At 39.0% G+C, this 288,358-nt stretch overlaps 2 protein-coding genes and 1 long non-coding RNA gene across 3 annotated transcripts; 2 read left to right on the forward strand and 1 right to left on the reverse strand.

The window, feature by feature from the left end:
• Positions 1-5,141: 5,141 nt before the first annotated feature.
• Positions 5,142-32,216, forward strand: LOC117679828 (uncharacterized). The gene is made up of 2 exons (XR_015728815.1): positions 5,142-5,389; positions 31,901-32,216. It is a non-coding gene; the product is annotated as an uncharacterized LOC117679828 (long non-coding RNA).
• Positions 32,217-45,230: 13,014 nt separating this feature from the next.
• On the reverse strand, positions 45,231-179,118 carry TBC1D22A (TBC1 domain family member 22A). The gene is made up of 13 exons (XM_034442082.3): positions 178,641-179,118; positions 171,830-171,886; positions 166,008-166,345; positions 164,820-164,996; positions 149,863-149,933; positions 143,682-143,810; positions 140,504-140,566; positions 137,319-137,433; positions 105,802-105,908; positions 103,260-103,335; positions 89,520-89,647; positions 68,861-68,956; positions 45,231-48,371 (listed from the first exon to the last, which is right to left on the reverse strand). The coding sequence occupies exons 1-13, from the start codon at positions 178,700-178,702 to the stop codon at positions 48,243-48,245; spliced, it is 1,548 nt and encodes a 515-aa protein (XP_034297973.1). The 5' UTR covers positions 178,703-179,118; the 3' UTR covers positions 45,231-48,242.
• A 28,328-nt stretch (positions 179,119-207,446) lies between these two features.
• On the forward strand, positions 207,447-243,566 carry CERK (ceramide kinase). Its single transcript, XM_034442081.2, has 13 exons — positions 207,447-207,714; positions 218,098-218,211; positions 220,309-220,431; positions 221,258-221,383; positions 223,920-223,983; positions 227,824-227,969; positions 231,800-231,874; positions 233,531-233,683; positions 234,544-234,649; positions 235,481-235,551; positions 238,582-238,790; positions 242,253-242,461; positions 243,385-243,566. The coding sequence occupies exons 1-13, from the start codon at positions 207,567-207,569 to the stop codon at positions 243,467-243,469; spliced, it is 1,629 nt and encodes a 542-aa protein (XP_034297972.2). The 5' UTR covers positions 207,447-207,566; the 3' UTR covers positions 243,470-243,566.
• The last annotated feature ends 44,792 nt before the right edge of the window (positions 243,567-288,358 follow it).

Consider the following 288,358-nt stretch of genomic DNA (forward strand, 5'->3'; position numbering starts at 1 on the left):
ACCGGTTCGCCGAAAATGTGAGCCCACGTGTGAATAAATTGCTTCAGCCTGGGGCATAGTTTGAGGCTAGAGGGCGGGGTGGCATATGGGCAGAGTCCCAGGGCAAGGCTGGAGCAGGGGAATGGTACATCCCTGACAGGGGTGGGTTCTACTTACCTTTACTACCGGTTCGCAGTGGGGCTGCACGCACGGTCGCTTCACTCACTCGTGATCATGCTCTTCTGCACATGCGCAGAAGCATTTTGATGATGTCAGGGTCAGTGGGCAGAGCCTCCCGCCAGTTTTACTAAAGGTTCTATAGAACCGGTGCGAACCGGGGGCAACCCACCACTGATCCCTGGGCCCCGACCTGAGGCAAAGAGCGAGCAGGCAGAATGCTTACCTTTGGTGAGCAGAGCAGGTGAGGCACGGAGGCGAGGTGTGGAGATTAGCTGGGCCACATGGCGACAGCAAGATATATAGGGCAGGGTGGGGCCAGCTGGTGGTGTGATTTGCCAGTTCTTCGAACTACTCAAAATTTCCACTACCGGTTCGCCCGGACTGATCTGAACCAGTTCAATACCGCCTCTGATCCAGTTTCTTAAAAACAAACCAAAATATGAATCTTGGCTTCTTCCTCTGAAGTGTCTTTTCTGCACAAAATTTTCCCGTGCCAGTGATTAATGCACATCAGAGGCAGAATATGTTCAGAATGTTTCATATAAATTATCTACTTGTATATTACAGCTCTATAACATCGTTCAGAATTACTGTCCCTATTTTGCAAATTGTTTCTGGGCAGAGAATGGCAGCTGGTGCAAAGCTAACTCCCAAGATCGTGACCGAAATTAGGTTTTAACTTGACAATGCAAGTCACAATCTTATTTATGACCAACAGCCATGCTCCGCTTTTAACCAGGGAACATAACCTATCATCAATTTTATACGTAAGATTTCAGAAAACACCCTGATAATCCTGCATTCCATGTTCAGTGCCCTAAGTGTCTTCCTTGTTAGATGGGCAGAGAATAGCTTGAAATAATGGGTGGAAATAGAGTGGGTTGCATTTATAATGAATAAACCAAAAAGGTAAATGAGATAACCTCATGTTGTGGAGATGTTTTCCTATTTAAACTGTGTGTTCAGCCTGATAATTGAGATTTTTCTTCCCAGATGCCTTTAACTGTTTGGGAGGGGGTGAAAATGGCTCTATAAATTACCAAAGCTTCTCATTTTCTCTCCATTTTGCATATTTCGTTTATAATCATCACTGAACCTTTTGATGAACTCTTCTTATTAAGCCTGAAGCAAGTTAGTTCTATGCTTTTCTCTGCAAAAAAAAAAAAACAGTGAGAGGGCTATCTTGCCCACAGTTGCTAAGCAGAAGGAAACAGACAGTTTCTCAAAGTGAAATGACGTCTTTTCAAGCACCCAAAAAGCACTTCCACTTCAAAGAATCTCATCAGCCATATTATTCTGTCTCTTGAATCTGCCTATCTTCTCTTATGGAAGAAACAATTTGGAAGACTCACAACATAAATCAGGGACCGGGGACACAAGGGAGATCACCAGGGCACCAGATTTATGATTGCTGTGTGTTGAAGAGATATCTCTTTGCTGCCGAAGGAAATCAAGTATATTGAGGTATTGGTTCATGTATGGTATAAGGGGAGAAATGACAACCACAGTATAAATGAAAGCATCCTGAGAAACTTGTCAATCACTGCAGGAAGAAATGGAAAAAGGGCCATGAGTGAGAGGAAATAATTAAGTGTGGAGTACAATCCTTGTATGGAGACACATCAGATTCGATCTAGGCCCATGATGGCAAACCTATGGCACGTGTGCCACAGATGGCATGCGGAGCCATATCTGTGGGCATGCGACTGTTGCCCTACTCAGCTCCAGTATGCATGCATGCACCGGCCAGCTGAGTTTCAGGCATTCCGGGTCCACCGGAAGTCGGGAAATAGGCTGTTTCCAGCCTCCGGAGGGCCTCTGGGTGGGTGGGGAAGACCATTTTTGCCCTCACCAGGCTCCAAGAAAGCCTCTGGAGCCTGGGGAGGGTGAAAAATGGGCCTACCAGGCCCACCAGTAACCTTTTTGCTGTCGCGTACCAAGAGCGGGGAGAGCACGAGGGGGGATTGTGCGCTCATGCACGGGGGGGCATGGCATGGGGGGCATTGAATTATGGGTGTAGGCATGTGTGCATGCAACCCCCCCACACGCTCCCCCACGCTTTTGGCACGCGACGGCAAAAAGGTTAGCCATCACTGATCTAGGCTAATGAGAAGGGTTAGTGTTGATTATAACAAGACGTTATAACAAGAGATAAATGGCCTCATTCACCAAGTCTGTCCTTTCAAAATCAATGGGATAATGGATCATAACTGTCTTACAGTCATGACTGGGTATGTGTAACTAGGCTAAAGTAGGTGTGCTATGTGTAGAAGGATTGGAAACCAGTTGTATTCAACTTGGCAACTTTAAGATGTGTGGACCTCATTTCATTTTCATTTATTTATTTTGTCAAGCATCTATTAGATAACAGATATAAGTAAAAACATGATTATGAATACATGAAATGGATACGAATAAAAGGGGACATTAGGACAGGGACGGTAGGCACGTAGGTGCACTTATGCACGCCCCTTACAGACCTCTTAGGAATGGGGTGAGGTCAACAGTAGACAGTCTAAGGTTAAAGTTATGGGGGTTTGGGGATGAAACCACAGTCAGGTAGTGCATTCCAGGCATTAACCACTCTGTTGTTGAAGTCATATTTTCTGCAATTGAGTTTGGAGCGGTTTACCTTAAGTTTGTATTTATTGTGTGCTCGTGTATTATTGCGATTGAAGCTGAAGTAGTCATTGACAGGTAGGACGTTGTAGCAGATAATTCCATCTCCCAGAATTTCTCAGTCAGTAGGTTATACTCAAACATGTTGTTTTATTTTTACCTTTTTTCAAATGTCCCAAAGAAGTAGGAACATGTTGTCTAGCCTCACACAGCTAGACAATATCAAGGAAGCAAGAACTACAGATTTTAGTTCTTGGCATTTACTCCAGATGCTAATCTGGAGTAAATGCAGGACCTTGCCCATTGCTTTATTTACAGTGTCTTCAATTAAGGCCACACATTTTTAATACTTTGAAGTGCTTCTTCCCAGCATTCCTGTCACCTAGAACAAATTGCCATTTACGAGATGATTGTCAACTGATTTTCCTTCTATCTCTTCATTACTTATGTCTCCTCTCTTTTCCAGCCTTTCCATAATCTCCCAGTTAGCGATCTTCTGAAATTGCCGGAAAGTTAACAGAGCTTTCCAAAAGAGCAGAAGTAGGATTTGCACAATCTATACATTAGAGCAGAATGGAAAAGCAGGATTTCCCCATTCTCCAAGATCAGCTACAAAACTAATTTGGGGTTTTTTTTAAAAAAAAGTTGCTTTTCAAAGTTTTCTTTGGAAAAAGACCATTTTCAGATCACTGAGAGTCACTACCATTTAGGCCGCTTGAGTTCTATAAGTGGCTTATGTAATACTGAAATAAGACTTTTAAATCTATCAAATAGCTGCATTGCCCATGTTTTACCAGTCAATCTCTTCACCAGCAAATCCATGTCTTTACCCTTCTACCCTGATACTATTCTAGTGTCATTTGTTGTTTGGACTTGTACTCACCATGGAGATGCACTTGAAAAATGATAAAGCCAGAAAAAAAACTTGACATATCTTACCTAGTAGATGTCTCTTACCAGAAAATGAGAAGTTAGTCTCAATATTTTTTTCAAGAGTTTTTTTGCAGACACACACAAAAAAAGCCAGTGCAGTCCTAGGTTCCATAAACAGAGAGATAGTATCAAGATCATGTGAAGTGACCGTGCTACTTTATACTGCACTAGTGACACCACACTTGGACTACTGTGTCCAGTTCTGGTCACCATAATACAAAAAAGATGCTAAAAGTCTAAAAACTGTGAAGAGAATCCTGCAGATTCGGACTATTTGCTGGTGTTTTGTTTTAGGTATATGTCACTGTTTTCATTTTTTTATACTTATGATTCAGTTTGTTAGAAAGCTCTTTGTGCAACCAAGCTGGTCTTGCCTGGTGTCTTTTATTTTTCTTCCTGTGTTTTAATTTGGGCTTAAAGTTCCCTCAAAGTTCCTACAACTTCCACTCCCTCAATCATTTCATCCCCATCAGTTAGGATTAATTCCAGTATAGCTGACCCTCTAGTACAGTTTGAATCACAAACATCAAAATGACAAAAGGGGCAAGACTTTGATAATCCTGGAAGACACAACTTTTTTTTAAAAAAAAAAGTTTTTTTTAATCCGGCCTTTATTATTTTTTATAAATAACTCCCATCAAACATGTCTAATACTCCTTCCATCTCCTATTTTCCCCACAACAAATCTGAGAAGTAAGCTACACTGAAAGATAGTGACTAGCCCAAAGTCACCCAGCAGGCTTTCGTACCTAAGATGGGGCTAGAGCTCACAGTCTCCTAGTTTTCCAGTCTGATGCCTTAACCACTGGACCAAACTGGCTGTTTGACCCTCTTGTATGTGGCCCTGCTAAACTGGTACATGAAAATTGCTTCAGCAATCATCTCCTTTCTCTTGAGGGGACGGTGAATTATAATTGTTCAAAGAAAAGAGCCTACAAAATACAATAGACACTGTAAAATAACAGCTGTATGAGTTTATAGAGGCAAAAATTAGGAATTTGGCAGCATCTCTTCCAAATCATATTTTTATTAAAAGCTTAAAAGCCTTTTACTTACATCTTTAAGTAAAATTTGCTAGTCAGAAAAGGTGATACAAGATTGACCAATGAAACCCCTAAACTATTCTACAATGAACGAGATTAGGTGCATGGGAGAGTAGGGGAGCTAGAGAAAAATGGAACAAACCTGATGTGCATTTTCTCTCCTACAGACAGACAAAAACACACGTCAGTTTCTGATCCGGCTTTTTTTAATGAATTTCCGAGAGAATAAATCTTCTGATTTCCATGGACTTTTTTCAGATTAAAAAGGTAGAGCAAGACGGTTGCATCAATGTTGATGAAGAGAGCATTCTAACAATCCGAAAGCAGTGGCTCAGAAATGTGAGTGAGCAGCACTGAGGTTTTTTAAAAGCTACATGGAGTCAAAATCTTGTTTCTGTTTTTCCTCAGGGGTCCAGCATCTCCTGCAGATCTGTCTCCCCAAGCCCCTCGCTGCGTAATTGCTTCACCTGCAGACTGTGAGGGAAGATCGCCATCTACTGAAGAAAGCCTTCGAGGCCGGAGTGATTTTCCTCACTGCCTTGCTTGCCCCTGTTTAGCTGGCAAGCAGGGAACCGAAGCTGCCATTGCCGCTGTTTGAACACCAAAGCGATGGAGGAGGGGAGCAATTCCGAAAAGTAAGCAGTAGGGCCCTTAAAACGGCCATTCTTGCCCATGACATTAAATCACTCCATCGTTGATGTCCTACAGCTCAGCTTTCTTTTTGCATTGTGCAGGATTGGGGGGTGTTTATTTTTATTTAACAAAAAGGTTGGGATGTATATTGGCATGGGGAAGTCCAGCACTTTAAGGAAAGTCTTTTTTTTTTGTAACTAAGGAAGAAAAAATTGATCGGCCCTTTTCTGAGGGACTGGGGGGAAAAAATATCTGCAGAGCGATGCTTGTATTCATCCAAATGGGCGCCTGCTGCTTTGTTATACAGCATGAGCCATGCCTTTTGTTTGATTTTCAATTTTTTTTTAATGTTTATTCCACTTAATCAATAGCTTGGTTGCATGTCATATTCAGGTCTGACACAAAATTATTTTCTTCCCAAAGAATGATCAACCATTTGCTCTGTAAATAATCCCAGGCTCCCTTTAATTAACATGCCAGAAAGTTTCCATTCTGTCTGATGCAGATCATCAACACCCAGGAGAAATCAATACGCTGCATTTGATGTTACTCACCTGTTATATTCCCAGGCATGGTTTGGCTTCATTTGGTCAACTTTTCTTGAGGGAGGGAGGGAGGGAGGGAAGAAAGACATTCATTTGAGTAAAATATACAGGACAAGAATAAAGGAAAACATTTAGCAAGTGGTTATCATTGCAAATCTTCTCCCTACATATCAGAGGTGGGATTCACTTATCTTCCCTACTGGTTCGCAAATGTGAGCACATGCGTCACCTTTGCGCATGCGCACAGCCTTCTGCACATGTGCAATAGTCACGCATTATGTCCAGGTGAGTGAGCGGAGCATCCCGCAGTCGCCGCTACCGGTTCGTGCGATCCGGACAGAACCGGCTGAATCCCACCACTGCTACATATCCATAACCAACCTTTCAACTTGTTTTGAGACTGAAATAAATTTATCAGAATTAAACCTGATAAATAAATAAAAGTTTTGTATTGAACATTCACCTCAGAGAACTGGGTACACAAATGGGAGGGGAGTAAGATTATCAGTGAAAGAATATAAAAGATGTAGAGATTGTGGGAATAAAATCCCCCTCAGTACGTTCCCGCCATCTTTTCTTTTAGTATGCCTCTCAGAAATGCGTGCCACTTCCTAAGGTAGGTGGTGTGACCAGAGGAATTCAACAAAGTTTGTGGCGCTTATTCTGGTGGATAATAATGATGGAAGTTCGCCTTTACTGAATTTGAACGCAACAGAGTATTTCACTTCGTTTTCTTTCATTACTGTTCCACTTGGTGGAATGAATTAATGAGCCCTAAGACCAACAGGTAAGAAACATGGAGGATGAAAATCAGGAACAGTGTCAGCATTCTGAATATAAAAGTGAACCAACAATGGGAAGCTTTGGATAAGATGAATCCAAAATGCAGCATTACTGTGTCACTTCAATGGGAAATAAAGTCTATTCCATAGTCTTTGAAAATTTATTGGCAAAAAGAATGATTTTTCCATAGTCTATGCTTCAAATACCCTGCCAACAAAAGTGCGTATAGTCAAGGCTATGGTTTTCCCAGTTGCAATGTATGGCTGTATAAGTTGGACCATAAGAAAGGCTGAGCGCCAAAGAATTGAGGCCTTTGAACTATGGTGCTGGAGAAAACTCCTGCGAGTCCCTTGGACTGCAAGGCGATCAAACTGGTCAGTCCTAGAGGAGATCAACCCTGACTGCTCTTTAGAAGGCCAGATCCTGAAGAGGAAATTCAAATACTTTGGCCACCTAATGAGAAGGGAGGATTCACTGGAGAAGAGCCTAATGCTGGGAAAGATTGAGGGCAAAAGAAGAAGGGGACGGCAGAGAATGAGGTGGCTGGATGGAGTCACTGAAGCAGTAGGCCTGAGCTTAAATGGACTCCAGAGGATGGTAGAGGACAGGAAGGCCTGGAGCAACTTTGTCCATGGGGTCGCGATGGGTCGGACATGACTTCGCAACTAACAACAAATGCTTTAAATGTTTTCTACATATAAAATATATAGAAAATGTCGACTTTTTATTCTTGGCTTATTGTGAGTTAAACCCTTGGACTTTCTAAAATTGTAGCAAGCATCCATTGCTTGTATTTGTACCCCATGGTCTGAAATTCAGTCATCACTCCAATATACTGAAATACCATCATGTAACTAGTACATGAAACAACCTTAATTTTAATAAACATTTGTTTGCAGTTTTTGCTGCAGTATTGCAGTAGTATTCAATCCTAAACAAGACAAAACAGTATAAAGGTATCTTGTTTCTTTCTCACTCTCAGTCTGCTGGGAAAAAAACAACAGAGCAGCAAACCAAACTTGGACATTGTATGGATTTTGATGTATCCCACCCACATCCTAGCTCATTTTGTTTTTAAATATGTAAGCATACGTCACAGCATACTTCTGTGGCTGAAAATGCCCCCTTTTCAAGCTAGTGCAAATTGATGATCCTGAGCAGAAGGCAGCAGAAATCCATATTTTTTTTTGTCAGAAAGAATACACTTCAGTACTGTATTTTTCGGAGTATAAGATGCACCGGACTATAAGACACACCCACCTTTTTTGGTGAGGAAAACAAGAAAAAGAAATCTGCCTCTGCCTCCCAGCAATTTTGCCTCATTGCAGCAAACAGCAAACAGCCTGCTTTACTTTCATTTTCGTTTTCAGCATACTTGATTAGCACAAGGAAACAAAAATCTGCTCCAGCAATTTACCTCCTTGCAGCAAGCAGCAGAGGCCCCTGCAAAACGGCTGAGAGCAAATCAGCTGAGAGTCGGGAGGCCGATCCAATCAACTTGTGCTAATTAGGCTGTGCTGAAGCTGAAAGGAGCTGTTTCTTCTTGCTGCTTGCTGCAAGGAGGTAACCGCTGGGAGGCAAAGGCCAAAGGGTGGGGGCCAGTGGGTGGGTGGGGCTACATTCGGTGTATAAGACGCACTGAAATTTTCACCCCCTTTTAGGGGGGGGGAAAGGTGCGTCTTATACGCCAAAAAATACGGTAAGTCTTCTATTATTTGTATCAATCTAGCAATATAAGAGGAGACCTCTATTTGCAATGGGATTTCTCATCATTCTATGGGTAGCCTAAATATACTTCAAAGAGTCATCTACATCTCAGAAAGTAAACTGAGATGTATGTAATATATACCAGGTGTCAGGAATCTGTGGCCAAAGGTAGAGAGACAGTTTGGTGTAGTGGCTAAAGTGTTGGTCTAGAAAACAGGAGACTGTGAGTTCAAGTCCCATCTCAGGCATGTAAAATTGGCTGGGTGAATTTGTGCCAGTCACTCTCTCTCAGCCCAACACACAGGATTATTGTTGTGCAGAAAATAGGAGAAGGGTGGTTTATTTCAGCTGCATATTTTAAAACAAGTGGAATAAAAATCTTTAAAAATGGGAGATATGATTTGGAAAAATGCAATCAAATTTTATATTCAGTTTTATTTCTGCTATACTAGGTATTTTATTCAGTTCTTTAATATTAAAAGAAGTTATCTATCGTAATCATCTGGCTTAGGTTCTAACCAGGGGTGAAATCCAGCAGGTTCTGACAGGTTCTGGAGAACCGGTAGCAGAAATTTTGAGTAGTTCGGAGAACCGGCAAATACCACCTCTGGCTAGCCCCAGAGTGGGGTGGGAATGGAGATTTTGCACTATCCTTCCCCCAGGAGTGGGGAGGGAATGGGGATTTTGCAGTATCCTTCCCATGGAGTGGGGAGGGAATGAAGATTTTGCAGTATTCTTCCCCTGCTATGTCCACCACTAGTAAATAGTAAACCACTATGCCCACAGAACCAGTAGTAAAAAAAATTGGATTTCACCACTGGTTCAAACCTATTAAAGCACCAATTTAAAGTACAAAAATGGTGATTTGAGTAGATCCAATTTGTGCTACTAAGCATCTTAGGTAGATAGAGATCTGAGAGAGAAGCCAAAATATCATTTCATTTTGTAACACATGTGTAATTCAAATAGAGTTTTAATTAACTGTCTACTTAATTGACCAGCTTGCTAATGTAAATAGGCACATAAGTATATAATGCCAAAAAGTATTACTATATACAACATTTATTTTTAAAAATAACTGTCTTAGCACTTAAGCATATAAATCTAACCATCCTGAATGAAACCAAGACCAGCCCTGGTCCAATATTTTTTTTCTCTAAAATAGTCAACCAGATATTCTGAGGTAATAGCAAAAGGAGGTGAAAACATTTTCCTCTCCCACAACTGTTACATTGTTGTAGCATTGTTGATTTACCTATCATCTTAAAGTGTTTACTCAATTATCCTGAACTGCCTATATATATTTTAATTTTTGCAAACTCAGTGGAGTTAGTTGTTCTGGAAAAAGCTTCGGTATAAACAAGTAAAAAAAATATATACCCTGACTCAAGTCAAATATATACCCTCTTCTCATAGATCAATGAAAAAGACAAAATACTGTCCACTTTCTCCATGGTCCGTGATTTTTGTTGTTGTTTTTAATAATTTAATTGTGTCTGACTCTTGGTGATTTTATAGGCAAGTGTTCTCCATGCTACTCTGTCAAGCACATGACTTTATATACTTATAATCAGGGGTGGACTGCTGAGGGTTCGGGAGAACCTGTAGCTAAGATTCTGTGCAATTCGGAGAACCCCCCCCCCAATCCAATTCCTGGCTGGCCCCATCCACCCCGCCCCTCCCAGGAGTCTCCGCAGGGCATGCGGGGAGGCTTGGGGAGGGTAAAAAACGGGCCTACCTGAAGTTCGGGAAGGCCAGGAACAGGCCTCCAGAGGGCCTCCGAAGCCTGGGGAGGTCATTTTCACCCTCCTGGAAGCTCGAGGAAAGTCTCCAGAGCCTGGGGAGGGCAAAAACGCCGCCGCCGCCGACACCATGGTGCAGGAGGACGATTAGGCCACGCCCACCATGGCCATACCCACCCAGCAACTGGGCAGAGAACCGCTTGCTAAAATTTTTGAAGCCCACCCCGCTTATAATTCATATACCATTATCTTATATACTTATATATTTCAATGATTTCTTAACATAAGGAATCCCAAACCTTTTCTTATAAGGAAGACATTTGTGTCTTCTGATCATTTTAGCTCTGAAATTAGTTTCAAGAAGAGTATGGACAGCATTTGTCAGAAATGGCAGGGGTGTCAAACTCAAGGCCCAGGGTTCGGATCTGGCCCGCAGAGTGAAAACAGTGAAGGACCAGCCCATGGTGCCTCTGCCAGTGAAAACAGAGATTGGGAAGGATGTGTGTGGCCCTCCCGAGCTCTGTTTTCACTGGCAGAGGATTGCAGGAGGCCGTTGCAGCCAAAAATGGAGCTTGCAAGGGCTGCGGGCGGCACTCCCAAACTCTGTTTCTGCTGGCAGAGGGTTGTAGGAGGACGTCACAGCTGAAAACAGAGCTCGGGAGCCCATTTTTACTGGCAGAGCACTTGGGCCACCACAGGTGCCCCTGACATGAGTGACATTGAGCTGGCCATTCCCACCCCGGCCATGCCCACCCCAGCCCCCCAAGGTCAAACACAACCCTTATGTGGCCCACAATGAAATTGAGTTTGACACCCCTGGTATAGAGTCTCTTGTTTGAGCAGGGTGTTGGACAAAATAACCTACAAGGTCCCTTCCAACTCTGTTATTCTGTTGTTGTTATTATTAGTAATTAAGAACATTAATAAATGGGTCAGAAAGGCCTTGCATCAGCTGCACTATGCACAAGCAATGACAACCTTGTGATCCACAAGATAGTGCTGAATTACATCTCCCATGTATCTTGGTTTGGTAGTTTGAATTGCTGAGAGTTGTAGACCAGCAACATCTCAAAAGTCATCTCTTTTAACAGATTAACAGAGTTAGAAGGGACCTTGTAGGTCATCTAATCTAACCTTTCCCCCCCCAAACAGAAAACCCTACACTATTTCTGACAGATGGCAGTCCAGTCTCTTCTTGAAAGCCTCCAGTAATGAAGCTCCCACAACTTCTGAAGGCAACTTCTGTTCCATTGGTGGATTGTTCTCACTGTCAGAAAAATTCTCCTTATTTCTAGGTTGAATCTCTCCTTGGTCAGTTTCCATCCATTATTCCTTGTCTGGCCTTCGGGTGCCTTGGAAAATCTTCTTGACTTCTGGGGTAGAGAATTCTAAAAAAAATATTGAGATATTCGAGCCTGAATGCTGACGATTACCACCATGAATGTCATAATAACCAGTGAGGACATAAAATACAAAATTTATTTATTTATTTATTTTATGTGTTTTGTATGCCGCCCTATCTCCATAGACTCAGGGCAGCTCACAACAATAAAAACAAACCCAATAAAACATAAAATACATACAAAATACACAAATGTATAAATATAAATTTAAAACATATATTAAAACCCATTAAAATAGTCAAACCCCCTCAGTCCAGTTTGGGCGATGTAAACAGCCATGTTTTTAATTCGCGGCGGAAGGTGCGAAGGTCAGGAGCCAACCGAAGCTCCAGGGGGAGTTGATTCCAGAGAGTGGGTGCACCCACAGAGAAAGCTCTGCCCCTGAGGGTCGCCAGCCAGCATTGTCTAGCCGACGGCACCCAGAGAAGGGCCCCCCTGTGAGAACATACCTGGCGATGGGAAGCTGTTGCTGGCTGCAGATGGTCCGACAAATATCTTGGGCCTAAGCCATATAGGGCTTTATAGGTCATCACCAGCACCTTGAATCTCACCCGGAGGGCAACCAGTAACCAATGCAAGTCGCGCAGGAGAGGTGTAACATGGGAGTATTGGGACCCTCCCATCACAACCCGCGCGGCCGCATTCTGCACCAGCTGAAGCCTCCGAATGGTTCTCAAGGGCAGCCCCAGGTAGGGGCAAAGAGGGAGTATAAGCTATTCATTGCAGTGAAAATTAAACCAGATGAGCAATGGGGAAGAACAAGGAAAAAAGAGAAAAGATAGCATAACATTATATTTGCTTGTTTAAAATTCAGTAACTGTGAGATTGTGTATAGAGATACACACCATCTGGCAGCTGCAAGGAACAAACAATGCAGAATTTACAGGTAGTCTGTTGTGCACACTCTAAATAATACACCATAGTATACCAATTGTACATGGGAGACAGTGGAGCACTAAAAATAATTGATGGGCAGCCCTGCACTCTCAGCCTTAATTTATGTCACAGAAATACAGTTGCCGTATAATTATGTGTGCTGTAGAACATGCTGCAGTGTTAGATGTTATGACACACTGCAGCTATGGCAAATGCAACCTTCAGCCCAAAGCTTCACAACATACCAAGCCCTACCATATCAACATGAAAAAGCAAAGAACATCATTCAAAACATCCACTCCTGTCAAGGGTTCCTTCGACTACATCCTCCCTTCTCAAGTAACTGTGCAATTTCATTCAAGTTAAGTAATTTTATTTACAGATACTTTACGTTTATGTATTTCTTAGCTACTTCTCAAGGCTACAGTCTTCCCGAGATGGCATGCAAGATATAAATCCTCACTATCTCCGCAAATGTTCAGGAAATTCTTTTTTAAAGAATTCACAAAACTGCTCTTCAGGTTAAGAGGTTTTCAAAACTCCTGGATCCTATGTTCAGTGTAGATTAGACCCTGAAAAAGAATGGCTGTTTCACTCGATTTTTCTAGGCAAAGGTGAGGCCGTGTTAGTCGTTCTAGGAAGAAAGAAAATAAATTGAGGATTAATTGAAATAGTGCTGCTGCTGAAATGAAGCTTTCACCTATGATTTGCACTGCAAACCTGACAGGTAGAAGCAATGCCGTTGTCCCTCAGACATTACTTTTATCTCTCGTTATAATTTTTTTGTTTCCTGGCAGTTGCCTAAATCTGGACACAATTCAATTCTAAGCAAGATTTTCACAGAGTTCTCTTTAGCGAGATTTATTGAAATGAAGGCGATGGGATTACAGGAGTTGCAACAACTGAACTATTTTTAAGTTAGAACTAAGACTTATTGATGTACATTAGAATGAAGAGCCTTTTCACTTTCGTGATGCAGTGAGGAGATACCGTAGGTCTCTTCACTGATAATAGGGAAGCTTGATGTTGGCTGTCCCAAAGGTGCTTTTTTTCAAGAGGCAACTGGACTTTCCGGTTTTTTTCTTTGAAGATGTTTTCCTTCTCATCCAGGAAGCTTCTTCAGATTTGACTGGATGGTGGGGAATGGAAGGATTTATACTCCTTGCAGACAGCTGGACATTTGCATTCTTTTAACAGGTCTTTAAGGCCACCTGGAGGTTTATCTGTGTCATCAGGGTCACCTGAGTGGTGCAAATGGGTGTGGAGCCTTCTTGGAATTGCTCCTGGTTTGGTCCGGTTCTTGCAAACCGGTAGTAATGGTGGCAGGAGGCTCCGCCCACTTCACCCAGATGTCATCATGGACGAAGTGCGCATGCACCGAAGCTTCTGTGCGCATTCCCCAGGGGTGGGTTCTACTTACCTTTACTACCAGTTCGCAACAGGGCTGCGCATGCTCTTCTGCGCATGTGCAGAAGCATTTTGATGACGTCGGGGTCGGTGAGCGGAGCCTCCCGATGGTTTTACTACCGGTTCTATAGAACCGGTGTGAACCAGGGGCAACCCACCACTGCCACTCCCATTGCGAACCGGTAGTAAAGGTAAGTGGAACTCACCCCTGATGATATTGTATCCCTCCCCCTCTGTTGAGAGAGGGCTGTTCAAGTTTGACATAGATGGCCTCTTTAACCCCTCTTTCAAAACCAGAGATCCTCTCTGTCCAAAATATGGACTTTGTTGTCTTCAAAAGAGTGGCCTGTGTCTTTTAAATGCAGATGGACTGCTGAATCTGATGGATTTGTTCTCCTATGTTGTGCCATGTGTTTATCAGAGGTGGTATTCAGCAGGTTCTGACCAGTTCTGGAGAACCGGTAGCGGAAACTTTGAGTAATTCGTCCCCATCTATTCTCTGCCTCCCGAGTCCCAGCTGATCAGGAGGAAATGGGGATTTTGCAGTAACCTTCCCCTGGAGTGGAGAGGGAATGGAGATTGTACAGTATCCTTCCCCTGCCACGTCCACCAAGCCACGCCCACAGAACTGGTAGTAAAAAAAATTGAATCTCACTACTGGCGTTTATGAAGCAGTTGTTTCGTTGCAGTTGGCTATTTAGTGCTATTTACTGTCTTTACCAGTTTGGGAAGTGATTCTTACATCCATGCTGAGATATCTGGCTCAGATTCTAATGAGAAGAATAGTTTATTGGGCCCATACTTTTCACTGTGGCAGAAAATGCTTTCAGGCAAAAATGTTCTTCATGCGAGGACTACAGTATCAGAAATGTATAATAATCCCCAAGTTTGCATCTGCTTTGAACATCCAAGCAGCACAATGAGATATAAATTTAGGATGTGGAAAAACAGGCTGCTAAGAAACGCCGCCGAAGACACTTCCTCCTCCTCCATTTAAGGCTTTTCCCCTGCGTCAGCATGGCACAGTTGCCAAGTGCAATCTTTAAACAGATGTGGGAGGAGAAGACAGAAAAATGGGAGTTGTGTTTCGGAAGCTCTGCAGCTACCAGAGAAAAGCAGCTGATTTTTTTTTTTTTAAGGTGCTTTTCTTTCAAATAGAGTGGATGGTTCAGAGGAAAACGAAGTGTAGAGGCATGGCAAACTTTCACAGTGTGGAACTCTGTACTCTCCTTGCTGGCCATAACAGAGAAGAAAAAAAAAAGCAGAAGAAATCTCCAGGTTGTGGGGGAGGGGAGTGGTGGAATTAAAGCAGAACAGGATTTGTAAAACCATTGCTAATAATACTCTAAAGTGTAAATAGCAAGAGCAGAGGTGTCAAACTCAATTTCATTGAGGGCTGCATCAGGATTGTGTTTGACCTTGGGGGGAGGGGCATGGCCAGCTCGACATCACTCATATCGGGGGCACCTGTGGTGGCCTGAGCACTCTGTCAGCAAAAATGAGCTCCTGAGCTCCATTTTTACTGGTAGAGGCACAGTGGGCCAGTCCTTCACTGTTTCCAGGGCGGCCCTATGGGCCAGATCCAAGCAACCCACAGGCCGGATCTGGGCCACAGGCCTTGAGTTTGACACCCCTGGTATAGAGGAAATGTAATAGCAAAAGAATAGTAGCATAGAAATTGTAATTATATATGTATAAACCAAATGCCACTCACTCATCACGAAATCTCCAGAACTGTAAAGCCTACAAACTTGAAATTTGGTACCTCTTGGCTTCTAGGTGCTTGCTAAGAAAGGATTTTTCGAAATGACCATCAGATCATTAGTATTTCATATACAGTATTATATTCACACGCTCTATTGCTAAGGAGTTAGACGTTCTAATCCCCCTCCCCACCTGAAAGGAACTCTGTCCCAACTGCCAGTTGCCTTATATTAACACGCTCTGATGCTACCACTTCGTTAAACTGGGGGTACGCATGGCCAGCATGTGACTCATCTGGCCTGCAGGCTGGGACATTCTATTCACCCTCCCTCTCTGTTCCAACTGCCAGTTGCCTTATATTAACATGCTCTGATGCTACGGAGTTATACCTTCTACATTAAGTTTCAGGCTTTAATGTTAATTTATCACGCCCGATCACATAGTTACGTAGCGAAGCACAGGTGTCCAACTAGTAATGGTATATTAGCATAGTAATGTAAAAATAATAGCAATAGAATGGAATATAGCATGGGTGCCCAAATTTTTGGCTTGCATGGGCTGCATTGAGTGAAGAGGAATTATCTTCGGCTACATATAAAATATATAATATATTTAATGGATATAACTAACTGACTTCCTTTATTTTTTTATAAATCTTGTAGGGCCACATCACTAGCTGTGATCTGGATATGCCTAAAATATAGGATAAAGAAAATAGAAAGCGTCCACATATAGATTTATAAGTTTTCCATTCATTTTTATTTTTATTTTTTTCAAAATAAAAAATCTCCCCAAGCTTTATAGGTAGATATAAAAAAAAATTACCTCTCCAGGGTCCTGTACTTTTGTGGCTCCTTTGAGTCTGGATAGAGGTATCTATTTAACATTCCAGACAAGTCTTATGTCTTCTTGAACATGTCGTGATCGTTTGAAAGGTGCTTTTTCAAGAGGCCACTGGACTTTCTGGTTTTTCTTTGAAGACATTTCGCTTCTCATCCAAGCTTCTTGGATAAGAAGTGAAACATCTTCAAAGAAAAACCAGAAAGTCCAGTGGCCTCTTGAAAAAGCACCTTTGGGACAACTATGACCTGGATGACTGAGAATCTCCATAGACAACATGTTGTGATATACTCTTTTTTTTTTCTTTCTGAGTTCTTTCAATACCTGGGTCTTTTCTGTCCTGAAGTACCCCACCAAATTATTTTGTTGGGCTGACAAAGAAAAAGTTTACACTACAGTTAGTTAAGGTTATTGTTGTTGTGTTACCAACCAGCAGTGTAGATTGCACAGAGAAAACGTTGCTGAGAGCAATGAATAAGAGATATGCAAACTGGTTTATCAAAAGCTTACTTTATAGTAGAAAAACAGTCTCATAGTCTTTAAACAAATTCCAAGTCTTTGCCAGTAAATCAGTCCAGTAGTTACAGAATCTTCTTACCCAACAAACAGTAGTTGGTTAGAATAACAAACTCACTCTGGTTCACAAACCACGATGGTTGCAGATCCATCAAACGATGATTACAGATAGCACCTCCTCTCAATGGTAGCTTATCATCACAGCTTCATACACAATGGCAGCATAGCATTGCAGCTTCCTCATCAACAGCAGATCATAGCAGCTTCATCATCAACAGCAGATCATAGTAGCAACTGAACACGTTACAGAAGCTTTGCTTAAATATTCTCACAACTAGTAATTATGTGATTACAGCATGACTCAGCATTAAAGCCACATAATACAGTTTCAGATTAAAGTTACAGTACACTTATATTGCCTGGACAACTGTTAGGCTCAAACTATATCCTAACAGTATACACAAAAGCAGTTTGCGAAGCAACCTGGCTACTGTCATTAGTATTTGGGTTCCCACAAATGATTCTAATTTTAAGTTTATGTAGAATATGAGAAACTCCAAATCTGAGACTCAAAAGAAGGGGCCATCCATATACCCTTTTAAAAATAAGTTAGAGCAATTAAGACCAGCGGTGGGATTCAACCAGTGTAAGAACCGGTTCGCTGAGCATGCACTCCGCCAAACATGCTCTGTGCGTGAGCAATGCGTTTGAAAACAGCTCTAAAACTTACCTTCTAGTGCATCCCCGGTGAGTAAAACAGCTGAGCCTTGGCAATCCGCTCTGTCGCGCCTATCAGCTGGGCTTCAAACAAAGGAAATATAGGTTGGTGTAGCGCAGGAATGGGTGGGCGGGTGTGCCCACTTTATCGTTGGAGCAAACCGGTTCGCTCTCAGCTGATCGTCGGAGCTACCGGTTTCCTTGAACTGGTCTGAATCGGCTGAATTCCACCCCTGATTAAGACCAATCAGACCATCATTCCACCCACCCTAATCTGCTAAACCTGTTCTGCTTCCTCCTTTTTGCCCTTTGCTTGTCTCATATATCATTCCCAGGTTTTTGTTCAATGGATTTGTCTTTAGATTTCTTCTCAGCTTCCATAAGTTCTCTCCAACAGAGGGAACGCAACATCTCAGAAGGCTTTGCTTCTTCATTCTGTACATCTCAATTAGATTTAGAAATAAATTACCTTGTTAGCTACATTATTATATTAAGATGACAAGTAAATTTTATTATCAAAATGTAATGATAAAATAAAAGATACTTTATTCATGCATTGAGTCCTCTCTCCCACTCTCTCTGACATTTAATTATGTCTACTGCTGCACGGTGATCTAAAACATTAATTTGGCAAATCAGCTAGACTTGTTGGTAATAGACTACTTTTCTATTTTGCTTTTTAAAAATTTGCAACTTATCACCAACCAGCATTTGTTTTCAGAGAAAGAAATCTATTACTAAGGAGAGAAAGGGAGGGAGCAGGGAAAAAAATTATGTATCGTACCAGTCTTATTACAAAGTAAAATGAAAGATTCCAATTTGGTTCTGAGAAAGGAGATATTATCTTCATGTCTATTCAAACAGCCTCTGCTTGGCCCTTATATTTGAAGTGCCTGTGCAAAAAGATTATCCTGGAAGATCTGCTTATATTTATTCACATGCGATGCAGTGATGTTAGATGTTCTGACATTTTGTAGAGATAAGTGGATGCAGCATGCTATAGGATATGTGGCTTATTCTGAAAAATGACAAAGGAAAACATGTTGTCATTTACCTTTCAAACTATTGTGTTCCATTTTTTTCTAGTACTTAAGATTTACACCCAGCCAAACCAGAGAGCCTTGCTTATCCAGATAGATGCACAAAAGACATCAAACAGCTGCATAACATTTCATGCAAAAGCCAATGGTTTTTCCCACAGCTCTATAAAAGGCACAGATATCGAAGAAATGTACACAGCAACTTCAAGTTATAAAGGATATCAGTAATATACCACTGTCCTTGAAAATGGGATGATAAGTAGGAGATCGTTGATGAAGGAAGATGTAGTGTGATTACAGGTTGAGAGTTCAATCCTAGGTAGCGGCAGATGTTTCTCTCTTTGGGAGCAAAAGAAAAAATATTTGCTGTGAACTCCATGTAGGCATCAGGAAGAGCATCTGGTCAGTAAACTCTCAGCTCTATCCAGTCGCCCTGACTCTACCCTGAATTAAGGAATTATAGCATCGTAAAAAGGGAGTGTGTGTGTGTGTGAGTGTGTGTGTGAATATATATATATATATATATATATATATATATATATATATATATATATATATATATATATATATATATATTCTCAGGTTTTCGCGGGTGTTTGTATGTAGGTCTTTGGTTATTCGGGTCTTCTCCCACGTAAAATTGGAAGTGTCTTGGCGACGTTTCGACGAAGTCTCATTCGTCATCTTCAGGCTGGTGTTCTCGGCTTCATGCTTCCAGGATATATATATATATACTCCCATCCCATTCACTCAAAACTAAGAAGGGAGATTGGCTTTGATGGAATACAGTGAACAGGCAATCTCCCGGGAAGGAGGGAGCACATTCCAGGAAGCAGGACCAGACAAGAGGCAGCACAGTCCAGAGCTAGATAGGAAAGAGAGGGAGAGAGTAAGGATAGATACTCCCTATATAGTAGTGGCCAAAATTGAGGGAACCTTTTGGGGAAAGATTTTGAGGTTTGATGGCTAATAACCCTATTTTCTTTCTTTCTTTTTTTTTTTTTTTTTTTTTTTTTGAGTTTCAAGATAATCATATTCCACTGCTGGAATGGCCTGGGAATAGCCCAGACCTTAATCCAATTGAAAATTAATGGAGCCGGCTAAAGAAACTTGTTAGTCAGAAGTAACCCAGCAATAAAACCCAGTTAATAGAAGCAATCCTTCAATCTTGGTTTCATATTATAAAAACTGCAGAACTAAAAGACTTGGTTTACTCCATGGGAAGACATTTTAAGGCTGTAATTCATGCTAAAGGTTACCCAACTATTAACTGACATGGTGATAATTTTTGTCTATCTCATTTTTTCTATGGTGATAATTTTTGTATATCTCCTTTATTTTTACATGTTTCACTTTTCTTCTTTATATTGTAACTGCTATTCTAATAGCAAATCCTTCATAAAAGTTATTGCATTGCATTATTGATTAAATTATCTTTCCATTCCATTGATATATAATTTTATGGTACTACTCCAAAAAAAAAGTGGTGTTATTAGCTCGTTTTAGAAAATACACTTTTCCCAAAAGGTTTCCACAATTTTGGCCACTACTGTAATCTTTCAGTTATATCCCTTAGGGTGAGAGTAGTAAAGTTTAGTCTGATAAGACTCGGTTTATTGTGTGTACGCAAATAAAGAACTGAATGCTGTATGAATTGCTCTTCATCATACTTGGGCTTAGCTTGACATTGGTACAAGTAGCCCTTACCTAGCAAATGCCTCACTTAGTGACCATTTGCAGTTACAATAATGATGGAAAAAATAATTGTGACCAACCCTCACATTTATGACTTTGCAAGTCTGTAAAATAAAAGAAAGAAGAAAGAATAACATAAGCATAGCCACAGTTTCAGTTAGTGATTGCTTCACTTAATGATCGAGTTGCCAGTCCCAATTTTAGCTGTTAAATGAAGAATATCTTTGGCAGTTTTCCCCATCAGCAGGAAACCCTTGCGCAGAGGGGAAGCAATGCCAACGGAAACTTTTCTTAACTATTCTGCAATCAATCAGTTAGGACAAAGTCAGTTGCCAGCCTTCTTGCTCTTATGGCAAAACAATTTATGCTAGAATATTTTTCTGCCCACTCAAACCCAGAAGGTAGTTTTTTTAGTTTTGTTCTTAGTTTTCTGTTCTTATTCTTTTGAGGAGATAGAAGTCAAAACAATTTCACGTCTGAAATAGAGGGAGTTCAGGGAAAAGAATAGAAAACCAAAATAAAATTTCAAAATAGGGCAAGTTTACATGTCAACCCAGCTACCTGCCCACGCATTCATTCCTTCTTCAAGCATACTCAAAAGCGACTGGCAAAAAAATAAACCCCAAAAGCAATGTGCATGGAAATAAAATGCACACAATATATGTATGTAAACTTGGTTCCATCACCAGGTCCATCTGTCTTTGTTCATGCCATCCTCCTTATATCTGATCGCCAGTTTGGTGTAGTGGTTAAAGCAGCAGGCTAGAAATCAGGAGACTGTGCATTGTAGTCCCACCTTAGGACCAAGCTAGCTGGGTGATCTCTCTCAATCCTAGGAAGATCAATTCTCAAATCTATAATAATAATAATAATCATCATCATCATCATCATAGAAACTCAAGATCTTGTGGGATTTTAGGATTCAGACTGACAGGCACTTGGTCCACACCTGACATACCAATAGTTGAAAAGAAAAAAGTTGGTTCATTGACAGTGCAATACCTGGTGATGCACGGATTGAAGATAAGTAGCAAGAAAAAATCACAAAGTACCGGGACTTGCAAATTGAAGTTGAGCGACTGTGGAAAAAGAAATCGTGTGTTGTCCCGATTGTAATTGGAGCCCTTGGAGCAATACCCAAAGGGCTACCCCACTATTTAGAAATTCTAAATTTACCGGACTTGAACATTTTGACTCTACAAAAAACTACCTTACTCGGAACAGCTTACATCCTCCGACGATACCTTAACAGTTCCTAGGTCCTTGGTTAGGACTCGAGCTGCTGAGTTATTAACCAGCCTCAAAGGCTGTGAATCTCAGCAAAGATTTAATAATAATAATAATTAATTAATAATAATAATAATAATAATAATTAATAATAATAATAATAATAATTAATAATAATAATAATAATAATAATAATAACAACAACAACAACAACAACAACAATAACTTTATTGTCATTGTACGTGTATACACAGTACATACAACGAAATTCACTTAACACCCAAAGATCAGGTCCAACACACATAACAAGCCCCAAACACACCCACCCACCCACCACAAATTCCCCACCCCTGAACCACCCAAACATCCATACAACAGATCAAGTAATGCTGTCCAACAGCTCACTGATGGTGGCCCTTTAGTTCTGGGATAAAAACTATTAGGAAAACACGTGGTCCAAGTTTTAATTGTTCTGTATCTTCTGCCAGAAGGCAACAGTCCAAAAAGATTGTAAGCAGAATGGGAAGAGTCTCTGAGAATGTTATGCAACTTCCTCAAACAGTGAGATGCGAAGATGTCGTCCAGGGCTGGTAGCTGGAGCCCGATGATATTCTGGGAGTTTTAATGATTCTCTGTAGAGCTTTTCTGTCCGCTACAGAGCTGCTCCCATACCATGCAAGAATGCCGTATGTCAGGACACTCTCAATGGTGCTGCGATAGTAGGACAGAAGTAGATGCTGAGATAGATTTATCTTTTTGAGACAGCCTTTTCTGTGCCTTCTTCACAAGCATGTTAATGTTCATAGTCCATGAGAGTGGACATGCATGTGTGTGGAGAGAGAGAGAGAAGGGGGGAGGGAGAGAGAGAGAAAGGGAGGGAGAGAGAGAGAAAGGTAGGGAGAGAGAGAGAGGGGGAGGAAGAGAGGGAGGAGGGGGAGAGAGAGAGAGAGAGATCACTGACTCCTTCTATCTTGTTTCCTGTTGTCTTTCTTATGTTTAAGGCAGACTTCAAGAGCATATTGTCTTGATTATAAATAGAGCCTAATATGGAGAGCCTTCACAGAAAAAAGCGATAGCAAGAATCTGCCATGCACACAAGGAAACAGAGGAGAATAAGGAAGGTCAGAGAGACTTACTCTTCCTTACCTGTTGCAAATTTCAGGTCATGTGAAAAAGTACATAGAGACCCTGTTTTGTCGATTTGCATGCTCCAAGGCTCTGGGCCAAATAAATATTCTCTTGTCCAGAAGCACCTCTAATTTATTAGAACTTGGTGCGTGAACAGCTCTTCGGTCTAAAGGAGATCGTTCTTCAGAGAAAATTCCTTTATTATGAGATGTAATTCTAAGATATGGATTATTGTGGTAAGTTAAACTACTCATTTGTTCATGCCATTTCACCCTGTTCTGCAAGAGTAGAAGTATAGCACTTAAAAAAATTAAATACCCCCACCTGATTACTTAGCCACATTATTTGTGAGGTTCTCTTCCCCCAATCACAGAGAAGAGAATCACTATGGAAACAAAGTGGATATAATGCATATTGCAAGCAAAGTGTGTTTCAGGCTTTTAAAAGATGTCCAATTATTTTAATAGCAGAGCTTCATAGCAAACGTTGTATTTTAGATGTATTCTCCTTCCTCTTAAGCACACTAATGATGTGTCAGAAAGACTGGCAATCCAAGAGCACCCCACCAGGAAATTACCACCCATTTGACTCCTCCTCCAGATGCTTCCCCAGATGTCTCTCCAGATGTCAGTTCAGAGGAGGATGAACCAGTCCCTGGCTCCAAGCAGCCAGCTGAAAATGATTTGGCTGAAGCACAGCTGCAGCAGGACAGCCCTGAGGCTTCAAGTGAGGAAATGCAGCCGGTTAGTGATGAGGAGAAGGAACTGCCTTCTGAACCTGATCCAAGAACATGTAGGGCAGAGAAAAGGCAGAACCAGCGAAGATCAGCCTGATGATTCATGAGGAGGCAACCTTGTCCCTCTTGATGGGCTGCACTGGAAGCTGGCAATTTAGATGGAGATAATGCTGGGAACAATGTGTACATTTCTTTGCTGTGTGTTTCCTGGTTGTTGTGATTGGATTGTGCCGTGTGAACTCTGGACTTGTCTTGCCTCATGCATCCTCTTGTATTGTGGATTTAATTTTGCCCAGTGGATTTATCTTGTTTGCCAAATTTTCAAGTGCCCTGTGGACTCACAGGCCATTGCTCTATGGACTAGCATTGGCCTGCTTTTGGCTGGACTTAATTGGGACAGTTCTGGGTTTTTAGTGAAGGGAATTCACTGGGGAATATTAATAAACCCACTAACCCACTGTTGCATGTGTGTTCGAGTGGGCGGGACAGCACAATTGTATTATTTTTTTCATGTATTCCATGTATTGTAAAATCTTTAATAGAACACAACCACAGATATTCTCTGTGGAACAGGAGTAGATAATGTGGTGAAACAATAACTGTTTCTCATGGTTTCCAGCAGGCTCCATCTCTCACCCTTAAAAACCAAATCATAGTAAATGGGAATTGACACACTGCAAAGTAAGGTACAAGAGTACCTTCATCTTTATTTCCAGAATGCCTCTGGGCCTCTCTTGGCATTTGTAGAAAATAAACAGGCCCAGGGGCTGAAGCTCTGTTCAATCTGTGCTCATCTGCCCCAGCCCACAAAGCAAAGATAAACACCTTTCTCGCAGAATTCTCTTTAATAAGGCTAGTAGTGCAAGAATCACAGCAACTAATCGATGTTCATATACACCCACATAGCCTCCTAACACATTGAGGAAGGAGATTTTCTAATTTTTCTTTCTAACAGCCTTCCTGCGATCTCTTCATCAATAACATTCCCTCAGAGCTCTCTTTTTATCTAATGGTCTCCTTTTTTGTTTTACAATGGGAGCAATCTCATCTTTTCAATTTGTGTTTCCGGTGGCAGCCATTTTGTTGGGTTTATTACTCTTAAAATTTTGCTAATGTATCTAATGCCCACCTAAAACAATTTTGCTTACTTCTACCGTAGATGCTCTTGACAGGTGAGGAAAGATTCTAAGCGGGCATCACAAAGCTGTGGCTACATGCCATGGATTTGAAGAGAATGGATATCTACCGTATCAGAAAGATGGAAGGAAGAAGTAAGATTCAAGATGTGTATATATGTGGGCACACACAGGGGTGAAAGGCTACCGGTTCGGACCGGATGACCTGATCCAGTAGCGATGGTGGCGGGTGGTTCAGAGAACCGGTAGCAAAAATCCCTGCCCCCCACCCCTATGCCCAGCTGAGTCACGTGATCAGAGGCTTTTTTTTTTAACTTTTAAAAGCATTTTTTCTACAATCTCTTTGGCCGAAAAATTGCTTTCAAAAGTAAAACAAAAAGGCTCTGATGATCGCGCAGTTTAGCTGGGATTGTCTTCGGCCGAAGAGGTTGTAGAAAAAATGCTTTTAAAAGCCTCTGATGATCCCAGCTGAGTTGCCTGATTGTCAGAGGCTTTTAAAAGCATTTTTTTACAACCTCTTCGGCCTTTTAAAATGCTTTTAAAAGTAAAAAAAAAAAAGTTGGCCACGCCCACCCAGTCACATTACCCACCACCACCAAGCCATGCCCACAGAACCGGTAGTAACAAATTTTACATTTCACCACTGCCCGCACATTAATGCATGTTGATTGCTGTGCACTTCAGTAAGAAGATCTATTTTGTGGAAGTCATCCCAGCCTCCAATAAAGTAACTAAGTAATTGTAGAGAATCTTCTTCCTGTATAAGAAACTGGTGTCTAGAGGGACCAGATTGCCACCATATCTGGGAGTGGTTTTCTTGGCCAGCGTTTCTCAACCTCAGCACTTTAATATATGTGGACTTAAATTCCGAGAATTCTGCAGGCAATCCTTGTCTGAGTAATGGCGGACATTGCCCTCTTCAGCCAATGAATAATAAACACCTCAGAACTCATGTTCCTCAAACAATGAAAATGAGGAAGACGTCTCTATTTCTCTTCCAAGGAATTCAGGTCATATCTTGCTCCTGTAGCCTGACTAGGTAAGTACCCAGCAAACCTCCTTTAGTTATAAGCAGGGTGTATTATTTTGAGTAGTGTTTGCAAGCATTTAATAATGAGGTGGGAGAGCTATAAAATAAGTGGGTGGAATTATTCAAAAATCATTTAGCTTCATTGCAATGAAAAAGTTAATTGTTAATAGGATTGCTATTCATATATTTTATGATTTCTCCCTACCATCCATAAAAAAAATTTCAATTCAACTGCAACTTTGGAAGTTACCATAATGGGAGGACTGTACCTCATGCAGATGCTTTAAAGTAGGTAAATTTTAAGGAATTCTTTCCGACCTCCACGTGTGTTTTTTTGTTATACGATTCTGTTATTAGCTATTATAAAATTGACTTGCTTGTAAAGGGATTAGAGGAATTTAATTTGATTTAATTTACATGTAAATGTAATTTTAATTAAATATACTTCACACGATCATTCTGTAGTCATGTCATTAATAATTTTCCACTGATGTCACATTAAACATGGAAATGCAGTAACCATTTTGAGAGGATCCCTTGCAAGACCTTTTCAGAGAAGTGCAAACTGTCCCAGGATGCAGTTTTGCAGAATTAATCACAGTAGGGATTATCCCCAAAGAAGGGCATTGATGCACATAAAAAAAGAACAGGCGTTTGATTGTATGGTTATGGCCACCAACTCAAATTCCTCCCTCCTGAATCTCAGAAGCATGTCCTTCATGCTCTTTATCTCAGAAAGTAGAGCTCCGCTCAACAACAGCTTTTATCTTCAGCATTGTGAGCAGACCCCTGCAAACCCCCAGCGGGCTGCTGGGGGTTTGCAGGGGTTCAGGAGAACCTCTAGCTAAGGTTCTGTGCAGTTCGGAGAACCCCCAAATCCCACTCCTGGCCCTGCCCACCCTGCGCCACCCCTTGCAGGAATCCCCACGCGGCCCTTTTGGGATGCAGGTAAGTGCAGGGTGCGCATGGAGGCTCGGGGAGGGCAAAAAACGGGCCTACCGGAAGTTCAGGAAGGCCGGTAACAGGCCTCCAAAGCCTGGGGAGGCCGTTTCCACCCTCCCGGAAGCTCAAGGAAAACCTCCAGAGCCTGGGGAGGGCAAAAACGATCCCCTGCTGTGGTGCAGGAGGTCGATTAGGCCATGGCCACGCCCACCCAGCAACCAGGCAGAGAATCCCTTGCTAAAATTTTTGAAGCCCACCCCTGATTGTGAGCTGAAACAGTGCAAAACTAGTTTTGAGTTTATCTTCTTTCCTTTAATGACCCCATAAATCCCATGCAGGATGGAGTCTGGGCAACTGAATGGAGCTGAGTGTTTACTGGCCAGTTTACTGGCCCTTTCTGTCACCAATACGGAGTTTTGTTCAGCAGATATATAGTCATTGTGCCCAGAGAGAGAAATACCTAGGATTGAACTCACAGCCTCCTGATTGTGAAGTGAGAGCTCCACCATTCGTTATTTTGGGTTTATGGTCCCCCTTATTTCCAGGGCTGTAGTCTAGCCTGGAAGATCAAAAGTAAAATCCCCTCCCTCAAAGTTACATCCTGCTGCCAAGAAGACCCCACAGATGTATCTATGAATCCACCAGGAATTAAAATTGATTCCATGGGACTTAATCTTTTATGTCAAGTGAAGTTTACTTGGGGCATATCTCTGTACCACCAGCATTTCTTTCAACTCGGCCAGAACACAGCCATTCAAGTAGTAGCACCCAACTGACTGTGGCTGATCTCAAAATGTTAAGGGGGTAAACCTGCTTTATGCTTGTCTAATATTTCTTATTACTTCCACCTTGGGAGTTGACTGAGCAAAAATAACAAGTTGTGATTTGTTTGTTTTTTAATGAATAAGTAAACATATATTTTTTTTAAAAAAAATGAAGGCTACTCTTTTGGTGGGGTTCCATTTGGGGGTTTTGAAAGATGTTGCTGGGAAGAGGAAACTTTGTGCCTTGTTTTTTTTAATTTAATTTCCTTTTCCCTGATTCCTAAGAAAGAGAATGTGCTTTTGTACGTACATGCCCATGAATGAAGCTGTAATGAACAGAATTGAGAATTAAAGTTACAGCCACTCTTAAAGGAGAAAAGAAATGAGGATGGATAGATGCATTAAGGCACTGGTGTGTCTTAAACTTGGCAAATTTAAGACGCGTGGACTTCAAATCTCAGAATTCTCCAATCAGTCGTGTGGGACGTTCATCCATTGGCACATCCTTGGGTTAAAATCTCCATAATTTCTGATTCAAAGACATTTCTGGCTGAGTTTTGTGTCACTTTGATTCATAAGCATTTTCCATCCATTTCTTTATCTTGAACTTTAAAGAAAAGAGAGAGAGAAACTGAGAAACAACTCACCTTCAAAAGGTATATTTTTAAAACTGAATATTTAAAGGAGAATACTGTGGGTATTTTTAAAGCAACGATTTGCATGGAAACAGATGGGAGATATAGAAAACAGAGACTGATTGAATTCCAGGCCTGTCCTTTACGGGGGATAGATACATCAGCTTTTTTTTTAACAGCCTGTGCCAATTTCTTCTGCGCTCCTTCATTCATTACATTCCGTTGCCTTTTTCCTCTATCTTCAAGAAAAATCAATGAAAAAAATTCTGTTTAAATATGCATTGCTGATTTTTTCTTCTTCTTCTTCTCCAGATGTACTTTTATAAATGTACTTGTAGCAAGCTTCCTGAAGTGAATTTTATCATAAAATATGCATTGTAAAGCCCAAATTGATTGGGTTTTTCTAAGCCAAGAAGAGCATCAGAAAGTTCAATTACCATATTCTCCGGAGTATAAGACACACCTTTCCCCCCCCCCCCCAAAGAAGAGGCTGAAAATTTGGGTGTGTCTTATACTCTGAATGTAGCTTTTTCTAAGCTTTTTTTCAGCCCTAACGAGGTGCTAACGAGGCGCTAGCGAGTGAAGCGATCTTCCCAGCTTTGCCTGCTCCCCCAACTCTCCGCTGTGCTTTAACGAGGCGCTAGCGAGTGAAGCGATCTTCCCAGTTTTGCCTGCTCCCCCGACTCTCCGCTGTGCTTTAACGAGGCGCTAGCGAGTGAAGCGATCTTCCCAGTTTTGCCTGCTCCCCCGACTCTCCACTGTGCTTTAACGAGGCGCTAGCGAGTGAAGCGATCTTCCCAGTTTTGCCTGCTCCCCTGACTCTCCGCTGTGCTTTAACGAGGCGCTAGCGAGTGAAGCGATCTTCCCAGTTTTGCCTGCTCCCCTGACTCTCCGCTGTGCTTTAACGAGGCGCTAGCGAGTGAAGCGATCTTCCCAGTTTTGCCTGCTCCCTCGACTCTCCACTGTGCTTTAATGAGGCGCTAGCGAGTGAAACGATCTCCATGCTTTGCTCCGACTCTCAGCTGATCTTTAGAAGCTCTTTTTCAGCCCTAACTAGGCGCTAGCCGAGTGAAGCAATCTCCCCGTGCTTTGCCTGCTTTTCTCATTGCTGCTTCCTCTCCGCTGTGCCTTAGAAGCTGTTTTTTATCCCCAAGCAGGGGATAAAGCTGACCAGACTAAGGACGCTAGCCAGATGAATACCTGGTAGGCAGATTTTTCCCCCTATTTTCCTCCCCAAAAACTAAGCTGCATCTTATACTCTGAAAAATACAGTACATGAGAAAGCCGAAGCATAATGCTATTGCAAACACCTGATTAATTTGCAAACAGAAGCTATGGACTCAGTCCATTTTGGAAATCCAGAAAAACTTGAATTCTTCAAGCATGTGTCCCCAGCACAAAGGACTCATCTGGATAGATTTCACTCGACATGGCTTCGCAAAGTTACTATCCACTGCCTAAAATTCAAGTTGCTTTCCCCCCACCCCCACCCCTCTCCAAAATGCAAGACACTCCATTTCCAGTAGCTGACTCAGGTTGGAATATAAACCAATTTGGTTTATAAGGTTAGTTGTCTCCAGATGGCCTCTTTGGATGTTTCTGTGATAAACAAGTTTTTGCTAGAAAACAACATGTGGTGCCTTGAAGTTTGCAAGGCTCTCGCTGCCAGTCAATGGAATGGAATTACTGAAACCTACTCCTGAGGTCTGGATGGTGTGAGAAGAGCCAGACAGGTAATGTTTAAAATACCATCTACTTTTGTAAATGAAATCTGTCAAGGCTCATAGAAAGAAATTGGAGGGGAAAATAGCTCTCTGGTGGATTGCTGCAAAAGCCAGAGAGTATTGGTGCATTTTAAAAGCCTCATGCTGAGAATGAGGAAAAGAAAAATTCTATTATGGCTGTAAAAAAAAGAAGATAACAGCAAGCAGTGTGTACTACCAAAAGGGAGAAATGCAGGGCCGTTATTTTTATCTGCAGAAGAAGAAAAGGGATCTGCTTTGATATTGGTTTAGATCTTATATTAAATGCCAGGAAAACCTTCCTGATCAGGGGTGGGTTCTAAAAATTTTTACTACCGGTTCTGTGAGCGTGGCTTATTTTGTGGGCGTGGCTTGATGGTCATGTGACAATTCTTTAGGATTTAGCAGAGGTACTGGTCTACCAGGCTTTTAACTGCTTGCAGAGCTGTACTGGTCTACCCATTTATTTTTGCAGGCATCGGTCTACTGATTTGTTTTTGGAGGCACCGGTCTACCACCACACTGCCTTTTAACACTGATCAGCTGTAGGGCGGCCCTTTGAAGCCCCGTGGCAAGAGTTTAAACAGTGTTTTTTTTTCCTTCTAGCCGATCAGCTGGGACTCAGGAGGCAGCAATAGATTGGGGGGTGGGGCCAAATAAAAGGTAAGAATAACGTGGGGGGGCGGGGAGGGCGGGGGGGCAGAACTGGTTTGGTGACATCATATCGTCACCGCTACCGGCTCGGCGGAACCGGGCGGAACCGGGAAGAACCCACCACTGTTCCTGATAGTAGGATGTCTACAACAATGGGACATTCTGGCTAGGGAGGTTCTGGGTTTTCCATCTCTAGAGGTTTTATGAAAAGGTTGGGCAGCTGCTTGTCATGGATGGCTTGACTGGCACATTGTAGAGAATTGGACTAGCTAATCCATATGATCCTTTCCAACCCTACAGATCTACAATTCTGGAACTCTGTAATATCTAATAAATGCTGTCTTACTTAACCACTGGGACTGCCTTCAGACTGGCTGATCCAGAAGATGGGGAGATTGAATTCATGTTAACAAGTGAACGTTGGTCAGAAAATGTGGTGTCAGATTTGGGAGAAATTTAAATGATTTTCCCCAGCTCAATGTCTGCAAGACGTTTTGAGTGGTGTGGTGGCCTAGAGGTGGAGCTCTCGCCTCTCAATCAGGAGGCTGTGAGTTTGATCCTAGATGGAGGTAGAAATTTCTCTCTCTGGGCACAATGGGAATGTATCTGCTGAACAAAGCTCCGTATTGGTGACAGGAAGGGCATCCGGCCATTAAAACGCTCTGCTAGCTCCATTCAGTTGCCCAGACTCCATCCCATAAGGGATTATGGGGTCGTTAACTGGTGATGAAGAATGTCTGCAAGACATTTTGTGGGTCAGAGTAGACAATGGCAAGCAATCCTGGTAGCCCAAACCCTTCTGATGACCACCATATTGGGAAAGTCTGATTATTCAGACTCAGGTCACATTAAACATTACACTGAATTAATATGACCAGTGCATAAAAAGAATGGCTAAGAATAAGATTGTGTTCTATGTACAGTATGCTGGTCTACTTCCTGTTTAAAAACAATGTTTTTGCACTGTTTGGCACTTTCTTTCCCAATTTGGCTATTAAAGTTGGGAAGATTAGAACTTGGGGGAAATGTTTGTTTTTTACAAGCACTGCATGTCATAATGTATTAACAATCCCTGAATTTAGAGAGAGGGTGGCTTCCAGTGAAACCCTCTTCTTTTCTCTAATTCTCCCAAACTGACTGAATGTCAACACACAAAGCATTCCTGGCCTGCTCTCGAGTTGCCAGAGGGAAGGGGGATGGGAAACAGACGAAGCAACATGGCAGCCAAAGACAGGAGCACATTCCAGACATATCTTTCTCAAGGCTGTCTCCCAGGGTTACCCACAGCGGCTCATGATTTAATTAGGGCATCCATCAGAACCCTGACAGCAAGCCAACCAAAGTCTTTTCAAATGATGTAATCCTGCCCAAGCGCACAACGGGATCCCTCATTCATTCAAACGTACTGCCTACCATGTTTGCACAGATTGATGACCATAATTGCAAAACCAGTAATGTAACCTTAAGAGGATTTTAATCGTGAGAACATATTCTTCCACCGCTATCTCATCATCGTTATCCTCACCCTCGTGTTCTTATTTCAGCTGCAGCAATTGGAACAAAACTCATTGCCGATTCTTCAAATCTGTATTGAAAGGAGACTCTACTCTGCAAAAAAAAAAGAAAGAAAGAAAGAAAAAAGAAATTGTCCTGAAGCAACTGCCTCTGACTAATCAACCTGGAAGTCTCCCTTCACCTTGCCTGTTTTCCGCTTATCTAGTTTTTCACCATAGTGTTTAAGGATTAATATTTAAACTTGAGACTACCATCTATTTGGAGATTTGTTACCAAAAGAGCTATCTTTGTCAAAGCTTTACCATCTGAGACACTCTTAAACAGAAAGTAAAAACAACAATAATAGCATTCCTTTTATTTATTTGTTTACATGTGCTGTGGTAGTTCCAGACCTCCTCCAACACCTCAGATGAAAGCTTTCAGTGTTCCTGTGTCATATCAATTTCTTAAATAAATACATACTAACATGGGAAGCCATATAAATTACATTACAGGATGTGTAATGACCTGGGGCAAGGCACGGAGGCAACACAGTCAGCTGATACTTCAAACCACCCCTTTATTGCTCCAACTTTCCCCCAAACGCTCCCATATTTATGGCAAGTCCCAGAGCAAAGTGCTCTCTCTCTCTCTCTCTCTCTCTCTCTCTCTCTCTCTCTCTCTCTCTCTCTCACACACACACACACACACACACACACACCTCCAGAAGCCTCTAGCTGCAAATAGTCCTAAAAATGCTGTTAGCACAACTGCTAACACAGCTGCAAAGCAAGAAATTCACCGGGGCAAGGGAATAAATCAATGAGTCCAGGAAGCAAAGGAACAAGGCAATAGGTCCAGGAAGCAAGGAATAAAGTAAGAACTCCGGGAAATGCCAAACATCGGCAACGGCACACAAAACTCCACAAATTCAGCATTTGTTACTGACAAATGCCCCTCCCCACAGGGTCTCCTTACATCTCAGTCCCCAGGTGTGCCTTGTGAAGAGGGCCACTCTCCTCCTGAGTTGTCGGGTCAGCCTGCGCTGTTCATGCCTTCTCTCTACTCTCCACTTGGGGATCAGGAGGGGACAGTCCTTGCTCATCGCTTGAGCTCGGTTGCTCCTCATTTGCCCTCTCTTGGTCATCCTGCCCCCGTTCCTCCCTGCTAACATGCTGTCCCAATCCTGAGGGGCCCTGGGCTGCCTCATCCTGCTCCTCCCCATATTCCTCCAAAGCCAATAAAGCTTCCCTCTCCATCACTGTCAGCTCCAGCTCCGGCTCATCCTACTTCTCAGATTCATGCTATGAATGAGTGAAAAGGCTAAATAATGACTTCCTCAACTTAAAGTTACTACAAAATAGTTACTAGAGGTGTAGCGTATTGTTTCTGACATATTCCCTCAAGAGTAACGTTGTGGGCCAGAGGTGGATAGAGATGAGCTGTGATGTGGTAGAGGGTTATCCTGCTCATATCTCTTTCTCCCAAGCAAGAGTCAGGCAAAAAAAGGGAAAAGATCAATAATACTAGGAATGGGATTGTTCTTGAAACTCTAATCCTTTTTGGGATTTGGGTGGCCTATTCCCCAGAGCAAGGCTTCACAACTATCTTGTATATATACCCTGTTTTCCCCAAAATAAGACATCCCCTGATAATAAACCCAATCAGGCTTTTGAGTGCATGATAATAAGGCCAAGCGCTTATTTCAGGGTTCAAAAAAATATAAGACAGGGTCTTATTTTCGGGGAAACATGATAATAGGTTGTCCTGGGAAAGCAAACATCTGCATTCAGTTCAGTTGATGTTTACCATTCTAATACTGTAACTTTTCAGAGGATGAAGTAACTGAAAGGAATCATGGCAAGGTTATATAGTGCATAAGTTATTGTATAATAAAGATTAAACTTCAATTGTTAGTACATACACTTATTTGAGAAATACAGAACTCTTTTGAGATGTCGAACAAGTCTCACCTTTTCATACTTCCTGGCAAGCCTCATCAACATGTTCATACAGTTGTTGTCATTATTTTACTGTTATCAAATAGAGTTTTAGGCTGCTCCCTGGGCAAAAGCATTCAAGAGGATTTGCAAAGTAGAAACCACGTAATAAAAAGAATACATGAAAAGCAGTTTTTAAAAAGATATAAGTAAAGAGATGGAAGGAAGGAAAAATAAAACATATTCTATGTAAGCTGCTAAGAGTCTTTTTCTTTTATTGTGACAGGATAGAAACCTACTTAATAAATAAAAAAATTGAAAGAAAACCTATTTGTCCAACAGAGAAGGCCTAAATGAATAGGTAAGTCTTCAAAACCAGCTAAAAGATGGAACAGGGAGCATTACAATAGGTATAATCGCATGCCCTACTTTTCAATGAACTGTTCCTCTGTTTGAAGGACTGTCAGAGGCCCTCTTCTATTTGAAAGTGTCCTTTCAAGTCGTAAAACTCAAGAACAATTCTCTATTTAAAGGGGCCTCTTTTCAAAAGGCTATCAGAGACCAATCTCTCATTTGAATATGCTCTTGATCTGAACAGTTATAAAGGCCACACTGAACGCAGAAGAGTCACTGCTTAGCTGAACAATTCATTCAAGTCTTCCCCTCCAGTGATAGTGTATTGCTATTTCAATCACAATTATTTGTTAACATGGGGATGACCATATGCAGTACATCAGTTGCATGCATGTTCTATCAAAGAGGGCTATTTTTTTCCCCTCCTCTGTTTACAATATCATTACCCCTCTCTTTTTGCTAACACCCAAAACTACTTAGGGAAATTGCCTTGGGTATTAGGATGCATCCTTTCTAGGACTCTGCTTAACCTGTTTTCCTGTTTAACTGTGTTTTCCTGTAATGTGCTTGCATTAATAATAATAATAATAACTTTATTGTCATTGTACGTGTATATACAGTATACTCAAACAACGAAATTCACTTAACACCCATAGACCAGGTCCAACACACATAACAATCCCCAAACACACTCCCACCCACCACAATTCCCCACCCCTAAACCACCCAAACATCCACACAACAGACCAAGTAATGTTGTCCAACAGCTCACTGATGGTGGCCCTTTAGTTCATTGTTGAGTGCAATTATAGCTCTGGGATAAAAACTATATAAATAAATAACTATATTTATAAATATAAATAAAACTATATATAAATAAGCAGTGTTATGTGTATTTCTGCAGCTTTTCAGCCTATGCATGTCAATGTTTTTACATTTTAATGCAGTGTTAATGAAGATGTGTTTTTCTCCTTTGGTATACTGAACTAGGATTAAATAAACTACAGGAAGTTGTTCCCATTATGGCAGTACCTCAATGCTTCCCTTCAGTTAGCTTGTCCAGTGGTGGGTTGCTACCGGTTCGCCCCAGTTTGGGCGAACTGGTAGTAGCGGCAGTGGGAGGCTCCGCCCACCCGCCTGGACGTCATCAAATACGATCTGCACATGTGTAGAAGTGAGCAAACCAGTAGCAAAGGTAAGTGAAACCCACCCCTGGCTTGTATTTGGGATTGGTTTGCTAAAGTTTATAATGAGAATTAAAATTGACCCGGAAGAGTGTGGCTTTCAGATATGCAGGAAGATAAAAGGAATGTATGGAGGTGTTGTGGCTCCGTTGCCTGAGCCTGGGCTATCGACAGATGCAGACTCTGAGAGTGAGGGAGAGGAGTTGGCAAGGCCTCCCTCTCCAGGACCCTCTTCTCTGGCAATGCCTCCGGAGGACACCGAAGGCCAAAAGATAGGCTCAGAGCCAAGCACGTCCCCGCAGACACAGGTGGACAGCGATGAAGAAGATAAGTGCTGGCTGGACCTTCGGCAGGGAGAAGCGTGCGCAGCAGAGGGGAAGGCGTGCCAGAGATTAGCTGAGTCACTGGACCACATCCCACAGGGTATAAATGTGGTGGCCGGTTCAGTTTGTGACGAGCAAAAACTGGAAATAATCCATGATCTCTGCGTTACTGAACTTTGCCTGCTTTATTGGACTGAATTTGGATTAATCCTTGCATTGTTGAAACTCTGCCTGTTTTATCGTAATACTTGCAGTCTAATCTTTGTTTTGTGTGAGTAAAGTCTGAATTGGCAGCTAGCCACTGGGACGCTGCCAGCTTTATCTTCAAAGAGTTTTGTCGTGTGGCTTATTAACTCTGGGCCGTCTGTGGGGGTGCGTGTGTGGTACGGGGACAGAACAGGAGGTGTAGAGACCATCATGAGACAAACATTTGTTTCTAAAAGAAGTAATCAAGTGACCTGGTCCCATTCTAGGTTGTGAAGAAGAAGAAAGCTTCATTAGAGGAGGAACAGGCTAAATTTCATAAATAGGGGTATACTAATAAGTATATGATGTATTTGTATATATGTGGTTTTTGTGACCCATCAATCTTGATGGTTTTGAAGCTGAAATGATATCCATGTATAATCATCACAATGTTTTAAGTATTTTTTTTTTATCAAATTAAAGGAAGAATTTGCTTTAAATGCATATTTCATGTAGAACTACCGGTACATATTATATTTTAACACTCTGAACTAAAAACTAGTTTTAACCATGTGGAAATGCAGTTAGCATTGAAGTTCTCTCCAGATGATTTCTGAATACCATCTCCATATATTGTTTTATATAAGATGTTGCAATGTTAATAAATAAATAAATAAATAACAGGGGAACATTTACATTTCTCCAGGTACTGTGCTGAAGTCCTGAAAGCTTCCAGCATGAACAAATTCAGTTAGAAATAATTAGAAGGAATGTTTAATTTTATTTGTGTGTACATACAGGAATATAGACAATGGTCTACTGTTCCATTACAAGCGTTAATTAGTTTAGCCAAGGTAGAGTAGTTTTGCTATAATTAGTTGCTGCTAATGTAAATGTGTGCTTATTTTGCATATATTTAAACCTTAAGTAGATGATAACAAGTATACTTCAGATATTTCATTTCATGAAATACTTCAGCCTGGTAAAAGCCTTGGTGGCACAGCAGACTAAAGCACTGTTAAGTAACACCAGCTGCCTGCAATTACTGCAAGTTCAAATCTCACCAAGGTTGACTCAGCCTTCCATCCTTTCGAGGTAGGTAAAATGAGGACCCGGTTTGTGGGGGCAATAAGCTGACTTTGTATAAAAAAGAACACCGCTTGGGGGGGGCGAAAGCCCTACTAAGCAGGTATATACAAAAGTATGAAGGCTATTGCTTAACGCATTGTAAGCCGCCCTGAGTCTCCGGAAAAGGGCGGCATATATAAATCGAACCAATAAATAAATAAATAAATAAATTTCCATTTAACTCTACTGATTGTAAGTTTTTCCTCTACAAATGTGTCCATGTGTGTCTTAAGACTTTTAATTCTCTATTATTTTAATTTATCCATCTCAACAAATGACTTTAGATTGGGTACAGCATAAAATATAAAAACAATTAAAATAATACTAATAAATACCGTATTTTTCGGAGTATAAGACACACCTTAGTTTTTGGGCAGGAAAATAAGAAAAAGGCTGATTGGTGGGCGGATCGGCCTCCTGGAATACCCCCAATTTCTAGAGATGAATTTTAGCAACAGGTTTGTTGGTTGTGAGCTCTGTGCCTTGCTTTTTTTCTGCCTCTGAAACTTCTGAAACTCTGTTTCAGAAAAAACTTTTTTTTCTTCCTCTGAAAGCCTCCGAAACATTGCTTCAGAAAAAAAGACTTTTTTTTCCTGAAGCTTCTCTGAGGCTTTTATTCTGAAGGACTATCTATATTCTGTTCAATCTCCTTTCTTTGGTATTCGTATGTAGATTAACCTCTTCTGATCTGTTGGTTATTGTGTCATTCTTTAGATTTGTTAACATTGTTTGGTTACTGATTCTTCTTTTGTTGCTTGCCATATTATTTTAGATAAAAGCCTTTCAGAGGCTTTTTTTTCTGAAGCTTTGTTTCTGAGGCATTTTTTCTGAGGCTTCTTTCAGCCTCTGAAATCTCTGTATACTACATTCAAAGTATAAGATGCACCCAGATTTTCACCCTCTTTTTTTGGGGGGGAAGGTGCGTCTTATACTCCGAAAAATACTGTATATATATATTACATGAAATAAATGCCAAAAGCAAAATCGTTGTGAAGACCCATGCCATACCGGCCAACAATGAGTTGCCACTCATAGAAGATAGAATGGTAACAATCCCACCAGTGGTGGGTTCCTCCCGGTTCGGTCCAGTTCGGCCGAGTCGGTAGCAGTGACGATATGACGTCATCAAACAGGTTCTCCCCCTCCGCCCTCCCACCCCCCACCCCCACCCCCACGTTATTCTTACCTTTTATTTGGTCCCACCCCCAATCTATTGCTGCCTCCTGAGTCCCAGCTGATGACTAGAGCGAAAAAAACTGTTTAAACTCTTGCTGCGGGGCTTCAAAGGGCCGTCCTACAGCTGATCAGTGTTAAAAGCAAACAAATGCGTTGGGTCGTAAGTGCGAGGACTGGTCGTAAGTGCGAGGACTTTCCAGAAATGACTCTGACCAGCTAGCCACGCCCACCCTAGTCACATAACCTCCAAGCCACATCCACAAAATAAGCCACGCCCACAGAACCGGTAGTAAAAATATTTAGAACCCACCCCTGAATCCCACCTCCTGGCAAACTTTTTCCGAATAGTCCTGCATATACTGTAGGTCTCCTGCTGTAGATGTAAGTCTGCAGGAACTGGGTAACCATATCATTCCAACTTCTCAAAGCCAGCAAACCAAGGAGGAGTCCAAAAAGAAGGAATCTGAGAGGAACAATGATTCCAACCTTGCTAGGCTGCCAGTTCCAGGTGGTCATCAAAGTCCACCATCAGATATCAATGCCACCAATAAGCCCATGTATCTCCAAACCTATCACATAAAAAAAAAATCAAAAACATTTTTTATGAGTAAGGCCAAAGAATTTGAAAGAATACAATAAATTTTGTAAATCAAAATGGTGACAGTGCACAAAGATGACTAGGTGGAAATAGAAATACTCATGATTTCCATAGCCAGGAAGATAAAGCAGGAATGGTTAAATTGATTACTTTATTTAAAGAGGGAAATATGTTCTTATTTGGATATCATTTCTGGAATTTGTGCTTGTGAAGAAAAAAAATGAAACTTTGATCTTGGTTTTGTTGATTAGAAAGATTTGATGTTATAGAAATGTTATGAATCAAATATATATTTGATTTATATGCCGCCCTTCTCCCGAGACTCAGGGCGGCTTACAATGCGTTAAGCAATAGCCTTCATTCTTTTGTATATTTTATACAGTCAGCTTATTGCCCCCACAAACCGGGTCCTCATTTTACCTACCTTAGAAAGGAGCCTGGTGAGAATTGAACTCACAGTAATTGCAGGCAGCTGGAAGCTAAATACTACCTTTAACAGTAGCATTAGTCTGCTGCGCCACTCAGGCGCCTATTAATGTTAATGTTAATATTAATGTGTAAACGCAAAAAGTTGAGGTTGGAGCGTGTTTATCTTGTACTGTGCTAGGAAGAGTTGGAAGTCAATGCCCCCTTTTCTTTCTTTTTCTCTTTCCCTTTGTATTTCACAACCCCTTTTCCCCATTCCCTTTCCCTCCCTTAATTTCCTATTTTCTTTTCTTTGTATTTTATATAATAAAATAAAAATGATAATAAACAAAAAAATCAAAAACATTCAAATAAAACCTGAGTTCACACACACCACCACCCACTCTTGTTGATATCTTGAATTAAGATTTGATTCTATTCCAAATTTGGAATATTATTATTATTATTATTATTATTATTATTATTATTATTATTATATTTTTCAAAGCACATTGAGTTACTTAACTGATTTTCAGCCTGTAGAAATAGAATAGAAATAGAATAACTGCTGCCTTATCAACTTCTATCTGTGCAGCTTCCAAAGCTTGATTGGAGATTATCTTCCTCGTCCCTCCCTTAGAGAGAGAGAGAGAGAGAGAGGGAGGGAAGGAGGGAGGGGAGAGAGAGAGGGGGGAGGGGAGAGAGAGAGGGGGGGAGAGAGGGAGAGGGAGAGGGAGAGGGGGGGAACAATTTCTTTGACTGCAAAATTCCAGGCCACTGGTTTAAGATTATGTTTCTCTCTTTTTCAAAGATGTTCAAATCCTTGCCATGTTAAATAATTTAACCAGTTCCGGTCTCCAAACAGAGCAGAATTTGTGTTATTTTATGAGAAAAGCCAGCAAATGGAAAACAAAAAATAAATGAATGGAAAGAAGGAATTCTAACATCGTAAGAAGCTGCACAGAGTGAAATTAATAAAACCCCATCTGAGCTTCTTTTAAAACTGATCTCAGCTTATATCACCAACATGCTAAGAACAAGTTTCCTTTTCTTGTCACCCTTCAGATGTTTTGGGAACAAAACATATTCTCAGCCAAAGACCACCCTTGCTGGGGTTTTGGAGAAGACATAGTCCCAGAATACCTGTAAACAGTGGTGGGAACCTGCCATTTTAACAGCCGGTTCGGTGATCACGCGCTCTGCATGTGCGCGTGGTGTACGCACGTGCTCAGTTTTACAAAAACTTACCTTCCGCATTACTGCTGGGGAGTAACACAGCTGAGATGCGACAATCCATTCTGTCGCGCGAATCAGCTGAGAAGATATAGGTCAGTAAAACGCAGGGGCAGGAGGGCCCATCTGAACAATGGAGTGAACCTGTTCGCTCGAACCGGTCTGAATCGGTAGAATTCCATCCCTGCCTGTAAAGCACCACACTGTAAAAGAGGATGAGTCTGTGATTATTCATTTGCTACAGCTTTCAATCAAGCTATCAGCTGAGAGAAATGTTACGAATTGACAAACTTCAACCATTATGGTTAAAGTAATAAAACTGGAGGACTGACAAAAACAGTTGTGATATCTATTTAAAAACCTAATTTACATTTGCACAATTTGAATATTGTGACTTCCTTCTAGTGTGGGCTCAATTCAGATAACTCCACAGATAATCCGGATAGATGTGGAATTTGACCTGACAAAGCATAAGAAATGCTGAAGGACAATGGCAATAGATAGTAAACCAGTGTTTCTCAACCTTGGCAACTTTTAAGATGGGTGGATTTCAATTCCCAGAATTCTCCAGCCAGCATGTAAACAATAATTAGTCCCAGCAAGGGTCACTCAATGATTAGTTTGCACATTGAAAAACAATGTGCAAATTCCAAGGTAAGAAGATTCAATCCATTAGCATTGCTGTAGCTTTAAGGGGTTGTTTCCTGTTTTGTTTTCAACTTTCTTTTGGGTAGCTTTGCCTTTAATTGTTTTTCTTTATTTCTCTTATCACTCTCTTATTGTTTTCCTTCTTCTACTCTTCAGGGCCACTGCTGTTTGTCCTTTTTCTTATCAACCTTCTTTGCATTTGATGCTGATCACCTCCATTTCCTCAGCCAGTCTGTTACGATCATGGCAATAATCGTCATCATAGTCATGGGTCCAGAAATTATCCCAAGTTAAATAACATCAGAGTTCAAACATGAGAAAAGCTTCAAAAGTTATGACTAACTCATTATGAGCAGTTTGCTGGAAAGATGGATTTCTTCCAAGAACCCAGAAACTATTTTTTTAAAATTCAAGATAATAGACTAGCTTAAATTAAAAATTAATTCTCTAGCAGAGTATCATCAAAGGAACCATTTATTTAAATATGCTTTAAATAGTAATTTCCCAAATGGAAGATGTTTGATGAAGAACATCAAAAACCAAAATAGAAACAAACCCAAAGAACATATTTGAGTAACTTTGTAAACTTGGTAGAAACAGACTGAAAATTGTTTTGACAGAGAGGAATGAGTAAAGCACTCCCACTACGCCAATATACAATTTAAATTGTAGCTCATTCAAATCCTGATTTGCTTTCTTAATTCTTATTGAAGTGCCAGGTTTAACCAAATTCTGCATTGTCCTATTCCTCTTGAATTCTCTATGTTTTTGTGGATGTTCTGAATAAATTAGATGCCACGTGGCCTACTCTGTCCCATGATTAACCATATATTCTCCAAAGTATCACAGCTCTTCACTTTCAAACAACAATTGCCACACCCAGCAAGACAGTTTGCTGAACAGTAAAATGGTTCAGGGGGCTTCTTAGAAAATGGGCATGAATGCTTCTAATCAGCTACTGAAAATAATAAAAGAACCTTCGGTTGACAGACAGAAAACACAAATATAATAAATAATAGATTTTCCAATCCAAAGGACTAAAAAACATGTGTTGATAATAGGGGGAAAAATGCCTTGAATTAGACGTTCCGCATTGTACAACATTCCCAGGAGGAAGCATGACAGCTGCATCTCACAACGATCTTCAAGAAATCCAATGTCTTAATGCAGTCCGACTTTTCAAAGTGGAACAAGTTAACGCAAATGGACTTGAAAATCAGCAAAATCCATTTTCTGGATCCATTGCCCAGTGCAATCTCTTAATATGGGGAATGAAAGCCAGAGAATGCAAATGGAAGCTGTTCAAATTAAATTGTTTTAATTATTCAGTGTAGCAGGCGCACATGATGCATTGGCAGATTTTCCTGACTTTCACCATCTCTTGGTCTCTGTCCAGAGTGCTGATCGTTGCCAAGCATAAAATACAACTTCATTGTTAGCAAGTTTCATCAATAGAATTCTAGAGCTGCCGGTAAGGGACACAGGAGGGGTAATTACCTTCCAGCCTTGGCAATCTCTCTCCTCTTTTGATCAGGCCACAGCAAGGAGCCTGAGGAAACAGTATAGCAATGACCAAAATTTGGAAAGAAATGGAGAGATGCCATCCAGAATTATTGCAAACTCTTGCTAGAGCACATGTTAATATGGATCCTTGTGCTCTGCCTTTCTGAACTATACAAATAAAAGAATGGCAGGCCCCCAAGGGGTCAAAAGGAACCTGGAATATTGCTCCACAGGAGGGCGTAAAACTTGCAGGTTGTTTAATTCCAGACAAAATATAAAATCAAAGGAGTGTTGCAGATATGAGCATTAGTGGGTGCGTTCACTCCTCTTAAAGAGTGAATTTTGGTACTGTGTTATATGCACCCAACTGTGGCTTATTGGCTTAGCGTGTTGAATTGAATCTGGCCACCTGCACCTCAATAAATCAGTTAAACAAGTATCCTCAAAATGTGATATTAGCCGTCCTTGTTTTTCATTTTGATGGTTTAAAGCCAGCCAAAATTTTAAAAAATTATAATAATAAAAGTTTTGGACTGGATGAGGGTCGAGATGTGTCCAATTTCAGGCTCAACATTAAATTGCTACCCTGTCATGATGTTTCGTTTGCTTTTGGACCAAGAAATCTGAGTTTCTTGCTAGATTATTTTATACTTTTTAGTGTCTGCCACAATATGGATGTTATGCTAGGTTGTTTTGCTCCAATTTTATCTTTTTTGGTAATATTCCAGAAGTTTAAAATCCCAGAAGATATATATTAAAAACATAAACACCTAGATGAAATACATATATCAGAGTAAGCTTCTCAGATATTCCTTTAATCGTCAGACAATAAAAAAGCTTGTTTTCCAGAATAATCCTTCTTCAATAAATCCACACTTTCTGTAGACCTCCTTGATGTGACCCTGCTGCTTAATGGGCACGAGATAATTTGAAATTGAAAGACTACTATCATTATCCTAGCCGTAGAGATATGTGCTATCTGTACACCGATTCTTAATAAACAAGGTTTATAAAGTGAAATAATAAATCATATGCATGAAGAAAGCCAAGTAAATGATTAATGTTATTATTTTCTCCTTAGAATTTGATAAACCTATATATCTCCTTTGATTCTTCTCTGCAGGGCTCCATGCAAAGCTGGATTAATTTATTATGATTTCTGTAAAATGTTCTTTTAGCAAAGAAAGTCTGCGGTACTTTAGTAAGAAAACAACACCCCCTCCAAAACATTTTCTTCAAGTATGATATGAATCACTAGTTGCAATGTGATTGCAATGATAAGACAATCAAAAGAAAACAGGATCCTAAATGTTGGAAATGCCATCAGAAATCAGGATCGTATTATCATATGTGGTGGACATGTCCAGAAGCGAGAAGTTATTGATTTAAAATTAAAACATGGTTAGAAGAAATGATACAACAACATATGGATTTAAAAACTGAATTGTTCCTATTGGGTATCTTACCAGAGAAATTTAGTAAAGAAAATATATATTTGATTATACATGTTATACCTGCAGCGAGGATAGTATTTGCACAAAGATGGAAAGCAGAGAAAATCCCTATAGAGGGAGAACTAGTTAAGAAAATATTGGATTGTGCAGAAAAAAATTGATTGACTTTGACAAAGAAAGAGAGGAATCGGAATATTTTTAAGATATGGGGGCAATTTTATCATTGGTTAGAGAAGAAATATATATAGGGCAAGGTTGTAATGAAATGAGCGAGGAAAAAAGAGGAGAAAGAAGATAGATAAATGTATTAATAGAAAAATAAGAAATGTGGGAGAAATGTCAAAATAAATGAAATAATAATATTAAGATATGATAAATATTTGAGGAGTAAGAAGAAGACACAAAAGATGTACTCAGATGATACACTGAATGATTATGTACTGTATGTTTGTTTGTCTATAAAATAAAAAACTTTTACAAAAAATAAAAAAGAAAGAAAACAGGATCCTTTTGCACATATATTTTGCCACTGTGTTTTACGGTGTTTTGTTTTTTTTAAAAGGGCATTTAAAACAAAAATCCCTACATAAATGAAAAGGATCTTTACAGAGCAGGTAGTATAATCTGTAGAGCTATTATAATAAGGTTACTAAATGACAAAAGAGCTGGGTGAGAAAGGAATTGGGTAGAACTTGACACAAAACAAACAAGTCAGAATTTAAAACTTAAATTTTAAAATTCTGTTCTTTCACCTGGAATGAATCGTCTCATTTTTGCAATATTCAACATAAAGCTATATTTTCCCCTTCAGCCATCCAAGACCTGTTTTTTTAATTCTTAAAAGCCTTGTCAAACAAAAATAGTTATGTAAAAAAGCAAACAGATATAAGAGCAGTTATACTTCATTAAATATGCTTTTAAAGATATATTGCATTGCCTCAATTGTCTTAAAACTCTGAGCAAAAATGAGAAACACAAGGTCAATATTTGATGTCAGTACTGAAATCTTACCACACTATCTCTGTGGCTTTGTTTGCCAAACCTCTCTCCCTCCTAGTAATTTTTATATACTTGGCAGCATGCACATTTATTTTTTGCGTTCATCATACAATCTTTACCATTAAAATAATTTCAAAATCCTTAAGATTTTCCTCTACTATACCTAGTTATTGTGACATAAAAATATTTATTCATTTTATTATTATTCATATTAATTCCAAAAATTATATAATAGACACATACAAAATCTTGGGTATTAATTACATTTTATTGATGTAATACAAATCTATGGGCTTTTCCATATGAAATTAAAGACTAGTGCAACTAGTTTGTTATAGTATATTTGAGATGTACAGGTGATTGCAAGATAGCTGTATCTTTCATATTTTATATTTACATATTTAGTACATTGTTTTTATTTACATTACTAAGCATATACTATAGATAGAAATCGGTTATATGCACTGTACATTTAATATTGCATTTATGACAAGGTAGCTTTAAGCCTTCAATATAACATTACAGATCATGCTAAATTATTGAATTGTTCCAATATCTTTTCTACATTAGTAAATCTTAAATGGAAGAATATTGATATTAGAGAGCAATTCAAAATTTTAACAAAGGGATGTAAAAGTGGCAGAAATATTTTTTTCCATATAACAGCTGGTTGGGGTGGCACTTTTCCTGAGTTATACAAAGAAATCAAGACACAATTTCAAGGAAAAAAAATAAGTACATAGATAATGTATCATATGGCCAGAATGATATCAGCTGTCTTAAATACCCAATTTTTATAAAACAACATTGGAGGATAGATTCACCCTTTGTTTCTGATGTACTCAAGGGTGGTTGTTTTTTTCACAGCATGAAATATTATTCAGTTTTGAAGAGGAAGCAATAATGATCCTAACAAAGCCTGAAAGTCATATCAAATGGAATTAACATTCTTTTTCATTTCTCCAAATACATTTAACACAGTAAAACAGACTCATTTTACATAAGAGAAATTCCTATGCAAATTATACAATTTAAAAAGTACAAATTCATGTGCTCTATATTTTCTTTTTTTAATGATTCATACAATTTTCACTCTCATTGCATTTCAGCTGGTTTGATTTTTATTTTTTTCCTTGAGGGCAGGGAAGGTTTTATTTATTTTATTTGACACACAATCTAACAATTTAAAAATAATAATGCACTGAACTTTAAAGTATCCTCATGTTTAAAAATCCTTTAACCCTTGTGGCTTACAAACTTAGTGTGTGTGTGTGGGGGGGGGAATTCTGAAAAACTAAATGCCATTTCCATTATATGATTAAAGTCAAGAATCTATTGGAATACATTGGCTGTGAATGACTTTGCATGGTATATTAGTAGATGGATGATAGGATTAGAATTAACACCGATACCTTAACAGAAAGGGATGGTGTAACTCCTCAATAATGTAGCCCCCTCAGGTCACTATTGACTTGGAAGTTCTCATAAATTGTATCCTCTTTGTGACTGTGCACCTGTGTTACGATAATAACAGAACTACTCTGCTTTGTTCAATAAAGCTGTTAAAAGCATGCATTTGAAAATGAGGAACTCAAATGGAACTGGAATATGTTTCGCAATCACTTAGCCCAACACAATCCGAACGCATAGTTAAACAATATCAGAAAGAGAATATGGCAAATGCTCCACTGAACAAAATGTCTTTTAAACAAGAAACTTTTAAAACATCTGTGCAGCCTATGAAAGGCCAGAAAAATAGTGCTATTGCCTGTAATTATCATGTAGTTTGGCATCTAGCCATTCAGAAAGGAAGTCAACATATACAGCCACACTAAGACATTCAAATAAAGACTTAAAGGCACACATGAAGAGCTCCTAATATTATCTTATTCCATTTATAGTTCAGATTGGTTCAGGACTTAGTGAAGATGTGAGTGATAAAGAGGTTTTCATAGATCATATTTAGTAGATCTGGTATACTAAAAGCATATTGGTATCATTGCTACTTTTGCAATAACCTTTCCTCTATACAAAGATCAAGAATACTTGGCTCGGTCAATTGTATGTTAAATATACAATCTTAAAGAATAAATCACCTCGGTTAAATTGGACGCTTCAAAAGATTAATGGTTGGTGAATATTTTAGAAAGCCAAATCATTTATATTACTAACCACGTCCTTTCACTGAATTCTTAGCACTAAGTTGCTGCTAAACATACATATTTTTATATAAATTGGCTCTTAATTAATCAAGAACTCTGCATGATGGTTGCAAGAGAGTACGTTTGAGGAGATTTCATCAGTCCAATTTTCTGAACCTGATCACCACACTGTAACTCCCTGCTTATATTATAAGAGCTGAGGTACACCCACACTCATACCGAATCACATTATCAAGTGCCCCATCGTATTATAAACTCAACATAAGGCAATAGCACATCAAAATATATTCTTCATGTATAAAGTAAGATTTTAATTAGGAAAATATTGAAACTAAAAAATCTACATGCACAAAAAGGTTTTAAACCAGTAGCTTAAGTAATACATTATGGCAAACCAAACTTATTTCCTATTCTATAGTCAATATGTTTTGGAAACTCTAAAGTCAAATAACACAGTAAACATTATCTGCACACTGCTGAGTAAAATGTCCGAGGATCTCATTTGATCACGCACGTGGCATTATTTTCAAGTTTTAAATATTGTGTTCCATAAAAATCTACTCCTGGATTTCATTGTGTAAACAAACTTTCTATTAAAAGGAGTTAAATATTCCATGTTTGCGAACAAAATAAGTGTGCAATCACCTCTACATGACCTTCTTGCCTAATTTAGTTGTACTCATTTTCAATGCAAGACTGATTGTTCTTATTAGCTTGCATGCACCTCAGACACCAAAAATGCTTCCATCAAAATGTTGAACATAATTGACTAGGAATAAAACTGATGGAGACAACACAATCAGTCATTAGATCCCAATGAATGTAACACACTTTATTCATTTGCATGGTAACTCAATTACCAAAGAAAAAAGGGACCATAATGAAAATAAAATTTAATTTTTTTTAAATCAGCGAACAAGAATATTTCTTTTTAAGTACACAAGATTTTCCCCCAAGCCTGTATGCTCATTTCTTTGGTAATCCTATAGCTTCTTGCTCAACAGTAATACAGAAACTGTAGACAATTGTGTGCCAGCACAACAACCACAATATGGAAACTTGATGTCACAATCAGAGCCACACTTTGTAATTTTTTTTTTTATCTCTTGTAATGGTTCGGAGCATCTGCAAATGCGAACTTCAATCTGTAGGCTTCAGCAAGGAGAACGCTGATATCTTCGTTTCCCCAGTGCATCGTAGGCAAATTCTGTAAAAATATTAGTAGTTCCTGGTGGGAAGAAAAAGAAGAGAAATAAATCAAAAGATATATTTTGTTAACTTCACTGGTTAGTTTTGCAGTATCAATCTAAAACTTCAAGATCGGATTCACCAAATTTGAGTTCTTTCTAGACATCTCCATGTACGGTATATCTGTAAAAAGCGCAACTAAAATAGTGAGCGTGTCATTTGTGAATCAAGATAAAATATCCTGACAACCAATGAAACTGTACAGCCACATAAATAAAGCAGCAATTCAGAACAGAAAAAAGCAAGGCAAAATTCTATTTAGGTCTAGTAGAATGAGTAAAAGGAGAAACTCACACTTTGGTTACTGGCAAAAACTGTTTCTTTAATTAACCCTCTCTCACTTGGAATGAACTAATCTTCCTGCAGACCCAAATATTACTATCTGTTAATTTCATATACAACTAGAATTGATCTACAGAAACCTTCTTCTAATATATTGTCCAGTACTGTCCAGACAATATGGAATTATGGTATATGTAGTAATTTAGTATTAATTACTAATAATTTAGTAATTGAAGTTGAATTCAAGTTCAAAAGTTGAAGCCAAATACCCTTGAAGGATAGCAGGTTGGAAAGAGTACAATTTACAACATTATTATCTAACCTTTTATTTATCCAATATATTATACATGAATAGTATTTCTGTAAATATTTTTTACAGGTCAGTCCTAGAGGAGATCAACCTTGACTGCTCTTTAGAAAGCCAGATCCTGAAGATGAAACTCAAATACTTTGGCCACCTAATGAGAAGGAAGGACTCACTGGAGAAGAGCCTAATGCTGGGAAAGATTGAGGGCAAAAGAAGAAGGGGTTGACAGATGGATCGGACACGACTTCGCAACTAACAACAATAACAACAAAATATTTTTCCAGGACAGCTGCAAAGTATAACAACACAAAGCATCTTTAAATATCAGTTATTTCTTCAAGAATTCTTGACAAGGAATGCTGTCTGATCAGTTCAGTTCAAAATGCTTGTATACATCCCTAAATGAAATAATGTTAAAACCAGGCATACAAACACCAACATATCTTTCTCTCGATGTGAACAACTGCTCCAAAGATAAGTACACTTAAGAACCAAGAGATAGAAATCTGAAGAAAACAAATAGTTTGCCAACTTAAACAGTGGCAAATAGATTTTGTTTCGCTAGATAATTCATGCTAACTTAACTGTTGCTCACTATCCATTTTCTCAAATGGCTAAGCATTTTATTTCTAAGAACAAATTTGTTCTTAGGAATAAGATACAACACAACCTATAATAATATTATCCAGATTTATTTTAAAAAGTTGAAAAGCATTTGTAAAATGAATTCTCTTAAGACTAAGCCAGCTATTAATAGTAAGATATCCTAATATTGACATGGACTAGCTGTAAAAGGAAACAAATAATATCTCAGCTTTATATCAAAGAAGAATAAATGTTAAACCAAAGTTTGAAGTAATGCCAATAAATCTACGCTATTGTAATGAATTGCTGCCATGGTTTAATAACAATTGGACAAAATATGGATGCTTTTTTCCTCTGACATATGTGATACATGCAAGATGGGTATCTCTCTAAAATGAATGGGAAATATACGGCTTAACATCTCTACTCTCATTTCACACAAGCCAACACGTTATGTGAGAACAAAAGTAGGGACTTGCCTGATTAGATTACCCTTTTCCCTCTGGAAACGATGGAAAAAATACTAGTGAACACCAGCGTTCTGAAAGATTCAGAATAATGACCTTCGCTAGCGTTTTTGACAGATTCAAGGTCAGTTCCTCCAGTGCCGGGGAGGATGCACAGAGGGGGAAGAAATCTCTCTTGGGCTAGAGGAACAGATCTAAATCTGAACTTGTAACCTTCCTTGCTAGCTTCTCCATTGACTTTCTGGGGAACCAGCAGAGAAGATTGCAAAGGCCAAACACATGACCACAGAGCTCTCGGCCACCAGTCATAAATGCAAAGGGATTTCTGAGCATATAAAATGGTGGTCATGTGACCAGGGGGGAAGATGGCCTGACCTTTTTTTTTTCTCAATTCTATATATTTAAAAAAATGGTATATATTTTAGGGAAGTTTTATGTCTCCTTTCTTCCTTTATTGTCTCTCACCCCACCCCACAGTGGTGAATCAATCAATTTTGTGTACCGCACTGTATCATATTTATCAAGCAATCCACAGATTTCATAGAATGTATTTTCATTCTTTATACTAAACTCATGCTGCCTTTAAAAACGTTATTATCCTTTAGAACAATTCTATATTCTGACCTGGATTTGCACAGTATTTTTATGTCCATCTTCCTCTATACTACCTTTGACAAGGTTTCCAGAATAATTCTAAACCTCAAATGTATCCATAAAAGCAGTTTTATGCTTTTGACAATTCTGTTAATAGTTGGGGAGGAAAAATCCTAGCCAAAATCTGGATGACCTAGCACCAAAAATAGAAAAATAAGTGATAGTTATATTTGACTCAACTGTCAGATTGTACAATTGGTCAACTAGGACTGACAGTTCCCAAAAAGTTGAAACCAGGAAGGTGACGTTTTGACAGAGCAAACTTCCATTAAACTTTCAGCCAAAACAAGTGACTGCCTTAAGATGTAGAAAATAAAGCTAACAAATTAAGGGAATATTATTCACCATGTTAATATTTCGAAAGGAATACAATACTATAGATTTTCAAAGTGGTGCAAACTGTGCTGGAGTTAATTAACATTTCTATTTTTAAAAAAAATTCTATGCATGGGACTTGTGTGAATTGTTATAAAGTTGACATTTGAGGCTGGTACTTTCCTTTGGAGCATGTCAGTTTTTCATATAATTAAGTTCTTAATTAGAAAAATCTAAAAAAAAAAAAAAGGTAATGAAAGTCACATTGAGCAGAAAGCAAGGAAAGTATTTACTGCCCTAATAGTGTCTGCCTACCCTTGACTTTCAGTTTAGTAAAACTGAGGTAAGAAATAATAATGCCCTAGAGGGGGTGAAATTATTTGGGTCAATTATTTGATCTGGTGAGGCAAACAATAAATAACTGTAAAGCTTGTAAGGCCTACATGAGTGAAGCAGCCAGCTGGATTTTTCTACTAAATTAGACATTATTAAAAAAAAAAGTAATATTTTATAGAATAACCGAAACAGAAGACTCAAGAGGAAGTCTTGTAATTCAAATGCTTCTTAATTGGTGAAGAGAATATCAAGGATGTGTCAATAAAATTGAATACTGACATTCACTGGTACAATAGCATTATATAGCTCTCTAAAAGGGGGGCAAATAATGGCAAAGGCTGAATAAAAATTGATTTGGCATTAAAAGAGAAAGATTGTAATGCAAAATGTGTAGGACAGAGGGAAGGGAAAATGTGAGGTCTATTTATGAAAATGAATGAGATTACTTACTTAAGTACAAATAAAGTAAACGTAGCATCCTGGCTTTTAACCGAATTGTAAAACCCAGCTCTAGAAAGCAGAATGCCATTTATAACAAGGAATTGTACCTAACTGCTTTACATCAGGTGGCAAAACAAGACATATTTACATCAATTGTTTTCCATCTTGCTGTTGCAGGGTAACAGTTTAGCATTTAGTGAGTCGTAAGAGAATAGATGCAATTTTTTTAAAAAGGAAAGAAATAGTAAATAACTTTTCTTCTGTCAATTTGTCTGAAAAAATAAGAATGTGTCACTTTATTTCGTATTACCCATTTTAAAGCCCAAGGCTTTCCCTTCTTTTTTTTCTTCTTCTTTTTTTTTTTTTTTTTTTTTTTTTTGAGGGTGAAGGTTGATTTGCTCTCATCAGCAGTTTTGATTGAATTTGCTGCATCCAGGGTGTCTGTGCTTTTCATTTTTATTTTCACTAGAGGCTACAAAATGATAAAGCCAGTAATTGGCATTGTTATTCAGATTCTACTGCAGAAAGAACCACAAAAAAAGAAAACAATTTTCTTTAGAGCAAGGCCTCTCCCGTGGCAGCTATGAATTACCAACAACAACAACAACAAAAGAATCACTGCTAAGACATTTACTTTGGATAGCTTAGGTCACCTAAACTAACTGTCAGAAAAACCTTTAGAAAATGGAAAAAAGTCTACAATTGGAAATAGAGCAATTCTTTGGTGATCGTTATTAAAACAGCTAAAAATAATTTGAGTTGGGGGGGGGAAAGTTATTCTGAAATTCACACATAGATCGTAGATCTGACTATGAACATGACCTAGAATAGAAACATGACCTAGAAATTAATTAGAATGTACTTAGAATTAACAGAGTGGGAAGGGACCTTAGAGATCTTCTAGTCCAACTCTCTGCTCCAGCAGCAGACCCTATGCCACTCCAGACAAATGGTTGTCCAAGACCTTAAACCAGGGGTCCTCAAACTATGGCCCATGGGCCAGATACGGCCTGCCAAAGCCATTAATCCGGCCCGCATGGAACCATGAGGCTGCTCCGCCCACATCGCCCCACCTACCTGCTGGCCCCCACCTGCCTTCTGGAGGCCAAGGAGGCCAAAAATGGGACACATGGAGGCTCCGGGATGCCAAAAATGGGGCCATTTTTGGCCTCCCCAGCCTCAAGAGAGAGGGGGGGAGAGGGAGGGAGGGGGAGACACACACACACACACACACACACACACACACACACACACACACACACACACGGAAGTTCTTCACACACACCCCAGGCAAGCACATCCCTTCACTAATGTGCTTTCCATCCCCAGATGATAACAAATTAAAGTTTAATTTGTGTGTATTGTTTAATGGACTGCTAAATTGGCTACGCCCACCCAGTCACATGACCACCTAGCCATATCCACCCAGCAGGTCTGGCCCCTCAACAGTCTGAGGGACCATGAATTGGTCCCCTGTTTAAGAAGTTTGAGGACCCCTGCTTTATACCATTCTGAACAAATGGTTGTCCAATTTCTCCTTGACAACCTCCAATGGTGAAGCACCCACAACTCCTGGAGGCAAGCTGTTCCACTGATTGTTCTTACTGTCAGGAAATGTCTCCTTAGTTCTACTGTAGGTCGGTTCTCTCTTTGATAATCCTCCATACGTTACTTCTTGTTCTGCCCTCAGGTGCTCTTGAAAATAGGTCAACCCCCTCTTCTCTGTGAAAACCCCTCAAATATTGGAAGACTCCTATCATGTCATCCCCAGTCCTTCTCTTGCTTAGACTAGGCATATCTAGTTTCTGCAGCTGTTCATCATATGATTTAACCTCCAGTCCCTTAATCATCTTTCTTGCTCTTCTCTGCACTCTTTCTAGAGTCTCAAATGCTTTATTGTATCACGGAACTGGACAGAGTATTCCAGTGCAGTATAAAGCAGGTATTACTATTGAGTACCTAGAACTGCATTGGCTTTTTTGGCAGCTGCAACACATTGTTGGTTCATGTTTAAGTTCATTAGTTCATGTTCATTAGGACAATTAGATCCCTCTCAGAGTTGCTGCTGTGCAGATTCCACAGTGGAGACAAGGCAGTACTTCCACAATCTGGAATATGCCAGGACTACATATTGAAATTCCAAGCCACATACAATGAACTACACCTTCCTTACTTCAAAGATTCAGCTTTGAAAATGCAACTTTTAAAAGTCAAATTATAACAGATGAGTCATAATTTGAGGCATTTTAAGGAACTCATGCTTCCGGAGAACTTTTAGACACCTAGCAGGATTTATTAAATCTGCCTATACTGTATTTTGGGCAGTTAATATGTTTTAACCCTTCTTAAAAGCATTAAATTAAGGAAAAAGCAAAAAGATGGGGAACAATACATTAAATGATTCATTCCATTTATTGCACAGATCTTATATATGTGTGCATCTGCTGGACAGAACAATACAGTGTGTGCAACCTAAGAAACATCCTATGGACATGGGCTTCTAAATCTATTATCTGATCATTAGAAAGTATACAGACTAGGCTTAAAATAACAAACAAACAACTCAATTTGTGTTGTTTTTTTTTAAATAAAAGATATGAATGAATTCCTTCAGGATTGCCAGAGGCCAACAACTTAAAATAACCAACTAGAGTTCCAGACAGGAATACAGTACACAGGAATTCCAAAAATAACACAAAGGCAGTGTTTGCACACCTCAACTGCAGAGGGAAGTGGGTCGTCCGTTTTACAGGAATCCTCGTGTCATCTGTTGATATACTTTACAAGCTGCCATTTTACATGTAGCCAATTTAGCTACAATATAGATAGTAGTACCAAAGGTTTTTTTAAAAAGTTAGAAGGAATGCTATTCTTGGTGGCTTGGGCAGTTTTTTTTTAAAGAGTGCAAGCATGCAAACCAGCGTCTGCATTTCCTGCGTCGGATGAGGAAAGCAGATCTTTCTCCTTCTGCCGTGGCTACTTTTTACAGAGGCACGATTGAGAGTGTTTTAACAAACGGCATCACTGTTTGGTTTGGTGGCACCAGTGCCTCAGATAGAAAGTCCATACAGAGAGTGGTAAGGACAGCCAAGAAGATTATAGGAAGCTCGCTTCCTGTTATTCAGGATACTGCTTATAAGCGTTATGTGCTTAGAGCTCAAAGCATTGTTAGAGACCCCACACACCCACTTTATGCTCTGTTTCTGTTGCTCCCCTCTGGGAGGAGGTTTTAAAGTATTTATAGCAGGACTACCAGATTCTGTAACAGCTTTGTTCCCTATGTCATCGTCTGGTAAACTCGCAAGATTCGTTTTTCTCACTATGTACATGTATACATCCGAACTAGACTGTGATGTTTATTCTGTGTTATATATGTGGATATATGCATATTTATTCATTCATTCATTCATTCATTCATTCATTCATTCATATTTATGTAGTGGAGGTAGTAACCCTTTGAGAGTTGTATGCAATGAAATTTCATTTTAATGTATGCTGATTAGTGTACATTCAAAGTGACAATAAAGTTATTCTAAGTCTAAAGAGCCTTAAAAGTTTTGAACCTGATTGAATTTTCAATATTTCTGCATAAATATGACTTAAAATGAGATCTGTTTGCCAAAACGTCTTAAAACTAGCCAAAGAGAACCTAATTAAACAAGTCAAAATTATCCTTCTTCATTTATTTATTTAGGAAAATGATCCAAAGCTTTGTATTTGTATTTAGCAAAAGTATTCAAACTTCTAAGACTATCAGCGTTCACAAGAGAATGCTGAACATCAGTAGTGTATGCAGCTTTGGATCAAGTATGAAGGTTGAACTAAGTCATATTTATGCAAAAAGACAGAAAATTCAAAAGGGATCACAAACTTTTAAGCACCGCAGAATTTATATGAACCCAATAAACGTCATGTATAGCAAGACATCCTGACCTCTGAAGGGATGTTCATGTGCTTCAGAAGGGATTAAGAGAAATAATTCTGCCTGCCAAGGGACGTATGGGAAGCATTAGCTTAAGAAAAGGCTCTGTGATGGTAAGGAATTCCAAAGTTCAGTATTTATCTGGCTGCAAATATAAATTTAGTCCCCAGGAACAAATGTCAGATCATTTTATCATTCAAGGTTCAGGATTTGCTGAGTAGCTTGAAAAAAAGCTCATGGAGACCGGCAAAAGCTCTGAGAAGAGGCTTTAAATTAGCAGTTTAACCCAAATAATTCTTTTTTTTTCCAGAGCAAATAAAATTTGTCACCTACTGAAATGGTGACAAAGGGATGGAAGACATTTTGCATGAGTTATTACTATGTAAATTATTCAGGTATATCAGATCTGCTTATATTCTGTCCCTAATATGTAAATTTCCAAGAAGGCCAGACAATTTCTATGTGAACCATCTTCTTGAAGATTCAAAACCCTTTGCCATTTATGCAGTAGCCAAATTCTGTGTTGCCCTAATGAAAATAAGACATAATTGGTTACAGGAATAGTCACTTCTGTTTTATTTATCACTTGAGATTCAATGCATATTACTTATCTTCAGTGGTGGGTTTCAAATTTTTTTTACTACCGGTTCTGTGGGCATGGCTTGGTGGGCGTGGCTTGGTGGGCATGGCAGGGGAAGGATACTGTAAAATCTCCATTCCCTCCCCACTCCAGGGGAAGGTTACTGCAAAATCTCCATTTCCTCCTGATCAGCTGGGACTTGGGAGGCAGAGAATAGATGGGGGCGGAGCCAGTCAGAATTTTTACTACCGGTTCTCCAAACTACTCAAGATTTCTACTACCGGTTCTCCAGAACTGGTCAGAACCTGCTGAAACCCACCTCTGGTTATCTTGCTTAGAGATACGTATTTTATTTCATAAACTCTATTTTAGATTTTACACTTCCACAGGTAACTTAATCCACCATTATAATAGTATATGTGCTATTTATTGATTTATTATTTATGTGAGTATCTTATCTCATCAACAGGTAGTCTTCAATTTATGACCATAATTGAGTCCAAAATTTATATTGCTAAGCAAAACATTTGTTAAGTGAGTTTGGGCCCATTTTATGATCTTTCTTTAGCTTTAGACAATTTAGCTCAGTAATACATCATGCTCTCGATTACAATGGCAATGAGTACATTATTGAAAGAGCTGAAGAGCCAGATTTTGGGGGTGGGGGTGGGGGGAGACAGTCCTCATGTTGTGTGTTGGGATGTTAAGATTAGACTACACAATAGATTGGGCAATTCTTGCATTACCCTATTGGATAACATGGAGCTACAGTTCTGTCAGACTTTCAAAGTAGGACAGATAAAAAAAATAGGCACCCAAGGGAATGCCAGAAGTGCTACTTTATTGATGTACAATATCACAACACACATTTGAAAGACTGTTCAAACTTGTCCCATCTTATTCCAACAAAATCAAGGCAGGGTTATGTTGAGTTTCTTTCTCATAATTGCTTCAATCATTGGACTGTGTAGAGATAGTTCTCAACTTACAACTACAATTGAGCCCAAAAAAATTTAAGTGAAACATTTGTTAAAATGAGTTTTGTTCCATTTTACGACCTTTCTTGACACAGTTGTTAAGTGAATCACTGCGATTGTTAAACTAGTAACACGGTTGTTAAGTGAATCTGGCTTCCCCACTGACTTTGCTTGTCAGAAGGTCACAAAAGGGGATCATGTGCCCCCCCAGATACTACAACTGTCATAAATATGAGTCAGTTGCCAAGAATCTGAATTTTGATCACATGACCACGGGGATGATTCAATGGTCGTAAGTGTGAAAAATGATCATAAGTCACTTTTTCACTGCCATTGTAACTTCAAACGGTCACTAAATGAATTGTTGAAGAAAAATAAATAGCAGTCGCCTTCGAAAAAATATGGGTAGTCCTCGACTTGCGACCACAAATCAAGCGTACAGGTACAGATGAGATGAAACCTGGCTCAACCAGCATAACTGCGAGAGGGAACAGAAGTTGCCTTTGGAAATGGTGGGAGCTTCATCCCTGGAGGCTTGGATGGGAGATTGGACTGCCATTTGTCAGAAATGGTGTAGGGTCTCCTGCTTGGGGGGAGGGGGGGCTGGACTAGATGACCTACAAGGTCCCTTCCAGTTCTATTCTGATTGATTGTTGTAAGCCAAGGACTACCTGTATTTGAATTTTACTTGGTGTTGCATTTTTTTTTAAAAAAAAAACTTTTTGCTGCTCATTGACTGAATAAACAGTATTTTATCATTTCAGGTACTTTATTAAAAGCATCGCAAGAGGAATTTTACCCATTTTTGCCCTCAGTAGTTTAGTTTTATTTCATTTTTGTCTTAAAAGATCTCCCCCATCAAGACAATCCCGGAGGACATCTCCATTCATTACCGTTTCCCCCAAAATAAGACATCCCCTGATAATAAGCCCAATTGGGCTTTTGAGCACATGGCAATAAGGCCAAGCGCTTATTTCAGGGTTCAAAAAAAATATAAGACAGGGTCTTATTTTTGGGGAAACACGGTATGTAGTACATCTCCTAGAGTGGATGACATCATAAATAAGCAAATATTTGAATAAAATTAGGTTGGTTAAAATGAAATCAAGTAAGTAAGCAAGCAGTGTAGGACAATTCTAACAGTGTGGTTCATCTTGGAATGAAGTGATTCGTTGCTTTCTGGAGACAAAATCTGCCAGCCAACAGAGGGAATGGCAACATGTATTTGCCAGGATCACAAGAAACATGATAACATGCCTGCATCATGAATCCAGTCCATTTAGGATAGCTGGAATCTTTCCAAATATAACACCAGTTCGTTTATTTCTGCAAGTTCCCTGATGATAAGATTGTAGTACAAGTTGGCAGGGCAAAATTGTTCTCCTGCTGAGTCATGCTGATAATTCATGTTCTTCCCTCTTCTACATTTATATTGCTATCACATTAATGGATGATGGGAGTTCTGTTGTGATCAAAGCAAGAAAAGTGGGAGATCAACTATATGTCAGAACAAATAGTGCTTGGTTCCTGATATCCTAGTCTAAGATTTAAATTAGAAACAGTTCTATTAAGATAAAAAATATTATAGATTTAATATATTTCTCTCAAGGATTGTATTATGGTTTTACAGGCCTTTCTATCTCTGTACATGAAGTTATAAGTTATTATTTTTGCTAACATTAGAGCAGACTTTATAGAAATATATAGAAGCAAAGATGTTTTGTTTCATGTTTTACAGCAGGGGTGTCAAACTCGATTTCATTGAGGGCCACATCAGGGTTGTCTTTGACCTTGGGGGGCCAGGGGGTTGAGGCCAGGGTGGGCATGGCCAACTCGACGTCACTTGTTGAGGTTCCGTTTTCGGCTGCGATGGCCTCCTGCAGACATCTGGCAGCAAAAACAGAGCTCAGAGAGGCCTCCCCGGGCTCCCTTTTTGCTGGCAGAGGGCTGCAGGAAGCTGTTGCAGCCGAAAATGGAGCCTGGGAGGGTTGCGTGCGGCCCTCCTGCGCTCCATTTTCACTGGCAGAGGCCAGTCCTTCACTGTTTCCAGGGCAGCCCCGCGGGCCAAATCTAAGCATCCCGCGGGCCAGATCCTTGAGTTTGACATTTCTGTTTTACAGGGATGCTGGCCTATCTTAATTATTTTAAATGGTTCTTCATAACTTTTTGGGTATCTGTATCCAAGTGTCTTCAAAATAATTTCCATGAACCTGATATTCTTCACTCATTTATCAGCAAAGAGAATTGGATATAGAGATTCATAACAGACATTCAACAATCTCCAAAAACTGAAATCCTGTTGTCTCTGGGGTTGGGGCCTCAAGGAATGTTAGAAATAGGAAAGATGGATTCAAAATCATTAACATCTGAATAGCATGAAATATACTAGACAAAAACAAGATGGCCGTTATTTATTTATTTATTTTTATTTATTTATTTTTATTTTTATACCGCCCTTCTTCCCGCAGGACTCAGGGCGGTGTACAGCCAAAATAAAACATAGTATACAAAATTTAAAAACAATTTAAAAACAATTAAATAATTTTGGCCCAAATAATTTAAAACAACCCAGATTAAAACTGAATCAATTAAAACTGAGAGGATGGGATCAAGCCAGCCCAGCTAGATGGAATAAGTGTGTTTTCAGGGCCCGACGAAAAGTCGGGAGGTCTGATATCGTGCGTATCTCAGGGGGTAGGTCATTCCAGAGGGCTGGTGCCGCCACAGAGAAGGCTCTCCCCCTGGGGGTCGCCAGCCGGCACTGTCTGGCCGACGGCACCCTGAGGAGGCCCTCTCTGTGCGAGCGAACCAGCCGGTGGGAGGCTATTGACGGCAGAAGGCGGTCTCGCAAATACCCCGGCCCTAAGCCATGGAGCGCTTTAAAGGTGATCACCAACACCTTGAAGTGCACCCGGAAGACCACAGGAAGCCAGTGCAGCTCGTGCAGGAGAGGTGTCACGTGGGAGTGCCCCGTCGCTCCCATAATCCCCCGCGCACCCGCATTCTGGACCAACTGCAGCCTCTGGGTGCACCCCAAGGGGAGCCGTTAACATTAATCGCAAGCTGAGGTATAACCCATGGTTGCTAGATAAGTAAAATAGGTCTAATAAAAGAGAGGTTTCATATGTTCAGAAGCACTTCAAAGTGTGCAGAAGCACATTAAAAATATTTGAGGAATAAATAAAGGAATTAAGGAATAAATTCCAAGAGTCAGAATCAGAATTGTTAGAGATGTCCAAAAGTCATGCTCTTGTATTTACATGAACCAAGTGATTCTTTTCTAAGCATAAGTTCTTTCTCTTCAACAACATTTATTGAAGTACTGAATATAACCATGTAAACTATTTTTAATTTTTAACCAAAATACCCTCATATAAAACGTTTTTATTCCAACAGGCTGGTCTGGCCTAACTCTCCCTTTTAAATTGGGTTTTAAATGTTTTACATAAATTGGATGTTTTTAAATTTGTTTCTTGAGCCCAAATTATTTAATTTATTTTTAATAGCTTTTAACTTTTGTATGTTTTTTGTATTTTTATCTTGGCTGTTCACCGCCCTGAGTCCTCCGGGAGTAGGGCGGTATACAAATATGATAAAATAAAATAAAATAAAAATAATATATATATTAATAAGAAGACCTTCTTCTAACATCCTTTCCTTGATGCAGCAAAGATAAGCATTCTCACAGAAAATGGGAACGTTAGCAGTTACTTGTTTGCCCGGTGAATTTAAATTATTATTCTACCAATCAAGCTGACAATCAAGCTTGACAGACGTCAAAGAATATGAAGGCAGTTTCTGGAATATAACAGACAGAAACCGACCATTCATTTCTGAATAGGTTAGTTGTTTGAATATGTTCAAATAGCCACAAAAGCCTGCAATTTTATTTAAATGTGCAGTATTTGCAGATTTAATAAATCTGAGTAAAAATATGGAAAACTCTGCCTATGATTAATGCCACCAACTTACCTATTGGCCTCTATGTGCACTAGTAAGGCAAAAGAATAAAGAAAAAAAATCTCTAATCTCTAACAGAGAACTAGGATAAAGAGTTCTGGAGAAAAGAGGTCATGAAAAAGAAGAGAAAACTATCAAAAAGCATTCTAAAACATCATGTTTGTAGAAATATTTTTTTTAAAAAAATAGATGTATTAATGTCCCCGTCGTTCAATTAGCTTTTTTTCTTTGAAGATTTTTTAAATCCATGTAACTGTATTCAATGGGTTTCTTTCAATTAATGCTATTGTTCACATTAAATAATTTCAGATTATTGTAGCTATTTTTCAATTAGACCCATATTTACTCTAGCTGTAACTTGCCTTCAAATATTAGTACAAATGACTTGCTCCCATAACAAACAGAGAAGCTAATTTATTTTCCTAATTTAATTTGAAAACTCTTTTATTACTAGCTTAAGATAAAGGTTCCCCCGCACATGCGTTCTAGTCGTTTCCGGCTCTAGGGGGCGGTGCTCATCTCTGTTTCTAAGCCAAAGAGCCAGCACTGTCTGAAGACGTCTCCGCGGTCATGTAGTCAGCATGACTCAACACCGAAGGCGCACGGAATGCTGTTACCTTCCCACCAAAGGTGATCCCTATTTTTCTACTTGCATTTTTTAGGTGCTTTCAAACTGCTAGGTTGGCAGAAGCTGGGACAAGTAACGGGAGCTCACCCCATTATGTGGCACTAGGGATTTGAACCGTTGAACCTCTGATTGACAAGCTCAGCATCTTAGCCACTGAGCCACCACGTAGCTTACTGCAAATTTACATATAATTTATTTGATTTCTTAAAAAGAAACAATTTTTAAATTAGTTTGGGATTAAATTTATTTTCATATTCTGGCTCTATAAAGACATTTTAAAAGCATCCCTTCTCCTCTTTTGGAAAGAAAATCCACAAGGAACACTATTCAAAACTGCATTTGAATAGGAATACAACTATGTCCACCAATACTAAAACATTCACTGAGATTCTAAAGTAGTTCTGTAATGATTCCATTCAATCACAAAACAATTCTGAGATTAAAAAATCTTCAACTAATATATATCAATTATATGTCTCGATTTTCTTTTCAATAAAGGGAAACAAATGTCTTTTTAATGATGAAGGCATACAGCAGTGATGGCAAACCTTTTCAGCATCGAGTGCTGCACGGAAATGTTGTGCACGCTCACGATTGTCGGGGTTGCGCTCTGGAAAAGCTGAACTTCCGGGTTCTGGTGCGCATGTGCACCTGACAATCAACTGGCTGGCACGCATGCACATACCAGTTTTCGACACTGCTGTACGTGCAAAGGACAATTGACCATAGCACGCACATATGCACCAGAAACCCGGAAGACAAACAGGCAAGGCCGTGTGTGCCAGGCAACATGGTTTCGTGTGCCACTTAGGGCACACGTGCCATAGGTTTGCCATCACGGGCATACAGTATCCATTAAACATTTTGCATATCAGTTCTTGATTGGGTTCTTGGTATTTTCTAACAATCTTGGCTAGTTTAGGTGGTTCTTGCGTTCTTGCTTCGTTTTTCTATAATATTTGTGCTGAAATTCTCATAGAACTAGAATATCCATCTAATGTAGCTGTATGTATTCATTTTCGCTTCTGCAATAGAAATTATCTTTTGCTCCTCAAGTCTGTTCCCAGATGTCCTCTACTCTCTGAAGCAAGTTTTAAGAATAGGCAAGGGAATGTGTTGAATTGGCTGATGCAAGGTTTTTACCCCAAAAGTTTAAAAAGTTTTGCCAATTAAAGTAATAACTCTTTTGATATAAAAATATTTCACAAAAGTCGTAACAGTCATCATCCATTGTTCAGACTGGATTTAGGATTTTAAAAAAGCTTTATGCAATAACTAAGTAAATGTAGACAAATTAGGGAAAAGGCATTCTAACTAAATGAGTAAAATTGAGTTTGATTCTGATGTCTGGCACAAAAAAATAAAATAGGAAAAGAAGAGGCTACATCAGTTCAAAGCACAATGTCAAAGTAAAGATCTCAAAAAAGGGTTTTTTTTAAATAATTAAATGTAGTATTGAATACTATTTGTCATGATTTTACATTACATAACATTATGGCATGGTTACTAAGGAGGAGAGATATAACGCCTTTTCAAAAGAGTTGGAGGAAGCATTACCAAACTCAGTTTCTTTTTTTTTTTCATGCCATTATTATCATGCCTTAGTAATGGAATTTCATAAGGAATGTAGAAAACATCCTTTCTGTTTTCCTCTATCCTGTCATTAGTTATTTTCTTTCACAGCAAATCCTTTAAGGAAGAAAAAAATGAAATAGCTGCACAATACTTTTCAGTTGATAGCATTTGCAGCCTTGTGCCTTGAAGCATCTGAGAGTCCAGCGCTTTGCAGCTGTTACCATGCTGTGAAACATTCAACCTTCCAATATTATTACAATATTCAGATGAATGCAAAAAAAGGCCTCTTATTTATTTATATGCGGTAATGTACAGGTATCATCACAATCATATGAGTGTAGATACCCACAAAGGAAAACCTTTCTATTTTTAAGAACACAGGAAAAATTGGTATTTCAGGCAATTCCAACTCTTAACTCCCAATTAAAATGACTTATAAACTTCAAAGGAGTTATAAACTTATATGCTTATAAACATATGACTTATAAACTTCAAAGGATTTATAAACTTCAAAGGAGGGATGCGGTGGCTCAATGGCTAAGACAGTGAGCTTGTCGATCAGAAAGGTCAGCAGTTTGGCAGTTCGAATCCCTAGTGCCGCGTAATGGAGTGAGCTCCTGTTACTTGTCCCAGCTTCTGCCAACCTAGCAGTTCGAAAGCACATAAAAAATGCAAGTAGAAAAATAGGGACCACCTTTAGTGGAAAGGTAACAGTGTTCCGTGTGCCTTTGGCATTTAGTCATGCCAGCCACATGACCATGGAGACAGGGCTGGCTCTTCGGCTTTGAAACTGAGATGAGTACCACCCTCTAGAGTCGGGAACGACTAGCAGATACGTGCAAAGGGAACCCTTATAAACTTCAAAATTACATGCAAGAGCTGTGGATTCAGTCCCAACTCATTAACTTTATTGAGTACTGGTGGACCTATTACTATTTCTAGATGATCTTCTCTTGCAATTGAAGCAGGAATATTATGTACATAGCTTCAGGATTTCTGAAGAAAAGAGGGACCATTAAGGCAGAAAGCATCTTCAAAATTTTCTATAGCATTTTCAATCTTCTCTCCCATTGGCCCCGCACTATGGAACATTCTCCCCCAGGGAAATAAGGCTTCATTCTTCTGGCCTTCTTTAAAACAGAAAAACATGGCTCTGCACCCTTGCCTGGGGTACGCAGATGAACATGCAGCTTATGGTAACTCTTTTAGCATCCACTCAATACCATTCTTCATCTAAGTATTTTTTAGTAAAAAGATAAATTCTTCTGTAACCAGAAACTGACATGGCATTCTTATAGTATTTTGATTGAAAGTTGGTCCCCAACTCCCGGTCCGAGGACTGGCACCAGTCCACGGCATCCCAGCCCAATCGGCAGAATGAAGGCAGTATGCAGAACCACGCCCCCTCCGGTCCGTGGAAAAACCTTTCTCCATGGAACCGGTCCCTGGTCCCCAAAAGTTTGGGGGGCACTGTTCTTAGGGATGTAAAACGTCTGTTAACTCAAAACACATTTTGTGAAGCATGTCCATCCTAAAAATTAATAAATAAATAGAAACTAGAGCTTTATTATTTTTCCTTGCTTCCTTTTGCTTTACGTTTTAACAATTGATATTTTACTGCAGGATTTTATTTTATCATGATACTTCATTGACTATAATTGGAATAAGTAGAGAAAAAAACAGCAGGTGTCTGTGGAGGAACAGGCAAGTTTTGAAGAAAGGAAGTATTTGAGATGGCAAAAAAAAAAAAAAAATCATCAAAGCCAACAGAGAAAACATAGAAAAGGGTACAATACTACTGCAGAAACATATAAAAAGACAATATAGGCATTCCTTAGATATGGTGGGTTCGGTTGCATACTATCGCAATAAAGCAAATATTACAATAAAGCAAGTCACATGAATTTTTTGGTTTCCCAGTGCATGTGAAAGTTAAGTTTACTCTACTGTAGTCTATTAAGTGTGCAATGGCCTTATGTCTAAAAAAAAAATCATATATAGTTTAACTTAAAAAAAATGCTAATCATCACCTAAGCCTTCAGCAAGTCATAACCTTTTTGCTGGTAAAGGGTCTTGCAAAGAAAAAAAAAGTTTGCAAAGCACAATAAAACAAGATATCCCTGTAGATCATATAACAAATGTGATACCTACAAACAAAACCTAGTTTTTAACAAAAGTAGGTTTTTTTAACCTTTCAAATTATTAGAGTTGTAACCATTTCATTTGCTAATAGTCATATGCTGATGGATGAAAAGATAACGAAATGATTTGGCATTTCATACTAGAGCACAACTGATCATCAAGGAGTCATGTGTCCACTTTCAAAGATTCTCGATGTAGATGAAAAGCTTCTGTATCTCTCTCTTTTTTGAAAGAAGAATTATATCACCTTTCGCTTGAGAAAAATATAACAGCTGAGCCATACATGACCCAAATGCCTCGAGATCTGTTGTAAATGCGTACAAATGAGAAAAATGGGAATCAGAAAAATGGGAATCAGGAGCCTGTAGTACAGTGGACTAAAGCACTGTTATTAACATCTGCTGCTTGCAATTACTGCAAGTTCAAATCTCACCAGGCTCAAGGTTGACTCAGCCTTCCATCCTTTCAAAGGTAGGTAAAATGAGGACCCAGATTGTGGAGGCAATAAGCTGACTTTGTATAAATATACAAAAGTATGAAGGCTATTGCTTAACGCATTGTAAGCTGCCCTGAGTCTCCGGAGAAAGGCGGCATATAAATTAAAGCAAAAAAAAAAAAAAAATCAGCTGCAGCTATATATACCAAAACAGATTATAAAATCAAAACACACTACAAGTAGTCCTTGTTTAGCAGCCACAATTTAGACAGCTACTCAGTTGTTAAGCAAAGCATTCACTGAGTAAAACAGAAACTCTGCTTATGATCTCACTTCGGCTTTCCTACGGTTTATAAACCTTCAAAATGTGGTCGTAAATGTGGACGATGGTGACAAACTTACTTTTTTCATCACTGCTATAATTGTAAATGGTTGCTAAACAAGGCAGTCGCTAAACGAGGGCACTGGTATATTCTTTGTGGATCACCTGGTCACCTCACATCTTCCTCCAAGACATCTATTTGGCCTCATTTTACCTTGTGGACTCTTTAGCCTAAATACCACAAAAACCTTGAGCAAATACAATCATGTAAGGGATATTAACCCATATTAAACATGTTGTCTCAATTTAAAAAAACAAACAAACCACCATTAATAGTAACAAATCCTTTTGGTTAGCATGCATTTAATTACACATATTCTCATTTCAAACATCCGGAAAGCATTCCTGAGGCAAATTCCTGATCAATGACACTGCAAAGTTAATAGCGCCGACCTAATCATATTAAAATATTGGACTTTCAAAGAGAATCTATGGGATCTGCATTTTATTATACTGCTGAAGAGTGCAGAAAGGTAGCATTACATACTAAATGTACGCTTTATGGGATTAAAATGTGAGGATCACAAACACAGTCGAACAGAGTGGGGTTGAAAATAAAATCCTGCATAAAAGCAGTGTTAGCAGAATGATCTGAACGCCCTGAGGTGAATATTAGACTATATAACTTTTCTCTTTTTTTAATCCTTCTGGGTTTTTTTTTTTTCCCAAGCCACTTTTTGACCCCAAAACTGCTATAATTGCAGCTCTTTAGAGGCGAAGTAAAGTAATACGTTGGCGATATGCTTCTTGGGTTGCTATGTTACGGTGATTATCCAATTAGCTACCTGCCTGTAGTGAATAATAATGGCAGCATTTAAACAAATCGATAAAATACATCCAATCAGTCCTTGGCAGGCCTTTTGGTGTATTTTAGAAACACACCAGCTAAGGATATAACCAGTCGAAAATATGCTTCTGCAGTTTCATAATGAACTTTTACACTGCAACTGCTGACACATAAAACAATCTTTTAAATGAGCCCATTTAATTGGTCTAGAAAGAGAACTCCAGTCTCCAAAAGGGTAGATGGCATAAAGTTAATATAATAAAATGTTAATGTTGCCTTTGCATCTTCCCTGAAGGCAACTTTAAGCCACAAAAGGCAACAGTTCACTGACAGCAGTCACATATATTCCACAAAGTTGCCAGATAGGGGTTTTTTAAAAAACATTTTTCTATCAAGAACCTTAGAACTAATTGTGCTTAACAGCTACATGGGTCAACCCTGACATCCTGAGCCCTGAAAGACCATTGAAGCTACTGCTAATGATAGAAAAATACATTATAAACTAAATAGCTTTGAGTTGCTATCTGGATTCCAAACTCTTCTTACTTGTGTCATTGATGTTTAGCTTGTTCTTCTCTTATCCCTGTACTGCAGGCTACTTCTGCTGCCTGCTAGCTGCCTGCAGTTCAGCAGTTCGATTCTCACCTGCTTAAGGTTGACTCAACCTTCCATCCAGTGGTGAAATCTGAACTGGTTTGCTGGCTGTGCATGCGCGCTGCAAGCCAAATGCACGCTGCGCACACATGCACCAAACACACACTGCATGCACGCATACACAGTATGCACCAAAAGGAGGCTTGGGAAGGTAAGTAGAACAGCGAGGGGAGGGAATCAGCTGTGCCGCGCCATTTAGCTTCGCTAGAAAGCAGGATTTCCTGCTTTCTAGCAAAACTAAACCCCGCAACACAGTTGATCGTCGGAAATACAGGTTCAGAGGAACCGGTAGCGGTTTTTTAACTACCAGTTCGACTGAACTGATAGTTTTTATCACTACAGGTTTGCCCGAACTGGAACGAACCGGTAGCATTTCACCCCTGCTTCCATCTTTCCGAGCTGGGTAAAATGAGGACCCAGATTGTTGGGGGCAATAGGCTGACTCTGTAAACCACTTAGAGAGGGCTGTAAAAGCATTATGAAGCGGTATATAAGTCTAAGTGCTATTGCTATAGCTTCAACTTCTGATACTTAAGGTACAAATGAAGAATTTAAAATGCAGTGTTGGAATTAAAGTTTGGCAGTGTAAAAACACAGACAAGAGAGTAAACCTATGTGGCCATAGTGATGGCTCCATGAGGACAACCAGAAGTTTCTGTTGAATTGAATGAAAGGTTGAACATTTGCATGAAAACCAGCAAAAGAAAGCTTAATTTCTTTTTGACATGAAAGTTGCTATGCTGGAATTGTATCAAATGAAGTTTGCCTGCTCCTAGTAGCCACATTTTTGTTTTATCACACTATCTTGATATTGCCCCATCCAAAACAAGGAGATGGACAAATGGAAAAATATTCAGCTGCAGCTTTGTACTTTCCTTTCATTTTAAACTCAGCAAGAGAAATACAGAAAAACATCCAAATGTATTTAAGGCTGTTGAAACCCAGTGAAAATGCAAGTCTTTTGCTACTAATGAAGGCATTTTTTTAAAAAAAAAAACATTTTATGTTTAGTAAAAAATAAAAATAATGTTTTACTTACTTGGAAATCTTTTTCTTCAAGGATTTCCTTTTTCCATCTGACAAGGAAGGCAGCACAGACATATAGGTGGAAATGGGAAAAACCTTCTGGTTCAGACTGTTAAAATAAAGCATATATATAGTCAACATAAAAATACATTTGAGTAGATAACTCAATACTGATCAGAAAGTCTTTTTGTCGTTTTCCTCATTTTTAAAATGTAATTGTCACAATTAATTAGCGAATCAGATTCCAAATAAAAGCCTTTTCATTTGTGTAGAGAAAATAGGAATAAACAAAACAATAGTACCCAAGAATGACTAGATTATGCAAGTATATAAAAAACATAATATCTGCCAATAAGCTTTGTTGTTGAGCATCAAGGAAACCACCTGGCTTCAACTTTAGGGAATAAAACTGCTGTGATTATGCTTCATGGGCAGGTTTTGCTAGAGGAGAGTCAATGGCCTTCACTAGTTCTTCCTTAGCTTTGATGACTTCTGAAACAATGCATCGTTCTATACTATCTGCCCTATTTTGCACTGCATTTTGGCTGCATTCTTTCCTAGTAAGAAAAACTACAGAATGTAGAATGTAGTTTTGGGAGGAAATATTCCAGAGGGTTTGGTGTTAATCCCCAACCTATCAACATGAGCTTGCTGGGAAAGATCATTAAAATTTCTAGAATTGGGAGTGATCATATTTACCAGAGTGAAAATATTTACAGACCCCTCACATCCTGGACATAAATTGTTTCAACTCCTACCTTCAAAACGATGCTATAGAGAACTGCACACCAAAAAACAGGAATAGTTTTTTCCCAAACGCCATCACTCTGCTACACAAATAATTCCTTCAACACTGTCAAACTATTCACTAAGTCTGCATTACTATTAATCTTCTCATCATTCCTATCACCCATCTCCTCCCACTTATGACTGTATGACTGTAACTTCTTGCTGCATCCTTACGATTTATATTGTTTCCTAGTATGATTCGATCGCTTATTTGTATCCTATGACTATCATTAAGTGATGTACCTTATGATTCTTAACAAATGTATCTTTTCTTTTTATGTACACTGAGAGCATATGCACCAAAGACAAATTCCTTGTGTGTCCAATCACATTTGGCCAATAAAGAATTCTATCTATCTATCTATCTATCTATCTATCTATCTATCTATCTATCTATCTATCTAAATGACAATACGTTCGTAATCAAGTTATGTCCAAGAAATTATATATCGGAAGGATGTACTCTTCTACAGTAAAAAAGTCCATGTCTGATCCAAAACTCACATCTCATAAAACAACTCAAAATGAAAAAAAAAAAATCCAAATGTTTAATCAGCATCACTACTATTGTTGCAGAAAGAAGATGGGGAATACAAAAAGAAAAAAGAAAAAAAGACTGCTCTAGGAATCTGCCTTTTTGCAAGAACGTTAACTATCTTAGACTTTTCTGTAAGACACAGTAAGTCTTAGTTTCAGCCAAAGAGACCTGAGGCTGTCTGGGTCTAAAATTAATTCCTTCTTAAACCTAACCATTGTCTGAGTTTGACAGTTCATACAACACACTTCCTATCCCAATGCCTGACCCAGTTATAACATGCCATCTGTAGATGACCCAATTCAAATGGAGCCCAGCACCTCTCTGGAGTATAAGGCAAAGACTTTGGGAAGAATTAGGCCATAGCTAAAGGGATTGGATGAAAACAGACAATAAACTATCCAAACCATACAGAAACAGAGCTTTTAACTACTGTTACACCCAACAAAACTGACAGGAGATTCAGGGCAAAAGAAAAACATAATTTTCAGAATTTCAAGGTGACTGTGTAAAATGGCTTAAAATGGATTTTTGATCTGATCTAGTATATCCTTTATGTTCCTGGCAGCAGAAAAAAAGAAACCATGCTTTTCAGTCTTAATCCAACACCATCTGGCAAAAGTCAAAGAAACTGAGCAAAACTTCAGGAGAAACTTTGAATAATCCTTTATGCAAAGGCCTAGATACCATTCTCTATACAAGCTGTAACAAACGTTTTTTTTTTTCCTCCAAGAAAGGGAAATGAAATAGCAAACTGTGCCAAAGATTTAAATTTATTCTTGATATTTTCTGTTTTCACATTGTTTTTCAGTACCGTTTGCCTAGGCTCTTTTAAATTAAATCAAATAGGCTTAAGCATTCAGTTCATTAAAGGAAAATGCATATTCCCTTTAGATCTGAGAATTCATCATAGTTCAGAGATAAAACTAAGGTATAAAGCATTTCAAATGGATAGTCTTGGACAGTTTTGGAAATTGAGCAAAGCACCTAATGCATAATTGCCTTTCCTAACACCTGCTACCTATTATAACTTTCCATTTGCAGCCCTTGAAGTTACAAGCAGATTCATCTTTAAATGTATAAAATGGCAGGCCAATAGCTAAAAGCTGCTTAGAAATCAAATATAAACAATGACCTTGATTTAAATATTTTAGCAAAAGATCTTAAAAACAGATGTACAGCCTTCCAGAAGACTTATTCTGAACATATTAGGCGTGACTCTGAGTGCATCACCACAGAACCATCTGTCATCATCAATAAAAATCATTTAGACGGTTAACACCACAAATATCACATTGCCTTGCAAAAAGTTTATCGCTCCCCTGGATGAAATCGAACCCATTATTTCAGACTTTGCCCTCAAAAATCTCATGAATTAGTCATGAACCTAACTTGAGAGACAGAAGGAAGTATAGCAGAACATATTATGTTATTGCATTGCATCCCACCACTTCAAAAGGAAATGTCATTATGAGGCTTAATGTTATATTGGTTCATAATTGAAATGAAACCTACCGTTAGACCAAGAAATTTGCAGGCTAGTTTAAAGGGTCAATTCCCAATTGCAGTAAAACATACATACCGATTTTTCCCTTTTCTAAAAAATAAAATTTCAGATCCCAATACAAACACCTTAACAACAAATATTATTCTGATTCCTTTGTAGAATTCTTTATGCATTGTGCTACCGAAGTCTAACTACACCTCTTGGAATAATTGTTTATTCTAGTTGTTTAAGTAGCTTGAAGTAGTTCGAAGGGTAGTTGTTTGAAGACTACCTGGAGACAGGGTTGTTTTGAAATTAGTTTAGGGGAGTGGGTTACAAAAAAAATGGTGCAAAGGAAATGGGTCTTAGGTGGAAAGTACCAAATGGCTTCCGTTTTTCATGGGCTATCAAATTCTACCCATGCATTCATTCCAGTCATATCTCAGACCTTTGCTGGTATGTTGACTTCTTACTGTGCAGTTATGTCACCTGGAGAAAAAAAAATATCAGAACTGCCGTTGAAATAGTCCTCTTGTGCTTAGGAGCTACAAAGAAGTGAATAGTAAGCACAAGGAGTCCTCTCTACTATATTTTAAACCAGCCACTCATTTCCTAAACATCTAAAGTGTCAGGCCTGGAAGGCATCTTTTTCATTGGATCTTCAGGTCTGCCACATTTATTACCGTGGGTAACTGGGAGAGGGGATTGTATGGAGCATGGATGATATATAGCCATAATAACATTCCTTTCTCAGAAAGTCAAGGCCATCTTGCCCTGCATCTGGACGGCTGGAACTAGGCGGCATCTCCAGTTGGGACGGTGCTTTGATTGGACCATGTGATGGACATGTGAGTGTTGGGCAGTGTTCTGTCCCCGTCTCACACACGCACCCCCACAGACAATCAATAGTGAAATAAACCAGACGACAAAGGTTTCTCTAAGAGCAGAATTGGCAGCAACCCAGTGGCTGGCTGCCAAGAGTCTTTTACTTACGAAGGGAGTGTTTTTCAAAGCCAACACACAACAGATAAGAGAATATTCAAAAAGTCCAGCAATGCAGAGAGGTTTGTTCAATATCAGTTTTTGCTCATCACAGAGCTTGAACGGCCACCACACTCTCTTTTATATCCTGTGGGGTGTGGTCCAGTGACTCAGCCTAATCCCTGGCACGCCTCTTCCTCTGCTGCGCGCACTTATCTCTGTGACGCTGTTGAGGGTCCAGCCAAGACTCATCATCATCATCATTACTGTCCACCTGCGGCTGCGTGGAAGTGCTTGGCCCCGGGCCTATCTCTTGGCCTTCGGAGGACACCGGAGGCATTGCCAGAGAGGAGGGTCCTGGAGAGGGAGGCCTTGCCAACTCCTCTCCTTCACTCTCGGAGTCCTCTCCTGCTGATAACACAGTGATCGGAGCCACAACAGGCAGGGACTTGGACTTTCCTTTGGGTGGGGAAAACCTGGAAGCTTTCAGATTCTGTTTTTCCCAGATTTGCCAATATGACATCTCTAATAAAATGAAACTTTGTGGAAACTCAAGCCTCGGAGTCTTCTTTCGTTGGGGGTGTTACTTGGAAACCTGACATAAAGTTGTGATAGAGGAATAAAGATCTAAAAGTTGTGATAGAAGACTGTAGCAGTCCTTCTCAAGAAAAACAAAGTCCATTGTTTCAAAAGCTGATACCCCCCCTTTTAGGCTTCAACTCTGGAACCATAATGAACATTTGCTATGATCAACAATTTGCTTGACTAAGTTGCAGCACATAGGTTATCTAATCCTACATTATTTCGATTAGATTTCAGAAGGAGAAAAATCTAAGTTTCTTTAGTATTGTCTCTCTTACCAAAATATACTATCTGCAAATTCCTTTGAAGTGCATATTCTGCAAAGTCCGGGTAACTTAAGCAACAGAAGGGGATATCCATAAAAGAAATAGCAAATTGTTAAAACTATTTTCTATAATAGGGGCAGTCATCTGTAATTTTCTTAAAAAGTTTTTGTAATGGCTGCTTCTATTTGACTATCACCTGCTGCAAAGTTGCACTTCCGCACTAGAGAATAAACATCAAGGATTCAATAGTTCTGCTATGCAAGTACGGTCGCACAGCTGGACCAGCAACCAGTAAATTTGATTGAAGGCTTCCCTTCCACCTGACTTTCATAATATAAACTCATGATTGACAAAATAAACAAATGAACAAATGAATTTATTTTGGAGGAGGGTTTTATACAATACAGTTAATATATTTTTGATATTCCCCATTTTCATTCAGAAAGCTGTGCAGAAAGAAATGGTGGACAACAGAACTGTTTTCCCCTATAATAGAACTATTATAGGAACAGTGAGAAATTAGTAAGGGATAATCCCACTCCCTCTGCAAATTTAGCTATGATCTTCCCTGTTTAATACCAGGTGCAATTCTGCCATATATACAGACCAATTATAAGTACAATGCATAAAACATGAGCAATTGATAGTAAGTAAGAACTGATAGGGGACTTGGGAATACCAAATATTGACCAACAAAGCTGTTAGATTGAATAATTTTTCTTTTACATAAATTTTGAGAACTGCAATTGCAGTCTGGACAGACTTAAAATAGCTGAATGTTCCTGTTAGGAGTCACCCACCTTACCTTCTGTAATCTGATTATTTTCCATTATGTTGGATTAGAAATCCCAACATTCTGAGCCAAAAATCTGTTTGAATTTAATTCAAATCAAGTAGTCTAGAAATCCTGAGATGATTTTGATTCTAGACGAATGGATACAATCACCATTTGACTGCATCTTGCAATCTCCGTAAGCCAGGGGTGTCAAATTGGTGGCCCGCGGGCCAGATGTATCATGCATAGGCCACGCCCACACCAGCTCCGCAAAGGAGAAAAACATCGTTCACATGACAGCAACATGACGCCACGAGTTTGACACCCATGCCATAAACTAAAAGGTTCTCTGAAATGGATCAGCTGCAGACCAATTTAGGAATTACAAGAATTTATCAGCTGCAAAACCTTTGGTCAGTCTGTGGGTATATTTTCTCAGGATTAACATTCTGGATTTACATGTTCTTTAGAGCCAAGACAAAATGAAACACTGATAGTACCTTCATACCCCATCTGATCCTAATGACATACATTCCAACCATGAGATTCATATATCCAACTCTTTTCCACCTAGGTCAGATCTGCAGATCATAAGAAACAGAAGCTCAAACAGGGGAAAGTGAGAGAGAGGTATTCTGTCAGGAATTAGTATTTTGACAGGCAGCTCTGGTCAGAGTAGGTTTCAGTTCCAGGCACAAGCTTCTCTTTGCAGAGCAAATTGGGCTGGATGGGAGGTCCAACTGCTCTTAGTGATCAGTCAGCAAGCCTAGAAGACATAACTCTAAACCAGGTTTCAGCGGAGTGGTTCCTATAGGATGCAGAATTGCTAACTGACCCCTGCAAAATTAAATAATTACACACAATCCGAAGGAGTAATCAGAATATTTGGCAGCATACATATTAAATTAAAATAGGTTTTTTTTTTGTTCTTAGTTGTGAAGTCGTGTCCGACCCATCGCGACCCCCATGGACAATGTTCCTCCAGGCCTTCCTGTCCTCCACCATCCTCTGGAGTCCATTTAAGCACACACCTACTTCTTCGATGACTCCATCCAGCCACTTCATTCTCTGTTGTCCCATTCTTCTTTTGCCCTCAGTCTTTCCCAACATTAGGTTCTTCCCCAGTGAGTCCTTCCTTCTCATTAGGTGGCCAAAGTATTTGAGTTTCATCTTCAGGATCTGGCCTTCTAAAGAGCAGTCAGGGTTGATCTCCTCTAGGACTGACCAGTTGGATCCCCTTGCAGTCCAAGGGACTCGCAGGAGTCTTCTCCAGCACCATAGTTCAAAGGCCTCAATTCTTTGGTGCTCAGCCTTTCTTATGGTCTATCTTTCACAGTCATACATTGCAACTGGGAAAACCATAGCCTTGACTATACGCACTTTTGTTGGCAAGGTGATGTCTCTGCTTTTTAGAATGCTGTCTAGATTTGCCATAGCTTTCCTCCCCAGGAGCAAGCATCTTTTAATTTCTTGGCTGCAGTCCCCATCTGCGGTGATCTTGGAGCCCAGGAAAATAAAATCTGTCACTACCTTCATTTCTACCCCATCTGTTTGCCAGGAATTGAGAGGGCCAGATGCCATGATCTTAGTTTTCTTAATGCTGAGTTTCAAGCCAACTTTTACACTCGCCTTCTTCACCCACATCAAGAGGCTCTTTAGTTCCTCTTCATTTTCTGCCATTAGAGTGGTATCATCTGCATATCTAAGGTTGTTGATATTTCTCCCGGCAATCTTAATTCCAATTTTTGATTCATCTAGCCCCGCCTTTCTCATGATGTGCTCTGCATATAAGTTAAATAGGCAGGGCAACAGTATGCAGCCTTGCCGGAAAAATAGTCAAATTCTATAAAGTTTTGAAAAGTTTCTACGCTTTTCATATGAGATACATTTTAATATCCATAACACCATATGAAATCTCATGAAAATGCCGCCAGCTTGAAATGGTTCTTAACCCATGATGTAAGCTTTCCCAGAAATATAGGTTGGCTGGTGTCTGACTGTCTGGTATAGGAACTTGTTAAAGTTTGCTTGATATGAATATGATTGCATTTACATGCATGATGGATTTGAATTAGTTTTATTATAATCATAGATTAATATTTATCAAGCATGGTTAAGTAGAAAAAACTGTTTACAAGTAGTTATTGATATTAAACTATTTTCACCATGCCTACTTCAAAGACATCCATTTCACCTGTTAGTTAAAGTAGTCAAATGTTGCTTTTTTGAAACCAATTTCTATGTCACAACAATCTATGCTTCCTTTTTTACACTGGGAAAGGCACATCGAAGTTCAGCCATTCTAATTTTAATGGAATTGTTTGATGGAGAAAAAGAACACCGTAACAGAACAATACACCAGAGAGATTAAACACAGATCAGTTTTTGTCATAATTTGTCACTATATGAAGGACTGACAGCAACATCCATAGATGAAATAAAACTCAATATGGCATCATTAGGCCTTTTCAGGTTAGTTTTTTGAACAAAAGGTCAAACAGCTCCAAGTAGATTTTTTTAAAAAAAGAAGAATGTAATCAGCTTTCCATGCTGCGGCATAATTCCTTACCGTAAAACCACAATTTTATAACTGCTTGCCGATTCCAGAGACTCTGCTGAGAAAAGAGCTCTAACAGAATAATCCTTACCTTGAATTGTTATCTCAATTAACTAACACCACTTTAAAAATTAATACTCAGGATTCTCTTTTCTTCTCTTTTTTTGCCTTTTGTGTTTTTTTTAATATTTCAACTTTTTCAGATGAAGAGTAGATATCCTTTATTTATTTATTTTATTTATTTATAATTTAATTTATATACTGCCCCCTTCCCGAAGGACTTGGGGCGGTGTACAGCCAATTAAAAACACAAAATACAACAACAGTTTTAAAATAGTTAAAAGTATTAAACAATTTCGGCCAGAGTTTAAAACCCAAAATTTAAAACACCAATTTAAATGGACAAACACAAAAAGTACAGCAGGAATAGATTTTATGGGACAATTGACTTCAAAACTAACTTTTTTGTTTTTTTAAAAGACACCTGAAGTATTTTTCTAAAGAAAATACCACTATCATCCTTAACAAACATATCTCTTGTAAAAGCTACAGTAAGTATGGATGTAACTTTCCCCCCCTCAATTCAGCTCTTTTAGAATCTACTGAATTCTTCTCAGTGAATTTTTTCTAATATTATAAGACAGAATATTCTTGCATTTTAAAAAAGTTAGAATGAAATTTTCAAGGAAAGAATGCAAGTGACTTTAATCTAAAATTATGATTTTGAAAGTCTTTAAAATGACGCAGTTGCAAATCAGGAATGTACTTCAACTCAACAGAATGCCTGAATGTGGCACATTTGAGGCAATTCAGTTATTTTTGACTGACTTGGTTTAGGACAAGTACCTCTAACTTACTCTGTTAAAAAGCACCATTTAGCTCAGTAATATATCATGATCTCGATTATTAATGAGTGCACTACTGGAAGAGCTGAAGAGCCATATTTTTGGGGGGGGGGGACAGTCCCCATGTTATGTGTTGGGATATTAGATTAGACTACACAGTAGATTAGGCAATTCATGCATTACCCTATTGGATAAGATGGAGTACAGTTCTGCCAGACCTTCAAAGTAGGACAGATTTAAAAAAATAGGCACCCAAGGGAATGCCAGAAATGCTACTTTATTGATGTACAATATCACAACATAAATTTGAAAGACTGTTCAAACTTGTCCCATCTTATTCCAACAAAATCAAGGCAGAGTTATTTTGAGTTTCTTTCTCATAATTGCTTCCATCATTGGACTGTGTAGAGGTAGCCCTCAACTTACGACAATTGAGCTCAAAATTGTTAAGTGAAAAATTTGTTAAGTGAGTTTTGCCCCATTTCACAACCTTTCTTGCCACAGTTGTTAAGTGAATCACTGCAGTTGTTAAATTAGTAACCCAGTTGTTAAGTGAATCTGGCTTCCCCATTGACTTTGCTTGTCAGAAGGTCGCAAAAGGTGATCACACAATCTTGGGACCTATGAATCTAAATTCAAATATTGTCTGGGTTATCTCCCCTTTCCATATTTGGGACATGCCAATTGTGAATTTTAGATGCTTCCTTAAGACCATGCTTCAACCAAATCTTGATGTGGGTAAAGTATTTGAGAATTTGTTCAAAGCATTTTAGTATATATGATTTTACTGACTTTTAAAATATATCCACAATAATATCCAAATAAATATATACATTTATGTTTTGTAATTTTATATCACCATTATCTAAATAATGGTGCTAAATAAAATAATATTGACCAGGCTAATACAGCAAAGAATAACTTTCCCAAAATGGTATTAGGTCTACCACAAAGAGGGTGGAAATATAGGAACCAGGCAGCCTGAAAATTGTAAAATATATTAATAAAATATTCAAACCAGATTTTATATAGAGCATTCATGTTCTTGTCTCCATAGTTTCTTCTAAGGGAAAAAAATCAAGACAAATACAACTTGCACATTTTCTTTCAAACCATGCATGATCGAAAATCACTGAGGTGATAAAAGTATGCCAGGTCTCAAGATATATTTTTAGAAATATATTTACAATTGTTCATCCTCCACTAACATGCAATATATTCTGATCAAGTAAAATAACCTAGAAAATTTTATAAAGTCAAATCTTTACCTACAATCTATTATGTGATCTCTGGCTAAAAATGTTTCAAGATTTTTTATACAATAACACTACCTCACAATAAACAATTATCTCCAGCACCTGGTAATAACGTAACAGTAAAATTATTAATGGAATTAACTCTGAGGATGATAAAAACATAAGAGGGAAAGAAAAAGTAAATTATTGGCAAAGCAATATTGGAAACAATTTTGATAACATGGTCTAAAAGGAACTGGTGAGAAGAATCATTATTTTGAGCTGTATTCACCCAAAATGGCACCGTAATTGTTGGAATCCTAATGATATTATTTAGCTCCAAAATTGCATCTTATAGGCAATCATCATACACATTGCACACATTTCTCCCTTAAGACTATAAAACTTGTAAACTGTTCGTAACAGCAAGAGAGACTAAATCACATCATTTCCGAAGCTCTAAGTTGCCATGGTATTTTCCTACCCCAGTAAGTGGAATATTTGAAGACATGTTTCTCGGCTGAGTCAAGAGATGTTCTCTACTGCTTAGAAATAAAGTTGTTCTTGTTCTACTTATTATAGAAAAGAATAGCAAAAACTGTATCGTGTTTAAAAGAGCTGTAAGGTGCATAAATACCTTACCTCTACTGTAAAATACCTCAACATATTAAGCATCCTTTTATTTAATTGGGTCTCAAGAGTCAGGTGACTAGCTCTGGACATATCAAGCTAGTTTTTGATTTAAAGCAGGGGTTTCCAACCTTGGCAACTTTAAGCCTGGCGGACTTCAATTCCTAGAATTCCCCAGCCAGCAAAGCAAAGCTGGCTGGGGAATTCTGGGAGTTGAAGTCCTCCAGGTTTAAAGTTGCCAAAGTTGGAGACCCCTGATTTAAAGGACTACCTGTTCCCCATTTCACAATCAATTTCAGTTTGGAAAAAATCAGGAGCTCTGAGAAATGGTATCATCAATCCAGGTTGTCTAGAAATAATCCAAAATTGATTCTGGTATCTGAAGCAGGAGCTAAAAAACTGGATTCTACCAAACCTTAGTATAATGTTTCTCAAATTTTGGCAAATGTATAATATGTGGACTTCAATTCCCAGAATTCTCCAGGCAATATGCTGGCTGGGGAATTCTAGGAGTTAAGATCCAGACAACTTAAAGTTGTTAAGCTTGAGATACACTACCTTACAATAGCATGAACGGTTGTTAACTGTTTTGTTTTTCACTATAATGGGATAAAAGCTGCAATAAATTTACACATGAATGAAACATGTCAAATTTTACAGGAAAGGTATTGAGACTGAATTGTTTTCAGAAACTGATTTTATAGGATCATGAGTTTTTATTTTGGAAGGGAAGGAAATTAAATGTGTAAAGATTACAACTACGGTAATAAAAGACATATATTCAAAGTTTTTATGGACAGAGGAGTATAATACAGCTTCATGATAGTCTTTCTTGAGGCAGAAGTATGAAAGAATAACTCATTGTATTTCCACAAAATAAATTCACCTTTAAGCCAATTGGTAACTAACATACGGTAGCACACAAAGCATTGCCATATGAAGAACAGGAGCAAATAATAAAATTAAGCATCGCCCAAGATTTCTTTAACAGAGAAGTGAGGATGATGGTCTGATTTCAAGGATCATTCTGATCTTAGGGCAGATTCTGAGAACCTGAAATCTGTCCTGTCCTGTCCTATCCTATCCTATCCTTCTTTCTTTTTCAAGGACTTTTCAAGGACAATTTAGCATGTTGCGTTATATTTTTCCCCCCAACAACAGACTATTACTCTGAGTTAGCTCACCATCCTAGGCCTAGCATACTGACGTAGGTGATGAAATAAAATTTTAATACTCAGTCCTTAAAGCAAAGTCCCAAAATCTATAAAGTGGCATATAATGTTTGCTTCTCACCAAACATTCTTGCAGTGGTTGAGATGAGGTGCGGCCTCAGTGAGGTTGCTCTTTTGAGCTCCAGACCAAGCTACAAGGCAGGAATTTTACCAGCATATGCTACTTACTGTTGAACTGATCAAGAGCTCTTACTGGCTGTCATAGCTGTCAATCTCCAAACGTTGGCTTCCAGTTTGCCGTTTTCTTATCTCAGGGGTCTCCAAACTTGGTAACTTTAAGACCTCTGAATTTCAACTGCCAGAATTCTCCAGTCAACCATGCTTTGGTAAGCTAAGGGCTTGGATAGGGAAGGCTACCTCTGGACATCAGAAGCTTCCTGAAAACACCAGGATGTAGCTCAATAAGGCAAGTGTTGGAACAGCAGGATGGATACTTGTGAGTAAATTCAGAGTGATTGAATTAATGAGCCCATCTCTCAAATTTCTGAGCTTAAACTTTTAGCTCTTTGGGGAAGAGCATGAACTGTGCTGAACCTTGGAGAATTGGGGCAGGAAGCATTTCTGTCTGGCTGCAGTTGTTTTTTCCTAAATTCAGACAGCTATTTCAGGTTCACTTCTTTAATCCAATCCAATCCTCCTGTTTCATCCTTTTTCTCTTTCTCTCTTGTTCACTCACTCACTCCCACACACTCTTATATATACATACATATCCTTATGGCATATCTCATTGTTATCACATATAATTTGGAGAATAGACAAAATTGGACTTTCATGGAATTCATTCATCTCACCCTGAATTCATTGTAAGATAATAAATTATAAAGAATGAACAAAATATATTGTCAGTGTATTTACTTTAATATGAGGATAGATTATGGAGAGTAAATCTGTGAAAAGTTCAACTACGTCCTAATCCATATTCAAACTCATCTATAGTTGAGCTTTATAAAATAAAATATTTGTGATTTGTAATTTACGGTTAATATGAAAGCAGAAAATGTGATTCACTAGACCAGTGATGGCTAATCTTTTCCGGACCGAGTGCCTAAAGGGCGTGTGCGCTTGAACCCCCAAAATGCAATATGTGCACAGCCCCCTGCATGCGCCCTGCCCCCCGTGCATGCGCCGTGCATGCGCCCCACCCCAGTACATGGATGCACAGTCCTCGCATGCCCCATCCCCCCACGCATGTGCATGCAGCCCCTCGCATGCGCCCTGCCCCCGCATGGCAGAGATCCGAAGACTAGCTGGCCGGTGAGAGGCATGTGCGTATGCACAGCGGAGCTGAACTGGGGTGATGGCTCATGTGCCATCAGAGAGGGCACTGCGTGCGACCTCTGGCACGCGTACCATAGGTTCGCCATCACGGCACTAACCTTTCAATGGACTTCTGCCACAGCAGCTTGTAAATACTCCACGTATACCCCATATGACTCCACCATATGAAGTTATCATTCATTTGGGCGAACTTGCTATTTTCATATATAAAACAAATCATCTGATGTACCAGGGCAGTGCAAATCATTTGAGGAGTGCTTTGTTTGTGAATTGCCCCTCTGGATATATGGCTTGAAAGCCAAAAGAAGCCACAGCTGTTTCAAGTTTTGGTTGGATGCTTAAAGGCTCTCCCATTATAGAGTTTGCACAGTCAACCATGACAGTAAAATAAGATTATCTGAGCTTTCCCATTGTATACTTAGTTTTTCAATGTATGATAAAAGATATTTTAGCTATAATCAAACTAATTTTTCCTTAGTAAATTTGACTTTATTCAGATTAATTCTTTCCTAAATATAAGAAAAAAGGCTTAGCATTAAATACAGCTCAGATATCACAGCAAATATGAACCTGTCTGATTTGTTATTAGTGAGGAAAGTAAAGAGTTCAGTATACAGACAGACACAAATAGTTTAACTCCTTTAAATTGAACTGTCATGAGCCATCTAGGGAGAAAACATCAGACAGCCAAGAGGGAATGAAGTTTTGAACAATACAATCAAAATTATAAGAATACTTGAAAAGTGAGGATGAACTATAAGCCACAAGCTTGTCATACCAATGATTAAATGCAGGTCTAAAATAAATAAGATTCATTAATTTCCTGCTAAAAGGCTTGCTCCCCCCCCAAAAAATATGGAAGATTGTTATAAAGCAAAACTGGATTGCCTAAAAAAAGGGCATTCTTCAATGTTTAATATCACTGTTTTACATTAACATTTCTTTTGTAATATATTTTATTTTAAATATATAGTTTTTAAGTTTAAAAAACTTTTTTTATTATAGGCTATGTTTAGTCAAGAGCTGGTTACTTCAAATTCCTAAGGAGGACACAGTGGGTGTTAAAGAACATTGAATTCTCACCGGAGACTGAGGAGCGTAGGGAATTCACATATTGGGTGAATTCACACATAACCATATAAAACACTGCCCTTAGTAGTCATTAGCAGGTTAGAAGAAAGAGAAGTATCAGACAATTAAAAAAGGGAGGAGATAGAGGAATACTAATTTTATCTTTACTGAAGAGAAAGCCAAACCTCATGATTTTGGATGAAAGAAGACCAAAATGTGATGGACATGCTGTTGCTAGAGTTTTAAACTGCTTGCTTCCATATGAAATTTTCAAAGGATTCCATTTAGTTATGAAGGAATCCTTCCTGGAAGGCTTCTAAGGATTCTACATAACGGATTTTACTTTAATTTGGAAGGGCTACGAAACAGAATTCTCAAAACTGTAAGGCAAAAGGAACTGAAGTATGGGTGAAAGATTTTGTCTCTCATAGAGAGGAGCTTGGTCAACCTGGAAGGAGATGCACTTCCAAGAAGATAAATGAACAACGGAGCAAATAATAGATGCTATAGACTGCATTGTATGATGAAGAGAAATCTACTGAAAGCCTGCTGACCTGGCTGGCTTTGGTCAGTGATGGAATGGGCAAAAATTTGTAAAAAAATGGAGTTCATTCTAAGAAAAGAGGAAGACATCGCCAAACACATTGGCCCTACAATCTCTTGATGCAGATAGAATAACCTTGCGTTTGTACAATGGGACTCAATAAGCTATAACCACAGGTGCAATCTCCCTTCATTGGATGGCCACCCTGGCATATCTAAGCTGACCAGCAGGGATGGTGTCCTATCCAGACATATGGATAGCAAGGATGAAGAACAGAGTTGTAAAATGGGATAGAAAAGGGATGGACTTTGTACCACTTTTTTTTTTATGTGTAACAGACTACAACAGAATTGCCTGATGCAATCTGGATAGCCTGATCCTATGAGGCCTTCCAAACTGCAAAGAGGTGGAGGGTATTACTTTGTTGAAATGTTGCCTACAGGAAGCACAATGGATTCACAGGGCTCATTAAGAAAGCTCCCATTCTGAACACAAATCTATCAGTTGTGAGTAAATGTTAAGAAGGGAGGGCCCAATGAAATTCCATGAGATCAGTGGCCACTGAAATGCCCAATAAAATTCCATGAGATCAGTGGCCAGTGGAAGGATTTCTTTTAAATTGAGTAGAATTGAGAGGAAGTGATGTTTTATAACTGCCTCCAGGAAGTGAAGCAGAAGTACCACATCTGTAAGTCATAGATCTGAAGGTGGATGGACCAAACAACTGAAGCCACAGGTGGTATTCAGCCGGTTCAGACCAGTTCGCCTGAAGCGGTAGTGGAAATCGTGGGTGGGCATGCTCATCCGCCCCGGCTCTATGCCATTCTATTTAGGCAAGTTTTTGAGGCTGGGCACATGTGTGGAAGGCACACGCGCAAGCAAAGCACATGAACAGAAGGCTGGGCACATGGGTGGAAGGCAGGTGCATGTGCAAACCGGGCGTGCACACACATGAAGCAAGCGTGCGTGCAGAGAACCAGTAGTAACACAATGTGAAACCCACTGCTGCACAGCTGCCATGTAGCTCAGTAATTAAAGAATATGGGTTTAGTCTCTTCATCAACATCAAAAAAGAGCCAATAAAGACTGGACAGCGTAAGAGTTCATCGACAATGGAGCTATTGAAAATGGAGTTGGAAATGCCTTGTAAAGTACAAAGGAACCTGAGACAGTTGGCGCTGGAAATAGAGAAGTTCTTTATTCCTTTCTTTTCCTTTTTTGCCCTGGTTGAAATCAAACAGGGAAGGCTCTCTGAAAGCTTTGAATTTTCAATGGGCAATTTCCTCAGTGCTGACAATGGAACAGACTGCAACAGGATATTCATCACGGGAGACAGAAAATGTGGTTCATCTCTCAAAGATGAGATTCATCAGACCCAGAAGTCAAGAACTGAATATTGACTTCTTCCATATGATTGCTACGGACCTCCGTATTTCATTGTTTTGGGCAATAACACAGATTGGCAAGGTAAGGAGAAAACGCTGAAGGGTATGAATAATTATGAGCCATGTCAAAACTGTGACTACAAAGATTGTAAGAGTTTTCAAAATGTTAGCAGAAAGGAGAAAATGGATAAAAGATTCATACCGATGCACAGACACATTTTTTCCCCTAAGTTTACTTGTATATTTTCACTGCAGAATAGCAAAAATAAAGAATATGTCTACTGACTTTTTTTTTTTTTGGCAGCTGGCTAAAATGCTATGGTTTTTCAGGAGCAAAGAAGGGCATAGTTGTATAATTGCCTATAACTGTGTTCCAAACTCTGTTCTACACTTTCCACGTCTTTAGCCGACGAATGTTCTAATTGGCAATTTAAAAGTGAGATTTTTTATTCCAGTGCTCACCTTTCGACTATTTTGCACCTTTACATCAGATACGCGGTTGACTAAACTGGAAAATTGTATTTATTCACATATTATACTTATCCATAGTTACTATGTCTCTAACATATAAAATTAAGCCTATTTGAAACTTAAAAGTAGAGAAAATACCTTTTTTGCTAATTGGACAAGACAACTAGATATTTAACCAATCAAAAATAGAATTGTTAACAGCCAGGAATAGTAATTCAGATACATCCCAAAAGTCATATTACAGATAGTCCTCAACTTACAACAGTTTATTGAAGGTTCAAAATTATGATGCAATTGGAAATGTGATTTATGATTTGTCCTTGAATGTACAACTGTTGCATCCCCCCATCCATGGTCACGTGGTTGGAATTCAGGCCTTTGACAGATGGCTCAGGTAGATGATCAATTGCAGCATCCTGTGAGTCACATGCTTACAATTTGCAACCTTCCCAACCAAGTTTTTGATAAGGTGCGTCAGTTGAGGAAGCCAAATTCACTTAATGACCAGTGTTTTGTTTAAGAGAATCGTGTGATTCCCTTAATATCCACAGTAAAAATAGTCATAAAAATCATATGATCACATAATGACTCACTTAACGATTGCAACCCTTAGCAACCAAAATTCCAGTCCCCAAACTGGTCATAAAGCTGAGGATCACTGCTTCAAAGGTTTGGAAAATAATTTTTGTTCTTATTCGCTTATTTACTATTGAAAAGAAGTGCAACATTTGTCAAACACGTAAATCTTTATAGAATGGAATTGTATTGTAATTCTGCCTTAAAAAATTTGAGGGGTTCCTACAAAGATGAGGGGCTTCTACAAAGATGAGGGGGTTAAACTATTTTCCAATGCACTAAAAGGCAAGACAAGAAACAATGGATGGAAACTAATTAAGGAGAGAAGCAACCTAGAACTAAAGAGAAGTTTCCGAACAGTAAGCACAAACAATCAGTGCAATGGCTTGCCTTCAGAAGTTGTGGGTGCTCCATCTTTGGAGGCTTTCAAGAAGGGACTGGCAGACATTTGTCTGAAATAGTACAGGGTTTCCTGCTGAAGCAGCGGGTTGGACTAGAAGATCTCCAAGATCCCTTCCAACTCTGTTATTCTATGTTCTGTGTTCTAAAAAGATTATTTTTAGCTCAAATGGATTGAGCAATGTACCGTATTTTTCAGAGTATAAGACGCATTTTTTTCCCTCCTTAAAGAGCCTGAAAATTTGGGTCTGTCTAATACTCCGAATGTAACCCCGCCCGCTCGCCAGCCCCCACCCTTCGGCCTCCATGCATCCTCTTCCTGGCTGCAGAGATTGCCACTGACAATGGCCTGTGTTTTTGGGCTCCGCGCGTTGCGTTTTCAGCCTCCAAATGCTCCGTTTGAGAGCCCTTCAAGGCTGCAGGGATCACCAAAGCACATCGCTGCTGATCGCCACCCAAAAATGTGAGGCATGGTGCCCAAAATGGCTACCCGGAACAGCTGCTGCCTTCTCTTACCTCTTCCGCGCTTCACCTACTTTAGTCACTGGAGTTCCCTCCGACGATCAGCTGTGTTTTTGAAGCTGATTTTCAGCCCCAACGCAGCGCTTGTGAGCGAAGCGATCTTCCACGCTTTGCCCGTTTTTCTAATTGCTGTTCCCTCCGACGATCAGCTGTGCTTTAGAAGCTGTTTTTTAGCCCCAACCTCAAAACTAGCAAATGAACAAATGTGCTGAAGCTGACCAGGCTAAGGACACTAGCCAGATGAATACCTGATAGGCAGAATCCCCCCCCCATTTTCCTCCCCCAAAATTAAGGTGCATCTTATACTCCGAAAAATATGGTAGTTTTTAAAAAGAAAATGCTTGACTTGATTGTGGAATACTATGTCACCCCGCATTTTAGTGGTTACTGGTTCACTTATTCTGGTGAATATTTCTGTCTAAAGTAAATAGCTATTTATTTTTCCTCTTTCAAAATGATTCGTGCTTTTTAGATACAGGTAGTCCTCGACTTACGACCACAATTGAACCCAAAATTTATGTTGCTAAGTGAAACATTTGTTAAGTGAGTTTTGCCCCATTTTACAACCATTCTTGCCACAATTGTTAAGTGAATCATAGCGGTTCAGTTAGTAACACGGTTGTTAAGTGAATCTGGCTTCCCCATTGACTTTGTTTGTCAGAAGGTCGTAAAAGACGATCACATGACCACGGGACACTAAATAGGAGTCACTTGCCAAGATTCTGAATTTTGATCACATGACCAAGGGGATGCTGCAATGGTCATAAGTGTGAAAACGGTCATAAGTCACATTTTTCAGTGCTGTTCCAACTTTGATTGTAACTTTGAACAGTCACTAATTGAACTGTTATAAATTGAGGAGTACCTATACTAAAAATACTATTATTTCCTTTGCGGGTTTTATTTTGATTTTTTTAAAAAAAAAAACATCATCAAGTTGCATTTTTACATTTTTTAAAATGTAGTTTAACATACGGCAAGTTACTTTTTACTCGACATAGTAAAAAAAAAAAAAAGCAGTAATAAAAATAGTAATAAAATTATTGTAAATAAACAGCCAAAGTTTAAGAAAAAAAGTAAGAGGCTTCTCCAATATTAATTTGCTCATGCATTTCGCTTCCTGAAGCCAAATTTTAATAGTAATTATTTTGTGGATTTTTTTTTTCTGAAAGCGAGAATAAATTTGCAAAGATTCCTCACTGATAACTTTCAGATGGCAAGTTAATGACGTTTATTTCAGAGGGTGTGAATTATAAAATTAAGTTCTCTCCCATTAAGCTTTCATGCTGCTACTATTGTTATCTATGCACATGTCTTCATGTTTTTTTATTAATTTTATATGGCAGTTTAGTGCTTTTGTTTTTCTGGTGGACAGAAGGATATCTGCCAAGGTAACTGGAAAATTTGCTAAGCGCTTTAGTTAAAGAAAAAAAGTCAGATGTATAGGAATTTCTGTAGGCATTCTTTTGAATCTATAGATTTCCCATATCCAGCTAGGGAATGTTAACTTGTAACAAGTTTTTTTTTTCATTTATGGGAAAAGATGGTTATGGAGAAAATCTAAGTGGATTCTAAGAATCAACACTGGCCTGCCTGATAGCACATGACCAATCAAGCTATATTATATAATATATTGAGGCATGTGTATCTAACCTTTCCACCAGTGGTGAAATCCAAATTTTTTTACTACCAGTTCTGTGGGCATGGCTTGGTGGGCATGGCTTGGTGGGTGTGACAAGGGAAGGATACTGCAAAATCTCCATTCCCACCCTACTCCAGGGGAAGGATACTGCAAAATTCCCATTCCCACCCCACCCTGGGGCCAGCCAGAGGTGATATTTGCTGGTTCTCTGAACTGCTCAAAATTTCCGCTACCGGTTCTCCAGAACCTGTCAGAACCTGCTGAATTTCACCCCTCCTTTCCATCAATAAGACAGAACAAACTGTACAATCACAAGAATGTGCCACGAACTACCATCCACATATATTAGTTTAAGAAGTAAGATACCTATTGGTACCATTAATATACACAAGGAATCTGAGCAACACTAGTATCTCTTTTCTTGAGTTATAAGCTAGGTTCTGATGATGGGGTAGGGAAGAAAGACACTGATCTAAAATGGTATTATTGACTACTTGTAAAATCATATTTTTAAGACTTCACTAAAGATAGAGCTGAAAATTACAGGTCAAGACCTAAAGCTTATTTTCTCTATTTTTTGCTTAGAATCTACAGTATTTTCTGATACTTACAACATAGGAGGCTGATATGACCAAGCATTTAGCCACGGTATCATAAGTATAGTTTTGGAAGATATTATCCTATTGAAACACAGACCATTGTAGGCAACTCTGCTGGCTAATTTTGATGTCAACATTAAAATCCCTACAAAGGAGATTTTTCAAGCACCCAAAACATCGGTACTAAGCAGGTTAAAATAAGCACAGGAAGAAGGAATCGTGTTTCAAAACAGCCTGGGATGTTTAATTGCAGGGTCAACGCAGTGGTTCACCTGGTATGTGTCCCAAAGTCTTATGGTACACCGCAGCGGGACTTCTCTCATCAATAAGTTATTCATCCAGCGGAAAGCAAACTGAAGGTATTTCACTTCATATTGTTCTATGTGTTTATGTACTTGCTCTGAAAGACAAAAAGAACAGAAAAAAAAAACCTACTGATGATATTTATATAACCTTCACAAAACCGTGTAATATCATATACCATATTTTTCGGACTCTAACCATGCACCGGTGTATAAGACGCACCAAGATTTCGAAGAGGTAAGCAAGAAAAAAAAGGGTTTTCCCTCCCCAGCCCTCAGGAGTACTCTGTAGGCCTCCCAAAGCCTCTGTGCACCCCGTTTTGGGGCATTTTTTCCCTCCCTAGCCCACAGGAGCACTCTGCAGACCTCCCAAAGCCTCTGTGGACCCCGTTTTTGTGAAAAACAAGCCTTTTGCAAAAACGGGGACATTTTTGCCCTCCCCAGCCCACAGGAGCATTCTATAGGCCTCCCAAAGCCTCTGCACACCCTGTTTTTGCGAAAAACGGGATGCAGAGGGCGAGGCTTCGGGAGGCCAAAAATGGCTGTATTTTGTGTATAAGACGCACCAACATTTCCACCTTCTTTTAGGGGGATAAAAAGTGTGTCTTATACTAGGAAAAGTACGGTATGTTCCCCACATATACCGCAAATGTGGTTCAGAAAATCTTCCATCCCTCTTGTTCTGGAATATAAGCAGGAGCTAGGATCTTAAGACTTTGTTCGAGTAATAAAACAAATGTCGACTAACGCAACATTAAAGAATTACTAAAATCTAAATAATAAATGCATTTACATAATTGCACGTCTTATTTATTAAAATTATATGCTGCCCATCGAACTATTGAACAATGTATCAGGATTATGAAGGAAGGAAATATAAATTTTCAAATAGCCATCCAGTCTATTATTATTCAATTTTACCCCATGATTATTTATAAACGTATAGTCAACTCAAGCAGCTAACATACCGTGTTTCCCTCAAAATAAAATCCTGTCTTATTTTGTTTTGGCCCCAAAATAAGCACCAGGTCTTATTTTCGGGGGATGTCTTACTTGCTTACCTTAGAACCATCGCAGCCAGGCCTCCCATGCCCCGATGCCTGTCGCGCTGCTGCCCGACTTCTTCTGCTGCATGGCTCATTGCGCCAGTGCCGCCACTTGCGGCAGGAGGCTGAGTGGTGCGTTGTGCTATTGCACAAGCAAGAGGCAGTACTAGCGTGATGAGCCTCGCAGCATTGTGCTGTGAGTGGCGGCACCAGCGTGATGTGCCACATGGCATCCGGCTGCAGAAGTCGGGCAACGGCCGAAAGGTGTCGAAGTGTGGGAGGCCTGGCTGCAGTGGTCCTAAGGTAAGCGGGTGCAGGACATGTGGGCAGCTCCACTCCCCCACCCTGCCCTAGCTTGATTTTTACACATGCAACTTGCCCTACCTCATGCAACCAGACAATTGCGGGGCTTAACTATGGCTTATTTTGGGGGTAGGGCTTATATTAGGCAGAGGCGTAAAAATCAGGTTAGGGCTTGTTTTCAGGGTAAGTAGTATTTTGGGGGAAACACAGTATTTAATACTCCTGCCTCCTGTTTTCCCCATAACAATCCTGTGAGGTGGGTTGGTATGAGAGATAAAAAGTGGTCCATGATGAAGGGAGACTTAGACCTCACAGTCTCCAGAACATAAATCACCATACCAACTGGCTTTTAGCCTTTATTTGAATATCTCCAGTAACATGCCCACAATTCCAGGAGGCAAGTTGTTTCATTGCTTAATAGCTTTCATGACCAGAAAATTCCTCCTAATTTCAATTATTTCATTTTGCTCCCTCCCTCTGTCTCCTTATAGGTTTCCATCCATTGGTTCTACTTCTATTCGCAGGTACTTTAGAAAATATATTAACACCCATTTTCCTTTAATAGTGGTGGCTAAATAAATTATAGAAGTTTTTTCATGATTTGCTTACATTGCATGCAAGCCAGGATATAAGGTAAGTTTCCTTTCTATAAAGTTCAAATTGCAATACATAGTTTGTTCCTGTCATTTGCTCTATAATTGAATTGTAGCCTTTCCCTCTCTAGTGATAGTAAAAAAATAAAGAAAAGACACCATCATTTCTGATGTTTTCACAATGCACAGGCAGAATAAGAAAAGTATATGCTACCATTGCATTTACAGGTAGTCCTCAGTTTACAACAGCAATTAGAACCAGGACTGCTGCTGCTAAGCATTGCAGTCATAAAGTATAACATCTTATCAATCGCAATCACTGTAACGGAATTTATCAATGACCTTGGGGGAAATAGAATACAAAACACAGAATAAAGGAGTTGGAAGGATCTTGGAAGTCTTCTAGTCCAAGGACTTAGGGCAGAAGTCCTTATACCATTCCAGACAAATAATTGTCCAATCTCTTCTTGAAAATCTCCAGTGATGGAGCACCTACAATTTCTGGAGGCAACCTGTTCCACTGATCGTTCTGTCAGGGAATTTATCCAAAGTTCAAAGTAGTAAGAGGCAATCACATAAGTGTGGGATGCAGCAACTGCAATAAGTGTGAGCTTCTTGTCAAGCATCTAATTTGCAATCAATCTTGTTGTAAGTACTACTGGTTCAGGGCCATCACAATTTTCAACAATCCCTGAATGGATGTTTATAATTCAAGGGCAATCTGTAGATAGCAAATTATAGTTGTTTATCTACCCAGAAGTAATTGATAATCCTATACTTAATTTACAGGTTTCTAAATTTTAAACTTTCAGACTACTACTCAGAGAAAAGTTCATCACTGAGTATATTTGTTACACAGAGCTTATTTGTGCTAAGAGAGAGAACATTTATCTTCACTAAGAAATGCCAACAGTAAAGACCAGATATTACTGATTAGTAAATTTATATTACTTTTAACTAAATGTTATCGTAAGTTAAGCTTTACTCGTGATTAAAACAAATAGGCAGGAACTTCTACTTATTTATATAACAATTATCAGAAAATCTTGTGGATAATGAAACCTGCAAACCAAGGCAAGTTAAATGTTTCAAATTTCTTTTAAAGCAAAACAAAACAAAAAAGAAAAATATTGAATTTCCCATGGGCTTTTCTTTATTATTTTTTAACATATTGAAAAATGGACAACTAAACGCAAAGCTTTTAATTGTCATTTATTTGATAATATATGAACAGACAAAAGAAAACGCACAGGCTGAAAAGATTCATTCCTCTTTTTTCATAAGTAATTGTGAGCAGATGTTATTTCACTGATAAAGGTAATTTGGTTGGCAATAATTCTAAATTTAAATTTTCCATTTCATTGAAAGCAAGCATGCAGATGTAATAAATGACTTGGCAGATGTAATTATTGCCATCTTTCAGACTTAGAATTTTTCCAAAGATACTTATGCAGCAGTTTGCAACAATAAAATTATGCTAAATCTTCAAGAAATAATGGCACTTGTATCAAAATGAAGAAACACAAATGATTTTATTTTAACAGTCTTTTCAGCACTTTTACATCTTATATAAAACTACTGAAAATGTTTCAAGCAGGGCGTCCATTTTTTAAAAGCATGGTTAGAAATACACCATTTATATCATAGATTTACTGTGTTTGGGTTTAAGAGGTAACGTGCTTATGCAAGTGCATGATGTATCTTACAAACAATTCAAAAAACGACTCCATAATTTATCCTTAAATTATGTGAAATAATTGTGAAAAAAACATAATGGTTAGTGAAAATGGTATCTTAACTTACTAAGAACATTGTATTCACTAGATCAAACACTTCTATTATAAAGTACTGCCTGCAGTTAGAACTTAAAACTTTGGTAGTTCAGGCAGTCTGAATTTTGCTTGTTGTGTGTTTTGTTCAAGCCAACCGCCTCTCTTGAAGCCTCCGAAAGTAAAAGTGAAACCCTCATTGTTGCAATCAACTGATGGTCCAATGGTCCAGGAATAGTCAAATTGTAAATAATTAGACCTGTGATGGCAAACCTATGGCACGCGTGCCACAGGTGGCACACGGAGTCATATCGGTGGGCACGTGAGCGTTGCCCAAGTTCAGCTCCGGAGACCATGGGTGCGCCAGCAAGCTGATTTTCAGGCCTTCCAGGCCCACTAGAAGTTGGCAATGGGCTGTTTCCGACCACCGGATGGCCTCTGGGGGGGGTGGGGGTGGGGAAGGCCGTTTTCGCCCTCCTCAAGCTCCTAGAAAGGCTCTGGAGCCTGGGGAGAACAAAAAGCGGGCCTACCAGGCCCACCATGCCATCATGTGCCAAAAGCAGGGGGAGCATGGGGGGGTTGCACGCGAATGTGCAGATGGGGCTGCAATGAATTATAGGTGTGGGCACATACGTGTGCGACTGCCCCCACGCTCCCCCCACTTTTGGCACATGATGGCAAAAAGGTTAGCCATCACTGAATTAGACTAACTGTTGGAAACCCAACTTCAAATGCTTCCAGCAACATTACAAAATTCTTTTGCCCTAGTTGTTCCACCTAATGTGTAGAAACACTTCCTTTACATAAAAAAAACCCAAACAATTCTGAAACAGAAGCATCTATTTTAAGTTTGATTACTTGTATTCCTGAAAGAATTAAGTTTCATCATATCATCTCCATTTAACGATCCCATAATCCCTTGCGGGGTAGAGTCTGAGCAACTGAATGGAGCTAGTAGACTGTTTTAATGGCCAGATGCCCTTCCTGTCGCCAATGTGGAGTTTTCTTCAGCAGATATATTCTCAGTGTGCCCAGAGAGAGAAATATCTGCCTCTACCTATTGTAGGATTGAATTCACAGCCTCCTGATTGTGAGCCAAGAGCTCCACCTCTAGGCCACTGCGCCACTCCTAATTAAGTTTCATCATATATCCCATGTAAAAATTTCTTTCCAGTTTAAACCTAAGCAAGAGAAAACTCCAAATCCGTCTGAACGAGCTCAGGACTGAGTTGAATCTGGGGCGTGTGCAAAGGGGGCATCTCTTTAAGATTGAACTCAGTCCATGGAGCCAGAAGACAGAATGATACCCATGCCTGGAGTCTCAAATTCCTAGCTGGAAAATGACCTTCATATGTTTATAAAGCTATGCATGTAGCTTTATAAGGTTAGCTAATGCTCAGTTCTGAAAATGCTGCAAAAGTGTTTATAAGCTAAACTCAACTGGTCTTATATTTAACAATTTGCTTGGTAGCCATAGATGATCAGGAATTCCATAGAGAACAGCACATAGTAGGAAAGTGATAAAATTTTCCCATTGCTCCTTTAGGAATCAAAGTGGTTTTTATGCCATCCTTATAGAAATATTTAGAACATAAGTGCAGCAGCGAAAGAGTTAAAATGGGTAATTCTATCCATCTTTCAAACTATCAGGTAACACTCATGTAACTATATTCAAAATACGTTCTTGGTAGGATGGATTTTTTTAAAAAACACATTAAACAATAGTAGTTTCTATTAACAAAAAGATCAGAGATTTGTACAATTGTGTACAAATGATAGGCTGCAGTAATCAATCAAAATAACAAAGGATTAATACATGAAATTACCATTTTATTTCAAACTCAAATAATGAACTTTATATTGAATTTCCCTAGCCCAGGAAATTAATGTCAATAGATACATTTAATTTTACTGTCTGAACCAACAGACAGTACATCACTAAATTCCATAAATCAGAGAGGAAAATCAAATGGTACAAGCTTTGTAAAAAGGGTTTGCTTGATCGTGTTCAGTAAAACTGAGTTTTTGGATCAACAAGCTTTAATACACCTTAAAAAGGTAAAGGTTCCCCTTGCACATATGTGCTAGTCGTTCCCGACTCGGGGGGGACGGTGCTCATCTCCGTTTCAAAGCCGAATAGCCACCGCTGTCCGAAGACGTCTGTGGTCATGTGGCCGGCATGACTAAACGCCAAAGGTGCATGGGACACTGTTACCTTCCTACCAAAGGTGGTCCCTATTTTTCTACTTGCATTTTTACGTGCTTTCGAACTGCTAGGTTGGCAGAAGCTAGGACAAGTAACGGGAGCTCACCCCATTACGCAGCACTAGGGATTCGAACCGAACTGCCGACCTTTCGATCTACAAGCTCAGCGTCTTAGCCATTGAGTCACCGCGTCCCCTTTTAAATACACCTTAGAAAAGTAATTCAAATAGTTTGTCTTGTAACACTTGGTATACAGTTTAGAACAGCTTTGCTTATGAATATTGCAATGCAGCAAATCCTTTGAAACTGAAATCTTAATCCATCAAGATAAAAAAGCAACTCTTTCATAAAACGACAACATATGCCTATAATTCTAAGAGTTGTACATTTATTATAAGTGGTTCTGTAAAATGTATGATTGGGAGGGCAATAGGGATATTATGCCTAGATTAATAAAGATTCCATGTAAAATTGTGTTGACAACAGTTTTTGACAGGTAATTTATATTAACTTTAAGATAATTACATGTTACTTAATTTTTCATGATGATCTTTCATCACAATGAAAGCCAATTTGTATAGTAGTATTCTATTCCTTCCATAGGTTTGACAGCTGTTTTCATGATTTGGGACCACTGACTGTCTCTCAGCAACCCACCACATGGTTTGTTGTTATGGTATTAGCTCACCACCTTGAGGTGACAGAGATATATAAAATGGGGGGGAAAAAGATTAAAATATAATAATAATAACAACAACAATGTATCCCAAGTCCTTGAGAAGCACTTGACAGGTGGACAAAAATGCCAAATCTAATCTAAACATTTGTGTGACAAATAATAATAATAATAATAATAATAATAATAATAATAATGTGAAACAGTTTCAATTTTGTTATTGCAAAGTTGGCAATTTGAATCCACTGACAATTCAAACTGCCATCTTTGCAACAAAAAAGTCGCAACTGTTTCACATTTAATATGTGAATGCAGCAAAATGGCACAAATTGATTACAAAGTTAGACATGACCGAGTTGCTGAATTAGTCCACTGGTCATTATGTAAAAAATACGACTTTCCTGTATCCAAAAAGTCATGGGAACATAAAGTGGAAAAAGTTACAGAAAATGAGAAGGTGAAGATCTTGTGGGACTTTCGAATACAGACGATCGTCACTTGGAACACAACACGCCAGATATCACACTTGTCGAAAACTGAAGCGTACAGTTTATTGACATCACTGTACCAGGAGATGCCAGAGTCAAAGAAAAAGAACTGGAAAAAATCATGAAATATCGTGACCTGGCCATCAAAACTACATGGCTATGGATGAAACATGTAACAGTGATACCCCTTGTCATCAGGGCACTTGGTACCATGTCCAAGAATGTTATAACATACATCAGCAAATTGCAGCTTCCTGCAATACCACCAGGGAAACTGCAAAAAACTGCGCTACCTGGAACATCATACATCTTAAGAAGGTACTTGGTTGATACCCAGGACGCTGGCAGCAACCCGTATCAACCATTAGTACCAGTCAATGATATTTATGATATATTTTTGAATGTTCAGTTGACTGAGTTTCATATTTAATGAATAAAGATAATAACAACAACAACAACAACAATAATAATAGTATATCTTAACATCGTATATTTTAAGAAGGTACTTGGTTGATACCCAGGACGCTGGCAGCAACCCGTATCAACCATTAGTACCAGTCAATGATATTTATGATATATTTTTGAATGTTCAGTTGACTGAGTTTCATATTTAATGAATAAAGATAACAACAACAACAACAACAACAATAATAATAGTATATCTTAACATCGTATATTTTAAGAAGGTACTTGGTTGATACCCAGGACGCTGGCAGCAACCCGTATCAACCATTAGCACCAGTCAATGGTATTTATGATACATTTTTAAATGTTTAGTTGACTGAGTTTCATGTTTAATGAAAAAAAGAAATAATAATAGTTTCGACCTGGCCATTGAAACTATGTGATTATGGGTGAAACACGTGATACCCATTGTCATCGGTGCACTTGGTACCATATTCAAGTATTTTATAAAACACTTCCAGAAATTGCAGCTTCCTGCAATAACAGCAGAACTGCAAAAAACAGCGCTACTAGAAACATCATATATTTTAAGAAGGTACTTGGTTGATACCTAGGACGCTGGCAACAACCCTTATCAACCATTAGCACCAGTCAATGATATTTGTGACACATTTTTAAATGTTCAGTTGACTGAATTTCATGTTTAATGAATAAAAGATAATAATAATAATAATAATAATAATAATAATAATAATAATAATAATAATAATAATAATAGTAATAGTAATAGTAATAGTAATAGGTATCCTTCCATTTGGACAGGGCTCATTGGCATGCCAGGTATTTTTAGATTTTTAATTTATCAGTGTGGTCCTTTTCTCTCACCAAGTTATGGAGGCCTACTTTAAAGTGATTTTCATTAGTACAAGCATTCCTTGATTTATGACATTTGTTTAATGATGATTCAAAGTTACAACGGTCTCGGAAAAAGTGAACTTACAAATTTTCCCCCAAGTTAATACTGTCACATTACTCCCAGGGTCACGTGATCATAATTCAGATATCTGGCAACCAGCTCACATTTATTATGGCTGCGGCGTCTTGGGGGGGGTCACATGATCATGTTTTGTGATCTTCCCAGCCAGCTTCTGACAAACAACTGGGGAAGCCAGATTCACTTAACCCAGGGGTGGGCAAATATGGCCCCTTTATGACCTGTGGACTTCAACTCCCAGAATTCCTGAGCCAGCTTGGCTGTCTCAGGAATTCTATGAGTTGAAGTCCACAGGTTGTAAAGGGCCACAGTTGCCCACCCCTGACTTAACCGTATGATTTGTTAATGAACATGGTGATTTGCTTAACCACAATAAAAATGGTTGTAAAATTGGGCTTGATCGTGTGAGAACTTACTTAATGACCACATCACTTAGTGACCAGAATTGCAGTTCCAATTATGATCGTAAGTTACGGACTACCTGCATTTAGGTTTCTTTAAAGTTTTTAACAATCAGTCAGTAGCTTGTGATAACATCATACTTTGCTGTCCTTTTATACCCTAGTTTTCACAGGCATCAGTTCTTACTATCCAGTTATATAGCTAACATCTTCTATATAATATCTGAATATTTCACCTACCATTTTATAATAATAATAACTTTATGTGTTATTGTATGTATTTATATGTATACACAGTATACCCATACAACGAAATTCACTTAACACCCAAAGACCAGGTCCAACACACATAACAATCCCCAAACATCCCCCACCCACCACAAATTCCCCACCCCTAAACCACCCAAACATCCATACAACAGACCAAGTAATGCTGTCCAACAGCTCACTGATGGTGGCCCTTTAGTTCATCGTTGAGTGCAATTACAGGTCTGGGATAAAAACTATTCAGAAAACATGTGGTCCGAGTTTTAATTGTTCTGTATCTTCTGCCAGAAGGCAACAGTCCAAAAAGATTCTAAGCAGGATGGGAAGAGTCTCTGAAAATGTTCTGCAATGTTATAGAGCAAAAGGTCTTTTTCTTTCTTATTTGGTAATACTTGGTTTAATTCAGATTTTACAAGGAGTTTGAACTTCAGCTACAGATCTGACCTAGGGCCCAATAGCTGGGAAGAGAACCAGGAAGTATCCAGGCTTTGCTTGGCTTGTGGCTAAGAGCACAAGATACTCTAAAGTCAGAAAATTCTATCATCTAACTCAATTCTATTTACAGGGACCAATAGTGACCTTTCAGGATTTTAGGCAAGCTCTTCCTCGTTATCCTTGGAAATTCCAAGGATTAAGCCATTTGGATGAAAACGTGTGCCCTATCCCAAGCCATGATTTTTCTGTGCAAGAAAAGCACAGAAAGGAAGATGGCTCTCTGTGTTGTGGCTCCGATCACCGAGCCTGTGTTATCAGAAGGAGAGGACTCCGAGAGTGAAGGAGAGGAGTTGGCAAGGCCTCCCTCTCCAGGACCCTCCTCTCTGGCAATGCCTCCGGTGTCCTCCGAAGGACAAGAGATAGGGCCGGGGCCAAGCACTTCCACGCAGCCACAGGTGGACAGTAATGATGATGATGATGAGTCTTGGCTGGACCCTCGACAGCGTCGCAGAGATAAGCGCGCGCAGCAGAGGAAGAGGCGTGCCAGGGATTAGGCTGAGTCACTGGACCACACCCCACAGGGTATAAAAGAGGGTGTGGTGGCCAGTTCAGCTCTGTGACAAGCAAAAAACGGATATCGGACAACCTTCTTTGTATTTACTGGACTTTGTTGATTATTGTGTGTTGACTTTGTTTCCGGACGAAGGGAGAAACTCCCCCCTCGTGAGTAAAGAATACTTGGCAGCCAGCCACTGGGTTGCTGCCAATTCTGATACCGGATAAACTGTTGTCGGCTGAATTCTTTAACTGTTGCCTGTCTGTGGGGGTGCGTGTGTGAGACGGGGACAGAACACTCTGTTCGTCTGAATAGTAATCACACTTTTCTTTAAAAAAAAAAAAGCTGAGAAAATCATTTACTAGAAGATTGCTTATGTTACAGTTTCATCTGACACTATTAAAAACTTGTTATAATGCACAACTTCATTTAATGATAAACATTGATAAAATGTATGTTAATATTTAAACATATCATACAATATCAAGCATCACTCTTTAGCATAGGGGTGTCAAACTCAAGGTCTGGGGGCCGGATCCGGTCCACAGGGTGCTTAGATCTGGCCCGCGGGGCTTCCCCAGATACAGCTCGCAGTGCCTCTGCCAGCAAAAATGGAGCTCGGGAGCTCCGTTTTTGCTGGCAGAGGGTTGCAGGAGGCCATCGCAGCCAAAAACGGAGTTCGGGAGCCCGTTTTCGCTGGCAGAGCACTCGGGCTACCACAGGCACTCCCCGACATGAGTGACATCGAGTTGGCCATGCCCACCCTAGTCATGCCCCCCTGCCCCCTTCAAAGACAAACACAACCCTGATCTCAACCCAAAGTCAAACACAACCCTAACCCACAATGAAATCGAGTTTGACACCCCTGCTTCAGCATATCCCATCGCGCAAAGATAGTAAGTATCTTGCCATAGGTTCATCATCATGGTTCCATAATATCTGAACATTTCGCCTACCATTTTATAGAGCAAAAGGTCTTTTTCTTTCTTGTTTGGTAATACTTAGTTTACAGTATCTTGGTAGAACTAAGCTTATACTGCACATTAAACCATACAAATGATTGTCTCAAGAAGCTTGTCCAGTTTAGCCGATTTGAAGAATTCTTTGGCACACACCAATAATTGACAGGCAGTGTCACAAATATATGCTTAGTTCTGCTTGGCATCATTTTGCTCATTAATTTAACAAACTACCAAGGGAATATGTTCAGAACCGGTAAGCATTATCGCCTGAATTTCATTTAATTAAACCCTGCTTTAGCAATATGACAGTCAGCATTTCATGATGGGAATTGTTTTTAGAATGAAGACAGAAAATGTTTCAAAATGATCCTGCTAAACATGTAAAAGCATGAAATCTACCCTTCCATCCCTTGTAATTTATTTCTAGTATTAAATATGTTATTTACAAAGCTAGTAATTAATTGGATTCCATTTCAAAAATATTCACAGGATCCTTGTAACAAAGCAACATACAAACAACACATAATATCAAGGAACAGCTATAATTATTTTTAAAAAATCATCTCAAATTCTTAGAGTTATTGATCTTAATGCACAGTGAAGCTAGCTGCCTTTGGTAAGCAGATATCAGTCTGCAGCAAAGTGATTGACATTAAATGTTGCTTACATTATTTAATAAAATGTAAAGAGAATGGTTCATCATCTAGTACAGGGGTGTCAAACTCAAGGCCCGGGAGCCAGATCCGGCCTGCAGGGTGCTTAAATCTGGTCCATGGGGCCACCCTGGAAAAAGCAAAGGACCGGCCTGCGGTGTCTTGCCCGGCGCACGCCAACCAGGCACTGATCTACAACCTGGTGGTGGCCGTTTTCGTTGGCCGAGTGCTGCAGGAGGACGTTGCAGACGAAAATGGAGCTTGCGCCCTTCCTGAGCTCCATTTTTGCTGGCAGAATGCTGGAGCAGGCTTTTCGTTGGAAGAACGCCCACGAGGCCATTGCAGCCAAAAACGGATTCCACCTCTCAAGCTCCATTTTCGCTGGCAGAGTGCTAACAAAACCAACTTCCTTGCCCTCCGCTGCCTAGGGCTCTGGACAGCCTGTGCCGCTGTCCAGGGGATCTCTGTGTGGCCTGAGGGGAAGGCGAGGCTTCTCTGGAGGACAAGGGTTTGGCCCTCTCCCAGGTCTTACCTTCCTCCACTGGATCCCCCCAACCCCGCCCAGGCCACCACAATGCACTGGACACAAGTGACATCGAGCTGGCCATAGCCACCCTGGCCACGCCTACCCGCCCCCCCCCGAGGTCACACAGAACCATGATGCAGCCCTCAATGAAATAGAGTTTCACACCCCTGATCCAGTAGCTTTTCTTTAGGTGATACCCTGCAGTAAGTTTGCAAAAGCCACTGTGCCCCACACTGGTTGAAGATAACACATTACTTAAGAAAAGCTGCATCACAGTGAGGGCAAAATGTTGCAAGGTAACCAATCTTTAGTTAAACTCAGCCTTTTGCATTATATGGATGAAAATAAATGGATCCAATTCCTATCTCCTGACCTACAACTATATTCTCTGCTTCTTTTAGAGGAACTTTGTTCCTGGAACAGTTAAAAAAGTTCAGATAAACTTTTCAAACCAGATACTGTTTCAATGTTTCATCTACGTACCACATTATAGGAAACAAAAGCCTCTCTCAATATCTGGTCAATATCATTAACACTATATGGAAGAAGACTTACAGCAGCTCAGTTTCAAACCAGGCCCACCAAAGACCACAAAGAGAGGTTTTGTAAACCTCCAGTAGCAGATCCTTCTGTTCTTGCAATGTTAGCCAAGTGGATGGCACCAACAATTACATCCTCTAGTACCCTCTCTAGAAGGGATGCGGTAGCTCAGTGACTTAGATGCTGAGCTTGTTGACCGAAAGGTCAACAGTTCAATGGCACCAATCCCTAGTGCCGCGTAAGGGGGTGAGCTCCCATTACTTGTCCCAGCTTCTGCCAACCTAGCAGTTCGAAAGCACGTAAAAAATGCAAGCAGAAAAATAGAGACCGCCTTTGGTGGGAAGGTAACAGCATTCCGTGCGCCTTTGGCATTTAGTCATGCCGGCAACATGACCACGGAGACGACTTCAGACAGCGCTGGCTCTTTGGTTTTGAAACAGAGATGAGCACCACCCTCTAGATTCGGGAACGACTAGCACATACGTGCGAGGGGAACCTTTACCTTTAGTACCCTCTCTATGATTAAATTAGAGGAAAAATACTAATGATAAACAAGCTTAAGGGGGTCAGATGCCAAATGACAAGAATTACCTCCTTGCAGATGAGATTCCAACTGTTAGTAGTTAGGTTGCTTCCTTTGCCATGCTCTCTTTAAAACTCAAAAATAATTCTTTAAGCTCTTAATTTTACTATTGGTTACAGTTTAACTCCTGTATATACTTTTTTTTTTTTTTTGGTTATGTTTTCCAGTCTTCTTTCCTAATTTTTTTTTATCCTGTATAAGGACAACCGCAACAATAGATAGATTGATTAGTATGGTACTGTTCAAACTTCTAATTGAATACTCTCCAAAGGACATAATTCAAGTTCCGCTTAGTTTTTAAGGCTTACCATCAATCCGACTAACAAGCTCTTCCAGCATTTTCACTTTCTTCTGAATACCAGGTTGAGCAAAGGTATAGTTATCCTAGGAGACAAAAACATTTTAAAAATTAACTGTTGACCAAGAGATACAAAAAAGGTGCTTCAAAAAACTTCACCTGGTTAAATGAATATTGCATTTCTAGATAGCACCTGCTTTCAGTTTCTCCCACTTTTGATAAATGACCAACAACAAAATAATGAAGTTACCAAGAGAAATATTTTAATTAATTATAACCACTTAGCTGCTGTTAAAATCTGTCATTCAACAACGGAACACTGTGGCCTATTTAAGTAAGAAACCCTTTTTCTAATTGATGTATCACCAACTAAAAGTTAAAGAGTTATACCACCTGAGAGAAAATAAATACATCAAACAGAGAGCAGAAGTAGGGAGAGTGTAGACTCATTGATGTGTTATGTTTGTTATTAGGGTGTCAATTGTTACTTCAGCAAAAAGGATTGACATGACATCAATATTGCAAACAAGAGAAATTGTCAAGGGAACTTTCTTTATAGTAAAGCCAACAATATATTTCAAACCTTGAAATAGTTACCTATCCCATACCATAGTTCTTGTTAAAAAAAAAAAAAGAAATGCATTGTAAATGCTCCATTATTCTGTATTCTAAAAAGTCAGCTTCTTTGACAAAGTATTTAAGAATTCTAGGTATGACCTGCTAAAATATTGAAAAAGGATTTTCATTCCAGTTGAAACAGTAGTATGTTTTGGGTTTTTTTTGTCCTCAATGGAGAAATATTGCTTATAAAAAAAATGATAGTTCAAATTCTAAGCGGTGAGGTAACTGTATTTCTGTGCTTTGAAAAAGAGCTACATGGTGCAGATTTTCCTTTCAATACTTTAAAAGAGAAGAATGCGCAAGCCATATTAAAGCTTTCAATCCACTAACCATTTTTCAAACCACCTTAAAATTCTTATTGGATGCTACGCGACATGCTTTATACATCATTCTCTTGACAAATAGATACGTTTTAGGACGATTAAGAAACGACAGAAAGGAATGGTAAAAACAATGCAAAAGAGAACATTTTCCCAAACAGCAGTAGTCGCAAACAGAGAAAAGTGCATCTGTCAATAACTAAATTATTCTGACAGGGAAAAAAGAGCAGTCAGGAGATCACTGGGGCTCACAGGATCATACAGTATGTTCACCAACTAATTTCTTATTAAAATTAAACGGGTGCTTTTTCCCCAGATAGAAATTGCCTTATTCTATCTACCTACATGGAGGTTTTTGTTTCAGCCCATGTATATTCATGGCCATGATAGGGGATGCTTAAAAACTAGGCCATTCAAAGACTGCTTTCATTGATACAAGCCTACTGAATGTAAAGCATCACAATGCATTCTACGTGATGCCAGCTAACTAGATGGAATGATTTAAAGTACCATTCTCATACTTGCAGCTATTCCAAAAAGAAATCTGACTGCTCAAATGGGAAGCATAAATATAAGTGCTTAACTCTACTGATCTCTTCTGATATCAATTCATTGGGTTAGGTATGAATTTACAGCGAACAATGACCACTGGTCTCATCTTTGATTGAAATATATTCACTGCAATTACACATAACACACTGAGAAAAGGTTCAGAGCAACCTTGAGTCCTTTAATATAAATTCTTTGTATCTGTGCTAAGCTATCTTTTAATTAATCCTATTCCTGTTCGCATTACTTGTATTAATTTATCATTTTGAAATATTTGCATTTTAACTACTATTCAGCATTGCAATTTGATTTAGGCTTTTTTTTAAAAGGAGAAGTTTCTTATTTTAAAGAAAATACTGATAAGGCCACCTTGTTTGGAATGATGGCATATACATTCTTATCTACTAAAAATGCCTACCAATGTGTGGCAAAATAGTTTTGTTTCAGTCATAGAAAGAACAATGAACTGATTTATGGGGGGGGGGGGGAAGTACCGCAGAATTGATAATGGCCCAGTTCATGATAAATTATTTTTACCAGGAAGAATCAGGCAGGTGGCCTTTTACCAATAAATGCAGTATCACCAACTGCTACATCCTATTTATCAACTGCCTGTTTTTCAACATCTCCAATGTACCTCCAATTGGTACGCGGTGGCTCAGTGGCTAAGACGCTGAGCTTGTCAATTGAAAGGTTGGGAGTTGAGCGGTTTGAATCCCTAGTGCCACATAATGGGGTGAACTCCAGTTACTTGTCCCAGCTTTTTCTGCCAATCTAGCAGTTCGAAAGCACGTAAAAATGCAAGTAGAAAAATAAGGACCATTTTTGGTGGAAAGATAACAGCGTTCTATGGGCCTTTGGTGTTTAGTGATGCTGGCCACATGACCACAGAGACTTCTTTGGACAGCGCTGGCTCTTCGGCTTTGAAACAGAGATGAGCCTAGAGTCGGGAACGATTAGCACATATGTGCAAGGGGAACCTTTACCTTTACCTTTAATGTACCTCCAAACCCAAATGCAAATGAAATATGCCCACTGGTTAGAAAAGAGATATCAATTCACCTGAATGCCATCAAGCAGTTTGCTCATGCACCAGAAACTGTCAGCTTCAATATTCTGCAGTACCTCAGTAGAAAGACTGGAAACATCAAAATTTTCCAAATCCTCTTCTGAAATAAAGAGAAGGTGAGAATGTCAATTAACTGTGGGAGAGAAACACAAGATTTAACACACAATATATAATCTTAATTAAATTTAACTATGAAAGTTAAAGTCAATGTCTTTGGCTAAGGACTAGACATTCTAAGTAATGCAATTTGACTAAGGCATGAGCTTTGGTTGATCAACAGCAATATTTGGGAATTCAGTTCATTAGATATTAAAAATACCCACAAGGCATTGTGAAAAATTGTAAGTACTTTGGCATACAAATACAAAAATCTGGAAAAGATGAAAATCTTCCAGCACAGGTTCTCTTTCCATTCTGCATCATGATCTCAATAGATCCCAAAGACTTCCATAGTTATTTAAATATATTTACAAGATCCCAAAGGTATCATCATGTCCAATGAAAAGTGTGGTTCATCCCCAAGGAAAGTTTAAAACACAGTAAGTGATAAAAGGAATAAATTGGTTAATTTCATGGTATAACAGACAAAGTATACGATAGTTTAAGAGATTAATTGTTATGATCTCTAGGAATAATGAAAGTTTCAGATTCATGTTTTAACTATGCTCAGATAACCCAGTAAATCAGCCAAGAAAAGAACAAGAAGCCAACTTTTTCTGTTCTTTTTTTTTTTTTTTGTATTGTTGTTCTTATAATTGTGGTGAAACTAAATAACAGCAAAAGGGGATTTAATTGGGTTGTTTTAAATTATTTGGGCCAAAATTATTTAATTGTTTTTAAATTGTTTTTAAATTTTGTATACTATGTTTTATTTTGGCTGTGCACCGCCCTGAGTCCTGTGGGAGAAGGATGGTATAAAAATATAAATAAATAAATAATAAATAAATAAATTTGTAATTAATGTGCAGATAGATCACAAATCACTGCAAGGTGATTTTTGTTAAGTGGTACTAGCGGTTTTTCTTGGCTTTCTAATAGTGATGGCAATATCAAAAAGTTCAAAATTGGTTGCAGGGTGGATTTGATTTAAATCGAGTTGATTTAAATCACAATTAAAATCATGATTTAAATCACTAGTAAAAAGGCTTGATTTAAATCAACTCAATTTAAATCATAATTTTTAAAGAGCAACTGTCATCTCTGCTACTCCTTTGACCCACTGTTGACTCACCGATAGTCCCAGTGTTGCAGAATATACAGCCTCATGCTACGTAACTAAGCTCCATTTCATGCTGAATAAACTAAATTATTTATGTATCTTAAATAGAAAACTATCTTACGATAGATTTTTACCCCAAAAGTTTATTAAAATAAATTTGATAAAAATCAAAAAAATCCGATTTAAATCAAAAAAATCTGATTTAAATAAAAAAACTGATTTTTTAAATTTTTTTTAAAAAAAATCATTGATTTTTATCCACCCTGATTGGTTGTAAGTCATTTCATTCATGCAGTACTTATCTCCCAAATTTAAAAAAAATACAATAAACTTTACTGAATTTAACTAGCTTCAACAGTCTAGATGTTGATATAACCCATCAATTCCTATACCAATGGTTTATCAAAATATAAAATACAAAAAAATAAATAAAAATAAAGGGAAAGTGGGAGGGGAGGGGAAAAGTATAGAGTAAAAGAGAAAAAAGAAAGAATAGCACTGACTTCTGACTCTTTTTAGTGCAGTAGAATAAGGTAATAACATACAGCTTCAACTTTTTACTTTTACATAATAATATACTGTATACTAGCTATGTCTATAACAGCAAACCTATCCAATCAGCAAAACCAAAGTCAATGTTTTATTTTATTTTTTTCTACCTCGAGCACAAAGTCCAGAAGAGGTTTCCAAGTAGAAACAATTTTCCACTTTTCTTTGTATTTTATGTTTTGATAAACTAATAAAAAAATTAAATGCCAAAATTTGCCTATACCAATGGAAATGAATAGTCATATCTTTACAATGAAGGATAAATGCAAAGTAGCAAAATGGTTTCACATTCTTTATGATCTCCATATTAATAATAAAGTCATAGTCATCAAGACTTTTGGGGAGGATTCTCTCAGTATTATGCACATGGGATCCTACCATTTGGAAATTAGCATTTGATACAATATAAGTCATACACTTCAATTCAGTAGTAGATCATTTTCAGCTGGACCAGGGTGGATAAAAATCAATGATTTTTTAAAAAAATTTTTTAAAAAAATCAGATTTTTTTTATTTAAATCAGATTTTTATTTATTTAAATCGGATTTTTTTTTATTTTTATTGAATTTATTTTAATAAAAAACTTTTGGGGTAAAAATCTATCGTAAAATAGTTTTCTATTTAAGATACATAAATAATTTAGTTTATTCAGCATGAAATGGAGCTTAGTTATGTAGCATGAGGCTGTATATTCTGCAACACTGGGACTATCGGTGAGTCAACAGTGGGTCAAAGGAGTAGCAGAGATGACAGTTGCTCTTTAAAAATTCTGATTTAAATCGAGTTGATTTAAATCAAGCCTTTTTACTAGTGATTTAAATCATGATTTAAATTGTGATTTAAATCAACTTGATTTAAATCAAATCCACCCTGAGCTGGACAAAGGAAATCTACCAATAACTGCAAAATACTATATGTTTCATGGCTACAGTAGAAGAAACACTCTTTAGATTATCCCAAAGGTGCTTTTTTCCAAGATCCGAAGAAGTTTCTTGGATGAGAAATGAAACGTCTTCAAAGAAAAACCAGAAAGTCCAGTTGCCTCTTGAAAAAAGCACCTTTGGGACAACCATGACCTGGATGACTAAAAATCTTCATAGACCCTCTTTAGATTACATTTTATTTCAATGTATTGAAATATACTGAAGACGCTCTTTTTCATGGAATTATAATGAAATAGATCAGCAAGAAGCTTAGAAATTAGTAGTTTCAGATTTTCAAATATAGAAACTTCAACATCTACAATGGGATGGTTTTTTTAGTAATAAAATGTTAAACCCTACCAATGTTTCATCTTTCTCAATAAGGGTTTGACAACTCCATGTTCTACAAACCCACATACAATAAGGAAGCCACCATGTTTAGAAATGCCATTAGCTGTTTCAATATATAGATATTAACCTATCTTTGCAGGGTTGTTGCTGAGAAAGTAAAAAATGGAGAATGTTATGAATGTCACCTTGAGCCCCTGGAGGAAAGTAGGACACAAATCTAATAAATGACAGAAGACAATTACAGTGAATTGCCTAGAATGGGTCAAAAGCGATCCGTTTTAAGAAAAGCTAAAAGAACCAAGAACAGCAGAGTACTTAACACTGGAAGTTTATATACAACATAATCTTATTGGAAAGCAACACTTTAAAAACCACTGCAGTTCCTAGATGGCTCCAAAGATAGTCCTCGACTTACAACAGTTCATTTAGTCACATTTAGTTCGAAGTTACAACATCACTGAAAAAAGTGACTTATGATGGTTTTTCACTTAGGACTGTTGTACAGCATCTCCATGGTCATGTAATCAAAATTCAGATGTTTGGCAACTGGCTCATATTTATGATGGTTGCAATGTTTTGGGATCATGTGATCCCCTTTTGCAGCCTTCTGACAAGCAAAGTCAATGGGGAAGACATATTCACTTAACAACTGTGTGACTAACTTAACAAATGCAGTCAGGGGTGAAATGCTCCCGGTTCGGACTGGATTGCCTGATCTGGTAGCGATGGCGGCGGGTGGTTCAGAGAACCGGTAGCAAAAATCCCTCTGCCGCACCCCCCCCCCATGCCCAGCTGAGCTGCACGATCATCAGAGGCTTTTTTTTTAACTTTTAAAAGCATTTTTTCTACAACCTCTTCCAACGAAAAAATGCTTTTAAAAGTAAAAAAAAAAAGCCTCTGATGATCGCGCGGCTCAGCTGGGATCATCAGAGGCTTTTCAAAGCATTTTTTTCTGCAACCTCTTGGCTGAAGAGGTGGTAAAAAAAAATGCTTTAAAAAGTCTCTGACAATCCCAGCTGAGTTGCCTGATCAGCAGAGAGGCATTTTTTAAAAAGCCTCTCTGACAATCCCAGCTGAGCTGCCTGATCGGCAGAGGCTTTTCAAAGCATTAGAAAAAATGCTTTGAAAAGTTAAAAAAAAAAAGTTGGCCACGCCCACCCAGTCACATTACCACCAAGCCACGCCCACAGAACCGGTAGCAACAAATTTTACATTTCACCCCTGAATGCAGTGACTGTTTAATAACTGTGGCAAGACAGGTCGCAAAATTGGGGCAAAATTCCCTTAGCAACAGAAATCTTGGCCTCAATTATGGTCGTAAGTCGAAGACTACCTGTAAATAGCATGTCATTTTTCTACCTCAAAATGTTGAGGAATAGCTCGCCTCTTCATCAATATTTACTACACCAGTCTCCAATTACAATGTCTCAAAGCAATGTCTCTCATTTTCTTCAGTTTCCAATGACAGTTTTCATCATTATACAAAAGTATAATGGTTTACTTTTAAAAGCCATGGAATAAGTGCAGCGTTTCTTCAGAGAAAACACTTCTCTCCTAATTTTTCAGATATAAATGTTTGCCAAAGAAGTCCTTCTGTATTCAGTGGCGCTTTTAAGATATAACACAAGTTAACCTTCTCTTTATCTTGCTTCAGATTTATCCACAGACTCTATGACTCAATGACCCTTTAAAACTGTTTTCAGATGAGTAGCAAAATGGGTATTTGCAGCAAAACAGAATTTTTGAGACCTCAAGGGCATCTTTTAAAAAAATTACTTGACTTTTTTCTGCCACTGACCATAAGGTCTCTTATTGGTTTACAATAAATATTTAAGTTTATAAGATAATAATGGGTGTATTATTTTCCTGTTGAACGGGGTTAGCTTTGAAAATTGCCAGTTACCAGATAGGAGTTAAACACTAGAAATTTCTTACATATGAATACACTCACATGAAACAATATAGGAAGCAGAATAAATACAAATATACATTTGAAGACAACAAGAATGTTTTATTTCTGGAATTTCCATGCTTGGTCCCATTTCACAAAGCATGTGCACCTTCAGCGTTATCTTGACCCTACTTTCACCACAGCAGTTACCAAATTCTTAAGGTTTTAAGTTTAAAACATCTCCAGATAGTTAAATACAATTCTGAATCAATTCCCCTCAGACAAAAAACCTGATATAAAACATTTTCAATCATTCGCAACCGGTGTTACAAAAAATAAGAATGATTGATTTCATTTAGAGATGCCAGAGCCACAGAAAAATATTAAGAAGTGGGAATATATGAAACAATACTCTTTAAGAGGAATTTTATTTCTGGTTGTGATTTACTAGATTCCCTTGACTATCTTTTGGCAAAAGGTATTTCCACAAAGTTGGGAACATTAAACATATTGGTGTCTTGCTAATAGAAACACTTCTGGATGAATGAAAGTGAATTTAGAGAGTTCATTTATCACAAATAGGGGATCATAATTTGTATTTTAATTTTTCAGAATAGAATTCATAGCATGCAACAGTGTTCTTCATTAGCATAACCTAATTACACCACAATTCATTATTCCACAAGTAACTGTTAAGACTGCTACTAGGATTATAAACATGTTTACAAAATTTGGAGGTAGGGTGGGGAAAAGAAATCAGTCAAGAATTACCACCTTCAACTATTAAAATATTGCAATCCATCTGTACTGACTGCTCTACAACAAGTAATAAAACTGAAGGTTTAATTAAAACACTACAAAGATTTTGTCATTGTTGTGGTTGAAATCACTCTTGTTGGTTCTCAAAATGGTTTGGTTTCATTCCAATGAAACAGTTAATTATTCCCCAGTCTGACAAAATATATACCAAAACACTCTGTTGTTGTACAAGTTGTGCCCATACTACTGTTACAATCAGGGTGGATAAAAATCAATGATTTTTTTTAAAAAAATCAAAAAAATCAATTTTTTTGATTTAAATCGGATTTTTTTTATTTAAATCGGATTTTTTTGATTTTTATCGAATTTATTTTAATAAAAAACTTTTGAGGTAAAATCTATCGTAAGATAGTTTTCTATTTAAGATACATAAATAATTTAGTTTATTCAGCATGAAATGGAGCTTAGTTATGTAGCATGAGGCTGTATATTCTGCAACACTGGGACTATCGGTGAGTCAACAGTGAGTCAAAGGAGTAGCAGAGATGACAGTTGCTTTTAAAAATTATGATTTAAATCGAGTTGATTTAAATCAAGCCTTTTTACTAGTGATTTAAATCATGATTTAAATTGTGATTTAAATCAACTCGATTTAAATCAAATCCACCCTGGTTACAATCAAATTCTTTTATTTTAAATACAGTTTACTATAATGCACCTTTCTCTTATTGTTTGCTAAACATTAGCTGTTAACAATCCCAGAAAAAGTGTCATAGAAGCCACAAATGTACATTAGGCAGGAAGAAGAAAACAACTTTAATAATTATTGTATATCTGCTGGCTACAATGGCTGAACTGACAGGTAACAACACCAAGCCAACATTTCAAACCACAGCTTGTTGAACCACAGTAATCCAATTAGTTATTCTTTGTATCACAAATCACAATGGGTGATTTCCACATAATGCTACCAAATCAAATTTTCCACTTTCTCCACAAAGGCGCTCCTGTGCAGTTACTTCAACGACAGCAACTTCATTCATGCTCTATGCATATAAAGCATCTCATCCGAATGCTTTGAATTGCTCTGTAAGAAAATTACACTCACCTGATCTTACTGTGTAAATGGCATCCTCATTAGTTCAACTTTATATAAGTATTTCTAAACACTTTAATATGCAAGTATACTCATTTTCTTTTGAGCCACAGCATAAGAGATTTGTGATACTAAACAGTTGTGAATAGAATTGATGCAAAAATTTGATTCCAAGTCTTAAAATGTGATTAACCTTAATATAACAAAAGATTCCTCTTAGAATATAACATAAAAATATAATTTCGAGGGACCCAAACTACAATCCTGTCTCTTGTTTATATATCTGGTATTCAGTGGGACTTATTTCCAACCAGATATATACATACGCCTGAAAATGTGTTTTGATCATATATCTTATAACTGTAAGAATGTAATTAAAAGGTTACTTTAATAACTACATTTACTTTATGCATCAAAATATATGTGCTATCTTGAATATTTTACAAAATTGGGTGACATTGTTATTATATGTATCTTATGAGAATCTTACCCTTATGAATCTTTTCTGTCATTTGATGTATGACTGTGCTTAAGGTTTTGTTAGGACAAAAGAAAAAACTTTCTAATAAATAAATAATTCCCATTTGCCACAGATGTAGGAATTAATCTACATAGGTGAAGTAGCATTTTAGACAGGACACTGTATATTCAATTCCATTAAAAAACAGAATTAAAATATAACTATGGGGGAATGTTCTCTTTTGAGATGTTAATCAAAATTCATATATCAACATTTAGGAGGCTCTTTATTTCAAATGCTTTGAAATTGCAGGTTTCTTCTCCCTCTTCCCCAATCTTTTCAAAACATTTGGCTACTCTTTCACACCCCTATCATTGGATCAGAATTTCACATTATTGTCAATGCTAAAATAATGCCGGTCTCATTTGATGGCAAATGAAATCTAAAACTCAAATCAAAATAACTATTGAAAAACTAGTTTTCACTACAGCTCTATTTTAAAACTGCATTCATATTCCTCCTCAAATAAATCCAATCATCCAAATTTTCTCTCTAACATAGAAATAGCACATGGGACTTAATTTAAATTTAAAACACAGTTAATGATGCTTCTTTTAAATATAAGCACTGCAGTTAATTTAGAAGCATGGGAATACTTTTTCAAAAACCACATTTTTTAAAATTTTATTCTAGTTTATTGAGGGCTTGAAATAGTATGATGAAGGAGCTGTATCTGAAAACAAAACAGTATGATCCTACTTCTTACATGATTTTTGGAATGAAGGCATAGAACATGAATTACCCATCACCATGTTATTTGCTTTTGAGATAAGCAGCATTGTACAAAAGGCAGAAAAGGAAAAGGAAGAAGTAAGTAAAACAAATTAAACACAGGAGATAATAATAAAAAGAAAAGAAATCTAACTGTATGCTATCGCCCGAGGTTGGCGCACAAGCAACACATGCTAGTCAGAAGCTTGACAACTTTTATTCAACCATCATCCCCCACAATCCAGCAATTCCCAGTCCATTCTCCAAGGTCTCTGCCCCCAGGTTACCCTTACAGTCCAAGAGCAAGGTTCCAACAGACATGCCCGCAGACACTTCGTGCAACTTCCCAGCAGTGAAAGTTCACAGGAGCAGCACCTCTCCAGGGGCAAGACAGGCTCTGAAACTTGGCAAAGTTCATGACGAATGTCAAAGCAAAGGATCAAACCTCAGTCCACATCAGCAAGGGTTCTGGAGCAAAGTTCTTCTTGGAGCCGTGGAGCGTGTTGCGGCAAAATACAACACTTGTTCCCGATCAAAAACCTCTCCCCACGGCTCTCCTTAAATGTTACTCTCCAGGTGAGCCGTGGGAGAAGGGGCAGGGCGCCCTCCTCCCAAGTAGTCGGGTCAACCCTGTGCTGATTCTGTCTCCTCTCCATTCTCCGCACTCGGGAATCGGGTGGAGGAAACATTTGCTCATCTCTGGAGCTCTCCCCCTCCTCTGCTCTGCTGCCTGCCCTTTCCATCTCCTCTTCCCTTCCTCGGTCAGCCTGCACCCTCTTTTCTTCCCTGCCTACTCTTCCGAAGCTCGAGGGACCCAGGACTGCCTTGTCCTCATCCCCAGGTCATTCCTCATGGGCCATAGTGACTGCGCCCTCCCACTCCATCAGCCCCAGCTCCATCTCCTCCTCCTCCTCCTCAGCCCCGGGCTCCAATAGGGCTAAGTCACTGTATTTAGTTTACACAAATACTTTTCACTACACCTCTCCATATGTTTTGATAACTACAAATATTCTTAATTCCATCATGCTTATTAAAATACAGAGGTTTCCCCCCCCCTTCATCCAGCTATAACTGTTTTGGATTTCCCCTCCCTTTTGACCTATTCATTCTTTCAGAATATGATTCTTCTATTTGAATGAACAATCTCAAAAATTCAAGCTAAAAACTTCATGGAATAAAAAGGGAATGTATAAACCAATTACACAAAACAAAATGTGCTAGAATATATTGTAAATGCACATGTCATCTTAACCCTAACTCCTAACTCCAACACTAAAAATTACTTAATATTTTATTCATTACAAAACATAAAGACAAGCCTAAACAAACGAACTAGTTAGAGGTATGACAGTTTATCCAAAGTGGAAACTGAAGAAGTAAAAGAATGGATAGGTAAGCAGCCAGCCTATTTTCAGAGTAGTTTGAGTAGCTTACAAAAACCAACTGTTCAGAAAGAATGAGTTTTCATTTCCTTTTAAAAATCATAACTTACCCTCCCCAAATCATATTCAAAACTTTCTTAGAATGTCTTACACAATATTTATCCAAATTCATTAATTTGGTAGAAAAAATATTTTTGTATTCAATTGTTTAATATTTAAAGAATAGAGGTATGGTACAAAACCATAATGAATACCAATAACTGGAGAAGATCCAAATAATTCTTTTATTAAACCTATTTGCTGGTTTTCCTCTGTTAAGAGCAAAGTGCCAGAGTTCTTAAATAGGGTTACAGAGTTGTTGTTGTTTTTTTAAAAAGAGCATACATATAAATTTGAATATTGTTAAAGAACTGTTTTGCAATTAACACAGAGAACATATGGGGTAAAGAGGAAATCTGGGTGAAGAGTAGTAAACAGGAGGGCAAACATAGCTAATGAGTAACAAATATGTGCCATTCAGCTTCATTGCTCATGGCCTTATTACAGGAATGTTATACTCTTCATATTGACCAAGAATGAAATGAAACATGTACTCTTTTTCAGTTACCAACAGCAATAACTTCATCATAGTCAGTATGATTAGAATAATTAAGATGTTAGGATTAGGAACAGAGGAGACCCATATTTTTACTTCTCTCTTGGCAAAGGAAGCCCTCTAGATCAGAGGTGGGTTTCAGCAGGTTCTGACCAGTTCTGGAGAACCGGTAGCAGAAATTTTGAGTAGTTTGGAGAACCGGTAGTAAAAAATTCTGACTGGCCCCACCCCCATCTATTCTCTGCCTCCCAAGTCTCAGCTGATCAGGAGAAAATGGGAGATTTTACAGTATGCTTCCCCTGCCACGCCCACCAAGCCATGCCCACCAAGCCACACCCACAGAACTGGTAGTAAAAAATTTTGAAACCCACCACTGCTCTAGATGTGTAAAGCACACATTGGCAAAATGTAGCCTACAGGGCCAATGTTGGTCCACTGCCTGTTTTTGTATGGCCCACAAGGCAAAATGCTTTTCCAGTTGAAAATGATTGGAAAAAGAACTTTTGTTTCGTGACATCTATATGAAATTTAAATTTCAGTGTCCATAAATGAAGTGTTATTGGAATACAGCCAATAAATTGTTTGTTTATGTATTGTTCATGGCTGCTTTCACGCTATAACAGAAGAACTGAGTAGCTGAGACAGAGACCATATGTCACATTTTTACCACTTTGCACTGCTGTTCAATGCACTACAAATTGCAATAACGCAGGTTACAACAGAGTTTCAAGTGCCATGCATATCGCCATATCGCCATATTTAATTTTTCTTACCAATGGATATCTATCATGTCAAGAAAAGAAAAGGGGACTTCAACTGTCATATAATGGAATACTGATTATTATGTTATCGACATTACAAAAAGGATAATAAATTCACAATAATAAAAAATGAAAATGAGGCTGCCGCTACAGCAAGTTTCAAGTGACTGATTTGTTAGTGAAGTAAGGAAAGCCATTTACCAGTGGTGATTAATGAAATTGTGTTTGATTACAGCAGCTGAAAAAATGTATCTACAGAAAATAAACTTGTTTAAGACTACTAGCTTTTTGATGAAAACAGTTGCTTGAAAAGTTGCGGACACTGAGAGCAACATCAATAGTCAATTAAAAAACAAGGGAAATGATTTTGAATGGTTTTTCTTAGCTCTTGATGAGTTCTTGTTTATTCGAGGAATCAATGCTGACATTGAGATCACTGGAGGATTAATCTCTATGAGTAGTCTGCATGAAACAACTACAGAATGGAATACTTTCATAGAAAATATCCCCGGACAATCTTAAACGGAGTCTGTTAAGATGTGTTACAACCGATGATGTTAAAAATATAAGTGGAACAGAAAAAAGCTTAGCTGGACAAATTTGCAAAGCTTGTTAAAATGTAAGGTATTTAAAATGAATGATTATTCATTGTACTATTCATCAACAGGCACTTTGCAGAAAATATTTGAATCTATTCAACCAGTAGTGTCAACGATTAATTTCTTTCACTTTCATAGACTTAACCATAATCAATTCCAAGATTTTTTTTTTCAAAAACAGAACTTGAATAACATGACTTGCCCTACCCTACAGCAGTTTGATGATTCCCAGTAGTAATGTTTTATTCTGATTTTTGAGTTCAGGGCTGAGAGTTTTCTGCGTAAGTACTGTTCCAGGTACTAAAATCAAACACTGAAGGGCTTTGGAAATTAGCTTTTGCTTCAGACTCGATAGTATTTAATGAATTCAGCCTAAACTTATAAAGCAAAACATCATTAATATCCAAAATGTATTCTGAAATAAAATCATTTTGATGGCAACTAATGTTCTTTCAATCACAAATAATGCCAACTTGCTTTATAAACTTCCTGCGCTGTCAAAAGTTAAAATAAGAATCAAGGTCTCCATTGCCACACACATTTGCAGCAAATAAATCTTCCAAGTCCAATCTAAATTTCCAGTAGCAGTTTCCACACCTTGATGCAAGTGCAAAAGAAATTCCCATATTTCAAACTCTATTTAACTATGCAACTGAGGAGCTTCCACCTAAATTTCAATTGCAATTAATTTGCAATGTAATAATATGCTAAAAGGCAAGCTTCAAGAGATCTAATAAAAGTCTATAAATGCCTTCCGAGCAATTGATATATTCAATTAAAATCATATGCTCATGCTTTGATAGCAATATCAACAATACATATTTGTATAAAAGACATTTTCAAAAATGAAATACTTAAATTTAATTACAGATCAGCATTAACAGATAAATCAGCATTAGCAGATCTGTATTACAAAAAGGTATGTACAGTATTATTATTATTATTATTGTTTGAATTTTATCAAATAAAAATGTTTTCTCTCTTGCTTCGTAAGTATATAATACCTTTGATTTTTCCTCTTGGCTTGCAAAGCCTAAAATATATAATGATTTACATAAAAAGTTTGATAACTCATGTCCTAGAGATTTCTGTCCTTCCTCTTCTCCATCACTTTAGAAAAAAAAATAAATCGTGCAAGACATAAACAAAATCAAACTTTTAAAAAACAAACTAAAAAACAAAATACGAAGCCCAATTTAGACAAATGGATGCAGGGTTCTTGCAAAACCACGATGATGGTTTAACAAGTTAGAGCACCATTTTTTTTTATTTCCAAGAACAAAAATGGCAAGAAATTAATGAAAAGCAAAATAAGCATTGTTTATTGATTTTCCATGGGGTGCCCTAGTCATGCAGAAATAGGAAGAGATAACAAGACTTAGAAGAAAATTAATTTCAACATCCTAACAGTATTTGGGTAAACTTGATTATCTACTCTTTCTTAAATAGCATCTATTTGAAGCAAAACTCCATGGGTAGCACAGTGGTTAAAATGCAGTATTGCAAGCTAATTCTGCCAATTGCCAGAAGTTCGATTCTGACCGGCTCAAGGTTGACTCAGCCTTCCATCTTTCCTAGGTTGGTAAAATGAGGACCCAGATTGTTGGGGGCAAAATGCTGACGCTGTAAGCCACTTAGAGGGGACTTTTAAAGTACTATGAAGCAATATATAAGTCTAAGTGCTATTGCCATTGCTATTCAATATTTTTTTCTGTACCTTTCCCAGCTTCTTCAGGTAATTCAAGTCATTTATCAGACCTGCTGGGAAGATGGCAGACCCCACTTCTTTTCCCCAATTCATGAACAGCAAAAACTTCCTCAAAGTTCTGTTTATTTATTATTTTTGAAAGAATAAAGTTTTTTTCCCCTACCCAGGAAGGGTAGGTGTCAGTCATATGATTGTATATGTGAACCAAACACATCTGTCACCATATGTGAAAAAGGACATCTTCCCCTCTTGAATGTGGATCGAAGCACAGGTGTCAGCTGACTGCCAGCTATCAATCAGTGAATAACAGAGGTGGGCTTCAAAAATTTTAGCAAGGGGTTCTCTGCCCGGTTGCTGTGTGGGCATGGCCATGGTGGGCGTAGCCTAGTCGGTCTCCTTACCCTCCCTGTGCTCCAAAGACTTTCCTTGAGCATCCGGGAGTGCGAAAACGGCCTCCCCAGGCTCCAGAGGCCTTCTGGAGACCAGAAATGGGCCCATTCCAGTAAGCCCGTTTTTCACCCTCCCCAAGCCTCCCCATGCACCCCGCACTTACCTACATCCAAAACGTGCTGCGTGGGGACTCCTGGGACGGGAGGGGAGGGGAGGGTGGGCGGAGCCAGCCAGGAGTGGGATTTGGGGGTTCTCCGAACTGCACAGAATCTTAGCTAGAGGCTCTCCCGAACTCCTGAGAACCCTCAGCAGCCCACCTCTGGTGAATAGAGGTTAAGAGTTTTGGTCTCCATATTTACTATGTATTATTTTCAAGCACACACACTATCCAATTTAAAATTAAAATGGGAGAACAAGGAATGCTTAATATGGGCTTTGCTTCCAAGAACAAAAATGACTATAAACAAATAAGTTGAAACTAAAGTTGAGATTTTTCAACTGGCTCTTTCAAATCTACTATAAAACAAATTTATTGTAAACATATATTTAAGTAGTATTAACCAAATTTAATGAATTATCAAACATAATTTCTTTCTAGCAGCGGGTTAGTCCTTGGGATTTCATGAAAAAAGAAATTATCCCTTCTGTCATGTCAACGTAAAATATGGTTTTAACTTGAGGTTTCATAATATGCAAATTTCAATTTAATTAAATGAAAAAAGTTAATTAATAAAATGGTTGATGGTGTTCAAGCCTGAACAACATAAAGAAAACATCAATTACATGAAAAAATTCTCATTTGATGAAAAAGCTTTTCATACTTTTAAGAAGCTAATAGCCTAATCATTCCAAATATTATTAATATAGGCATACATTTCAATGCTTGCACCAGCTGGTTAATTTTTTTAACATTACCATTTTGATAATTAAATGGGGAGAAGAAAATTATTTGCAAAATAAAGTAGAGATTTTTTCTTTGTTCTTTAAATAAAGACCATTTTAAGTTTCATGTTCAAAAGGCTCAAACAACTTTATGCTTTCTTATTCCTAAAAAAATAATCAAGTATAGCTAAACAAGGACCAAAGATAACCTCTTCGAAGTACATTTCTGCCTTCATAAATACATTAATGCAATTAGCTTCCAATCTCTTCATAAAGCTGAAAAATGTGTACCTTTTAAAACATTTTTGGCATTTCCACTACTAATTTTACCACTACCAACATTACTCACATAGTTATTTTCATTTTTTTCCATATTACAGCAGTTTCACGTTACATATGAAAGAGATAGTAGTCTTTAAAATTATGCTAACGAATGTGCTTGCTGAATATTAATAATAGCTTTTACATTATGAAACAAAGGGTTTTTAAGAAGACACTTCAATAATCAATTTTAATTATTTAGCCTTCTATTTTAAGCAACTTAAATATAAGGAGAAATAATATACTTTTGCTTGCTTTTAATTCAGACTATTATAATCTGAAATAGCGCTTACTTTGAACACAGGAGGGTATATATTTTGCTATCAAAAAATTACTAATAGTAGTACTGCTACTAATTATTCTTATTGTTCTTAGCTCATTTCTCCTGAATCCTTTTCTACTTTCAAAGTCCCAAAATACAACAAGATTTCTTTTGACATCTTTTTTGTTAATTAACAACCTTACTGATTATCTTTTCATATGTCCATCTTTTCTCAATAACAAAAGAAAGTATATTAGCACCAAAACTGTCATTCCTAATCAGACAGGAGTATTGCTCTGATATTTTGAAGTCCAACTGACTGGTTGGATGACTGAAAGTAGATAAATTTAGACAAAGTAGATTCCAAATTACTGCAGAAGCTTTCATTACGGCTATGATTATATGAATACTTTTAGGTAATACATACTTAAGGCAAGTGGCTGCCATGCTATCTGTCTCTCAAATTTGAAAATATACAATATAGAATACAAGTTCTTCCCCAACATGCTAGACTCTTCTAATAATGCCGAATATACAATTTTATGTTTCTCAATGCAAACAATTCCATAAGTAACTGTCTGAAATATCTATAAGCCTCAAACCCTTTTGGTAATCCCAACAAATCCCAACATTACAACACCTTAATAGCGTCCATCTCTGTTTCATAGCGCTCAGAACTCTAGAAAATTCATATTACCGTATTTTTCGGAGTATAAGATGCACCCGAGTATAAGACACACCTTAGTTTTTGGGGAGGAAAATAAGAAAAAAGCTGATTGGCAGGTGGATCGGCCTCCTGGAATGCCCCCAATCAGCTATTCCCAGAGGTGAATTTTAGCAACAGGTTCCTTGATTGTGAGCTCTGTGTCTTGCCTTTTTTTTTCTGCCTCTGAAACTTCTGAAACAGAGCTTTAGAAAAAAAAGTCTCTGAAGCTCTGTTTTGGGGCTTCTTTTCTGAAGCTCTGTTTGGGGGCTTCTTTTCTGAAGTTTCGTTTCTGATGCTTTTTTCAGCCTCTGAAACCTCCATTTGAGAAGCTGGGCGGGGCTACATTCGGAGTATAAGACGCACCCAGATTTTCACCCTCTTTTGGGGGGGAAAAAGGTGTGTCTTATACTCCAAAAAATACGGTAGATCCTGTAAACTTGAAGTCAGCCTTCTGAGTTCAAGTTTAGTCAGTTTTCTTTCTAAAACATACTTTTGTTTTTAGTTATAACTATACATTTTGCATTTTTGCATATTGTCCATTCTTAAATATTAACAAGAACAAGTAGAAGTAGGAAAACACTAAAATTGTAACTTTGTATTTGTATGATTGCCCTGGCAACTTACTTGAAGAAGAAACCTAAAACGCAATTTTCTAATTTCCAACAACCAAAACATACCAAGATTCATTATGCTTATATTACATATGTTTTCACAATTTATAGTGGATAATGTTGATCTGGGCTAATGGATCTACACCATCAGAAGTCACTTTTGCTCACTATTATCAATAAAAGTACCAGAACAGAAATTTGAAAGCAATAAAATAAATGTTGGCTACACTGAGAGAGATTCTAGGAAAGTTTTCAGGACTACAAAAATCGCAAGATATGGTAAATAGATTAAAGCTAACATTGTATGGTATTTTACCCACACACAATGGCAGGACTGTGAAGCAAGAACAGAAACAGTAAACAGACTAACAGACATTAATAGGAACAACCTTATTTATCATAATTTTGTTAATTGGATTTTCTGGAGAGGAGATTTTGGCAGCAGTGAGGAAAATAATATCATTGAAATAAAGACAAGCCTGATTGTTTCATCAACATAACATTCTCAGCACTAATTAAAATACTGAAATAAACAATAGAAAATTGTCTCCATAACATAGCATGCAATCAACAGAAAATGGGCAAACAGGCAATTCTTATATGATTTTGGACAATTCAGAGTTCTTCAAGGCCAAATTTAATTACTGATTGTATATATTAGATTGACTTAATCTTACTGTTTCTTTTGAAATAGAAGGACATCTCACACACACATACAGACCTCGAATCTATGCCTTGAGAAGTTATGAGAAAAGATTGTAAACAAAATAATTATTGATTAGTACATCAACATATGCTGTATGAGAGCCGGTTTGGTGTAATGGTTAAGATACCAAGCTAAAAAACAGAAAACCGTGAGTTCTAATCCCAAAGCCAGTCACTTACTCTCAGCTCTAGAAAGGAGGCAAGGGCAAACCGCTTTTGAAAAAAACCTTGCCAAGAAAACTGCAGGGACTTGTCTAGGTAGTGCCCTAGATTTGGATATGCTTCAATGGAAGAATACGCACGCACACACATAAACATAGAGAGAAACTTACCAGTTAAAAAAAGAATAAGAATTAAAGTATTGATGTGGGCAAGAGATGATGGATAGAAGGCAGATAGGAAAAAGAAAGAAAGAAAATCTTTTTTTTTTTCTTTTTCTTTCCTTTTTTTATAATGGTGGCATGAGGAGAAATTAGAACAGAGATAGGAATGTGTTCAATAAGAGATTGTGGGATTACTTGTACATATACCTTTACGTGATGAAACAAAATTAATAATAAAATGGGAAAATTAGAGATTGAATGATGGTATTATTAAGCTTAAATAACATTGTGATCAGGGTGGATAAAAATCAATGATTTTTTTAAAAAAATCAAAAAAATCAGATTTTTTGATTTAAATCGGATTTTTTTTTATTTTTATTGAATTTATTTTAATAAAAAACTTTTGGGGTAAAAATCTATTGTAAGATAGTTTTCTATTTAAGATAAATAAATAATTTAGTTTATTCAGCATGAAATGGAGATTAGTTACGTAGCATGAGGCTGTATATTCTGCAACACTGGGACTATCGGTGAGTCAACAGTAGGTCAAAGGAGTAGCAGAGATGACAGTTGCTCTTTAAAAATTATGATTTAAATTGAGTTGATTTAAATCAAGCCTTTTTACTAGTGATTTAAATCATGATTTAAATTGTGATTTAAATCAACTCAATTTAAATCAAATCCACCCTGATTGTGATTAGTAAATGCTGAATAATTAAATAACGAAAAGAACATATTTTAATATAAACATGTGTATTAATACTAAAATCATATAGATTGGATGAAAGCAAAGAATATGAGAGCTATTTTGTATGTTTAAATAATATCGTGATTGGCATTAGAATAGTATATTGAAACATTGAATAATGAAACAATGAAGGATATTTTAATATAAACAGATTATAAGAGGGAAATATGGGAACTATGAATAAGAACTAAGTATTAAAAATGGGAAAATTAGAGACTGAATAATGTTATTATTATGTTTAAATAATATTATGATTTGTAGTGGAATAATAAAGTGAAATAATGAGTAATAAAATGATGAAAGAACATATTTTAATATAAACAGGTGTATTAATAGTGGAATCTTATAGATTGGACGAATGCAAAGAATATGAATCGAATTAATTTGTATGTTTAAATAATATTGTGATTGGTATTAGAATTGTATATTTAAATATTGAACAATGAAATAATGAAGGATAGTATTGTAATATAAAGGGAACGTCTTTTAATATAACGGTGACATGAATAAAAGTTAGAATAAAAACAGAAATAAGAGAAAGGCAGAATATTAGTATACACATTTTTATAAAATAAGATAAGTGCAATAAGAGGGAGGTTTAGAAACTGAACGGCAGTAGTATTATGTATGTTTAAACAATATGAAATAATGAAAGATTATAATTTGATATGTAACATTATGTAACAGTAACAGAGTTGGAAGGAACCTTGGAGGTCATTATAAATGTGTATTACTACTAGAAATATATAAACTGGATGAATGTGATAACGATGATTAATAATATTATTTTATCTGCACTGAAATGTATGGCACCCAGGTGTCACACTGTTCATGCATTGATATGTATATGTAATATAAAATAAAAAACTTGATAATAAAAAAAAAAGAAAGAGAGAAAGAAAGACAGAGAGAGGGAGACACTGGATACAACAGTGGCAGTAGCTATTCCAAATAATTGGAAATACTATAGCTGTAAAATATAAAGGGCAGCTTAAATCATCAGGGAGATATAGCATCTTTCTTCAAGGAACTCCTTGTGCAACTGGGTGATTTCCGATATCTCAGATTTTTAAAAAATAATTACAAAATGACTTCTACATGGCAGCACATTTCAAAAATAAGTCATTCAAACATCTTTCTAGAAGCAGCTATTTCTAGAAGCAGAATATGTTTTTGCTCAAATTGGAAACTGATAAAAAAAAAAAAAACCAAGGTATGGAAATAATTAACTCAGTTCTTGTAACACCAAATATCTGGTGAATAATAAATAAGGAATATACTCACTTCTTTTTGCTACTGTTTAGATTTCTCTACAATCCAGCCTGTTTCAGCAATAATTCTCGTGTTTCTCAACTTTTTAGGAAGACAGACTGAAAATCTGGCATCTCCCTCTTCCATGTAGGTCTATAATATGTACTGAATAATCCTAAATATTATTTTGCTATTCTGTGAAATTAAAGTTTCTATGCACATTTTGTTAAATGCTCTTTTTTTGTTACTGGTATGTAGACGTACTTCTTCCAATCCGTTGGTTGGTTTTCCAGAGTGAGTTAAGTTACCGTATTTTTCGGTGTATAAGACGCACCTTTTTACCCCCAAAAAGGGGGTGAAAATCTGGGTGCGTCTTATATGCCGAATGTAGCCCCGCCCACCCACCAGCCCCCACCCGCCGGCCATTTTCGGCCAGTTCCAGGTGGCAGGGATCTGGGTCGGGGCACAGCCTGAGGAACAACCCTCCCTCTTTGGGACAGTGGGGGGGGGGAATCTGCCCAGCAGCTTTGGGGAACAAGGCGGGTGCCACGATTTGTGGCTGGTCACCCCTCTGGCTGCGCTGACTTCACTCCCCAGCAATGTGAGGAGCCGCCACCGCCGCTGCCTAACCCTCTCTGCGCCCAGGAGCCAAGCCGAGCTGAATGGGAGCCCCTAAAGGGAAACGTTCCTCCTTTCCAGCCATCGCTGCCCAGATTCCAAAATGCAAACCTCAAGAGTCGCGCTTCAGGTGGCGACCAGTTCCCCTGCAATGTGCAGTGGGGAACTGAGAAGTGCTTTGGATTCGGGGAGGAGATTGTAGCGCTTACGCCTAAAAGTGTTTTTCTGCACATTGCAGAGCCGCGCGTCCCCATCCTCCTTCTCAGCAGACTCTTCTCTTTCCTCCTGGCCAGATCCTCCGCCTGGAACATGGTACACTTTTTTATGTCTCTGCACACACCCCATGTTTGGAATCGGGAAGGGGATACTATATACTATATACTATATACAATTCCCTTCCAGTAGCTTACAAAAGACTACTGTATCATAAGGGGTTACTTCAAATAGTCTTTTATGGCTCCATTTTTATTCTAGAATAGAAATCTATTCTTTAAAAATTGCCAGCTAGGCTTTCGACATTAAATATTTTTATTATTAACAATGCATAGTTCTTCCACATTCCCATGCATCATCACATTCGTAGTAGTGTTACCAAATGCCATTTAGGGAAAGCAGGAGGAGATTTTGGTAAACATAGTAGAATGGCTTTCCGAAACAGTATGTTTGTGAAGACCACATTGGTTGTACAAGTGGAACTTTTTCAATGTATGTTTGTAGTGGCAGACACATGACTTAAAAGTTTTAAAGACACATGGCTACAATGTGCGGCTGAGAAAGGCGTAGAGAGCCATAAGAAAGGCTGAGTGCCAAAGAATTGAGGCCTTTGAACTATGATGCTGGAGAAGATTCCTGCAAGTCCCTTGGACTGCAAGGCGATCAAACTGGTCAGTCCTAGAGGAAACCAACCCTGGCTGCTCTTTAGAAGGCCAGATCCTGAAGATGAAACTCAAATACTATGGCCATGATTTACAATCATAATGTCTTATGACCTAGAATCCAGATTCAGTTGCATTTATGTTGAGGACTACTTGTAATGACTGAAGTTTTGATCTAACTTTTTATTTTAGTACTAGTGGTTCTTGTAAACTGAGAATAACTTCTGAACTGTTTTGCATGTTCTATCTCTGAAGAATTTCTTTGAATCAGTATCTGTCTATTGAAGTCTTTTAGGATGTGAATATGAAACTCAAATACTTTGGCCACCTAATGACAAGGAAGGACTCACTGGAGAAGAGCCTAATGCTGGGAAAGATTGAGGGCAATAGAAGAAGGGGACGGCAGAGAATGAGGTGGCTGGATGGAGTCACTGAAGCAGTCGGCGTGAGATTAAATGGGACTCCAGAAGATGGTAGAGGACAGGAAGGCCTGGAGGAACATTGTCCATGGGGTCGCAATGGGTCGGACATGACTTTGCAACTAACAACAACAAGAACTTTGTAATTTTAATTCGAAACTGGGAAAAGGTCAGCAAAAAATATTACATTAAAACACCGTGTTGGATATCACCTGTGGAAGCATTGACATATCCCAAACTTTATAACCCAACAAAGAAATTAACATATAAAGATTTACTGAATGTACAGGGAAAGTTAAAAGCTAAACAGGAATTGAATTCATTAGGAATACAAGTAGATTGCTGGACTTATTTACAGATCCAATCCAAATTTCAAAAAGACAGAGATGGGAACGGCATATATGTGGATCTACAAGAATTAGATAAAATCTTGATGGGCCAAGAAAAAGGCATGATTTCCAAAAGCTATAAATTATTAATGAGATTAGAGATAGGTGATGAGATAATTAAAGACACAATGATTGCCTGGGGGAAAAATTTTGGGTACCCAATCCATCTAGACAAATGGCAAGGGATATGGTGGGAGAATATGAAATTAGTAGTTTCTACGGCATACAAAGAAAACATTTATAAGATGATACGTATATAGGTGGCACCTCTCCCCGGATAGACTGGCTAAAATGTTTACTGGACAATCGGCTGATTGTTGGAAGTGTGGGCTGGAAAGAGGCACTTACTATCATCAATGGTGGACATGCCCGGAAGCACAAAAATTTTGGGGAAAAATAAAAAAATGGCTGAATGAGATTTTAAATCAAAAAATCGAATGGTCACCAGAGACATGCCTGCTCGGCTCCAAACTGGATAAGATTAAGAAAGATTTATGGTATTTAGCCCTTCACATTATCACAGTGGCGAGATTGATATACGCTCAACTTTGGAAAAATCCCAATATCCCATCAGAGGAAGCAATTATAAAAAAGATTTTGGACTGTGCGGAAGCAAATAAATTGACTAAAAAATTAAAAGACAGAGACCAAACACAAACATGTTTATCCTGGGAAAAACTATATACTTGGCTAGAGAAGAGAAAATCATAACCCAAACAAAAAGAAGAAAGGTTGTTATGGAGAAAATTATATTATACAAGGAAAGTGAGGTCGGTTAGACCTAATTAATATATAAAGAGATATAAGTTGTTCTATCTCCCCTAGATTGTAATACTGTATTGAATAATTAGTTGCTAAGGTGCTATCTGCACCTATCACTTGTTTGTTATGTTTTTAGTGTTGTATGTTATTTATATGGTGTGTTGTTATTTTTTGTTTGTTTTTAATGGAAAATGTAAATAAGATTATTTTTTTAAAAAAAAGAACTTTGTAATTCTTCACTCATTTCTGTGTCCAACCTGACAGTGGAAATAATCTTAATTCAAATGGTCAATAGTTTCATCTGACTGATGATACTGCTTTAAAAACAAACTGCTTCCCCAAAGGAGCTATGTTCCCAGGCATGTCTCATGCATGCCATAGATCAGATTCACTGAAAATCATGCTGCTTCAGAAATTGCTCCCTTTGGCAATAGAAACCTTACCTGGGCACTGTACAATTGAATACATTACTACACATCATAAACCAGCAGTTTGCAATTCTTGAATACCTGCCATCGATTTTATTGCTTTAAAACATTTCAAAACCTTTTTCATGCGATGTGTGTCCTGCACAAGATTTGATTTTATTAAGAATGGGATGTGATCAGTACAGAGACAAGCAATACATATAAAAAAAAGGAATGTTTCATTACATAGAATTCTTTCCTCATACGTTGAGTAATCAGTCTACAATCTTTTGCACAAATCTAGAGAAGGAAAGATGTGCTGCCCAAGAACTACTGTGTTTCCCCGAAAATAAGACCCTGTCTTATATTTTTTTGAACCCCGAAAGAAGCGTGTGGCCTTATTTTCGGGGATGTCTTATTATTCTGGGGTGTGTGGAGGAAACCAGAGGAAATGGTGGGGACCAGCTGCACATGTATTTAAATATTTTTGGGGAGGGCTTATTTTCAGGGGGGGCTTATTTTAGCACATGCGCTCAAAAACCCGATTGGGCTTATTATCAGGGGATGTCTTATTTTCAGGGAAACAGGGTACAATCTTAGAGATATGGTACCTGTAAGATTTCATATCATTGTGTAGTAATTTACCAAACTATAAACATAAGTTGAACTTAGCCAGCCATAACTTTTGAAGTAGCTATAATGTGGAAGACTGAAGTTCAATTTAAGGATAATCATCCTTCTACTATCTTCATACTTTAATGGAACATTAGGCTTTACATTAAGTTCTATATTAATGGAACATTAAATCTTTTGTTAGCAGAGACAGCTATAACTACAGAACTTCTTTCTTATAACTGTCATGGAATTAATAAACTCTTTTAAAGTATTCTATTAAGAAATCATTCTAGTTCTTATTGAGGTTAGCAGCATTATAATACCTATAGTAATAATTATTTTCAGCCACAAGCATTAATTGCACTATTGTAGCAGTTATCAGAAATTATGGAATATATTTATTTTAGACTAGGATTCTCAGTTTCAAACAGACTTCTTTTACTATAAATAGAACATAGAAATGCGTACATATGTTAGAAAACAATTGGGCTATTCATTTGCATATTTTCATAAGAACATTAATAAAAGTAACGGTGCATCATAAATAAAAATAATTTTTAAAAACTTAAAGCCATTTATCTGAAAATTAATTCAGGAAAAAAACAATTAGAAATCTTCATTTTCAGACTAACTCTTGAAGCATAATAATGAAAAAGATTCATGTTTAAAAAGCGACTCCATTTCTTACCTTAGAAAGTGAGATTATGTGGTGTGAAACCAAAAAATATTCAAATCTCAGGCAATTATAATATGTAACAGTATATAAAAAGTGTGTGTGTGTCTCTATATATAAATATATAAATATTTGTGTTCTAAGGGTTATTTTCCAAGTCTTAAGACTTTAATATTTCAAGGTGGCGAACATGTGTAATACTCCTTCCTCCTCCTACCCTGTTTCCTTGAAAACAAAATCTCCCCGGATAATAAGCCCAATTAGGCTTTTGAGAGCATGCGCTAAAATAAGCCCTCCCTGAAAATAAGCCCTCCTTGAAAATATTTAAACGCATGCGCAGCCGGTCCCCGCCATTTCCTCTGGTTAGGATTAGAGAGACAGAGCTGGAAATCAGGTAAGACGACAAGAGGAGCCCCGTCTTGCTCCACGTGCCCCAAAATAATAAGACCTCCTTGAAAATAAGGCCAAGCACTTATTTTGGGGTTCAAAAAAATATAAGACAGGGTCTTGTTTTCAGGGAAACATGGTACTTTCTCCACAACCATCCTGTGAGGTGCTTTGGGTTGAAAGAGAGTGACTGGCCCAAAGTCATCTAGCCAACTTTGGCTACATGAGAGTGGCCTACAACTCCCGTCTCCTGGTTTCTAGGCTAGCATCTTAACCACTACACCAAACTAGCTCACATGGCACAAACTAAGCACCAAGCATGGAAAAGGAAGAGTCTCAATGAAAGTGGGTCACTTTCACTTTAATATGCATATAATAAAAACTTTGTAAGCCTCGGAAAACAGAGCATACTTCATGTGGTCTAATTAGCTACAAGAGTAAAAACAGTCTCAGGTAAAAAATGGTGTACGTAAACAACAATGCTAAGCATATAAGTATTTATCATTAAGAAACAGAGCCTTCTGCTGATAGTTCACTAGAATACCAATTAGGAAATGTACAGACAAACATGTTATTATTGTTTTAAGATCCGGCATCAATTCAGAATGTTTGGTTATGTTGAAATGTATTGGCAGCAGTCTTTCACATTATGCTTCAAAATGGGGCGTGTTAAAAACAAAATTTGAAGTAATTCAGAAACACATAAAAGAGAATTAAAAGACAAATACATTTTTTGGGGGGAAAAACCACAAACCTGATAGCTTGCCCAAGAAATGGTTTGGATGCAAAGTCAAGTACTGTATGTTATTAAATTCTTGCAAGTCTGATTGTCCTGTATCTCCTCCCTTTCTTATACCCATGTGAATTAGGGAGGTGTCTGTCTAATCACTTAATACATAGTTTCTGCAAAACAGCTCATACTTTGAGTCCTTAGAAAGAGGGGTCTTATCAGTACAATCTTTTGAGGCCCATAGAACAATCATTTTGAATTGTGTGAGTTAATGTTCCCATCGCGAATGTCGGGCATCCTTCTATGCCATCTTTCTCTATGATTTTATCTGTTAATATTTTTATCTGCTGTGTTTTTTAGCTACTGGGTGGATGGATGATTTGTTTGTCAACGTTTTTCTGTTATAAACCGCCCAGAGTCATTGGATATGAGATGGGTGACAAATTTTATAAATAAATAAGTAAACAAACAAACAAACAAATAAATAAATAAAGGTGTTCAATGAAGATATCTATTGCCAATACCAAGATTTTAAAAGCTACAGTGCTTTGGTATGAAAATTAAACTAACTTTAATTATTCAACCAGCACAATCTGGTTTCATGGAAAGTCACAGGCAAAACTGTGGCTAAGGAACTAAAGAAATTAAATTAAATGTGGGAGTTTAATGGCTGGGAAGGGAGAGATGGGATCTGACTAGGTCACCTCTTCTTTTAATCAATGAAGAGGATTCAATAATAGTCTAAGTGGGATTGGAGTATAGACAGGTTAGATATGAAGTAATGGCAGAGTGGGAATGAGGTGGAAGGAGGGAGAAGAGAAAGAGGTTCTTTTCAAAGGATGGAGGGAGAAGGGTGGAGGGCATCAATGCAAAAAGAATATCAATGTTATACATGTTTAATGTTATAATATCATGCAAGCATATTGGTAAATTCTGTGAATAAGCTTTCTAAATTTACCTGGATGTGAGAAAATGTTAATCACATAGAGATGTTCTAAAAAATTCAGTGGAAACTACTTCCCTAAATATTAGAGACCTGGAGATTTTATTAAAAGGAAAGGGATTGTTAATAATGTCAAATCATTTAAGCTTCATGTGCTTATGTTACAAGAAACACAAACAACAAACAAGTTGAACGATAGGTATTAGGATGAACTTTTTTGTTGTTCAAGGATCTAAAAAATTAAAGGGAATAGTCCCCCCCCCCCAAAGGTGCCATAAATGGTAAGGTTCACTCCTGGTCAGGGTTATGAACAGTTAAAAAAAAAAACAGCTAATTTTATAATAGGAAGGTACTTCAATATTGGTGTTGGGAAATGGCCTGTCAGGCATGGAGGAGGCCTCAAGCGGGGGATTAGCTTTGAATTGTTTCACAGGCACAAGAGATCCAGGTCTGACCCTCCTCCATAGAGTCTTATCTATCTGTTCCCAAGAGAAGGCAAGCAGTCTGGGGAGAGTCCTATATAATCGGTAGAATATAATAAAGTAGGTAGCTTGAACTCTACACATGTAGATTTGGTTGCTTACAGCTGACAACTGGCATATTAAAACCACAGACTAGAATGCAGAAGAGGTGCAGAAAACTTAAAATGCATAGTCATGGATTCATAGATGCATGCCCAAATATGAATCCTGCAATAAAATATTTTATTCAGGTAGATATAAATATACCAAATCTAATTTTGGTTGCCACGATGTAAAAAAGATGTTGAGACTCTAGAAAGAGTGCAGAGAAGAGCACAAAGATGATTAGGGGATTGGAGGCTAAAATATATGAAGAACAGTTGCAGGAACTTGGTATGTCTAGTTTAATGAAAAGAAGGACCAGGGGAAACATGATAGCAATGTTCCAATATCTCAGGGATTGCCACAAAGAAGAGGGAATCAACCTATTCTCCAAAGCACCTGAGGGTAGAACAAGAAGCAATGGATGGAAACTAATCAAGGAGAGAAGCAACTTAGGAGCAATTTCCTGACAGAACAATTAAACAGTGCCTGCAGAAGTTGTGAATGCTCCAACACTGTAAGTTTTTAAGAAGATGTTGGATAACCATTTGTCTGAAGTAATGTAGGGTTTCCTGCCTGGGCAGGGGTTGGACTATAAGACCTCCAAGGTCCCTTCCAACTCTGTTATTCTATTCTATTCTATTCTATTCTATTCTATTCTATTCTATTCTATTCTATTCTACTCTACTCTACTCTACTCTAATTCTTGGATAGATTACATATTACAACCTTTTCAAATTTCTGCAACAAATTGAAACCTGTATCAGATCAGCTGCTTTGTTTGAAATGGTATAGGACTAAAAGATCTCCAAGGTCCCTTCCAATTTTATTGTTCTATGTTCTATGATTATTACATTTAAATTAGAAGAGATTTGCCATTTACTTACAATTGGCTTTTTAATCCTTACAGTGTAATGCTATACAACGCAGCAGCAAAGCTAACAACTAACTCAAACGCTGAGAAACTTTTTTCAAGAAAATAAGATAAATGAAATATCAGCAAGAATGAGGTGGGATGTTAGGGAAGTATTATGTATAATACTGTATAAATCATATGAACATGATTTTAAAAATCTTAACAAAATACAAGTAGGGATTATTCAGATATTAGCAATTTATTAGCAAGATAGAAGAGATCTGGATCAGCTCATATATACAAAGTGAATAAAAGAAGTGAATTACCGTAGATGATTTGAACACAGATAAATTCTCCTCTCAAATGATTTTTCCAAGCAAAAATACAGGTAGTCCTCGACTTACAACCACAATTGAGTCCAAAATTTCTGCTGCTAAGTGAGATATTTGTTAAGTGAATTTTCCCCCATTCTATTACCTTTCTTGACACAGTTATTAAGTGAATCACTGCAGTTGTTAGGTTAATAACATGGATGTTAAGTGAATCTGGCTTCCCCATTGACTTTGCTTGTCAGAAGGTTGAAAAGGGGGATCACATGACACCAGGACATTGCAACAGTCATAAGTATGAGTCAGTTGCCAAGCATCTGAATTTTGATCACGTGATCATAGGGATGCTGCAATGGTCGCAAGTGTGAAAATGGTCGTAACTTTTTTCAGTGGCGTTGTAACTATAAATGGTGACTAAATGAACTGTTGTAAGTCGAGGTCTACTTGTATTACGAACATGATAATAAAGATTGTAGAATATTGAAAAGCTTAAAAAAAGAATAAGTGCAATTACAAATGGCAAAAACAATGACTTAAAACAAAGATTTAAGAATTCATATTTGTTTTCAGCAACTATATTTAAATTGATTTTAAATTGGGTTATTTTAATTTACGGCCAAAAATATTTAATTATTTTAAATTGTTTTTAAATTTTGTATGTATTGTTTTTTATTCTGGCTGTTCACCGCCCTGAGTCCTATTTTGGAGAAGGGCGGTATAGAAATTTAAATAATTAATAAATAAATAAATAAATAAATAAATAAATAAATAAATAAATAAATAAATATTCCCCAAATAATCCATCAGCAATAAAAATTAATATTTAAATAAGTTAACCAGAAATAGCTGCAGATAAAATTAGGGTGAAAAATCAGCTGTGGCGGCACTTGGAAAGCGGGTATAACAGCAGGGGCGTTAATAATTGTGAGTGGGCCTAAATTTTTATTCCATAAATGTGGAGGTTCTACAAAGGTTGTTAGTTCAAGGGACTGTCCATTTTTAAACCAATAGAATTTGACAGAAACTTCTTAGCCTTATTTGTCTATAGCAAATCAAATATTAAATGGAATTGTTGCTGTTGTTGTTTTCATTCACTCAAGTCAAATTCTTGGAGACTGCTTGGACGAGTTCCTGCAGTTTTCTTGGCAAAGCTTTTTGCAGAAGTGGCTGCCATTGCCTCCCTCCTAGGGCGAGAGAGAGTCACCCTGGCTTTGTGTCCAGGATAGGACTAGAATTCACACTCTCCTGGTTTCTAATCTGATACCTTAACCACTGATACCTAAACTTCACTCTAAATTGAAAAGCAGAAATAAAGATAACTGCTACAAAGGAAGGTTGTCCCTTTCATTGAAATATGTGATGCAATCAATAATTCCAAGCTGTACTTAAAGGATTCTTCACTATTATTTAAACTAATGTCAATTAGACCCTGCCCTACTAGAGAACCTGTTTGGCCTCTAAAATTAATAACTTGCACAATAAAAGGAAGAACCCAATTAACCTCACACACCCCATCAACAGCACTAAATTCCTATTCCAGCAAGTTTTTATTAGCATTCCTTCCAAACAAAACTCTTCAAATTGATGCCTAATTGAAACAGAACAATACTGATGCTCCACAAATACAGTAGCTAATTATTACATGCAATGGTAGATGTAGAAGGTTGAATTAAAAAAAAAAAAAAAACCTTAAATTTACTGCAGAGCTACTTCTACACTAAATTAATACTTAGTGAAGCAGAATGTCTTCCCTTCCATAATGAACTGCATGAGGTCCTGTCCTGACAGAATACCATATTTTTTGGAGTATAAGATGCACCGGAGTATAAGACGCACCTACCTTTTTTGGTGAGGAAAAGAAGAAAAAGAAATCTCCCTCTGCTGCTGAGCAATTTTGCCTCGTTGCAGCAAACAGCTGCTTTACTTTCATTTTCATTTTCAGCATAGTTTGATTAGTACAAGGGAAAAAAAAATCTGCTCCAGCAATCTACCTCTTTGCAGCAAGCAGCAGAGCACTGAGCAAAACAGCTGAGAGCAAATCAACTGAGAGTCGGGAGGCCGATCCAACCAACTTGTGCTAATTAGGCTGGGCTGAAGGCGAAAGGAGCTGTTTTTTCTTGCTGTTTGCTTGCAAGGAGATAAATTGCTGGGAGGCAGAGGCCAAAGGGTAGGGGCCAGTGGGTGGGCGGGGCTACATTCGGTGTATAAGACACACCTAAATTTTCACCCCCTTTTAGGGGGGGGGAAAGGTGCGTCTTATACTCCGAAAAATACGGTAAGTTATGTAGGTCACTGCTATTATTTTTATTTATTCAAAAATATGCAACGCAAGAACTTTCACAAGTAGCTGATTTGGAAACTAAGAAGCATCATACCGAGTTCCAGTCTTCCTTCTAGCTTTTCAATTTAGCATTCAGTAATTAGTGCCATTAGTTTACTCAGCCAAGACGATTAGATTCACTTTCTTCTCCACTGGGCTACCCAGAACATCTACTATTGCTTCCACCCTGGAGAACTTATGGCAAGGCATAATAAACAGAAGAGAATGAAGAGAAAACGTAGTGTATATAATTAAGTATCACAGTAAGAACCTCTCCATTAGTGTAACGTAGCAGTATCTTCCATTCTAAAGGTGACCTAGTGACAATCTTTCACTGGTAGTATGATCAGTTTACTACAAGTGGACATTAGACAGTTATTTTCTTATCTGTAGAGAGAACATTTCGGAAAATACAGGCAACTTGCTAAGGATTTGCAATGTAAATTGATGGTAAAGTACTTAAGACCAACATATTTACTATATTAATTAAATGGTCTATTTAACATGGAATATCAATCCTCTAATCACATCTCATTTGAAGTTATTTCAATTAACAACTCTAAAGTACACCAGCACAGACCCTACTGTTCTAGGCTCATTAACATCATTTTCATTATCTGTCAAATCAGGGAGTAAAAGGCAGAAACTATAAACACTCTCTAGAGTAGCCCCTTTCCTACTTAAGAGATTATTAGGAGAACAAGCTGTAGTAATTCTCATTAGCTGCTCAGTTTGGGAGGGGGACGGGGGGGCGACTTTCCATCCACTGAAACAATAGATGGAATCAGTAAATTGACAGATTTCCATGTATTCAAGGGTAATCTGTCCTTAATCAAACAAAATCAATCTTAAATTGTTGATGAGGCATAGAAAGCAAATTGAGTTATAGGATGAAGAGGAGCTGAGCACAAAGATTTAAATAAAACATAAGTATGGATGCTAGAATCTATCAAATGTATTCTTACAAAAAAAAAAACACCTTTCAATTTGTTTGGTCTAGTGATTAAGGTGCCAGGCTCGAAACCAGGAGACTATGAGTTCTAGTCCCACCTTAGTCATGAAAGTCAGCTGGGTGACTTTGGGCCAGTCATTCCCTCTCAGCCCAACTCACCTCACAGAGTTATTTCTATGGGGAACGTAGGAGGAGGAAGGAATATTAAGTATGTTCGCCATCTTGAGCTATTTATAAAAATAACTAAGGTGGGATTCTTTTAAAAAATAAATAAAATTTTAAAATTTAACTAATTGGTTGTTCTTTATACACTGTGCATTTTCAAAAACATAAATGTCAAGGAACACAAGACAACAATAATCTTAAAATATCAGATTAAAGCAACGTATAAAGTAACATGAATTTTTACCTGTATATTCGCTAGTGAAAACAACAAAGAAAGGAGTCACGAGGTCATTAATGCCCTGAACATATCCACTGGCTGGATGGCGTATTGCCCAGATGAACAAAATTCTTTCAAAAATCTGGGTGGGGGGGGGAGGGGGATATAAGGAACAAAAATATAATTATAGCAAAAGGCACATATGTCTGAAATTCATGTACTGGATATGTGGAAGATGGCTCTTATGCAATGGAAACCACTTCTAAGAAGATATATTTAGCTACCAAGTTTTGAAACTCAGAAGAAAGGCATAAAAATGTGTCTCTTTCACCAACCCTTTAACTGATTTTAATGATACGGTATTTAATTTTGATTTTAATTATATTTTTTGTTATATATCCTAATTTGCAATTTCTTAATTATTAGAAGCCATCTTGTATATTTGTACGAACAGAAAGTAGGATATAAATACCGTGTTTCCCCGAAAATAAGACCCTGTCTTATATTTTTTTCAACCCCAAAATAAGCGCTTGGCCTTATTTTCGGGGAGGTCTTATTATTTTGGGGTGCATGGAGGAAACCAGAGGAAATGGCAGGGACCGCCTGTGCATGCGTTTAAATATTTTTGGGGAGGGCGTATTTTCAGAGGGGGCTTATTTTAGCTCATGCACTCAAAAGCCCAATTGGGCTTATTATCAGGGGATGTCTTATTTTCAGAGAAACAGGGTATAATATTAAATAAAAATAGAAATTAAACAGTTAGATGATGGGTAAGGAATCTCAATCAGCCTACTTGAGGTCTCAGTGCATACTCAGAAAACCAAATTAGCACCAAGATATTGGTGAAGTTATTAAACACATTACAATAAAAATTGTAAGCATGCCTAGCTCTTGGAAAATAGTAACATTTATAACAGAATTTACATAGTGTTATTATACAGTGTTCAGCTAACAAAACTGAATTAGCCATTATACATTGTACTTTTATGGAGATTTCATATATAAATATTTGCTGAATAAAAAAAAAAATAACAGCAATGAAATCAGCTAATTTTTAGAGAATATTAAAGTAACAAATACAAAGCAGTAAGAATTAAATAGCTTGAAGAAAAATACATTTTTTAAAAAAAATCAATGTCCATAAAGCATATTCATATACATAAATGAATATATTGATATTCCTTCATCAGAGCTATCAAGTTCCATAAGTCTTGCAAACAATCTTTGTAACTGTAATACTGATACTCTGATATGCCCAATTATGGAGGAATATTTCAAATCAAGGGCTGCTGTAAATGATTCTTTTTTATGTAGATATTTTGGGAAGTTCATGCTCTCTAGCTTTCATGTATACTTATTAGTCTAATTAACATAGTACAGACTTTACATATTGAGATCATTGAGATGTATTATGTTATAGGATTAACATCAAGGCTCTAAAAGTTTTACAATATAGGATTAATATCAAGGGAGAATAGAATAGCTTATTTTTCTCCAAAATTTACTGTGTAATTGCAGATCCTTTCCCCCTGCCCTATAATCTGAGTTTATTCATTTCTTGTGAATATAATTAGGGCAATGTAGTAGACTGAGCTAAGGAAATGCTTGGTATACACTAAAGGACTTCAGAAGTCGTGGAAAAATGGATCTTACATAATCTGATTTCCCTGCTAATCATGCAACTTTTTAAAAAAAAAGATGAATGAATGAGCAAAAAAGTGTGGGGTGGAGGGTAGTAGACCAATTAGGAAAAAAGGAAGAAGTGACTCCAAGTCCCCTTTAGAGATTCTGGATTTGTTATGCTGGATATATCTTCAGTAATGGGATTATTGGGATGAAAATAAGTATTTATCTTCTCTCCAAATTAACTTTACCCACTCTTTTTCTAGGATTCTGGAAGGTAGGGTGACAATGAAGCTAAGAGTTCAGTTTCATGAGGCATGCATCTGGGATTCCAGATAGACATACAGTATATGAGTTCACCCCCTCACATTTTTTAAATATTTAAGTATATCTTTTCATGTGACAACACTGAAGAAATGACACATGGCTACAATGTAAAGTAGTGAGTATACAGCTTGTATAACAGTGTAAATGTGCTGTCCACTCAAAATAACGCAACACACAGCCATTAACGTCTTAACTGCTGGCAACAAAAATGAGTACATCCCTAAGTGATAATGTCCAAATGGGGCCCAAGTAGCCATTTTCCCTCCCTGGTGTCATGTGACTCATTAGTGGTACAAGGTCTCAGGTGTGAAGGGAAAGTAGGTGTGTTAAATTTGGGGTTATCGTTCTCACTCTCTCATACTGGGTCACTGGAAGTTCAACATGGCACCTCATGGCAATGAACTCTCTTGAGGATGTGAAAAAACGAATTGTTGCTCTACATAAAAATGGCCTAGCCCTAGGCTATACTCGGTGGCCAAGACCATACAGCGATTTAACAGGACAGGTTCCACTCAGAACAGAACTCGCCATGGTAGACCAAAGAAGTTGAGTGCCCGTGCTCAGCATCATATCCAGAGGTTGGCTTTGGGAAATAGACATACTGTATGAGTGCTGCCAGCATTGCTGCAGATGCTGAAGGGGTGAGGTGTTAGCTTGTCAGTACTCAGTTTTGTTGCCACCAGTTTAGACATTAATGGTTGTGTGTTGTGTTATCTTGAGGGGACAGCAAATTTACACTGTTATACAAGCTGTATTCTCACTACTTTACATTGTAGCCAAGTGTCATTTCTTCAGTGTTGTCACATGAAAAGATATACTTTAAATATTTACAAAATGTGAGGGGGTGTACTCACTTCTGTGATATACTGTACACTCTTGTTTGAGGTAATAGAAATACAACTAAGTCAGCTCCTCATGAATATAGTGCACAACCTTGCAATGATAAGGTTCAAGACTAGATGAGATCTTACAGCAACTTCTTGTCTGAATGAAAGCACAGCTCTCGGCACAATCTAAGGCCCATTTTATTACTGAGGAGAGCTGCGTGATCGAACTTTCCTTACTTTTCAACTAAACAATACTATTGTATTAAGATTGGCAAACCATACACATCCAATAAGCATTGCTTATAAAGAAAATACCGTTTTTCAACATAGCATATGTCGATATATGTAGAGATATATGTAGAGATATATGTAGAGATATATTCTAATTTATTATATATCCAAACACAAATTGGAGAACCATAGGGTTATACTTGCCTCTGTTACTTTGGACTGAAGAATTAAAGCTTCTGGACTCATGCGAGGAATATCTATATGAATCTGTAACAGAAGCATTTAAATTCAGAAACTTTCAAAATATACAAGCAAGTTCAAGTCAGATGTGTTTGCAGGTTTCACTTTTCAAAAATAAAAATACCTCACCTTTAGCTTCCTAAGAGCCTTATCTTTTAGAAAGCTTTATAATATATACTTACAATTAATTCAGTATTATGAGTGGTAGCTTATATATTATTTTCTGTTTAAAAAATTCTCTGCATGTCAAATGCTTTTGCAGGTACAAAATAGAGTGTCATCTGTTATTGCATACTGATTAATCATCCCTGAACCACACTAAACTCATGACATCCTTGATCTTTTCTTTAATCAGTTAATAGAATAAAAACCATCACTTACACAAACACCCTCAAAATGAAGACAGACAATAAGACACGGGAAACAATTTATGCAGATGATTTACATAGCAACCTTTGGCTAAGAAGATATTTTTCAATTATTTCACAAATAATATACTAGCTTTCCAGAAGAGAGGAAATCCTTCAAAAAGGAATTACAGGCATCCAAATGAAGAGGAGGAAATTATATTTATTTTTTAATTCATTGTATACAACTACCATATAATCACATTAGTGAATCTTATAACCTCTAAAAGTTGGGTGGACTACAGTCCCATAGCTTCAGTAAACCGCTGGAAAAATTCAGTGATGAGGAATCAGAAGCTGAACTTCAGCAACTTTCTGAAGGTAATGACAAGTATTCCAGCTTTGATCTAACACAGAGGTTTCCAAAGTATATTTTAGGGCCGTGATGGCGAACCTATGGCACGGGTGCCACAGGTGGCACGCGGAGCCATATTGGTGGGCACGTGAGTGTTGCCCTAGCTCAGCTCCAGCGTGCATGCGGGCACCAACCAACTGATTTTCAGGCCTTCTGGTCCCACCGGAAGTCAGGAAACTGGCTGTTTCCGGCCTCCAGAAGGCCTCCGTGGGGGAAGGGGAAGGCTGTTTTTGCCCTCCCCAGGCTCCTAGAAAGCCTCTAGAGCCTGGGGGTGGGGGGAACGGGCCTACCGGGCCCACCATGCCATCACGTGCCAAAAGCAGTGGGAAGTGTGGGGGGGTCATGTGTGCATGTGCGGGAGGACGGGGCACATTGAATTATGGATGTGGGCACCCGCACCCACGACCCCCCACTTTTGGCATGTGACAGCAAAAAGGTTAGCCATCACTGTTTTAGGGGCATTCATGGATAATCTGTGACAGAAAGACCTTATCTTCAGACTGTCCTGAAAAAAATATTTATCTTCCTCAGCAATGAACAGAACCAAAAAGCAGAGTGCTCTTGTGAGATTTAATTTTTTTAATAGATTTATTAATAGAGGAAACCTGGCTTGCTTAGCTCATGGGCAAATCAAATATATGTGTTTTAAACAATGCTGGAACAGTTTCTGATATGTAGAGAGATCCCACAGCTACAGTCACAAAGAAAAAATTCTTTTTGAAGCTATAAGATTTGGAAATTACTTAATTTTTTTTCATTTTTTTTCATTTAATTCAATTTTCAGGCTCCCCAACTCTTTAGGTAGTTTAATATTAAAAGAGAAGTAAAAGGAAACAAAGTAGAGAAGAAATAGAATGAATGGAAGACTGACCCAATTTTACATAAAATAACCATAAAAAAACAAAAAAAACAAAATCCAATTACCATTTTATATCATGAGTTACAGTATATTTATTTCTAAAGTTAGCTACAAGTTGAAAAAGACAGGGAAAGAAAAAAAAATCAGGGTGCTAAAGCAGGTCTCAAAGAAGTCCTACAAAATCAGATCCTTTCCTGATTTACATGAGAAACAATAGCACATCCTCATACCGATACCAGATGCCAGGATTTTAAAGCATAAGAGCAAAGCTATAAACACCAAATGTTTTTCTTCCAGAAGGAAGGACCTGAAGACTGAAGAAACTGAATATGATCTGTGTATTAGGAATAGAAGGATATCATATACTGAAATGAACAACGTAAATGGTTTAGAGTTTAGGCAGTTGTATCAGGTCAAGGACCATATTAGATTATGTGCAATACAATACAACGAAGGCTACTTTCCATAACTGGGTAGGCAAATTCAAAAAAAGTTGCAGCTGTCCATAAACCAAGCCAGGGCTCCGACAACCAGGACCTATGGGAAACTGTCATGCCCCCGTCGAAGTCTGAATCTGAGACAGAAGATGAACAGCTGACAGAGAGCAGCTGTTTGTCTTCCGTTGGCTGTGGAGGAAATTGGGGAAGGACAAAATCAGGCTGGACAGAGCAGGGGAGAGGTAGAACAAGGGAGAGGGGTTCAGATGAAGACCAAGGCTCACCCCTTCCTCATCCTAGGGGGTGCAGGGAAGAACGCAGAACAGAGCAACGTGGGTTGCATGGCTTACGAGGAAGGAGAGGGCCCCGATTCCCTTCACAAGGCACACCTGGGGATGGAGTTTAAAGGAGAGGTAGTTGGGAGGGGCATTTGTCAGGAACAAATGCTGAATCAATGTTGAGAGTTGTGGCCTGCATTCCTGGCATTCCTCCTGACTGTTTGAATTAGTGCCATACTTCTGTGTGCTTATCTTGTCTTGCTGGAATTATTGTCATGACTCATTATCTTGCCCTGCTGGAGTGATTGATTGAGGTCATTTTGCTTACAGCATTTGGACTGGAGTATCTGCAATCAGAAGCTGCTGCAGGTTTGTGGGAGAGCTTTTCTCCAGGCCTGAGAGTAAACAGGATGTTGGGGGCAAAGTTGGTGCCAATAAAGGGATTCGTACCGGTTCTCTGGCTGTGTTGCCTTTGTGCCACGCCCCAGGTCATCACAGAAACCATAGCCTAAGCTGTTTCTTATGATCAGATAGCAATAGCACTTAGACATATATACCGCTTCACAGTGCTTTACAGCCCTCTCTAAGCGGTTTACAGAGTCAGCATATTGCCCCCAACAATTTGGGTCCTCATTTTACCCATTTCGGAAGGATGGGAGGCTGCGTCAACTTTTAATGTGTGCATTTCAAATGTCCATTTAGTTTGGGATAGTATTATAGTAATAAAAAATAACAGAGATAGTCTTCCTACAGAACACACTTCTGAAATTGCCTTATAATTAGAGTCATTTTAACAATTCCTTTACCTGTCTGTATGTATCCTGGTGAGTTTCTTCATTTCTTGAATCATAATATTGTTCAACGAAAGCGAAGTATTCTTTCCGTTTTCTTTGCAAAGTGCCTTCTCGCCTATCTGTATTTGCAGGAAGATAACCCTAGAAATTGAGAGGTAAAAAGGCAGTTATTAATCATTAATTCAAGGAAAAAAATCAGTACTATGATATCAGGTATCTTCAAATTAATTTCAATCAGCAAAATAGCCAATTAAATTGAGGGTTTTCACCTTTGAAATTTTGAGCAGCATTTTACTGAACCATTTTGCCAATGACTTCATTGGAGACCCAAATTATAATTGCTACTTATACTTTGATTTTAATATTAACAGTAAAAAAATAATATTCAAAGGGATAAGACCTACTAAATTTCAAATAGACTGAAACTTCATCTAATTAAATTTAAATTCAATCAAATTAAAAAGGTACACAAATAAAAAAATATTATACGAACAGAAAAATCTTATCTTTAAAACTTTAAAATAAGCTAAGATACACTTTCCTTGCAAATAAATTCAGCATTAATGTAAATCAGATTTTGGCAACTTTCCAGACACTCTAATGCGATTTTGCATAATGGTACAGGCAATATTGTTAAAGAAGAAAATTATTTTAAAAATGATTGAAATCTTAGGAGTCTGCAAAGTATACAATTTTTTCAGAATCATTACTCTGAAAACTCACAAATTTAGACAGTCTCTTGAAATTAACCATAAAAAGTGTATCACAGGAACCGTATTGCCAATCCCTGAAGCATAAGCAAAGAACGTGGCCTAACTCATCTTCATTTTGCAGTCTTATAGATGTTAATATATCCATGTAAAAAAGGCATCGCACTCAGTGCAAAATAATTGAAAAAAGTAAGATTAATTTACTTTATTGCCCAATTTATTTTTCAGCATGAAAAAGAAGAGAACATCCCTCTACGGAACTCCATTACTTCCACAGAATTCTTAAAACATCCATTTTCTGCTTATTTTCTTATGTACATAAGCTAAGGTTAAAGAATAAGGGACAAAAATGAGATAATAGCCCTAATTTGTTTGTAAATGAACTGAAATCCTAATAAGAAATGATACATGAAATTACTGAGAGTGGGTGAATGTGATTCAAAATTCAAATACAGGCAGTCCTCGCTTAATGACTATAAAAATATGACTACTCCTCGCATCTCTGTGGCCGCATGGCTGACATTCAGGCGCATTCACAACCATTGCAGCCTCCTGTAGTTATGTGATAACCATTTTGCACATCACAGCCAGCTTCTGACAAGCAAAGTCAATGGAAAAGCTGACAGTAAAATCACAATCCATGGTCATGGGATGTCCTGCTTAATGACCAGTGGGTAATTCCCTTAACAACTGCTATGGAAGTGAGGTTGTAAGACCATCATAGTCACATGAAGTCTCGCTTAACAGCTGCATTGCTTAAAGACAATTGCCAGTCCCACTTCTTAAGTTCTTAAGTGAGAATTACCAGGGTTTTTTTCCTAAAATAAACTGATTCAACAGAAATGGAGAAAAATTTACAAAATTATGCACAATGTGAAGCTATTTCCTCCCCTCTCAAAGTACTGGAACCAGCAACTGGATCTTGGAAGAATCAGGGCAGACAAAAAGAAAATATTTTTTTTATACACTACATAATTAAACTTTGGAATTTGCCACCACAACTGGGAAATTGTTACCAGGATGGCTGGTTTCAAAAAAAAATAAAATAAAATTGGACCAATCTACAGATATCATGAGGATGAATAGTTATTAGCTTCATTGGCAATGAGGCTGCCTCTGAAGACCATCTGTTGGAGGATTAGTGAGTTGTCCTGTGCGGTTGGTTGGCCACTAAAAGAAGAGACTGTTGGCCTAGACAAGCCAGGGACCTGATCCAGTGAAGCGCGGCTTAAGTTCTTAATGCAACTAATTCAAAGATATAGATTATAGATTACGCTTTCCAGAAACATAAAACGCTCATATTTGCCACAGAAGTAATAGGCAATTTCAGCTAATCTTGGCAGCTATTAAAAATGGAATAACTAATACATTTTGCAAATTGAAACCGGATCTCCCCAATACTAATCCCATGCCTAACAACTACACCACACATATTAGCATGTATGGCAGTGAGGGATAATAAAACTAAGCATACCATATTTAAATACTGTCTATATCTTAATTTTAAGAAAGCTGATTTCAAACCCCTCAGGAAAAAGTTAGTTGCAATCTATCAAGATCTACACTAAGACAGGGGTGGGAATCAACTGTCTGGTTATTCAGTTCGCTCTTTTTACCTACTGAATTGTCCAGGGAAAGTTAAGCTCAATTATCATCATGGCCAAATCAGAAAAGCTGTTATTTAATCTCAATTTAAATAACAGGATGGAAAAAACATTATCTGATCCTTTACACCTCCCTGGCAGTCAGATTAGCTAGCTGAAGGAGTGGCATCTGCACAGCTTCTATTTTCTAGCACCAGCTAAGCATTTTTGTTAAAAGTGTGCACATACTTAGAGATACAATATTTCCCAGGTATTTTTTACACTGCATTAGCTTACATTATGACTTTAGATGAAATCTGACATTTAATATCCTGTTGCATGGATTTATGTAAGGTTAAATATTAAATTCTAGGCTTCACTTCACTGTCAACAGTTTGCATTTATGTATGATACTATTAGTATCATTAAAAACAATTTAATTTCCAATAGTAAATTTAACTCTCCATGGGATATAAATGTTTTCCTTAGGGCAGACGTGTCTTCTCTTACTCGGTTTTTAAGATTAACACAGGTATTGTCTCTCTGGATCAACAGTTTCAATATTCTATACCAAGCCAACTTTTATTTTTAAACTATAAATAACATACACTACCCATGAACATGAATCACTGTAGTTTCAAAAAAATAGTAATAATACAGCAGCCTTGTTTATTGTTACAAACAAGGAATTCATCTGTACATCAGGAGACCTATAAGACATTCAAATTTCATTACCCAATGGGACTTTCCCAGACTCCTTTAAGCATGATCTTTTCTGCCTCTTGTTGGGGAAAAAAAAAATTCCAGGATCCCTCTTTGTGATCACAATACTGAATTATATCTCTTTCCTTTTTTAATCCAAAATTCTTGTGAGACTTGGCCTTGTCACAATGATTTGATTTGTCTTCCAATGGCCTTCATGATCTGTATCAATTAGCATTTTGTGAAATTCAATAGAAGTAGTACTTTCTCATGTTCTGAATGTTACTTTGGTGACCAAGTTCCAAATTCTCGCACTAGGTTGATTCTTTAGGGCCTGACTGCAGTATTTCATACATATGAGCATAGGTACTACTTATTAGTGTTAATACCACTTTATAATGCCTTGGTAAGACCACACTTGGAATACTACATTCAGTTTTGGTCGCCATGATGTAAAAAAGATGTTGAGACTCTAGAAAGAGTGCAGAGAAGAGCAACAAAGGTGATTAGGGGACTGGAGGCTAAAACATATGAAAAACGGTTGCAAGAACTGGGTATGTCTAGTTTAATGAAAAGAAGGACTAGGGGAGACATGATAGCAGTCTTCCAATATCTCAGGGGCTGCCACAAAGAAGAGGGAGTCAAGCTATTCTCCAAAGCACTTGAGGGTAGAACAAGAAGCAACGGGTGGAAACTAATCAAGGAGAGAAGCAACTTAGAACTAAGGAGAAATTTCCTGACAGTTAGCACAATTAATCAGTGGAACAACTTGCCTCCAGAAGTTGTGAATGCTCCAACACTGGAAGTGTTTAAGAAGATGTTGGATAACCATTTGTCTGAAGTGGTGTAGGGTTCCCTGCTTAAGCAGGAGGTTGGACTAGAAGACCTCCAAGGTCCCTTCCAACTCTGTTATTTTCTATTCTATTCTATTCTATTCTATTCTATTCTATTCTATTCTATTCTATTCTATTCTATTCTATTCTATTCTATTCTATTCTTCTATTCTATTCTATCCCTATCCCTATCCCTATCCCTATCCCTATCCCTATCTCATGGAGCTCTTTATTGATTCAACCCTTGTCTATCTTTAGGTTTGCTTGCAAAGTGAATTACACCTTCAGGAGTTTTCCCTTATGGCAGGTGTCAGAGATCAATTCTGGATCCTCCTTTATTCTTTATACCCTTCCCTTGGGTAAGAGCTTCAGTACCACTCTTTCACTGACAATATTCTATCAGCCTTTTGTGGTGCTTGATGAAGATACATGGTCAAATAGATCATGTTACTGTTTTGACTTGGGATGTTCTTTGCTCAAGCTGAATATAAATAAGACAGTGACCTGATTGTCCTTCCAATTCCCTCATGCATTTCTTTCCTCCATCCCATTTGTCTCTGCAATTTCCAGAGGCAGAGGAATCTGCAATGTCCCAGGTTCCTCTGCCTCTTAGGACCGTGATTTGAAGATACAAATAGGACAACAGAGTTGGGACAGAATTTGGCAACAAAGAGTGTTGAGAAATATGTCAGTAAGAATAAATTACTACAAAATGGTATGGAGGTGGTACTTAACTCCGGTTAGATTAAGCAATATGTATCAGCACTATTCAGATAACTGTTGGAGAGGTTGTGGGGAAAAAGGAACGTATTTACATATGTGGTGGGATTGTAAATTTGTGCAAAAATTGTGGAAGATGGTGTTTAAGGAGATAGAAGAAATTGTAGGAATAAAGGTAGAAGAGGCACCAAAGGTAGCATTACTCTCACTATTGGAAGATATAAAATGTAAAAAAGAGACTAAAGAATTGATAATAAATTTGTTGACCGCAGCAAGGTTAATGATTTCTAGGAACTGGAAGACACAGGGTGATTATAGTTTGGAAGAATGGTATAAGGAAGTATGGGATATTGCCATAAATGATAAATTGACTTGCAATATTAAAGTAAGGAGGGGCATAATGAAAATAAACGAATTCAATGGAATCTGGAAACAGTTCCTAATATATGTGTTTTCTGGAGGAAGAGGGATACCACCACCAGAAGAAGCCTTAAGATTCTGGAAGCAGGAATGATCCCGAGGGGTGGGGGAGCACTCAATTGTTTGTATTGTGTATATTGTTATATATTACATATTATGATTCATGTATGTTATGTATGTTAATTTCTTTTTTTTATATGTTAATAATAAATATATATATATATATTAAAAAAAAAAGGTCGGTGATGGAGAACGTATGGCACGCATGCCACAGGTGGCACGCAGTGCCCTCTCTGCGGACAAGCGAGCTGTCGTCCCAGTTCAGCTCCACCACGCATGTGTGCGCACCTCCTGCTGGCCAACTGCTTGACGGGTCTCTGGCGCGCATGCACAGGGCGGGGCGCATGCAGGGGGCCACACACGAATGCATTGGGGCACGCATGCGTGCAGGATGAGTCGCTTGGGGGGCCACACACGCATGCATGGAGGGTGGGGCACATATGGGGTGATGTGCACACATGTGCAGGGGTGAAGCATGTGCGGGGGGACCACATGTGTGTGCAGGGGCTGTGCACAGGGCTGTGTGTGCATTGCATTTTGGGGGTTCGGATGTGCATGCTTTGGGCACTCGGTTCAGAAAAGGTTAGCCATCACCGTCTTAGGATCTTGACAGTTGATGATCAACTGACTTTGTGCCTATTTATTGAGTTTTGTTATCCTTCTGAGGTAGGCAAAGTCAGGGAATAACCACAATAAGGATTTCAGGAATGGTCTTTATTGTTGTAGGACAGAAGAACAGAACTTTGAAAGCATGTTGAAGCTTTTCTTGAAACTGAAAAAGAAACATTTGTTCCTTTGGCCAAACTGTTTGTAATGCTACTTACCGTTTCCCCAAAAATAAGACATCCCCTGATAATAAGCCTTTTGAGCTCATGCACTAAAATAAGCCTCCCCCGGAAAATAAGCCCTTCCTGAAAATATTTAAATGCAGAGCTGGAAATCAGGTAAGATGGCAAGAGGAGCCCCATCTTGCTCCACGCGCCCCAAAATAATAAGACCTCTCCGAAAATAAGGCTAAGCACTTATTTCAGGGTTCAAAAAAATATAAGACGGGTCTTATTTTCGGGAAACTATTACCAACTATTTATGGTAATAGTTGTGATTCAAGCAAAATTATACATGGCAGACAAAGAACACCATCATTATAAAATCTTGAAGTACTTACTGACAGGAGCTTCCATGTAATTGGTCGTACAAGTTTTGGAATTCCTGACCAACTCAGCTTCCGCAATTCTTCTACTCGCCCAACCAAAAGAAAAAGAGCAATTAATTAAGACATTGCATGAAAATACATTGGGGTTAAGATTATTTCCTTAAACATTTCCTTATAAAATTATGTGTAAGCTCTGATTGTTACACATGAGTTCCTGTGCCTACCATTAAAAGGTTCTTGAAATGTAAATCAAAGAATTTCTGTGATTGGTTCTTTGTTGCCTAGGGACTGATTTCAATGCCTGCACTTAACAATGAAAGACACAATTCAAAAATATTAGCTTGCAAATATAATTATGACCTTTTTAAGCATGTAAGATTTACATTATGGAATAAATACTGGCTTAAAGTTAGCATCTAAACCTGCTTGGGGGTAAAATTGCCTTTTCACAGGATTATTAGTCTGGATCAATTTGGTTCTGAAAAACATGATAAACCTCTTGGTAGTTTATACAACTCTAATAGTGATTTAGTTTATTATTCAAATATTAACTTTGCTTCTGAAGTTTATGTAATGATTAGAGTTTTGGGACGAATTTGGTTTCTAAATCTTTTTTAAACGAAGTTGATATTATTTATTTACATCACCTCTAGAACAAAGTGCTTAAATGTTTCAATATGAAATTAGTTTATTTTGATCATACAAAGAGGTTAATCAAAATGCCTTTTGTAAACGGGATACTGCAAAAATGTTTGAAACATAATGATTCTGGAATCATTGTGTGCAAAAGATGGTTGCCCCCTTGCTTATTTTCTTCAATATTTGCAATCTTTTAAGAGACCATGAATTTAAGATTTCTCAGGTACTAGGAGCCTTTAAAAAGAATTATCATACAACACTGGGAAAAGGAATCTATATTTGAATTTCAGCAATAGTTTGTGGATTTGTGGACTTTTGACAATATTTGAATTTGGTAGGGGGATGTCATCAAAAAAGACAAGAAAACTTTTCAAACAATATGGTCAAAATAAGCGAACTTGTTTTCTTTAGGTCATTTTTACCTCTCTTTTTTATTATTATTAATACATTTAGAATACATTGCAGTAATACATTTAAATAGAGAGGCTGAATAAAACCCAGTTTGGTGTATTGGTTAATGGCTAGCCTACAAACCAGGAAACTGAGTTCTAGATCTGTCTTAAAGTATAAAAACACCACCATAACATGTTTGCAACTTAGCCATTTTGTGCTTCAGTATATGTCCACACTTTCAAGCAATGATTAAAAATGGAAACAAGGAAGGTGTATATGAAGCTCTTACTTTATTGTACCTTAGATAATTGCAAACTCAAAATTACCTAAAGCTCACCTAACTATGCAACTATCTAGACGACCTCCTTTGCAACTGTTTTCCAACCAACATTCCTATATCTCGGTCTCACAATGCAGAAAGAGCAAGAGAAAAAAAAAAGCTCGCTTTAAGCTTTTGTTTTTAATTCACGTATTCACTGAAATGCTCCTTAGATGCAAAGGATTGCTATGTTGTCCAACTGTTCTTCCTAGCCATTCCTGGGCATTTATAAATAGTACATGCATTGTTTACCTGATATAATCTGTTGATACATATGCATTCTGTTCCGGTGGGGAGTAGAAAGGCCGTATCAAAGATTTTTAATGCAAATATTTAATTCCTTTGTTATACCACATTTGAAACATTTACATACAAGCTGCACATTGCAGATGGAGAGATGGCCTGAGTTAAAGCACAAACATCAGAAAGAGTGAAATGTCACTAAAATTACATTCTTCTTTTGCAGATTTCACTCAAAGAAGAATTTCTATGTAGTTATACGACAGATATTAAAATTGAGTACACAAGGCAGTTGGGAGAAGAGACTATGGTTCTCCATAAAATCCCAAGATCCATTTTATTCTGGTTTTCTAAAATCTGCTGGCAACCCAGTAAGGAAATACAGATAGTCCTCACTTAAAGGTCCCTAAATGGGAGCCAGAATTTCTGTTGCCAAGTGGTCATTAGGTGAAACATTGTGCTGCTTGGTGACAGCAGTTTCAGGAGTCCCAGTTTGTTTGTTTGTTTGTTTGTTTGTTTGTTTGTTTATTTATTTATTTATTTATTTATTTATTTATTTATTTATTTATTTATTATTGCGATTTATATGCCGCCTTTCTCCCAGGGGACTCAAGGCGGCTTACAAAATGACAAATTCCAATACAAATCACAATGAAATAAAATTAAAATCAACAACCCTATTAAAAACAGTTTAAAATTATGACAGTGTACCCCCAAAAGGATCAGTTGAGTTGACGAAAGAGCGACATCTTCAGCTCAGTTGGAGTCCTTAAGCCAGGACCACACCATCATTAAGCAAGGATCTCATACTTCTGCTCTGACACGCTTGCCTTCACTCCCCCGCCTATCTCTAAGGACATCATCACATCACCAACCACAATTCTGCTTTTTATAAAGACATAAAAATCAGAAAAGGAAAAAAAGTGCAAGACCTGAGCTCCTACAGTGGATCGCCTATCAAATAGTTCCAATCAGTGGTGGAATTCAAACTTTTTTACTACCGGTTTTCTGGGTGTGGCTTGGTGGGCGTGGCAGGGGAAGGATATTGCAAAATCCCCATTCCCTCCCCACTCCTGGACGAAGGATATTGCAAAATCTCCATTCCCACCCCACTCTGGGACAAGCCAGAGGTGGCATTTGCCAGTTCTCAGAACTACTCAAAATTTCTGCTACTGGTTCTCCAGAACCTGTCAGAACCTGCTTCACCCCTAGTTCCAATGATGCTGTTGGTGTTATCCCACTCCATTTTTTTCTCTACATGCAAAGGATAATTTTTATCTATGCTTCTTGTTCCTTCTCCAAAATGAGTCATGATGGGCAGTACAGATAAAATGTATCAAATTAATTCAAAAATGGAGAAAAGTTTGCATTAGAATTATTATTTATTCTATAGTACATTCACATCACATTTTGATTAAAAAACACAAGAGATAAAAAATATAAAATCAGTAAAAAAAATTAGATTACATTACTTTTAAATTAGAAAAGCAATTTGAACATCCAATTCCAAAAGGATCAAGAGCCCAGATCCAAGAAGGACTAGAAATCTGATATGTGCTTAACTATGCTTCCAATAAATACAAAAAATACTATCTGAGAAAAAACATTTCCAGAAAATCTAGTTACAAGTTGTCTAACAATTGATTTTGCATCCTATGTTCCAGAGTTTTAATTTTGAAAAATGTACTACTGCTTGGTATTATACATCCACTTCTAGTTATATTCCTGAGTCTAAAATAGCAGGAGCCTGTAGTAGAGAGTTTAGAATTTTGAGGCATGGGAGGAAAAACTGACAGATACCTTAACAATATAGACCCAGTGTGGTGTAAATGTTAAGGTGATGAACTTCCAATGGGGAAACTGCTGTTCAAGTCCACTTTTATCCATGGAGACTCACTATGTAATATTAGATCAGGGGTCTGCAACCTTAAACACTCAAAGAGCCATTTGGACCCGTTTCCCACAGAAAAGAAAATACCAGGAGCCACAAAACCCTTCCTGTGCCTGACTATTTCTTGAGTGGCCACAAAACTAGCATATGTAGTTGAATTAAACATTCTGTTTTCTTCTGAAACTTTTCTTTTCTTGGATTTATCCATGGTTGGCCTACCGGGAGTTGAAAACCTCCATAAATCGCATGCCGGCGGGTGTTGCACATTGGTGGTTGTGACGCATCTTTTGAGTGACAGGGAGCCGCAGCAGAGGGGTGAAAGAGCCACATGCGGCTCCAGAGCCGCAGGTTGCTGATCCCTGTATTAGACCAACCTATCTCACAGGGTTAGGGTTAGGGGAAAGAGAACTCATCAAATTTGCAGACGACAGCAAACTGCCAAAACCTTGGAAGACAGAGTCATGATTCTGAAGGATCAAGATGCAATTCAGTGGAGCGAAAAGCAAGATCCTGCATTTAGGCAGGAAAAAAAAATCAAAGGCTTTTTTAGATTATGTTATATAGATTAGGGAGCACCTGATTCAATAGTAGTCCTGGCTTGCACTAGCAGAGAGATAGCATCAAGATAACAAGTGATAGTACTCTTTACTGCACTCGTGAGGCCACATTTGGAGTAGTTTCCATTCCTGGTCACCATGATACAAACAAAAAAGGATGCTGAGGCCCTAGAAAGAGTGCAGAGATGATAAGGGATGTGGAGGCTAAATCATACAAGGAACTTTCCTAACAAAGAGAAGGATTGGACTTCTGCAAATCTGCGTCCAGTTTTGTCCATCACGATACAAAAAAAAAAAGATGCTGAGACTTCAGAAAGACTGCAGAGAAGAACAACGAAGATCGTTTGGGGACTGGAGGCTAAAGCACAGGATGAACGGTTGCAGGGACTGACTGACTGACTGACTGACTGACTGACTGACTGACTATTTATTTATTTATTTATTTATTTATTTATTTATTTATTTATTTATTTATTTATTTATTTATTTCGATTTATATGCCGCCCTTTTCCGGAGACTCAGGGCAGCTTACAATCCGTTAAGCAATAGCCTTCATACTTTTGTATATACCTGCTTAGTAGGGCTTTCGGGGGCCCTCTAAGCGGTGTTCTTTTTTATACAAAGTCAGCTTATTGCCCACACAAACCGGGTCCTCATTTTATCTACCTCGAAAGGATGGAAGGCTGAGTCAACCTTGAGCCTGGTGAGATTTGAACTTGCAGTAATTGCAGGCAGCTGGTGTTACTTAACAGTGCTTTAGTCTGCTGCGCCACCAAGGCTCCTAGGTATGTCTAGTCTAGACTAGGTATGTCTAGTCTAACAAAAAGAAGGATAGGGGTGACACGATAGCAGCCTTCCAATATCTGACAGGTTGTCCCAGAGAAGAATGGATTGACCTATTCTCCAAAGTACCTGAGGGCAGGACAAGAAGTAATGGATGGAAGGTTATCAAAATTAGATAGAATTTTGGGAGAATTCCTAGAATTAAGGAGGAATTTCCTGTCATTGAGAACAAGTTGTGGGTTGCTCCATCACTGGTGGATTTTAAGAAGAGATTGGAAAGCCATTTGTATGGAATAGTATAGGGTCTCCTCCTGTATTGGGGGCTGGACTAGAAGACCTCCAAGGTCCCTTCCAAATCTGTTATTGGGTATTATGACATGATAGCTGCCTTCTAGTACTTGAGGGGCAGTCAGAAGGAGGAAAAAGGCAACTTATCCTCTGAAGCACCTGAGGGCAGGACAAGCAATGATCCGAAGCTTTGTTAAAGAGAGATCCAATCTGGAACTAAGGAGAAATTTCCTGACAGTAAGAACAATTAATTAAGGGAACAGCTCACCTCCTAGAGTTGTGGGTGCTCCATCGCTGGAGGTTTTCAAGAAAAAAATTGGACAGCCATTTGTCCGGGATGCAATAAGGTCTCCTTATTGCCCTATGATTCTATGATTCTAAACAAAAGAGGAGATAGAAATCTAATAACTAAGTGAATAAATGAATAAGTCATTATACTGACATTAAGGAGGGCATTAAACATGTATACTAGTTATGGTTTAGGAAGCATTTAGAATTCCTTGATATATTTTTTTAAAAAAAATCTTGTTCACTGAATTCACCAGTATCTTAAATCCTGCCATAAAATGCTAAATATAAGGTGGAAGCTTTCACCGTCCTGCCTGTATGTAGGTGAAATTCTTCAATATGTCATTTCCTTAATCTCAACGGTGCTTTTTTCAAGAGACAATTGGACTTCCTTTGTTTTTCCTTGAACATTTTGCTTCTCATCGAAGAGGCTTCTTCAGTCAGAACTGAAGAAGCTTCTTGGATGAGAAGTGAAACATCTTCAAGGAAAAAACAAAGAAAGGTCAGTTGCTTCTTGAAAAAGTTCAGTTGCTTCTTGGGGACAATCATAACCTGGATGACTGAAAATCTCCATGAATGTTTTGCCTACAGCATATAGAAACAAGTACATATACTCTAACGAGCTTCAAATAAGGTAAATGAAAATTTAAAAGGCAACTAAACTATCAGCAGACTGATATAGTTCAAATGATTATTTTTGCACATGAAAATTATGTGAATGTTTTTTAGCTGCACGTTCTAGAAGGAGGTCCAAAAAGCAATATTCCCTTTCTAATATTGACTGTATCACAAGATCACTTTGAAAGAAGAGGAGGCCAGATAGACTGGATCCAATTCTCAAGCTTTGAATTGGGTTTTTTTATCAGCAAAAAGGAAAGTCTGGACCATATGATTCCACGTGGTCAAAGGTTGAAAAAACTGAACAATGGTCGTTGTCATACAAATACAATTAATGTATTTGTGTTGTAACATTACATTATAATCCTTTTCTCTTATTTTTTTTTCCTTTGGGTTAAAAGAGATTTCTATCTTTTCTTTGTGTTGCAAATTAATAATAGGAGATATGGTCTGTTAGATAATCATTAGATTTATATTACAAATATTTCATTCTCTTTAAATTGCATTTACAATTTTTTGCTTCTAATTGTAATTTTTTTTAAAAAAAAACCATAAATCCCGCTCAAACAGCCATTTCCACCATATTTAGCATCAGAGAGTACATGCTGTCTTCGAAGGAATTGACTGCCATCCTTGCCCATATTCCATGGGGACGTCTGCAATTAAATATGTCTATTATATTTCAAAGTATGAAGACAAAGTAGTTCTGATTCATTTAAGCAGATCTGGGTTGAAAACAACACTGATGGAGAGAAACAAATCTCAGTGATGGATTCAGAGGAGAATATGCAGATTCAAGAAGCATTCTCCCTTCAGCAAGGACACTTGTGCAGTATGGAACTGCTCATTTTGTTCCTAGAGAAAAAGAAATACTGAAAGCAGTATCTCTTTTCCTGGCTGCCTGCAGATAAATACAGACAGTCGATAGTCCTTGTTTAGCAATCACAACTGGAACCGGCAACTCAGTCGTTAAGTGGAGCAGTCACTAAGTGAAAGCATGACTGTTTATGATTTTAAATTAGCCATTATTTCAGGGGTGAAATCCAGCAGGTTCTGACAGGTTCTGGAGAACCGGTAGCGGATATTTTCTGTAGTTCGGAGAACCAGCAAATACCACCTCTGGCTGGCCCCAGAGTGGGGTGGGAATGGAGATTTTGCAATATCCTTCCTCCAGGAATGGGGAGGGAATGGGGATTTTGCAGTATCCTTCCCCTGGAGTAGGGAGAGAATGGGGATTTTGCAGTATCCTTCCCCTGGAGTGGGGAGGGAATGGGGATTTTGCAGTATCCTTCCCCTGGAGTGGGGAGGGAATGGGGATTTTGCAGTATCCTTCCCTTGCCATGCCCACCAAGCCACGCCCACCAAGCCACACCACGCCCACCAAGCCACGCCCACAGAACCGGTAGTAAAAAAAATTGGATTTCACCACTGCATTATTTGCTTTACAAAGCTGAAAAAGGTATAAATGTGAGGATTGTTTGCAGTTACTCTTTTTAATGCTATCGTAACTACAAACAGTTGCTAAATGAGGCAGTCTCTAAACAGAGACTACCTGTAGTACAAATACCCTGGCACATGAGAAACATGTTCCAATTATTTTAACTAAAAGCCTCGGTGTCAACATCACACTCTTCCCTTTTTGAAATCGAGAGGTATGGGGAGTAGATTGATGGGAAGAAGGAAAGATATGACAAGCAAAAAATTAAGACGTTTTCTTTTGCTGCTGCTCTTTTCCCGTTTAGACTTGTCACATTTAATAAGTACCCAGGAATTGTAACCAGTATCAAAGGACTGGAAAGAAACCGCTACAAAGGCAGCTGAACTTTATTGACAAGATTCCAGAGACAAGACAACTACTCTGACATTCAATCTGCAAGAAACTAAACACTTAACACAGCGTTCACTAGATTCAAATAAGAAGAGAATAAAACAAAGAAATGGACAAGAGTGCAACTAATTGCAGACACTGTTGCTACAGAGTGTAAACATCCCGGAAGTTGAGCTTAAAGACTTCAAAGACTGGCCTGAATTGTCTCCTTTTGGAAACCTCAAAAGAGGGTTTCAACTAAGGAAAGGGCCTCTTAACAGAACTTGAACAGGTGAACAAATGAGGAAGATGAGAGATGGTCTCTTAAGTCAGGGGTCTCCAAATCCGGGTTCGTGGATCGGCACCGGGTTGTGGCATGCCAGAAACTGGACCGCGCAATCTGCGGGATGCAAGCAGCATGCAAAATCACACTCCTTCCAGTTCGCAGAAAAATTTCTTTCCATGGAACCGGTCTCTGGTGCCCAAAACATTGGGGGAAGGGGCGCTGTCTTAGGTAATCATGCCCTGTCATCTGAACCTCTATAACTGTCTGGTTTGGTTCTGCAACCCAACAAGACAGACACAGACTTCAGAGGATAATTAGAACTGCAGAAAAAAAATGATTACTACCAACCTGCCTTCCATTTAGGACCTGTATACCGCACGAGTCAAAAAGAGGGCTCTGAAAATATTTACAAACCCCTCTCATCCTGAACATAAATTGTTTCAACTCCTACCCTCAAAACGACACTATAGAGCACTGCACACCAGAACAACTAGACACAAGAACAGTTTTTTTTCTGAATGCCATTACTCTGCTAAACAAATAATTCCCTCAACACTATGAAACTATTCATTAAGTCTGCATTACTACTACTATTAGTCTTCTCATCGTTCCTATCACCCATCTCCTCCCACTTATGACTGCATGACTGTAACTTTGTTGCTTGTATCCTTACGATTTATATTGATATTGTTTCCTGATTGCTTATTTGTACCCTATGGCTATCATTAAGTGTTGTACCTTATGATTCTTGATGAATGTATCTTTTCTTTTATGTACACTGACAGCATATGCTGTCAGTGTACATAAAATTCACTGTACATAAAATTCCTTGTGTGTCCAATCACACTTGGCCAATAAAGAATTCTATTCTATTCTATTCTATTCTATTCTATTCTATTCTATTCTATTCTATTCTATTCTATTCTATTCTATTCTATTTCTATTCCCTACCCCTACCCCTACCCCTATTCTATTCTATTCTACTTAGAATGTAAATAACCACTGAATATCAATTCCTTAAATCTGAGTTTTTCCAAACGTTTCAAATGGGTCCAGCTCGGGGCTCATGGGATCCTCTTTTGTGACATTCTGACCAGCAAAGTCAATGGGGAAGCCAGATTCACTGAACAACCGTTATTACCAATTTAACAACTGCAATGATTCACTTAACAAATGTAGCAAGAAAGGTCGTAAAATGGGGCAGAACTCACTTAACGAAGTTGTCACTTAGCAACATAAATTCTGGGCTCAACTGTAGTCATAAGTCGAGGACTGCCTGTAGTTACTTTTTTAAGGTTCTTTGTAAGGAGACGGGAAAGAAGAAAGAAAAGGGATCTTCGTTTATTTTCCCTTTTGAGTTCTTTGCATTGGTGTATATTCTTTTCTATGCAAGGCTTAAAAGGCAAATATCTCCTTCTTGAGCAACTGCAAGATGCTGGCTTAATTTAAAATAGGCTAAATACTATTCTTTTAACGGCAAACAGACTTTACTATATATTTGTAGGTTAGTATATGGCCTTTAACTTTAGTAAGACTAGTTCTCATGTTCTCTTCTAGATCACGCAACAAGCACAAACATGACCCAGGAACCAAACAAGAGTCATTCTATCATCTAATTGTTTGCACGTCTATTTAACCAATTTGATTTTAGGCAAGGCAGGTTTCAATAGAATAGAACATACGTAATTCAGGGTTGAACGTGGAGTCCTTGGTGCTCTCTGAGCCTAGTTTGTTTGCTTGCCGTTCGCTGATGGTGTTATCTAGTCAGGTAATGAAATGTCCGCAAAGCAAACAATCAAGCTCAAGAGAACATCAAGTAGTCCAGAAAATATATTTAAGTTCTCGCGTGAAAAGCGCAAGACAGCTACTAAAAAGACGGAAAGTAAGATTGCCTGACTAGGTGGCTCAGTGGCTAAGACACTGAGCTTGTCGATCAGAAAGGTCGGCGGTTTGGAGGTTCAAATCCCTAGTACGTGAGCAGGGGGTTGGACTAGATGACCTCCAAGGTCCCTTCCAACTCTGTTACTGTACATGGAATATATTACACCATTAAGGCAGTCACTAAAACTACTTTTCCAGAAAGAAAAAGAAGCACCAGATCAAAAGACAATCAAACACAAAAATTCCTAACCTCTTATTTAAACGATGGAGTCATAATTAACCAATTAATGTGGAGGAACAAAATAATTTTTCATCCCAATAACTACTGATTTTTTTTAATGAAATCCTACCACATCAAGAATATAATCTTGGGCTTCCCTGAAGCAATGAAGTATTGCCATTCTTGTGAGACAAGAATTTTTCTTCTTTCCAGGAAGGAAAGCTCATAAAGGGAGCACTTTAAGCGTGCCTATTCTTCCTTCTGGTAAAACAGATTGACCTTTGGCTATTTCAGTATCAAGAGCTCCATTCGAACAACTCAAGCATATCACTAGGTTCTAGAAAATATCCAAGACAGTATATAAAATGTGTGCCTTATCTGTAACCTCTTGGAAATCGTCAGCATTTACATTTAATTAAAACAGATATAATTTACCTATCTCTAACATTTCTCCAGCCCGAACTGGGTACACTCATTATATATTGTTTCAATTCAGCAACCTTCAGTTAACACAATACAATTACAATGGAATAAATACCAACGAACTACACTTTTACCATGGAGATTTGGTCCTCTGCTATTATCAAAAATTAGACTCCGCTTCAAATAGGAGTCATTGCTGGCCTGGAGGCCTGCTGAAAACTAAGCAACTAACTACACACAATATTTTGCTCAAAACACAAAAGCATTCTTCTATTATTTCCCTTTAAGCATAATATTTCTGGCTGTATAATTTTAAGGGAACCCACAATTTTTGCTCATGCATTATTTATCTTTTGACACAAAACAGTTACTTCACTGAGAGACTGTAAATCGTAACGTGGTTTGAATGAACAATTAAATGATGGACATGATAAACTAGATTTATAAGCTTCAAATTCTTATGAAAAAAAAAATCTTAGCATAATTTAACTCCAAAGAACTAGAATATTCTTCTAAAACGATGCAGATTCATGGAACTGCAGCTCCCCCAACAGTATCTGAGAAGTTAAACAGCACGGAGATTGATCTAATAAATGGCTTGATATTGCTACGGGTAAACAGAGTAACTGCTTTTTTTAAAAAAATTAAAAAGACAGTTCTGTTATACGTATTTTTAAAAACCCATGTCAATACTGCATTTATTTTTTCCTGAATGGATTCAGAAATTAGGAAGTATCAGACAAATGGAGCATGTTGAATACATTATATTCTTGGAAAACAATCTTCAACCGAAAGAACTTAGCTGAAGTACAAAATGTTCTAGTAAAATAGATGAAATAGAGATGTGAACGAAACAAAAACAGCACCACACAGATTAATCACTGAATGACAACACAGATTGTGTAGAAGACCATTAAGGAGAAAATTTGAAATATGAGTGGCTACCAAGAGAAATGGGAATTGTTGAAATATAGGAACATCGCTGATCTACAGAGCTTTAGTGCTTCATGGAATATTTTTCCCATTCAGGAAATTGGGGTGGTATTTATAGATATTTATTGTTTTTTCAAGGTTAGCTTATTTGGGGAGTTTTAAACAACAATTCAATATTTGCTCCCAAATTTCCCAAATAAGATACAGAACAATTTCATATATGGATATAAAATCACAAGATGCCTTGCTGCTTTGCTTGCTTCTTGTGCCCCGCTTCCTCATGCACACATATAAATATATGTTCTTCTTCCCTTACACACTTATAGTTCTCTCATGCACCCTTCTCAGTCCTCACGCAGGAGACAAGGCCTTTCAAATATCCCACATGACTAGCACTTTCTTATGAGAGAGGATAGGACTTTGTGATCCCTTAACCACAGACCTGCGGTTATAGTGAGCACAACAATTTTCCAAAATGTTTGGAAAACCACTATTTTTAGAAATGGACCATTCTGGTTGTGAATAGCTTTTGTTTTCCCAATAAGAGTGTATGCAGCATCGCTCTTACGTAAGTTATTTGGTGAATTTGAATTGTGGTCATTTTGTCCACAGATCTTTGTTAACATATATAATTTTTAAAATGTCGGGGCCACGTTTTCTGCCAAAAAGAGTATTATTTGTTGACCCAAACTTCGAAGAAACTGTTCTAAAATGGTATGGAGAAGCAGAGAGTGATCTGAGTGAAGTGGAATGAGATTGCAACGAAAATTTTGTAATGGACAATGAGGAACCCACCGCAGCCACCGCCGATTCTGACATCAGCGATGATGAAGCTCCTGATGAAATTGATGACCAAGTAGAATCTACGTCGTGCAATAATTTATAAGGCAAGAATAAATGCAAATGGTCTTCTGCACCTTTTGGAAGCACTAGTCACAATATTGTAGTCAATTACCTGGACTACGGCCAGTAGCTAGAGAGGTTACTATGACCTGATGTCTGTAATAGTTTAGCCGAAATAGTACAGCTATGGTTAAGGGTTATTGTTGTTTTTCAAAAAGGCTAATTTTTTCTCTTCAGTAAAGCATTGCAAACTTGGTTACAGTCTAATTGCTAGCTTTCTATGTTGTGCTATTAACATAAAATAAGCAATATCTAAAAATAGATATAATTTATCATGTTACCATGTTTCATAGAGTACTTAGAGGTGGGATACTTTCCATTGCCACAAAAGTTGACAGAGGTATATTAAAGCTCCAATATAATATACAGAAATTTCAAACCCAGACATACTTCTGAGTCTCATCCAGCATTCTAATATTGAATTCAGTTTCCTTTTATAATTTTTCCCCAAATTCCAATAGCTGTCTAAATAGGTTCTTGTTCCTAGATTGTATCATATCTTTCCACAATCTTTATATGCTGTATGGTATATGGTGTCCTAACCTTCCACACCTCTGAATTTTCTTTAACATCTGGATTTGTTAATTAATATGACATATATGCTGAAAAAGAGTTAAAGAGTGAGCCTAGCAGGGATAAGTACAGCGTTTCCCAAAAAAATATGACCGGGTCTTATATTAATTTTTACTCTAAAAGACTCATTAGGGCTTATTTTCTGGTTAGGTGTTATTTTCAGGGAAATACAGTACTGAATACGTCCATCTGGCTGATGATCTTAACTGGGGTTTATTACGAGCATTCTGAAAAAATCATGCTAGGGATTATTTTCCAGTTGGCTCTTATTTTCAGGGAAACATGGTAGCAGAACACAACAGCTGAAAAAGTTGCAAGTGAAATATGTGTAAAAAATTTTTTGATGTTCTGTGTTTAACTTGGGAATAAAGTAAACATCAATGCCTGGTTGTTATCAACGGATAAACTGTCTAACCTAGAGAGGGATCAAAGGTGAGAGGATAAAGAAATGGCTTGTCACAAAAGAAAAATGGCACAGAATGAGGTATTCTTATTTAATTCAAATAGTTTCAAAAAGTACTTTCGTAAGAATGTTGTAATAAGAACAGCAAAAGTAAAAAGGTAGACCACTACTACAGTTCAACAATTAGCAAAGGCAGCAATCCAAAAATATAATGAAATGTTAGTCTGCCACATTACACTTCTATTCCATTACTCTCTATTGCAATAAAAATTACGATGTATTTTCAAATTCTTTACGAAAAAGAGCACTATCCCAAGCAAGTCTTATAAAATAGGGGATGATGCATCAATTGATAAGTATCTTCCCTGTATATATCAAGAAAGCTACCTATGGGTTTATGTGATAATTTTTAATGATAGTTCCTCCCCTCCACATTTATTTGGAAAACAGATAAAAAGTTTCCTAAAACTGACATATCTACAAAGCTGAAATTTGTTCCTGTTCCTGTTTACTAAAAAAACAGTATGTGTATTTTTTGCATGTGTATATGTGAAAATGTTTCAGTCTTTAACATAAAACATACAGATGGAGCTTTCATTGTTTCAGGGTGAATGGAATGAAAAAAGAAAAAAAAACCTCCTGCCAAGGAATATTTTTCTTTACTGCTCCTTGTTCTTCTTGTCATCATCACCAATATATCTTTTAACTAATCAGGAATATATTCAGAGCAGTTCAATAGCTGGTGCAATTCTAGACCAGGGCTATGATGGGGACCCAGGAATCTCTTTATCTAACAAATATCTAAAGTATGATTGACATCATGAATTGCTCATGCCAATGAAATCTACTGTTTCAGAACCTATGGTAATTAAAGAAAACCGCCAGAGAAAAATAGACCAAGGTACTTATAAATGTAGACTCATTTTCCATCCATGTCTCTGAATATGGATAAAAAATGTAAACATCTCCCTATGCAGAGATTAAAAAGAAGGACGCTCTTTGTAAGTAAAATTATGCAAGCAGGATGCCTGCAAAATTCTGGCTTTCAAATTTTCTTATGCCTGTTTAATTAACAGGCACGCTTTATTATAACAAGAAGAAATTGGATTCCTTTTGGCTACCAAACAATTGCTTGAAGGTCTGGGAAGAGTATAACCTACCTAGAAATGAGATCTCTGGGGAATGCAGTTAAAATCTTTCTCCTATCCCTATAATATTGTTTTTATTTTTCCCAAGCCATTTTAGAGGAAATTTAAGCCAGACATCCTTAATACTGCAATGCCGCTCTAATATTGATACGATCTGACAACAAAAGCTCAACAATAGGCTTACAGTTAAAATCCTTGGCGGGGTACTGAAATAGACCACCTAATCTTTCCATTAAGCCAAAGGAATTAAACCGAGTAGAAGGCAGTGAAAGGATTCCAATATGCATTTTAGGAAAGAGCAAACACCTACTCTTTTCTCACAACAAATTTAAGAGACCTTAATCTAACGTGCTGTTTAATGTTTATGAATACTTACCAAGGTTTGTATTTGGGCCAGCAAGAAGCTGTTTGAATTTATCTAATCGCAATGCTTCTCTTTCAGATAATACATGAACACCAGAGGCATTATCTGCCACCCCACCAGTAAGTGCATGTGTAGAGGCTTGTGGAAGAGATTGAGATCTTGGCACAGAAGTATTTCCATTAGTATCATCTAGAAAATATAACAGGGGAAACAAGGCATAAAGTTGATTAAATCTGAAATGGGGGAAAGAAAATATATTTTATATCTTTTCCTGCATACACACACATATATACACATACACACACAGGTAGTCCTTGACTTACAATAGTTCATTTAGTGACTGTTCAAAGTTTTAACGGCACTGAGACCGCTTTTCAGTTACGACCTTTCCAGCATCCCCATGATCATGCGATCAAAATTCAGATGCTTAGCAACTAGTTCATATTTATGATGGTTGTAGTGTCCCAGGGTCATGTAAATCCCCTTTGGCGACCTTCTGACAAGCAAAGTCAATGGGGAAGCCAGATTCACTTAACAACCGTGTTACTAGTTTAACAACCGCAGTGATTCACTTAACAACTGTAGTAAGAAAAGTTATAAAATGGGCCAAATGTTTCAACATAAATTGTTGAACATTAAATTATGTTTAATATAAATTTTGGGCTCAATTGTGGTCATAAGTGGAGGACTACCTATACAGTATTACTATGTATTTTCAAGAAACCTTTGACTACAAATAGCAATATTTATCCCCTTACCTCCAAAAGAGATATAAGAATAGATCTATCCTGCCATTAACCTCATGCTTGTCAAGAAGTGAATGGGAAAAACTAAGGAGTACCACATTGGAATTTCCTTTTATAAGACAGGAAATATTTTACTTATAACAAGAAAGTACAGTGCTGCTATTTTATATAGAAATCCGTTATTTCACAGTTTTCTCATACTGAAAATAGTAAAAATAGGTTTTTCCCATTTCTCCTACCAGAGGAATGTCTCCGGAGAGCTAAGAGGGATTAGTTTCCACGTAAACCAGGATAATAAATTCAATATTCACAGTATCAGAATTGAGCTATTAACCATTTTCCAACTTTCTTTTTGGAAAATCAGCATGACCTTTCAATTGGATGCTCAGGAACAACTGTTGCATTCGGGCGGGGAAGCTCAGGGCAGCAACTGAGTTTCTCAAGTGTAATATACCTGCAGAAGTTGATGCGTTTGTTTCACTGACAGATTTAACCAGTCTGTTGTCACCACATGCAGCTGAAGGCAAGTCTGAAATTTTCTGGGGCTGTTCCCTTTCTATCTGTTCCTCTTGCAATTTGTGCTGCTCTTGTAATTTACTGTGATTCTGAATTACTCTGTTGGCCGTTTCCATGACTACATCAGTGTTGAGGCTTTCTGTAGCCATCGCTAAAAGTTCGTCATCATCTTCCCCTACATCCCAGGCATCGCTCGTGTTGCTTTCAAATTCCTGAAATGTGCTGACTTTCTTTGTTTTTACTGGGGTCGTAGGAGGCTTGGGTCCTTGTTTTAAACTGTTTAAAAAAAACAAACAAAACAAACAAACAGCTTTTACTAATACGTTCATTACTGTAAAATTTAATTAAGGAAAAAATTCAAGCTGACTAAAGGGATATATTTCTGATGAAAAAGCAAGCAGATGAGGATGTCATTTTGAGAATAATAGAATAACAGAATTGCAAGGGACCTAGGAAGTCTTCTACCTTGTTTCCCCTAAAATAAGACATCCCCTGATAAAAAAAGCCCAATTGGGCTTTTGAGCACATGTGGTAAAATAAGCCCTCCCCCCCCCCAAAAAATAAGCCATCCCTGAAAATATTTAACCGCATGCGCAGCCGGTTCCCGCCATTTCCTCTGGTTAGGTTTAGGGAGACAGAGCTGGAAATCAGGTAAGACAGCAAGAGGAGCCCCGTCATGCTCCACACGCTCCAAAATAGTAAGACCTCCCCAAAAATAAGGCCAAGCGCTTATTTCAGGGTTCAAAAAAATATAAGACAGGGTCTTATTTTCGAGGAAACACGGTAGTCCAATCCCCCCAGGAGATTCTTGGACAAATGGCTGTCCAAAATGGCTGCCCAGAATTTCCATAATGTTTCATTTAGTCAGTTGTAGCTGTTAAAATAAAACGAGCAAAAAGAGAAAAAGGAGAGACCGTTCTCAATTAACAATTTTTTAAGTAACAATTATGTACAGGTATTAACACTGCAGCAAAAAGTCCTCCTCAAGAACACATGGTCTTCTTAGGCTTTGTTTGTGTTCAACCTGAATAACCATTGTGCAAAGTAAACTTCTCTGTCATGCCAGCTGGAATTATCACAAACAGTACCAATCAGATATGTTACAGACTCAGACTGTTCCAATATAATGCTGGACTTCACAGACATGAGATGTGGATTTAAAAACACAATATGAAAACAGCTAAATCAGAAGACAGAGTTTGTTTTTAAAAACGTTTGACATATAATAATTTATATGCATAAAATACCAGGCACACACACACACACACACACACACATATGTGTGTGTGTGTGTGTGTGTGTGTGTGTATAGTTAATATTTCGGGTTTCTTCCCGTGTAATGACATAAGCCTGATGATGGCAGATGGGATTCTGTCGAAACGTCGCTTCTACCCTTTTAGGGATATATCCACAATTACACGGGAAGAAACCCGAAATATTAACTATACACACATACATACCCGTGAAAACTTACATAAACAAATATAAATATATATATATATATAGTCTTAAGTTTTCGCAGGTGTGTATATGCAAAAAATTAAAATCTCGGGTGTTTCATGTTAAATAAGTTCGTTAAAATGTTTAAAATTCTGGTTAAAATCCTAGCTTAAAATCTTCCAAAAATCCTTACAGAGCACTCTGCATTTTATACCAAATTTATATTTCACTGATAAATAAATAAATAAAGGGAGACTAGTATAGATCTATTTCAAGTTATTTAGCTCTCATCAGCTAGCCATACCCTTACTTGGATTCGAACTTGTGGCTCAGAGGTTAATACAACTGCCTAACATGCAGGCAGCCCTGAGTTGCCTGATCGTCAGAGCTTGGATTGGCAGAGGAATTTAAACGAAAAAAAAACCCTTTTTTTCTTTTAAATGCCTCTGACGATCCAAGTTGAGTTGCCTGATCTGCAGAGATTTTTTAAAAAGCCTCTGCTGATCAGGCAACTCAGCTTGGATCGTCAGAGCCTTTTGAAAGCATTTTTTTACAACCTCCTCGCCGAAGAGGTTGTAGAAAAAATAGTTTTAAAAGTAAAAAAAAAAAATGGCCATGCCCACCCAGTCACATTACCCCCCCAAGCCACGCCCACAGAACCGGTAGTAACAAATTTTAAATTTCACCACTGGCCTGGAGTCTCTCCTCCCCTCCAGAAAAGGGGTGTGTCAGGTAGGCCAACACCCGTTTTCTGGTTAAGCTGGGCTTGCAACCTTATTCTGAATTCTGATCTGCATTAATGACAGTTGGTGCAGATACAACAGTGACAAGACTCATTCAAACTAAGACATACTAAGCAGTTCATTTAAAGTTGTGTAATACTTGAGCATTGCTATTTGCAAATAATAGAGTATTATGCATTAAGCAAGTCAACGCCTTGCCTAACATACTGCCAGTTATTGGAGCATGCAAACCCAAGTACTAATTACATACCAAAAAGCAACAACACAGAAAAGTTATGCAAGAGACAGCAAGCAATTCCACAATTATCTGTAGTGATTATGATTATAACATACCTTAGCCATGTTATTATACATATTAAAGGCATCCTGCAACAATAGCTTGGATTTTTGCCCCTTAATATTTGTTTAGGCATTTATTTTAGATATGTATAGATCTCAGGGAAGTAATCTACAATTTTTAATTTTCAATATACTATTGGTTTATTACTTTATTTTTAGGTAATCAACTTTGACTTAGTGGTGAGTGGTGAGATGGCTTAGTGCTGAAGACACTTGCCTCCCACTCAGAAGGTTGAGAGTTCAATCATGGGTAGTGGCAAACGTTTCTCTCCTAGGATGCAAATAAAATATTTGCTGCAAACTCCACCTGGCATCAGGAAGGACATCCAGCCAGTAAATGCTCAGCTCCATCCAGTCACCCTGACTCTACCCAAATTAAGGGATTACAGGGTCATAAAAGGGAGTTTAGCCTTGACTTAGTGTAATTGTAAGTATATGTGTTTGCATCTGTTGAATTTCTAAGTGGTTCATGACTGTCCACATGCTAACTGGGACCTTGTCTAACCATGCAACACCAATATTGTGAGAATAGCATTGGTTATATAAGAAAGAAAACTATGGGTTAAATGAAGAGAAATTTAAACAACGTTAGGCATCAAAACAGACATCAGCATAACCAAATAAATCTAAAACTTCAGTAGACGCTTGAAGAGCAAATAATATTTAGTTTTGTTTTATAAACTTTTACTACCAGTACTAAAGAAACAGCCATAAACGGTGAATTGCCACTCCTGAGACTCTACACAATACGCTTTGGAACTGCAAGCACTGTTGAAAAATCTATTATAACTGAGATAACTGAATGACTAGGATCCTACATCTTCTGTGTTATCACAGTAAGGATCCTTTGTTTACTTTTCTGATCTATGAATTAGATTGAACTCTATTCATTATTACACAACCTGACATGATGTCTTACAAGACTAGTCATATCAGCAGAATGTATTCTGATGTTCACCGTAAATCCACTAGAAGAAAACAGATCATCTTCTCTTCACAAAAAGTAAGGTCAATGAATGAATGTGCATCCTTCATATAAAAGGTAAAGGTTCCCCTTGCACATATGTTCCCGACTCTAGGGGGGAAGAGTACTGCAAGCAATAGAGCAGAGTTTTAAATTAAACTAGACAATCCATAACTTTTTGGGCATCCTTTCAAACATATTTCCTTGCCAGGTTCCTCAGTGCCTTCAATAACAACAGACCTTCTGGTGTATTGTTTTTACTGGAAAGATTGAGATACATTCAGTGATGTATCTGCCTGCTGTCTGAAGAAGTCTCCGTGGTCATGTGGCCGGCATGGCTAAATGCCAAAGGCGCACGGAACGCTATTCCCTTCCCACCAAAGGTGGTCCCTATTTTTCTACTTGCATTTTTTATGTGCTTTCGAACTGCTAGGTTGGCAGAAGCTGAGACAAGTAACGGGAGCTCACCCGGTTACGTGGCACTAGGTATTCAAACCACTGAACTGTCGACCTTTTGATCAACAAGCTCAGCATCTTAGCCACTGAGCCACTGCGTCTCCCCTATCCTTCATATAGAGCAATGTACATCTGTAAGATTGCCATTCCAAGGTCCTACAATATGGCTTGCATATTTCCAAATGATGCCATAATATTTACTGTGATGAAAAAGAACAAGACAATGTTCTACATGCTTTCCCAATTTCTCACAGTAAGAAAAAGAAACCATTGCAGTAAATAAATGTGAACCAGATTATAGTTTGTATATAACATCAAATTATTGTTTGTTAGAAAGTAGGATTTCCTGTCTGGAAATAGGCAAAGTATACAGCATTAGTATCAGTAAAGCGAATCACAAAGCTTTCGTTTTACATAAAGAAATGAGCAGTATTCACATACAACTTACAATCCAGGATTCTTGGCTAAGTGTTTATGGCGAATAAGTCACATGCTGGTACATAAAACCTGTTCATTTCTGTTTCCTTTATGCAATCAAATGAAACAGAGAACTCATGGCAATAATAATAATCTAGTTACGGTTTCACAACACAAAAGTAAAAGCAAAACACCATTCAGAGTACTGCAAGCAATAGAGCAGAGTTTTAAATTAAACTAGACAATCCATAACTTTTTGGGCATCCTTTCAAACATATTTCCTTGCCAGGTTCCTCAGTGCCTTCAATAACAACAGACCTTCTGGTGTATTGTTTTTACTGGAAAGATTGAGATACATTCAGTGATGTATCTGCCTTCAAAATAGCCCATTTTGAACTATATAGCAAAGTCAAACAACAGCACAGGAAATATCTTATGACATTTTGTATTATGTCGCAAATTGTTTCATGATTGTTTTTATGTTGTTGTTGTTGTTGTTGTTGTTGTTGTTGTTGTTGTTGTTATTATTAGTCATATTTCTATGCCGCCAACTCTCCGAGGACTCTGGGCGGCTTACACCAAAGACAGTATACTAAATAGCATATTGCCCCCTAACAATCTGGATCCTCATTTTACCCACCTCGGAAGGATGGAAGGCTGAGTCAACCTTGAGCCGGTGAGATTTGATCCGCTGAACTAGCAGTCAGCTGAAGTAGCTTCAGTACTGCACTCTAACCACTGCGCCACCTCGGCTCATAGCATTTATGTTATAAAATGTTTTATAAAATTTGCCAAAATTCAGTTCCATGAGAGTCATCAGTCCTGGATTTCAGATGCATTCTGTAAGTTAACCCATATGAAGTACCTTGATTTAAAAAAAAATACCTTTGCCCTATAATGCACTGTTTCGCCCAATTAAAGGTTACAGTTATGGTTTTAATCATATATTGATAATACAATACATAATCCATTAATTAATTAATTTCACCAGTTTATATAAAGGAAAGGAAAAAATACACTGTTAAAACTGCATATTGCAGTTCCTTTTAAGCTATATACAATAATAGAACAGATAGTAAATGTCATTTATAAACATTATGAAGGTACTTTGTGTTTAAACATTACAACTGAAAATGTTAATATGACTCAGTTGATCAGGCTATTTGTATCTCTAAGTTTTTAACGAGAAATGATTGACTTATTTCTTTAAAATGCATGGCATTAAATATTCATTCAATAAGCTAACCTAGCCAAAATGGTATTCTCTTGTACTCATGAGGGCACTTATGCCAGAAAGAAGCAGAATAGGACTACAACTAAAGCATTTACTCAAGTTTAAGATAAGGCAGTGATTTTCACAAAAATAAAGTCCCTCAGTCCCCAAAGGAAAAAAAAACTTACTTTCCATGCAGCAGTGGATCAAAAGGAGGATGCTGAGCTCCATATACATGTTGAATACTAAAAAGAAAAATAAGAGAAAAAACATTCAATTCAATTACAGCAAGTCTCTAATACTTTTGGAAGTGAGTCCACAAAATGTGAATGTGGCATATTCAATAATAATTTTCTATAGCAGGTTTCATGATACGGAGTTCATAATTATACCGATTACAGCATATATGAAAGGATCCTAACAACTTTAAAAATATGGAGATGCTTATAGGTTATTACTGGAGCTTTACATCGCCAATCCAAGATGACAAAGAAAACAAAGAGTTGGAAATATGATACAACTGTTTCCTTCCTTGAAGACAGACATTCTGAGCTTGACTACTATGAGTGCAAAAATCAGGGCAATCACTAGATGGCAACAAAGAACTCAGGCATCCAATATCCCTGTGCTGCTACTGTATCTAAAGAACAGATTTTTGATTCCAGATCTGGTAGCCCTAAATACTCACTGAAAGGAGAAGGAGAAGGGGAGAAACGAAAACAATTACTGTATTTTTCGGAGTATAAGACGCACCTTTTTCTCCCCTAAAAGGGGGTGAAAATTTAGGTGCATCTTATACACCGAATGTAGCCCTGCCCACCCACTGGCCCCCACCCTTTGGCCTCTGCCTCCCAGCAGTTACCTCCTTGCAGCAAGCAGCAAGAAGAAATAGCTTGTTTCAGCTTCAGCACAGTCTAATTAGCACAAGTTGATTGGATCAGCCTCCCGACTCTCAGCTGTTTTGTACAGGCTTCTGCTGCTTGCTGCAAGGAGGTAAATTGCTGGAGCAGATTTTTTTTTTCTTGTGCTAATCAAGCTATGCTGAAAACGAAAATGAAAGTAAAGCAGGCTGTTTGCTGTAACAAGGCAAAATTGCTGGGAGGCAGAAGCAGAGGCAGATTTCTTTTTCTTGTTTTCCTCCCCCAAAAAAGTAGGTGTGTCTTATACTCCGAAAAATACAGTACTTGGCTATCTCACCTTCCATGGAAGCACTTATCACCATCCAGTTCTGAATGGAGGAACAAAATCTACTGGCAAAATTTGTAACTTGGTTAAAAAGACCATCCAAAAAAGATGCACACTAATTTTTATAACGAATGCCTACACTACACGATATTAATACACACAAAAGGCTAACATTAGGCTGGCCTTTGGAAAGCCTTAAAGATCTGGTTGCATTACTGATCATGGGAGTCAGAAGGTTAGTCCGAGCCCATGAAATGTCATTCTTTAATATCAGTCTTATGTTATTTGCAGTAACATAAGAGAGGTGTGTGTGTGTGTGTGTGTGTGTGTGTGTGTGTGTGTATAAAATTTATTTATTGGCACAGATATTGTCTCATGCATATTTTGTTGTTATTTTTATGGACTGTTAGCTGCCCAGTCAAATGGCAAGATCTAATAGAAGAGGTTCTTCTTGCTTTAGATAATACACTATTTGAAATCCTTAAGAATTATGTGAAAATGGAAAGTGAACACAGATGAAAAGGAAATTTGAAGGAAAACAATCATTTCTATATGCGAACAGATATTTTACAATCCACTCCATTGGCTAGAATCAATGTAGCCAATGTGGGATCAATGTAGATGTAATTTTCTACTCTATCACTCATTTTCTAAAGTTATTACTTGTTTCCTAAAATAGTAATCAAATCAAATCAAATGTCCCCCCCCCCCCCAAGCTAGTTTATTCTTGAAGAAGACTTAAGAATGAACAGTACTTAGAGCAAGTGTGTCCAACCCATTGCTTATAGGTCACATATGGTCCTGGACAGCGAGTAAATTTACTACTATGCAAGGTTTGAAGTAAAGACTTTCTAATATGCTCAGCAAACCTTTGTACTCCATTTAGCTGCTTCCATAAGCACTAATAAATTATGTTATTCGGAATGCAAAGTATCATTATTACTGAGACAATAAAACTCGGCAAGGAAATTTGATTCACAGAAACAATCCGGATTCACCCTCACTTTAAAATGCAATAACTGAATGTTGCAATTGAAATACAGTATACTTTATAAGAAAGGATATACTATACTCTTTCATGGAACATTCGTTTTTAATTTTTTTAATTTTATAATGTTATTTCACTGAAAATTATGTACAATCTACATCTTTTTTAAAACTAAATGTCAGAAATAGTTAACAAAATTTTTATTTATATTATACCAAAGTAGGCAAAAGAGATTTAATGAACCTCATATTTATTAAAATGCTTTCAGGCGCAACAAAGTTGCTGAAGTTATTCTGGTAGATGTTATCATCATTTAATGGAGGAGATTCAACTACTCTGGAAGGTATCATACTAAGAACAAGTTTATTGTTCACATCCAAGTCCATTCTTCATCCCAAACCTTCACCTCAATTTGTCATGATAAAATTTAGAAATATTATATTCTACCTGACATAACATTCTTCCTCTCCAAAATAAAGAACTATGTGAAGCAAATCATCCAGATTTATAGTAATCCGATGATCTGTTGCTCTTCCAAATTTATATTTCCAGCAAAGCTTATTCCTCTCAAAATATTAACTAGTTATTATGAAAAAATACTTTACTCAACTGAAGTCTCTTCCTATCAAAGATTTAGCAACTACCGTATTTTACGGAGTATAAGACGCACCGGATTGTAAGACACACCTTAGTTTTTGGGGAGGAAAATAAAAAAGCTGATTGGTGGGTGGATAGGCCTCCCGGAATACCCCCAATCAGCTGTTTTCAGAGGTGAATTTTAGCAACAGTTTCATTAGTTGTGAGCTCTGTGCCTTGTTTTTTGTTTTTTGTTTTTTCTGCCTCTGAAACTTCTGAAACTCTGTTTCAGGGGGAAAAAAATTCTTCCTTTGAAAGCCTCCAAAACAGAGCTTCAGAAAAAAAGGCTTTTTTTCTGAAGCTTCTTTCAGACGCTTTTTTTCTGAAGCTTCTTTCAGAGGCTTTTATTCTGAAGGACTATCTGTACTCTGTTAATCTTCTTTCTTTGGTATTGGTATGTAGATTAACCTCTTCCCATCTGTTGGTTATTGTGTCATTCTCCAGATTTGTTAACATAGTTTGGTTAGAACCTTTACTGATTCTTCTTTTGTTGCTTGCCATATTATTTTAGATAAAAGTCTTTCAGAGGCTTTTTTTCTGAAGCTTCTTTCAGAGGCTTTTATTCTGAAGGACTATCTGTACTCTGTTAATCTTCTTTCTTTGGTATTGGTATATAGATTAACCTCTTCCCATCTGTTGGTTATTGTGTCATTCTCCAGATTTGTTAACATAGCTTGGTTAGAACCTTTACTGATTCTTCTTTTGTTGCTTGCCATATTATTTTAGATAAAAGTCTTTCAGAGGCTTTTTTTCTGAAGCTTCTTTCAGAGGCTTCGTTCAGTTTCTGAAATCTCTGTTTGCGAGGCTGGGCGGGGCTACATTCGGAGTATAAGATGCACCCAGATTTTCACCCTCTTTCTGGGGGGGGAAAGGTGCATCTTATACTCCGAAAAATACAGTAGAATGTTTTTCTGAGAACAGTTAGTTATGTATTGCTAACTACTGTGACATGTGTGAGTGTGTGTATGTATTATATTATATTATTATATTGCAATGTGTGTATGATAATTATGAAATACCTGTCCATACATATTAATTTCTTAACAACAGAGTGTTTCCAGGTTTGAGAACTGTAAGACCTAAGTTCATACAATCACTACCAGTGATTTGAAGAAGCACTTTGATGGACTTAAAAAAAACTTTAATTACTACCATTAAAATAAACCCTCTAATTTATAATTTTAGTTCTATAGATAGGCCCAAAACTGCTCTCAATACTCTACATATAGTAGCCTGTTTTGATGAAAAGTGTGACAGTGTTCCTTAATAAATGTATTTACAATACAGTAAGCTGCAATTGCTTAAATATATTTATATCTTCCAATGTATGTAAAGCTTGGTTATAATAAGAATCATTTAATATTTTTCCTAGCAAATAAGTTTTTAATGGTTCCTCTCACAAACCTGAAAAATTTAAGTTGTATCTAGTTAAATTCCCCTCAGGATAACACCTTTTTTTGTTGTCAACACCTTCTGCTGCCTTTACATGAAGAGCAATTTGATGTCCAGATTTCTTGGCTAAAGTATCTTCTGGTCAAATTGCCTTTAGAATCCTTTTAATGCTCAGTTTCATCACTATCTTACAGGAATGCTTCCTGCATTTCATCAATTAATACTGGCCTCTAGATCTTTTTCTAATAAGACTGAGTCAAATTCAAAAGTTTGCTGCTATCTTACTCTGCTCCTTTCACCATTCCTTATTTGTGATTTTCCAAAAAGCCTGTCATTTTCCAGGTGAACTTCTCTAATTCTGAAATGGAGAAATTATTTTTTTAAAAAAAAATTCTGACCATTCATGTTCCTAGAGGACTTTCTAACATTGAATGCAAATTTATTCCTAGCTATTCGAACTATGCTTCAATATTGACTTTTAAATTTTAGCTTGAAGTCTTCCACAGTAATCAAGAAATCCAAGCAGTCCCAACAAAACTATACCTCCTACATTCCAATTCCAGTCCGAAGTCTTTCTGTGGGAAAATAGTAACTGTCTAATAACAATAGGTTCTGATGATTGCTTTTCCATCACAGATAAGGATGTGAAGGTATGATTTTTCACCTTAACAGAAAAGTTATAGCGACAACATTCAACAAACTGTGTGATTTTTCAACCCCCAAAATCCTACATTATCGAATTTATTCCTGATTGTCTAACTTTTTTGCCTTAGCTTCACTACTAAGCAAGACAGTTAAGTGAATTTTGCCCCATTTACAAGTTTTTTGCCACAGTTGTAAAGTGAATCACTGAAACTGTGAATAGACTAGAAAAATAGAATATAGAAATAATAAAAATATGAATTTAGAAATAATAAAAATAGAAATAGAAATAAGAGAAAGAGAGAGAGACTAGACTAGACTGCATTAGAAGTGCTGTGGAAGTTAGGTATTTAGTAGAGTGATGGCATGGGGAAAGAAACTTGTTTTGGCATGCAATGCCCTACAACAGCATCCTGAGGGCAGAAGTTGAAACAATTTATGTCCAGGATGTGAGGGGTCTGTAGATATTTTCTCAGCCCTCTTTCTGGTTCATGCAGTATGCAGGTCCTCAATGGAAAGCAGGATAGTTGCAATAGTTTTGTTTTGTTTTTGTTTTTTGCAACCATCCTGCCTTCCATTTTCTGCAACCTAACTATCCATTGAAGTCTGTACTTGTCCTGTCTGGTTGCTGTGCCAAACCAGACAGTTATAGAGGTACAAATGACAGACTCAATAATTCCTTTGCAGAACTGTATCAGCAGGTTCTTGGACAATCTGAGATTCCTGAGTTGACGCAGGAAGAACATTCTTAGTTGTGCCTTTTTAATGATGGTTCTAGTGTTAGGTGTCCCTTTCAAGTCCTGAGAGATTATAGAAACATGAAGATCTCTACTGTTAGTAACACAATTGTTAAGTGATTGTGGCTTCCCCATTGACTCTGCTTGTCAGAAGGTCACAAAAGGTATCCTCAGGGCATTGCAACTGTTATAAACACATGCCAGTTGCAGGGAATTTGGAATTTTGATCACATGACCAGGGGGATGCTGCAGCAGTTGTGTGAAAAACAGAAGTAAGTCACTTATTTTCAAGGCTGTTGTAACTTCCAACAGTCAATAAACAAATGGCTGTAAGTGGAGGGCTAATTTGTATAAAATATTTTTGCCAACTAAACTTAAAGAGCTAGCTTTCTCTCTGAGATATTTATGAATCAGATTTTTCCCCCTAAAACACAGATTTTTTTCCCTTCCCTTCCCTTCCCATAAAAAGGAAGGCCAGGTCACAGAAATGCAAAATATATTTAATGGCCTCTCAGATTAAAATCCAAAGCACTCCATTATGAGGCTTCAGAAAATAGAAAATAAAAAATAAAAAGCCTTCCCCCCACTCGGAATTTAGGGATACTTTCCAGAATCCAATAAGAACATTTCACTTTATTCTCCATTCCTGATTTTTTTATCTGATCAGTTCTACCATGAGAAGAACACCACAGTGGCCAAACACATATCTAATTTCTGGGCAATACTTTCAGAATATCTATCAGCAGAAAACGAATAACAGATCCAAGCACAGACACCGAGAGAGATGCCTTCCCTCTGAATGGCTGTGTTAAAACATTATTTAACCGATAACTTTACTCTTGATTTAAAGGCAACGGGTTCAGCCCAGTAAGATCATCATAAAGCCTCACCTCTGCTAGTTACTGCTCCAACCGCCCTGCCAGGTCCTCGTTTCTCACAGGGAAACATCGGCAAAGTACTTCGAGCAAGCTCAACACCTGACTAGGTGGCTCAGTGGCTAAAACACCGAGCTTGTCGATCAGAAAGTTCGGCGGTTCGAATCCCTAGTACAGGTCTCCTGCGGGAGCAGGGGGTTGGACTAGATGACCTCCAAGGTCCCTTCCAACTCTTGTTACTGTTACCATTGTAGGGCCAGGGCCGAACAACAATCGCCGCCGCCCTCGCCCTCAAGGCCAGGCTTGTGCCAAAAACCCCACCCCCCCACCCCGCCAATCAGTTTCCAAAGTCATCGCTTAATATCCTGCGGAACCGACCGCCTCGAGAAACGAGGAGGCAGAAAAGTAGACGCGATACACCGTCGTGCCTCTTGCTCAAAATGAAAACGCCCACCTACTTTTCACCCCGGGGAGAAGAAGCCCCTTAGAGCCCGGCTACCTTACACGCTCCGCTTAGTCACCCCTCAACTTTTCGCCTGCTTACCTGCCCGGCACCCGAGACGCGTTCCGCTTCCAAAACTGCTTCTTCCCCGCGTCGCTCGCCATCTTCCCGTCACCTCATAGCCCTTCTTCTGAGCGGCGAAAGGGCAATAGGATCCGATGCCGGACCTCGACCGGCGGGTCCCGATCTCTTCTCCGACCAAGGCCGAAAGGTTCGGGGCTCACTCCATCCCGGCCCCTTTCCCTTTCCTCGGAAACCTGCGCGCTGCCATCTTGAGACCCCAGAGCAATCCCTCTCCCTATTGGCTCCGAGCATCAGCTGTCCCTTTCGTCCTATCACAAGTGAACATACTTCCGCGTGTGTTCCAGGCAGCACAATGAACATCAGCGGATCCTATTGGAGGAGAGTTGGGATTTCAATCATCCCTGGGAGGCTTCGGGCAGATTGGCTGTTTTAGCATTGTTTTCCCGCCCCCATGTAGAGCGCTTGTGACAAGTGCTGGCTTTGCAGAAGAAGAAGCGCAACAACAACAATAAGAAGAAATATCATCGCCGCCCGGTAATTAGTGGCATCGTAAACTGGCCTGACGTCAAAACATTGAACACAGAAGGCTGTATTTAAATAGGGTTGATCGCGCATCGCCTTGATTCATGAAATTTCTGAGTCTGGGCTGCATAAAAATCTTTATTTTGGGCATATCAATAAAAAGTAACAGCAATTTATTTATTTTATTTTTATTTTATTTTTCATATTTGTATACCGCCCTACTCCCGAAGGACTCAGGGCGGTGAACAGTCATAAATAAAATACAAAGATATACAAAAGTTAAAAACTATTAAAAAAAAACAGATTAAATAATTTAGGCTCAAAGATTAAAACATCCAAATTTATCTAAAAGAGATTTAAAAGCCAATTTAAAAGCCAATTTAAAAGGGAGAGTTAGGCCGGACCAGCCTGTTGGAATAAAAACGTTTTTAGGGCGCGGCGGAAGATGCGTAAGTCTTGGATCCTCCGTATCTCCGGGGGGAGCTCGTTCCAGATGGCAGGTGCCCCCACAGAGAAGATTTAAGAGCTACAATCATTTCAATCCTGACAATAAAACCTACGAGGTAGTAAAAGAATCCCTAAAGGCTAGCATTGATAAGATGATGCAATAATATTAAAACACATGCTTTTTTTTTTTAATTTATTGATTTGTCAAGCATATATGAGTTAACAGGTGTAGGAAGAAATATCCTTCTGAGTTCAGCTCCAGGTGGGGAAAAAGACACTGGAAACATGGAGACTGCTTGGAAAGATGGTTTAATGGTGGACAGGATCACATGGTTTGAGTTCCTGAACAGAAAAAGGTGAGACGCAGGGAGTCCCCGGGGTTTATGCCCTCTCTGGTTTGAACTTCCTGGGGCCCAGAAAGAGTATCCTGATTGGTTGTCAAAGTCCCAGGTGGTCTAGGGGTCTTAACTAACTTTGTAGGTTGTCTCTCAAGCTTGCTTGAGTCTTGTCATGTGGTGAGTTTCTGTTGCTAGATGGGTCCTATTGTGTTGCAGATGATGGCCCATTGACAAAGATTGAGTTTCTGCCTCTGGCCCATTAACAAAAGGGTGGGGGCAGGAAGGTGGGAGCTGCTTTGTCTTTAAAACATGCTTCTCCATTTCTCATACAGGGAAATATTCTGCCTTTTTAATATTTCCCAAAATTTTCATTCCTCTAGGAAAGGGGTGGGTGCTAACTTCCTACACAGGTAAAAGTATAAACATAATTTGAATACATCAAAAGAGTAAGAGTAAAAAAGAAATATTAGGACAGGGACGGTAGGCACACTGGTGCACTTATGCACGCCCCTTACAGACCTCTTAGGAATGGAGTGAGGTCAACAGTAGACAATTTAAGGTTAAAGTTATGGGGGGTTGAGGATGTAACAACAGAGTCAGGTAGTGCATTCCAGGCATTGACCACTCTTAACAGAAGTCATATTTTCTGCAATTGAGTTTGGAGTGGTTTACCTTGAGTTTATATCTATTATTTGCTCGTGTATTGTTGTGGTTGAAGCTGAAGTAGTCATTGACAGGTAGGACATTGTGGCAGATGATTTTATGTACTACACTTAGGTCAGACCGAAGTCGGCGTAGTTCTAAGTTGTCTAAGCCCAAAATTTGAAATCTGGTGGCATAAGGTATTTTATTGCAGGTAGAGGAATGGAGGACTCTTCTCATAAAATATCTCTGGACTCTCTCAATTGTATTTATGTCCAATATGCTATGCGGGTTCCAGACAGATGAGCTGTATTCGAGAATTGGTCTAGCAAATGTTTTGTATGCTGTAGTTAGCAGTACAATATTACCAGAGAAGACGCTACACAACATTAGGTTAACAACTGTTAATCAGGGCCGGATTTAGATGAAAAGCGGCCCTAGGCTATTCCACTTATGAGGCCCTTTCACCTATAGTGAAAGTGTAATTTTAATTTTGCTTACAATTTGAATGTAGGCCCCTCTTGATCTTGAGGCCCTAGGCTGAAGCCTAGTTAGGCTATAGGAAAATCCGGCCCTGCTGTTAATACCTTTTTGGCAATGTTGTTACAGTGGGCTTTGGCACTTAGATCTTTAGAAATGAGTACTCCAACGTCTTTGACAGAGTGAGGGTCATAATATTAAAATGAGACTGTTAACCAACAGGTGAAAATAGAGTAGAAAATGCAAGAGTATAGTATTTCTTAAAGTGTGGTCTTAGGCACCCTGAGAGCCCCCCCCCCCCGCACAATATCTTATTTGGATCCTCCAAACAAAGGCAGCCTGTGTAGAAGAAGAATACAGTATTAAAATTCCATAGAGCCATCATGAGAAACGGTAGCTGAACAGGTAGTCCTTAACTTATAACCATTCTTTTAGCAACCGTTTGAAATTACAGTAGCACTGAAAAAAGTGACAACAGCCCTAGCACTTAAGACCATCATGGCATCCCTATCATCATGTGATCAATTTGCAGGTGCTTGGTAACTGACATATACAATATTTAGCACAGTTATAGTCCCAGGGTCATGCAATTGCCATTTACAACTGTAGAAAGTTAGCACCCACCCCTCTCCTAGAAGAATGAAATATTCTAGGAAATATTAAAAAGGCAGACTATTTCCCCTAAAAAAGAAGTAGAAATCTTAAGGGACACAGAAACTCAGCCCCAGCAGATACTTTGGTGCCAACTTATCTACAAAACAAAAGACCTTCAGCTCCAGGGTGATAGGATTAGCCCTCACTCAAGATCCAAACCAGGACAAAGCCATTAAGCCATAATAGGAATTGCCCAAAGCCCCTTCATTATATCACCCAGCAAGATTCAACCAAGTCTGGATTCAAGATAACCTACAAAATTACCCCTGCATGGCCCCATGGGAGTCTGACAACCAATCAGAATACATTTCTTTCACAGGAACAGGAAACAAGTTCAAAGCCCAAGGAAGGGTATAAATCTCTCTCTCTCACCCATGTGCTCGATTGCCCAGGACCTCGAACTATGTGGTCCTGTCCACCATTAAACCATCTTTCCAAACAGCTTCCATGTTTCCAGTGTCTTTCTCCCCACTTGGAACTGAACCCAGATGGACATTTCTTCCAACACAACTTTCTCAGTTGGCTTCTGACAAGCAAAATCAGTGGAGGAAGGCAAATTTGCTTGAAGACCACGTATTCACTTAAGAACTGCAGTGATTACTTAACATCTCTGATAAAGTAATACATTTGGGCGTGACTCACTTAGCAATGGAAATTCTGGTCCCAATTGTAGACAAGAGCTACAGTACTTGTAGAACACACATCAAATTTAATTTTCAATATAAATTGTTTATAAATATAACCCAACAAAAGTGCCTTTGGAATCAACCATATTTTTAAAAGTAGGAAGGGCTGAGAGAAAAAGTTTAAGAAACACTGGAATAGTATAATGCAGTCTTATTAAGATTTCACTCCAATTTAAAACAAGGATGTAAAAATACAGGGAAAGTTCTTTTTTTTTTTAATCTATTGGGTTATGATTAGAGATAAGATACAATTAAATAAGACACCATAAAATGTAAAATGTACAATTAACATTCTTGGTTCATTTGGGCAGTGGTGAAATGTAAAATTTGTTACTATCAGTTCTGTGGGCGTGGCTTGGGGGGGTAATATGACAGTGGGCGAGGCCAACTTTTTTTTTTTTACTTTTAAAACCATTTTTTCTACAACCTCTTCGGCCAAAGAGGTTGTAAAAAAATGCTTTTAAAAGCCTCTGATGATCCCAGCTGACTTGCCTGATCGGCAGAGGCTTTTCTTTTTTTTTAAAGCCTCTGACGATTCCAGCTGACTTGCCTGATCAGCTGAGGCTTTTCTTTTTACTTTTAAAAGCATTTTTTCAGCCGAAGAGGTTGTAGAAAAAATGCTTTTAAAAATAAAATAAAAAGCCTCTGATGATTGCGCGGCTCAGCTGGGCATGGGGGTGGGGAGGGATTTTTGCTACCGGTTCTCCGAATCACCCACCGCCATCGCTACCTGATCAGGCAATCCAGTCCAAACCGGGAGCATTTCACCCCTGCAATTTGGTAAACTCTTAGTGGGATCCCAAAATAGCTGCACAAAACTTTGTAACTGCTTCAGAAGCATGCTGGTTTGTACTGTAGTCAATCATTCATAGATGTCCTGACACTGGATCAAGGTGTGTGTAGCAGAGTGACACTGTATCAATAGACAGATAATTTTTTACAGTCGGTGACTAGTCCATAAAGCACACTTCATGAACTAATATTAATAGATTGATTAAGTAGGTATATCAGTCAAACGGCTACACATCTTGGATATAATTCGACAAAGTTTGGCCACACTTAAAACAGAATCCATTTGTGTCTGAAAATAAAACTGATTAAAATGATTAGGGAATTTGATTAGATTCAGAGTTAGTAGCTCACAGCAGGTATCAGCATAAAATGCATCATTAGAATAAAGTATCAGATTATTTCAATTACTCCCTCTCTGCGTGGACATAGTCCAGAGTCAAAATTCTCTCAACTCAAATGTATTGGTTTGTATCAGAAAGGATAGGTTCAGCATGCAGTTCATCAAATCTCCCTGGATAAATCTTTTTTATTGCTGTAACATCCTCCTGAACACATTGATACACAGAGCACAATTGTTCAGTTTTCATGGCAACATTCTAGAAACTTTGCTGCGGCCTTCTTCCAGGATGTTTTGTTTTTACTTCTCGCTTTTCAGCTCGCTGATTACCTGATGGTCTCCCATCCAAGTACAAACCAGACCTGATCCAGCTTAGCTTTCTGAACATAGACAAGGTCAGCTAATTTAATCTTTGTCCAAAAATGTTAACACCAAGATTTATAAAGAAAAAGCAGGAATTTCTTATTCTTTGCTCTTCTGGCTGGCTTTCACAAAAGAGAAAAGGCAGATTGATTTTCCTTACACACACACACACACACACACGCACACACACACACACACACCTTGTCTGGATTTCACTGGAAAAAAAAGTAGAACTTTGTCCTAAGCAGAGCCCTACAATGTTTACTTGGGATCCATCTAAAGTCACTGACAAATCAGAAATCTATATTGGCACAGCAACAGCACAAGAACATGACCTGAAAAAGGATACTCAAATGGGGACAGAAACCAAGATGGCACAATTAAGCAGGCAGAAACAGATACATTCTAATCAGTGATAGGTTCAGCCCGGTTTGGCCGAGCCGGTAGCGGTGACAATATGATGTCACCGAACCGGTTCTCTTTGTCTAGGAGCTGGGCCCTCCCGCCCGCCCTTGCATTATTCTTACCTTTTATTTCTTCTTTTTTAGCCTAGCTGATAGGTGCGGCAGAGTGGATTGCCGCACCTCAGCTGGGCAGATTCCTAACACGCTTGCACGGAGCGCAAGTTTGGCGCGCATGCTAGCGAAGCAATCGTGCGCAAAGCGCGAGCACAAAGAGAACCGGTAGTAAAGCCGTTTGGAACCCACCACTGATTCTAATTCAGGGGTCTCCAAACTTGGCAACTTTAAGCCTGGAGGACTTCAACTCCCAGAATTCCCCAGCCAGCAAATCTGGTGGGGGAATTCTGGGAGCTGAAGTCATCCAGGTTTAAAGTTCCCACGGTTGGAGACCCTTGTTCTAGTCCTAATAATAGTTGCCAAATGCATCTAGCACATACAGGGATACTTGGTGGAGCTCTTCCCTCACAATCAGGAGGTTGTGAGTTCGATCCTAGGTAGAGACAGATGTAGGATCTCCTGCTTGGGCAGGGGGTTGAACTGCAAGGTTCCTTCCAGCTCTGTTAATCTGTTAATCTGATAGCAACTAATCACTGATCTTCCTCCCAGCTTTCCATGGCGTAATCATTGGAGTTATTATACTGGGGTGGTTAAGCTTTTAATTCAAGGTCTGTTATAAGGAGAATAGTGAATCCTCCTAATGGGACTGATCACTGGGATAGGACAAGTAAATATCTGGTTGGAGGCAACCTAAAATTTTAAACAATCTCATTGATTTGCACATAATTAAAAAAAAAAACCATCCCGGATGCAGTTATTTGGAGGAACCTTTAAGATACAAAAATTGATCCAAGTTATATGTCCTCTCAATGGATTCTACCTGAAACCACCATCAAAAAGCATCACACCTGTCAAGGGCTGTAACAATCACAGATCTAATCATTTCTGCCTCCCCTATGACACAAAAATCCGGATCTAAGGTGCAGATCATTTTTCACAGGATTCATCTGACAAATCTTTAGCTGCATTAGCTGTAGAATTAGCTGTAACAGACATGAATCTTCTACTGGGCAGTTTGTGAGCCAACTGTCATTTTGAACTTCACCAGGTCAGTGCTTTCAAGAATTTTGAGAAATGGAAAATGCAATTTGTTGTGATACCCTGAACACCGTAGTTCTATACTATTGTCTACCGCCAAAAACCTACTGAGTTATTTGTTTATATCAGGGAATCACCACATAGTGTTTGCCAGAAGTATTCAATTTGACATTTGCCCTTTGATACATTTCTAAACAGCCAGGGACAATATATCTGAATTTTTTTATCTTAGTCCTCTGTCCTTCAGACAGGATGTTCAGTTTTTCTCACTGTATTAACTAAGCATGTTGTTTACTGATCCTTCATGTTAGAAGATTTGCATAGATTATACATGAGAAGAATTGCCTCTAGTAACTGAAGCTGGCACCTAAGTCCGTGTGAGTGACAAGGTTATGAAAAAAATTGTTGCAGAGTCCTATACAGATAAATTGAAACTTAATTCAGGGAGTGTCACTGTCTGTAAAAAAAAAGAAAAGAAAAAGAAAACCGAACCATATTTGACAGTCCACAAAAATGATAAAAGAATAATACATAAAATATTCATTTGGTTTACACAAGTTTGATCAAATACAGCACTTATGATAGCATGGATATAAGCAGGCTGTCATTTTATACCATTAACATACAAACTCTTAAAGTGGTTGGATTATGTTGCTCTCCTGTTGGAGTTCTCTAATCATAAGTCATAACGTTCTAACTATAAGAATAAATGTATTTGGAATAGTTGGCAGGCATGATTTAGACAGAGGGGCACAGTGGTATTTCCCTTCTCTGTACAAAATACATTTTGATTTTCCCACCTCTTGTATTTGTTAAATTGCCTAAGAACATTCCAGTTTTTGCTTCAAAGCCACATGAAATTGTAATATAAAATCAGGATCTTTTACATGAATAAACCTTGTTTAGGCTCATATGCCTTGATGGATTTATGAGTTAGGGTCCACAGTTTTGATTGGTCTTTCAGATCAATCTTTTATTGGAGAGGGATATGTTTAGGAACATTCAAAAGGTGCAGCATCCCTATTAATTTTATAGAGGTACCCTGATAAAATTATGCTTAATACATACATAGAAGTCAGGGTTCTACTCTAAAATTCCAGTTGTTTTCCTGTCACTGACACTTCTCCATTATCTTTAAATATTTTTTCCAGTAAAGAAAGAGTGATCAGGCTACGATTCAGTACACCTTCGCATGACTCTGAATTTCACCCTGAAATATAAAAGACATCCATGGATATTAAGTTATTCACAATAATGCAGCATTTTTCAGGAACAGATATACTAATTTACTGGTATATTATAATTATTGACTGTTCATGCAACAAATATAAGAGTTTAAAACAATTAGTCCCTTTTAATAATTTAAACAATACAGCCAAATACTAAATGATTGCATCTACCTCTGTTTGTCTTTTGACTGTATTGTTTAAATATAAGAGTCTTTAGACTGGATATTTTGTAATGATTTGTGACTCAGGGTTGTACTCTGGGGGTTTTTTGTGCTCTCTGAGCTTGCAGACATTTCATTACCAAACTACCCTGTTTCCCCGAAAATAAGACCCAACCAGAAAATAAGCCTTAGCATGATTGTTCAGGATGATTGTAATATAAGCCCTAGCCCAAAAATAAGCCCCAGTTAAGATCGTCAACCAGACGGGGGCATTTAGTATTGTATTTTTCCCAAAATAAGACCTAACCGGAAAATAAAACATAATGCATCTTTTGGAGCAAAAATTAATATAAGACCCAGTCTTATTTTAGGGAAAACATGGTAGGTAACATCATCAATGAATCACCAGAGAGAATAAGGACTCCATTGTCAAATTCCACTTGTGTCTGATAAATTATACCAGCAGTATGTTGAATACTTGGGAGAGTTCAAGTGTTTATGGATAATTATTACTATTATTTTTTCAAAGGTCAAACTGCCAACTCCATGCAGACTCAGAGCCGCTTAGAAGATTTAAAATGCCTATGGTGTAACAAAAGTGTATAATTAATAAAATATCCATACCTGTAGTACAAATGTAAAATTTCTATCAATTAAGTGATACTAATGGAGGGCAGGAATTATAAAACACAATTGCAGAAGGACTATATCAAGATGTTTCAGTACAACACAACCCTTTGAAGTGGTGGTAACATTATGCTGGAGAAACCTGCATATAGTACTCAGTGTTTTTCCTATCTAACAAGCTACAAAGCATTGCTCTATAACCCAGCCTGCATATAGTCATACTTTTCTTGCTGGAGAAAAATGAGATTTATAATAATCTCATTATCATCTCATTTTCAATTCATTTCAATTTGAATTTCAATTGATAATCAAGTGAGGTACTAACACCACTCTTTAAAGCCTCAGTGAGACCACACCTAGAATACTGCATCCAGTTTTGGTCACCACACTATAAAAAAAGATGTTGAGACTCTAGAAAAAGTGCAGAGAAGAGCAACAAAGGTGATTAGGGGCCTGGAGGCTAAAACATATGATGGACGGTTGCAGGAACTGGGCATGGCTAGTCTAGTGAAGAGAAGGACCAGGGGAGACATGATAGCAGTGTTCCAATATTTGAAGGGCTGCCACAGAGAGGCGGGGGTTCAAGCCAGTGGTGAAATCCATTTTTTTTTTACTACCAGTTTGTGGACATGGCTTGGTGGGTGTGGCAGGGGAAGAATACTGCAAAATCTCCATTCCCTCCCCACTCCTGGGGGAAGGATATTGCAAAATCTCCATTCCCACCCCACTCTGGGGCCAGCCAGAAATGGTATTTGCCAGTTCTCTGAACTACTCAAAATTAGCACTACCACGGTTCTCCAAACTGCTCAAAATTTCCGCTACTAGTTCTCCAGAACCTGTCAGAACCTGCTGGATTTCACCCCTGGGTCAAGCTATTTTCCAGGGCACCTGAAGGCCAGACAAAGAATAATGGATGGAAACTGACCAAGGAGAGATTCAACCTGGAAATAAGGAGAAATTTTCTGACAGTGAGAGCAATCAACCAATGGAACAGCTTGCCTTCAGAAGCTGTGGGAGCTTCATCACTGGAAGCTTTCAAGAAGAGACTGGATTGCCATCTGTCAGAAATGTTGTAGGGTCTCCTGCAATTGGGGGGTTGGACTAGATGACCTACAAGGTCCCTTCCAACTCTATTCATCTGTTAATCCGATAAATCAATTGTCAAGTGAAGGCTAGTCATTTGAGGGTATATAGAGTATAGATGAAGGATCTGCTGTGAACAGTTTTCCAGATATTGCTAAAACACAGCTCCAAGCAGCCTGTTAGCATATTCACTGGTGAAAGAGGAAGGCAGATTAGTTCAGCAACACTAAGAGCCGTTGTGCACCCATCAATACAATAAACTGCACTTTCATTTCACAGAGGACAACCATAAGTCCCCCCAATTGTCTTCTCTATCCTACCTAAGAGGAAAGGATAGGTGTTCACCATGAATTTATTGACATGTTTTCAATAAGGTGAATTTATATGGCAGATGTATAGACATTTCTCAGTAGATAACATGATACGGAAAGAGTTCTACAAAATTAATTTAAAAATTATGTAATTTTTTTGTAGTAGTAGTAGTAGTAGTAGTAGTAGTACTCAGGGCCACCCATGCTTAGTTCCAAAAGTAAATCAAAAGTAAGTAGATGCTGCCATCCTCTGACAAAAGTTGCACTTCTGCAAAGTATCCTTAACAGGGAGACAATTGAACTATCCAGAGCCGGGGACTGCACTTGAAAGTTGTGAAATATTCCCAGAAGCAGCCAGTGGTAAACTATACCACTGTCAGGAAATTTCTCCTTAGTTACAATTTGGATTTCTCTTTAATGATCTTCCGCCATTTATTTTTTGTCCTGCCCTCAGGTACTTTGGAGAATACATCAATCCTAACTGTCCATGATAGCCCCTCAAGTACTGGAAGACTGCTATCCAATGATGGGATTCATCCGGTTCGGGCCAGTTCAGGAGAACTGGTAGTTAAATTGCTAGCTGGCCCCACCCCTCCCTGCCTCGCCCCTTCCAGAAGTCCCCACGCACCCCATTTTGGCTCCCAGGTAAGTGCAGGGAGGCCTCCTAGGCCCAAAATGGGGTGTGGGGAGGTGCGGCGTGCCCCCCCGGCCCATTTTTGCTCCCAGGAGGAGGCCCTCTCTAGCAGTTTAACAGAGTCAGCATATTGCCCCCAACAATCTGGGTCCTCACTTTACCCACCTTGGAAGGATGGAAGGCTGAGTCAACCTTGAGCCTGGTGGGATTTGAACTGCCAAATTGCAGGCTGCCGATAGTCAGCAGAACAAATTGCAGTACAGCACTCAAAACACTGCGCCACCGAGGCTCTTAGAGGGAAAGATTCTGGGTGCTGCCTTTTTTTTTTTTCTTCACATGACCAAACAGTCTGAGAATCCTTCAGACGCTGAACAGCCTTTCAGTTGTACAATATAGAATAATGTCCATAATTGTAGGCAGACAATGGAAAACAAGGAGCAAGTGTTTCCAATCATGCATAGTTATTTAAAAACACAAAAAGTAACAATCAGGATTGTGTTCTAGGATTCGTTAGTAATCATCGTTTCTAACAATTTAGCAAGTGTTTTAATATACTAGGAAGATGTGAGAGGAGTTTAAAAAGCATTGTCATTGCAGGCCCATTTTTAATAAACAGTAATTTTGCAATCTAAAAGGTTATACAGAAGCTGTTCTGTAATTTAGACCAGGGGTCTTTAACCTTGGCAACTTTAAGCCTGGCAGACTTCAAGTCCCAGAATTCCCCAGCCAGCAAAGCTGGGAGTTGAAGTCCACCAGGCTTAAAGTTGCCAAGGTTGGAGACCCCTGATTTAGATGGTAAATTTTTCTTATAAGGGAAGTGAAATAACACCCATAAAATTCTGATTAGGTTATGTCAGATTTTCTTGCCATGCAATGTGCTAAGAGGCTTCTTTTAAAATGGCAGCAAGGCCACCATCTATTTAAAAAGCTTACCAAAAGGGGCAAAATTAGCCTTCTGTTCTACCAAAACAACCAAACAGATTAAAGCCCTCAGAAAAGATCTGCAGTATCAATGGCTAGATGATAAAACATGGAAATGAAATATGAAATATGAAATGAATGTTATAATATAATATTTGAAAATAATTTTTATGAAATGATAGTTTCATTAGTTAAATTAGATAATTAGTTAATTATGAATATGGGGAGGAAGCACAAAAGACTTGTAACTGACCGACACACTGTTTGCAATTGTAATGGATGATGGCTTTATGTTTTATGTTTTGTTTAAAAATGTAAAAAAAAATTCAAAAAAAAAAAAGAAAAGATCTGCAGACATCTTCTCCACATATTAAGGAAGAACTGGATCGCTTACCAAGGAGTTTTTTTGAAACCAGAGTTACATGAAATGAGATAAACAGCCATGACTTAATCCTGATATTACAATTATTGTAAGATATAAAACTGGAATACAAAAACCTATTCAGTAATTTTAGGCCACAAAATAGAGAAAAACTCAAGAAACAGAAGAATTCGATCGGGGTGAAATCCCAAAAATTTTCCTACCAGTTCTGTGGGCGTGGCTTTGTGGACGTGGCAGGGGAAGGATATTGCAAAATCTCCATTTCCACCCCACTCTGGGGCCAGCCAGAGGTGGTATTTGCAGGTTTTCTGAACTATTCAAAATTTCCGCTACCAGTTCTCCAGAACCTGTTAGAACCTGCTGGATTTCACCCCTGAATTCAATGTTAAACTTGCCATACTGTGGGTACTCATCATGGATTGTTTCATTAGTCATTTAACCTAATCAGTCTAATTCCTTTTGGACAGGATTCTCTCTCTTATTCTTATATATTGCAATAATGATAAAATCAGAAAGAAGACCAGGAGCCATCACAGAACTTACGTTATCTAATGATACTGAAGTGTATCATCATTAGGAGACCATTAGAACAGGACTACTGATCCACATGGAATTACCACAACTTCATCTACACCGACTCTTGTTCTGAGTGCCATTGTTTTCCTCCCTCCCACAACTATCAACTCCAGGACAAAAGTATTTCTGTTCTGTATTATCTGCATTGGCAGTGCAAGCTCTTCATGTTTATTTCTATGCATCCACAACTAGCAAACTGATCGAGAAGGCAGGGTGCAAATTAACCCTGACCTTTTAAACTATCCTGATCTAAGCACTTTCTTCTGATTTCAGCAAAGTGTTACCTTCAGGCAAACTAGCTAAGGTGACAGAATGAATCTGTAACAGGCAAAAATACAGCAATTGATCCAGTCGTCTCACTGGAGGTCTTACTGCAGTTGAGTACTTATCTTATTCCCTTCACACAAGAAAACCTCATTGTTCTCAAAAGAGAATTCCTCAGCACATTTCATTCTTACTTCCAGTAGCTGTGAAGACGATTCATTACTGGTGCTTTTGCTAAGCATGGGTGCTGGGTTTCCCAACAGGACAACATAAGTTGCCTTTTTTAAGCTTGCTGTCTTACCTCTTCAAGGAAAAATAACATGTGGCTTCCCCAGAGGCCCCAGTTATTACTTCATTATGAGATCCTAATGAGAGATAAGCCCCTGGAGGCTCCTAGCAAGATCACAGATCACCTCCCGGCTGGACTATTGTAATGCTCTCTACACGGGGCTCCCCTTGAAGAGCACTTGGAGGCTCCAACTGGTCCAGAATGCGGCCGCGCGGGTGATTATGGGCGCAACTCATTGTGCCCACGTGACACCCCTCCTGCGCGAACTGCACTGGCTCCCAGTGGTCTTCCGGGTGCGATTCAAGGTGTTGGTCACCACCTTTAAAGCGCTCCATGGCATAGGACCCGGGTACCTTCGAGACCGTCTTCTGCCACCAATAGTCTCCCACCGGCCAGTTCGCTCCCACAGAGAGGGTCTCCTCAGGGTGCCATTGGCCAAGTTATGTCGGCTGGCGACACCCAGGGGGAGGGCCTTCTCTGTGGGAGCCCCAGCCCTGTGGAATGAACTGCCCCCGGAAATACGTAAGATCTCCGACCTCCGGGTATTTCGCTGTGCATTGAAGACCCTATTGTTCCGCCAGGCCGGGCTATCAACGTAATATTTTAAATTGGGGTATTTTAAATTTTCTGGGATTTTAAATTGAGCCAAATTTATTTAATAATTTTAAATTTTTAATTGATGTTTGTCTTGTGTTTTTAAATAGGCTGTACACCGCCCTGAGTCCTTCGGGAGAAGGGCAGTATAGAAATAAAATTATACTTATACAGATAAAAGAGAGCAGCTGGGACTGCCAAGCAGCGTTGCAGTCATCTCCACCTGAGGTCAAGAGGCCTTATTGATACTGTTGGAAGAAATAATCATCTGGTTCAGTTCCAAGCGGGGAGAAAGACACTGGAAACATGGAGGCTGATTGGAAATGAAGCAGAACCATCGAGCACACGGTCCTGGTGCAATTGACCACATGGAATTGAGAGAGAGAGGTATTTATACCCACTCTTGGGCTTTGCACTTGAACTTCCTGTTCCTGTGCAAGAACGTGTATTGTATTGGCTGTTGTAGGGGTCACAGGTTCACAGCTAACTTTGTAGACTGTTTTGAGTCCCAAGCTTGGTTGAAGCTTGCTGGGTGATGCAATGTCCCCAGTGACTGTGCCATGTGGTGAGCTCTGCTGATAGATGGGTTAATCCTATTATGTCCTGGAGGGTCAGCATGTCTTAATCCCATCACCTTGGAGCTGGAGGTCTTTTGTCTGGTAGGTAGACCCAATCTTTCCTAATCGGCAGCAAATATCTGCTGGGGGTAGGGAGCAGCTCTCTGTCTTTAAAACATGTTTCTTCTTTTATCATCCATGGAAATATAATATTCTGCCTTTTTAATGTTTCTCAAACTATTTCATTCTTCTAGGAGAGGGGTGGGTGCCAGTGGTGGGTTCCTCCCGGTTTGGTCCGGTTCGGCCGAGCCGGTAGCAGTGACGATATGACGTCACCGAACCGGTTCTTCCCCCCCCCGCCCTCCCACCCCCCCACCCCCCCAAGTTATTCTTACCTTTTATTTGGTCCCACCCCCAATCTATTGCTGCCTCCTGAGTCCCAGCTGATGACTAGAGGGGAAAAAACTGTTTAAACTCTTGCGGGGCTTCAAAGGGCCGTCCTACAGCTGAGTCGGGTCGTAAGTGCGAGGACTGGTCGTAAGTGTGAGGACTGGTCGTAAGTGCGAGGACCTTCCAGAAATGACTCTGACCAGCTAGCCACGCCCACCTAGTCACATGACCTCTAAGCCACACCCACAAAATAAGCCACGCCCACAGAACCGGTAGTAAAAAAATTTAGAACCCACCCCTGGTGGGTGCTAACTTTCTACAATATCATAGAACAATCAGTCTGGAAGAGAGAAAATTGGTTATTTTAATTACTCATAAAATTGGATGAGAAAGCAATGGAAATAGCTGTCGTACCATAAGGATTCCCAGCTCTTTTTTTTTTCTAGGCTATTTCTTCAGATCCGATCAGTAATATTGTCTAGAACAAATATCAGGCAGAATACTTAACTGAAAGCTTCCATCCAGGGGCAAGATGAGGACTAGTATCTATGCTACTGAATTTGGGATACCATTAATTTGGACTAACAAATTTGGGCTGCAAAAATCTGGATCAATACCAGATGGCAGCAAAGAAATATATGGAAATCTCTTAAGTGTCCCAGGTTTATGCAGGCCACATCTAATAGTAACCCTACATTAATGGAATAATAGTTTAAGAAAGTTGTTTAGTTCATATTTATAAAGCTATTATGGCTTTCACTAGTCTTACACTTTCCAAAGTTGTTGGACAAACTAAACCAAGCACTATCCACGGTACAATATATTCACAATTTTCATAATTGTGAGAGCAAGAGTTCATCTCTCATTGATAAGGAAGCAGAGGAGCTGTGGAATGAAATCCACGAAGTTAAGATGACTATGAAAGCTGTCTATCAAAGACCAAGAAAGAAACTGGATGTCAGAACAGAAATTGCCAAGGACAGAAGAGGAGAGAGCCAAAGCACAGAAACACAAAGATCTTAAGAAAGAGCTTAATGAAGAATTTCAGAAAACATAAGAGATAAGAAGTAGAATTACACCATTGATTGAAATAAGGGAGGAAAGTTTTCCATAACAACTCTGAATTAAGAAGTTCCAATTTCAAATTCACATCCTAAAAGATTTCAATAGACAGATACTGATTCAAAGAAGAATAAACAGAGATAGAACATGCAAAACAGAAGTTCAGAAATTATTCTCGATTCACAAGAACCACTAGTACTAAAAGATAAAGTTAGATCAAAACTTCAGTCATTACAAGTAGTCCTCAACATAAATGCAACTGAATCTGGATTCTGGGTCATAAAACATTATGATTGTAAATCAAGACACTCCGTATGACCGGATATGCTTTTACATTTTTATAGTGTTTATTACTACAATAACTGCGGTGGTGGTTGGGTGAAACTACGGTTGTTAAATGACTTATGACTGGGATCGTAAATCTAAATTCCTTCTTCCAAATTGGTACATTTTGCCAGAAACTGGAAAAAAAGTCACAACTCACAGTCACATGTCTGCAGGATGCTACAACGAGAAGTGATCACATGACTGTGGGTGGGAGCACAACATGTTACAATGGCCAGAAGTGTATTACAGGCCATAAAGCACCTGGAATTTTGACCAGGGTCTGTCGTAATTTCAAATGGTTGTTAAGCGACCTATCATAAGTTGAGGACTCCATCAGAAGGCTAAAAGAATTGGAATATCTACAGAAATATGATGGAACAGAAGAATTATTAAACATTGTAACATTCTACAAAAAATAGTGGCCAGCAGACTGGAAGATATCAGTTTACCTATCAATAGCAAAGGAAGGAAACTAAATTGATTGTTTCAACTATCACATAATACCCTTATTTTCATATATTATTAATGCAAATAAATTATGATCTGCCATTCCCCAGTTTGATAACTCATCCAAATGGGTAGAATTTAGGAAACTATCACATTTATAGTTTACCAGGTTCCAGAAGGCAACTGCAGATGGATCTGAAATAGGTTGTAATCAGAGAATTCAGCTGTACCTATCTTGTTAAGTAATGACGTGATTGTCCAATAACAATGTCAGAAAAGTTCTGTATTCTAGCTGAATAGGAGTTGATATATTAAACTCAGTTACTCCCTGCTGGGTTAGCATAACTGAGAATACAATGCTTTATTGCTGAAGTCACCAATGGTCTTTTAGTTGTCCATTACATCAATTCAGAAAGAAGTTTGCAAGTAGAAATTTCTGTTACTTTTAGCTGAATAGGCCTGGCAACAGAATTTTCAAGAGTGTGAATAAGACTCAAGGAAAGGATTACCAAAAGAAGGAAGGGGAGAATTAGTAGATGGGTAGTAGTTGCCTCTGCAACTTGCAGAGGCAAGGCTAATAGACAAAAAGAACTAAAATATTTAGCTCTAAGAGTGACAAGGCTCCAAAGTTTCTCAGTTATATCTTTACTTGCCAAAATTTTGCCATTATTCTTTGTCTTCTCCAAAGAAATATTTCTTGAAATTGTAGTGGCTTTGCTAAGTTAGTTCTCCTCTTACAGAAAAGCAAGATACGTGGTCCTTTAGCTTTGGGTGATTGGATCAGAATTTATTCACTACAACTACATTATTTTTTCATTTCTCCAAGTTTTCAGGTTGGGAATCTTTTGTTATATTTTTCTGAGAGCCAATAACTGACCAGCTCCTACACAGAGCTCTCTCAAATCATTTTTTCTGACACAGACATTGTTTGCTAAATCATTCCCTAAGAGACAGAGGGGGATAAAAACAGAGAAGTATTGCAGTAATTCTGCCAGGAAATATCCAGACTATGCACCTGAATTTCTTTCTAGTGTTTCCATGAGATACAAATCATATTTATTTATGATTTGTAGCTCTTTCTCTCTCTTTTTCTCTGTCTCCCTCTCTCTGTCTGTCTCTCTCTTCCTTCCTTCCTTCCTCTCTCCCTCTGTGTGTGTGTGTGTGTGTGTGTGTGTGAGAGAGAGAGAGAGAGAGAGAGAATACATACTATAGTCAAATACAAACACACACACGCATACACACAAGAGAATGGCTCTTTCATTACTTTTTAAATAAATTATTAACCATTAATATTCAGGTTTGGTGGCATTTCTGTCTACCAACAGCAATTAGCAATATAATTTATTATATGTTGAAATCCAGCAGGTTCTATCAGGTTCTGGAGAACCTTTAGCGGAAATTTTGAGTAGCTCGGAGAACCAGCAAATACCACCTCTGGCTGGCCCCAGAGTGGGTGGGAATGGAGATTTTGCAATATCCTTCCCCCATGAGTGGGGAGGGAATGGCAATTTTGCAGTATCCTTTCCCTGAAGTGGGGAGGGAATGGAGATTTTGCAGTATCCTTCCCCTGCCACACCCATCAAGCCACGCCCACCAAGCCATACCCACAGAACCGGTAGTAACAGGTGAAGGATACTGCAAAATCCCCATTCCCTCCCCACTCTGGAGCCAGCCAGAGGTGGTATTTGCCAGTTCTCTGAACTACTCAAAATTTCTGCTACCGGTTCTCCAGAACCTGTCAGAACCTGCTGGATTTCACCCCTGCATACATCACAGAAAACTGGGTCATCGCCATTGGTCAAGTAAAGAGTGGAGCATGAGGTTAAAGCTCATGTCCACTGTCATTCCACCAAGGTCTAATCCAAAATCTGTTCCTGGGGTTCACATCAAAACTCATTGATTATTTCATATTTCTATTAAGCATTCTCCCCTTCACATTTTAAATTTGACTGCACTAAAACAGTAGTTTTGACCGTTTTGTATTTTGTACTGATTTACAAATAAGGGGTTGAAACTGGCTAACTCACAAGTAGCTTTGAAATGTCCTCACATAATGATTTCTGCAATCATTTATTCAAAGAACAAGAGACAGTAAGTATATATATGGGCTGCAATAATAATAACCATCACTGTAAGGTTAAGAATTGGGATGCATGTATTTTGTAGTATGAATTAGACAATTTTAAACCTGATTAAATGTCATCAAATTATGTCAATTCTTACTAATAAAATAGACAGGCCTTCTTCCAGATGATCTGTTTTTAACCTGGCCCTTCAGCTCTTCTACCAGTGTACCCATTGCCACTATAATTGAGTCCATCCAGATTGCTATCGATCATCTTCTTTTTCTCTTTCATTCCTTAGACTTCCTAAGATAGCTAATATTTGCATAATATTATAATAGAAAAGGAAAACAAGAAATAACAATTAAAAATGCAAATAATATGAAAAAGTGGCAGCTAAGGATAACTATCCACAATAATTAACAAAATTCATCTAACTTCCTAACTCCCATGCTTGGAAAAACATTCCCCTTTTTTATTTTATTCTTGTTGTGTATCCTTTCCTTTTGCATTACTATATTTATGTTTTTAATTGTGTTCGCCACCCAGAGTCACTTATGCAAGAGAGGTGACCTTGCAAATGTAAACAAATAAATAAATAATCTAAAACATATTGAGCTGGATTATTTATGCACGTATTCTAAATTATACATCTCTATATGATGATTCTATATTGGTTGCCATGTTATGACAAGCAGCGTTTGAAATTGCTTCCTCATTCCAATTCTCCATGGCCGAGGTTTCACAATGGATTAGACATGTTTAAAGTAGGCTTGCATATTTGTGGTTCAGCTACAAGAACCCAGTCATCTTAGAATATGGTATGGAGGACACCATTGTGTTAAGCTACAGTAAGGTTTCAGTGTTTGGGAATGGTATAGGAATACAATTTCATTTTCTTAATATATGTGTCAGGCCTGCCCCAGTCCAGATCTTTAAGAAAGAAAGACCCTCGATTCCATGTGGTTGAAGGGATAGGTTCTTTTACTGAAGTCTAGTGATTGCAAGGAAAGAAAGGCTAGATCTGAATATTCCCGTGGAAAGGTTACACTTTTTTCCCATTCCACTGGCTCTTGCCCCAATGGGAATGCTTTGGGAACAGCTAGATGTTTGGCACCACTTAATGGAGTTTTGCATTCTGTTTCCAGAGCAGGTGTCTTTGAAGGGTTAGGGTTAGGGTGGAAGGCACCTCTGGTTTCCATCAAGGGTTATATTCCTCCCTCCTCCCACCATTTGTCTTTACTTCCCTATTCCCACCTTCACTAGTCTACATTCCATTGCCCCATTTTCCCGCATTTTATAGCAGAATGCCAGCAAAATGGAAACGCTGAAGATGGCAAATCTGACATTATAATTTATATATTGTGTGAATTCATGTTTGCAAAGATGGAAAGAAGAATAAACAAAATAAAAACACAGCCATATTTCAAAACATTTTTTATTTTTTTTAATAAAGCAAACAATAACCTTTTGCAAATCAGTACCAAAGGATACAGTAATAGCCATAAGCTCAGATGGCTTAAAGGAAGGACTGACAAAATTCAGAAAGGGAAGATCAATCAACAAGTATTAGAATAGCTAAATGAGGATGGCCCCAAAATAAATTAAAAAACAAACAGAAAGTATACTGGTTTGCATAACCTTCTGGAATGGAGGGGTATTTACTCACCTAGCTGAAAGAATTACTATATATCCATGATGGCGAACCTATGGCAAACGTGCCAGAGATGGCACACAGTGCCCCTCTCTGTGGGCACGCGAGCTGTCGCCCCAGTTCATCTCCACCGCACATGTGCATGTGCCTTCCATTGGTCTTTGGGTCTCTGCTGCGCATAGGTGGGGGTGACCCTGTGCGGGGTGAGTCTGGGGGCCCACGCATGCATGCACAGGGGGCATGTGGGGTGCGCACATGCATACACGGCCACATGTGCATTGCATTTTGGGGGTTCACGCATGTGCGTACTTGAGCTTTGGGCACTTGGTCCAGAAAAAGTTAGCCATCTCTGCTATATATATTCAAACAAAATTACACCCTATGTTTTTCTAGCAGAGAAAATTGTTTTCCCGTGACTCATCTAAGCCTGCTTTGACTGCTGATTAGAGGCTGGTGATCTCCTATATGATAGCTTTTAGAGAAGTCTAGGTGAAGTGTAGGAAGGAGATGCCCTGTTGTATTTTTGAACTACAACTTGTTCCCTATGCAGGCTATGCGAATGAAAGTTGCAGCCTGACACAACCAGAGGATACAAGGCTGTCTAAACCTGTGAGAGATAATACCTTCAAAAAGATGTGTCTTCTTAAAGTGGGACACATAACTACACTGAACACACTTGGACCATTTCAGATGAGAAGAAGACTCATGAGAAAATGACAGTATTTTCTCTTCTGTGTTTTTCTGGTTTGGCTCTGCAACCAAACAAGACAAACACAGACTTCAACAGATCATTAGAACTGCAGAAAAAACAATTGCTACCAACCTGCCTTCCATTGAGGACATGTAAACTGCACGAGTCAAAAAGAGGGCTGTGAAAATATCTACAGACCCCTCACATCCTGGGCATAAATTGTTTCAACTTCTACCCTCAAAAGGACGCTATAGGGCACTGCACACCAAAACAACTAGACACAAGGACAGTTTTTTCCCCTATGCCATCACTCTGCTTAACAACTAATTCCCGCAACTCTGTCAAATAGTTTGCTAAGACTGTATTACTATTATTCTTCTCTTTCTTACTATTATCTATCTCTTCCCACTTATTACTATATTTCTTGTATCTTTCAATTATATTGTTTTATTTGTTTCCTAGTACGATTTGATAGCTTATTAGTAACCTTGACTATCACTAAGTGTTGTATCTTTTTATTCTCGATGAATGTATTTTATTCTCCTTATGTACACTGAGAGCATATGTTCCAAAAACAAATTCCTTGTGTGTCCAATCACACTTGGCCAATAAAGAATTCTATTCTATTCTATTCTATTCTATTCTATTCTATTCTATTCTATTCTATTCTATTCTATTTCTATTTAAGTGTCAGAAATACATCATGTTTTTCTGTAGATCAGCTAAAAAAAAGAATAATAAGAGCAATCAGGACATTATTTTTCTTCTAATCAGCATGTAATTATTTTTTTTATAAATTACAAATTAGAATTAATATATGGAAATAAATAGTTCCTTCCCTATATTTTTCTGAGGCACATTTAATTGACTGGGGTTAATTATATGTGCCATTCCTTTTGCCCTTAGACATCTATCAGATGTTATAAAGAGAATTAGAAAGGAAACCAAACTGCTCAGTCCAGTCTCTGTGTTGCAATGTCAAAACGCAGAGGATAAAAATAACTTGGCTCTGCAGATTTCATATGAAGTAATGAAGCTTACTTGCATTTCTGTGTTGGCCATTTGGAGAATTTCAGACCCAAGTGTCATTTTCTTTGCTCTAATATTCAGCTGAATGGGTATATATCAGTGATGGGTTTCAAATTTGTTTACTACCGGTTCTGTAGGCATGGCTTGGTGGGCATGGCATGACTTGGTGGACATGGCAGGGGAAGGATACTGTAAAATCTCCATTCCCACCCCACTCCAGGGGAAGGATACTGCAAAATCCCCATTTCCTCCCAAGCAGCTAAGACTCGGGAGGCAGAGAATAGATGAGGGCGGGGCCAGTCACAGGTGGTATTTACCAGTTCTCCGAAGTAGTAGTAGTAAAATAGTAAAATCAGCAGGAGGCTCCGCCCACCGACCCCGACGTCATCAGAACGCTTCTGAGCCCCGTTGCAAACCGGTAGTAAAGGTAAGTAGAACCCACCCCTGCCCAGCAGGACTGGGCTAGTCTATAAGACAAAAGACCTTCAACTCCAGGGTGATGGGGTTAAGACATGACCCTCCAGGACATAATAGGATTAACCCATCTAGCAGCAGAGCTCACCACAGGAACATTGCATCACCCAGGAAGCTTTAACCAAACCTGGGAGCTCAAACAACCTCAGCTGTGACCCCTGCATAGCCCCATGGGTGTCTGACAGCAGCCAATAAGAGTACATGTTCTTGCACAGGAACAGGAAGCTCAAATTCAAAGTCCAAGAGAAGGTATAAATACCCCTCATTCTCAACTCCATGTGGTCAGCTACCCAGAACATGTGCTTGGTGGTTCTGCTTCATCAATAAATCATCTTTCCAATCAGCCTCCATGTGCTGATTCCAGTGTTTTTTTTCCAAGCTTGGAACTGAACCAGATGGATATTTCTTCCAACAATTCCAAGTGCAAATCAATGTGCTGGTTTTAATCCATTAAGATCTGTATGATCTGGCTCCTAATTTCTTCAGGAGCACTTTGTCCTCATAGAATAGACTTATGCTCTGACGTATGCTCTCCCTCAAAAATCTATTAATGGTCCTCATTAGCAAAAGGCTAAGAGAACAGATTCTTGCAGTCCTACCCCGCCCAGATTGGATTAGCTCTCTTGTGGAAGTTTGCAAATACTGAAGCCTTTTCAGAAGCATTTGAATGCTAAAGATAATGTTCCTCCTGGATTATCGTGTATTATTGTTGTTTTCTTGGGCTGACTACAGAAATAAAATATTTACTGGGCTAATGAAGCTAAAAGTAGGCCAGTGAGAACATTTGAAAGTCTTAATTCCTATCGTAGGCAATCTCATAAACAGTCCAAGTACTTGTTGACAAAACCAGCTATAATTAACTATGCTTATTCAGTTCCTAAGCAACAAGTAAAGGACAAAGAGCAGTAAGGCCAAGATTAAGAGAGAATTTGCCCAACTATATAATACTGCAAAGTACATAACTTATTATAGCTTATCACTTGGCTTTGTGAAGACATTACAGTCTGGTAGGTATATTTTCCACTCTGTGTTATTCAAAAGGCCATCTCAAAGCCTAATCAATTTACACTGCAAGGGAAACAGTTTTCAGGCCTCAAATGGACTAAGCAGGATTCCAGATTAAGCACGGACAAAATAAATGGATTATATTATATGGAATGCCAAAAGATAATAGGATTAGCATCATCTGTACCTTTATCACTCCTCTCTAATGCAGTCTCTAATTTACACGGAAAAACTAAATCCAGCTAAAATCAATTGATTAGCTTTTTAATTCTGTGAAGAGCTTTGGCTAAGCAGCTAAATTTCATTTCTAGCCTAAGCAAGACAAGTTCAACTCATTTAGGTTTAATTCAAACCATAATTCAACTCTGGCTATTAGCATACTTGCTCTCTTTCATGCATGTTTCTTATACAAGAAAAAAGATCACCACTGAACAAGGAGGAGGAAAGACAAACATTTTACAGTTAACTGTAATATGAAAATGAAATGAAAATTAAGTGTTTTAATTACTCTTCTGTTACTCATAATCCTGTATTTTTCTGGTTCCATAGCAAAACTGGTAGCATCTTTTTTGACTGTATTAAAATTTTATTAAAAGACATAGCTGCTTTTTTGTCAGCTGAAGCTCACAAAAGCTTATGCATCTTAATACAATTTGTTAGAGAAGCTGCTAATAGAGTTCCGATTTTTTGCCTGAATTACCCCAACTCTCCTCCTACAACAGTTAATCTAATGCAAACTGAAAACACTAAATTCTTTTTATGATTTTAGGAAAAATATGGGAAAAATCAGAGCAAACATCCAGACTGCCTGTGACTTTTTTTTTTTTAAATCTCCAAATAAAAACATTTGTCAATATGACTATCCCATCCATGATTTACATCAGGGATGTCAAACTTGCGGCCTGCAAGTTAGGAAACCTAACTTACCAAAGGATGTTTCTAAAACTCATTAGGTCAATGGTATTTACATTCATGCAAAGGGAAAATTCTGGATAATTCTGCTATGTCACTCTGAGGCAGTTTTCCTCAACCACGTAAGAGTGACATGAATCATCAAGAGGAAAACAAGGAGACGTTCTTCAGATTCTAGTTCAAACTTTATTTCAATTGAAAAGCATAGATAACAAAACTAAAACTGTTTAGAAATATATATTTAAAAAAGGCCAGATATAAAACCTAAACTAAAAGGATATTAATATTGCTATTATTACCACTATAAACTGTGTCTCTAAAGCTAAAAAGTGTTATTTAAAACTAAAACATAAAAGTACCATTCCAAGACAGATGTTTTGGGGAAAAAATCTGTCTGTCTCTCTGTCTGTCTATCTATTGTATCTATCTACCTATCTATCATCTATCTATCTATCTATCTATCTATCTATCTATCTATCTATCTATCTATCTATCTATCTATCTATCGTTGTTCAATGGTTAGCTGCATGTTAGAGGATTAGTCAGTATTAGTGTTGGCTTGTTGAGATATAGTCCAGTCAAGAAATACAACATTAACTCTATCTTCATTGTAAGGTTACATTAACAGAAGCTTGCAAATCTGAAAGTATTTCCCCCTTCCATTCCTTTGACTCTCCAGAAAACTAGACGGCCTCTTCTGGAACACTTCCCATGCTCCTTTTTCTGTGGGCTGACATGCCCTTTAGATAACATTTGCCTAGTCTGCAGCTCTTCCTCCTACTTCCCAAGGTCATTCCCAAATACCATTATTGTTAACATATTGTGGGAAGCCAACCTTTGCAGTTTATAAACAATTTACAGCTCAGCATGAAACATTAATCCAGAAAATTAGTTAACAAGCCAGCTTTTAGCTTGCTGAAATTCCCTATTATCCCCATTGCTTGTGTGATTTCCTATCACTTGCTTTTTAAAAACAGTTTCACTATTAAAAGACAAGAAAGATGTAATTTCTGCAGCATGGTTTTGATTGGGACACAAGGAATTGAAGTCATCCAGACGTACATTTAATTTCTGGTTTTGTTAGATGAAGGTGGTAGAATTGTTATTCACCAATTCTTCAAAGTTTAGCTTCATTTTTAAGAGCGTCAGGAAATGTTAATGTTAGCATAGTTTCGTTTTATTTTAATCCATGTGTATGCATACCTCATTTTAAAACCAATGATAATTTGAGATTGGAAAATTCTCCAGTTGGTATAACCTGCCCACTTCCCCAAATTTCCATCTATCATTCTTCAGTATAACATCTAAAAAATGTTCCTAGTTAGCAAAACTATGTATTGATTCTCAAGCAGTTTCCCCAATTCAGCCTTTTCCAAAGATGGAGATTAGACAAGCACAACTCCCTAAAAAAAAAAAAAAGCATGAATTGGTCTTTTGAAGGCATTCTGCAGGGAACATCTTCAGGTTCACACCCATTCTCCCGTCTTCTTCTAGAACAAAAACTTCTGCTATTACATATTCAAAAGCATGTAAGTATAGATAGTTCTCAACACGACCACAACTGAGCTGAACAATTTTGTTGCTAAACAAAACAATTGTTAAGTAAGTTTTGCTCCATTTTATGACTTTTCTTGTTACAGCTTTTAAGCAATCACTGCATTTGTTAAATTAGTAACAGTTGTTAAGAGCCTTGGTAGTACAGTGGTCTAAGACACCCTGTTATTAAGCTGGTTATTAAGACCAGCTGCCTGCAATTACTGCAGGTTCAAATCTCGCCAAGGCTCAAGGTTGACTCAGCCTTCCATCCTTTCTAAGGTAGGTAAATTGAGGACCCAGTTGTGGGGGCAATAAGCTGACTTTGTATAAATATACAAAAGGATGAAGGCTATAGCTGAGCACATTGTAAGCCGCCCTGAGTCTCCGGAGAAGGGCGGCATATAAATCAAATTAAAAAAAAGAGAGAGAGAGAATCTGGCTTCCCAATTGACTTTGCTTGCCAGAAGATTGGAAAAGGTGAACACATGTAACCTAGCAATAGTACTTAGACTTATATACACTTCATAGTGCTTTTAAAGTCCTCTCTAAGCGGTTTAGAGTGTCAGCATATTGCCCCCAACAATCTGGGTCCTCATTTTACCGACCCCGGAAGGATGGAAGGCTGAGTCAACCTTGAGCTGGTGAGATTTGAACTGCCGAACTGCTAGCTTACAGTCAGCTGAAGTAGCCTGCAGTGCTGCACTCTAACCACTGCACCGCCTTGGCTATATTCTGGTTGCCAAATACCCACATTTTGATCATGCAACCATGGGGAACACTGTGATGGTTATAAATGTGAGGACCAGTTATAAGTCACATTTTTCAGTACTGTCATGTAATTTGAATGCTCATTAAACAAATGGTCATTGACTATCTATACCTCTATTTTCATTCAGTGGAATAACTCATAAACCTGGAGCAAGAATTTCCCTATTTTCCAAAATCTTTCAGATCCCACTGTTGTCCTTTCAGGAGGAAGATTTTTGATAGATTTGAAAATATTATGTTTACATTCTAGGACCTATTGCAGAGGGCCCCAAACCTTTGGGGCCATTACACACATTTGGAAAGCATATTATGGTCATTGTTACAAAATCTCCAGTCATAAAACAAGAGTTTAGTAGAAGGCAACCATATCTACAGGCTGCATCCAGCCAAAATCTAATTTTCTAAAAAACATCCCTGGGGTTTATATGGTGCCCTGACTCCATGTTGGAAATACAGGATATACATTATGCTGGACATTAGCTTTGAATTCCTTAAAAATAAAGAGATTCGGGAACAAGTATGGCTCCTTTATTTTTCCACCAAAAGTAATATTTTTTTAAACCAAACAGGAAAATATGAACAAAAATAGCAGAGTATCCAAAGATTAGCAATACTTATGTTACTAATTATGACAAACTTAATTATTTTCTAGTTTGCTAACACAAACACACCATCCTATTGTATTCCCATTTTGCAAAATCAGGCTTTGGGGACGGCGGCTATTTTTAACATCTGTCTGCCAACCACAATTTCTTTTGCCACTGTAAGGACATGGACAGGGGCCAACTTCTGCTTCGGTTTCATCTGCCAGCTTCCTTGAACAGCTAAAGGAAGCAAATCTGAAGCAACCTTGAAAAGTTGCCCATTTTTGCCATTTTCAAAAACATCCTCCTCATCCGTCAGAACCACGAATGCGAAAGAAGGGCCGAGGCAAAAGTTAAGATCATCTTTCGACTTGTTTTCTCCGGACTTAAGCTGAGGGAGGAAGAGGCTGCAATCTCCCGACTAGAGAGGGTTGATTTGCGATTTAAAATCAAAATCATATCAAACCTTTATTGTCAATACACAACTGTTTTATTGTCACAAAAAACAACCACCTGACAGAGAAGCCTGTTTTAAGGGAACATTTAAAGGGCCCAATCCTCGATGGCTGGATGAAGAAACCAGCCAAGTGCAAGGTCACCTATGAAACAGAAGAATAACAAGAGTTTATTTATTTTTTATTTTTATTTATTTTTTTATTTTGTCGAGTACATATTAGATAATACATATAAGCATGAATTGAATACATAAAATGAATACAATTAAAAGGAACATTAGGACAGGGACGGGACCTTGGAGGTCTTCTAGTCCAACCCTGCTCAAGCAGGAGATCCTATACCAGGGGTCTCCAACCTTGCCAACTTTAAGCCTGGTGGACTTCAACTCCCAGAATTCCCCAGCCAGCTTTGCTGGGGAATTCTTTGCAAAGCTGGCTGGGGAATTCTGGGAGTTGAAGTCTACCAGGCTTAAAGTTGCCAAGGTTGGAGATTCATTTCAGACAAATGGTTGGCCTATCTCTTCTTATAAATAGAAAATGGCAAGGAAGCGAAACTCGTCTCGCCAGCCCGAAAGAGCTTAAGGGGTCGCTCTGGCGTGGCACTTCAGTGCCAACTTGGCTCGAGGCGTTTTGCAACCGCCCACTTGGCATGAGGGCGGCGGCGGAGACGACGACGACGACGGCAGCACTTTTCCCACTCTAAGCCCGAGGCTGGCCGGCTTTGCAGACGGGAGCAAGGTCAGCTCCCAGCCAGAGGAGGAGGAGCGGGGAAATCAGGCTGGGCCGATCCACCCCGCTCCGCAATATCCCTCAACCCCATCCCGACTTTCGCCTTCTTCTGGCGGCCCCTGAGGGCGCCGCGTTAGAGACCCGAGGCCGTTTCTGAGCGTGCGCAAAACCCTTCCTCGCGCATGCTCCCTGCGCGCGGAGCTGCAAATTCTGGAGGATAACAGATTCTGAAACATCCGACGGGCGGACTTAACCCGGCCGCCCCTGTGGCGGCGGCAGCGGCGGGGCGGCAAACGCTCGCCCAGCCCCGGACTGAGCCGCCCCCGCCACAATCATGTCGCCTAATCCAAGGACGCCGGGTCACTGAAGAGCCATGGGCGAGCGGTCCATTCCGGCTGGCCGGCGGACCCAGCTCATCTCCTTGCTGGTGCTGGAGCAGCGCGCCCAGGAGGTCACCTTAGACCGGGAGCTGGGGCTCTTGGCGTGGCGGAGCTTGGAGCCGCAGCCGCGCAGGGGGCGAGGTGAGTGGCCGCCGGTGACCTCTCCGGCATCCGTGGCAAAAGGTGGGGGTGGAGGGGGGGGAGCAAGCTTTTAAAGTCAGGGACTTTAGAGGAAGGGACCTTGGAGGTCATCTAGCCCGACCCCCTGCTCACGCAGGAGACCTGCACTAGAGATTCGAACCGTCGAACTGGCCGACCTTTCTGATCGACAAGCTCAGTGTCTTAGCCACTGAGCCACCCCAGCCCTGTTGAAGGTGGGGGACATGCACCCTGGTCCTTGGAAAGTGCGTTGCTGCTGGGCATGTGCAAAGTGCTGAACTGTCACCTCCTTTAACTTTCAAGGTCCAGGAGATCTCAAAAGGGATCCTTTTAAAAAAGAGACCTAACTAAGGCAACATTTGAAATCTTTTGGGGGGGGGCGGGGGATTAGAAGAAAACTGCAGGGACTTGTCCAGCAATTGGACAAGGAATCAACACTGACACAAGTACCAAACACACAACTCCAGTATATACTGTGCGAGCTGCACTGGCTGCCGGTGGCCTTTCGGGTCCACTTCAAGGTGCTGGCTCTCACCTATAAAGCCCTACATGGCACGGGCACGGGGTACTTGCGGGACCACCTCCTACCGGCCTCCCACCGCCCAATGCGGTCACATAGGGCTGCCCTCCTCTGGGTGCCATCGGCCAGACAATGTCGGCCGGTGGCCCCCAGATTGAGGGCGTTCTCGGTGGCCGCACCAACCCTCTGGAATGAATTACCCACCGTGCACTGGACAGCCCCTGATCTCCGTTCCTTCCGCAAAGATCTTAAGACCTGGCTTTTTACTCAACTCACCTGATCTGGTTGGGTTTTTTAGTTAACTGTGGGATTTTAAATTGGATTTTTAATGCTATTTAGTGATATTGTTTTTATTGTCATTTTGTACTTGTGAGCCGCCCCGAGTCCTTCAGGAGAAGGGCGGCATATAAATTTTAATAAAATAAAATAAAATAAATAAATATTAAAGCAGCTGAGTTTGGGAACCAGATGCACTTGTGTATTGGTCTCTTAATTTTAGGAAGTTGCCTTTTGGTACCTTAGTTAAAAATATGCGCCTTTGAAAAGTTATTTAAATTCTTAAGCCATTTGGGACGTTTCTGGCCCATAAATGAAGGTTCTACTTCGGTTTTTTTTTTTTTCTGGGCCTAAAGAAAAACCTCACACCCCTTTCAGTATTTGTTTCGTTATTTGTCAATTTATGATCCTGTATTGTGAAAGGAAGGAAAATTAACTGACTCAATTGGCCCAGTTCTGAAATATCTTTTACAAATGTAGCTTGCAGTCAAAAACCTTCTCATCTTAGGAAAGCTTTGGGCTTAACTTGCTGTCCCTTCCCCGGCCACCAATGTTTTAAGTATTTCGAAATCAGTATGAGTTATGTAAGTAGCACACAATATTTGGCAGCTGTAAGTTTCCCTCGTTATAGTGGCAACTGCAGGTATTTAAACAACTGCTGTGAAAAGTTTTATAATGATTTTATCAGTCTTCTGTAGTGAATCATTCCTATCTGACATCTTAAAAGGACCAACAAATTGTGAATTGGTTTAGTGTTACTTCTGTGTATTGTACATAACCGCACGTAACATTTGCTTTTTCTGCCAATATCTGTTAAGAGCCTATTGACACAATCTGTAGAACTTTTACTAATAATCCCCAGTATATGTCAACGCAGCATATATATTTGAACCCCATTTGAAAAGTATCAACAGTAGTTTGTCTGATCTCAGTGTCAATAACAACTTTCTGCCATTCTATGATTGCATGTATGATATGACTGGATTAGCTTCCTCTGCTAAAAAGCCATCGTAGACTTTTTAACAGCAAGAGAAGCCACAACTTCGCGATTTGCTGCAGCTTCAACGGCAACCACAACAAAAATGCAATTTGGAAAACTTTTCATTTAATTAACTTCTCAGACAATAGGTGTATTGTGTGCTTATACTTGAACCTCTTCTCTGAGAGATGTTATACTAAATGTTGAGGTACGTCATAATTTAAAAGCTCACCTTGTTATGTAAGACTCACCCATCACTTGTGGTGAATAATGAGACATGAAGCCAGCTAGCCTATCTGGTTGTTCCAGACAACATGCTTCCACCCCAGCCTTTTTTGATTGCTCATAGTTTTATCATTGTTCTTCAGGGTTTATTAATGTTTTTTGGCTATCTGCAAGGTCTCTTAAGCAAAGGAAACTCCTCTTGTAGTCCATCTCTACTACATTCTCCACATATATTTGCTTTCCTCAACCTTGGCACTTTCCACATGAATGGGCATCAAGTTTCTAGCCAGCAGCTCCCTTGCTGAGAAGTCAGTGAGTTGAAATCCACATATCCAGAAGACCCAATCATCCAGCTGAGGAGGAATATCTTACTACCTTATCTTATCTGAACCACAGTCAGAGGAAGCAGCAAATCTGTAATTAAGGGTGCTTTTAGAAAGATTTCTCCTATGTAAATCACCTTGCCTCAAACATCACATTTTTCAGGGCTGGGGCGAAAAAATCTAGATATGATTTACCACTGGCAATAATCCCACATCTTCTCCACACTGTTTTTTTTTTTTTTTGCTAGCTTTCATTTCAGAATACCTCAGGATGTTTATTTCATCAGAAGTACTTGCTGCATAAAAACTAAAGCCACAATCTTTCCCAATTGTTGAGTCTACAGTGTCTACCTCCCTATAGCAGCTTCTTCCTTTACAACGATCTCTCTTCTCCCAATATACACTTCTCAAAAAAATAAAGGGAACACAAGCAGAAGATATCCAAGATCTGAATGAATGAAATAGCCTTATTAAATACTTTGTTCATTACATACAGTAGTTTTGTGTTCCCTTTAGTTATTTCAGCAGTGTATAAACTACTGTATGTAAAGAACAAAGTATTTAATAAGGCTATTTCATTCATTCAGATCTTGGATATCTTCTGCTTGTGTTCCCTTTATTTTTTTGAGCAGCATATTTTAGTTTCCTTATCTTGGGAACCTTTTTTTTTTTGCAGGTAATTAGCATTGTTCCTGGCTTTTTCAGATAAGCAAACATACTTTGTTTCAGTTGACCTTTGGAAATGAAATATAATTGTTTTATTTCCCATGTATATTATGTAACATGAACTTCAGTACATTCTATTCCATTGAAGAGCAATATATTCATATATTGCAAAGCATTTAAAAGGGAAATTCGCTGACTAGTGATTAGTATTATGACACAAGGATTTTCCAAGCACAGTAATCTGAATGATTAAAGGTCTGTCCCTCATCTTTGATTACTTTATAACTTATTTGATAAACAGAGAATTCCTCAGATCAACATGCAACCTCTACTACACTTATTTCCGAATAAGAGAAAGTAGCAAAGAAACCAATCATGCAAAGTTGCGTATTACTTTAAATGCTTTCCCTCAGGATTTATACTCCTTTAAAATGATGGAATTTACACAGTTAAAAACTGCACTAGATGAAATGAAACTGAATTTTTTTTAGATAAAGCGGAAATTTTATATCTTGGAGGAGAAAATATCGAAGTTAAAAAACTTTAGTATTCTTCACATGGAAAATGAACCATTCATCTTCAAAATCATGATAAACAGTGTGCCATGGATTTTCAAACAGTGTTGAGAGTAAACAAAAATAAAGTGATGTGTCTAAAGAGTATGTATAGATTATTTTTAATTATGCATTGTGACATTGAGCATTTATAGTTTACAAATGAATGTATACTTTTTTTTAAAAAAAACCTAGAAATTGCTTATAATATGGACTTCTGTTTCTATTCAGGACAAAGGACCAGGCCTATTGGTCCTTGTGTTGTGAGATTTTTAAGATACACAATGCAGATTCATAACCAATCTTTATATTGTTAAGTGCAAGCATTAGAATAGAATGCAAAGATAATTTTATTTATTAAACTGTTGTGCCACCCATCTTGCCAGTGTCAGTGATTTTCGCAGATCTGCCTCAAGAAGCAGTTCAGAAGTTATTCATTAAAACTCACTTGGCAGCAAAATTAAAGTGAATTAAACTTTTTCCCTGGTTTTTAAATTTGTTTCCAATAGAAGAGAATGTCTGTAGCAGTGGACCCATCCCTCACACTTCTATTGATACCCCAAAACACACAGCCCAGATATACCTTTCTGTCAGTGGTGAAATCTAAATTTTTTTACTACCGGTTCTGTGGGTGTGGCTTGGTGGGCATGCAGGGGAAGGATACTGCAAAATCCCCATTCCCTCCCCACTCTGGGGCCAGCCAGAGGTGGTATTTGCCAGTTCTCTGAACTACTCAAAATTTCCGCTACCGGTTCTCCAGAACCTGCTGGATTTCACCCCTGCTTTCTGTACAATTGTTTCATTATTAGGGACTCCAACCCACAGCATTGCTAAAGAATTGACAAAAAAGCTTGAACACATTACAGAGGGAAGCAGATACTCCATCAATTCCTTATTACAGCTTCTCCAAAGAATAAAAAAAGGTGACAATAGATGAAGATGAAATCATGGTCTCATTTGATAGCACAACAATTTTTGCACCCAAAGAACCAGAAATAGCCAAAGATACATGACTGCACTACTACATAACACACCTGACCTAACCAAATGCACCAAGACTGAAATATCCACAATCATGGATCTTATCAACTTTTGCCTAACCACATACTTTCAGTTCAATGGACAAATATATCAACAAATCTAAGGAAGACTTATGGCACCATCACTTTCAGGACTAATAGGAGAGACTGTAATGCAACACCTGGAGTCTGTAGCATTCCCATGCATACAACCCAAAGTATGTATCCAATACATAGATAACACAATTGTCATAATAAAAAAGAGAATATACATGAAATCATCAACAGCATCTTCAAAGGAATAAAATCCACTAAGAAAGTAGAAAACAACACCACACTATCCTTCCTGGCTATTTTGCCAGTGTTTGAAACACAAGTCTATCATAAAACCAGCCACATCAGCGAAGTGCTCCACTATCAAAGTTACAACCCCACAAAAGAAGCTATGTAAGAACACTATTTAGATAAGCACAAATACATGCAGCACCCCTGAATATTAGAAAAAGGAAAGAGGTTATCTGTACAACATCTTCCAACAAAACGTATATCCATCAACTTCATCAAAAAGGCCTGAACACTCAATCCAATCAAAACAAGCTCTGAAAAGGATAACACTGCCATATATCAAAAACATTTCAGAAACCATCAACAGACTACAACCGCATACAGTGTAAGAACTACTACAGCCATTATGTAGGATAAACAGAAGACTAGCAGAGCACATCCAGGAACAATAACCAGCACTCAGAAGACATGATGAAAACTCCTTGATTTCATAACACATTGACAGACTTAACTATAGTTTCAACTGGAAAACTGTGACCATCCTAGAACAAGCCAAGTCCAAACAAGTTAGAGAATTCCTAGAAGACTGGCACTCAGGCAGATTAATCATCAACAGGCACATAAAGATAAACAACATCTACATACCATTCAAATGACAATCAAAAAGTCCGAAACACCTCCTCACCAGCAATCAACACCCAGATGAGCAGAGATTAACACCAAGATTAACATTAGACCAACAATCAAGAAGTAAACAATACCCCAATCAAGGAACTACCAATTCAGATAAGTAGACCAACGGTAAACTAGTGCCCAGTCAAGAAACCCCCAAGGCCACTCCCACCAATACTGACAGGGCAAGCCACTATTATATAAAATGAGAGCAAATCACACTCCCTACTAACACTGATGATGTTATCTAGTTTGGGTGATGAAACATCTGCAAGAAAACAACCGAGCTCAGAGAGCACCAAGGACCCCACAATTAAATTTGTTTAATCCATTGATTCAGCGGGAAGACCTGCTGACCTCCCCCCCCCCAATGTATTGTCCCAATACAACTAATGTATTGTACCAATACTACATGGAGGTCAGCCTCCATGTTGTATTGGTACGACACATTAGTTTGTTTGATACCCAGGTTGTGTGAACTCAGGACAGAATGGCTAGTTCATATTTCAGTGTGTTACCCTGTTTCCTCCAAAATAAGACATCCCCTGATAATAAGCCCAATCGGGCTTTTGAGCGCATGGCAATAAGGCCAAGCGCTTATTTCAGAGTTCAAAAAAATATAAGACAGGGTCTTATTTTCAGGGAAACACGATAGGTAAATTTAATAAACCATGATTCAATTAACATGTGTTCTGTTGTGCAGAGAGAGAGAGAGAGAGAGAGTGCTGCTGAAGGGAAGAAAGGAATTTCTCCCTAAGATTTCCTCCAATTTTTGGAGGAAATGTACCTGGCTTTAACAGAACTTAATTTTAAGACGTTTTAGTATTTTGAATTTATAGATTATGCATTTCTTTAGATGGGATGAATCTTCCTTTACAAAAAAAAAAAAAAAAAACCCGCTATTGGTATTTTCCAAGATACTTTCTGCTACTGTATTTTCAGTATTTCTTATGGTAGATTCAGTAATTTCAGTACACTGCATTCAGTATTTTTGGAATTACTTTGAATTTATGATATTTTCTGCAACTGACATCCACTAAATTGGCAGAACTAATAGAAAACCTTAGCTTTCTTTCCGACTATTAACTTTGTATGACTTGACAGTCAGCCAAAAATCTTGACTACTTCACAAGAGGTTTTTACCAGACTGGCAGTCTACAAAATATATTAATCCAGTCCTAAAGCAAGGTGGGTGCACCCCAGTTTTTTATGCTTATTAGAGAAGTTTCTCATTCATCATAGGGGGCAAGGTGACTGTTTTAGGCAGGGGAAAATTATATTTCAGTCCACTGTGTGTATAGTGAAACAGCAAATAAAAAGCTCCCTCCTTTGAGTCTTGAGAAAAAAGCAGAAAAGCTGCAGTTGTCCAGCAAGAAAACCACTTTTTCCTCAAGAGTGGAAGGGCTGGGAGAGATGTTGGCTCATATGATTTGTAAATAAGGAAAGTCTGCCTGAATTAAACTTGGTGCTGGCAACGTCTTGTAATTTTTGTGACAATAATATGGAAATAGCTTGCTATTGCTTTTTTCAGGAATTTTGTTAAAACCCACCTACTTGGGATTTCCCTGGTGCTTGGATCTGCTGAGTTCATGTATTGCAATAAAATAGTTTTTTTGAATGAGCACTCAGAATTTATTGGTTATAGTTTAACAAGCAGTTGTAATTGTGGCTTACTCAACAAGTCATGGTTAAATAAACTATAGTTTTGAAGGGTGATATTAATGTTTGGGTCTGTTCAGATCTTATGGTATGACATGTGTTTACTAGCAAAGAGGCAATCCAAGAATAGCACACCAATTTCTCTGAACAGTTCCAAGACATGCATTCATGGCAGAGTTCTAATGCAAGACTTGGAAGCTAAATCTGCATAGCAAACTTCAAACTCCGATGAAGCTAGCCAGAGATTGGTACCTACAGAGACGCTGGAGTAAAAGGGGTATGTGATGTTCCCTTTAATGACAAAAAGACTTGGGAAAACTATCCCTCATAGTCACAAATGCTGGAGTACATTTTGTTCCTAGTTATTTCCCTTGATTTTTAAATTTTAGTTAAGATGGTAGATACGATAGATAGATAGATAGATAGATAGATAGATAGATAGATAGATAGATAGATAGATAGATAGATGATAGATAGATAGACAGAAGACAGACAGACAAAAAGAATGAATGAATGAATCACTCTATTGTAACTTTGAATATACACTAATCCGCATACATTAAAATGAAATTTTGTTGCATACAGCTCTCAAAGGGTCACCACCTCCAATATATACTACATAAAAATGACAATAAATAAATACAAAAGTATGCATATACCCACATATATGAATCACTTCCTCTGTCATGTCTTGTTTGCCCTTTAATATCTTTAGCATTTCCTCCCTTTCTTGATCTTCTACACATTGTAGGCATCAGCTTTCTCTTACTGATTTGCCAACCCTAATATATTTTAAGTTTAACTTTAACTCTAAGATGAGTGGATTTCAGCCAATAGAATTTCCCGGCCAAATGTTAAAATCCATTGATTTTAAAATTGCCAGGTCTAAAGCATACTACTTTAATCAATCAGGACTCAGAGACAGAGCTTTGTAACAGGATTAACACGCTGGTTGCTATGCATGGATTCAGAGCTAAAATAAGCTCTGTGTTTGCAGTTCATTGTTGTTTTTGAAACAAACAGAGTTTAGCTAAATGTAGGCTTTCCAAAACAATGCAACTATATGGATTTGAACAACAACAACAAAGATTCATCCTAAATAAATGAACGCACAAAGCACTTACTGACATAATTTTAAAGCAAGGGATCTTTTGGAGAGAATCATCTGACAATTTTCTCCCACATTCTATTTTTTCACCTCCTATAAAAAGTCCTGTTTTTGACAGCCATGATATACATTTGTTTGTTTATTTGCTTGTTTGTTATTTATTTATTTATACTTCATGTTTCTAAACCTCCCAGCTCCCTCAAAGAGAGACTTTGGGCAGTTATACTGAACTATAAGGCACAGATCCAGATTCTAAATTTTACTCAAAGGCATGAAGAATAGATTTTATTCATAGCCCTTAGCTGCTTGCAACTGTTCTTTTCTTTTATGAAGCTGATATCATCATAAACTCCTAAATCATGGTAGCAAGAACCTACCTTGTGGCGGTTTTCATTTCAGCCCAAATCTCATTATGCTCTTGGCATAATTACTTAGGGCTGGGCTTGCTTTGAAAATGATTTGGGGGGGAAAAATGGCTTCTTGTCTTACAATTTGCACTCAAAGCATGAAAGCAGTCTGTCTTTAGTGTAACTCTTAAAACTGCTGCAGAGCCTGGAAAAAAAGATTTAATGAATAAGAGAGAGATGTTGTCTTCATCTAATGCGGGGGTGTCAAACTCACGGTCTGCGTCCTGGATGCGTCACACGCTGGCCACACCCACCCCATTTTAGCAAAGGGGGGAAAAGTTGTGATACATCACGTGACGACAATGTGACACCACAAGTTTGACACCCCTGATTTAATGTTTGAAGCAAGTTTATAGAATAATTTCTGCAGGTGCATAGGTCTAATACAGGGGTCAGCAACCTGTGGCTCTGGAGCTGCATGTGGCTCTTTCACCCCTCTGCTGTGGCTCCCTGTCACTCAAAATATGCGTCACAACTGCCAATGTGCAACATCCGCCGGCATATGATTTTCGACTCCCGGTAGGCCAACCATGGATAAATCCAAGAAAAGAAAAGTTTCAGAAGAAAACATAACATTTAATTCAATTACACATGCTAGTTTTGTGGCCGCTCAGGAAATAGTCAGGCACAGGAGGGGTTTTTGTGGCTCCTGGTGTGTCCTTTTCTGTGGGAAATGGGTCCAAATGGCTCTTTGATTGTTTAAGGTTGCAGACCCCTGGTCTAATAGCTACTAATTTGATATACTAAGCACCCAAAGTCCTGGGTAGTATTTAGATGAGTACTAGGAATTCCCAGAGTTGTAGGTTGAAAAAGTGGCAGTGACAAACCATTTCTATCCAGTGGTCCAGACACTCACGGGACCATAGTGGCATGAAGGCACCAGGAACTTTGGGGAAGATTTTACTTTAGTTCTTTTCTCCTATGATAATAAGCATTTCCGCAAAGTGTGTATTATCCTATAAAGATTGCCATCTTCTTATCTGGGGCACAAAGAGTCTAAGGCTGAGAACTCGTAAAATAATACTGAATTACTAGATCAGTGTTTAACAACCAAAGGCTGGTTGGGAGGATTCCCAGAGTTGATGTCCACACATCTTAAAAGTTGCCAAGGTTGAGAAGAACTGTACTGTATCCCATCACTGATCTCTTTCCACATTTCAAAATGAGAGTAAAATCAATATACAGTACATGCCACTTGGATTCCTTCCTCCATCCATTATTCCTCCAAGTTTCCCATAATGGAATCCTTTCGTTTTTGCCTCTATCAAAAAAAAATATTGTGTGGTACATATGTTGGGGACCATCTCCTAATACCTTTGATCCACCTTGTTATTCCAACCTGTCTCATGTGTTTATAAAATGTCACATGTGTTTTCTCAATCCTCTGAACAGGATATTTTGACTTACAATTTCTGATTATAAAAAAAACTATATCACTCCCCACAGACATCCGTTCCTTTCACGGAATGTATTTTGAGAGTTTATTTTTCAGCTTTTCTTCGGCAACATGCTTGATTTAAATATCCTCTGAAGTGAATGCGTAAAAAATGCTCCCTACAGAGATGTCGTTGCCCAGCAGAAGCAGAAAATGCCGCGCAAGAGATTCCTTTGGGTCCAGCTAGGCTGTTTGTTTATTTTACAACTCTTCCCTTTTTTTTTTTTTTTTTTGCAGAGAGTTATGCTGTGCCCATTTCTGAGATCATTGCTGTTGAGGAGAAAGAAAGGGAGGCGAAACAATCTCATCCTGGAAGATGGCAGAAAATGGCAAAGCCTCATGCGTTCACCGGTAAAAAAAATAATAAGCCACATTTTAGTGCAAATAGTTTTAAAATTATTAACATGCTAGGTTTGCATAATATATGGAATCAAACAAGCTGGATTCACATAACTTCCTGAGAGAGAGTGAGAGAAAGAGGGAGGGAGGGAGAGAGAGAGAAGAGAAAATTGATGAAACTTAATATTCCTCTTCTGCAGTAGCTACAATTGTGACTGCCTTATCAAGAGGTTACATGCCAATTGAACTAAGTTATTACTTGACAGAAGATCTGAATTCACTCAACCTTTCCCCCACATTTGCTACAGTGGAGCATCCAAAATTATTTCTATGCAGAAATCCTTCTTTGCAGAAAGGAGATTATTAAGATGTCTTTTAAAGACCTTTTCTTTCATTTTCATACTTCATCTCTTGCTATGTGGCTTCTTGAACTCTGAAATTCTGTCATGCAGCCTGTTCCGTTTTCAAGACTTTTGTAAATGCCGCAGAGTAACATTTGCCTGACTTTTATAGTATTTACGTAATACACAATAAACTCTCTTTTTACAACCGTGTAATCCCCTAAATCGGGGTAGAGTCAGGGCAACTGACTGGAGCTGAGCATTTACTGGCTGGATGTCCTTCCTGATGCTTATGCGAGTTTGCAGCAGATCCATGACCATCTGTAACAAATGGTTTTCTTAAGCATTGAAAGATTCTTTTTTTTAAAAAGTGACCTTTTTACAGATTTAAAAGCACCGTCCCTTTGCTTTGTACAATGAATTTTTAATTGGGAAACCTCAACCAATTTCTATGATTTTCCATATCACAAAAAATTTCTGTAGATTAGTAACTGAAAAAAAAAAATTGGACCCACAAATAAATTTGTGCTGTTGGTATAATGGTTGAGTATTGGATTTGGAACATAGACACCAGGTTTAACCCCCACTTAATAACATACAGTTTGTTTGATTTCAGTCTATCTTTACAAGGTGGTGGTTATGGGAATAAAATGAGGGGAGCCCCCCAACATGGAATTCTCAGAGAAACAAGTAAGTTAGATATGCAAGAAATCAGTCAAGTATCCAGAGCCAACACATTCTTCATTTCTTTTCATCCATAAATAATATGCAGAAAACAAGACAGAATCAATATGCAGAAAACAAGACAAATGAATTTATTCATTTAGCTGAAGACAGTGTAGTTAGCATGCCCTCATCTTTTTTTTCACAACAACAACTTTTTAAGGTTGGGGGGGGGGAATAAAGGACCAATGCAAAGTCACCCAGAGAACATCTGTGAATGAAGGTGGATTACAAGCTGGGCCTCCCCACTCTTAATCCAACACCTTAACCCTGGTCCTCAGTTATTTTCTAGGATAAATTGATAAGTTGCTGTGGACTGTATTTCCCTAGAAACCTTAGAAATATAATCCTCTCCAATAGCTGCTGCTGGAATGTGATTGTGTATTGAATGAAAGGGGGAAACTCTTTAATGCATGGGATGCAGTAAACCTTATTTAACTTATCCGATTCAATTTAGATCACTCTTTTTCAATCTTGACAACTTTAAGGTATGTGGACTTCAGCGCCCAGAATTCCCTAATCAACATGTGGGCTGGGAAATTCTGGAAGCTGGAGTTTACACATCTGAAAAGTCACAAAGTTTGAAAAAAAAAAAATTAGACTTAAATCAAATTTCACAGCTCTCTCACGGCTTTGTTCAGCACTATACCTTTTTGGTGCATCTCACTAGCCATTCAGTTCAGTGGGAATTGGGACAACAGGGAGCAGAAAAGGAGCAGAATTCCTTGTCTTTTGCTCTAAAATGGGCAAATATTTTATACCAGTGCAAATAAATTTAGTCTAGCTAAAATTTCCTGACTTGGAAAAGACACTATCTCAAAGATTGGCAAGGATTCATCTGATGATGAATTCCTTGCCCACCTGCCCAGATTGGCAGCCTTTTCTTTTTCTCAGGACCTGGGGCCTTAAACAACTATGGGACTGTGAATTTCTTTCAAAATTCTCAGGTATTGTGTAAATGCTACATGTTGTTATATTTGGAGAGCAACGTCGCTTGTACATAACTGTAATTTTCTTTTAATTTGTGTATGTATATCTTTTGCAGTGTATTACATAAAGAGGGCACAGCATCACCGCTGGCGGTGCAGCGAAGTGACTTTCTGGTGCATTGATGAACATCTGTGTAATCAATGGATATGTACACTGAGGGAACTACTTGATTTACAGAGTATGTTGCAGATGAAAAATGCCTTTCCTTTGTGGTTGTTGTTTTCCTCAGGGCCTAACCAATTTCTGAGAAGGGGAGAAAAATGAAGCCAGTAATGATGGGAGCTTTTAGCAATAGCAATAGCACTTAGACTTATATACCGCTTCACAGTGCTTTACAGCCCTCTCTAAGCAGTTTACAGAATCAGCATATTGTCCCCAACAATCTGGGTCCTCATTTTACCGACCTCGGAAGGATGGAAGGCTGAGCCAACCTTGAGCCAGTGAGACTTGAACTGCCGAACTGCTGGCAGTCGGCAGACAGCAGAATTAGCCTGCAATGCTGCATTCTAATCCCTGCGCAACCGCGGCTCACACTGTTATTACCTACATTTTCAATAAGATGAGAAATTGCACAAGTGCAAGCAGATCTTTATATTTCAAGCAGTAGAAGGGCCTCCTTGTCTTTACACTAGCTGAGGTGTATTTAGTTGGAATATATGAAGACACTCCAATCAATTCTCCAGCTATTGACATCATGGAGAATGCAATTCTTAACAAGGTTTTATCTATTTTCTAGGCAGACTAATGAGCTTAAATAACATTTGAATGCTGGAAGAAATGGCTTTAGAATGAGAAAACTTCAATAATGGAACTCAATTATTGGCCAGCTCTCCCTCTGGAAATCTTTCAGTAATGACTGGGAAATCCTGAGTTAAAATGGACTTCACTTTAGATTCCCTTTCCTGAGCAGAAAGAGAGATTTGGGGATTTGTCGTTCAGCAGCTTTTAGAGTAGCTAAAGGGCAAATAATCTCATGGCCCACTTTCTCTCCTTCATGTTGGCAGCCTCCAGACCAAAGCGCTTGCTTGTATATATTAATCCACACAGTGGAAAATCGCAAGGAGAAAAAATATACGAACAAAAAGTGGCTCCATTGTTTAGTCTGGCTTCCATCTCTACTGATGTTATAGGTGAGTTATTCATTTGAATTTACTGATTCCTCTGCCTTGAATTACAGCATTATAGTTTCCTCATACAGCAGATTTCCCCCAATTCGGTGCCTGCCAGAAACATTGACGAAATTGAGAAGTTGTAGTCGTAATGTACTTATATTACACCAAGTTTGAGAAAGTTACTTTTAGAAATAGTCTGGCAAGTGGTTTCTGGGGTTATTGAAATTCCAAGATACTTGTTAACATAAAGAGGTCTTTCAATTTTTCATCTTGAACTTGAAGAACACATGCAGATCTTGACACAATTAAGCCAATTGATTGGCTGCCTTGTTTAATTATACTCAACTGTGGCCCATAATTTTGGACTTTTTGAGATGTTTGCCACAGCCCCCATTCCTTCTGCTGATTCAGCTGCCTCTTATCTGACTGTCACCTAGGCTGAGGTTCTTCTTCCTATCTCCCACATACCATTACAGAATTCCAATCAAAGTTGTGTCACTAATCTGAAGACTCCTGTGCCAACATATTGCTAAATACGGATGTATTCATCTAGAACCGTGATGGCGAACCTATGGCACGTGTGCCGCAGGTGGCACGCAGCGCCCTCTCTGTGAACACGCGAGCTGTCGCCCCAGTTCAGTTCCACTGCACATGCATGCATGCGCGCCTCCCGCCGGCCAGCTGGTCGTCGGGTCTGCTGTGCATGCGCGTGCGGGTGGCCGCACGTGCATGCATGGGAGGCGTGCACGGAGGCTGCGCACGCATTGCATTTTGGGCACTCGGTCCAGAAAGGGTTAGCCATCACTGATCTAGGAGGTACATTTGGTGTCCTGATACACATTCACATTGTGACATACAGTAGACCATTTTGAGAAGCAATATTGCTAAGTAGAAATTTAGCATCTTCCTCTCTTGCTGAGCCACTTTTCATTAAACCCCAATGATTACTATATTGCTGAGAAATGCTTCTAAATGATTAAGCAAAAGCATCTGCCGGAATGCTAAGTACCTCCCACAAATTATCTATCTATGTAAAAAATAGCTATTTTTTTCTGAGTGCCTGCTTGTTTAAGATTCTACTCATTACCAGCTAAGCTGCATTTTCATTCCAGAGGTTTTGCTTTACTCTTTTAAAGTACTTGATTGCCACTTAGTTGTTGACTTTTTCAGTGCTTTCTTTTGCACAACTGCTTAATACTAGCTTTGTTATATTACTGTAATGGCTCGTTTTCTGCCTCTGAAACAATGGATTTGCCTCAAGAAATTACAATTGCTAAATTGACTACTATAATGAAGATTCTTGTGTACATCTCACTTATTTAACAGATCAGTGTTGTGTCAACATGGTTTACACAGGCATTGTGTAGTATTTGCTGGTGGAGGTGTTTTCACTCCATTATTTTGTTTGATAAATTTATATCTCTTCATATATTTCTTCATATTACCTACACAAAAACAACTCTAGGAAGTAAGTTGAACTGAGGAAATGTAATTAGTATTAGTCAAATTGTGAATTTCCAGGGCTGTGGATAGATTTGAGCCCCATTCTGGTCCCAAATCTTCACTTCTAAAACAGATTTGACTGGCCACAGAGATAAATGAGCTGTTATTTATCCAAGGTCATATATTTGAATGGGCCGTTACCTAAATCTATGAACTAAATAAAATAAAATTTACTGGGTGTCTCCATCCATTTTGGTGGATAAAACTCCAGTTTTGAGAGATGTCATGAATATTGGTAGCCTTCTGCCACCAATAGCCTCTCACCGCCCAGTACGCTCCCATAGAGAGGGGCTTCTCAGGGTGCCGTCAGCCAAACAGTGTCGACTGGCGGCCCCCAGGGGGAGAGCCTTTTCTGTGAGGGCACCCTCCATCTGGAACGAGCTCCCCCCAGAGATACAGAAGATTCCGGATCTGCGCACTTTCCGCCGTGCCCTCAAAACATTCCTGTTTCAGCAGGCCGGCCTGGCCTAACTTTCCCTTTATATTGCTTTTTGATTTTATTTTAAACTGGGATGTCTTGAATTATCTAGGACCAGAGTGTTTAGTATATTTTAATTGTTTTTTTATTAACGTTTGTATTACATGTATTTTTATCGTTCGCTGTTCACCGCCCTGAGTCCCTTAGGAATAGGGCGGTATATAAATTTAATTAATAAATAAATAAATATCTCACCCCCTTCAGAAACGAACTGGCATTGGTGGACCTAGACATTTAGAAAAGGGGAAAGTGGTAATGCTAAAAGAAACGTTGCCAAAGAAGATAAAAATGCACCCTCACAAATTTTATTTTTGAATTACAAGAATCTTTTAGAAAATACAAAGTCAAATGAAGCAAGGGCTTCAGCCATAAAAATATCAGACAGAAATGCATTTTCCATTAGCCGGGGGGGAAAAATGAACCTCAACCAAAACCATTCTAAGTAATCATCAATATTAGTTATGTATTTTCAAATATACTTTCAGAAATTATTTCATGAGTGTAGCTGATTTGATCCATATCTTTGTAAAAATATGTCTTAAACTACCAGTCCATTTTTTTCCCCTCATGTAGTCACCGAACATGCCAATCATGCTAAGGATAACTTACTTGAAATTCATCTGGAGAAATACGATGGGTAAGTTCTTTTTTTTCTCATATTTTTCCCCCTTTGGCTTTGAAGAATTGTACAGATGGTCTATTTGCTATTTGTTATCAAGGGATGGCTGATCTGGGAGCTTCTGGATGGGGGGAAGGGTGTGTGTGTGTGTCAAAAACAAGTAAAGATTGTGGCTACAACCACATGATTGATGCCTCATCCTTTTTTTTTAACATGTAAGGCTTTGACCATAGAGTTATGATTTCCTTTTTGACTTCTTTGATACACACACACATAATCCGATGCTCCCAGATGAACCGTTTTGTAAGTCATTTCTTGTTTTCGATTTTCAGACTGCTTTTCTTGGGTGTCTCTGTTTCTGAATTTATCTGTTTTTCCAAGCTTATGTTAGCCTACTTTCTCTGTCTGCATTCATAAACATAAATCAAAAGAATTGGCTTCGCTTTATCCACTCAATGTAACACTACATTTCATGCTCTATGAATGGAGCTGAGTTTGTAGTCTGCTGAAAGCTGTGGGGCATGTAAGTGGGGTTTACATGTGTCCGGTCAGTGTCTTCAAAGGGTACAGGGGAGCCCAGCACCTTTCCGGTTTGTTAAAATACTGCAAAGGCAAAAACTCTTTGTCAGGCAGAGTCATGCAAATTAAATAAAAATCAATGTTAGAAAAGTTAAGGACATGTTGACAAAGAAGGAGGCCAATGCACCACCCCAAGTGGCTGGCAATTGGTCAGCTTATAGATTTAATTTTATTATAGTTTGTCACACAGCCAGATGTTTCAGACTGGATTTAGTATTTTTAACCCCTACGAGTTCTTCTCAAGGACCCGGGATAGGCAGATGTGGATGTTTGATGGTATTAAAGGTATTGCCGCGGGATATAAGCTTTTCCAAGTAGAGCTGCCAAATTTCCAACTGGGAAATGTATGTTTATATTTTTTTACAGAGGTGACAAGCACCTCCCAGTAGATGTTAAGGCAGGAAAAAACAATGTAACGCTGATAGAAAAGCTGGATTTTCTTCCAGCTAAACAGGACCTGCATAGCATTCTGTCTCTTGTTGCAATAGGCTAGGGCAAATTACAAAACTGTGGGAGTTCCTAAACAGTCTGCAATGAAATCATACATTAGTTTTGGCTTGAAGGAGAGCAGTCTGTGCTAACTTCGTACAGTTTCGGCTCAATCTGTCAGCATAGGATTCCTTTAGCAGTTTTGCAAATGACAACTGCTCCACTGTTGTTGTTTTTAATTATGAAAATGTTCTTTGCCTGCCAAACCTACATCCCTATCATTATATTTTTTTTAAAAAAAGGTTTGAAATCATTTTATGCTGAAATAGTTTTGACTTCCATTTACCTCTAACAAGGTCAAGGCTTTGTCCCAATTGGATTAAAACAGCAGAGCCCATGCGTTGCTTTCACAGACAAATACAGAACAAATTCCATAATGAATCACCTTAAGTCATTAAATAGGCTAACAGGATTTGCTTGTAAAGAAAAAAACAAAAAGACATAGATAGATAGATAGATAGATAGATAGATAGATAGATAGATAGATAGATAGATAGATAGCCACCCTTCTCTGGAGACTCAGGGCGGCTTACAATGTGTTAAGCAATAGCCTTCATACTTTTGTATATTTTTACAAAGTCATCTTATTGCCCCCACAAACTGGGTCCTCAATTTACCTACCTTAGAAAGGATGGAAGGCTGAGTCAACCTTGAGCCTGGCAAGTTTCAAACTTACTAATTGCAGACAGCTGGAGTTAAATTACAATGCATTAGTCTGCTGAGCTATCCAGGCTCCTAATATTTAATAATAATATAATAATAATAAATAATAATATTTACTCCTATGCAAGCCACCTCTGAATGAATAGGAGAGCTCTTCTCATTTATTCCAGCGCATTTTGCATAGCCAAGCATCAACCAAGTTTGTACTGTGTTGAAAAACCAAGTTCCCGCCCTTTACTCCATTTGTTCACCTGAGTAAAAGATGACTCGGGAAAGCAAATGCTGTTTCCCATAGATTCATGGTACAGCCCCACTTTTCAATGAAGCTCACTGACAAAATCTGTTTTGCTTTCCATGGAGCAACATTATTCCCATGTGTCCCAAATTAAGGGATATACCCAATGCTAGCAAATCACTAGAAACAGGTGTTGTTTTTTTTAATTACCACTAAAGTGAGAGTCATTAAGGAGCAGTAGCATGAGGAGAAAGCCTGATAGATCTTGGGAATATAGAAGAGAGAGCAAGATACAGTAGTGGCCAAAATTGTGGAAACCTTTTGGGGAAAGGTTTCCCCAAAAGGGTGAGGTGGTACAGTGGTTAGAGTGCTGTACTGCAGCTACTTCAGCTGACTGCTAGTTCAGCAGATCAGCAGATCAAATCTCATCGGCTCAAGGTTGACTCAGCCTTCCATCCTTCTGAAGTGGGTAAAATGAGGACCCAGATTGTTGGGGGCAATATGCTGTTTAGTATACTGTCAATTGTTGTAAGCCGCCCAGAGTCCTCGGAGAGTGGGCGGCATAGAAATATGATTAATAAAATAAATAATAATAAATAAATAAGTGTATTTTCTAAAACTAGCTAATAACACCACTTTTTTGGGGGGAGTAATACCATAAAATTATATATCAATGGAAAGATAATTTAATCAAGATTGTAATGCAATAACTTTTGTGAAGGATTTGCTATTAGAATAGCAGTTACAGTATAAAGAAGAAAAGTGAAACACATAGAAAAAAATGAGATATACAAAAATTATCACCATGTCAATTAATAGTTGGGTAACCTTTAGCATGAATTACGGCCTTACAACGTCTTTTCTTGGAGTGAACCAAGTCTTTTAGTTCTGCAGCTGTTATAATGTGAAACCAAGATTGAATGATTGCTTCTATTAACTGGATTTTATTGCTAGGTTGCTTCTGACTAACAAGTTTTTTAGTCAGCTCCATAGATTTTCAATTGGGTTAAGGTCTGGGCTACTCCCAGGCCATTTCAGTTGTGGAATAGGATTATCTTGAAACTCCCCCAAAAAGTGATGTTATTAGCCATCAAACCTCAAAAATACACTTTTCCCAAAAGGTTTCCACAATTTTGGCCATATCCAGTTGTGGTAGTAATTGACATACAATCCAGTCATAGAAAAATTGGGGTCTAGCCACAATATCCAATCATAAAAGGCACAAAGTATCAGATATGTGGAAAAGATCTGCCCAATGAGCAGGACTTCCATATTGCCCATGGGAATAGACAGTTGATATTCTTTCCCATCTGCACGTACATCTTGAGTAGCTTTTGCTATTAGAGGTGAACCATCAAGTTGGAGAGAAGAGAAATAGTGATTATTAGTGATTATGAAAGATAAGTATTTATGAATGATAAGAATGTGGATGAAATTTACCATTGATAGAACGATACCCCTTTTCCATAGTGAGATGTTAACGCAGGAGAAATTACTACTTTTAAATATCCAAAATTATAATAAAAATGAGCCTGTCACAGCCCAATTAAGTAAATTATTTTAAATGTGCATTAAATACCCTGTTTCCTCCAAAATAAGACATCCCCTGATAATAAGCCCAATCGGGCTTTTGAGCGCATGGCAATAAAGCCAAGCGCTTATTTCAGGGTTCAAAAAAATATAAGACAGGGTCTTATTTTCCGGGAAACACGATACTTGTTTCAAGTAATAATAAGCATTTCTCCATGGAGGGTGGGGCAGGGGCGGGGGGGGGGACTAAATAGTGAAGCATAAAGATAACTTTTAATAAAATTGTATTTTCACATTGGGTCCTTTGACACATTTATGTATTGAATGTCAGTGTGAGTTTTAATTTGTGTGTTTTCCGGCAGTGTTGTTTGTGTTGGTGGGGACGGAATGTTCAGTGAAGTGATACATGGTCTAATTGGAAGATCTCAGAAGGATTCGGGCATAGATCAAAATAATCCCAAAGCACAATTAGTCCAATGCTGTCTCAGGATTGGCATAATTCCTGCTGGTAAGAACTGCAACATGGTGAACGTCTACCGTACATTGTTATCATGTATTTACCACCTTGGACCAAAATGAAAAAGTAATATTACATACGTGGGACAGCATAATGGTTAGCTAGTAGGAGCCTCAACAGATACTGGATCTTGCCTAGAACTATAGGCTTAGCTTGGATTGCCTAATATTTATTGAAACCTGTTCACATATGCATTTGTTGAAGGTACAATTGGGAAATGGAAAGGAATGGGAAGGCAGTGTTCTCCTCGGCTTCTATAACTTCAGTCCAAGTTTATGGATTGGATGAATCCTATGAGAAACAGAATAGAGCCCAGGACCTGCCTCTTTTTCTAGAGATTCAGTCTATGTATATGAGTGTGTAAAGAGTTGTAAATTTTGTGTCCTAATCAGTTTTCAAAGGATGTGTTCTGACCTAGGCTTCCCGAGACAGTAAAAAGCACACAATTAGTCCCAAAAACCCTCTTTTTATTTCAACGGCTGTGAATTCTGTTCATTCACAGATGAGTCACAAACAGTTTATGTAAAGAGTCCGACGGAAGTCTGCCACAGTCCTTTGGGATAAGGCTGATAAGAACCCACCTTTATCTCCCTTGACATGCTGCCAAAGACCTAATTGGCAATTAGCTTTGCAAGGCCACACGGAGCACAGAGTCAAAACAGAGCTGCAGAATTTAAACCGACCAGAACAAACAACAATTGTTTCCTGCAAAGGCTCATGTGCCTTTGCTCCTCCTTTATGTCTTACGGGAGGGGCCAATCATCTCCAAGCCCTACTCCCGAGTCGTCCCTTTTGTTTTAACTGTTCTTGCCTTCTGGCAGCTCTGCGCATGCGCAAACTGGGAACAGGCTCCCCCTGTTCCTCTGCCTCGCTGATATCCGACTCTGGAGACTCCGGAGTCCGCACATAACTCCCAGATGGCCCTGGCCATCTCTGCCTCTGACGCAGAGCCCTCATCCAAGCCTTCCCCAGACTCCAGGACTGGCCCATGTTCCTCCCCAGCCTCCTCACTGTCCGACTCTGCTGCCAGCTCCGCAGGCCGCCGGCCGACCACAACAGGATGTCAAGGATAGGACCTCATCAAACCTTCATAGAACCCAGGAGACATTATAGCCATGCTCATTCCCTTGTTTTGGAGGTGCCACTTGAAATCCAGAAGGGGCGTCTCAGAGTGCAGACAAAATTCTCTCATTCTAAAACCCTGAAAAGTCCATTCTGGGTCATAGTTCTCATTTATGTGGAAGATCTTAAATAGGATCCGAACAGAATATGGATTTATGAAATGTGGAGAGCACCAGACTGGGGAAGACCAATTTAGGGGAATGGGTTTTATTTTAATGTAAAAGCTCCTTGCTTTGTGTTTTGTAAATATTAATTATTATCATATGATTTATGATTTGTCAGCATCCTTAATACTCCTTTCATAGAATTATCCATTTTTTACAACTAATTTTAGGCTCTAACTCACATGATTGTTGATAGTATATCCAAACTATGCTAATTAGCAGTTCAGCATAAAAAGGCTAAGAAAGAAAAGCACACAGTATAGAACATGGTTTCGTTATAAATTGACATTCTAAGCTTTTGCTTTTGTTACATTCAATTTATAGAACTAAAAACATTGTTAATATATAATTGAAAGAAGTATGCTTATCGTTTGGCTAACTTGAGTTTTTACTGTTCATTCCTCCAATGCAAACCATTGGCAGCTCAATATGAGAGATTTATCATACACTTTATAAACGTATATTTATTTAGTCAGCAATCATATTCCTATTTGCCTATATCCTAAACCTCTTTGCATAGGGGGCACAGAATTGCTCAGTTACTCATAGATGGGGTCAACAGGAAATTCCTAGGGCAACTCACAATAAAATTAAACTTATGATAAAAACAAATTAAAAGACCACAATATAGAGAAAAATCAGCAGGAAGAAATACATTCCCACCACAATTTAAAACTATTTAAGGAGGATTAAAAAGCTTAGAAACGCTGATCCTTTAGCATAAATTCTAGCTGCGTATTCTTTCATAGTTAGAGCATTCCCAATTTTCCATTGCCATCTGCTATATTGCAGACTGTGTTATGAAGACTTGTCATTATTGTGTGTGAAGGCACAGGCGAAGAAAAAAACTTTAAATTTTGCAGAACTTTAAATCTTGAAAAGAGCATTTGCGTGGAAGGGGAAAGCAAACCAGGCTTAATGCTAGGGCAGTCTTATCTGGACTGCAAAAATCCTTACTCATCCTTGCCAAAATGAGACAGAGTCTTTTGCATCATTGGTGACAATTAGCCATTGGCTGATTTTTTTTGCAGCCAAATATGGTATGCCATCCCAGCACTGTCTTGGATTAGTGGCCATTTCTAAATCCTTTTCAAGAGAGTTTGTTTCCTAATCTCTGGCTGCTCTTATTTTACAATTGAGCACTAGATATCAATGTGATTTCAAGAATATGCCTTTCTAAAGGATTGGAAGAAAGACGCTTTTTCCAGAAAATTGATTTCCCCTGCTCTTTATTTTCTGCCTGAAAATAAACCTGTTGCTTAGAGACCATTGCAAATTAAAGTTTCTGTTAAAAGGAGGTCAGGGCTCAAATCAGCAGTCCATACAATTAAACCTGTGCTTTCTGGTGGGCTGACAGCCTGTGCTGTGGATGTGTTCCACTGGAATCAGTTTAACTTCTGCCTTGATGCCAATTCTCTTGCAAAGGATCTATTGGCAGTCAGTGCTGTGTAAAAAGTAACCAAAAGTATAGTTGGCTCAGTTTAACTATGCTTGGTCTATCTTTTTACTTCTTTTTTCTTTTTTAACACTTTCATTATTTATATTTTTGTCTATTTGTCAAATCAATTTTTTTGTCAGATTTGTACACATTAAGTATAGTTATTTTATTCCAGTCTTGGCAAAAAAATACTAGTTTGTTAGCCTTCCCAGTTTAACCAGACAGGAAACACAACCAGATAGCAGTAGCACTTAAGACTTTTTTTTAAAAAAAATTTGATTTATATGCCGCCCTTCTCCAGAGACTCAGGGCGGCTTACAATGTGCTCAGCAATAGCCTTCATCCTTTTGTATATTTATACAAAGTCACCTTATTGCCCCCACAACTGGGTCCTCAATTTACCTACCTTAGAAAGGATGGAAGGCTGAGTCAACCTTGAGCCTGGCGAGATTCGAACCTGCAGTAATTGCAGGCAGCTGGTCTTAATAACAGGGTGCTTTAAACCACTGTACTACCAAGGCTCATCACTATCATTATATATCGCTTTACACTGTTTTACCGCCCTCTCTAAGCGGTTTACAGAGTCAGCATATCGCCCCCAACAATCTGGGTCCTCATTTTACTGACCTCAGAAGGATGAAAGGCTGAGTCAACCTTGAGCCAGTGAGATCTGAACTGCCAAACTGCAGCTAGCAGTCAGCTGAAGTAGCCTGCAATACTGCACTCTAACCACTGTGTCACCTCAGCTCTGCACTGTTCATTATAAAACTACGTTAACAGAATCTGGAAGTACAAATCTCCCACCATCTCCTTAATATCCTGAGAAGCTGGGTAGGGTCCCTTCTGAGCCCTTTTATCTGCTCATTATGCAGCTGAGGACTACTGTGCCCTCTCTTAGATGACCACTCCCTTCGTAGCATTTCTTATGCCATCTCACAAGGTCTCTAGCAGCATAATATGATAGTTCCCAGGAAGCCACACAACTGACCAAACTGAAATCCGCGGCTCTATTTGGTAACTTAATCCTCATTTAAGATAATTTTGTCCTCATAATGTTTTTGAATTGCAAACAAACGTAAAGATCGCTTGCTTTCCAGGTTCGACCGATTGCATATGCTATGCAACAGTTGGCATCAATGATCCAGTAACATCTGCATTACATATCATTGTGGGTAAGTATTAGTTTGCTTTCAGGCTCATTGACACAATTTTAAACACCCTAGGAAGTTTTACAGCATCGTTACTACTTTTGGCAAAAAAAAAAAAAAATCAAATGCAGAACCAGAATATAGTTGCTGACCATTAAGATGTCACTAACGCCAGCTGAGGATTTTGCAGAAGCCTTGCTATTCCACTAAAATTTATGATACAGTGTGGCACAGAAGAAATGGCAGTTGCATATGATCATGAAAGCATTCTGCTGGCAGAAAGTTACAATGAGAAACCACTTCACTTTATCACTCAAAAGTGCAGCTGATAGATATCACGATGTTAGTATCATCTGTTCTATGGAAGCATCAGTGTTATGCATAGCTCATTGAGGTTATTTTTTTACCCTTGAATGAGAGCAACTTCTAGCTGATTGATAGTTGTACACAACTATCACTACTTCACAATCACTATTCCAGGGATCCTGGTTTGCCAGGATATATTTTCAGACTATGTGTATTTTCCTTCTTCATTCCATGTTAGTCATAAGTAGGACAGAATGGTCATTATCCTAGTACAGGAGCATCGTAATGCTCCTCTTTACAACTAGAATGTAGAATAACAGGATTGGAAGGAACCTTAGAGGTCTTCTAGTGCAGAGAGAGAGAGGGAGGGAGGGCGGGAGGGAGAGAGACAGAGACAGAGACAGAGACCCTATACCCTTCCAGACAAATGGTTGTCCAATCTCTTCTTGAAAACCTCAGTAATGGAATACACATAACTTCTGGAAGCAAGCCATTCCATTCTCACTGTCATGAAATTTCTCCTTAATTTGAGCTTAGATCTGTCTTTGATAATTTTCCATCCATTACTTCTTGTCCTACTCTTGGGTGCTTTGGAGAAGAAGTCGACCCCACTTCTCTGTGTCAGCTCCTCAAGTACTGGAAGACTATGTCACTCCTAGTTCTTTTCTTGGCTAGACTAGACATACATACCTAGTTCCCGCAACTGTTCATCATATGGTTTAGCCTCCATACCCCTTATCATCTTCGTTACTCCTCTCTGCACACTTTCTAGAGTCTCAGCCCCTTTTTTGTATCATGGTGAGCAGAATTCCAAGTGTGCAATATAAAGCAGTATGATTATTTCACATCGCCTTGAAATTGTCCCTTTGTTGATGCAGCCTAGGATTACATTGGCTTTTTTGGCAGCTACAACACACTGCTGACTCATACTTAAATGGTTGTCCAATAAAAGACCCAGATCCCTCTCACAGACACTACTGTTGAACCAGATACCACCTCTTTTATACCTGTGCATTTAGTTTTTCTTGAATGAGTGAAACTACAATGGGTAAATGAGTAAAACTAGAATGAATTGCTTTGCTTATAGCATCACAAGCACAGACACTTAGCAGACACTTAGCTTTCTAACTAAGTAATTATTAATTAACACGTTTTCAGTATTTGAATTAGAGATCTTCCATCTTAACTATTATATCAGGTACTGCAGAACCTTTTTTAGACAAAAGAATGGTGATTTTTTTTTTTTGCCATCTCATTTTAAAAAATAAGACAATTTTTAATATTTTACAATGTTTTATATATGAATATATTTTATATGTTTCGATATAAGACAGTTTTACAGTGACTGAGTAACGAAATACCTCTTGTTAATAGGAGATAATCAACCTCTGGATGTTTGTTCAGTACATCGCAATAATACATTTCTGAAATACTGTGTATCACTACTGGGATATGGTTTTTATGGAGATGTATTAAAAGACAGTGAACAGAAACGCTGGATGGGCCCTGCCAGATATGACTTCTCAGGTAACATCTGGTATATCTTCTGCAGCCATCCTTTATGTCAAGTAGCCAACAGATTTACCCTTCCCTGCCATTTTTAAAAATCTCTTCTATTTTCTTCTATAAGAAAAAAAAGTGATAGGCATGGCTCTAGAGCAGGGGTGTCAAACTCGATTTCATTGAGGGCTGCATCAGGGCTGTGTTTGGGGGCCGGGGGGGGCATGGCCAGGGTGGGGGTGGCCCATGGGTGAAATCCAGCAGGTTCTGACAGGTTCTGGAGAACCAGCAAATACAACCTCTGGCTGATCCCACAGTGGGGTGGGAATGGAAATTTTACAGTATCCTTCCCCTGCCATGCCCACCAAGCCACACCACACCCACCAAGCCACGCCCACAGAACCAATAATAAAAAAATTTGGATTTCACCACTGGCACGGCCATCTCAACGTCACTCGTCAGGCTCCATTTTCGGCCGCAACGGCCTCTTCCAGCCCTCCCAAGCTCCGTTTTCACTGGCAGAGACACTGCGGGCCAGTCCTTTGCTGTTTCCAGGGTGGCCTTGAGTTTGACACCCCTGCTCTAGAGAATGACTCTCCTCGGAAAAGCATCCAGTGGACAACCACACTAACACTGAGTACAGAAATGGGAATTTAACCGCCAAATAGTGGCCTTTATGTAAAGAGAACATGTAGACAATGCCAAGAGGTTGCATATAAAAAGTGCTTATTTGATACACACAGAGAGCAAGTTGTAGGAAACATCCACAGAATAATGACCAGATATAAAATAATCGTTCTCTTCCAGCTCTATGGGAGAATAAGTAGAAGAAAAAGCAAAAATTAATGATTTCTTCCATTATTGTTATTTTTTTGTCCACTTCCAAGGTTTCAAGACTTTCCTCTCCCATCATTACTATGAGGGGACAGTATCTCTCTTACCAGCAGCACACTCCATGGGTTCTCCAAGAGATAAGAAACCCTGCAGAACTGGGTAGGCTAAATCACTCAATTCACCTCGAATGCCTGTTGAGTAGAAAGACCAGAATACATTTGCTAATTTGGCTAAATTTTAAGAATGTAAACAAAAAGGAAGTTGAGTTAATCATGCTGAGAAGTCATAAAGACGATTCTAAATCATCAGGCATGAACTTTTCTGCTTATCTAAATTACGTTTGAAATGCTACTAATGACAGTATCATGCAGATAAACAAATGGTGTTAAATCCATTTGGTCTGCAGAGAAGTCATTTGTGTGTGTGTGCACGCTATTAAAACTCTCATGCTTGTCGGTGTGTATCCATTAACTGGGCAAAACAGATGCATCTTAGAGCAAAATGTTTTGAACCACATCACCTCAGGTGGAGTAACTTACGGAGTGCATTCTGTAAGTCCATAACTCCATGACTCCTGTGGAATTGAAATTTGGAAAATTTTATAAAACATTTTAGAACATAAAAATTGTCATAAAACATTTTATAACCTAATGCAAAACCTAGCCTCTGACTCCTAATTGACTGTGGTATACAGTTCAACATGGGCTATTTTTAAGAACGATGCTCCTCTGAATATCTCCCTGAATTTTTAACAGCTTTTCCAATGAAGGCAGTGCAGTAGAAACTCTGGAGTTTCTGAGGAAACTCCAGAGTTACCTCCTCTGTTGGAGGTACTGAGGAAATAGCTCTGAAACAAAGACTCAGTGTGTCACGGGATGTCCTGTTGATTAATTAAATTACATTAAAATTTTAAATTAATTCAAACTTAAATTAATTTTTCAATAACTAAGTTATATTGTCAACACTGAAGTTGTTACCTTTGTTCTTTAGGTGCCGGATTTGCAAGCAAAGTAAACTACAGCTGGAGAAAGATCAGAAGAAAACGGAAAAGGAGATTAAAAGTAACTTTATAGTTTGTGGAACCTTGTTTGTTAATGGTTAGATTGGCTCAGTTAGTTTCTAATATCTCTTTTATTTGGATGACGAGTATAAAGACAGATTTCAAATCAGAACAAAGATTGGATTTAACTGCTGTAGAAGCCCAAGGAAAATTCAGAGAGGTTTAAAATGAGACAGGCTTCTTTCATATTTATCCTGTTTATACTTATTCATTATCATTCAGTACAAATGCTGATTTATGGCAGACTCTGCAGTTGGTACAGTTTGTGAAATTATGGTAAATGCAGTATATTCAATTACCACATTTGGAGTTAAAGTAAGGCTGAAATCTGTTTGTATTTTTCTTGGTGTAAAAGCCACTTTGTATTCTACTTCTTCAATGTCCAACTTTTGCTTCCTTAGACTGTCACAGAGAAAACCATTGCTTGCACTATTCCGATCTTTGTAAATGTAGACACATCACTGCATCGGAATAGCTCTTCTGAGGCCTTCATGGCTATTCTACCAAATACTAGCCCTGTGAAGGCACCCAGCGCCTTCTCCGATGGCACGCGAGCTTTCACCCCAGGTCTGCTCCACTGTGCATACTTGCGCGCCTCCCACCGGCCAGCTGGTCTTCGGGTCTCTGCCGTGCATGCATGGGGGGCGGGGCACATGTGGGAGGCCATGCACACATGCGCAAGGGGCGCATGCAGGGGTCCTATGCACATGCATGGGGTACGGGGTGCATGCTCATGCATAGAACAGGGGCACATGTAGCGGCCCACACATGAATGCACGGGGGTGGGGCGCATGCACTAGGCCCACGCGTGCATTGCATTTTGGGGGTTCGGGGGTGCGCATGCGCATTCACACTTTGGGCACTCGGTCCGGAAAAAGTTAGCCATCACTATACTAGCCTATGGTGTATTTTTTGACTGCTCGTTCATTTAGTGTTGATATTATCAAGTAGATTTTCAGTTTTCAGCTGGGTTCTCACTCTTATTTATTTATTATTTATTAGTCACATTTTTATGCTGCCCAACTCCCAAGGGACTCTGGGCGGCGTTTCTTCAAGAAACACCATGATTATGCTTTGCTCCATGCCATCAATGATTTCTGATTTCAGTAGCCAGACTGAGAATTCGTCCTGGTTTAAATTCTAGTTCAGGTCCATGCCAACATTGAAAAAAAAAAATCTAATGGAAATGTTTGGGTTACTGAAAGCATAAAACATTAAACATCCCTGAACTAGGAGTAGCCTCTAGCCCTTGTAAAACTTCAAATCTTATCTCCTCTGTACATTACCACAATTGGTTGGGGATGATAAGAAAAACAGTCCAGCCATCTGGACTAGTAGAAGAAAAAGGCTAATGCAGGCTGCCTTGAACTCCTGGAAGACAGATTATAGATATAAAAAGCAGTAAAGAAAAAACAAATAATCCTTGACTTACAACCAGTCATTTATCAACATGGTTGAGTATGTCCTGTTAAAGCACATCCAGGCATTGTAAAATGTTGGGCTGATTTTTCTGGCCACATGACTGCATTTCAGGTGTTTGCCAACATATGATCACCATTTGCAACCTTCTCTGTGGCTCCCCCCAAAAAGTCAATCAGGAAATCAGCAGGGAAGGTTGTCAGTGGAGGGGACATTGGATTTGAGGTCCATTCCCCCAGCACACCAATGTATTTCCCCTCTTTTCCATGCAGAGAGGAGAAATCCTCCACATAAGCTGGAGGAATGACTTCAAATCCGGCAAAAAACCAAAAAAAAAATGCTAGCAAAAGCCAGCATTCTGAGCCTTTCAGAATGCTGGGGTTTGCTAGCACTTTCCTCTCCAAAATTCTGTTCTTACAGCATGCCAAGGCATTTCCCCTTCAAAATCCCTCAATGCACTTAGTAATGGATCTTAAATCTGGCGAAACACTAGCAAACACTTATTATTCTTATGATTGTTCTCCCAGGAAGAGGGCCCAGGCCAGGGGTGGGCTTCAAAAATTTTAGCAAGGGGTTCTCTGCCCGATTGCTGGGTGGGCGTGGCCATGGTGGGTGTGGCCTAGTCAGCCTCCTGCACCACGGTGCGGGAGGCATTTTTGCTCTCCCCGGGTTCCAGAGGCTTTCCTTGAGCCTCCGGGAGGGCAAAAACAGCCTCCGCAGGCTCTGGAGGTCCTCTGGAGGCCAGAAATGGGCCCGTTTCCAGCCATCCTGAATTTCTAGTAGGCCTGTTTTTCATCTTCCCTGAGCCTCCGCACACGCCCTGCACTTATCTGCATCCAAAACGGGCCACGTGGGGACTCCTGGGAGGGGCGGGGTGGGGTGGGCGGGGCCAGCCAGGAGTGGAATTTGGGGGTTCTCCGAACTGCACACAATCTTAGCTAGAGGTTCTCCTGAACCCCTGCGAACCCCCAGCAGTCCACCCCTGGCCCAGGCCTCCCAGATACGGTGGGCGGCCCAGGGCCTCGTTCCACCCTATCATGCTCGAGAGGTCAGAGCTGTCTCTCCAGTGCTGTGCTTAACAACCTATGTGGTCACTTAACAACTGCAACTGGGAGAGCTTGGATTGTGATTGTTGAGTGCAGTGGTCATGCCTTTGTGTCTCATTTAACAACTGCTTCCCTCAACAACCAAGATTCTGGGCCCAATTATGGTTGTAAGAAGAAGACTACCTGTATGAGGCTTAGTGATTTGTCAGTAATTTTAGAGCTTTTGAGAAGAAATCACACACACATCCAAACTTGGATTCTTAACAGGGCACGTGATTCTCTGAAGTTCTGTTTTGCCTGGGGACCTTGGATTGAATTATGCATTATATTAATGCTGCCTTTTTTAAAAAAAAAATGCAAAAATCGCTAGATTTATTTTGAAAGAAAAGCAGTCACAAAACTCAGCTTGGTTAGAATCTCAGTTGCTCTTCCTGATACTTCTGGGAGATATAAGGTTGGGAAAATTGCCATCCATTCCTTCACCCTTTATGGAGTCAACAATGTCTTAAAACATGTCTCAAAATCCAGATGATACCAAGAACAAAATGCAAATATATCTCTTTCAGGGGATGAGGAAGGAGAATGGAAAGTTATTAGAGGGAAGTTTCTAGCCATCAATGCTGTGAACATCAGCTGTGCCTGTCCACGGAGTCCTAAAGGCCTTTCGCCAGCTGCTCACCTGGCAGATGGCTCTGCAGACCTCATTCTAGTCCGTAAATGTTCCCGGTTAAACTTTTTAAGATACCTCTTAAGGCATACAAACCAGCATGATCAGGTGCGTATTTTTCTCTCTAACGGTATCATAGCTTCACAACTGGAATGGAGGCACAATCTGATGTAGATTAATGGTCTTGTGGTGAAACACAAAACAGAACAATTGCATAACGGGCAAGAAGTATGGATAAAAAGCTAGACTTTCTGGAAGTTACAGGTCAGATAATGTTTCATTCCCTCATCCTCCATTAAAATGTTGTTCTCAGAGTGAGGGAGACTGATTGATTATTTTCACTGATGCCGCTTAGTTCTTACCACTCCATTGATGAGGCTATATTTTATTTATTTATATATTCAATTTTTTTTTACAGCCGACCAACTCAACCAAGTTACCTTGGGTAGCTTACAATTCTAAAATTATAAACAAAACAATTACAAATCATTGACACAATAAAAACATCCACAAAATAAATAAGTACAAACCTCAGCCGTGATGATTAATCAACTAATAGTTAAGCCAGCATATTCCAAGCACCAGCCTGACTATGTAGCTAGGTTTTTAAAGCCTTGTGAAAGGCCACCAGAATTGGGACCAAAGGTGGTATTCAGCCGGTTCGGACTGGTTCGGGCGAATCGGTAGCAGCGACTGCGGGCGGGCCTGTCGTCCGCAATGCTGTCCTATTTAGCCATGTTTTCAAGGCCGGGCACATGTGCGGAAGGCACACGCAAGGAAAGCACATGCATGGAAGGCCGGGCACAAGCATGGAAGGCACGCATTTGGTGAACCGGTGATAAGAATATGTGAAACCCAGCGCTGATTGGCACCGCTCGAATCTCTGAGGGAGGAATACTCCATAAGGCAGGGGCTACAGCAGAAAAGGCCTGTCTTATAGTTCCCTCTTTATAAATACATGTATATAATACATAGAGTCCAGCACCGCTTTTGACTCACACATGGTCTCCAATTCAACACTTCCCTTGCTTTTAAATAAATAAACATCTGTTATTCATTCCTTTGTAAAAACAAAAAGACCACAGAGCTTTTGGTGATCCCATTTAAGTAGGAATCAAAACATGCCCACCAAGAGTGACAGCTCAGTCTTTACCAAGAACAACGTCCCTCTGATACTATTTAAGGGCAGCTCTGAGTCTGCAGGAAGTGAGTTCAGGGGTGAAATCCAGCAGGTTCTGACAGGTTCTAGAGAACTGGTAGCGGAAATTTTGAGCAGTTCGGAGAACGGGTAAATACCACCTCTGGTGGAAATGGAGATTTTGCAATATCCTTCCCCCAGGAGTGGGGAGGCAATGGGGATTTTGCAGTATCCTTCCCCTGGAGTGGGGTGGGAATGGAGATTTTGCAGTATCCTTCCCCCAGGAGTGCAGAGGCAATGGGGATTTTGCAGTATTCTTCCCCTGGAGTGGGGTGGGAATGGAGATTTTGCAGTATCCTTCCCCTGCCACACCACACCTACCAAGCCACGCCCATAGAACCAGTAGTAAAAAAAATTGGATTTCACCACTGAGTGAGTTCAATGCTTGTATGGCATCCCAAGCCCAGAGATAATTTAGACACGGAGAAAAGAAAACAACATCCAGACTGAGAATTAGGGAAACCTTATCTTCTCAAGATATGAAATCTTTATTTGGTTTTGGGAAAGAGTAGGTAAAGACCATGGTTTCCAAAGCCATCCTAGAACATTCTGTGGCTGACTTCTCATTATTGGTTTACAATGCCGGGGCATATTGCTAGTTATTAAGAGAAAGTGCAGTAAATCTTAACAACCTCAAGCTAATAAGAGAAAAGTAGAAAAAAGTGAACCCATTCAAGGGGAAAGTAACTATCCTTATCCAGATTTTTTGTGTCACAAGGAACAATGTACGACTGTAGTTTGCATAGCAATTTATGAATTTATTCTATGTAATTTAGTGAAGAATTGATGGAGCATCAGTTGAATGATTAATAAGCTGAGATTTACAAGATTAAATTGAATCTATAATAGGACAGGTTCTAGAAATAATAACCAATGGTAGTAATAGTAGAAATGGCAGTAAGCTTTCATAATTGTATCTTTCTCTTTCCTTAATGTTCTCTGGATAGCATTAGACTGTATTTCACAGCTTTTCTTCTGGAAAATGGGGCATAATATTGTTCATAGAATTGTAGGAAGAGCAAATCTAAAGTTACCTTTATGTAACATACCCATTCAACAGGTAGTCCACAGAGTATGAACACTTCCATTCCTTAATTCTGTTTTTAACCAGGGATGAAATGCTACCGGTTCGCACCAGTTCGGGCGAACTAGTAGTAAAAAAATACCGTACCGGTATTTCCGACGATCAGCTGTGCCGCACGATTTATATTCACTAGAAAGCAGGAAATTTTGGTGCGCACTGTGCATTCACGTGCGTGCAGCGTGCATTTCGAGTGCATTGCGCATGCGCACACAATGTGTGTTTGGCACACAGTGTGCATGCGCGCATGCAGTGTGCGTTTGGCGCACAGCATGCATGCACGGGCAGCAAACCGGTGCCAACCCACAGAGGATTTCACCACTGTTTTTAACCCAAATTTGTATTTAAGTTGGAACAGGTTACTGTACTTGTACTTCTTCGCATCAAAGAGAAGCAACAACATTGTTTACAAGGCTTCTTGTAAAGTTTAAACTTATAACTACGTTTTATACCTTAAAACTAAGTTATGTGGCAAACAGACATCCAGCAAGGAGAATGCACTGGAATTTCATTTCTCACCATCTTGAGAACCTGCTGGAATTCAATCTCTCACTTTCCCTGTAGGCAAAGTGATCCAATTCAAAATGGCGGATGGCGTGCTCCTTCTTGGAGCCAACGAAGAACGAACCACTGAAGCCACAGAGTGCATTCGGGAACTGCTGAAAACAGCCTGCATACTGCATTAAAAGCAGATGCTCTTTTTAATGATGCTGATGAAAGCATTGCACAGCTTCAGCAGCTTATCAACTCAAAGAGAGGAGAACGCCATCTGCCATTTTGCATTGTGTCACATTGTTGGTCAGGTGTTCACCATTTAAAATACTGTTAACAGGTGAGCCATCTGCTATTTTGTAACAGGGTAGCCATTTTGTATCTAGGGGTTTCTTCAAGTTATTCTTTCTTAACATGGGGACTGCCTCTACTATAGAGCCATTCAAGCAGTTTAATGTAGCTCAGATGAAAATGATAGCAAATGCAAAAAATTCATCTACTTCATTTATAGAAATAGTTTTGTATGTATCATATAGTTTATTCTACAGATAAAGGTTATTAAGAAAATTGAATTTTATAGCACAGTTCTCAGAATCTAGAGTTAGATATGCTTAAACCTATTGAATGTCTGAGTACACCTAACTGTATTTTACATTATAGTGCTGAGAGTCATTTAAACAAAATTTAGTTAAGTGCTATTTAGACCAAAAAAAAAAAAACCCTCAGAAGACTGACATGTCTTTTTGACAATTTCTAAGGCAACAAATGCTGTAATTTGCTTCCTACAATTTCTCTACAGTTTGATTTCAGCTTTGTAGAGGTTTATCGGATTAAAAAGTTTCGTTTTACATCAAAGCATTTTGATGATGGTGACAATGATGACCAGGGTATGCGGAAAAAACACTTTGGTCAGTTCTGTAGAGACCACCCAGCTTGCTGCTGTCTCCCCCCCAGCAGTACCTGGAACTGTGATGGAGAGACCCTGGATTGTTCAACTATTGAAGTCAAGTGAGTGCCTTTCTTTTTAAAAATGAATCTACAAATATAAAGAAATTAGAGTGCAATTCGCACATTAGTCCTTTCCCTAACGGGATTTAAAAATTGACACTAAAGATAGAGATTTGTTTTTTTCTCTCTTTTTTGTTACATATGCATAGCTGTGCACTCCTAAAAAAAGGTTTTAATCCTCTCACCTAAAAAATGTCAACAGGTTTTATTAAACAGAACTTTATTAAACAGACTATTTATTGCCTCCAATAGCAGTTCCCAGGAAGGCAGAATGTTTTCCATGACTAAGGTGCAGAAATAAAGGTTAAATCTTTTTTGTTTTTTAAATCGTCTTCCCAGCCAGAGTCCTCAGTGCATGATAAAAAGAGAATAAGATGGTTTGTTCAACTTACTACAGAATCTGGTGACCGTCACTGATGTAAATAATGTTGAAAGGAAATTAGATAAATTCACAGAATGCAAGACTAATACTGAGCTACTTAAGCTACTGACTCAGGGTTGGGAGCAACCTGCATCCATGGATTTGGTTCAAATAATACAGTAAGATATATATTATAATTTACAAATTCTAGGAAAAATCCCAAGTAATTCTATATCTGACATATACCTGAACCCAACATATATTTTACTTAGAGTAGAGATGCTCGAGACCAATTCAAACAATCTAAAGGGCAATAATAGATACACAGACATATGTGAAGAGATCTTAATTTTGGCTTGATGATTTATTTATTATGGCATTTCTCCAAATAAAAAATATACTAGGAAAAAAACACAAAACATAGCTGTACTTGCTATCTCAAACTGCCATTGTGAACAGCTTCTTAAATGAATAATTGAGAGGATTTTGTTCTTTGTGACTGGCAGATTAGAATTGATAGAATTTTATCATGTGAAGATTTTACAATTTCTTACATTTGCAGAGTTCACTGCCAATTAATTAAACTCTTTGCAAGAGGAATAGAAAAGAATCACAAACCTGAATCACCTTACAAGCAACTTACCTGAACAATTAATTTAAACCAACACTGCAAGAACATGAAGGAAAAAAAGGCAAAGCAAAGACAAGCATTTCTGGCATGTTAATAAATGTTTTTAAACTTTATTTTTCTAGTCAAATTTTAATTTTAGATAGATTTCTTTTCAGTTAATGTCTTCAAAGAAAGTGGATTATTTTAAATTATTTTATGCTAGGGCAGTGAAGAAGATTTTTGTCTTATATTTTCTTTCTTTTGTTATGAAACGATTCTGTTTTCTCTGCTGTGTTTCTAAGCTGGATGGTCCTTCTCTTAAATCAAATTATTATTAGTATGGTCCATCGCACAGTTAGCCAGATGTTCAGACTGAATTTGCATTTTTGTCCACCTATCTATTTCTTCCCAAGGACCTGGGATAGGCAGATGTGGATGTTTGATGTTGTTAGAGATATTGTCGCAGGTTATAAGCTGTTCTGAGCAAAGTTGCCTTTTGCAATTGACTATTGTCTGTTCACAACAATGTGAAGTCACAGTTGCCAGCTCTTTAATTGATGCTGCCCTTCATTCGAATTGAGTTCTTCTGATGCTTATTATTATTTAGGCTTAAAAATGTAGAGCAGGGCTGTCAAACTCACAGTCTGCGGGCCAGATGCGTCGCGTGCTGGCCACGCCCACACCCGGTTTAGCGAAAGGGGGGAAGTCCCAATACGTCACGTGACAACGTGAGTTTGACTCCCCTGAGCTAGAGGCACAGTTCTCTTTATCTTCTTCCAATATAGTATCAAGAGTGGATTGGTGAAAGAGAAATGGAAGCATGTACAATTCTCCAACCTGCTCAATTGCCTACATGAATGTTCATCCATTCATGTGTATAGAATTCTTTGTTACTTATGGCTACTAGATGAATGGCAAGTTGTTAAAGGCAAGCCTGCAGATTTGGTACAAATTTTGCCGTTGATGTCAGGAGAAGGGATTATAATGTACGTTTGCCCCCTTGAGTTACTTACAAAGTAATAAAGAGGGCATTTTAAAAAATCAAATATATATGGTTTTGAATTATAATGCAAATAATGTGCATTCTGCTTGCAGCAGAGGCTAATGAAACTTTTTATTCTTTTAAAGCGATTTTGAATCACGATGTATGATTTAAAGACATTTAAAATATGATAGTATCCTATCATTAATCTTGTTTTCTCCTGAAATGACCATACACTCATTGATTGTTCGAGCTAGTTTGCATTAGCAACCTCAACGCAGTCCAAATGCACATTCTGGGTTGCAAGTAATAGCAAACATCTTATATATATTATGTCATATAATGGGCCCATTTCTGGACTTCTGGAACTTTTAAGGCCCGTTTTTCGTCTTCCCAGAACCTCCGCGCAGGCCCTGCACTTAACTGGCATCCAAAACGGGCTGCATGGAGACTGGGGAGGGCAGGGGAGGGGTGAGCGGGTTCAGCCAGTCCTTGCAACAACCAGTTCAACAAACCAGATTAAAATTAACATCCGGTTCTCCTGAACCGGCTGAATCCCACCCCTGGATAAGCCCCTCAGATGATGCAGGAACAAAAATGGGCAGGATAGAAGCGTATGGTACTCCATAGAGAAGACTCACAGAACTTCCATGCTCCTATAATTGGGACAGTTCTGTACACAGTATCTGGAATGTTTTATCCTGCCTCTTCCTTCATCCTTTTTCACGGTTCCCTAAATTGCTTCTGCCTCTCCCCTTACATGAATGGAGCAGCAGCTTTTGGATACCAGCCAGTGTTTCTTCCCAACCAAAGGTTTTCTGTGCAATCAATAGAACAGTGTTGTTGTTTTTCTCAAACTTGGCACTTTCAGAATGCTGACTAGGGAATTCTGGGAAATGAAGTCCGCACATCATAAATTGCCAAGTTTTAGAAACATTGCAATAGAATCAAGGGACAGAATTCATTTGCTGATGCATTTTTTCAGGGATAGCTGAAAATGCAACTTGTTTCACGTAGACTACTAATGTAATTAGACAGAGCTGCCTTGTTACTTTTACCAATTGGTAGGCTACTTAATTTTTAATTTGATATTGTTAAATTTCTTTGGAATTTATTTAAATGAGTACAGTATTTATACTGTACAGGAGCTCACTTTTTCTCTGAAAAGAAAAAAATAATAATCTGGATGTTACCAATTCATAGTATATGTGTATAATCAATTGCATGTTTAAATTAATCCCTTCCGAAACAGTGTTTTTTATATCTAGCATATCAAAGAGAAACCTAGATTAATTTCTGATATGCTAGGTTTCTTCTTGCATGCAAAGCAACTGATTCTACATTTCTAGCCTGAACTGTGTCTAGTAAATAAACTAGACTTATTTGCTGATAAATAAACTGGCCAGAAGGTGTTAGTATCACTTCTATATGATTTTGTAATGACCAAACAATAAATGTTTAGACTGCGTCTAATAGCTGATTAAAGAAATTACTTAATTCATATAGAATTTAACAGGTGGGTTGCTGTATTTATTTTGATACTCTGGATTGATACATGATATTGTGGAATTTTATTGCCACTGCTATAATCATACATTCTCTTAGTCAGGGACTTTGTGTTTAAAGAAAAAAAAATAGGAATTCTCCATAGAAGCTTGCAAAGATAATGAAAATCTATTCATACCCTTTGTAGAAACTTTGTGTATTATTTGGACCAAACTTTTGCTTTGTTTTGCTATCTTTGAACTTGTGTAACTTTCTTTTTTCTTCTATGTCTGTGCTTTTCTTGAGAATGTTCCAGTTCACCATTTTACCATCAGTCCATTTACAAGGAAGCAAATCCTGTTGAATTCAGTGGGAGCCAATTTCCATTTAAATGTATACAATTCATTGTAAGAATTGCAGGATTCCTTGTATTTTCTTAGATGTCTATAATATCCAGTTGACATAAATGTAATGTTTGATAATAAGTCACTGCTCCATTACCGTATACATCAATAATGATAAACTACTGCTCAGTGAAGATATTTCTACAATTTTCCATAAGTTCTTTCAGTAATTTGTGGTATAGCACCCAGAAACAACCCAGTTATTTCAATGAAATGTTTCTCCTGAACTCTATACATTAGTTACTGTTCCAGGGTCCCCAACCCCAAAATTAATTGCTTGGAAAATGGTCCAGCTGATATTATATTTAGCTGCTAGACACATGACTAGACAACTAAGTTATTACCATCAAAAACATTTGTATAACTCGTATCTAAATTATGTCATTATTTCTTTTGCCAACTTTGGTTATACGGTAAAGCTCCAAAGCTTATTTTCCATCCATTTAAATGAATAAAATATCTCTGTTGGATATTTCTTTATACCCAATGCAGCTTGACTGGAATTTTACTGAAATGGAGGCCTGGTTTTGGAAACATTTTTGTTCAATGTACATTCCATAAATATTCATATTTTCCATGCGTATAGATTACATGAGCTTCCCAGATAAGTTTGTAATTATTAACTGTAGTTTCTGGTCTTCATCAGGATGATCTATGCCGTCAACATTAATGTTATCTTGACTAAAAGAAAATTGCTCTGTTCTCTAACATGTTATAGAATAGCTTTGATGTTGATTGGTATCCCATCAATTTTTTTCAAAAAGGTTTTTTTTTGCCAGCAGAAAGATGAATTGTGTAGTAACAAATACTTCCTAGAAAATGTTCCAAGAATAGGAACAGATCAAAAAGTATGACTATCCTAAATTTACAATTATTAAGTTTTGTAACAGAATCAGTAACATTAAAAAAACTTAATAACCAAGCTACTTAAAGGTTGACGTGTGGTAATTTTACAATTATAAAGTTAGCATGAGGTAATCTGCTGAAATAGGTTTCTGAGTTGAGGACATTATTATATTAATAGACACTTTTATTAAGACTGATCAACATATTCGTGTAGCTGACCAGACCTTATATTGTCAGCAACATTCTGTGTCACCCAGAACCTAGTTATAGCTGTAAAAAAGCGACTTTTCAAAATCAGAAAACAAATGAGACTATCCAGCATAGTTGTGAAATCATGGTAAATATAGACATTGGAGTAACAACTCTGTTTCCTCTAATTGTTACAAAGCACAATTCATGCTTCAGATAATGCATTAAGTATTATTATAATGCATTAAGTCTTATTATAAAGCAATTTCTCTGTATATGGAATGCAATCCTATGAATGCTGATTTGAGAGTAACCCCATTAAACTAGCTGGGGTTTGGTGCTTAGTAAATGTACAAAGACATACTCTATCTGACTTTTTAAAGCTTAGTTTGAAAGTAGAATCAGTATTCTTAATATGTCTATGTTTGGTAGGAAGCTCCATGTTGCCATGGGGATGAATTTATCAGTCTTGCTGGTTTCAAGATTGAAATGCAACTTTTTGTTTTTAAATTGAAAATATTTCTGGAAATAAAATTATACTGCAGATGTTATGTGTGTCCTTGTATCTGTTCAAGTTCTTACTGTATCTCAACAGGCTTTATTCTACTGCTGGGTTACAACAGGGGTGTCAAACTCGCAGCCCGCAGGCCGGATGTGTCACATCCTGGCCACGCCCTCATCCACACCCAGTTTAGCAAAGGGAAAAAAGTCATGATATGTCACGTGACGACGCGAGTTTGACACCCCTGGATTACAATGTTATCTAGCCATCTTTCACTCTGGAAAGAACTATATCCTGCCTTTTGTAATCTAGACTTCCTGAGTCATTAAAACACACGAGTAGTGCCAAAAACCTCTTTTATTCCAACAGCTGTGAATTATGTTCATTCACAGCTGAGTCCCAATTAGTTGCAAAAAGCCCTTTGGGAGAAGTCCTTCGGGATAATCACCAACCTTTATCTCCCTTGACACTCTGCCAAAGACCTACTTGACAAAGTCACAAGGATTCCAGAATCAAACAGAGTTGGTGACTAGGAACAGAATGAACGACGTTGCTTTCCTGCAAAGTCCCCATGTGCCTTTGCTCCTCTTAAGCCTTATGGGAGGGGCCAGTCATCTCCAGGCCTTACTCCCAAGTCGTCCCTTTTGTTTTAACTGTTCTTGCCTTCTGGCACCTCTGCGCATGCGCGCACTAGATACAGGCTTCTCCTGTTCCTCTGCCTCTCTGCTGTCTGACTCTGGAGGCTCTGGAGTCTGCGCATCACTCCCAGATGGCCCTGGCCCCCTCTCTGCCTCCGATGCAGAGCCCTCGTCCAGGTCTTCCCCAGACTCCAAGACTGGCCCATGTTCTTCCCCAGCCTCCTCACTGTCAGACTCTGCTGCCAGCTCTGCAAGGTACTGGTGGACCACAACACTGCCTTTATTGCTTGCCTTTCAAGATGACGCAATCACCTGACTTCCCTCCTAGGTAATGGGTGAGAAAAGAGAATTTATAGACCTCGAAGTTGCCCTTGGATGATGTTGCGATAATAATTGGAACAGCTAAGGATGATCTGCTTCGCTTCTGGGCTGCAGATGACATGAAGGGGATTTCATGGGGATTGGCAGAAAAAAGAAAATTGCCAGGACATGTTTGTGTTGTAATCACGCACCAGTAGAGAAAGGCATAGTTTCTCTGTTACAGCCATCAATAAGCCATTCTCTACATTTCCTCTGAAATCATAATGTCAGCCTCTGCACTTGATGCAACATCAATCACTTTTCCAAAACAATGAAAAGCAAAATTACCCATGAGGATACAAATAAAGGTGAGATATAAATTTAGATGGTGGTGGTGGTAGTATAATGATTTGCAATGGTAATTAAGTGAATTAAGTAGCCATTAAGTGAACCCGGCCCAACCTGTTGACTTTGCTTGTCGAAAGCTGACTTAGAACGTTGCAAATGACGATCAGGTGCCCTGGGATGCTACAACTCTTATAAATACATGCCAGATGCCAAGTACCCGAATTTTGATCTTGTGATCATGGGAATGGGATCACGGTCGTAATTGTGAGGACTGATTATAAGCAGTGGTGGGATTCAAATAATTTAACAACCGGTTCCCTGCCCTAATGACCAGCTGGGTAGGCATGGTCGTGTGGGCGTGGCCAACTCAATTCACGTCGATGGGCACTTCACCTTAGCTGTTACAATGTAATAAGAGTTAAACAGAGAGGCAGTTTCTGTAAGGGCATTAAAGATTAGGCTAGAAACCACCACCAGAATGTTTCCTTCCTGCCTTCTTACAGGATTAGCCCTGTAAAGTGGGAAAAAACCAAAAGGAGATATCTTCCAACAACCGGTTCTCCGAACTGCTTAGAAAGTTAACAACCGGTTTTCCCGAATAGATGCGAACTGGCTGAATCCCACCATTGGTTATAAGTCATTTTTTTCAGTGCCGTTGTAACTGATAAATAGTTGTATGTTGAGGACTACCTGTACAAATTTATCCCTACCCAGTACAGAGTGGCATTCAAAGCTTGCAGGGAATAAAAATTAACCAAATAACTTTTCTCCTGAAAATGAAATAAAATCCAACTCCATAATTGTTAAATAGTTGAATGGCAGTTCAGCTGTTTAATATGTATCTTTTGAAAACTGAGGTTGTATTATGTTGGGAAGAATGAATCAAGAACTAAAGGGAAGCTTACCTAGTGAAACTGAGGAAGGGAAACCTAGGGGAGAAGGGTATACCTATTACAAGTTTCCTCATCCACTTGGAACTCAGTGGTCCACTTCACACAACTCAAAACCAGCCTTCTCGAACTGGGACCTTCAGATCTGTTGCCACTTTTCATCCCAGAATTTCTCCTTCTGGGAGTTACAATCCCAATGCATCTGGAATCCCCAGAAGCTGGAGTATTTTTTTATTAGATTTGTATCCCTCTTTCAATCAGGAACTCAAAAACAGCATACACAGTGTACTGTCCTCTCTTGTTCAAAGCTATGACAGGGCTCCATACCATGTTAAGCCAAGTTTTGTAACTAAGCTACTGTTGGAAGAAATATCCAGGTCCAGGTCCAACCCTGGAGAAAGGAGGGGTTAGGAATAGGGGGCACCGTGCTTCGGTGGTTCTCCTTCCTCTCTGACCGTTCGCAGTTTGTGTTGGCAGCGGGGCAGAGGTAGACCTCGAGGCACCTTATTTTTGGGGTGCCGCAAGGGTCAGTCCTCTCACCCCTTCTGTTCAACATTTATGTAAAACCGCTACGCGAGATCATCCGTGGTTTCGGGGTGAGTGTTCATCAGTATGCTGATGACACACAGCTATACATCTCCACCCCAGACCACCCCGATGATGCCCTTGCTGTGATGTCCCGTTGCCTGGAGGCCATGCGGATCTGGATGGGGAGAAACAAGCTCAGACTCAACCCCTCCAAGACCGAGTGGCTGTGGCTTCCGGCGTCCTGGTATAGTCAGCTGATACCATCACTGACAATAGGGGATGAGATCTTGTTCCCCACAGAGAGGGCCCGCAACTTGGGTGTCCTCCTGGATTCACGGCTATCTTTAGAAGATCATTTGACGGCTGTGGCCAGGGGTGCCTTTTATCAGGTTTGCCTGATCCGCCAGTTGCGTCCCTTTCTGGATCGGGACGCCTTGTGCACGGTCACTCATGCCCTAGTTACCTCCCGTATGGACTACTGTAATGCTCTCTACATGGGGCTCCCCTTGAAAAGCACCTGGAGGCTCCAACTGGTCCAGAATGTAGCCGCGCGGGTGATTATGGGTGCAGCTCGTTACGCCCATGTAACACCTCTCCTACGCGAGCTGCACTGGCTCCCGGTGGTCTTCCGGGTGCGATTCAAGGTATTAGTTATCACCTTTAAAGCGCTCCATGGCTTAGGACCTGGGTACCTACGAGACCGTCTTTTGCCACCAATAGCCTCCCACCAACCAGTTCGTTCTCACAGGGAGGGACTACTCAGGGTACCGTCAGTCAAATTATGCCAACTGGCGACTCCCAGGAGGAGGGCCTTCTCTGTGAGGGCTCCAACCCTTTGGAATGAACTGCCCCCGGAGATACGGAATATCCCTGATCTCCGTGCTTTCCGCCGTGCCCTCAAGACCCTGATGTTCCAACAGGCGGGGCTAAACATACGAACATGTGAATGATTTTTTAAATGTTATCTAATTCTGGGTTTTATTTAATTGACCAAACTAAGTAATAATTTTAATTAGCAATTTTATGATGTTTGTGTGTCTATATTTTTCTTGACTGTACACCGCCTTGAGTCCTATGGGAGAAAGGCGGTATAGAAATATAATAAATAAATAAATAAATAAAATGGAGGCTGGAGGTTGATTGGAAAGAAAGGTTCCCTTTATTGATGAAGCAGAACCACCAACCACATGCGATTCTGGGGCAGCTGACAAAATGGAGTTTAGAGTGGGTGGGTTTTATACCTTCTGGATTCCTATGGGGTCATGTAGGGGTCATGGCTGGCTTTATAGGCAAAAGGGGGAATGCAAATCCTAGGTGTTTGTCTGAGCTAATTTCAACCTTTGGCTTCTTGCTTATCTGAGTTTCTGCCTGACCCAGTCTTTCTGAATGGATTACCAAATCTGCATTTCTAAAAGTTAGCCTCCTCAGTTTCTGCTTAGAGCAGGGAAGCTGGGGCTGGTTTCTGCCTTCCTTAAGTTTTTTTTTTTTTCATTTCTCCTTTAGGGGAAATATTCTATCTTGCCTTTTTAATATTCCCCAAAATATTTCATTCATGGGGGGGAGGGCTTCCCACACTACAAGTAGCTAATTCACACAACACAACAACTCAAAACCAAACAAGCCAGATTACGAGTTAGTAAAGGTGTACAGATGATATGGCCATGGTCTGCAAGTAACGTACTGGGGCAACTTTGTTCCATGCACTCCCACTGCATTCTTCATTCTGTCCCTGACTTCTTCTCATCCATTCATTAATATATCTGGAGCAGATATATTAATGAATGAATATTCAATTCACCTTGGCTGAATTGAAAAACAAGCAAGGTCGCACCCCATTGGTACCTGGTTGGAGGAACATCAGGTAGTTCCAGAGCAGTAGAGTATAGTAAAGGTAAAGGTTCCCCTCGCACATATGTGCTAGTTGTTCCTGACTCTAGAGGGCAGTGCTCATCTCCGTTTCATAGCCGAAGAGCCAGTGCTGTCCGAAGACGTATCCATGGTCATGTGACCAGCATGACTAAATGCCAAAGGCGCATGGAACGCTGTTACCTTCCCACCAAAGGTGGTCCCTATTTTTCTACTTGCATTTTTTACGTGCTTTCAAACTGCTAGGTTGGCCGAAGCTGGGACAAGTAATGGGAGCTCACCCTGTTACGTGGCACTAGGGATTCGAACCGCTGAACCGCCAACCTTTTGATCAACAAGCTCAGTGTCTTAGTCACTGAGCTACCATGCCTCCAGAGTATATTAGGAAATTTAAATAACATTCCAAAAGAAGACAATGGCAAAACACTTCTATACTGCTATCCCAAAAACATTCATGTGGATGTCCATGAAGTCACCAAGTATGGAAGTTGACTTGAAAGCAGCTTGACTTATGTTTGAAAATATGAGTATGCATTTATGAATAGAGATTTGTGAGGCTTTGATTTTGAGAGAGAGAGAGGGAGGGGGAGAGAGGGGGGAATGCGTTTTACTTTATTAATTCCAATTCTGATTCCACTTCCTGTTCCACGATCTCCATGATTCCATCCAGTTTGTAAATTGGGCATATTCATGCATTACACCAGTGGTGGGTTCCTCCTGGTTCGGCCCGGTTCGGCCGAGCCGGTAGCGGTGACGATATGACATCACCAAACCGGTTCTCTTTGTTCGGGAGCTGGGCCTTCCCGCCCCCCGCCCCCACGTTATTCTTACTTTTATTTGGCCCCACCTCCAATCTATTCGCTGCCTCCCAAGTCCCAGCTGATTGGCTAGAAAGAAAAAAACTGTTTAAACTCTTGCCGCGGGGCTTCCAAGGGCCGCCCTACAGCTGATCAGTGTTAAAAGGCAGTGTGGTAGTAGACCAGTGCCTCCAAAAACAAATGAGTAGACCGGTGCCTCCAAAAACAAATGGGTAGACCAGAGTGCTCCAAGAACAAATGGGTAGACCGGTACAGCTCTGCAAGCAGTTAAAAGCCTGGTAGACCTCTGCTAAATCCTAAACAATTGTCACATGACATCAAACCACGCCCACAAAATAAGCCACGACCACAGAACCAGTAGTAAAAAAAATTAGAACCCACCCCTGCATTACACTAATTCATTGGCTTCTTGAATGTTCTTAGGGTATATACAATTGAAAGTAAGAAATTGTAAGGATAGAAGTGTGTGTGATGCAATTTGAACTAAACACATTGAATCCAGTGTGGCTTCTTTTAGGTAAGAGAACCATAGGTTGAAATTTTAGGTAAGGGAACCATAGATTGAAATCGTCAAGTATGACTGCAATTGTAGACTGCCTTGCTAGAAATAGGTTTTCTTCTTGGGAAATGTGAAACATATATTACACATATACAGCTCTGCCAAAAGAAATAGAATAGTCAAGGGAACTAGTTGTTTGCAGGAGTGCTTTAAAATTACTGTACATATATTTTCTCCTTGTTATTAAAATACCACATGAAGTTTAAGATCAATTTCAAATCTATTTGCTAGTCAGCTACATTTATGTCTAATGAGTAACTAACGTAAAGGCTACAGCATTGCTTGGTAACCACAATTATTCAAATCAGGAGGGAAATGAATGCATAAACATCCATAATTTTGGAGTCTGCAGTGTGGAATGATTTAAAAGCAATATTCAAAGCTAAAGTCTCAGCAAGGCAAATGAAAACCATAATTTCCACAGATATACAGAAATCACAGTACTTCGAGTTTAACAACTCAGCATTTAGAGGAACATATGTTTAGATTGCTTATAATTATTCTCATTAGATGCAGCATGTATTATTGTCTATATAGATAAATATTCAGCCTTATACACAAAAATAATTTACATTTCTCTGGTTTAAATAAAAATCGCATATAATAGGCTGATATATGAAATACTAACTACTACAAGCTAAGTATTCTGCACAATCCTATGCTTCAAAAAATAACTCCTTGCCCTTTAGTCAAAGGAAGTCCATAGTTAGATCAGAAGAAATTGATAATATACAGTATTAGATACCTGCTTCCTCCCTATTTCCTGTTTTTATATGACATTTTTTGAGGAACAATTTTGGATAATTCAAAAGTCAGCATGCATTTATATGATGGATAGATTGATCTTAACAAATGTATTTGGATGTAATGTCTAGCACAGGGATCACCAACCTTTTGGACCTCAGGAACCACTAAATTCATAATTTAAAATCCCACGGACCACTAATGTGATCTGCCTGGCTGGGTGGGCGTGGCTAGGTGGTCAGGTGACTGTGTGGGCATCGCCAACTCAATGTCACTCACATCGAGGGGCACCTCGCTGGCCTCTACACACCCCTCCCCTCCCAGCCACTCCTCGCCTGCCTGCCCGGGCTCCTTAGGGCCCCAACAGGAAGCAGTTGTTGGAGCTAAGCAGCCACCAGAAGAAAGAGTTGGCAAAACAGCTGACCAAGAAGGAGGCTCAGCAGAAGCACCTCACTGAGGACTACGAGCATAGGCTTTCGAAGCAGAGCGATATAGGACGGAATAGCGCCGGGGCAGGGAGGGGGGGCGGGCAGGTCGCTACTACCGGTCTGAATCAGTAGTAGCCCACCTCTGCCTGCATCCTACTAGGAAAACTTACCCCAAATTCACTGCTGGTTGGAAACCAGGAAGTTGAATGAGCGTGGTGAAAAATGAAGAAGACCTTTTTAATATAAAGTTTTATTTAAACATTTTTATAATAATAAAAGTAATGAAAGATATAAAACAAGTGAAAAAAGAAATTGGAGAAAAAGAAAAATGTATTTTAAAAGCTATCTCTTATCTTCTCTACAGCAGTTACAAAAGCATTTATCATCTGCCCTCCCTCTTACGTTGCAATCCTCTTCTTTCCATTCTTCTATTCTGCCCTTTCTAATTATCAATCTGTAAGTCACGGATTCATTTATTTTGCATTTTTAGCAAAAAGCTCAGAGTTTCCAGTCACTAATAAATGTAACGTAGTTTTCAGAGTATAAGATGCCACACACACACACACACCCTTAAAAGAGGGTGGAAATGTCGGTGCATCTTATACACCGAATACGGCCATTTTTTGCCTCCCGAAACCCTGCCCCATGCATCCTGTTTTTGCCAAAAAGGGGCCCATTTTTTGCAAAAAACAGGATGGCAGAGGATTTGGGAGGCCTGGAGGCAAAAATGGGATGTGTGAGGGGTTCAGAAGGCCAAAAATGGGCCTGTTTTTTTGCAAAAACGGGACTCACAGAGGGTTTGGGAGGCCTGCAGAATGCTCCTGGGGGCCGGGGAGGGCAAAAACCAGATGCACGGAGGCCAAAAACTATTTTTTTTTCTTATTTGCCTCTTCGAAATCTTGGTGCGTCTTATACTCTGGTGTGTCTTATAGTCCGAAAAATATGGTAATCGTTGTCTTCTCCTTAATCAAGCAAGTTAACGTTGCCATTTCTGCAAGTTATATCACCTTCCCCAGCCACTCCTCTGCTGTGACTATTTCAGAATCTTTCCATCTAAAAAGAAGAAGGTATTTTTGATACCGCACCAATTCCCAGCAGATCTTGACTGGCCTTGAATCTTTGTTAGGGCTTGGGAGTTTTCTCTACCCAATGCCATAAGCTGCCTCAACCCTCAGCTCTTTTCCTGCTAACATGATTTATTAAAATCTGCAATGCTCTTTCAGTACATAAAACCACTTGATCCATCCACTCAACTGCAGCATCTTACCAAGAAGCAGAATCAAAAGACAAGTGGAGCTGATTTTTCACCACTCTTGCCTTGATAAAAAGAAAAAGAAACAATAAACTTACCAGCAAGGCTAGGGATTTAAAAAAATGGACATTAGGTTGGCATTTTTTCATCAGCCAAAAGGCACGTAGAGAAATTTATCAGTAATCCCAGTGGTCATTACCTAAGTGACATTTACATAATCTAGTTAGGCTGAACAAGAGCCAAGGTGGAAATTTGTAGTGATAAACACGGATAAAAGTTGTGGAAACTTGACTTTGTCTTCTAGCTCCCCCTGCTGTAAATTTTCTTTTCAGTCACTGTATTTCAGAAAACTCTCTCTTTCGCTTCATGCAGTTTTTATATTTGAATGTTTGTTGCTAATGTGACGGCCTGGCTATTTTATAGCACTCTTCTTCTCTTTTTCTTCTTACAAGCACCAAGTTCTACTTCTCTTGAATCTCTGAGAGTTTTCTGGCTTAGCCCTACTGAATGTAACTTCCAGCTTCCATATTTGTCTTAAAGCACAAAAATCATTTTTTTGCCATGGAAGCAAACGAGTACAGATCTGGAAATATTGATACAGGTAATCCTCGACTTACAACCATTCCTTTGCTGACCATTCAGCAGTACAATGGGACTGAAAAAAGTGACTTAGGAACACTTGAAGGTTGACTCAGTCTTCCATCCTTCCAAGGTCGTAAAATGAGGACCCACATATGCTGACTCTGTAAACAGTTTAGAGAGGGCTGCAACTGCAAAGCACTGTGAAGTGGTATATAAATCTAAGCGCTGTTGCTATTTTTCACACTTATGTGAAAAATGTATGCATCCCTGTCAGAGGTGAAATCCAGCAGGTTCTGACAGGTTCTGGAGATTTTGAGTAGTTCAGAGAACCGGTAGCGGAAATTTTGAGTAGTTCGGAGAACCGGCAAATATCACCTCTGGCTGGTCTCAGAGTAGGGTGGGAATGGAGATTTTGCAATATCCTTCCCCCAGGAGTGGGGAGGGAATGGAGATTTTGCAGTATCCTTCCCCTGCCACGCCCACCAAGCCACGCCCACCAAGCCACACCATGCCCACCTAACCACGCCCACAGAACCGGTAGTAAACAAATTTGAATTTCAGCACATGATAAAAATTCCAATGCTTGACAACTAGGGAAGCCACATATATATAATAACTCTGTTACTAACTTAACAACTGCAGTGATTCACTTAGTAACTATGGCATGAAAGTTAGAAAAATGGGGCAAAACTCATTTAACATCTTAGCAATGGAAATTTGGGGCTCAATTATAGTCATAAACCGAGGACGACCTGTATGTAAAACACCCAGTAACCCCGGAGTAGTAATTCCAGACCAATACTTTAGGCTTGGCTGATAGAATATTTGTAGTAGAATATTATAATAGAATATTTGTAACTCAGGGCTGAACTGTGGGGTCTGTGGTGTTCTCTGAGCGTGGTGGGTTTTTTGCAGTTGTTTTCTTACCAAACTAAGTGCCGTACTTTTCAGAGTATAAGATTCACCTTATTTTGGTGGGGAGGAAAATAAGAAAAAAAAATTCTGCTTGAGAGGCTCTCCGTTTGAGAGGCTGCGTTTGTAGCCTCTAAAAGCTCCATTTGCAAAAGAGCTTCTCTTTGCAAAGGCAGCCTCTCAAATGGAGCTTTTGGAGGCTGTTTGAGAGGCTCTCTGTTTGAGAGGCTGCATTTGCAGCCTCCGAAAAGTCCAAAAGCTCCGTTTGAGAGGACGCGTGGAGGCCAGCGGGTGGGCAGAGCTACATTTGGTGTATAAGACGCACCCAAATTCTCACCCTCTTTTGGGGGGGGAGTGTCTCTTATACTCCGAAAAATACGGTAATATCATCAGCACTGAGCTCAAAGGACATCAATGGTACTTTTATATTATTGTCAAGAAAATAACATGGACATGAAATATTCATGGGAAGTATAGGCCAAAATCAGCAAGACAGACAGCAGACAGAATGTTGTGATGCAACTCATGTTTCTCTTGCACATTGTATGTTCAAAAGGGTCAGTACTTACATCACAATCTCTCTTTGCCACCTTGCTGATTTTGATTTTAAACATAGGCAAGAGGTTCTACACTTAGGCAAGAAAAAAACAAAACCACGGGAACAGAATAAGTGGTACCTGGCTCAACAGCAGTAACTGAGAGGGATCTAGGTGTCCTAGTGAACAAAAATGTAAATGTGAGCCAGTGGTGTCATAAAGCTGCCAAAAAAAGCCAACTCAATACTAGGCTGCATTATCAGAGGGATAGACTCAAGATCACGTGAAATGCTGGTACCTCTTTAGAATGCCTTGATAAGACCACGCTTGGAATATTGGATCCAGTTTTGGTCCCCACGTTGTAAAAAAGATGTTGAAACTCTGCCAAGAGTGCAGAGAAGAGCAACAAAGATAATTAAGGGGCTGAAGGTTGGAACATATGAAGAACGGTTGCTGAATTGCGTATGGCTAGTGAAAAGAAGGACTAGGGATGACATGATAGCAGTGTTCCAAGAAGAGGAGGTCAACCTATTTTCCAAAGCACCAGAAGGCAAGACAAGAAAGAATGAATGGAAACTAATCAAGGATAGAAGCAACCTAGAACTAAGGAGAACAATTAACCAGTGGAACAGCTTGCCTTTAGAATTTGTGGGTGCTCCATCAGTGGAGATTTTTAAGCAGTTGGACAGCCATTTGTCTGGAACGCAGGGGTGAAATCTACTTATCTGTCCTACCGGTTCGGAAGTGCATGTGCCGCGCGTGCATCAAGTGCGCGCTTGGACCCTCTGCACATGCACAAACCCTTCTGCGCATGTACAGAGGGTAAAAAACAGGTTACTTCCTGGTTAAAACCAGGAAGTAATGATGACCGGGTAGGTGGGCAGAGCCTCGCACTGCCGCCACTACCAGTTCTCCGAACCACCCGCTGCCGCCGCTACCAGTTCACCTGAACAGGTGCGAATCAGTAGCATTTCACCCTTGCTGGAATGGTATAGGACAGTGATGGCTAACCTTTTTGCCATCGCGTGCCAGAAAGGCGGGGGGAGGTTCGCACGTGTGCCCACACCCATAATTCTATGTGCCTCACCCTGCGCATGTGCGCCCAACTCTCCCTCCCACCCACTCCTGGCACACGATGGCCCGATAGGCCCATTTTTCTTTGTCACCTGGCTCCAGATCCTTTCTATGCATCTGGGGAGGGCGAAAACAGCCTTCCCCATCTCCCCAGGCCCTCCGGAGGCAGGAAACAGCCTGTTTCCCTACTTCTGGTGGGCCCAAAAGGCCTGAAAATCAGGTGGCCGGCATGCACATGTGCACCAGAGCTGAGCTGGCGTGCCCACTGATATGGGTATGCGTGCCGCTTGTGGCACACATGCCATAGATTCGCCATCACGGGTATAGGATCTCCTGCTTGAGCAATAACTCTGTTATTCTGTTTATTCTGTTATTCTGATCTGCCCACTTCCCTCTCCCTGGACTCTGCTGCAATTCCTGGAGTGCCCAGGAATTAAACTTAGCATGAGTAATAATATTTAGATCTATATAGCCCACAGCAGAAAATGAGCCAGAACAGATTTACAATAAGCATGGTAAACTATCTTTCCTGGTACACTTGGGGAGAAAGGGGATAAATATGCTGAGCTGAGAAAGTTGCCCAAAAGCTTCTCCAAGGGTTCTTGGCTTTGCTTCAAAGGCGATGGCTTGTAGCTGGTTGATTATGAAATTCAAGCTGCTTCTCCTTCGAAGCCCTCAATGTGTGACATCTCTATTAGCTTAAAGCTTTGAAGTTCAAAGGAGTCTTAGCAAAATCTTTAGAGCCTAGGTGGGAAAATACCCTATAGAGATCATCCCCGGTTTTTACTCACCTTTAGACACAAACGACACACAATAGATACAGAATCTGTGACCATTAAGGACTAAAATCACAGACTATCTGCAAAGTCCAAGGGAGCAAATGCCAGCTGAATCCCAGCTGAGTACAAAGTAACCTGAGCAGTATTTTTCATGGTATGATTGGATAACATGAGGATTTCCTTAGTCAGGGAAGACAGAAAGAGAGGCAGAGAAAGCAGGTAAGCAGAAGTGCCCCTGGTAGCATAGAATAATATGATTTTTCTGCTGCCCTAAATAACACAGTTCTATTCAGCCTGCATAAAAGCTAGCATTTAATTTCCTCTGTAAGAGCAAATGCCTACTTATTCAAATGTAAAGTGGAAGAAAAGACCCGGGACTTGCATTTTATTTCTTCCACAATAATCGAAAGTGGCATTTTTATCAGCATCCAGTTTCTCATAAGTTGGGGGAGAAATGAACTGGGAAATGAATAGCGATGCTTCTAACATTGCAAAGATTGTGGAAACCCCCACCCCATTGAAACTTCCAGAATGCATGATGCCTAAATAAGAAGAAGTGAGCGTCTTCTGCAGCCTGAAGGACAAAGATACCCTCGTGGGGTTCAAATTCGAAAGAACAAAGCTGTGTATTAGGAGATGAAGATTTTTTCTGTCCTTGCAGTTAAGCCAACCTGAGAGTAGTGGTTATATTTCATCTTATTATGAGCCTGAGGATAAGGTTTAGGTTGAACAACCTAAACAGGGCACCTATCACTCAATCTATCAGCCTCGTCTTCATCTGACCACGTTTGTCTTCCAGATATCTTTATAGATATCTTGCTTCTCAGTTTAGAAGCATGTTTATAGAAGGATGTTTATTTATTTGAAGCATTTTTAAATCTTCCTCTTTAGCCACCTGGGCTTTTTCAGTCAGTTGGAAGAAGGGAAGAGACCTTCATGTCCGGAAAATAATGATCTAAAAGATAAAACACAACAGGAAGCGAGAATAGGGAAGGAAGAGCGGCAAAGATACATGCCAGTATTGAGTCTTCAATTTGTGAGAAGGGACTCAAACCTCCGCACTAGTCAATCTCCCCATAGTTTACCGGGGCAAAAGGTTAAAAAATTACAATCAGGACAAAAGGAAAGAACTTGCAACAGGCTCAACACAAAGATTAAAATGTAGGGGAGGTATTAGCCTCGCCAAGTGAACATTCCTTCCAGGAATGCCAGAGTTTTTGGCATTTTTTTTGCAGGATTTTTTGCAGATTTTGCCGAGATTTTGCCAGAGAAATTGGGGATGGCTAGTCTAGAGAAAAGAAGGACTAGAGGTGACACGATAGCACCTTTTCTAGTATTTGAGGGGCTGCCACAAAGATGAGGGGGTCAACTTATTTCCCAAAGCATCAGAAGGGAAGACAAGAAACAATGGAGGGAAACTAATCAAGGAGAGAAGCAACCTGGAATTGAGGAGAAACATCCTACCACTGAGGACAATTAACCAGTGGGACCCCTTGCCTTCCAAAGTTGTGGATGCTTCATTACCAGAGGCTTTTAAGAAGAGGCTGAACAGCCACTTGTCTGGAACGGTATAGGACCATGATGGCAGTGGTGAAATCTAAAATGTGTTACTACCGGTTCTGTGGGTGTGGCTTGGTGGGGGGGTAATGTGACTGTGTGGGCGTGGCCAATTTTTAAAAAAAATTTAAAACCATTTTTTCTACAACCTCTTCAGTGAAGAGGTTCGTCAGGCATCGTCTTGGATCATCAGCTTGGATCCATAAATAAGAGCATAAATGCCTCTGACGATCCAAGCTGAGTTGCCTGATCATCAGAGGCTTTTTTTCTTTTAAATGCCTCTGACGATCCAAGCTGAGTTGCTTGATCATCAGAGGCTTTTTTTCTTTTAAATGCCTCTGACGATCCAAGCTGAGTTGCTTGATCATCAGAGGCTTTTTTTCTTTTAAATGCCTCTGACGATCCAAGCTGAGTTGCCTGATCGGCAGAGGGTTTTTTCTTTTAAATGCCTCTGACGATCCAAGCTGAGTTGCTTGATCATCAGAGGCTTTTTTTCTTTTAAATGCCTCTGACGATCCAAGCTGAGTTGCCTGATCATCAGAGGCTTTTTTTCTTTTAAATGCCTATGACGATCCAAGCTGAGTTGCCTGATCGGCAGAGGCTTAAGCCTCTGATCATCAGAGGCATTTAAAAGAAAAAAAGCCTCTGATGATCGCACGGCTCAGCTGGGCATGGGGGGGGGGCAGGGATTTTTGCTACTGGTTCTCCGAACCACCCACCTCCATCGCTTCCAGATCGGGCGATCCGGTCCGAACCGGGAGCATTTCACTCCTGCGGTGATGGTGAACCTATGGCACCGCATGCCAGAATTGGGACGCAGAGCCCTCTGCTCTTCTGGGTTCCAGCACGTGCATGCGCACTGGCCAGCTCTCTCTTCCAGGTTCCAGCGCTCCGGCATATGTGCACTCCAGTTTCGGCACTTGGTGCCAAAAAGGTTAACCATCACTGGTACAGGATCTCCTGCTTGAGCAGAAGGTTGGACTATAAGACCTTCAAGGTTCCTTTCAGCTCTATTCTGATTGATGGATTGATCCCCCTAATTAAGTAACAAAAGGTTCTTTCCCCTAAGCGTGTCACCTGCAACTGCAATGTTAATTAACCAGAAACTGCAAACTCAGCAGAGAACCCAACCACATAGCGCTCCCTTTTGGAAATCTGGGTAATTACACTTTGCCAGAATTCCTAGATGACGGGCACACTTTTTTTTTTTAATTTGATTTATATGCCGCCCTTCTCCGGAGACTCAGGGGGGCTTACAATGCGCTAAGCAATAGCCTTCATTCTTTTGTATATTTATACAAAGTCAGCTTATTGCCCCCACAAACTGGGTCCTCAATTTACCTACCTTAGAAAGGATGGAAGGCTGAGTCAACCTTGAGCCTGGTGAGATTCGAACCTGCAGTAATTGCAGGCAGCTGGTCTTAATAACCAGCTTAATAACAGGGTGCCTTAGACCACTGTGCTACCAAGGCTCTTACCTGCTCTTTATTCCCCAAATGCAGGTAAAAGGCTCTTACCTTTTACCTGCATTTGGGGAATAAAGGCAAGACTTTCCTATAAAAGGAGCTATTAAGAGAGACTTAATTTGTGGCCACCTCTAATAGTCCTCAACTTCACCTCTGATTCAAGCAGCCGTGTGCCGAAACGCAGTACTGATTTCTTTTTCACAAATTTGAATATTAATTTTTAAATTATGACTAGCTCAATTCCGTTTAAAAGGTAAGTGGAGCTTAAGGCTCTGTTTCTTCTCCTGATTTACTTTTTTTATTTATTTCACAAATATTAATTTAGTTTGATATTTTATAGAATAGTATGTAGAGAGATGGTCTCATAATTTCTGAAAATGAACTAATGGCAATATACAATTAATAACCCAATATTTTATTAAATAAAGTATTCTGTTCTTGCACATGGATGTGTCCCTATGTCCAACTGGAATTATACACTGCATTAAGCCAAAACTCTGGCTGATTCAAAAACACAAGTTTAAATTAATTCATGATTTAAAGCAGAGGCAAACTATCTTTTTCAGACAGAGGGCTATACTTTGGATGAGATCTATGGGACCATTCTCCAATAATGTCGTGGTCTCATGATTTGGGAGGATAAACATTTTTGGTTTCAGAGGTGGTAATCAGCAGGTACTGACCAGTTCTGGAGAACCGGTAGCGGAAATTTTGAGTAGTTCGGAGAACCAGTAAATACCACCTCTGACTGGCCCCGTCCCCATCTATTCTCTGCCTCCCGAGTCCCAGCTGATCAGGAGGAAATGGGGATTTTGCAGTAGCCTTCCCCTGCCACACCCACCAAGCCAAGCTATGCCCACAGAACCAGTAGTAAAAATTTCCCACCAAGCCATGCCCACCAAGCCATGCCCACAGAACCAGTAGTAAAAAAATTTGAATCCTACCACTGGTCTGTTTGATCAGCTCAGTGATAGTTTTAGCAATGAAAATAGTTGTGTCAACACTGATGTTTAATTGGCTGAAAGATTATATTTTGGGGGGAAATTGGGGCTTTGGGAAGATATGATGGACCCTCACATTCGTTATATCATGTGTGTAGAGCCCAGACTTAATGCTGAAACTAAAAACAACTTTCTCTACTGCCCTGGGAATATGGACTGAATTGGATTCACACACCATCTGAAGGCAAAAATAAACCAATGCCAGCTATGTGTGAATCGAGCTACATTCTTTTATGTCTGTCAACACCTGTAATGAAATGATTCCTCTTCTTCAACCGCCTTGTTCATCAAACTAGTGTGATTCTTTCTCAGCAAGGCTTTTCACTCCTTATACACTCGAACAACTGAAACATTAATCCTACTCACCAATTTCCTTGGCAGGAATGTGTTGCCGATAGATGTGTTACTTATCTTGAACGCACATCCCTGATCCTTAAAAATAAAATAAAAAAACAAGGAGAAAAAAATCATCAGCTGTCTCCCACAGTTCTGAAATAGAGATGACTACGGGGTATGTTTTAGTTAACTTTTTAGGCAACCTTTTCAATAAATATCTCTAAGCGAAAGAGCCTTTTAAATGATAAAATATAGAATATAATACTTTACTGTAGGGTATAGAATACTTTATCTGGCCAAGTGTGATTAGACACATATGGAATTTGTCTCTGGTGCAGGAGCTCTCATTGTACATGCAAAGCAACAGAGTAATAATAATCTCAATAATATTGAGGGGTAGTAAAGAAGATAAGAACGATAATAATGCTACAGCCATACAACACGGGTAAATATGCATTTACTCCTTAAACAGTACTGTGAGAATTAGGTGTTCAGCAAAGTGATGAAACTGCCACCGTGTCTATTCGTTTTGGCACAGAAATAACATGCAATGCTCTATAGCGGTTGTTCCATATAGGGAGGAGTTGAAACAGTTTATGTCTAAGATGTGAGTTAGAGGTGGGTTTCAGCAGGTTCTGACCAGTTCTGGAGAACCGGTAGTGGAAATTTTGAGTAGTTTGGAGAACCGGTAGTAAAAATTCTGACTGGTCCCCGCCCCCATCTATTCTCTGCCTCCCAAGTCCCAGCTGATTGGGAGGAAATGGGGATTTTGCAGTATCCTTCCCCTGGAGTGGGGACGGAATGGAGATTTTACAGTATCCTTCCCCTGCCACGCCTACCAAGACATGCCACGCCCACTAAGCCACGCCCACAGAACCAGTAATAAAAAATTTTGAAACCCACCACTAGTGTGAGGAGTCTGTAGCAGTGGTGAAATCCAAATGTTTTTACTACCGGTACTGTGGGTGGGCTTGGTGGGCATGGTGTAGCTTGGTGGGCATGGCATGTCTTGGTAGGCGTGGCAGGGGAAGGATACTGTAAAATCTCCACTCCCACGCCACTCTGGGGCCAGCCAGAGGTGATATTTGCCAGTTCTCCGAACTACGCAAAATTTCCACTACTGGTTCTCCAGAACCTGTCAGAGCTTTCTGGATTTCAAAATGTCTGTAGACATTTTCTCAGTCCTCCTTCTGATCCAAGCAATATACAAGTCTTCTAGGGAAAACAAGCCGGTTGCAATTGTTCTTTCTGCAGTCCTAACTATCCATTGGAGTCGGTACTTGTCCTTGTTTGGTTGATGTACCAAACCAGATAGTTATAAAAGTACAAATGGCAGACTCAATAATTCCCCTGTTTTTCCTGCTTAGATGCAGGACCTTACTTTTCTAACCATTGAACTGCATCTTATTAGTTAGAACCCAATACTAGTCTGTCAAGATCGTTCTGAAACTTAAGTCTATCTTCCAACATTTTAGCAACTCCCCCCCCAACTTGTTGTCATCTGCAAACAAATCATGCCAAACAAATCTGCAAATTTGATGAGCTTCCTTCTATCCCTCCTCTAGAACATTCATGAAGATGTTCAAGAGCACTGGCCCCAAAACAGAACCATGAAGTACGCCACTGCATGCTTCCCTCTATGTCCATGATGGCAAACCTATGGCGTGCCACAGGTGGCATGCGTAGCCATATTGGTGGACATGCGAGCTCAGCTCCAGTGCACATGTGTGTGCCAGCCAGCTGATTTTCAGGCCTTCTGGGCCCACCAGAAGTAGGGAAACAGGTTGTTTCCTGCCTCCGGAGGGCCTCGGGGGCTGGTGGAGAAGGACCGTTTTTTTCTCTCCCCAGACTCCAGAGCCTTTCTAGGAATTTGGGGAGAGCCAAAAATGGGGCCTTCCGGTCTCACTAGCAGTTGGCAAATGGGCGGTTTTCAGCCTCTGGAGGGCCTTTGGGGGGGTGGGGAAGGCCATTTTCACCCTCCCCAGGTTCCTAGAAAGGCTCTGGAGCCTGGGGAGAGCAAAAAACGAGCCTTCCGGTCCCACCGGGCCATTACATGTGGGGGCAGGGTGCATACCTCCCCCCGCTCCTGGCACGCAATGGCAAAAAGGTTAGCCATCACTGCTCTATGTAGACATAGTTCCATTGAGGACTTCATGCTGAGTGTGATTGATCAGCCAGTTGCAAATGTATCTGGTGGTGATGCTGTCTATCTGACATTGTGTTATCTTACCAAGAGGTAGATTGGTAAGTAATTTATTTATCAAAGAAGGAAAGCAATAAGGTTTCTCTGGCATGATTTGTTTTTAACAAACCCATCCTGGCGTCTAGCAATTGCTTTGTTTCTTTCTAGATGCTCACAAATCTGCTGCTTGATTATCTTTTTCAGTATTTTTCCAGTATTGATTTCAGGTTGATCAGTTTATAGCAGGGGTGTCAAACTGGTGGCCCATGGGCAGATACGTCATGCGCAGGCCACACCCACCCCAGTTCCATGAAGGGGGAAAATGTTGCGATATGTCACGTGACGGCAATCTGACACTGCAAGTTTGACACCCGTGGTCTATAGTTTCCTGGTCCCTTCCCCCCCTTCTTTTTTTAAAAAAATAATATTTATTGAATTTTCAAACATTAAAATACACAGAAAAGATCCCATCCGTTCGGTTTTAATTTGAAATTGGTTTTAACTGGGTTGTTTTAAATTGTGGGCCGAAATTATTTAATTACCTTTTAAACTGTTTTTTAAATTTTGTATGCTCTGTTTTATCTCAGCTGTTCACTGCCCCGAGTCCTGCTGGAGAAGGGTGGTATAAAAATCAAATCAAATCAAATCAAATCAATAAAAAATAGAAAACTATAACACACAACAAAAACAAACAAACAAAAACAAACACATCGAAACTTAAACACTAATAACAGCTTTTCTACATCGGTCTCTCTATCCTAATTAACTTTCATACACAAATTCTACTTCTATCTATCACTATCTTAATTTACATCCTTATCTAAGTTATAATAACTTCTATTCACAATTCGGTTTCATGACAAAATATTGCTTACATTTTAGATTTACTCTCCAGCCAGGAATACCATCTATTCCAAATTAAATAATACTCGGTGTCTTCCCTTTCCTTAATTTCCATGGCTAATCTGTCCATTTCTGCACATTCGTATATTTTTTAAAAATTATAATTTGGTTTGGGGGGGATAACTGGTTGTTTCCAATTTTGTGCTGTGACAATCCTACTCGCAGTTAGTATATGTAATATGATATATTGTAAATTCTTTTCCATTTTCCCTTCCAAAATACCCAGGAGGAATAGTTCTGGTTTTCTTTTTATCTTCCACCCAGTTATCTCTTCCAGCCATTTTTTTATTTTCCACCAAAATTTCCTAATCTTAGGGCTTTTCCCCTTTTTTGTAGATTGCAACCACACCAGCTCTTTCTGTCAGTTTCCTCTGTGCTCCAGGAGCTGTATAAGATTTTGCTCAGTGGTTTTGAGATCATACATGCCAGCTACTTCAAAACCTTGGGAAGTCCTGGCGATTTGAATTCTTCTAGTGTAGATAGGTGTTTCCTTACCTATATTTATCTGCCTTCCTCTTTTGTCTCCCACAGTGCTTTTGATAAGTTGGTGTTTCCCCACCCACCCACCCTTCTGCATGAAGACAGATGCAAAGAAGATATTAAGCAGCTCTGCTTTCTTCCTGCTGCTCATCACCTTCTTGCCATCTTTTCCCATTAAGGTAAAGGTTCCCCTCGCACATATGTGCTAGTCGTTCCCGACTCTAGGGGGTGGTGCTCATCTCCGTTTCAAAGCCGAAAAGCCAGCACTGTCTGAAGACGTCTGCGTGGTCATGTGGCCGGCATGACTAACCACCAAAGGCGCACGGAACACTGTTACCTTCCCGTCAAAGGTGGTCCCTATTTTTCTACTTGCATTTTTTACGTGCTTTCAAACTGCTAGGTTGGCCGAAGCTGGGACAAGTAATGGGAGCTCACCCTGTTATGTGGCATTAGGGATTCGAACCGCTGAACCTCCAACCTTTCGATCAACAAGCTCAGTGTCTTAGTCACTAAGCCACCACGCCTCCAGAGTATATTAGGAAATTTATGTGATTTAGAACTGCTAGGTTGGCAGAAGCTGGGACAAGTAACGGAAGCTCATCCCGTTATGCAGCACTAGGGATTCGAATCGCTGAACTGCTGACCTTTCGATCGACAAGCTCAGCGTCTTAGCCACTGAGCCACTGCATCCATCAGTGGACTGATAATTTCCTTGACTTTTTTTCTTGTCCATTACATATTGAAATAATTTTTTAAATATTATTAAAATAATATTTTAATAATTTTTTGGCATTTGTTGCATGGCTTGTTTCATTCTGAGACTTTCCTGATTCTGTTCTTGCAGATTCGGGCTATTTGCTAGTATTCTGCTTTAATTATGCATCCCCCTTTCCATTTTTTTATACTACTACTTTTTTCTTTCAGTTTGTAAGAGAGTTCTTTATGTAGCCATGCTGGTTTTATTCATGGTCTCTTATTTTTATTTCTTTGTGCTATTGTATTTGATGGGGCTTTTATGATCTCATTTTTCAGAGTTTCCCAAGGATCTTGTATTGAGGGCTTCCATCAATGGAATCCTTGCTAATCTCTCTCTTAATTTGAGGCACAGTGACACAGTGGTTAGAGTGAAGTACTGCAGGCTACTTCTGCTGCCTGCCGGCTGCCTGCAATTTGGCAGTTCAAATCTCACCAGGCTCAAGGTTGACTCAGCCTTCCATCCTTCCAAGGTGGGTAAAATGAGGACCCAAATTGTTGAGGGCAAAATGCTGACTCTGTAAACTGCTTAGAGAGGGCTATAAAGTACTGTAAAGCGGCATATAAGTCTAAGTACTACTACTATTGATTTGTTGAAGTCAGCTCTCTTAAAGTCTAAAACACTGGTTTAACTTGATTCAGTGACCTGTGCCTGTATTATGTTGATTTCTAGTATGATATGGTCACTCTCCCCCAGGGTTCCTACAAATTCGATCCTTTCTATCATGTTTTACCCTATGGTAAATATTAAATCCAGTATAGTTAACCCTCGAATTCCCTCTACCTTTTGGGTGACAAAGTTGATGTCAGGAATCTGTTTGATCTCCCACTTGACCAAGTGTCTAAGAAGCATTATATCACTGATAACCCTATCACACTTCAGATAAAAATTTCCTTTTACTTGCCATAATGCTTACCATGTGATCAGGTTAGTAGCCTTTTAGCTACAAAATGCTCATGAACACTCTTAGTAGCAGTGGTGTTATTCAGCTGGTTCTCTCCGGTTTGGGTGAGCCAGTAGCGCTGGCTGCAGGAGGCTCTGCCCACCGGCCCGGATTTAATCCCATCCGTCCCATTTTTGACGCTCTGTGCATGTGTGGAAGCCCCTGCACATATGCGGAGGTGGCGTGCGCAAGCAAAGCTCGCGTATGCGCATACACGCTCACATTTGCGAACTGGTAGCGAAGGTAAGTGAATACCATCCCTGCTTAGTAGACATAACATTTGTGATGTTTAAGATAATGCTTTCCAATTAGAGGAAAACACTCATATTATCCAAATTTCTTCCACTTGACACATCAATTCCCATCCAGGAAAGAACTCTAACGCAAATAGAAGATCTTGAGTTAGAGAAGCCCGATTTAATTTCTTCCACAAACTCTGCCAAGGGATGTGCCTGTTTTTTTCCCAGTGGTTTCACACTGTGATAGAAGCACAGGAAAAGAATTGACACTATACTGATGTGCCACAAAAGAGACACATCCTTCTTAAAAGGTTTTGTTTGCTAAGAAAAGAATGTGCAGCCGTCTGTTTAATTAACTGTCTCAAAGTGACAAAGACAAATTCTCCACACTTTATCTGTGTATTTCCCTTGTACAACAATTAAGCTTGTGCATTTAATGCAGCAGGGAAGCAAAGTAAAGCTGAAAGTTGGAATCATTAACTAAAGAAGCACAAAAAAATCAAGGGGTAGCTTAAAAAACAACAACATGAAGACTCAGTAAAAGGTTATCACATCAGTTGGAAACAATGCTGTACCAGAGTGCTATTCAGCAGGTTCTGGAGAACCGGTAGCGGAAATTTTGAGTAGTTTGGAGAACCGGTAAATACCACCTCTGACTGGCCCCGCTCACATCTATTCTCTCCTCCCGAGTCCCAGCTGATCGGGAGAAAATGGGGATTTTGCAGTATCCTTCCCCTGCCACACCCACCAAGCCATGCCACGCCCACCAAGCCACACACAGAGAACCGGTAGTAAAAAATTTTGAAACCCACTACTGGTGCAAATGTTCTTATTATGCATCTATAGTATTTCTGTAGGAAGTCTAAATCAAACAGTCATCATTTCAGATCTTAATGTGAAAAGTTCAATCAGAAATAAAAAATCATTATGAAAGCTAAAAACAGAATAGGTTAATAGTTCCAAATGTTGACAGCATGAGGGATCTTAGATTCTCCATATGTCTACCAAGTTTTAAAGCAAGTATAACTTTTTGCAGGACTTTATGTGTTCAGTCAACATACTGCTATGTGCTCTCATTGTCTTACAGGAAACTTCATTTAGCTGAAATTTAGATTCTAAAATGGATGTTTCTACATTATCTTCTCTATTTTAGGGAAGATGGATCAGAATGCAAACTCAGAGTTGCAAGTTCTAAAACCAGATACTTCAAATTGTTACCAGTTTGCTTAAGACAATTGATTTTCCTTGTTAGTTGGTTGGGATTTCCTTTTTTTTTAAAAAAAAGCTCTATAGCTGTGATGGCTAACCTATGGCACCCATGCAACAGCTGGCACGCAGTGCCCTCTCTGTGGGCACGTGAGCCATCGTCCCAGTTCAGCTTTACTGCACATGCGCACCTCCCGTTGGCCAACTGGTTGTCGGGTATCTGCGCAGGAGGCAAGGCGCAAGTGGTAGGCCATGGGGGGGGGGGCATGTGCAGGGCGCATGCACATGTGGGGAGGCTGGGCACATGCACGGGGCTGCGCACGCATTGCATTTTTGGGGTTCGCGCACGCACGCTTTGGAAAAGGTTAGCCATCACTGCTCTATAGAGATGTTTAGAACCCCAGTGCTACGAACTGGGCTTTTCTTTTAGATTACTAAAATGCAAGGAATTGAGCAATGGGATGGACTGCCTAGTTTGGACCTCTATAACTTCCAAATGTTTATATGGCTACAGAAAATGGGTTTATCAACTATGGCGAACAGGTTTGTTTTCTCAGAGGTAGAACTGAACATGAAATGACTTCCAACTTTTCTGTACCAGGGTTGCTGAAAAGCAACTGTGAGGGGAAAAAACCCAGCAGGAACACTCCAGTGACGTGAAGTGGCTAAAATGAAAAAAAAAAAAAAAAGACAGTATTGTAGTAGAGAATAGTCATTCATTCATTATTTCCCTCTTCCTCTTTTCCTCTTTTGTCAAGGGGAGATAGTCATGGGTTAACACAAGCTATTCATAGACCGCAGCCAGCTCCAAGGCAGATGGAACAGACAGATTAAGGTGCCTGAAGGTGCACCGTTTCCTACAGGTAGGCTTGCTCATTCCGCAGCTGTTTGGCAGCTACATTTATTGTACTATTTTACTGCACCGAATAGACCTTCAAGGGCTGAAATGTCCTAGCCTTGCTGCATTTTTAATTAGCACTTTGGCTTCCACTGAGGTAACCTTGGTTGGAATTGAGGAGGAAAAAATAAACAAACAAACCTTGAGGCTACTTCTTTTTTGACACTGTTTGAACCTTCTCTGAAGCTGTTCTGGTTGTTTGGCTCCCTGTGGAGCTCAGAGGCCATCCTCTCACATCATTTTTCACGTTCACATTATTTTTAAGGCTCTTGTTGTCTTTGGGCTGTTTTAATGGTTGGTATTTTAAAAATCATAGTTTTAATATCACTAGGGAGCTCTTTGAAGGGCTGTTTGCTTTAATGAAGATTCAAATCCTCTCTTTGAAGCCCATTTGTGACCACCTTCTGTTTTTGAGGCATGTCTTCCAACAGGGCAATGGGCCAAATGGGGTGGATTAGTCCAGTTTGAATGCTTCATTGAGGCCTAGCAACTTACCTCCATATCCAGGCAGAGCGTAAGAGAAGGAAAATCATCTGCCATCCGCAGAGGCCAAATTTTTTAATGTAGCTTTCAGAATTATCTTTTTATTGTAAACTACAAAGAGACTTCTCTAGCTGGCAGTATGTAAAATTTCACCATGGGCTGATGAAAACAACCTGACGATGCTTGACAACCTCACATCTATTCCCATCTGTGAAGTGCTATCTGATGGAGGGCCCAATGCATCTCTAGACCTTGAAAAACACAGAAAAGACAGATGGAAGCAGTAGAAGCAGTGTGCTCAAAAAACAGAAGCGGAGGGAGTGTGGGAAGCATTAAGGAAGAGGGAGTCAAGCTATTCTCCAAAGCACCTGAGGGTAGAACAAGAAGCAATGGGTGGAAACTAATCAAGGAGAGAAGCAGCTTAGAACTAAGGAGAAATTTACTAACAGAACAATTAATCAGTGGAACAATTTGCCTCCAGAAGTTGTGAATGTCCCAACACTGGAAGTTTTCAAGAAGAGATTGGATAACTATTTGTCTGAAGTGGTGTAGGGTTTCCTGCCTAAGCAGGGGATTGGACTAAAAGACCTCCAAGGTCCCTTCCAACTCTGTTATTCTATTTTTTCTAAAACATTTCAGAAGGGACCTTCCTTAGTTTTCCGTAGAGTCAAGATAGGAATGGAGTGGAAAAATACTTTCAGACTTGCAAGACTGATGTTCGCCCTTCAAGGTAGTCCAGACAAGAAGTGCAACGATGAATCCTAGCTCTATGAAGTTGCAATTACAGAATTTTGCAAGTCTGAAAGTATTCCCCACCCCCGCCCCCGGCCTTTCCTTTGACTCTCTGGAAAACTAGGAAGGATCCCTTCTCTTCCCATGTCTTTTCTGCTCCTATGAACTGTGATATCTGAATGACTAAAGTGTGGTCATTTTCACTTCAGAAAATACCCTTGTCATGGGATGTAACAATATTTGGACTATAATGTGTGTCACATGGTGATCTTGACTGAAATGCAAAGCTTCTGATGAATATCAAAGATGATTGAAGAATATTGTTCTCTGTTATCGTATCAATCTGCAGACAGATATAAGAATTATTCTTATTTATTTGGTAGCCATTTTACACATGAGATCATAATTTTATGTACACTGAGAGCATATGCACCAAGACAAATTCCTTGTGTGTCCAATCACACTTGGCCAATAAAGAATTCTATTCTGTTCTGTTCTGTTCTGTTCTGTTCTAATGTTATAGTGTGTTATAATGGCAGTATGTTGAGGCTTTAAAGGTAGATGGGATTCTTTACCTATAGTATGCAATGGTAGAAATTATAATGGAAGATCCCAAATCTTTGCACTTTACGACGTGCCCTGAAGACCTTTCTGTTTCAACAAGCAGGGCTAGCATAAACATCTAAATTCTATGCCAAGGTCTTAGCAGATACACCAAGTTGACTCAATTTATTATTTACTGTTTATAAATATATATATATATATATATATATATATATATATATATATATATATATATATATATATATATATATATATATATATATATATATAATTATTATTATATGTATATGAAATCTTAATCTGTTCACCGCCCTGAGTCCTTCGGGAGAAGGGCAGTATAGAAATTCAATAAATAAACAAACAAACAAACAAATAAATAAATAAATATAAATGAAAATGCATACATTGCTATTAAAACTTGTGGATGATTTAAATATCCTTAATAACAGACTAATAAATGTATAGATAAGTTATTAGATCTTTGGTTTACTTCCAGTGTACTTTGTGGTCACTGCCAGTTGCATTTACTTAGTCGTGTGGAGTTTTCCTTCACATTCATCAAGAAACATTCTTTTGAAAGTGAAAAGCACTTTGTATTATTGTATTTTTTATCATTTGAATAAAAGGAAGAAAAAAAATAATGATTATATTTTTGGGATGGCTAAAGTAGCCCACTGGCAAAACCCATTCTGTCTAGGAAAACCAAGAATTAAATCTTAGTTTTATTGGAATTCATGCCTGTAATTTAAACCTGTTCCCATTTATTATCAGCAGTAATCAGACCTCAGAACCCATTAACGAGCAGGGAAAAAACTGGATCAATAACAAAAAATGAATGTCTTGAGATTAATTTATCATTCATACTTAACCAAGTTATTGCCATGTTGAATAATAACTGGCCTTTCCCTTACTAGGGAAGAGAAAGGAAAATATTGTATTAGATTCTGATTGCCATTATCTTGTGGAATTAGGTAAGTTACTTATGGCTTGCTATATCCAATATATAAATAAATAAAATATCCATAATGTTTCAGTAAAAGTATAAAAATAGCAACAACATCTGTAGCAGCTGAGATAAAGGTAACCACAAGCTGAGTCCTGAAAAATATAAATATTTCATAGAGACTGTGATTATTTACTCATCCTTCAAGAAGGTAAGGTGACCAACTTTTTTACAATGAGAAGGAGGACACAAATAAATTGAAGAAAAAAAATATCGTAAATAAAAGAAACATTTTATTCATTGCAACATTGAATCTAATGCTTGCGTGCATGTGTGCCATGTCGTGTTTCGGTAAGAAGTAAACAAAGCTACTTGTGCGCAGCGCACTCTCTCAAAACAATTCTCCTGTGAGGAGCATATGCGTCTCATAATCGCATCTCGCCGCACTGTACCGAGTCTTGACAAATCATCATGTCAAATACAAATACGTCACATCACACGCATCAGATCGGATTGGATTGGCATCGATCGAATGCAGAGATTTACAGATTAGTCTTCAAATATCGAAAAGAAGGACATGTAGGAGGACGCTTTTCGAGAGAGGACAGAACTTACAAAAGAAGGACTGTCCTCCCTCAAGGAGGATGATTGGTCACCTTAAAGAAGGACTATAAAGTATGGAATCATATGAATTTACCATATATGGTTGTACCCACAAAATAGCAATAGCAACAGCACTTAGACTTATATACTGCTTCACAGTGCTTTACAGCCCCCCCTAAGTGGTTTACAGCATATTGTAAGTCAGCATATTTCCCCCAACACTCTGGGTCCTCATTTTATTGACCTCAGAAGGATGGAAGGCTGAGTCAAACTTGAACTGGTGAGAATCGAACTGCTGGTGGTCAACAGAATTAGCCTGCAATACTGCATTTTAACCACTGCGCCACCACCACAATGCCAGGTCATAGCTCCAAAGATAAACAAATTGGTTATGATTTCTGCCCTGTTTTTTTCTTTCTCTTTAGTTGGTCTTTCTTTGTATTTTGGATGGTAGGCAAAGTTACTGACATACTTATGTTTTAATGGCAATGAACTGTAGTTTATTGGAAGCATGTTTGTTGTTGTCATACTGATTGTAAATGGAGATTCATGTTTTGGGCAAAGGGAGGTTTATATTGTGTCCATTTAATGTAGTTAAGAATACTACTACTGCATAATTAAAACAACATATATTTGTTATTATGCATTAACAGTTCAAATGCATAGTACAGCACAGTGGTGGAATTCAAATTTTTTTACTGCCGGTTCTATGGGCGTGGCTTGGTGGGCGTGGCTTGGTGGGCATGGCAGGGGAAGGATACTGCAAAATCTCCATTCCCACCCCACTGCAGGAGAAGGATACTGCAAAATCCCCACTCCCTCCCCACTCCTGGGGGAAGGATATTGCAAAATCTCCATTCCCACCCCACTATTATCCCACTCTATTATCCCACCCATAATAGACAGGAAGAATGCTATTATGTCTATAGACAACCCCTCTACTAAATCCCCCCTCCTACTTTCCCACACATGAGAAGGTGGCAGCATGGAGGCTTCGGGCCTAATATGGCTTCCAAAGCTGACATAGGAGACTAGCAGAGCGCATCCATAAAAAAGAACTAGCAGTCAGAAGACATGATGCAAACACCTTAGTTTCATAACACATGGACAGACTTAATTATAGTTTCAACTGGAAAACTGAACATCCTAGACAGGGGTGACATGCACGCAGGGTGGATTTGATTTTAATCGAGTTGATTTAAATCACAATTTAAATCATGATTTAAATCACTAGTAAAAAGGCTTGATTTAAATCAACTCAATTTAAATCATAATTTTTAAAGAACAACTGTCATCTCTGCTACTCCTTTGACCCACTGTTGACTCACCGATAGTCCCAGTGTTGCAGAATATACAGCCTCATGCTACATAACTAAGCTCCATTTCATGCTGAATTGTCAAGTATTTGCAAGCCATTGGCACATGTGTCATATAGACACCAGTGGAGGCAGAGAGTGTCTCCACCCCTATGTGGAAAGGAGGGGCTTACTCTGAGTATAAAACCCCCTCCAACCTTTTCCACCTTGCTCTCTCTCTCCATCTCTCTCTTCATGTTTGTTCCTCATGAGACTTGATCTCTGTTGTACATAGTTAATATGATTTATCATATGAATAAATACGTTTAAGACATTTATTTATGCATCTGCCTCTGAATTCTTCTATGCTCCTGGGTGTTTCTACGATCCCAATTCCACATGAATAAACTAAATTATTTATGTATCTTAAATAGAAAACTATCTTACGATAGAAAACTATCTTAGATTTTTACCCCAAAAGTTTTTTATTAAAATAAATTTGATAAAAATAAAAAAAAATCCGATTTAAATAAAAAAAATCTGATTTTTTTTTATTTTTTAAAAAATATCATTGATTTTTATCCACCCTGCATGCACATACCTTCACTACTGGATAGCAAATGTGAGCATGCATGCCTCCTCTGTCCAGAGGGTCAAAAACGGGACGTGATGATATCCGGGTGGGTGGGCGGAGCCTCCCGCTAGCAGCCCTACCGGATTGCACGAGCCGGATAGATCCGGCTGGGTTTCACCACTGATCCTAGTCCAAGTCAAGTCCATGAATACCAGAGAATTCCTGGATCTCTGGTACTCAAACAAATCAGTCATCAATAGGCACATAGAAATAAACAACATCTACATACCATTCAAAAAATAAATTAAAAAGCCAGAAAGGAAACCAAAAAGACCAAAACACCTCCTCACCAGCAATCAAGATCCAGATGAACAGAGAGTAACCACAAGGTTAACACTAGGTCAACAATCAAGAAGTAAACACTATCCCAATCAAGAAACTATGAACTCAAACAAACAAGCTAACAATAGCCTAATCAAGGAACCACCAAGACCAATCTCACCAACATGGACAGGGCAAGCTACCAGTATATAAAATAAGAGCAAACACCATCCTTCTAGTACTATGTTACCTAGTTTGATAAGGACATGTCTGCACATTAGCCAACCTTGTGATTTTTTTTCCCACACACTGAGGAGGGGCTGGCCATGACATTACCCAAATGTTTCAAGTAGCCAGATCCCTGCAGATCTTGGTCAATTGCAAATGCACCAGAAGGCTTTCAAGCCTTAAAACCCTTGTCTGTTGACAGAATGGGGCTGTCCGTGATCAGAAAGTTTCATTCTCTCAATGTTTTGCACACTCCAGAGATGGATGGAGAGATGGACCACATGAACAACAGAATTTGTGTAAAGTTTGGAGCAACAAACATGTTTTTTTTAAAAAAAAACATGTAACACCTCTCCTGCGCGAGCTGCACTGGCTCCTGGTGGTCTTCCAAGTGCGCTTCAAGGTTTTGGTTATCACCTTTAAAGCGCTCCATGGCTTAGGACCTGGTTACTTACGGGACCGCCTGCTACCACCAATAGCCTCCCACCAACCAGTACGCTCCCATAGAGAGGGGCTCCTCCGGGTGCCGTCGGCCAAACAATGTTGACTGGCGGCCCCCAGGGGGAGACCCTTCTCTGTGGGGGCACCTACTATCTGGAACGAGCTCCCCCCAGAGATACGGAGGATCCCGGATCTGCGTACCTTCCGTCGCGCGCTCAAGACCTTCCTATTTCATCAAGCCGGCCTGACCGAAATCTTTCCCCTTTTTAAATGGAAATTTTAAATCTGGTTTTAAATTATTGGGGTTTTAAATTTGTTCAGCCAAATTATTTAATTCGTTTTAATCTATTTTAAATTTTGTATTTATATGTTTTATTCCATGGCTGTTCACCGCCCTGAATCCTTCGGGAGTAGGGCGGTATACAAATTCAATAAAACTAAAACTAAACTAAACTAAACTAAAAAAATGCTTCTTTATTTTTCATATGCCCTCAGTTCTTAATGTTGGGCTGTAAATGATTAGCAGCAATTATTAACATGCTTGGCAGTTACCTTTCCTACTGATTTACAGACTGCATTTGAGCGTTGTCAGATAACATCTGAGAGCCCTATTTATCTAGCGGCTGGAAGCAGGGACAACCAGCAACTCTAATTGTAGTTGACAGAATATAGAACACAAGACCTTTCTCCATCAGCTTCTCATGCTCACTCTTTTTTCGAGCAGATGCTGCTATGGCTTCAGGCACTTGTCTGCTAATTCCTGGTCCCGAAAGAACTTATTAGGAAGCGCACCTGTCGGCAGAGACATGGCAAATATGTGCCAAAGCATGTAAAGGATAACAAGCAGCAGAAATGCCACAAAACGAGTCCTTGCCTGTCACTTGAAGACTGCTTCCCAAACTGAGAAATTACCCAGGGAAGGTCCCTGTCACTTCGTCAGGCATGACAAGTCCTGGGGCTGCAGCGGCCAAGGAGAGGTCATGTTGGAGAAAGTACCAAGATGTATCCCTGTCCAATTGCTTTAAAGCTGACATGTTCCCTTAATCCTTGCGCAGCCCAATAAAGTTTTTTTTAACCTCCCTGGTTCGTTTCATGGGCTCATACTTGATTAAGTCACTAAAGCAGGCAAGGCGTGTTGATGATTTGGATAAGACTGATAAATCACAACAGGACAATCTGTCAAAATGAATAATTTGATTTTTCATCTTGTTGGTTGGCATATTTTTATTTTTTTTGCATTTACCAACTTTCCATTCACATAGTTTGACCAACTAGTTAGGAGTCATGATGAAAGCACACAGATAATGTAGGCCAGGGTTGTCACACTCCATTTCATTGAGGGCTGCATCAGGGTTGTGTTTGACCTCTGGGGGGCTGGGGTGTTTGTGTGGTCGGGGTGGGCATGGCCAGCTCAACGTCACTTATCAAGGCTCTGTTTTCGGCCCCGCCGGCTTCTTGCAGCCCTCTGCCAGCAAAAACAGAGTTTGGGGACGGTGCACACAGGCCGCTCAGGCTCCATTTACTCTGGCAGAGAGCTGTAGGAGGATGTTGTGGCCGAAAACGGACCCTGGGTGGGCCGCACATGGCCTCCCCAAGCTCCATTTTCGCTGGCAGAGGGCTGCAGGAGGCCATCATGGCTGAAAACAGAGCCTGGGAGGGCAACACGCGGCCCTCCCAAGCTTTGTTTTCATTGGCAGAGGCACTGTGGGCCGATCCTTTGCCGTTTCCAGGGCAGCCCCACAGACCAGATCTAAGCACTCCATGGGCCAGCTCCAGCTCGTGGGAGTTTGACACTCCTGATGTAGGCCAAGAAATCACACAGCTATCTCTTGGTGGAACAGCTGTCCGGTGGTTCAGAGGAATGCACTACATTTTGAAGATGAAATGTTCCAACTCTAAAATATTCCATTCTGACCTAGAAGTAAAGCGTTCCAAGGACAAAGTAGAGGTCAAAACAGTTGTTTGGGGATTGGGGACAATTTCTGAGAAGGGTTATTTTCAAAAATTTTAGCAAGGGGTTCTCTGCCTGGTTGCTGGGTGGGCATGGCCACGGTGAGCATGGCCTAGTCAGCCTCCTGCACCATGGCAGGGGGGATGTTTTTGCCCTTCCCGGGCTCCAGAGGCTTTCCTTGAGCCTCTGGGAGGGTGAAAGCCTCCCCAAGCTCCGGAGGCCCTTCCCAAACTTCTGGTAGGCCCATTTTTCACCTTCCCTGAGCCTCTGCATGCGCCCTGCACTTACCTGCATCCAAAACAGGCTGCGTGGGGACTTCTGGGAATGGCGGGGTGGGCGGGGCCAGGAATGGGATTTGGGGGTTCTCTGAACTGCACAGAATCTTAGCTAGAGGTTCTCCCAAAGCCCTGGGAACCCCCATAGCCCACCCCTGTATCCAAGGTACCATACTTCATAAATGCAACTTAACTATGAAACCCACACAAGTCTGCTCAGAAATAATCAAGTCTCTCTTGAAAGAGACATTGGATAACACTGAAAAAAATCTCAAGCTCTTTCGGAGTCAATGAAAAATACTTAGGCTGAAATATGCATTTAAAATATTGATATATAGCATTCTTTGAACATGTCCCATTCAAGTTTCATTCTGAAAATTGCTTGCAGAATTTTCAACAAAAAGAACAAAGAAACGCAAAAATACTATATGTTCATTCATTTATTTATATTTCTTATTTCTTAACCACCCAGCTCCCTCAGAAAGCGCCTCCAATAATTGATTGGAATCAATTAACTTAATCAGACCTTAATTAATTCATGCACCTATATCAATTTGTTACACCAACCCACTATAACTCAATTTAAGACCATAACCCAGAGCTGCTGCGAATCGGGCAGCATATAAATATTTAATAAATAATTATTATCATAGCTTAAAAGCAATCTGGATGGCTCATAACAATTTAAATAATCATTGGAATCTGTATCTGAATGGGAATAATAACTGTACATGAAGAATTGGTATTTAAACCAATTTCAAACACTCATAAATGAAATCATGGTTTAGATACATTCATACACAATTAATTTGATTAAAAAATAATCACAGCACCATCTTATAGAAGCATATTCTGAAAGCCTACGGAGTTCGAAACAGATAATGGTATAAGGCAGCAGCATAAACTATTCCACAGTGATTTGAAAATTATATATTAATTTCTGATTTGCATTTTATAAGATACGCATGGACCTCAAGATGTTCAGAATCAAAAATCCATACATTACAAAAATTAAACTTCCCGATTCTTTGATATATCAAGTGACTTCTATTTTGTATCTTCACTAGTCTGCCCAAAGAACATAGTCTCTTACCAACTACAAAGACTACTCTACGAAATATAGGGGTTTGATCAAAAGTAATGCTTCCACCTCCACAACTTCAGTGTAAAAGGAATTAATTAGCTTTACGATCCATTTGTTTCTTTTGTTGCTGTCCATCAGGAGCTTTCTCCAACACCAAAGTTTAAAAGCGTCAATACTCTTTTCTAGCCTGCATCTTCAAAGTCCAACTTTTGCTTCTATAGCATTAGAGGAAAAACAGCTCTGATCTCTGTAGGCCACAGCATCTGAATATTTTTTTTCCCCCAAGACCTGCATTACTACTAGATCAAATGCTAATCTGCAGCATGTTTCTTGACTGCCGGTTCCTTTATTGTTGATTTTTGTGTGTGTACTTTCAAGTTAATCTTGACTCCTGGCAATTGCCTAGAAAAACCCATGCAATTTTCTCGCAAAACATTTTCAGAAATGGTTTGTCATCGCCTTATTCCTACAACCAAGAGAAAATAACTGGTCCAAAATCTGCCAGCTGGCTTCATGCCTAAAGTAGAACTAAAACTCACAGTCCTCCAGTTTCTAGCCTGGTGTCTTTAACTGCTACCAACTGCACCAAAGTGTCTCTTGTTGATAGTTGACAATTGATAGTTGAAAGTTCATCATTTCAATATTTTCATGTCAATTCTAAGACTAATTGTTCTACCTGTCATTATTTTGGCCTTTTTTAACCAATCATTTTAATCCCATTTCTCACTATGTTTTGTCACTTTTATTGCTAGAGCTTGCAGATCCATTGCCATTTTTGTCTAAATTGGTGTAGTGTCATCAGCATAGCCCAAAGTTATTGATGTTTCCTCCTCCAATTTTAAAACCATACATTCATACATACATACATACATACATACATACATACACACATACATACATACTCCAACCTGTTTTACCATATTTTGTCAGGCTGTGACTTTTATTCTGTTTTGCAAGAGGACAATGAGATATTCAAGTGTTCATGTTTTTCTGAGGACATTCCCCAGCTTTGCCTGATTAAGCCCTTTCTATAATTTTTAAAAAAGCACTTATTGACTTCTTTTGGGCTTTCTCAACTATCCTGATTATATCAGGTTCTTCATTCTTTTCTAAAGCCACCTTGAACAAATATATAAAATAGATGTCCTTATGCACTCAGAACCAATATCTCCATCTTACTGTTCATATAATTACTTATGTTTTTAGATGATGGTTTCTCCACAACAGCATGTCACCCCATTAGTTAGATCACACTAAGAAATCAACTCTACAGGAAGGCTAAAACTATTTTTATTGAGATTGGCTATAATAACAGGATCTATCTATATAAAAGCCAAATACCACTCACTCATTACAAAATCTCCAGAACGGTAAAGCCTACAAACTTGAAATTTGGCACGTATGTTCCTCTTGGCTTCTAGGTGCTTGCTAAGAAAGGATTTTTCAAAATGACCATCAGATCATTAGTATTTTATATACAGTATTATATTCACACACTCTGATGCTAAGGAGCTAGACATTCTACTCTCCTCCCCACCTGAAAGGAACTCTGTCCCAACTGCCAGTTGCCTTATCTTAACATGCTCTGATGCTACCTCTTCACTAAACCAGGCATGGGTGTGGCCAGCGCATGACTCATCTGGCTTGCAGGCTGAGACATTCCAGTCCCCCTCCCCCTCTGTTCCAACTGCTAGTTGCCTTACATTAACATTTTTTTTATTCATGTATTTTCGTTAAGCATGTATTTGATAACAGATACAAGTGTAAACGTAATTATGAATACATGAAATGGATACAAATAAAAGAAACATTAGGACAGAGATGGTAGGCACGCTGGTGCACTTAAGCACGCCCCTTAAAGACGTTTTGGGAATGGGGTGAGCGCAGTTACACATTCTACATTAAGCTTCAGGCTTTAAGTGTCAATTTATCACACTCAATCAGATAGTTTCATAGTGAAGCACAGGCGTCCAGCTAGTCTAATATACCTTCAGAAGTCTGATTGTATTCCACCTTTTCCTTCTTTCTATAATTCAGAGAATTATAGAGGTTCTGAGCCACTTTTGAACACTGTCTGGACATTTTGGACTTAGACCATGACTCAAATTTTATTACAGCATTTATATCAGCATTAGACTTGATCACACCCATGGCAACAGAGATTCTATGTCATCTTTCTTATTCCTTACACAGTGTGAGTTAGGTCCATCCAGGCAACTGTTTTAACAGGCTCTGCTCCAATCCATAAAACTTGCAGGTACAATTCTTTTGTTCCTACCACTAGTATCTAATCTGCCTCAATAATGATGATGGAGAATGGTAATGTCCTGACAGCTTTAATGTGAAACAATTGAAAGAAAGTGATTGGAGGTTTTCTTGTCAGCAGGAATCCACCAATCAGTCTCTTTTAACGTGAGCTGGGAGGGAGGGGAAACTTTTGCACAGATGACTAAACTGTGTAGGAGATGACCAGGCTGAGCCCACAGGAGGGGGTCAAACACAACATTTCCTACAGATTGATGGGCATTCCCATCAATCTGTAGAGTGGGGTAGCAGGTCCTGGTAAACAGACTGTCTTTTCCTTTACTGGGAAGTTGCCACACCTTTTACACACCTGCTCTCTTTCTTTCTCAGGCTAGAGCTAGGGATTTACTTTGTCATTGTTATAATGACCAACTCTCGAAAACCTGCCAAAGTATTCATGTTAAAAATATTCTGTATCTTCCTTATCTTTTATCTTTAATGTTAACCTATCCATTTCTGCACAATCTAATATTTTTTTAAATTATATTTTCATCTGTGGGAGTTTTCTCATTTTTCCAGTGTTGTACAAATACAATTCTTGCTGTTGTCAAAACATATAGTATTAAATATATGTTCCCTATGTTGTATTTTTCTGGCTTTAAATCTATGTGTTGCTTTATCATTTTCTCTAACCATGTAGTATTTTCGTCCAAAATTTTTTTGCCTTTGAGCATGTGCACAACATATGATAGTATGAATCAGGTATCTGATTGCATTTCCAATATTTGGAGGATATGTCTTTAAACATCTTTGCTGGCCTTTCCGGTGGCAAATGACACCTGTAAAACATTTTATACAGGTTTTCCTTGTAAGTAGTTGCCATTGTCAATTTATAATTTCTATCCAAAAGTTTTTGCCATTTATCTAATTCTATAGTATATTCATCCAAGATCACCATACATGGGGACTGCAGCCAAGAAATTAAAAGATGCTTGCTCCTAGGGAGGAAAGCTATGGCAAAGTTAGACAGCATATTAAAAAGCAGGGACATCACTCTGCCAACAAAAGTGTGTATAGTCAAGGCTATGATTTTCCCAGTTGCAATGTATGACTGTGAAAATTGGACCATAAGAAAGGCTGAGCACCAAAGAATTGAGGTCTTTGAATTATATGGTGCTGGAGAAGACTCCTGCGAGTCCCTTGGACTGAAGGTGATCCAACCGGTCAGTCCTAGAGGAGATCAACCCTGACTGCTCTTTGGAAGGCCAGATCCTGAAGATGAAACTGAAATACTTTGGCCACTTAATGAGAAGGAAGGACTCATTGGAGAAGAGCCTAAGGCTGGGAAAGATTGAGGGCAAAAGAAGAATGGGACGGCAGAGAATAAGGTGGCTGGATGGAGTCACTGAAACAGTCAGCGTGAGCTTAAATGGTCTCCGGGGGATGGTAGAAGACAGGAAGGCCTGGAGGAAAGTTGTCCATGGGGTCGCGATGGGTGGACATGACTTCGCAACTAACAACAACAACGTATATCCAAAGTTTTACTAAGCACTTATGTATGTTAAAGAAAAATGTATACATAAAATATTTAAAAAATTAATTCATGTGTAGAGTAAGAAGAAAATGGCAAATATCATAGGATCAAATAAATTCATATAATAAATAAGTTAGAAGGCCTTAGTTCTGGCTGAGAAATGAGGTGAAAACAGTATCTTGAGGAAATATCCTCAAAGAATGGCTAGGAGTGTATCTTTGTGCCACAGATGTGTGAATGTGTGATTAGGGCAAGAGACAGTAATTGAACTAAGATCATCTAATGGGTTTCATGGTGATAAAAAAAACCTGATTGGTTTTTCTTTTAAAAGAAAGTTCATAAAGTAAAGTGAAGCAATTCCCTTGGATAGCAAACATGTATGCCATCACTTTTTTTTAACACAGTGTGACATCTGGCTGTCAAGTTTTGACTGTGAAAGGAGGATGATATGTCAGATAATTTAATCTGCTGTTACCACAGAATGGTGAGTGCATCTGTGCTTACATTAATGTATATATTTGAAGTATAGGGCTATAAGCAAGGTTCTAGTCCTTGCTATAAGCAAGCAGATAAATTTAACTTTTTACTTAATATGCAGAGGCCTGAACTAAGAGACCAGTTCTAGAAAAAGGCTAATCATTTGGGAAAGTTTGTATTCTAGTCCTTATTTGTCAATGCAGTTTAGCTTGAAACACATATCCAAGCAGGGGTGGGCTTCAAAAATTTTAGCAAGGGGTTCTCTGCCTGGTTGCTGGGTGGGCATGGCCACGGTGAGCATGGCCTAGTCAGCCTCCTGCACCATGGCAGGGGGGGTGTTTTTTTGCCCTCCCTGGGCTCCAGAGGCTTTCCTTGAGCCTCTGGGAGGGTGAAAACGGCCTCCCCAGGCTCCGGAGGCCCTTCCCGAATTTCCAGTAGGCCCGTTTTTCGCCCTCCCTGAACCTCTGCATGCGCCCTGCACTTACCTGTATCCAAAACAGGCTGCGTGGGGACTCCTGGAAGTGGCCGGGTGGGCGAGGCCAGCCAGGAGTGGGATTTGGGGGTTCTCCGAACTGCACAGAATCTTAGCTAGAGGTTCTCCCAAACCCCTGCGAACCCCCAGCAGCCCACCCCTGTATCCAAGGTAGCGTACTTCATAAATGCAACTTAACTATGAAACCCACACAAGTCTGCTCAGAAATAATCAAGTCTCTCTTGAAAGGGACATTGGATAACACTGAAAAAAATCTCAAGCTCTTTCAGAGTCAATGAAAAATATTCAGGCTGAAATATGCATTTAAAATATTGATATATAGCATTCTTTGAACATGTCCCATTCAAGTAAATAGAGTTATTATCTATCTTTTCTCTTTTTTAACTTCAGCTGCTTGCTTGCCTGCCTATTAAATTGTTCTGACAATTGTGTCACCTAACAAGTGAGTCCCTAATGACATATTTTATTGCTAGCAGTATAAATAATTTATCTTTTATCTTTAATATAGTAGAACTAAAATGTTACTGCACAGTTTGACATCATCAAAACAAACAACTGAATTTCTCTTAAGCGCTACATGGGATGTGCTAATCACTTCAAAAGTACAAAATATTGCAAGGGTGGGAGAGGCAGTTAAGAAAAGCTGAAATTTCTTTTTCTTTTTGGGTTGCTCTTTTTCCTTTAGCACAGAATCAAGCATTGATATGTATTTATTTATCAGATTCATATCCCACACGATCCTGATACAAATAGTTTTATAGCTCTAAAGATTCATTCCCATGCTGCGTCTGATGTTATGAAAATGAATTCATGACTTCTGTCAGATAACTCGTGACAAGCTGAAGAGTCCTAAACTTTTTCTTCCAGGGTACATAGTCAATTTCCCCAGTCATTCTGGTTGCCTTTGTAAACATTTCTTGTATTCAATTATATCCTTTTGCAAGTGTGGCAACTAGATTTACCAATAAAGAATATTTGTAGCTCAGGGTTGAAATGAGGGGTCCTTGGGGCTCTCTGAGCTTGTGTCAGCGTTCCAGAAGGACCCAACTCCAATTAAAAACTCCGAGGCAGGCACTTTGTCAAAGTTCCCATTTATTAGAGTAGGTATACTGGCACATCTGGGAAACCCCGAATCCAAGAGTTCCGGGTTTTCCTTCAGTAAATCAAAAAACCAAATCCAGCCTCTGCACCCATCAGTCCATCACATTGTCCAATCATAATCCATCCCAATTTGAGACACCACTTCAGCCACTCCTCCTCCAGATGCAGGCATACCATGACCTTGACCAAAAAGAAGAATGCTATTATGTCTAACTACATTCCCTCTATTAAATCCTCCCTCCTATTTTCCCAAGCACAAGAATGTGGCAGCATGGAAGCTTCCGGGGTTAATATGGCTTCCAAAGCTGACAGCTTGCTTGTTTCCGTGTAGATGTTTCATTACCCAAATTAGGCAACCTAGTTTGGGTAATGAAACATCTGCAAGAAAGAAAGAAAGCTCAGAGAGTACCAAGGACCCCTTCAGCTAGACTTACATTAAATACCCCAGATGTAGATATATCATGAATATGTAGAAGGCATTACAACATCACTGACTATTGGGGGCGAGTCCTTGGCCCCCACAGAAAGGGCTCGCAATCTGGGAGTCCTCCTGGATATGCAGCTGTCCTTGGAGGAACATCTGACGGCTGTAACCAGGGGGACCTTTTATCAGGTTCGCCTGATTCGCCAGTTGCAGCCCTTTCTTGATCGGGATTCCCTGTGCACAGTCACTCACGCCCTCGTCACCTCTCGCCTTGACTACTGCAATGCTCTCTACATGGGGCTCCCCTTGAGGGGCACCCGGAGGCTCCAGCTGGTCCAGAACACAGCAGCGCGGGTAGTGATGGGAGCAGCATGGCGCTCCCATGTAACACCACTCCTGCGCGAGCTGCACTGGCTCCCAGTGGTCTTCCAGGCGCGCTTCAAGGTGTTGGTTATCACCTTTAAAGTGCTCCATGGCATAGGGCCTAGCTATCTTCGAGACCGCCTGCTGCTACCGACGACCTCCCAGCGAC

The sequence above is a fragment of the Pantherophis guttatus genome, chromosome 7, assembly GCF_059756535.1.
Source record: "Pantherophis guttatus breed Tessera chromosome 7, ASM5975653v1, whole genome shotgun sequence".
In the NCBI taxonomy this organism is placed as follows: Eukaryota; Metazoa; Chordata; class Lepidosauria; order Squamata; family Colubridae; genus Pantherophis; species Pantherophis guttatus.

Bases quoted from the DNA above. Each gene is read 5' to 3' on its own strand.
- CERK (XM_034442081.2), top strand. From the start codon at position 207,567: ATGGGCGAGCGGTCCATTCCGGCTGGCCGGCGGACCCAGCTCATCTCC. The intron at 220,432-221,257 runs GTATGTTGCAGA...TCATGTTGGCAG, and splicing joins GGAACTACTTGATTTACAGA to CCTCCAGACCAAAGCGCTTG. The intron at 238,791-242,252 runs GTGCGTATTTTT...ATTTCTCTACAG, and splicing joins ATACAAACCAGCATGATCAG to TTTGATTTCAGCTTTGTAGA.
- TBC1D22A (XM_034442082.3), bottom strand. From the start codon at position 178,702: ATGGCGAGCGACGCGGGGAAGAAGCAGTTTTGGAAGCGGAACGCGTCT. The intron at 143,811-149,862 runs GTAAGTACTTCA...CTCAATTTCTAG, and splicing joins TTACATGGAAGCTCCTGTCA to GGTTATCTTCCTGCAAATAC. The intron at 140,567-143,681 runs GTAAAGGAATTG...CTTCTGTTACAG, and splicing joins ACCAGGATACATACAGACAG to ATTCATATAGATATTCCTCG.